The sequence below is a fragment of the Phlebotomus papatasi genome, chromosome 1, assembly GCF_024763615.1.
Source record: "Phlebotomus papatasi isolate M1 chromosome 1, Ppap_2.1, whole genome shotgun sequence".
Classification (NCBI taxonomy): domain Eukaryota; kingdom Metazoa; phylum Arthropoda; class Insecta; order Diptera; family Psychodidae; genus Phlebotomus; species Phlebotomus papatasi.
The window spans coordinates 1,953,387-2,237,326 of NC_077222.1; the positions used below are offsets into that span (position 1 = coordinate 1,953,387).

At 33.5% G+C, this 283,940-nt stretch overlaps 9 protein-coding genes across 21 annotated transcripts; 4 read left to right on the forward strand and 5 right to left on the reverse strand.

Annotated features, from left to right (window-relative positions):
- Positions 1 to 807: 807 nt before the first annotated feature.
- Positions 808 to 1,449, forward strand: LOC129799893 (ADP-ribosylation factor-like protein 6-interacting protein 4). Its single transcript, XM_055844182.1, has one exon. It carries the CDS (start codon positions 808 to 810, stop codon positions 1,300 to 1,302), a length of 495 nt encoding a protein of 164 aa, XP_055700157.1. The 3' UTR covers positions 1,303 to 1,449.
- LOC129799883 (RING finger and transmembrane domain-containing protein 2) lies at positions 1,314 to 6,685 on the reverse strand. The gene is made up of 2 exons (XM_055844168.1): positions 5,527 to 6,685; positions 1,314 to 1,871 (listed from the first exon to the last, which is right to left on the reverse strand). Exons 1-2 carry the CDS (start codon positions 6,508 to 6,510, stop codon positions 1,422 to 1,424), a joined length of 1,434 nt encoding a protein of 477 aa, XP_055700143.1. The 5' UTR covers positions 6,511 to 6,685; the 3' UTR covers positions 1,314 to 1,421.
- Positions 6,686 to 8,804: 2,119 nt separating this feature from the next.
- Positions 8,805 to 9,343, forward strand: LOC129799896 (ER membrane protein complex subunit 6). The gene is made up of 2 exons (XM_055844186.1): positions 8,805 to 8,980; positions 9,055 to 9,343. The coding sequence occupies exons 1-2, from the start codon at positions 8,842 to 8,844 to the stop codon at positions 9,261 to 9,263; spliced, it is 348 nt and encodes a 115-aa protein (XP_055700161.1). The 5' UTR covers positions 8,805 to 8,841; the 3' UTR covers positions 9,264 to 9,343.
- Positions 9,344 to 9,530: 187 nt separating this feature from the next.
- On the reverse strand, positions 9,531 to 40,981 carry LOC129799873 (tyrosine-protein kinase Fer). 7 transcript variants are annotated; one of them, XM_055844144.1, is made up of 14 exons: positions 40,565 to 40,981; positions 35,022 to 35,257; positions 34,837 to 34,878; positions 33,166 to 33,501; positions 30,066 to 30,256; positions 25,095 to 25,191; positions 24,823 to 25,018; positions 24,616 to 24,753; positions 22,188 to 22,442; positions 21,959 to 22,127; positions 19,581 to 19,751; positions 13,687 to 14,491; positions 10,067 to 10,249; positions 9,531 to 10,000 (listed from the first exon to the last, which is right to left on the reverse strand). In XM_055844144.1, exons 4-14 carry the CDS (start codon positions 33,359 to 33,361, stop codon positions 9,870 to 9,872), a joined length of 2,532 nt encoding a protein of 843 aa, XP_055700119.1. In that variant the 5' UTR covers positions 33,362 to 33,501; positions 34,837 to 34,878; positions 35,022 to 35,257; positions 40,565 to 40,981; the 3' UTR covers positions 9,531 to 9,869. The 7 variants fall into 7 exon arrangements, with proteins under 7 accessions (XP_055700119.1, XP_055700121.1, XP_055700118.1 ...); XM_055844146.1 differs by lacking the exons at positions 34,837 to 34,878; positions 35,022 to 35,257 and having other exon boundaries at positions 40,633 to 40,981; XM_055844143.1 differs by lacking the exons at positions 34,837 to 34,878; positions 35,022 to 35,257 and having other exon boundaries at positions 40,400 to 40,981.
- Positions 40,982 to 45,075: 4,094 nt separating this feature from the next.
- LOC129799887 (phosphopantothenate--cysteine ligase) lies at positions 45,076 to 49,728 on the reverse strand. 4 transcript variants are annotated; one of them, XM_055844171.1, is made up of 4 exons: positions 49,667 to 49,728; positions 49,447 to 49,584; positions 49,099 to 49,327; positions 45,076 to 48,064 (listed from the first exon to the last, which is right to left on the reverse strand). In XM_055844171.1, the coding sequence occupies exons 2-4, from the start codon at positions 49,576 to 49,578 to the stop codon at positions 47,481 to 47,483; spliced, it is 945 nt and encodes a 314-aa protein (XP_055700146.1). In that variant the 5' UTR covers positions 49,579 to 49,584; positions 49,667 to 49,728; the 3' UTR covers positions 45,076 to 47,480. The 4 variants fall into 4 exon arrangements, with proteins under 4 accessions (XP_055700146.1, XP_055700147.1, XP_055700150.1 ...); XM_055844172.1 differs by having other exon boundaries at positions 49,658 to 49,696; XM_055844175.1 differs by lacking the exon at positions 49,667 to 49,728 and having other exon boundaries at positions 45,076 to 45,171; positions 47,442 to 48,064; positions 49,447 to 49,651.
- A 3,939-nt stretch (positions 49,729 to 53,667) lies between these two features.
- On the forward strand, positions 53,668 to 55,315 carry LOC129799880 (phenylalanine--tRNA ligase alpha subunit). The gene has a single exon (XM_055844165.1). The coding sequence runs from the start codon at positions 53,776 to 53,778 to the stop codon at positions 55,261 to 55,263; it is 1,488 nt and encodes a 495-aa protein (XP_055700140.1). The 5' UTR covers positions 53,668 to 53,775; the 3' UTR covers positions 55,264 to 55,315.
- A 4,014-nt stretch (positions 55,316 to 59,329) lies between these two features.
- On the reverse strand, positions 59,330 to 61,246 carry LOC129799878 (puff-specific protein Bx42). Its single transcript, XM_055844161.1, has 2 exons — positions 60,928 to 61,246; positions 59,330 to 60,857 (listed from the first exon to the last, which is right to left on the reverse strand). Exons 1-2 carry the CDS (start codon positions 61,151 to 61,153, stop codon positions 59,446 to 59,448), a joined length of 1,638 nt encoding a protein of 545 aa, XP_055700136.1. The 5' UTR covers positions 61,154 to 61,246; the 3' UTR covers positions 59,330 to 59,445.
- A 3,287-nt stretch (positions 61,247 to 64,533) lies between these two features.
- Positions 64,534 to 70,452, forward strand: LOC129799886 (ran-binding protein 3). Its single transcript, XM_055844170.1, has 5 exons — positions 64,534 to 64,649; positions 64,839 to 65,260; positions 65,319 to 65,582; positions 69,461 to 69,616; positions 69,720 to 70,452. The coding sequence occupies exons 1-5, from the start codon at positions 64,634 to 64,636 to the stop codon at positions 70,014 to 70,016; spliced, it is 1,155 nt and encodes a 384-aa protein (XP_055700145.1). The 5' UTR covers positions 64,534 to 64,633; the 3' UTR covers positions 70,017 to 70,452.
- A 4,715-nt stretch (positions 70,453 to 75,167) lies between these two features.
- On the reverse strand, positions 75,168 to 224,722 carry LOC129799871 (uncharacterized). 4 transcript variants are annotated; one of them, XM_055844137.1, is made up of 13 exons: positions 223,870 to 224,722; positions 217,345 to 218,621; positions 193,458 to 193,556; positions 144,137 to 144,359; positions 137,138 to 137,283; positions 125,198 to 125,316; positions 124,879 to 125,090; positions 124,496 to 124,728; positions 94,378 to 94,704; positions 91,784 to 93,985; positions 91,452 to 91,688; positions 91,003 to 91,140; positions 75,168 to 88,613 (listed from the first exon to the last, which is right to left on the reverse strand). In XM_055844137.1, exons 3-13 carry the CDS (start codon positions 193,473 to 193,475, stop codon positions 88,521 to 88,523), a joined length of 3,948 nt encoding a protein of 1,315 aa, XP_055700112.1. In that variant the 5' UTR covers positions 193,476 to 193,556; positions 217,345 to 218,621; positions 223,870 to 224,722; the 3' UTR covers positions 75,168 to 88,520. The 4 variants fall into 4 exon arrangements, with proteins under 4 accessions (XP_055700112.1, XP_055700114.1, XP_055700113.1 ...); XM_055844139.1 differs by having other exon boundaries at positions 90,992 to 91,140; XM_055844138.1 differs by having other exon boundaries at positions 224,491 to 224,717.
- Between the last annotated feature and the right edge of the window lie 59,218 nt (positions 224,723 to 283,940).

The following is a 283,940-nucleotide window of genomic DNA, read 5'->3' on the forward strand; positions in this document are numbered from 1 at the left end:
ATAAAATTTGAGGTTGAGATTTAATTATTTATGAGTCCTAACTTAAATTGAAACTCGTTTTGGAAAAAATATGATTTTGATCTACTGATTTTTCCGGGAGATTTTTAGAATTTCGAGTGGTTTTCGTTTCCCCATTCCCGATCCTGACTTAATCCTGATTTTTTAGAATCAGAAAGGATTTGAAGTTCAAATGAAGATGATTTCGTGATTATCCTTATACACTAAAATAAAGAGTCAAATATGATTCTCCTGATTCCTAAAATTTCTGCCCCAAAGATTTTCTTACCGGGAACTCATATTGCTCCCTAGGCCCCCCATTTATAACCTCAAACCCAAATCAAATTAATTTCAAAGAAAACTAGCATTTCTTATTTATATTCGTAATTTAGCATCTTTCTAAGATTTATTGCCGAATAATAAAGAATTTTCTGGAAATATGCAAAACTTTCGAGGCAGGTGTTCCTTCCCGGAATACATCAACCGTCCTGAAATCCTTTTCGAAAAATAGCAAAAATGCTGCAAATTTAATCTTTTCCACTTACCAAATCGGTTTAATTCCATTTAATAAGGCACCCTGTGGTGTTTCCAAGTAAAATTGAGCACTATTTCAGCCGGAAAATCACATTTTCACGACAATAGCAACGCGCAAAACAAAACAAACACTACCGAAGTAGTAAACAAACGCCATATTGGATTTCCCCAGGCTACTTGGATAAACTTGGATAACATCTGATTCATGTTTTTATTTTGTGGTGAAAAGACTGAAAAAAGTGCGAAATTCTGTGATTTTCCTAAAATTCTCTTGACATGGATATTCCTGGGAGGTCTGGGGCTGTGGGATGGAGTATGGATGGACGGAAGAAGGTGAAGAAGCATAAGCACAAGGATCATAAGAAACACAAACGGAGATCATCGAGTTCCAGCAGTTCCAGTTCTTCGAGTGACTCATCATCTGGGCGAAAAATGAGTAAGGAAGCAAGGAAAGCGTACAAGGAGCAGAAGAAGCTGCAGAAGAAAATGAAGAAGGCTGCAAAAAAGGCAGGAACCAACTATGACATCCCGATAAATCTGATGAACAGCACTGCAAGAGCTCCAGAAACCAGAGATCAATGGGAAGCCAGGCAGAATGTCATCCGGAGGGTCGTAGATCCTGTCACGGGCAGAGAGAGGCTGATTCGGGGTGAAGGGGAGATTTTGGAGGAGATCGTGAGTCGAGATAGACATCGAGACATCAACAGGCAAGCTACAGCTTCAGACGGGGCCTACTTCCAGGCCAACACAATTGGCTGGAAACTCAATTGAAAGCCCAGAAGTAATCCTTCAATTTTTATTTCCTAATAAAATCTTATTTTTTTGCAATGCTGCATGGGAAATGCTAAGAAATTCAACCAATCACTTAAGTAAAGAATTGTACAATTGGCTCAATAAAATTGAACGAAGAACGTTGTAGCTCCGTCTTTCCATTGGGGATCCTCCACTACTTTCGCCCTGCAGAGAGGGCAAGTTTGTTCCCGGTCGAACCAGGTTCCAACGCAAGCCTCGCAGAAGATGTGATTGCACTCGAGCAGCACGGGATTCGTGTAGAAATCATGACAGATTGGACAGGTTCCTCCGGCTGTCTGTTGCTGCTCCTTGGATGGAGTGACCCCAAAGCTGACGTTCTGCAAGAGTTTGATGAAGGAACGCTTGAAGAACTTGGCTCGTGCCAGGAGATCACTGCCCTTAGCAGCCATGTACGTTGCTGAGAGAATCACGCCCCAAATGCGCTCGTAGGAAGTGTAGGAGTCCAGAAGGAAGACCAGCCAGGGCTGAATTGGAGCCAGGGCTCGGTACAACTGCGAAACAGCCTCAGTCATTAGGTAAACGCGTCCCTGGAACAGAAAATTCAGCTGAATCATCAGAAAATAATTTCGCAATGAAGCATATGCTTCATGCAAATTCCCTAAATTTCTTCTTGACAACTTTAAACGCCTCTAGCGGTGCAGAAATCAACTTTCAATGTTCTAAAAAGTTTTGAAAATTATTCCAAGGATGTCAAAATCATCCTCTGTTGGTAAGATTTTATTAATTTCAATCTCAACGAAGCAAATAAAAAGAAAAAAGAGGTGGCAAAGCATCCCAGACTTTGCGAAATGCTCGAAATCGTGACTTAACTCTTTCGTCTCTTTTGGGACTGTAGTACCCAAAGAAGCATATGAATGTTCTGTGAAAAACAATGTTTTTTAATTATTCAGAACTGATAAAAATCCGATTCTTGTAGATGATTACAAACTTTAAGGATGTCCAAATGTAAGATATTTTTTGTAGGACCTCAATTAATTCCTGAGCGCAGATATTTTTGATTAAAAATTATGAAATTGGCTTGCAGCATATGCTGCGGTCCGGAAAGAGTTAACCCTTTGGACGAGAAGGTCAAAAATCGAGAGTCAGAAAAAATCACTATTTCTGACTTTAAAGCAATACACAACTTTAGATGACAGTAAGAAAAATTTCATTTTTGGGTCACCGGTGACCCAATCGTCTTTAAAGGGTTAAATGCTATACCTCTCAAAAGTACTTTCGCATCATTTACCGTTTACCGGTACTCTACTGATTTAAATCAATTCATAAATCACTCAATAAATTCCACAAAATAGTTTAAAGTGTAATAAAAATTACTTATCGGTAAATAACCGGTTCATTACCGGTTCACAACCGATCTGAACCGATTTATAAATCACTCAAAATATTTCCCAAAATACACCTCAGGTGTAATTGAATTGAATTTCGTATAAATAATAATTATCGGCTATGAACCGCTTCATTACCGGTTCAAAACCGTTTGGAACCGGTTCAGTTTTATAGGAATTTCCAAGACCTTTCCAACGACCCCAAATATGACCTCATTCGCTTGATAATGCGCTCTCTAGAGTCTTATTAACCTTTGAGCTTGAAAAATCGTTATTAGGAATGATTCAACGCTTCAAAGCTTTTCAAAGCTTCACAGCAACAGGAAAATCCAAGGAACTTATCTTATATTTTTCCGCGTGAGTTTCCGTGGAAATAAACGTTAATATTCCGCTTGCAATTCTGCGGAGTTATCAGTTTTTTCTCGCGTGGATTTCTTTGAAAAGAAATACGAGATATTTTCTTGCAATATATCTGAGAGCATTCCCTGGAAATTGATAAAAAAAATTCCTTTGAATATTCCGAGTTATAAAATATACTTGTGCAAAATGTTTGACAGACAAGATTTCCAAAGACAAAGTTTTCTAAAAAGGTGGCAAAGTGTCCCAGGCTTTGCGAAATGCTCGAACTCGTGACTTAGATTCTATATACCTCAGAAGTACTTTGGCATCATTTATCAGTTACCGGTTTTCAACCGATTTGAACCGATTCATATATCATTCAAAATATCTTCCAAAATTGTTTTAAAAGTATCGATTTTCGGATAAAAATTAGTTATCGGCTATGAACCGATTCATTGCCGGTTCATTACCGGTTCAAAACCAATTGGAACCGGTTTAGTTTTGTCCAAAATTCCAAGACCTTTCCAACGAACCCAAACATGACCCCATTTGCTTGATAAATGCGCACTCTAGTGTATTTTTAACATTTGACCTTGAAAAACCGTTAGGGTTTTTAAGCGTTTCCCTCGGACTTTCCGAATTGACCTATTTGAGTTCCCCAAAATTGAACATCAATTGAAAATTGAAGCATACCAATATCTCATGGAAATCATGAGCATCTTCATTCTTTCATTTGGAATTGGAAAGAAAGTTATAGTATAGAAGAATTTTAGATTATGCATAACCTGTACAACCTAACCTCGAAAAAAAGAAGAAGATCTCAAGGAACTAATTATAACCCTAAATTTTCCATTAAATAATTATAAATATTCAATATTTCTATTTCAGAATGCAAAAAATGCTGAATAAATATTTTAAATAGCAAACACTTGTTACGTTTTTGAGGTTAGAATCTGACATTTTTTTACGATTTTGTGGTTGTTGGGCGCTAGATGGCGATTTTAGAAGAGTAATAAAAGGTTCTTGCATCCCGCACACAAAAAGTCGCATTAGCAGTAAGTTGGAGGGGGAATTGAAGGTAATGGGGAAACAGGAAATCACTATGGCCAGTCAGTTGAGCTTTGGCTACCGATAGAGTTGGTTTGGTTAAAGTTCGAGCAACATTTACAAAAAACCAATGATTTCTTTTGTGTCATTGCTCATATAATTCCACAGGACATCAGAAAAATATACTTTGAATTTTTGAGGTTACGCTTGACATAACCTAAAAGTATTCAAATTAACCTCTTTGACAAATAAAAGAATAATGCTCTATAATTTACTTTTTGGTTAGCACTTAGCGTTTACAGACTCCAGTATTTTTTACTTTCGACTGCAGCGCTACTAGCTGCAGTAGCACGAAGTTACAATGTTTGAAAAAGTTTTAGAATTTTACAAATACATAAATTTTTTTTGTATGAAGAGTATAGTCTAAATTTAGGAACTTTATGTATCTTTTTGCATGAGATATATTTCAAATTGAATTTTATTGAAGTGCAAGGGGTAACACATTTCGCTTATTTCCATTTTTTCTGACAAGGGTTTCTCGTGTTTCGTGATGCAAAAAGTAGATTTCTCAGGTTTCACGATGCAATTTTTGGGTTTCTCGATGCAATTTATGGATTTCTCAAGTTTCACCATGCAGAAATTGCGTTTCTCGGGTTTCACTACGTAGAAATTGGGTTTTTATCGGTTTTTGGCGATGCAGAAATTGGAATTCTCGGGTTTCGCAAAGCAGAAATTGGGTTTCTTGGGTTTCGCGGATGCATAAATAGGGTTTCTAGGGATTTGCGATGCAATTTTTAGGTTTATCGGGTTTCGCGATGCAATTTTTGGATTTCTCCATGCCCATTCATGGGTTTCTCAGATTTCGCCATGCAGAAATTAGGTTTCTCAGGTTTCGAGATGCATAAATTGGGTTTTTATCGGTTTTCGCGATGCAGAAATCGGGTTTCTCGGGTTTCGTGATGCAGAAATTGGGTTTCTCGGGTTTCACGATGCAGAAATTGGGTTTCTTGGGTTTCGCGATGCAGAAATTGGAATTCTCGGGCTTCGTGATGCAGAAATCGGGTTTCTCGGGCTTCACGATGCAGAAATTAGAATTCTCTGGTTTCGAAACGCAGAAATGGGGTTTCTTGGGTTTCGCGATGCATAAATCGAGTTTCTCGGGTTTCACGATGCAGAAATTGGGTTTCTTGGGTTTCACGATGCAGAAATTGGGTTTCGCGATGCAGAAATTGGGTTTCTCGGGTTTCACGATGCAGAAATTGGGTTTCTCGGGTTTCGCGATCCAATTTTTGGGTTTCTCGATGCAGAAATTGGGTTTTTATCGGTTTTCGCAACGCAGAAATTGGGTTTCTCAGAGCTTTTCTCAGACAAATGGCAACGGTTTCTCAATATGAGTCACCCCTTGTTGAAGTGTCTCAAAACTAATTGAATGCACTGTAAAAGAAAGCAAGATGAATATCTCGAAACTTACCCGCCCTTTGTACTCCAGAAGTGATGCTGGCAGCAGCGTGATGAGAATCTTGACAGCCACAGTGATGAGTTTGAGGACTAGGTCAGTGATGCCCACGGAAAAGAGAAGGTTCCTCAGGCCAAAGGGCTCCGAGAAGGAAGATGCAAACATCAGGCTGATGTAGATGTTCTTTCTCTCCAGCATAAATCCGACTATCACGATGGCTAAGATTATGTAGATGAGCACTCGTACGAGAGCCAGAATGCGCTTGTTCTGCTTCTTGGCCACCTCCTGCCTCACCACCCAATTGGCATGGCAGAAGGTGACAAAGAGCACGAAACAGTCCAGGATGCCATCGATGTGATCGTAGCAGGATTTGGCCAGGAGAATCCCAACGTAGGGCATGTATCTGCTGAGATTTTGCAGGAAAGCCCTGATTTCGGGCATCTGTGACAGAGCTTCTGTGACAGGAGTCTCTGGGCCAGAATCTCTGGTGATTCTGGGTCCAGAATGGTGATGATGATGGGGAATCCTCAAGTCTGGTGCCTCGTGATTGTAGACTGGAGGACTGGCCATTGGATTTGGAGCATTGTCTGCAATTGCTGGACTCGGTGGGGGAAGAATTCCCTGAGCCTGTCCATCGACATTTATCACAAAACTGTCTGAGGAGTGGGTCGTTGTGCCTGTACTCCTGACAGCTGTAGGTCCACTTGTGGGTATCCAGGTGCTGAAGTTGTTCATTGTCCGGGACTGCTGAGCCTGGGCCAGAAACGATGAGTGAATCATGTGAGTCAATTCTCGCCAATTTGTCGTCATTATTGTGTTGGGCAGCCGAAAAGTGTTGGCTAGGCGTCTGGTGGACGCATCAGGGACACTTGGACTGTGATTGATCTCAGCTGGAGTGCTCCCTGACTCAATATTTGGCAAATCAATTGTTGTTTCCTGCGCCTGAACTCCCTGAGACGTCGTCCCTCTGGCAAAGTAGAAATTCTGCCCTCCTGACATTTCCTGCACTTGCCCTTTTTGTCCAGGAACTCTCAATATTGCTTTATGTTACACTCAACACTCAAAGAAACTCAAGAATACCACGGAAACTTCTTCTAAATTATCTTTTTAATCACTTCGCATTTTCTATTTTGGAATGCACTTTCTTCACTGGATAAATACTTAGCTACTTGTCATCACTGTGATTCATTATGAAACCACTTTTCAGTCAAATAGGATTTTTTTGTTAAAATTCTAAGATATTCTCTAGGATGTTATACGATAAGAGAAAAATAAGTATTCTCCTAGATCCCAGACTCTAGGAGAATACTTATTTTTCTCTTATCGTATAACATAGATAAATATTTTGTTGATTTTTATTAGGATAGGGCGGATAGGGTCATGTGGTACATTTTAGACCGGGTTTTAGCATTTTCAACTTTCAAACACAATTTTGACTTTCCAAATTAGTTTTGTCTTTGTTGAAATTAATATTTATATTCTTTATTTTATCAAGAATGAGAATATTTTCGAAAATTACTGAAAAATGCATAATTTTTTATATAAAATAGCAAAAAGTATAAAGAAGTAAAAATGGTACATTTTGGAACGATATGGGTACTTTGGAACTAAATGTGTGTATATTTTTGAACAAGGAGAATCATTGTGCATTTAGATCACTCACTACTGAAACAAACTTAAAAAAAATAATTTTTCAGTTTTTTTTTTATTTTGTCACATTAGTATTTCTTATATTTTTTGCGAGTCTTTTGCGGGTATTTTTAATTGCTAATTTCTTTGTCATTTTCAGTCTCTTCTTTTTTTCTACCTCAGCGTTAAGCTTTCTTTTTAATTCTGAATGAATTCTTGATGCTTGGGATTGAGTCACATTGTCTTTGATTGGAAGATTCTTCGGATAATATATGTAATCTCTTATATATTTTGTGATTTGTAATTGTTATGGGTCTTGGAATTTACCGGAAGCAGGACTAAACTATTGTGAGAATGGGCTAACTTCTGAAACATGTGCCACAGAATCTGGTGCATTAGTGGACTGATGTGGGTATATTGTCTTCATAAGACATCAAACTGATATCTCTCTCTTGAAGATTCCACATTGCTAGCTCTTCATTATCACAAAGCACATTTGGTGCATCACTGATGTCCACAAAGGATTCATTTGTATCACAAGTTAAAGCAATCTTCGAAGATTTTGCTTTATCGTAGATACGCTTTATTTTTTGCCAGTATTGAAACAACAAACAAGCCTTCCTTTTCTATAAGGATCATCCCAAAAATCATTTTCGTCTCATTTACTAAACTTCTCTAACGTGGTGGGTAAAAGATGTTCTTCAAAAGCTTGCAGAGTAGCTTCATAATAATCGGCAGGCAGGATTGGTTGTTCATTTCCATGCTATCCAACATTTGATCTTTAGTTATTGGACGCCACCAATCAGAACAATTCAAGACCCATTGTACCAGCTCCTGCTCCTGTCCGGGAATAAGCATTGTAGGTTGACTTCCCGGCATTTAACAAGACACTTTCCAGTCAGTTTGTTGAATATCGTACTTTTTGGTACATTGAATTCTATTGATACTTTGTTTATGGACTTTCCACTCCTGAATGCTTCCAGAGCCTTCTCCATATCATTCTGTGTGTATGATTTGCCTTTTGAAGGCTTCCTTGGCATCTGAATTTTAAGAAAAATAGAAAATAACACAAAGATGTTTTGTGTGCCAAAAAGCACTGGATTGTTTACTTTTGTAAATTCGCTTTTTTCATTAAAAATGCGATCCCATTTCACTGAATCTTTTTACTTCCCTTCGAATAAAAGGTCCAAACTTCGCTCTTTTATATAATAACTTCTAAATTTCACTGTAAAGTGGCTTATATAGTCAAAAAATTTCAGCACTTTTTGTGTTGACTTCGGCAAAATTGACCACTCTAAAGATTTTGCGAAAAGTGGGATGGGACACTGTCAATTTTCGCGCGTATTTTGTACTTTAAATTAAATCAAATTGCAGAAGTTTTAGTTTTATGTATATCTGGTACGTAAAAAGCTACATTACTCAAATACAATTGAAAATTGAACGGAAAATAAGTATTTATATGATTTTAAGCGATATATTAATGATGCATTCCAAAACACCCACATTAGGTCCCAAAATGCACCGTTTCCCAAAATGTACCACATCATTACCCTACTGGAGCAAAGTTAAGTAAAAGGTTCATACCTTTTTCCTCTCTTGAATACAATAGCTGTGATTGTGAAAGCACCACGAAATCTTTATCCAGAAAAATGGTGAATATCTTCTTCTTCTTCCCCTAAACTTTGGAAGGTTTTTATCACAATGGCGACAAGTAGGGTTAAAACAAGAGAAACGAAATCCGGGGAAATAATTGCTTACAGTGAGTCTGCAATTAGGAATAATGCCTCCGCCGTAGAGTACTGTCGCACCTCAATGGCTGCTCTATCTGGAAGTACCGCAGGTAAGCCGAATCCTCCAGAAAAAGACCATTTTTCCTACGTGGAATTGACACCTCATTCATTTGTTTTTGCCCAGGTATTCTTGGCCTCACAGGAATAATTGGCTTCCTTTTCTACTTATTTGCCGTCTTTGGCCTGTGGTTCCTCCTACTATCCAAATCCGGGACAAATTGGCAGAAATTCTTCATTAGCAGGAGAACTCTACTGACCAGTGGTTTCATTTCCGGACTGTGCACCTATGTTTTATTCTGGACATTTCTCTACGGCATGGTTCATGTCTACTAGACCAAATATTTTCTATTCCACATAAATTTGTAATGCAATTGAGGCAAATAATGCGAATAAATTATAATTTCCTGAAAAAATTCATACTTATCCTTCTTCAAACGGAAAACCTTGGATAAAACCTTTCAACATGATGTTTCCGCCGTTGATTTCAGTAGTCGGCGCCATTTTTTTCCGAACAATTTCGTTTGTGAGACCTCCGCGAAAAACTCTGGAAAATCAGTGAAAAACCCATTTCCTCATGCTAGAAACGTGAAAAATCAATAATTTAAGAAGTGTTTTCTTTATTTTTGCATAAAATTTTGTGTTTCCGTATAAATTTACATAAATACTGCAAGTGATAAATAGAGGGATCAGTTCTCGATGTCGTGAGTACATTTTCCATAATATTTCTCTCAATTCTTACTGAATTTTCAAAATATTACATTTATTGCGTTAAAAACAATGCACTGTCTCTGACAAAGCAAGTTATTTATAAATTTATTTCGTGTAAAAATTGTATGATTTTCAACATAACCTAAAAAATAGTGTCCTGGGGATGCTTCCGGATGATCAGGGAGTTCATTGTACGCCATTTTCACAGAAAAGTATTGGCACTTTAGTCTGTTAGCAACTATTTTCCACAATAGAGTAGATTTCGTCAAAATGCGGACGGGCTTCTGGTTCGTATGACCAGCATCTCAGCATCAGTCTGTACATTTCGGGAGGGGTTTGTTCCGGAGCAGGCATTCGGTATCCTGCAGAGAAACCAGGTAGTTGGGAAACTTGTAATAGTTGATAGGGAAGCATGGGGAAGTACAAACCTGCGTCAATTCGTTCCCTGGCTCTGGCATTGCTCATTCCGGAATAGGGAGTATCACCTTTAGAGAAGATCTCCCACATGAGAATCCCATAAGACCAGACATCACAGAGGGAAGTGTATTTGCCAAAATTTAAAGCTTCAGGAGCTGTCCACTTGATAGGGATCTGCTTCATTCCATCAGAAACTGAAAAAGCAAGTTATAATAAATTAGAATTAGACTTCATTAATGATCATGTCCCTAATATGGGCTTCAGACCTAAGGGCCTTGACAGACCTGAGGATTAGCCGAGAGACGGCTTAGCGTAATTGTGGAGCTCAGAGGCAAAATGACACATATCCTATGGCTAAAGCATAGGATATGTGTCATTTTGCCTCTGAGTTCCACAATTATATTCGAAATAATGATTAAACTGCATTTCTATCATTTTCCACTAAGTCGTCTCCCGGCTTAAGTCGTAAGTGGTCTAGGGCATAAGGCTTAGCCATATGGCTTAACCTGTTATAATTTCTTATCAGTCAAGATATTTTAGAAATTTTGACTTAGGATTGGATTATTAAGGTCAAAGAGGATTCTTCGAAATGCCGCGAAAATTCACGTAGAGAAAATGAGAGGTTCTTAATGTTAAAACAAAACTGTTTAATTCCTTAGAGTTAAGTAATTTTCACAAGAAAATGCTTTTAATAATTTAGTTGAATACAGTTATTTGGGGTAATTGTGAATAATTGTCGATATTACAACAAAAACATTGGGATGAAATTTTGAGCTGGAAGACTCATATTCTTTTGAGCTGTCCCAAAATTCAGGATAAGTTTGAGAAAAACCGTTTTTAACAACACTATTTTGGTTTATAAGGAATTCAAAAGAACATATTACAAGAAGGGACACGACCTGCTAATAAGGATAAAATAGAGAAGAAAAAATTTTGTCGCATCTTAGAGATTTTTCGCAACCGCAGCGCCGCTAGACTTTTGTCAAGTGAGTTATTTGTGTCTCTATCTCTCTCTTGAGTTGAATTGCGTGCGATTTAGGAAACTTGTCATTTGAGATGATATTTTCTTTAAATTTCTTCATATTTCCGCAAGATTCAAGTAAAAGTGTGTTTAGCGAACAGCTAGCTGTCTCCCGACAAAGATATCAAGAAGACAATTTATTTTTATGAGAGTTTTCCTTTCTATTATGTCTTTTTGGCGCAAAAATATCCATCATGGCACCGTGAATAAGCGGAATTAGTGTTATCAGCACGTCAATCTGCAATTTCCATTGGAACTATCAACACAAAATTTCCGATATTACACGACTTTTAATAAGCACAGGTCTGTTTTAGATTCTGAAAGAGCAATAAAATTGGTTGCAATTTGGGATTGTAAGACTTTCGGGAACTAGGCTTAACCTAGTCTGAAGACTACTTAAAGAAATTCTGGCTGATGCTCGAGAATATTCAGCTTTTACAAATTGGCGATAAAGAATTAGCTCAAACTATCATTCACTGAGAGTTTAGGATCAAGAATTAGAGGTTCTACTCTGTATAAGTTTCTTTTACTTTATCTTTCTCCGCCAAAGTTTAAGTGCTAATTATTCTTGAGAATCAGCCAAGACTCAGGCTGCTCCTGAAAAATATTTAGCCAGAAAAATTTAGCAGTAAAGATTTATCACAAACTATCATACACCGAAGTTTACGATCATCGATTAGAGGTCCTTTTCATAAATTTCCTTAACCTAATACTGGCGATTTTTTTAATCTAAATATTCTCGAGGATCAGCTTAAATCTACTTTGGCCCTTAAGCCGTCTTCAGACTAGAAGTTTAGCCCAGTTCCCATAGGTTTCAAAATCCTAAATAGCAACTAATTTTATTGCTTTTTCAGAATTAAATAGGTCATTTGTCCTTAATAATCAAATTAAGTTAAATTTTTGCAAAAATCTTAATCTGAAGCCAGTATTACGCTAAGCAGGATTAGCTGAAATGAATTTGTTCTTAGCATAGGGAAAAGTCTTGAAAATCTTGCTATTCGACAAGGCCTAGTTCCTCTTTGGAATATTGTGCCAGAATTATTATTTTTATTGAGCGTCATTCACTTAATTCCCCAAAAGGTAAATAAAAAAAACTTTTAGGTTATGTTAGTCCTAACCTCAAAAACATAAAACAAAAGCCTTCTTTCGCAGAATTGCCCAATCTGCCGTGTACAGACATTTTTTGTCAAAAATTTATCGCCGTCAAAAAACACTAATCAAAGAAGTTCTTTTAATTCTTAAATAATTAAATTCTAACCTCAAAAATATAACAGTTCCCGGCAATTCGCGACTGTTTAATAAATTACAAAATAAAACGATCATAGATTTTTCAGTAGTTGTAAGAAAAAATTAAATGATTTAAACCTGTTAATTTTCTTTTATGAGATAAAGATGATTTTTAGGATTATACTTAACCTTAAATTCTAATATAACCTCTTTATCAAGTAAGAGAATCGGGTTCATTATTGGAATTGAATTTCGTATTTAGTAAAGAGGTTATGGCAGAATTTGAGGTTATATGATGACTGACTTAAACTCGAGAAAGATCATCTTATAATACGAACATCTAAATATGCATATTTTTGCTTTTAATTAATGCATAAATCTTCATTTGAGAATTTAAGGAACATTTTAGGAATAATTTTAAATTTTCTGGATCTTTTTTCAAATTTTTTTTTCCTTAAAAATATTTTCACGGTAAATTTGATATTGTTTTTCTTGTCATGGCTATTGATCAAAAATTTCTCTACATTTCACAACTTAAAATGTTTTGTCGTTATTAAAATTCCTCGTGAAATTTGAGGTTAAGCTTAACATAACCTAAGAGTTTTTAATTAACCTTTTAGCCGAATAAGAATTGAGAACAATTACAAAGAGTAATTTAAAAAAAAAATAAACAAATGAATAGAAAATTTAATAACAAAAAAAATTCAGCTAAAAATGATTTTCATGTGATATTAAAATTGCTAATTGGTATACCATTAAACCTATGTAAATTTTTTAGGTTAGGCCGTACATAACCTTTATCAAAATTCTTGAATTAAAGAATTCACCCGTTTTTGGTAACTACAGAACAATAACTATAGAGCAATTAATTTCTGTAAAAAGGTTACTTTTTTTAGCGAGGAAATCAGTTAAATGTGTTAGGTTCTGCTGACCATAATCTCCAGGAAAACTAATTAAACTCCGAATTAAACAAACTTTAAAATGCTTAATACACAATTTTTTCACAAATTTGTTCATATAGGAGAAAACAAGTCAATTTTGAAAAAAGTGAGGTTATATTTTTTTTTATTTTTCGTTTATGTTCCTAAAAAAATGAAATTGTAACTACAGTATGTTACTTTCTTTGCGAAATTTAAGAAACAATGTTTAAAAAATCCTGCAATAGTTACTAAAAAAAATTTTGAAGACTTTTTCCAGGTTATAATCAAACTAACCTTACATTGCAATTTAACTGAATTACTCTCTTTTTGAGGTTAGGTCATACATAACCTCAAAATAAAAAAAAACTATAAAATAAAGGAAGCAGGCCCAAATTTTAAATGTTGTTCAGCCACAAGCGTTTTGGAAAATTAAAAATTATTCTTATAGGAATCAGAATCTTACCTATGTACTCCTCCTCTTCACGAGACATCCCAAAGTCGGAGATCTTTACTGTGTTCTCATACCCAATGAGACAATTCCTAGCTGCTAGATCCCTGTGGATGCAATTCTTAGATTCCAAGTACCTCATCCCAGCTGCAGCATCCCTGCACATTGAGATGAGTTGCTTTGAGGTGTGAGTGGCTTTGTGCTTCCGCAGGAAATTGAGTAAGGATCCTCCAGGGACTAGTTCCATGACAATCATTATGGGTTGCTTCTGTACACAAATCCCGATTAGTTTTACAATATTCGGATGGTCATATTGCTTGAGGATTCGTCCCTCTTGGAGGAACTTCCTTTTTTGCTCCTCTGGCAGGGTCATTCTGCAGGTTTTGACTGCTACATCCTTCTTTGAAGGCTTCAGCTTTGCCTTGTAGACATCCCCAAAGTTTCCTCTGCCTATCTTGTCTAGTAACACCACGTCATCATTGCTTAGCTCCCAGCGTTCTCTCAGGACGGGCTTCCGGAGAATAGCTCCGGATCTCTGGGTTACTGTGGCCTCTGAGGTGTACTGATACATTATAAGTTCCTGTATGCTCGGGAATGAGCGTCCCTCGAACCTAAAATAGCCCTCAGCTGTTGTCTGGACAATGAAATGTTTGTGTCCATTCCAGCAGACACTGAGCACAATCTGACTCTCCTCATTCCTTATGGTTTCTCTGACCAAGAAGTCTCCTTCGTTCTTCAGCAGTCTCACAACTTCCTCACGTGGCAGGACACCGTGGAACCATTCCTCCTCGTAAAGGGGCCGATTTGTGGCTAGAGTCATCTGAAGTTGATGAAAAAATTATTAGAATTTTGATATTGAAGCCTGGTTCACTTTAAAACAAATTGCAAGGATTTTTGAAAAGGAAACCTAGCCAATAGAGTGCTAGGGATATTCCGCCATTTTGGAAATAATCGTTTTCTATTGGTTGATAAGGTTGGTACGGTTGATAGAGTTCCTTTTGAAAAATTCATTGCAAATTTGCTTGTAAAGTGAATAAGACTTCAAAAAGGGTATTCCTGAGGCTGTACCAGGAGGGATTTAATGCGTTTCTTCCTCACTGGTGGCTTCGGACGAAAATTAATGTCCATTGAGGAACAACTCATTTCCGATTCACTCATAATCACAACCTCTTTTAACCAATACAATTGAACAAATAAGAATCTGTTTCTCAAAATAAGAAAGAATGTTCTATTTTAGACACTTCATGCAATTACACTGATGTTAAACCAAATTCTTCTACTGATAGCATTCTACATAAGGTTCTACCATGCAAAAAACACTTATTTCTAATAAGGCTAAAGTCCAGAAGAACACTGAATGAACTTGTTTTTTTTTTCTTCTACGTCCAACTTTGATATTAATTCTTTCACCATTTGGCTATTCTTGTGATTACATTGAGAAAAAAGAAAAGAGTGAGAGAGAGAAATTCAGCAGCTGATTTCTTTAGCACGGAATTTTATTTTTAGATTTCTATCCGGTCGCGCAATTGGTCAGGAGTTGAGATCAGAGACAAAAATCAGATACTGTCTTGTTCGACTTCACTGACGCTCTCAATTCGCACATTACAACCACGTCTTCCCGGTGAATCCAATGGAAGTGGTTTAGAGATATGCTCACAAATGTTGATTTACTAGATTTTTTGATTTAAACACATTTTTCGGTATTTTTGATGTGATTTTGCTCATATTGAATGATATAAGTAGAAAATTTAATGCCCTGTAACTTTTATAAATATGCAAAGTTTCATTGATCACCGCTAGGGGCAGGTAAATCGTTTCCACGTTAATGAAGCATACACAGTCCCGGCATTATGCAATTCGGGGTTATGCACCTGAGGGAATTATGCACGTACATTTATGCAAATTTGCCTACCATATTGGGAGTCAATTTGTGAAATCATTTTTGAAATACGCCTGAATGTATACACATCTCTCTCCGATATCCGGCTGACGTGGGGACAAAATGACATTTAGGTTTTTTGAATCTGGGCAACGGTTTTTCTATTTTGCGCTGTGTGAATTTATTTTCTTACGAAAAACATCAGAATTTTCTTCGATGGTGCGCTTATGTTTCATTTTGTACCACAATTAACTATCAAAGGTAGTGGCATGATATTACCTATGTTTCCCATATGTTTCTAGAGTGCCGAAAATTTTTTTGAATTTATTAGCTGTTTTCTGTCATTGTAGAATGAATTGGCAAAAAATACTAATACAATATAAAAGACAATTTAATATCGAAGAGGCAACCGAAAACCCCAAATTGCCAACTTACATAGTTTTGAAGATATCTCGTGAAATGTGTACGAAAACAGGAAAAAATTTACACTAAAACTGGTCGCATTTTTCAGAACTAATGTCACCCCCATGATCAAAGGCTTTGATAAAGTAAATATAACATTTTAATTCATGCTGGAAAAGCTGCATGTTTTGTAAAAAAAACGTTTGAATTTATCAACCGTCAGTGTTTGGCAGCTGTCAGCCGGATATTGAAGTGCCGGATATCGGAGAGTTGTCTATTTTAATTTCTTTTATTAAGGTAAAACAGTTAAATCTTATTGTTTTGACTACTATTACTCGGCACGAAATTCGTTCTACGACCGACTTATTCAAAAGAAAGCTCCTGCGGGTATGCAAATTTTCGCAATGTGTAATGCCATTTCGTAAGTTTTTTTTCGGTCCCGAAATGTGCTAAATCCCGGGGCTGAGTGTATGCTATTTATTAAGGAATATGATTGTTTATGTTTCGATCTAAAAATATCTATCTCAAAATAATTTAAATTACTTTCAACAAAGATGCAACTTCTTTAAAGGTTTGTAAAATTTTGTATTGTACATTAGTCAACATTATGTTTTTAGTACGTCTGTCGCCGACTTATTATGCACGGGAAAACGGAAGAAAGCCCTGAATCTTTAAAAGTAGAAATCGTTCAAAGAATTTTTTTTAATGTAGCAAAGGTTTGTCGAAAGGAGCTCAACTTTGGTTATAAAATCCGCAAAATTTAAAGAAACTTTTACGAACAGATACGTGGCTCCGTTTAGTAATAAACCTTTCGAAGAGACAAAGCCACTCCAAAGCCAAGCCAAACCTTTTCGAAAATCTACCGAAAGCCTGAAGTGCAAGTTCACGTATTCGCTCGCTTTAGCGCTGATTGTTCTACCATTTCGAATTTCGATATTCTTGACACTTCAATCGTCAACAATGCCAACTACAGTGAGCAAACTTTTGCTGCAAAAAGTGAATTTTTGTGTAGTTTTGTTGAATTTCAGGATGGCAGAACGTTTAATTTACACTTTCATTAAAATAAATGTCCTTTTGATGGACTTGCTCACTTTTGTGTAACTCGTCGGTTTAAATGTTCAAACTTCCAACGGTTTGTTTTCGGTAAGTTCTTTCTGATATACCTTCGAATCGGTACAGAAAATACCTAAAACGGTGAGATCTCTCAAATCGAAAAGGTTATTACTGAACGACAGGATTATGTACTACTCAGAAAAAAAATTATTACTTTAACAAGAAAAGTTTGTCAAAAGGATGTTGTTCAATACTAAATATGGATAAATTTTGCCAAATCGACGACTAACTGGATCTTGTTGAAAGTTTGTTAAAAGGGTATTTTCCCATATGAAATAAAAGAAAAAGTTTTATAAAGCGGGCAAACAGATCATGATAAAATTTTGTCAAAAGGATGTTGTTTACCAATTTCACAAAACTTTTTCCAGTATTTTATATGGAACAACATCCTTTTGACAAACTTTGTTACATAATACATTTGTTACATATTTTTTAATAAAACTTTGCCAGGTTTTACATGAAGACACTCTTTTGACAAACTTTTGACAAACAGCGTTATAAACTTTTCCTTCAAAATATGTTTTATTTTATTCTACATCAATTTGTCAAATATTTAACGAAATATTTTGTCATATGAATAATAACACAACAGATGGTTCGACTATAACAAAATTATTTGTTAAAATTTAATCAATTTTAACGAAACAGTTCGTTGTCTCCCACATTGTCTCATTTTTTTATGCAAATAAGTTCTATTTTTCATGAACTTTTGGCATTTTATTTTTTTAAGTGCTTAGACAATATTTTACTAAATAAAGTTAAAAAAAAATAACATAACACTAAAGATCCAAAAAAGTTTAAAATTGTTGTAGATTATCATATAATTAATTATTTAATAATGAAAAAAATGTGGAAATTACCGCTCTAAAACTTTTCCAAAAATCTAAAGTTTGCCAAATCGCCGCTAGGTTTGCTAAATTCGTTTAAGGGAGCTTTTTAAATTACAAAACTCTACAGTGAGTTCCGCTTCCAAAGAAATTCTCGGGACTGAAAAAAAACCCGCGAATTCACTCCAGTGACACAGAAAAATTGCATACCCACAGGAGAGCTCTTGGGAATAAGTTACAGAAACGCCGTGATGTTTGGAAAACATTTTCGGCGTCAATTTTTCAGCCTATTTTCAGCATCAACGGTTCGAAAGAAATGTATTTAAAATATACCGTACGAAAAATATTTCCATATATTTAGGGGCATTTCAAAAATTATTTTATAAATGAGCCCTCAATAATAGGCAATTCATTTCAAATTCATTCAATCCGTTTTCACTTAAGCCGGAACTCCCTGTACATGAAACAGTTGAAACGTGTATGCTTCACAGTCTTCATAGTGATCAATGGTGAATCATAAAAGAAAGGTTTCATTTAAGATTTATAAAAAAAAAGTTGTCGCAATATTTTAAAAAATTTTCCATATACAATTGCTTACATAATTTCTTCTCCATGCAAAAAAAACAAGCGAGATCCGGCATTTAAATATCCGTAATTGTATAGCTTGAAATGAAAGCATTTAGTCTACTTTTTTTCTTTTAAATTTATTATTATTAGAGAAAATTAAACATGCAAAATTGGCTAAAGCATCAAATACTCACGCAATCAATTTCTGTGTAAAAGTGATTGTGAATGTTTTGGGTATTATCAATCAATGAAGCGTCACAATTGCATAAATCTTGTTCTCCATGCTTAGTCATCTGAGAAAGTTCTTTCACCAGCATCGTCTGACCAATTGGTCTCAGGCAGTGCTGGCACATATTGGAACTTTTCTTGCCTCTCTGAAGATTAAATTTGAACTTGGACTTGATATGGCTAAAGCCACGGAGTTTTTTCTTGTGGATTTTCAGCTCCAATGGCTCCAAATAATCTTCAGTGTGAATTTTGGTGGATTGGCTGCCAGATTGCGGATCATTTATAATTAGAGATGTGTCATTGCTGGACGCAATTGAACTTTTAATACTTGTATTCTCACTTGAAATGTCGGTTGAGGATTGTTTGGAATTGTTGCGAAATGATGTAAGGATTGATACTAATTTTCCTTTTTTTCGATCCTCAAGACCAGGATGAGGAGGAGGAGAAGGAGGTTTGTCGGGGTTTTTCGGTACTTTGGAACTTCCTTTCAATCCGATACTTTTGAATTTTGTGTTTATATCAAAGTCTCGCATTAAATCGTCAAAATGCAAGATATTAGCGAGGATTGTTCCTTTAGAAGTTGAGGGATCAGGTTCTTTTGCTACCTCAGCGTCTTTTTTATGCTTCTCCGAGCATATTTCTTGAATTGATGATGAAGCAAATTCGCACTTTTCCTCAGGGAATGCCTCCCAATCGTCTATTTCAATGTTAATTTCTGCATGTGTTTCACATTGATCGTGTTCTTTGATCTCTGATGCGTATTTTATTGTGAATTTGTCTGTTTTTGAATTTTTATTAATTCTTGCGTGATTGTTAGTATCAACATCAACATAGATATTGTCAGTCACAACAAAATCTTCACTCAGGGGATCTCTCATTGGTAAACTATTTACCGAGGATGATGCTAGACTACTAAGTGATCGTGTTGTTAGGGAGGCTCTTGTGGAGCATGGAGTTCGTTCTGGTGTCGGAAGTGGTTGAGATTTTCGCCTGAATGGCGATCTAATAAGGCTCATGACTTCAGCTCCTTTTTGGAAAATGTATGATGATGAACTTGGTGTTACCTAAAGCAAATTATGCCCAACCACCAAAAGAATATTTTGTTTTTTTTTTAGACAATATTATTTACCATCACCCAAACGGCAGTGGCGTCGCAAGAGGTTTCACTGGGTGCCATTACAAAGGGTAGAACCGGTAGAACCTTTATCGGATTAACAGTTCACAATCGATTTATTTTTTGTGTTAATTGATAGGGTCTAAAACCTTCTCAAAACTACGTAGAATATAATTGAATTCTGGGGTGGAATGATAACTTTTCGATACTGTCGAATCGATAGTATCGATAAGTCTATATCTCTTAGATTAAGTCAATGATGTCTTTTTACGCATCGTTAGGCCATTTATTGTGACATTCTTCAGAAAATTTGACAGTTGCTAAATATCTACAAAAAGTACGGTTTTCGTTTATTTTTTTTTCAGAATCGACAGTCGATACTATATAGAAAATGAATTATCATGTCACACCTGGGGTGACATGATAACTTATTTTCGACACTATCGACTGTCGATTCTGGAAAATTTAAATGATAGCTACACTTTCTGTAACTAATACAGATGTTTATGAATAGTCTCATTCTTTGAAGTCTTAAAAAGTCGACATTCACTTAATCTAACAGATATAGATTTATCGGTACTATCGATTCGATAGTATCGAAAAGCTATCATTCCACCCCTGGTTTCAAATAATAATTGGTTAATGACCGGTTCATAACCGTTTAAACCCGCTTCAGACTTGTTCAGAATTTCAAGACCTTTCAAATGAACCCATATTTGCCCCAATCGGTCGAGAAATACACCTTCTAAAGGCTATTAACTTCTGACATTCAAAACGGTAAAAAGAATAATTCAAGGTCATTTTCTTTTATGGACGAAATATCCGCTTGACTAACTTTAAAACATGTTTAAAACTCAGAAAATATGGAAATATGCTTTTCAAAACTTCAATTTTTTTTTTAAATCGTGACATATTGAAACATGACTTTCCATAAAACATGGAAATACATGCATTAATTTCTAAAATGTACAACATTTTTTATTGGAATAATTTCTTGCAGAGAGCTTGATTCAATTTCTTTGGAATGAAATTTAATAATTGTGATCGTTGTATTAATTTTAATTTAACATGACTTAAGTAACGTCACGTCCTTAATTCGGAAAAACTGAATCATATTACCATGTCAAAAAATCTCTTACTTATTAGGTTCAGAATTCCGTCTTACAAAATTCCTGTAAATCCTTGGATTTTCCTCTACAGAAAAATGAAAATTTAGTGGTGCTTTTTACGAAACTGCCCTGGCTTGCGTAGCTTCGCACAACATTTTGCCCACCTATATAGGCTACAGTTTTCTCGGAAACATTACACCGGACAAAAAAAATTGGGTATCACTGCCTTTTTTGGATGAAATTCATTTAGCAACATGGAAAAAAATCAGCTTTTACGAAGCTACAACATTACGGAGCTGCAAAACCTTCCTCTGTATTTCCATTACTGTACAATGTTTCAATGTTTTACGCTATTCCGAAAATTACTAGAGTTTCAAAATAAAGGAAAAAGGTAAAGATACGCCAAATTAAAGGAAACGTCCATTTGTCGAATATTCTGCCCCGCCCAAATCCTGATGCGCTATAACGAAGTTGTTGAAATTTTTGGTCAAAGAAAAAGTGTGCGAAAAGGAAAACCGCGTTCATTTAAAAGCAACGCACCCTTGTATATTTTTGTCTCCGCCCACTTGAAAACAACGCCCATTTGGAAGCTTCGCTAATTTTTTGTATATTTAGTCCCCGCCTAATACCTGAACTTTTATACGATATTCGAAAAAATATATTCGAAATTCTAGAGAAAGGGCAAATATAATGATACGCCCATACGGAGGCCACGCCTACTAATCGTTGCTACTGTCCCCACCCACAACATCAACTTTTCTTATGCTTTTATGATTGCTAAAAACTGTCAAAGTAATAAAAATGAGAAGTCTTGCCAGAAAACACTAATTTTCATTTTATTTATTTAAATTTTACTACAAAGGGGAGGGGTCAACGCCTTGTAAAAGTCGCACCGGGTGAAAACCACCCTAGCGACGCCACTGCCCAAAAGCACCTTTTTTCTAACTAAAATAACAAAGTATTATACAATGAGCTAGATATAGAAGAAAATCCCAATCCATTGATTTTTCCACTAAGAATTAATAATGGAGAAAATTACAAGTCTTACCGGTTGATCAACATGGGTGCTCTCGATAAAATTCTGCTCTACTGATATATCATCACATCCAGATGGTAGTTCTTCGCAGCCCAAATCATTGAGTGCAGTCTTAATCATATCGACTAATTTGAGTGTCTGTTTTTCCTGACATCGCAATGCATTGATATCTTTAGAATACCTGGTGGATTCACGTTTTAGTTAAAATGGGGTAATTTTCCACGGCAAATAAATCACTTACTTGTTGGCATCTTTGCCAATTCCATTGATACCATTATTTGACTGCATTGTTGGGGTTTGTGTGCCAGATTCAGCTGCCAATTTGATTTGCTTCTCTTGAGTCTCTTTGACGGAATTTTCAAGATCACTTAAACGTGATCGTAGCCAATCCACCGTTAAATTGTCCACAGTTAGTGTATTGGGCTGGAGTTTACCCAATGTGTCCTCAATTAATGCCTCATCGAACTCAAAGATGATCGGATTTGCCGGAGATGTTCTAGTAACAGATAAATACATTGTAATTATGGTTCTTCAACTTTCCTATTTAATGATAACTCGCTTTGAGACACACTGACATAGAACTTCTTTGCTATGCTGAGATTTTCTTTGCTAACAATCGAAAAAGTGCAAAATTAAATCATTTTTAATTGCATAAAAATGGTAAAAAGTTCTTTTTAAGCTCGAAAGACTGGGTTTTTAGCCAAAAATGAGGTTAAGTTGTCTGACCTGTTTCATAGTAACACCTTAAATTATGTCAATACATTTAAAATTTGAGATATTTCAATGTTTACGGGTTTCTAAAATTCTAACCTAATTCATAAACTACAAAAAATGAAATTAATCACGGCTTTTTCATCGGATTTTGTAGAAATCTAACTTTAAAATTTTGAAAAATTGCATTGCTGGGAATTTAAGGAATTAACCAACAATGAAGTGTTTCCTACACAAATACACGGCATTTGCTTCAATATGGATATAAATTTCTCTAGTGTATAGAGGCTATTTTGAATCTTCGATCTATAGTTTATCTGTGTCAAGTCACATAACCTCAAAGTTTGTTGTATAAAATTAAAAGATATCGTTAATACCTTATTTACTTAAGAATTTCTTAGTCAATTTTAAAAAACACATAGCTTATCGGAAAGCTAAAATAATCTCTAAAAGTATTTTCTATATTTAAATTTGAAGAATTGCTTTTAATAAAAAATTCTTCAAAACTAACCCCAAACTAACCTAAAATTTTAGTTGTATTAAGGGATAGTCGACGGTGATGAAACTGGAGCTAGGTTTTTCAGGACAATTTATTCTTCCGGTGAGCGGCGGAATTTGTTGATCAAATCCTATGAATCAAAAACAAAAGTTTTCCAACGCTCACCGGAAGGACAGATTGTCCTGAAAAACCTAGCTTAAAATTTTTGGGGATTTAAATTGCAATTGAATTTCAGAATTAGAGCTCAGAAAAATACTGAACATTTTAATGATCAAGGAAAATGGAGCTTACTGCAAAGTTCAGGAAGTTCTCTTCATTTTTTTGTATCTAACTAACCTCAAACTTTGCGGTTTCTTACAGGAATATTTTAAAATTTGGAAATAAAATTTTTAAAACTTTAATTTTAACCAAATTTCAATTAATTTGACTGAATGAATATAGGGAAAAATGGTTTTCCGAGTGTCAAAAAACATGTGTTACAAAAATAGCTTAAAATTTATTTTTATTGAGTGATACCTCCTACAAATGGTAAAAACAAGTAGATGAAACTTCCATCTAAGTGGTGATGCCCAAATTTTTGTGTCCGGTGTAGTGTTTCCGGGGAAAATGAGGCCTACAGAGGTTGGAAAAAATGGTACGAAGCAGAGTTAAACCGGACACATTCGTAAAAAATGCTACTAGATTTTCATTTTCCTTTAGAGGAAAATCCAAGGACTTCCAGGAATTTTGTGAGGCAGAATTATGAACCCAATAAGTAAGAATTTTTTTTGATATAGTGATATAATTGATTCGGTTTGTGTGGCATTCAGTAAAAAATCTTAAATCTTAGACTCCTTTTTTAATACGAACCTTCAAAACCTTCCCCTATACGAAAATTTCTTATGAAATTTTCTAAATAAATTATGAAGATTTTCTTAGCGGAAATCCTAGGGAAAACCCCCAAAACTGGAGAAAATATTTCAAAAATTGAGAAAATATCGTGGAAAACTTTTACGTAAATCTATTGTTTCAACTTCGACATGGATGTTCTATGAATGCTACTAAAAGTAATGGGATTGCAATATTTTAACATAACCTCAAAACTCAAAATCCTGCATACCTTCCAGTCCTGCCAGTGTTACCTTTATTTAATTTTGCTTTTTCGAATGCAAGGGAAGAGTTTTAACGACCTAAACTTCTGTCGAATTTATAAACTTTGTTAGAATATGTATATCGAAAATTATTGTAAAATCCTTGAAAAAATATTCAACATAACCTCAAAGTTTATTATTTTATTTGTAAGGTTATCGTTTTTCCAAATAAATATAAGCCTTATTTTTTTTAAATTCCTAAAGTTTTTATAGGTTTTCTAAGACGTAAAAGTGAAATTGTTAATCCAAAAAACTTTTTTTAAAAAAATTGTAATATTTTTCCTTATACTGAGTTCTATGTCAATGTGTTTCCATTATTTATTTCTTACTTGTGTTTCTCCGTAAACTCCCTATATTCTTCGGCTGGATTAACGTGGACAATACTGTGTTCAATACGTTTCTGTATGTCTCTAAATTTGTCTGATGTAAAATCACTATGTTGACAAGCTTCTTGCAGAATATTCTTCCTGTGAAGAGACAATAAAAGTCATTGTTATCTTTGCATAAATTTATGTAAATTTTTCCCAATTGTTTACCAAGTTTGAATAAAGCCTTCTTGAAGTGATTGTTGATGCTCCAGAAGACCAGGTAGAAGAACTGTCCTAAAATCCTGCTCTACTTCCACAGCTTCAGTGATCAGTAGAACATATTCATTGTGGGCTAAATGTAATTTTCTACATGCTTTCTGGTATTTGTCTCTGACATCGTCCAATTTTCGCCCAGATCTTCCGGCTAATTAAGAAAAAGAAAACCATGTTAATTGGCGATTATAAAAAAATAAGAAGCTTTATATTGCAATTAAATTCACCTTTAATGTAATGCTCTTCAAATCTCGACCGAAGACCCTTGTAATACTCCAAGTGTTTTTGGTATTCTGTCTTCTTCTTTGCCACTTCTTCCGTGAGCTGTAAATAATTTTTAATACAGTTTTAATCATGGTTTATTGTAATAAAAAAAAGAACATGCACAAAAAAAATAATGAATTGAACCAGATTAATAAAATAATTTCAGTATGATTATTAAATTAATGTTGAATGAAATTATGCTCGTGTGAGTAACATTGAATTTCATATATCGCACATTTGCAAAGGAAGGGGCGCAACTCAGGGCAGAGCATTCTCATACATTTTCCGTACAAAAATGTGGTATATTTTTTCTTAAGTGGTTTTTTAGTTTTGGTATAAAACCAAATGCAATCATTTTAAAACTTTTACCAAATGAAAGAGTATCTAGTGTTATATTATTAGCACAAAATTTATAATAATTACACGAGGGTAATAGTTCCTAAAACCTTTATGAAAAGACGTAAAATTCGCAATTTTTTGAATTTTTCTGACAAATTTTCTATCTGTAACACCAGTAAAATTTTAAATTTAATAAAAATATATTCTCTGTAGGGGAAAGTGACCATGCTTGATACGATCCAAGCTTGATAATAACTATTTTTTTCCTATGTTAATCAATAGTTATAACTCATCGCAATATATTTCAATAGCTGGTGCTAAGCCTTACATTTCCTAAAAAAATTAGGATCCTAGCTCTTTTTTCCTAGTTTCAGGAAGCAAAAATCAAAAATAGGCCCAAAACTGTAATTTCGATACATGATATTTCATAAGTATTTCTTAATTAATGTCGCTGTTCACGAAAACTACTATCATAGGCACATAGAGGGGTCATCAGCACTAATATTTATGTAAAAATATTTTTACTTGGTGGACACTGTTTTTGTGGGTGGTAACAAATTCATAAATTCTACTTGTGTCCATCCTATATTTTAAGAAGGGTCCATGAATGATAATTTTAATGTGGCAACTATATCATTAGATGTGATTATTTCATAATTACACATATTGCAATCCGCCAATTTTATCGACAATTGACATAATCTTCAACCCTGTTGCCTGAATTTTAAGGTTGCAGAATGACATTTTCATGGACTCAAAGTGAAAAAATGGTTTTCGCTAGCGCCCTAATGTCATAAAAACATGACTTAGAAAAATTACATAAAAGTGATTTTAAAACTAATAACCAGTCATATAAACGATTTAAGCAGATAGATTAGAGTTTCGTCTAAATATTGATGTGCAATCTTTTGTATCCGGTGAATTTTTTGCAGTGAAAATGGGCCTCCGAATTGTCGAATCAATTATTATACAGGAAGGCCCCGGACCCAACTTGTATAAAAATCGCTACTGAATTTCCATTTTCTTCTTGAGGAAAATCTAAGGATTTCCAGGAATTATTTGAGGTTCGATTATGAACCTAATAAGTGAGACATTTTTTTGTCATAGTGCAAGAATCGCTTCGGTTTGTGTGTTAATCAGAAAATAATCACAAACCTTGGACATCATTTTACAGTATCAAGCATGGTCACTTTCCCCTATATGTGGCTGCCATTTCGTGTTTTATTTATTTTTGTGGGATCTAAAGCTTAAAAATTATAAATAATTTAAGAAAAATATACCATTTCTGAATTAAAATGCTCCATCTGTTAGTTAATCTTCCTACGGCGCAACTTGGTTTTTGGATAAATTTTTAAAAGACGTAATGAAACTCAGAAATAGCTTAAAGAGTTAATTTGTAAAGATTTATTTAATTATTTTCTTGTATAAAAATTTTACTATAACTTGTAGGAAAAATAAAATTTTTTAGTGAAGGCATAAGGAAAGTGTGGAAGAGGTTAGGAAAAATTATCAAAATCTATACGAATTGCAAGATATACAGAAACCTGAAAGAAATCTTAATTGGTGAAAAATTCCGGCCATTGTGTTAATCACATGCGTTCAGTGCACATGTTGATAATTGAATGAATCATTTTTTAAGTTACATTACGAAAACCTTACGTTTTTGTTTTAAGAAACTTACGATTAAATATCTTACGTATGTTTTCTGAGGAGTAGTTTAAAAGAAGTCTGTTATAACAAAGCTTTCATTCTCCGTAAACTTTAAGGGAACATATCGGAAAAACTATGTTACTTAGTTAATAAAATTCTGGCTTAAGTTACTATGGTAACGGCAAAATAAAATTTATGTCAGTGGAGTAATTGTATTGAGCAGTTGATTAATTAAAATGATCAGTAAATATCAATTTTTAAATGCCAAATATTGTACTTTCAATGCATAATGAAATACTGTTCGCAAAGGAAAAATTATGAAACTATTTTAAAACTCAGTATTACCAGTATTATCAGTATTACAATATTTTACAGGCCAAAATGAACTATTTTACTGACCACGAATATTTTAGCCTTTTTTATTTAGTTATCATTGTTACTAATCATCTTCATTCTAAGGCAAAGAACGCTTAAAGATTTTACCTAAAGATTTAGTATCAAAATTAAAGCTTGTCGGTCTTGAATTCAGGCTAAAAAGATGTTTCATCTTTGAAGAATTGTGATTTTCAAAAGATACTACAGAGCAGTTTTTAAAATTAAAAAAAAAAATCTTAGAGGACTTTTAAATTTTCCTCTCAGCTTCTTATTGTGAAGCTTGTTGCATTTTAGCTTAAAGAATTAAAGGAATTTGATACTTTTAAAATTAAACATCTTTATTGAAGAATACGAATCGGCTTTCAAGCTCCATTTAAAGATTTACGGCCTAAATTTGAATGGATTATTGATAATATTAACACTAAACCTATCAAGATCCGGTCAAATTGATCAGTTTAAAAAAAAAAATTAAAATTAACATGTAACATATTTTTCAGTGTTTAAATTTTAAGTTTTTCATCTTTTCCAATAAAAAATTGTTGAGTATTCTACTCTACTTCTGTCTGTCATTTGACCGAACTCCCCAGGAAAAAAAGGCCAAAAACAGTCGGAAGGTTTCGTGTTAATTGATTTTTCTCTACACTGACAAAAAAAACGGGGGTGCGAATAACTTTTTTTCCTCATAACATTAACACTTTTAGGTGTAAAAATATATCAACATTTTTTAATGTTAATTTTACACATTTTAAAGCATAAAATTGAAATGAAAAAGGGTAACTTTAACCCCTAATACACCTAAAAAGTATAATATTTAAACCGATTTCAGATCAATACTGCAGAGTAAAATAAACATTTCCTGAATGTTACTTTAATTTTTCGGATTTCTCTCATTGTATGAAAAAGAGAAATTTGGATCTAGAATTGGTAATTGTGGTTAGTTTTTCTGGATCCTCAGTAACTTGTTTTCAAGGCTTTTGCACATTGAAAAAAAAAACCTGAGTTAAAATTTAGGTTCAAAAGGTGATTTTGAAGCACACATTGCAAAGAAATTTTTACAGAAAATTAGAATTTTGAAGTAAATTTGTTCAATATGTAGACTATTTCTTCAAATTTTTAATTCAAATTTGAAGAAATTCAGTTTGAAGTTCTTGCTCAAAAAGTAATTGTTACATCTTAAGGTCTCTACACACTAGGAGAAATTTATTTCAAAACTGTTTTTTAAAGAAAATTTCCCATATCTGGGCAGACACGTCAATTTTTTTAAAGCGATTTTTGGCGAAAATTGCTTCTGGCCTCCACACATTATAAGAAATTTCTTTAAAAAATGCCTTTTTAAAGAAAATTTTCCCTAACCTTGTAGGCAGAAACGTCAGAATTAGAATTTTTAGAAGGAATTTTTGACGAAATTCCTTCTAGTGTGTAGACACCATTGGACGATTTTCGTCAAAACTATTTTGAAGTCTGATTTTGATGAAAACTTTTTCAAAGTATTGGGGCTTTTATGGCTGCTACACACTGTAAGAAGTTTCTATTAATATTTGGGATATTGAAGCAATTTTATTACGCTTTTCTCTGAAGGATTGTCAAAATGTCTTCAATAATGGCGAATATAGACATAAATTTGTTATGGCCTCTACACACTAGAGAATATTATGTCCATATTGAAGAGTTTTTCCTACACTAGCGTAGGGAATTTTCTTCAATATGGACATAAATTTCTCTAGTGTGTAGAGGTCATTAGTGTGTAGGGGCCATTATGACCTTTACATGCCAGAGAAATATGTCCATATTGATGCAAACTGCCTACAGCTGTGTAGGAAAAACTGTCAAATATGAACGATAAATTTGTCTAGTGTGTGGGGGCCATTAGGAAAATTTATTAACTTTATTGATTAATTAAGGATATTGGTAATTTAATAAATATACTACTTAAATTTACAAATGATTAATGCCATTTTTATTGCAATTGTGCGATATAGACTTCAATTATTGGTGGAAACTCCATCATTGGGTATTATTTGTGCTATATAAACCCATTTACTTTGCATGAAAAGAGACTGGTTGATTAACATCACTTGACATTAAAATAACACAATGTGGCGTAAAGTGAAGAAAAGCAATTTCTCACGCCTTATATTTCTTGGGGGGGCTTTGGCAGAAAAAAAAATATATTGAATAGACTATGAAATTTGCATTGTTGATGAATATGTGCTTTCTTTCATCTCTATGCTGATTTTTTTTCCTCTCTATCCTCTTCGATATGTCAGAAATTTATGATCTCATGATGAATATAGAATATTAAAATAGTGTCAGAGAAAATAATCTTTGATCATTTACTCTCGGCGAATGTTGCAGAAATTGTAATAAATTGAACTGTTGTGGAATTTTGCCAATTCTTAACATTGTCGCTATGTAACAGTGGCCTGTGTATTATTTTTAATTTAAAACTTTTTTTGAGAATGTGCCTCACTCATAAAATGTTATATTTTTAATCCCACTGATTGTTGTAGAATTCACTCGATTTTATTAGATTTTTACAACATTTTTTAAGTTCTTCTAAAACAACTTACATGATTAAATTTAGTTGCAATACGACTATGTTCCTCTTGATATGTCTTTCGAGCCTTTCGCTTGTCTTGGTACAGCTGAGTCAATTTGTCCTGGCACAGAAGCTCCAAGAATTCAGCATTGCATTTTATATGTTTAGCTGTTTGTTCTACTTCCTCCATGAGTGTTCGCCAGGCCTTCGTAATGAGACTCCCTGAAATTGAAAGTTGTTTTTCATTTAAAAAAAATTATCAAAAAACAAAAAAACAAGATTAATTCAGTTGCAATAGATAAATTTATGCGAAAGACGAAAGGGAAAACACTGTGAACAAATTTTTGGACTATGCAATTGAATAAATGGATAAAAGATGCCACAATAGAGATTTTCACTTTCAGACTTGGACGAAAACAAACTCTTTTTGAGTAAATAAATATACAAATGTAAATATTTCAATAAGTAAATATATATAATTGTTGCAATTTTGTAGAAATGAAACATTGAAGATTTGTAAAACTATCGCTAGTGGCATTGTGAGTCATGAATGAGATGAACATAGCCTCAAAGATATTAAAAATAACCTCAAAAATTTGCGTAAAACATTGAGACTCTTAAGAGTACCACTAGAGGGACTATATTAGCCATATTTTAATGTAACCTCAATCTTTTCTTTAATTAACCAAAAAAAACGGAAACAATATCGCAATAGATTGAAAATGCTGTTGTTTTTAACATAACCTCAATTATTTTAAATATAACCATAAATTCAATATAAACGTATTTTTCTTATTAGTTCTACAATTCTTCTTGGGACATGAAAACTTTTAAAAGCACCTCAAGATGAACTAAAGCAGAGGTGTGCAAGAACCGTTTGAAACCGAACAAACGTCAAATGAAACTTGTACGTCAATGGTTAAAACGCTATCTGAATAAACTTATTTTGACGTTTATTTAGTTTTAAACAGTTCTTGCGCACCCCTGACTGAAGGCTGAACTAAAATCACAGATTTTACTGCTCTTACTCAAAGAGAGCAGTATCTATAATACATTTTTACGTTTTTTTACCGGACTACAAAGCTAACTGTAAGAGATATTTACGTTCGATATTCCGTGACCCCCTTTTTCCCTTCCAAAACCAGTTTTTTTTTTAAGTTTCTTCGGAAACAGCTCCAACGACTTCTTTCATCTTCGGATAGGTTTTGAAGGGAACCCAGATGAACATTTCGTATATGCATGTCAATGACCGGATAATTCGTTATTTTGAATTTTTGAACCGATACATACGCAATAATTACGAGAGAAGGTTTTTCACCCTGAGTTTTATCTCTGATTTCGAGTATTCCGCAAAGCTGGGACGCTTTGCCATCTCTTTTTTTACCATAACCTAAAAATATTTTGTAAAAATTTCAAAGATAGGGTAAAGTGATATAAGTTGGACATAGTGTTAGATGTTTGACAATTCGCCGGTACAAGTTGGTCAGGGCTTTTTTCTTAATAAATACAGTACAAAATTTGTTTGGAAACCAAATTATAAAACTAAAGCATTAAAAATATGCAAGAAATAATGAAGTACTAAATTTATCAAGAAAAAAAACCCTGTCCAACTTGTACCACTTTACCCTAATTTAATTTAAAGGTGTTTCATACAAAATCATATGATTTTTATGCTTAAAATTAGGCTAATAATTGATTAAATAATTATGGAAGGTGCAAAAATTTTGGAAATTTTGCAAAAGTATCTCTAGAAATGGTAGAATCTCTTAGTTTTTAAACATAACCTCAAAGTTCTTAGGCATCATTTCAAAGTATTCTACAGTCTTTTATTTGCAGATTTTTAAACATATTTTTTGAATCCTTAAGACCAAAATGATTTTCAAAAAAACATATTTTAAATTAGTTATAATGGCTAGATCACTTCTAGATTGGAATTGCAATTAATTTGTGTCTTATTTAGAGAATGAAGTTTAAAAATTCAATTTATGTTTGTTTTTAGGTTATTTTCAACATAACCTAACATTTGAAAACACAGTAGAGCCTTCTAAATTCGAACGCTCGCGGAGTATTTTTGACATTTCTCACCTCTCAAATAGATAGATAGATAGATATTTATTTCATCATCAATGACTTAATTCGAACGATTTCTTCAAAACTAATGAAATTTATGTGAGATTAAATTGTACTTTGAATCAAATTCCCGTACTTTTTCACAAGTATTAGTGGTAACATACTTCCTTTTCATTTTATACGATCATAATGTATGAAAACATTCAGGAAGAAGCACATAAATATGATTTTCATTCATCCAGAGAATACGAATTTTTTAACATAACCTCACAATTGAAATTTTGAATCCAAACATCGATCGAATTTGAGAGATTCAAAATTTCTACTGTATCCTCTTGGATTGAAATTTACAATCAATCAATATTAAGGACCTTTTAAACTCAAATTGACTCCCGAAATTGGATCAGGAGAATCACAGACATATTTGTAACATAACCTCAAAATTGATAATCTTGTATTTTTATGGTTATGGCTATTATGCCCAACGCACAATAACTGTTGTTTGGTAAACATGTTTTTGACATTTGAATCAGAGTGAGTGAGATCTAGATCTAGTCATCTCGCTCATTCTCATGGGAAATTTTGAAAACATGTTTACAAACAAAAGTTATTGTGCGCTGGTCATTATGAGTATCTTCTTTATTTTTGCCTAAAATGTAATGTTTTTCAACAAAATTGCATTACTTAGCAATTTTTTTGAAGTATTACTAAATACATCGCAATTTGAGTGTGTTTTGATCTTGATATAAATTTAAGATTGCGGAATTCAATGTCAATTTGTAAAGCCGAGGTATTTATGACGCTTTCTTGAAAAGGAGGAATCTCTGCTGGTAGATTGAGTAGCATGAGATCGATAAATGCATTTAATCAGTGTCAATAGAAAGTGGGAAGGCTTGTGGCATATTAATAAACAAAATCACTATATCTCTTTTAATTAGCAATATTTGACCATAGGAGGTTATTTTTTTCTGCTTCTGCTTTCAGTGTAGGCTAAATTTATAGTGGAAATCGTTTTAAATATTGTAATTTGATGGTGAATGTCGATCGAAATATTTGCTTACCATGCAGATCATCGGCTCTGTCCACCTTGAGACCTTGCTGGGCCACTTGGCCTAAGGCAATTGCGTAATCCTTGTCACATTTTGCCTTCTGGTTGATGCAACGTTTCATGGCATCCAGAAGTCTTAGCTCAGCGTCTAGACGCAAGAGCAGCGCTTCATGAGCTACCCTTCCTTGAAGTGCCGATGAGAACCCCATGTTTATAGCACTGCGTGATCTGGTTTTAGGTCTATTTAAAGCACAAGTTGCTTTGCATCATTGCACCCTTTCACTGGGCAAATATCAGGCACTTCTTACACAGTTAAAAACAAGTTCAATTGTTTGATTCACTTTTGCATCTGAGAAATATCATTGAAAAGTTACACAAAAATTGTTTTCAATTGCAAATTTGTCATGGTTTTTTTTGTCTAAAATTGAATGTGTTGAATGTGAAGGAAAATATTGTTTTTTACACATAAAACATTATGTGTTGCATAAAATTACACAATTTATTTGTACACATTATACATAAAGTTCATAAAAATTGTGCAAATTGTGTAAAAATTGTACAATTCGTTGATAGAAATCGTGTAATTTTATACAAAACGTATTTTTTGTGTAATTACATTTTCTGTAAAATTTATTACGCAATTTATTTATACAGAAAGTTCATAAAAAATTGCACAATGTGTAAGTTCATAAAAATTGTTCAAGGCGTAAAAAGAAATCGTGTACTTTTATACAAAACGTAATTTGTCTGATAAATTACGTTTTGTGTAATGTATCATGATTTATTTGTACACATTGTACACTTTACACAGAAAATTCATAAAAATTCCACAATGCGTAAGTTCATAATAATTGTTCAAAGCATACAAGGAAATCGTGTACTTCTGCATAAAACGTAATGCTTCGTGTGAAAGTATGTTCTGTGCAAAGTAACACGATTTCTTTGTACACATTTTACACTTTATACTTAAAGTTAATTAAAAATTGTGCAAATTGTGTAAAAATTGTACTTCGCAGAAAGAAAACGTGTAATTTTATACAAAATGTATTTTTCTGTACGAAATTACATTTTATGTAAAATTTATTACGCGATTTATTTATACAGAAAGTTCATAAAAAATTGCACAATGCGTAAGTTCATAAAAATTGTTCAAGGCGTAAAAAGAAATCGTGTACTTTTATACAAAACGTAATTTTTCTGTAAAATTACTCTTTGTGTAATGTAGCATGATTTATTTGTACACATTGTACAATTTACACAGAAAGTTCATAAAAAATTGTACAATGCGTAGGTTCATAATAATTGTTCAAAGCGTACAAAGAAATCTTGTAAATTTACATAAAACGTAATTTTTTGTGTGTAATTGTGTTTTGTGTAAAGTAATATAATTTCTTTGTACACATTTTACACATTACGCAGGAAATTCATAAGAAATTGTACACTTTCTGCAACATTGCAAAACTAGAATCTTCTAATTAGTGTAAATATTCATCTTTTAATTTAAAAGTATAATAACTGAGTAACATTTTACACAAAATACGGCTTTGTGTCTTTTTTTAAGATTACTTAGTATGCTTTCACATTTTACACGATTTTACTTCGGAACTACACTAAAAATTCAAATTTTGTGTAACATTGCAATGATATCTTAAGAAAAATTGTGTAATATAGTAAACTTTTTTACTGTGCACTTTAAGATCCTTTCACTGATCTTCCCTGAGTTTCACTGCAACAGGAAATAAACTGTTGATTTTTTAATTGATTTAAAATTCGTGGTACTATTTTTTCTTCGTTTTTTTCTCAAGACATTTCACACACAAATACACATGAAGATTATTTCTACAAATAAACACTCAATATTATATATACTTTGAGCTCTCCAAAAACATGACTCTGCTGTTGAATTTGGAGTTTCCAAAAGACGTTTTGGGCTCTCACACACTATGTCTCTCTTCTAAAATATGCTGGATATGTGAATTCTTTGTGGCGCATATAAACAAGTTTTTGTGTATTGTGTGACTTTCACAAAAATATATTGGTACACTTTGGCTCTTTTAGGGAGGATTTTTACTATATAGGTATGATTTCTTGTTTAAAAGGTCCCCCTAAGAGAAAGAAAAAAAAAGCAATTCTTCTAGTTTATTTTTAAAACCCAATTTGGTACCAATTGGACTTTAAAATAAATACGTGATTGTATGTTCATTCATAAAGTCAGGCAAGTAGGTAGACAAAAACAAATATATCTATAATTACACGATTTTACCATTACCACTTTGTGGAATTCAATTAGGTTTCTATATAATATTTTTCTTATCTCATTTTTGTTATCGCCTTAAAACACAGGAGTTGAGATAATAAACTCTGCAGTAATATCTGGAAAGTATTTCTCAAGTGAAAATTTGCATATCTTATCGTGTATTTATCATCTCGGGTTTAAAAAAAAAAACAAAAAAAGAAGAAAAAATTGAAGAAAAGTGTGCAAGAGAACTTGACCGGAAATTCCTCTGTTAATCACGATCAATTGACACTTCACCTTTATTTTATACAAAAGATCCGAAGCAAGAAATTAATTGAGCAAGTCTGCGCTTGTCGTTCACTTTGAGATTATTATTGAGGAGAAGAGACGCAGGAAGTAAATCGAACAGAAGGCAAATATAGACTGAAGCAAATTGTGTTGTTGAATGCTTGAATTCTTGGTGGCTTGACTAATGTAGTTCTTTGGATGTAAAGTCTCTCTCTCTCACTACTTGCTCGTGGCCAATAATCTTCTGGGATGTGGTGGTTGTATACCCGGCTGACCAGTGATAATCGTATTTTTTAAAGTGTTTTCTAAAGATTTTAATTGATTTTATCAAATTAAATAGCTCAACTCTTTCGCATCTTTTGGGACTCTACACAGTAAAAAAATGTGTAAAATTTTACTACTATAATAGTGCAAAATCGACCATTTTAGTTGTTTAATTTAAAATTGTTTAAAAAATGCACAACATTTTGGTAATTTATTGTCACGTGATTGAAAATTACCGCTATTATAGTTGAAAAATTTTCAACAATGTTGTTTAATTTGAAAATGTGTAAAATTTTAACATTATAATAGTGTGAAATCGGATAAATTAATTATTTAATTGCGATCTGTGTAAAATTTCTCACTGTTATAATCATAAAATTTTTTCAACAATGTTTCGTGAATTAAAACTGTTTGACAAATTTTAAAAATTACCACTATTATAGTATGATTACACTTTTTCACATTATTATAGTATGAAAAAATACACAACTTTATGGTATTTTTGTTACATGATCAAAAATTAACACTATTATAATGTGAAGCCTTGTGTATTTCAACCAAAGTTGTTGAATTTTGAGACAAAAGTTGTTGAATTTTTAAACAAAAGTTGTGTAAAAATTGTTGAATTTCCAATTCAGACTTATACTTCAGTCGAGATGCTTTTCATTGGGCAAAAGTCATATAGAACATCAAATATTTATATGCATAATAAGTATATCGTGAAGGTCCGAGCTTCATTTGTAATCATTTCGCATTAGGGGGGATCCCGAGTAGAGGAAAAACCAATAAAAATGTCTGAAAAGGCAAAAAAATCAAAATCTTCGAAATGAAAAGAAAATTCAACAATTAACAGAATTCAATAATTTTTGAGTTTACACATAAAAATTCAACATTTTTTAAATTACACAAGTCCAAATTCAACATCTTGAAATTCAACAACTTTAAATTAAACAATTTTAAATTAAACACATTTTCAAAATTTAACACTATAATAGTGGTGTGAAAGATTACACACTAGAATAGTGTTAATTTTTTTTACTGTGTAGTTACCCGAAGGAAAATATGGAAATTCTGGTGGTGTTCCAATGAAATGAAAAGGGGAAATGTTTTTCCAAACATTTCTTTAGTAATTCCACGTAAGATAGGATAATTTGTAATCATTTCTAATTTGGAACAAATTCTAAAGTAAAGTCGTACTTCTTCGTGGTTTTCCTTTTCTCTTATGCCTTCTGAAACAGTGGGAAATTCTCCATATTCCTAAGTAGACATGATTCTGAATTACCCCTTTTTACCTTAATCGACTTTTCTTTGTAGTGGTTCTTGTCACGACTGTTTGGTGGTTTTGGAACACGATGACGACAGGGGAAAACAGTTGAGACGGGAACCAACTGAGAACAGTCATGAGCTAAAAAAATGTTCAGAAGGTTTCCCTTTCCATTTTTTATTAGAATATCATGATAATTCCTGAGCTATAATATTTTTAATGAAAAAATCGTGGAATTGTTTTGCTACATAAAGCGGTGGTCCGGAAAAAAATCCCAAATTAATTGTGTGGGGAATTATAATAATGGAACAGTTATGGAGGCCTTATTGTTTCAGTGGATAGAGTAGTGGCTCTATGACTTTGAGGTCTCGGGTTCGAGACTGGGCAGCTGCAGATTTTTCAGCTGTTGCATTAGTCTCGAATCCAGTGAATGAATGGAAAAGTAATGCCAATGCATTGATGAACCGCCTAAAAAAGAGAGGTTGGTATAGGAAAGAAGTTTCGACATGCAGAGTTCAGTCGAATACAAATACACATTCACTGCCCAGATCCACAAACCGAGGCTGGTCTACCGTGATATAAAGCCATACTGTGTGTATCATGATGACCATGTCACATATAAGATTAATAGTAATATTAATATTAAAAAAGCTATCAAGTATTTTATCATGCCCCTCTCTCGCATTTCCCCACTATGTACAAAGTTGGAAGCCATACAATCGCCCGAAAACCAACCGAATCACAGTTGGCAGTTGGCACCCCTGAAAAATTGCTCAAATTTCCTGTAATACGATTAATACGAAAACAGTTAATACGAACAGTAATATCTTACTTATCGTATTACTCTACTAGAGTGCACTCTTTCTTACACACGTGATTTTCCATTTGAAATTTTGCATACTATACACCTCTCTTTCCGTTTTTTATGACTCTCAGTTAGTATTAATCTTATATGTGACACCACGGTCAGAACGCATACTGAGTACTGTGATATAGAGTAGGTTTACCTGCCTTGGGGGTTAAGATAGAACAGGAGAATGGGGAGTGCATAATGGACCCAAATAAGGTAGCCTGGGTGCAGCGGTTCCAAAAGGAATATAACCGACCCATAGACAAATCTTAATCTTGATCTAATAATGAAACAGGAATATTGTAAGCATGATTGCTTCGACTTTCGTCACAACAAAATGATCTCTAGTCCATTTTGAAAATATCCGAGACACTTTGAAATTCGAATAGAAAATTCCATGAACCACCTTTCGGAATTATATCGGAAAGTCAAAATGTCTCTGACTTTGGAAACAGATTTTCGAATTTTCCAAACTTTGGTTGTGGGTACACAGATTTAGCACTGGATACCACAAATGAAGGTTTTGTGAGAAATTATAAGGGGACAAGAATATTAGGAACATTGTTGTTTTGATTTTCCTCACAACTGAATGACATGATGACTGACACAACTGGACACAACGGTTAATACTCGACATATTACAAAATTGTAACAGGAAATTACTTGAGCCACCTTGTGATTTTTATCAGAAGTTAAGATTTGTCATCTTTCGTTTTTTTGGAATCTTCGAATATCCCAAATTTCGGATATGAGCACACAAAATTTGGCAGGGACCCACAAAGCTTTTAGTAAAAAGTGAAGCTATTTTCCAGTTTTCCGTGTAAAAATTTTGCATATATTGCACCGCAACTTTTAAAAATTTGTTCATAATTTTTGTATTATTTCGGCGAACATTAAGTTAATTCTCTTTAGGAAAAAACTTGCCATTATGTTTTAGTGTCTTTTTGCAAAAACCTATGGGAAAATGAATGTCTAGAGGCCTTTGGAATTGAGACTGTATTTGCACAAAATTTCGTTGATTTTCGAAAAAAATCTAACTGAGTTTCGAATTTACACACTACAATTTTGCACAAGGTTATGAAAATTTAGGAGACATTGGGTGTAAACACAAGTAGATTTTTATTCTCCAATAGTGTCTTGGATAAAAGGTAAATGGAACTCTATTTGCACAAAAAGTCGTTAATGTTCGAAGAATTTAAATTCATTTTCGAATTTTCATACTAAATTTTCGAACAACCTGCGACCCCATTGGGATAAGCGGTTGAAAATCATGATGATGATTTTCGAACAAGATAGGGAAAATTTATGAAATATTGCACTAAAAGGCTCTCAAAAGAGTTCCTCAGTAATACGAAGTGATTAAATAATGGGACAGAAAGAATAAATGTCCTTGCTTTGTGTTTTTCCTCACAATAAAGTGAAGACCAACATATTTTGATACTTGAGCACTTCGAAATTCGAACAGGATGTACTTCAGTCACTGTGCGAAAGTATTAAGAAGTAAGAATGTCTCTTTTTTGGCTTATCAAATAGATCTTCGAATTTTTCAAGATGTACTTGTGAATGATAAGATTCTGAATTTCATTTTTTTTCGAATTTCTTCGTTCGACTAGGATTCTGTAAATCAAATGTAATAAAACAACAAGCGCCACACAGCGGACATTTACCGAGTGTACCCAAGTTATTATAAAACGATTGTAAGCATTGCATTGAGTGTTGGGTAGGGTGGTCCACTAAATCCATGAGAAAAAGTCACTTGAGTTAAAGTTTATCAGTTTCTGATCAAATTTAGAACGAATTTATGGTCAGCCGGGTAATCGTGGCCAATATTCTTCTGGGATGTGGTGGTTGTATAATTGCCCCGAGGTAAAATTCTCTCTGGTTTTGAGCATAGAGTTCAGGCCTTCTTCTTGATGATGTTTTGTGTCGGTTTTCACCCAAGAAGATGGTTGTGAGCGAATAAGACAGACCACAAATACAAGTATCTTGGCACAATTTAATTTTCTCGTCTTTTCTTGTTTTATTTACCATATGCATGATATATATACTATACATCACTACGTCTTCAATATATATATATATGGGGATTTTTTTCTTACTTCTTCTTTTCTTATCCCGCTCCACTCACCAACTTCTAAAGAGAAGATATTCCTCCCAACATTATGACTTCAAGAAAATTGTACATGTATGAAAAATGTTAACCATTACCAAGTACAATATATTACATTCGCTTTAATATTCTCAACACGGAAGAATGGGGTAAATAACCCCTGTTTTATTTTTTTTTGTTCGAGTAATGAGCCAAAGAGCAACAATTGTTGCATAGAATTTTCATCTAAACACACCTTCAAGATATGACCATAAGCACAACAAGAAAAACAGTTCTCTCACTTTACTTTTAAAATATTATTCCTGGGCAAGTGGATTAAATTATTGTGATGTATTTAATAATTTATGATTGAACATTTTCACGCCCAAGTCATATATGCAATAATATTATATATGCGTACACAGGAAAAATTGTCTATTCTATTATTAGTTTCGTAATGTTGGAGTGATAAAAAAAAACAACACAAACACTTCACAAAACAACCAGATGTAATATAAAGTTGAAGAAATTTGAGGTGTAGGAGAACCGTACAACCACTTCGCACGAAATATCGTCTACAACTGACTTCCACTTGGAACTTTCTTGTAGGAATCTTTTGTATCGCGCGTTATGTACTTTTCAAAATGCGAGAAAGAGATGATTAGATACGAAACAGTCGCTCTATCGCTTCCACAAGGGGCTTAATTAAAGGTGTTTTTTGAGACCTTTACACTGCTGCCAACCTTATGAAGTTGGACAGCTATTTCAGTTTCCCAACACCGATTTTTTAGATATACATAAAAAAATTTATCAATCGTTTTAAATCACTTTCAAAATTTTGACAATCCGTTCAAATAGTTCCTGAAAATTTTGACAGACGCTTAGCATGCCATCTTCATGTCGCATCAAAGAACTTCTCATTAAATCTTTTGAAAACTAAAAGCAAAATTATTCAACCATTGTTCTCTATTTTTATTCAGTTTTAAACTTTATTGTTCGCTAACATAACACTGCCCAGTAGTATACGTTTCTAAAATGGTGGAAATATATTAATATAAACCTTCAAAAAATTCTTCATTTTTTATGAAACTTCTAACCAAAAATCTGACGCATTCTCAAAAAGGTTAAGTTGTTTTGGAAGAATCATAGCCTAAAAGAATATTTTTTATTGTCCATTTCTAAATTTTTGGTTAAAAATATATTATTTTACAATAATGTGCTCTAAGAAACAAATTACTACGATTATCGTGTATATTGGGTGTAATATAGTTATTGTAGTAAACTTCCAAAAGTCAAAGTACCATAACATAGAATAAAATGAGAAGAAGAGTTGAAATTTTAAACGATAATCGTTGAAAATTTAACTTTTTGGAACGATAATCATTGAAAATGGTAGAATGATAATCACATTAATTCTATTTCACATGATCAGAAGTGTGCAAGAACCGTTTGAAACCGAACAAACGTCAAATGAAAATTGTACATCAACTGTCAAAACGTTACTTGAACAAACTTATTATGACGTTTATTTGGTTTCAAACAGTTTTTGCACACCCATGCACAGGATTATCTTACTAGAAACAATTTTCATAAAAAATTGACGTTTTTGCCTACACACTGAGAAAAAAATGGGGTGCGATTAACTTATTTTTCTTCGTAACTTTAACACTTTTTAGGTGTAAAAATATATCAACATTTTTTAATGTTAATTTTACACATTTTTAAGGGTAAAATTAACATGAAAAAGGGTAACTTTAACCCATAATACATCTAAAAAGCATAATATTTACACCGATTTCGGTTCAATAATGCAGGGTAAAATTAACATTTCCGGAATGTTATTTTAACTTTTTCGGATTTCTCTCAGTGCATTAATAGATGAAATTTCTTTAAAAAACCATCTTTTAGAAATATTACTTCTAGAGTGATTACTGCGATTATCATTTGAGAATTCAACTAAGGAATTTAATTTCCTGTCACTGTGTAGCGTTTGCAAGATGGCCAGAATAACTGTCAAAATGTTGAATGTTCCTGAGTTTTGGTTATATTTTCACATAACCACAATCATTAGCACAAGCCTGTGCAATCTATTAATGCTTATTTAAAGATATATTTGTATTATAAATTAAAAAAATAAAAAGAAAGTGAAAATGAAAAAAATAGTTTCTTGAAGAAATTACTTACAAATTAGCTTAGAAAAGGTTTTGAATGAAGTATATTTTTGTCAAGTAATCATTAAGTACTGAGTTGCGGATATCTATCATGTCTTTTAACAAAGTTTTTAATTGAAGGCTTTGACAAATGTTGACGAAGGCCTTAATTAAGTACTTAGCATTAAGGCTAAGCCACTCGCCTCAAACGCTGACGTTTGTTTCATTTGCATGATTTTTTTGAGTAGTTTGTTGTTCTAAAACTCCATAAAATTTACTCATTGAACTTATTAAGGGGTTACGTAAATCAAGAAGACTAAAAAACAGCAACTTTCCTCATTTTTTTTTTCAAGTAATAGCCAAAAAATGAAACTATATTTTCTAAAATTTTCATTGGAAGTTTTTAAATATTCAGCCACTACGACTTGATTTTCGGAAAACTTTTTGAAAAAACTTATTTTTTAATATTTTTTGTGATCAAGAAATTGTAAGATTCTTAGTTCAAAAACTAGTCTAAATTATATGTGTTAACTGGATTTTTTTTCATTTCAGATGAATCTACTCTGAAGAATCCTGTTTACGACAAAGTAAGTTTTTTTTTTTCAAAAATGTCCCTAAAAATCAGGTCTCAATGTCGGAAATCTTAAGGTTTTTTTTAATGAAAATTTTAGAAAATAAAGTGTAAATATTCTACTTTTATACACCTAAGAGCCTTGAATTATTTTAATATTTTATTATTTAAAAAAAATAGAAAAATAATATTGTTTTTTTTTCGGCCCACGGGCTCGCGTAACCCCTTAAGTACTTAATAAGCACATATTGAGTTAACCGGGTAAACAAAATTATTTTACTTGGATATAAATTGTTAGAATTTATCCGCAAAAAAAACATTTAACAATAGAAATTAATTAAGATACTGTTATCCGATGCTTTTTTAGGTTATGCTATTTATATAACTATGTTTTTTGTTTTTTTTTCGAAAACGTCCCCTATGATTTTTTTTTCATTTTTGGATATCTTTTAGAGGTAGTCAAGATGAATATTTCGTTCTTGGATACCTATGTTCGAGAACCATTTCGATATCGAATTTTCGAATATAAAAGTTTAAAAACTTTGGAGGGCCTATTTTTCAGCCGATTTGCTTAAATTTGGATTTTTTTAAAGATCTTTAAATTTCTAACGTGGATGTATCGGACTTAATCGGTCATGAGTCGGTATAGTACCCGTAATTGATGTATCTTTCTCAAAGAATTTCGCAAATATTTTGAATTTGTTTGAAATCTTGTGACGCGGCTAGAGGTCAAACGGTAAGAGATATAACTTCCGATCTTCAAGGACCCGTCTCCATTATAAGTCAATATTATCGAGCAGAGTGAGTTGGAGCACTCTGCAAAGCTGGGACGCCTTGCCATATCTTTTTCCATCTGTTTTGGAAGATGTCCAGGCGAAGTTTTCTTTCCTATAGGGATAGTCAGTTGAACTGCTACTAACTTCAGATCGCAGTAACTTTCAAAATCAGGGCCATAGGCCATACCAAAGGTAATTATTTGAAAAATTTGAAATACTCAAATTTCTCAAAATTCTGAATTTTCTGTATCATAAAAAATGTGCCATTTCGAAAAGTTTAACGATTAGTTAAATCACTCTAGTGGGTGTATTTTTGAACCGATGTGGACAAGATTTAATTTTTTTGAAAGGTATTGGATTTCTTCATTTTTTTTTTTCTTGAAGGAATTTTATACTAATATTTTTCCACCATAAAATTTTTATTTAGCACGTTAATCAAAAAAGCCATTACAAGAAAATCTCTACCAACCCCCAAGTACAACCCTGTTAATATTTTACCTACAAGTCCCCCACGAATTCCTACCGACAAAAACTGTATATCAATTTAGACTTATTCTACCCAATGTCTTCTGTAGTAATTTTACTAGTTTACTGGTTAACAATTTGGTCCAACCAACTTATCTGCAATGCCAACATCAATCCATCTATCACATTATTTTATTCTTTTGACATTTTAAAAGCCATACGAACATGTAAACACATCTTTACAATAATAAATTCTGAAATTTTTCTGAGCACTTTTCTCTCCTCAACTCAGTTGATTTTCTTGTTCAATTTTTCGCACTTGCGTAAAAAGTTATTGGTTATATTGCTGTTTATAAGACTCTATTCTCTGTCTATGTTTTGGAGAATCTTATGACCTATTCACAATTGATTTATAATATAAGAAAATTCAATTGTGAGCAGTCTATTACATTTTTTTCTTTTAAATACAATGTCAATAATCTTTTTCTTTTTAATGTACTAATTCCAAAAGTACAAGTTCTACTTGAAATATTTTTTTTGTCTTCTTTTCTGAATTTGATGGAAGAGAGACATTAATACACTATGTCCATTTACAAATCGTTTTTATCTCAAATATACAGTCTGTTCTTAAATACACATTAGTAATTAAAATATGTTGGGATTTCTTTTTCTTTTTTTTAAATGTCTATTTCTTCGGTAGATCATGTTTTGTTCCTTTTCACTAAAAGTGTTACAGGCACGGAATTTTCTATTTCGGCTATGTCAGAACTAATCTTCATAAGATTATTTACCAAGTATGTCTTAATTCCGAGACTAAGATTGAGATCGAAATATTTGGTGTATGCACAATTTTTGTTTTTTAAAGTTTTCCTATAATCTCAAATCTTGGTCTCAGAAATACTTTTTTTTTAAATCTATTTGAGAAATATATACGTTGGAATTATTTTTCATGTCTCAAAAAGTCTTGAAAAACCTTTTACAAAAGTTTTTATTTCTTACAAAAAATAGGATAGGTTTCGTCATAAGTTTGATTAACAAATCAACAACTCTATCAGTTCTGGAATCCCTAAAACACAAGAAGGAATCCCTTCAGATGAATGTAGATTCTTTTTCAACCGCCTATTTTACAGATTTTTTGTGGGCTTTCTGAATAAGTTCCAACTCAAACTTTAGGCCACGCGTCTTTCAGGATTACTGTAATTTGAAGGTGTAAGCTTTTTTGCATATTAGTGCTTAAAAAAAAGGATAATGTGGCACTCTGGTGAAAGATATGCATGCCAACTCGACTGTGGGAGGAGCTATAGCTGCCTCGTCCGTATATAATTAGGCCACGCCTTTTCAAATTTGGTTACTATAACTTAAATTCATTTTATATCTAATAGACGTAAAGCCAGTGATAAGCTTAGATCTGCTTATAGAGGTGCGATTCCTTCATTGCAAATTTGGATTGTGGCAAACTCGAACGATATTTTTACATAAATAATACAAATTTCGTTTAATAATTAACAAACTGCATGTAACTTATTATCGTTATTAATGAGGAAAATTGGATGAGAAATGCATAAAAGGGTCTGAAAATCTATAAAGTCGTTTTTCTCGGAAACTATTAGAGATAGGAGCCTCAAACTTTACATCACATTAGAGTCTCCTTTAGGCTCAGGAAAAACACTTGTTAATGAAGAAATTTAGGCTTAAGATGTGGAAAATTTTACTTGAAAATAAATAAATTTGGATGAGAAATGTAAATAAGTATCTGACAAACTTTAAACTCGCTTTTCTCGGAAAATCCGACAAAATCCGTGAAAAATTCCTCGGTCCGCGAAAATCCGCGTGAAAATTCACGCCCCGCGAAAAAATTCGCGTCCCGTGAAAATCCATGAAAATATTGCGACTTGCGGAAAGCCGCGTAAACATTCGCGCACCGCGGAAATCCGCGAAAAAAATCGCATCCTGTAAAAATCCGCGAAAAAATCGTATCCCGTGAAAATCCGCGAAAAAATTCATGCCCCGCTGAAATCCGCGCAAAATTTGCATGCCGCGAAAATCCGCGAAAATATTCGCGTCTTGTGGAACTCCGCGAAAAAAATGTGTGCCCCGCGAAAATCCGCGAAAAATTCACCACCCGCGAAAATCCGCGTAAAAATTCTCGCCATCCGAAAATCCGCTTAAAAATTTGTCCCCCGAAAATTCGCAAAATTATTCAGGCTCGCGAAAAAATTGGCGCCCCATGGAAATCCGCGTAAAAATTCGTATCCATTGGTAATCCGCGTACAAATTTGCGCCCCGCGAGAATCCGCGAAAAAATTCACGCCCCGCGGAAATTTGCGTCAAAATTCGTGCCAAACGAAAATTCGCGAAGGAATGAATGCGCGACCTGCGAAAATCGACAACAAATTCGCGAAAAAATCGCGACCCGCGAAAATCCGCAAAAATTCGCGTAAAAATTCTCGACACCCGAAAATCCGCTTAAAAATTTGCGTTCCCCGAAAATTCGCGAAAAATTTCGTGCACTACGGACTGCCGGACGGCCAACCGGACCTGAAATTGCTGGCTTCTCATTTTCGGCATCAGGGATGTTCAAAACATATACCTTGTGAATTTCAGCTCGGTCTGAGTACTTTGAGAAAATCGTAGGATTACAATAGGCGTGATTAGGAGGAATAACATCTAAAAAGTCACAAGAAACTTTCGTGGTGAAAGATACGGGGAAAATTAAAAAAAAAAGTTTATGCCACGCCTCTTCTGAAGCCCCGCCTACTTGATTGCATGTTCCTACTCAAAGTCCATTTTTTTTAAACTGTACTGCTAAAATTATTTGAATTCTTGTAAACGTTGTAAAATTCAAGTATACGATAAAATTCAATTAAGTTTGTCCATGTTTTTCTCACAAGTCCTAGTAGGGGCGTGGCCTATTTTCTCAATGAGCGGGAACTTTACGGATCATTCTGATTCGCTTCGGTGGTATTTCAGTGTTTCATTATTACTTTAAAAAATGCCAAACGTACCAATTTTAATTGGCTTAAATTTCTGAAGGGGGCGTGGCCTAAAATTATCCATTTTCTAAAATTGTTGGGGATTAGAAAAAAATTACACTCATCTGAAGGTATGCCAACAAGAACAACCAGCTGCTGGTTTATATTTTTGATTACAAAAGCAACTAAAAATTTCTTTTTAAAAAATCCTAGCACCACAAAAACTTATTGGTTTTCTACATTTTCTTTTGTCTGTTTTAAGTATTTGCCCCTCAAATCCTTCACTGAAAAAAAACATGTTAACCCTTTAGTGCCTGCGGGGAACACCGGAATTAACAATGTGACAAAAATGCGGCATTGCTACCGAACAATCACTGGAGATATGTTTTCGTTGACGTGTTGGTCATTGATTTGATACTTGCTGTTCAATATATTCCTCATGTTTGCACACAATATCTGCCACAATGGGTTCTTCTATTTCCAAGCCAGACAGAGCTTGTTCACGTGTCAGATGCACCTCGTAAGATGTCTCTGGGGTCACAAAGACCACCCTGTGTTTGCGAGTTTGTAGAATGTTTGCAATGACAAGTCTGTGTTTGTACTTGGTGAGACTCTCGCGAGATTTGGCTATCAGGAGGTTCTCGTCCGTTTCCAATTTGAATGATACGACAAAGGCATGGGGTACCCATAGACTCACCAGTGGTGCAAGCATTTTTGGTACTAGCTGCAGGGAGATCGTTGGGGCCTCTCCTGAGGTCATCTTGTGGGTTGGCATCATGTCTGAAGGTACATAAAAGTCTGAGACAGCAGCGGCCAGGTAGAAGAGGGCTCGTTGCTCAAAGGCAGCTAGATTTTCACATGCAGCTCGCAGGAGCCACATGTAGTCCACTACGGTGGTAAAGCTCACGTATAGGATGCGCCGACTATCCTGGGCTGACTTGTATTTGGCCAAAATTGGGGCAAGTACATCTACTGAATCAGGCTTAACTGCAAATATCCACAAAGACATTTTTTATTTAAAAAAAAAAATGGAAAAGTATCTGGAACGCGCGAGCTATAAAGATTTTACTAATTTCTGACTGGATTATTACTAAAATACGACTAGAGTATGACCAGTACATGACTGATACATTTTACCGATTTATGACAAGTATATGACTAGATTAGGAACAGTGTATGACTAAAAAATGGCCATTCTATGACTAATATGTGACACCAACCCTTTAAGGACCAGTGGGTTACTGATTACTCAAAAAATCAAATTTTCTGACAATAGAAGACAAAATAACCCTGTCGTCATAAAAATTGCTTTTGTTTTTGGGTTACAGATGACCCAATGGTCATTTAAAGGTAATATATATGTCATAAACTAGTCATATATTACTTATATATTTTTAAACTATTTTGTATCTACTATATAACAAAACCGAATAATTATTACTAAAATGTGACTAGAAAATGATCAATTTAGAATAAACTCAAAACTAATCTAATATATTGGTCATATTGTAGTCATATTTTGGTCATACACTATTCAAAGCCTTATTGAGTTCGATGAAGAAAGTAGTAGAAAATGAATTATGATCGATGAGTTCAAGTTTTCAGAACTTTTCCACTTTGTCATTGTCTATAGCATCGCGATCTATCAAATTTCAGATAAAAGGTAATTCTAAGCTCATTGCTAAATCACAACTATTTGAAAAATGTTTTAATTGGTGTGAAAATCGAAGACCTTTCAAATGAATCCATTTTTATCCCATTCGGTTGAAAAATACGTTCTCCAGAGTATTTTTTCTTTCGATTTTGAGAATCCTTTAGAAGGAGCAAAGCAAGGTTATTTTCGTATATGAAAAAGATCGGCCTATGAGCAATATCTAAAATGTAATCGGAATGCGAAAGTTTTTTTTAATGAACAGGGGGATCGTTAAAAGACCTCAAGTCGCTATCTCTAACCGTTTGACCTCCAGATTTGCTAACGGAACCCTCAAAGGGCTAGGCGAGCTAGACTATATTTTCCGTACCTGTTATTGTTGTACTTGGTCCATTTTCATGCAAATCCAGCATATCTAGAAACTGCTGACCAGTAAAGTGCCTCGAGAAAGGCTCAAGGGATTTAACTCGGTGCATAAAGATCACAGCATATCCATGATCGAGGAAATATTCAGCTGATGCTGATCCTCTTGTGCCAGCACTGAAGTTATCCACAAATCTTACAGTATTGTGCTCTAGTGGTACAGTTGTTCCTCCCGACTAAAATTGAATAATGGCAAAAATTGTACAGAGAAATCAATAATTCATTCACATAACCTACTTCCAGAGAGGTAAAATTTTATGTGTTTTAGGCCAGAGAGAGAGAATGGGAACATTACCGTGACTAGAACGATGTTATTCTTGAGTTTATTGTGCCGCTCACAGAATTCCTTCAGAAGTGAGCGATTGTCTTCAAAATCGGTGGGTGGTAGGTGATTTGCATAGAAATCTTCCCAATGTGTCGAAGTCATTCTCCCCTTTTTTTGCACCAGACACACAGAAAAAAAATAAATTAACGAATAAACTGAGAAAAGGACTTTTGATACGAACTTTTCCTACCTTTTCTGCATGAATCACCCAAATGTCAAAACTGTACCATATTTCTGCAATAAGTAGCTGGAGTTTAGCTATGGAAGTCACAGCTAAAGCAAATAAGGCAATAATCTTAAGATGACTCAATAATATGCTTTCTCTAATGGGTTAACAAAAAAAACTGCACAAGCTACTTATTGATGCTTTGGATATCTCAATTACTCACTTAAAATTTGATTAAACTATCTCTTTAATTTTACACAGCATAAAAAATGCTTTTACACAAAATTTTTACACTATTATCATTGCAGTGTTAAATCCAAAAAATTAAACGTTCATTTTCAGTAGGTTGTAAGTTGTAGAATTGCGAGGTAGAGGCACCTAGATCAAGGAAAATATTAAGTGTTAATTTCTAGATTTTTCTAGGCGGTATTGAATTTACACAAAAAATTCATTACACAATTGATTACACATTGTTTTTAGTACAATTGGTAGTGGAACTTTGGAAACAGTAGACTTTCACTTATCCGTGGACTTTTCGTTTGGATAACGTACAATAGTCCGTGCGACAGTTGAATTTTAAAAATTTTGTTGATAAATTGTTCATTTTTTGGAGGATGTGCTAATGCAATTGTACCCCAATCTACTGTGTTTTTTTCTTACTGTTTTTTGCAGAATATGCATATTCAGGAAGAATGTCGAGTTGGTCAGGTTAGGATTCACTCCATAAACTTCCTACGTAAACAAAAAAGTCGTTGAATTTCAAACGATTTGATGTGTATCGATCGTATCGATAAGCGACAGTCTACTGTAGTTCAAAATTTTAAAATTATAAAATTTTAGTGAGAAAGTTTTGTATTGAATTTTCTGCGCCATTACAATTCAGATTTAGAAAAATTTTCGTCTTCAAACCTCAACTATTTTCCACTATTTTCTCAAATTTGTAAAAATGGTGAGACCTGGCATCACGATTTTTTGTGTTTTTACTGCAATCTGTAAGGGCAAGGGAATTCTGTAGCAGTCTGATAATGTCATATGACAAATTTTTATGGTGAAATTCCGAAGCAGGAAAATATTAAAAGCCATTGCAAAGAGTTTTATGAACCTCTCAGTGATTGATATGGATCGCATTTTTGAATAAATAATTTTCAAGGATTTACCCAATGAAAACGTTTAAATTTGTCATATGACTTTGCCATACTGCTACAGAATTACCCAGCTGGTTTGTGTCTTAGCTAAATGTTGTTTATCGTGTTCACCAACAAGGCATACAATTTTACTAAGTTCTTTTCATTATTTCACAAAGTTTCATAAAGTGTACGATGGTTATCTAGGAAATCTAATCTCTTCTTTTGAACTAATAAGAAAAGAGCTCATATTTTTGGACAGTTTCTAAATTTGGACACTTTGAGTGTAAAATTGGACACTAAAAATAAATTGATTAAAATGATGGATTTTTATTCCAATATTTGATGACTTTGCCTACTGCGAATTATTCCTTTTTTATTCTGAGTATACGCTCTATTATTCAAGTGTCTCAGGTTCGAATCTCTTAAGGTCACCAAAAATTTTCTTTTTTTAATGTGTTTGAATTGAAATCTGATGCTGTGCCGCATTAGGGGAAACTGGGGCAAAAAGTCACAAAACGTATATTTTATTTTTTTTACAGGCTACCCCAGCGCCCCAGAAATTTCTAATTAGCGCAGTTTTATAGAAAATTTTCCGCTCTAGAACTTTGTCAAAGTCATTTTCCTCTATTTTGTAAGGAAATACATTTATCGAGCCGTTTTCTAAAACGTAATTTTGTGACCATACTCAAAAATGCTGGGGCAAATAGTACCAGACATTGGGTATTATCACATTTTGATACGTTTTATTAGATGACATATTTTCATAGGAAATTTATTCCTCTATACTCTTTTAAAACACAGTTTTCTCGGTTTTCTCTATCTGAACGAGAAAAACGCTTTTCAAGCTATTTTAGAAAAAAAAACACACACACACGAGACTGCAAATCGTTTGATCAATGCAAACAAAAAGCGGTGAAACAAGGAAATGACGTTTGTTCTCGCCGTGAAACATCAGAAATTGCTTCGGTCTTTGATACTTTTTTGCTCCATACCTTTTGTTACTTTTTACCCCAAGTGGTCATTCTTAATAAAAGGATTTCTGGAGAAAGAATCTTTGTAACATTCTAAAATAGATAGTGGCTTCGTATTCAAAGAATCCAAATCATATAGGAAGTATTCACCAATGCAATAATTTTGGAAAACAAATTGGTAAAAATTTACATCTGCTGTGAACAAAATATTTCAAAAATAGTGCTAAAAATTTCAATATTTTTTATATTCTAAATTCCTTGTTCGAATTCTATGAAATTTACGACTTTGAAGAAGGTCTATTGAGGCCATCTATGGAAAAAATTTTAAGCCGCTATCTTATTTATCTTGGAAAATCTTGAATTTTCAAATTTTCAATTTGTAACTTTTTGCCCCAGTCTCCCCTATTGTTATTTTTGCTTTTAAAATTATTTAAAAAAAAATAGTATTACAATATTCACTTTATTCCAAGCTCTTCGCCAAGTAAGACAATCAGGCTTAAGGGTGCGATTGGGTCATTTTGAGCAGAATCTAATTTTGAATTTTCATATTTTTCTGCTTTTGTTTCCCTCTGTTCCAATCTGAGCATAGTAGCAAGCTTCGCACATACTCTGGCTTCGAACATTTCTTATTTTTCTCATGTTTTTTAATGAATCTAACCTACATTTTTTACGAAATGTAGCACTTAGGGTCAGATTCATTAAAGCAAACCTGTGCTTATTAAAAGTCGTGTAGTATCGGTAATTTTGTGTTGATAGTTCTAATGGAAATTGCAGATTGACGTGCTGGTTACACTAATTCCGCTTATTCACGGAGCCATGATGAATATTTTTGCGCCAAAAAGACATAATAGAAAGAAAAACTCATAGAAAAAGAAATTGTCTTCTTGATATCTTTGTCGGAAGACGGATAGCTATTCACTAAACATCCTTTTACTTGAATCTTGCGGAAATATGAAGAAGTTTAAAGAAAATATCATTTCAAATGACAAGCTTCCTAAATCGCGCGCAATTCAACTCGAGAGAGAGATAGAGATACAAATAACTCACTTGACAAAAGTCTGGCGGCGCTGCGGTTGCAAAAAAATCTCTAAAATTCGACAAAATATTTTATTCCCTATTTTATCCTTATTAGCAGGTCGTGTCCCTTCTTGTAATATGTACTTTTGCATTCCTTTTTAACCAAAATAGTGTTGTACAAAAGGGTTTTTCTCAAACTTATCCTGAATTTTGGGACAGCTCAAAAGTCTTCCAGCTCAAAATTTCATCCCAATGTTTTTGTTGTAATATCGACAATTATTCACAATTAACTTAAATAACTTTATTCAACTAAATACTAAATTATTAAAAGGATTTTCTTGTGAAAATGACTTAACTCTAACGAATTAAACAATTTTAACATTAAAAAACCTCTCATTTTCTCTACGTGAATTTTCGCGGCATTTTGAAGAATACCAACAGGCACCAACAAATTCACTTCAGCTTTTATAGCTCAGACCTGCATTAACTCTTTTGTCTCTTTTGGGACTCTGAGTACCCAAAGCAGCATATGAATGTTCTGTGAAAAACAATGTTTTTTAATTATTCAGAATTGATAAAAATCCGATTCTTGTGGATGATTACAAACTACAAGGATGTCCAAATGTAAGATATTTTTTGTAGGACCTCAATTAATTCCTGAGCTTAGATATTTTTGAACAAAAAAATGTGAAATTGGCTTGCAGCATTATGCTGCGGTCCGGAAAAAGTTAAAGGAATATAGGAAAAACATGAAGTGTTCGAAGCCAAAGTATGTCCGAAGCGTGAAAACCCTCCTCGATCTTAGTTCTAATATCAAATTTTTTAATGAAAAATATTGAGATTGTTCTCCTTGGGTCCCAGCGAATGAATCACAGTTTCCATTAGTTCCCTGGGCTTAACCTTAGCAATTTTCCATGACGTTCACTTGACATCTCATCCGCCGCGGCGACACGTTGCTTCGGGGCTGCATAATATTCAAATTATTAATTTATTGTTATTAGTTAAGTGGTGCAACGAAATGCAGGAATTAACTGACCAACTATTGAAGTATCTTGAGAGCCATGATCAAGTGGATACGTTGGATCTGGTGCCAGTGTTCCAAGAGGACCATCAGAAAATTGTTGGTGCCTTGAAGAGTATTGAGGCAACTGGAAATGTGATTAGCTCCTTGCCAACGTCACGAAAAACGTGGGTACTCACGGATGAGGGAAGATCCGTGGTGGAGCATGGAAGTCATGAGGCTGTTGTGTACAATTCTGTGCCGAGTGATGGGATATCCCAGGCGGATTTGATGAAGAGTTCGCCGAATGCAAAGATTGGCTTCAGTAAGGCAATGTCTCATGGATGGATTGTTGTGGACAAGAGTGGAGGGGCTGCTCTGGTGAAGCGCAAAGTGGAAGAGATTGAGGATGTTGTTCAGAGGCATTTGATGGAGATCCGGGATGGTGGAGGGCAGGAGATTCCGGAGAATGTCAAGATGGACTACAAGAAGAGAAAACTCTTGCAGGAGAATGTGACAAAGAGTTTCATCTTGTCCAAAGGGGAGGAATTTACGACGTCTCTGACCAAATTGGAGACAGATTTGACTGTGGAAATGCTGGCCAGTGGATTGTGGAAGAATCTGAAATTCAAGGCGTACAATTTTGATGCACTGGGAGCTCCAGTTGAACGAGGGCATTTGCATCCTCTGCTCAAGGTTCGCAGTGAATTCAGGCAGATTTTCCTGGAAATGGGATTCTCAGAGATGCCCACAAATAACTATGTTGAGTCATCTTTCTGGAATTTCGATGCACTTTTCCAGCCGCAGCAGCATCCGGCCAGGGATGCTCATGACACCTTCTTCCTGACTCATCCGGCAAAGAGCTCAAAATTCCCAATGGTATATCTGGAGAGGGTGAAGAAGGTTCATTCTCAGGGAGATTATGGATCTCAAGGATATGGATATGACTGGAAACTGGAGGAGGCTCAGAAGAACATCCTGAGGACCCATACAACAGCCGTAAGTGCCAGAATGCTGTACAAATTGGCCAATCAGCCGGGAGGCTTCAGGCCGGCAAAGTACTTCAGCATTGATCGAGTGTTCAGGAATGAGACTCTGGATGCCACTCACCTGGCGGAATTCCACCAGGTTGAAGGAGTCATTGCCGATGTTGGATTGACCCTTGGCGATCTCATTGGCACCCTGTATGCTTTCTTCAGCAAACTCGGAATCACTCAGTTGGATTTCAAGCCAGCGTACAATCCTTACACGGAACCCTCCATGGAGATCTTCTGCTTCCATCCGGGACTCAATAAATGGATAGAAATTGGGAATTCGGGCATTTTCCGGCCGGAAATGTTGCTGCCAATGAATATTCCGCCGGAAGTGAATGTGATCGCTTGGGGATTGTCACTGGAGAGGCCAACGATGGTCAAGTACGGAATTAACAATATTCGGGATCTCGTTGGACCCAAAGTCGATCTCAAAATGGTTCAGGAGAATTCACTGTGTCGCCTGGACAAGTAGAGATTTCTATTTGAGAAGATTGAGGCTCAAATAAATACATTTATTGCTTTAATTGAGTTATTTTATTTATCTTGATTGATCGTGAAAGGTACTTCAGCTACATTTGGAATTTTTTCATGATGCATATGCTTCTTGTGTTAAAATACTAAAATACTGGTAACTTACAAAACTGTACTTTCCGGAATAAATCGTCAGTTAAATCAGCATTTGTCGTAACTTCCTTTTGACAACTTTTCAGGAGACGAAATTTTCAGTTCAATGTTATTTTTCTTAAAAATGAGCCCCGAATGCGATACTTTTGAATCAAAATAATAAAAGTGGCACTAATAAACTGTAAGTTAGCTCGAGAAAAACTTTATAAAATGATTTAAAAGCTGAGATATTGAGAAATATGTTAGAAGAAACACAGTAATATTTTATCGTAACTTGCATCGTTTATCTCTTTCCGGACCGCAGCATATGCTGCAAGCCAATTTCACAATTTTTAATCAAAAATATCTAAGCTCAGGAATTAATTGAGGTCCTACAAAAAATATCTTACATTTGGACATCCGTATAGTTTGTAATCATCCACAAGAATCGGATTTATATCAGTTCTGAATAATTAAAAAACATTGTTTTTCATAGAAAATGCATATGCTTCTTTGGGTACTACAGTCCCAAAAGAGACGAAAGAGTTATAAAGCCGTAACTTCCAATGTATGGAGATTCTGGAAGTTACGACAATTTTCTAAAATGCATTATATCAGTTTGAATTATTCTAGTAATAATAAGCGCCTTTATTTGACTATATTAGTCAATAATACTGTTATCCTTGTCCCTAAAAGTTTTTATTTCATAAATTTTATTGAATAAATTTTGTGCGCCACGTCGCTTGTTTTGTTTTGAATTAATGACAGATGGGTAGGGATTTTTCCTCACTTTTTTCTCGCAAATATTGAATTAAAATGATTTCATGTTACACTATTCGCACTGTCTTTCGATATTTGGAAGAGTTTATAAACGTTTTATTGAGAAATATTGCAATTTTGCTGCAAATTACGAGTCACACAAACGAGCAAAAGAAGTTACGGCAAATGCTGATTATTGAAAATTTTGTATGGAAACTTGTCGTAACTTCCCCAAAAATGGAAGTTACGACAAATTTTGATAAATTTTTCTTAATTAAGGGCACTTACGATAATTTTTGTTTAAAATAATTTTTAATGGGCCTATAAAAGTTTCTTTTTTTCAAGTGAGTTTAATAAACAAAATTACGCTGATTCTAAATATGTATATATCCCAAAATCGCAAAAATGAATTTACGACAAATGCTGATTTAACTCTTTCCGGACCGCAGCATATCCTGCAAGCCAATTTCACAATTTTTAATCAAAAATATCTAAGCTCAGGAATTAATTGGGGTCCTACAAAAAATATCTTACATTTGGACATCCTTATAGTTTGTAATCATCCACAAGAATCGGATTTTTATCAGTTCTGAATAATTAAAAAACATTGTTTTTGATAGAAGATGCATATGCTTCTTTGGGTACTACAGTCCCAAAAGAGACGAAAGAGTTAAAGTGCCTCCTTTCGATATATCATTGTGAATGTATTAGGAAATTCCCTTAAACCTCAGAAAAAGTATGATTTTTCCAAAAATGTAAAATTCATAACTTGTGGCCACTTTTACGAACTTATGGCCGCTCGTGGAATGACTTGTGGTCACAATGCAAAATTATGCAAAATAAACTTAGAAATAAAATATTTTAAATGCAAAAGAAAACAAAAAGATTTCAGGTAATTTCATAAATTTTTATTATTGTTTTCTTAAGTTTTTATAGTTTTTATTCATGACTGTAGCATTGCACTATTACTTTCTTCTCATCCTTTTATTCACTGAGACCCGCAATCCGTTTTTCATAATGAAAAATGCATATTTGACTGCATGAAAAACCCACCTCAAAATTCCCTCTGTCTCCTTTTGTAAGGACATTGCGAAAGCCTTCGTGGTCTGATATTTCTTCCGGATCCGTCCCGGAGATTTTATTAAGGAGAGTTGTTGTGAGAGGAATGTGATACACCTGAAATACTTGTCGCGGCCATTACATTATCAATGCCTCTTAATGTCTGTGAGATGAATATTGAGGCTCTTTTTAGTTTTTTATATTTTTTTACTGGTATCATTGTCCTAAAAGAGTGAAAAAGAAAAGTTAGGTTATCTGTAACAAAATATAAATTCATGAGATAAATCTGCAACTCTCGAGGAATCTTGAAATCAGATTTTACACCACATTTATTTATAAACAATTTTATTACAATTTCATTACTTACCTTAAATTTCATTAAATGTTTGCCAGAAAACACCGAACTATTGAATAAAAACAATACAATTGACAACTCTTCAAATCAAATAGTGTCACATATGGTGTGAGGGCGTCAAATACCGTGGCCACAAGTCCGTAATCCTATCAATTTAGTCATAACTTATGGCCTCATTTTAATTTTATATTTGTTGTTTAAAAATTTATCAAAATTTAATAGTAAAAGAACATATAGTTATTAAGGAAAGAAGTTTTGAAAAATAGTACTAAATATTTGCGATTGAAGATACAATATTTAGTTGTTAAAATTTTTAAGATCGTTAGTAAATTTCTTAACGATTTGACGTATTTTTAATCGTAATCCGCATCAGTAAAATATTTTCCTTAAATTGTTTCTTATTATACCGAAATATTAAAGTAAATCAATTTAAAATTTTCATTTAATGATAGCACATCAAATCTTGGTAATTTTATGGTTATTTAAAATCATTTTGTGAGAAAAAATTGAAGATTTTTGCGAAGAGGCCACAAGTATAGACTGGTCATAAGTAATGCCACCACCTTATCTCTAGCCATGATTTTATTCCGACAGAAATATTTTTAGCATTTTCCTCGTGAGTAAAGTGAAATAATAATGAAAAACTTATGCTGCTTTATTTTCTTCATATTGCAAATTATTGTTTACTATATTGCAACTAGGGTAAGTGTGCCAAATTTCGGCATAGGGTAAGTGTGCCAAATTTCGGCATAGTTGCATGCAAGCGCCAAAGTCTCAAGTTTGAAATGTAATATCTTTAATAGAAATTGATTTTTTCATTCCTTCTACTTAAGAAGTGTTGCTTAGATCCTTGTAGACAGTTTATCGTCTTTAATTACTTTAAAATCATTCTTAATACATTTTAAAATGAGTAAAAATGTAGACATAGCTCTGGTGCCCTATTTCGGCCACTTTCATTCTCACAGTTCCTTGCCCTTCCGGAATTCTTCCAATGCCTTTTCAGATCATCTTGCTCGTCGAAGCGATATTTATTATTATTATTTTGCATTGTTTAATCTCTAGAGTATGTAAAAACTAAAAATTCATGGAAATTCGAGGAACAAAAAATGTGGCCGGAATTGCAAGCTGGCCGGAATTTGGCACACTTACCCTAGTTGCGTGCAAGTGGTAAAGTCTCAAGTTTGAAATGTAATATTTTTAATACAAATTGGTTTTTTTTATTCCTTTTTCTTAAAGCGTGTTGCTTGGAACCTTGTAGACAATTTATCGTCTTTATTTACTCTAAAATCATACTTGATACATTTTAAAAGGAATCACGCCTAATGAATAAAAATGTAGACATAGCTTTGGTGCCCTATTTCGCCCAACCATCATTTTCATAGTTCCTTGCCCTTCGGGAATTCTTCTAATGTTTTTTTCGCGTGATCTCGTTTGTCGAAACTACATTTTATGCTATTCTTTTGCATTGTATAATCTTTAGAGTAAGTAAAAACTTGAAATCATGGAAATTAGGAACAAAAAAGGTGGCCGGAATTGCAAGCTGGCCAGAATTTGGCACACTGACCTTAAATGCATTACAGGACAAAATTTTCTTCTGGTTGAATTTATCTTGGTCTCAAAGAAGGCAAATGTCTTCAAGTTTATCAGGATGGTTATAGTTCTTTCCAACGCCGCTAGGTGTATTTTTGCTCGATCAATTTGCATGAAGCATATGCATCACGCCTTGAAATTTTCAATTTTTGGTAAAAAAAAAACACAAATCTCAATTTACTAATTTTTTTTTATTGATTTCCTCAGTAAAATTTTTAATTTATTGACAAAAAAATCCGAATATAAGAAGTGCGTGGGTATTTTTATGCAGTAACTGTACTGTTTTTTTTACTCACGGCGCCGCTTCTTGTCGCGATCCTTGTCCTTGCTGTGCTCCGTGGAAGATTGTCCGCGTTTGGGAGCCTTCTTGGCCATGGTCAAGAATTGATCCAGACCAAATGGATCCTCCTCCTTCTCGAACTGCACCGGTCCTTGTCGGGCATTCTGAGTTGATCTGTCCGTTCCGCTGAATTCCTTGTCCGGCACAAAGCGACTCGTGTTGACAATGCGCTCCAGGTCAGCTCCGTAGGCATCCTGATCGATTGATTTGCTTGGACGATAGAGATGAGCTCCCAAGCCTCCGGACTCCCTCCAGGGTTTATCGTAGACAGTGTAGGCTTCATCGTCACCGTATCCGGAATCCATGCCTTTGGTCGTGTTGAAGAGACGCTGATCGAATTGGGTTTCGCCTCCGGTATGGGTCTTTGCTGGCATTCCCAGGGCAATCTGTTCAGAAATGTCCCTCTCGCGCTCCCTTTGGAGCTTTGAACGTTTGTCCGGAGCTGCTCTGGCAATATTTCTCTCCCTGGCACGTTCCCGGTGACGCTCAGCACGGAGTTCATCGCGTTCCCGGGTTTCCGGATTGGCCAGATCCGAGGATTCTCCGCCGCCGGGAAGTCGTATTCCGGCTCGTTCATCTCTTGCTCTCTGTGCCATTTGTCTCAGCATATCCTCCTTCTTTTCCTTCTCCTTCTGAGCCAGTTTCTTCTCCAGCTGCGCTCTGGCCTCTACGGCTTCTCGTGCCTTCCGGTCAGCTATGTACAGAGCCTCAGCCATCTTGGCGAATTTCTCATTGATGTGAACCTGCTGGAGTCCACGTCCGTCAGCCGCCAGGCGTTTGTCCAGAGGGATTGTGTAACCCTTGGAATTCTTCCAGTTTGAGATGCACGGAGGCACTTTCCATTCCTTCTGCTCCTTCACGGTGACCTTCCGGGAGGGCGAATGCAAAACTGGAGCCGGCGGGGATGGAGGTCCTCGGGGAATTTTCTTATTAATGCGGAATTTTGGCGGTTCCATGGGATCCACTTGAGCTTCCACCATCCGGATGACACGTTGCTTGGCACCAGAATTAAATGCATCTCCCTGCTGGGACGGAGTGTACCTGATGTACTGAGCAGGAGCTGCCTTCTCAGCATGTCGCACGGGCATTGCAGCGGCAATTTTGGCATTTGTCAGCTTTTCCAGGGCCTTCCGTGTGGCTTCTGTCGTATCAGCCAATGTCTCTTCATCCGGCTTCTGCAGAATCTCAGCATCTTCAGCCAGAACTTCAGCCGGAAGCAATTGACTCAGATTCGAATAGACAATCTTGTCCTTTGAATGCCCCTGCCGTGCAATAGCATCATATTTAATCTTTCCCGTCTCGTCCAATTGAATGGCCAGGGCATTGGACTTTTTATTGGCATTCTCCGGAGCTCCCATTCCTGCAAAATCCAATCATTCCAAATGTAAAACTTTTGCCCCTTTCCCAGATTTTTTTTAAAAGCAACTCACCCAATGGATACTGAGCCACGGCAATTTCCGGAAAAGCCCCTCCATCGCCAAAGTCAGCTTCTGTCCGGGGTACCCAGCCTCGACGCTGTCCGTAGGGCGGAGCAGCAATTTTTGCACTGACAAGGGCACCGATTGAGGGTACTCCCTTGGCCAGCGATTGATGGTTTTCCTCATCTCGGTCCCAAGCACTGTTGATTGGTGCTGGCAAAATGCTCGAGAGAGACATGGTTGAGCCAGGAAAATGGGGAAAACTTTGGGAATCGTGCAAAGCAAAAAGACGTCAAAACTTCTCAAACCGTTGAACTGTTTCCTAAGGCTTTGGTTGCTGTTGCAGCGTTTGAAATTTTGCATGAAATTTATCTTAGGTTTTTTTTTCCGTAAGATCCGAAAGTTATGAATTTTTATATTTACGTAGAATATAAAATTATTATTTTTTCTTAAATTACTCATTAAGAAGGAGAAATGAAACCAAATTCCACTTATACTTTGCTCATTAACACTATCACTCTCTGTTTTTAAATTAACCCTTTAACGACGAGACAGTTTTCGCGGACCGAAAATCAGCAATAAAAATGAAACCAATGAACAAAACCAGTAAAAGGTCTTATATCTGGCCTTCGAAAAACCAACAGAGTCTGATTTGGTGTATTTTTTGTCTCTATGAACGATAGGGGCAAAGAAAGCCTAAAAATTTAAGTAATTTTTCTGACAATACTAATGAATGATAATTTTCAATCTAATAAAAAATATTATGCTTGAGTATTGTAGTTTCTTTTCCCAAAACGGTTTTGCTTAAAAAAAATAGGAAGTATTAAAAATATTTAAAATTAATTTTCATTATGAAAATTTAAAAATTCTTCATTTTTTAGCTCAAAAATTTACTATATAGCAAATAGCTGGAGACTTCCAAAAATATCCTAGATTACTTCAACCTTCTACTTTGCAATTACGTACAAACATTAGAAAAAAATAACTTTAGGTAGTCAGGAAAAATTATTTTCTTTATGGGACACCGGGGTTCCAATCGTCCTTATAGGGTTAAGATAATTGCTTTTTAAGTGTAGGTGAGACCAGGGAAGTTTGGGACGCTTTTCTGTGTTTTGACTTTGAAGCATTATCCCAAAGACTCCAGAAATTGTTTTAGAATGGTACCCTCACAGGTATTGACTTTAACAAAAGAGTGCAATTGAGATTAGAAAATAAATGGATTTTCTATGAGAAGGAATTTTTTTTAATCTATCGTTTTGTCCCTAACATCCGCGATCCGGGGCACCGTGGAACAAGAAAGGGGATATTGGGGGCATGGTTTTTTCTGAGATAATTATATATTTCCAGCTAATAAGAGCTACAGCCCTGGTTTATGTAATATCTCAGGAACAATCTCATCCATGGAATATACTCTAAATCCCTGTAGCCTTCTTTTTGAAGCGTTTTTTTTTTCAATACCATGCACCGGCCGTAAAATTTTGTCATTATAATTAATCGTATGGAAATACTTTGTTACAATGTAACCATGATATATTGCTGTTGTATTCCGTAGTGGAAGAATCTGATGAGCCACGACTCCTTCATATTATCATTAGGTGTTAGGCACAAATACAAGAGTCGTTGTTCAAACCTCTACCTTCAGTCTATGGTACATATACAGGAGTCGTTGATCATGTTTTCAAGGGTGAATATTTAGAGATGACACACATACGAATTTATTTCTTCAACATCAATTTTTTCCGATGGTTGTAAAATAAAAAAATATATAAAACAATTTAAAATATCAATAGGCCGAAAAAAATTGAGATTGGTTGCCTAAACAAAACGGTACCATTTAGTAAAATTAATGTAATTTATTATCGATTATAAGGTTATATTTGATTCAATATTTTTCAAATAATTAAATTTATTTTGAATTATTTCACAAAAGCATTGCGATGACATTCTGAGCTGGAACGCTCATATTTTTTTGAGGTGTCTCGAATTTCAGGATAGGTTTGAGAAAAACTTTTGTACAACATTATTTTGTTTAATAAGGAATGCAAAAGTACGTATTACAAGAAGGTACACGACCTGCTAATATATACCTGCTAATAAGCATAAATTAAAGAAGAAAATATTTTGTCGCTTATTTTAGAGATATTTTGCAACCGCAGCGCCCCCAGACTTATGTCAAGTGAGTTAGGTGTCTCTATTGAATTACGCGCGATTAGGAAGCTTACCTTGAAGTGATATTTGCTTTAAATTTCTTTATGTTTCTGCAAGATTCAAGTAAAAGGTTGTGTAGTGAACAGCTATCTGTCTTCCGACAAAGATATCAAGAAGATAATTTCTTTCTATGTGAGTTTTTGTTTCCGATATTACACGACTAAATAAATTTCCGGCATTACACGACTTTTAACGAGCTAAGGCCTGCCTTAGTGCCACCTACGATTGTGTAGTATTGTGGTTTAATTACATTTAATTTTGATAAATCAATAAAAAAATCACTTTGTCCCACACCACCAAAAAAACTCTCTCTCAAAAACTCGCCGGTCTCCTCTATCATAATTTTATGACAACCACTGAAGCTTTTTTGACAATATGCTGTCCTATTACCCTGGGATAACCAATTATCCACTCCTCAGGGTCCAAAACATGGAGCTCTATACTTCCGTCTCCTCAATCGTACCAACCAGTCTGACTCCTCTCTGTATACGAATTCTCTCACTCTCGCTTCCGTTCCAGAGAAGGGAGGTGATGGGAAACCTTCAAGTATAAACCGTCAAAATATAAATAAAAAAACTGATATCAAGTATATAATTGAACTGTATTATGGATAGGTAGAAATTTCCATGTGGTATAGTTGTGCAAACAGAATGAACAAAAGTACATACAGGAATAATGCGATTTGATGCTCAGAAATTTATTACGTAACTTGCGAGATTTTCAGTCTCTAGTCTAGAATATCTACAAATTGGGCTGGAGCGCCTTCGAAATGAATGAAATGTCTGCTAAGATAATTTCTAAAATCTGGAATTCTGTAATTTATGGTTTAGTTCGTGAGTTATGTCTAAAGGGTGTTTTTGAAATAGAAAGAAGAACTTTGGAAAAGAACTAAACCATCGATTCCTTTCAGTCTTAGATATGTTTTAGAAACTATCTGTCCCAAAGATGACTTATTCTCCTTATTGGATGTTATCGAGAATGAAAGTCTCGCAAATCCCACATTTAATTTAGAGCACTTTTGCGCATTACAGTGTACTTTTATCTTGACTTTTATTTACTTTATCGGTTTCAGTCAGACCGAGTGACACTCAATCCTCCGTTCTTATGTAAGACAGGAAAAATTCCTGCCTTCACTCGGATTTGAACTGAAAATCTTTCGCTTTCTAGGCGACTGCTTCACCATTGAACTATAGGGGCACTCCGCTCTAAGATTTTAAGAGTGAGCAAATAATTTTAATTATCGAAGTAAGGAAAGATAAAAAAATTTATTAATAAAAATATTCATAATTTGTTTCGATATAATATTAGTAATTCAACTTAGGTTTAATTTTCCGTGAAATTTATGAAATTTTCAAATGGTTTTTTCATGAAATTTTGCTTTGTTTGATAGCTTAACGATGTCCATCATGAAGTTAGTGTCGAGTAGTTTAGTGACCGTCAATTTTCAGTGTAACCTTTTGAAAGTACATCCCTCTTGTTCCTGGATTATCTCGCAAAATCTGCCTTTAAAATGGCCAGTGTCGATGGTAAGTGGTCAGAAAATGATACAGCACAAATTTATTCATCCAAAGCTGATGATAAGCAAAGCTCCTGGGACAATTTTCCCTGGAAAATTGCAAAAGCATTGTGTTGACAGAACGCTTTGGAGGTTTTTTGGTGTGCGCAAATTTTTGAGATTTTTCCCATTTTCTCAGTATTTTCTTGATGTATTGCAGATGATAATTCCAACAGCAATTTGACGAATAGTTCAGCATCCAATATCTCATCGGCATCACAGCAGAGTTCCATGAATTTAAAGAGCAGCATGCTTCGTCCTTCGGCTCTGTCATGGAACTCGTCATCAATGGGAAACACACCAAATACATCAACTGAGGTCCTCAATTCCAATTCCTGCTCATCCCTGTCCACTTCGGCCAGTAATCCCTTTACCAAGGCCATTGGGGAGGAGAATGGATCGGTGAGTGAGAAAAAGGAAGAGGCTGAGGCAAAGGGTGATGCCGATCAGAAGAGCGATCCTCTATCCTTGATATCCAGGAATGGATTACCAAAATCAAATCTCTTCAACACATCAAATAATCCCATTTCGAGCACATCGGGCTTCGTTTTTGGCCAGAATCTGCACGAAAGGGTCACTGGGGTAAGTCGATTTGGTCCAAGCATATTTTCCTCAAGGATCATTGATAATTTTTCCGTAGAATACCATCGATTCCAAGGATGTGGGCGAGAAAAGTGAGACAGAGGATAAGGAAAAGGCTGGAAATGAGTCCAGTGCATCAACTAGTGGTCTGTTCTTCTCAACGGCAGCTCAGCAGCAAAATAGCAATGCCAACAGCACGGCAAATAGTCAGAAGAGCCTCACGGAAGTGGCCAGGGAATATGAGGAGAGCAGAGCACAGAAAAGGAAATTTGAGGAAGTGGAGACAATCACGGGCGAAGAAGATGAAAAGAACATACTAGATGTGAGTTGGAAAATTTATTTCTTTATTAATTATAAAAATTTTGAGTCTTTAAAAGTCCCTCGAGAACATAGAAGCTTTGTTAAAGTCTTACTAGAGGCGCTAATGTGCTAAATAAATAATTCTTATAAGAGACGACTCATACAGAATGACAATTGCTCGAGAAATGTTGCGCGAAATCCAAAAATAAATAAATAAAAGTAATCGGGAAATCCAGAAATCTTGATAACATTCATGGAATCAGTAAAAAGTTTCATGAAAGTGAGAAGACATTTCGAAAATCGACATAAGGTTTGACGACAGTCGAGAAAGCTTTAAATGGTTTTACGAAAGCTAGGTCTCTAGAAAAATTTTACAAAAACCTAGAAATTAAAAGGTTTCACGAAAGACGAAAACCATTAAAAGGTTTCACGAACTCCGAGGAATCATTGAGTGGTTTCACGAAACTGAGAAACCATTGAATGGTTTCACGAAGCCAACAATCCTTTAGAAAAATGTTATAAGATCCTCATTTGTTTCACGAAAATCGAGGAAACTTTAAAGGTCTTCACGAAAGCTGAGGAATAAACGGCTTCACGAAAGTCATTATTTTTTTTTTACCATAAAACACGTTAAACTTTTCAGATTTTTCCGAAACAATGCAACCTTTAATTGACTTCACGAAAGACAATGATCCTTTTATGGCGTCTACACACTATAGTAGATTTTTTTTTTAAAAATGTCTTTTAAAGAAAATTTCCCATATCCTTATAGGAAGAAACGTCAGAATTTTTTTACAAAGGGCATTTTTAAAAAAAATTTCTACTAATGTGTAGACGACATAGAAAAAAATCAAGAGATTCCTAAAATATTTGAAAAGATTCTACAAAAGCCCAAAAATCCTTGCTTAGTTTCACGAAAGTCAAGGATCCTTGAGCACAAACCCGTGAAACCTTTGAAAAGGTTTCCTGAAAGCCAACGATCCTTAAGAAAAATTTAACGAGATTCCGAAAACATTTGAAAGGCTTCTTAGAAGCCAATGAACTTGAACGGTTTCACGTAGGACGATTCTGGAGAAAAATTTCACGAACGCCTGAAATACTGTAAACGGTTCCACGTCAAACTTTTCAGAAGGTTTTACGAAAACTGGGAAACCTTTAAACGGCTTTACGAAAGACAAAGATCCTTGAGAACAATTTCACAAGATTCGTGGAACTCTTAAGAAAATTTCACGAAAGTCAAGAATCCGAGTAAAAAACCCATGAAGCCTTTGACAATGTTTTATGAAAGCCGAGAAAATCAAGACCTTTCAAAATGGACGAGAATCCCTGGAAAAAAGTCTTATGAAATTCAATCTGAGGTTTCACGACAGACGAGAAACATAAACAGGTTCACGAGAATCCAACGATCCTTGAGAAAAATTTCACGAAAGCCTAGAAATTTAAAAGGTTTCACGAGAGCCGAGGAACCTTTAAACTTTGAAAGGTTTCATGAAAGATAACGATCCTTCAAAAAATATCACAAGATTCCTAGAACATTTAAATGATTTTAGAGAAGTCGAAGAACTCTCACTTAGCTTCACAACCCGTGAAACCTTTGAGCAGGTTTTCTGGAAGCTAGCGATCCTTTAGAAAAAAAAATCAAGAGATTCGTGAAAGCCTTGAGAAGATTTACGAAAGCTGAGGAACTTTTAAGCGGTTTTATGGAAGCTAACGAACCGAAAAACAAAACTTAACGAGTCCTTAAACATTTAAAAGGTTTCACGAAAGCCAAGGATTCGTGCACAAAATCCATGAAATCTTTGACAATGCTTCACAAAATCCTGGAAACCTAAGAGGTTTCACGAAAACCGAAACAGCTTCATTAAAGTCAAAATAAAGATCATTGAGAACAAAATCCGTCAAAGTTTTAATGTTCTTTTTTCACGAAAGCCAAGGATCTTTTAGAAAAAAAAAAAAACTCGTGAAGCCTTTGATAGTGTATCACGTAAGCTGAGAAATCACTCTAAAAACTTTTACAAGAGCCAAGAATTCTGCACAAGTTTCAAGGAAAAAAAATCTTTGAGAAGGTTTCATGACAGACGAGAAACCTTTGAAAAATTTCGTGAAAGGCAAAATTTCTTGAGCATACTCTTAACATGGGAAGCGTTTGAGAAGATTTTACGAAAACCGAAATCATTTAAAGAGTTTAACGAAAGCCAGGATTCCTGAGGACAAAAACCATGAAAACTTTGAACAGTTTCACGAAAATCAAGAAACCTATAAAAAGTTTCGTGAAAGAGTACAAACCTTTAAGAGGTTTTATGAAAGCCAAGGAACCTTTATACAGTTTCACGAAAGCCAAGGATCCGTGTTCAAAATCCATGAAATCTTTGACAATGCTTCTTCACATCACGAAAGCCTGGAAACCTAAAAGGTTTTACGAAAACCGAAAAAGCTTCATGAAAGTCAAAGTAAAGATCATTGAGAACAAAATCCGCCAAAATCTTGGAGTTCTTTTTTCTCGAAAAAAAAACTCGTGAAGACTTTGAGAGTGTATCACGTAAGCTGAGAAATCCCTAAGTTTCACAAGAGCCAAGAATTATTGAGAAAAGTTTCATGAAAGAAAATGATTGTGAAGGTTTCATGACAGACAAGAGACCTTTTAAAGCAAGCGCCTGGCAAGTTGGCCTTTTTATATGGAGCTATATGAAGCCAATTCCTAAATTGATCTCGGACTCAGCTCACAGTGCTCCAAGGAAAAAATTTATTTAAACAAAAATTTAGTATGTATATTTATCCCTCCATACGGAAAGGTATCTTATAATACGGAAAAACTTCTCACTTTTTTAACGATCACGAGTGCAGAAAAATTCCCATACGCATTTTTATGTGAAAGTAAGAAATTGGCTTCAACTTTGAAGGCCACTCGCCGGGGACTAGTTTTAAAGATTTCACGAAAGGCTTTGAGAAGATTTCAGGAAAATTGAGGAACATTTAAACGGTTTAACGAAAGCCAGGATTCTTGAGGAAAAAACCATCAAGACTTTGAACAACTTCACGAAAGTCAAGAAACCTATAAAAGGTTTCGTGAAAGAAAAAACCTTTCGTGAAACCTTTAAAAAGTTTCACGAAAGCCAGACGATCCTTGAGAAAAACTTGACGAAATTCGTGAAACCGTGAAAATGTTTCATGAATGCCAGAAGAATCCTTAAAAGGCTTCACGAAACATAAATTCTTTCAAAAATTATATGTTACCAAAATATCGTTAAAACACTTACCTTATCTTAGTAAACTTATTTACTTACCGAGTATATGCATTATGAAAACTTTTTTATAATAACCTTTCTTATACATTATTTTAGCGGCACTAATGCACAAATCAGAAACTGTAAGATGTTTTGAGTTGTATTTTACTCATTTTACTTGATTACATCTTCATTGTTTTATTGAAAAAATATTAAATTTTTAAATATTATCTGAACAATTGTTAATTAAAATGAAAATGGTTATTAATTAATTCCGTCTTCTAGAATTCAAAAGCTAAGCGTTAAATTTATAAAATATTCCATGCTAAACGGTAATTATTGATTTTTGTAATATTAAAATATTGAAGTTTATTATTTGAATTTCCCTTGATAATTTTTCAAGGTCAGACACTAAAAAGCCTCTGGTAAGCTTATTTCTTAACCGATTGCGACAAATTTGGATTCATTTGAAAGGTCTTTGAATCCAGGACAAATCGGAATCACTTCAAACAGATTATGTACTTTGCGAAATGCTCGAATTTGTGAGAAGTAAAATTTTTACTTGAGCACTCTGCAAAGTTGAGATGCTTTGATACTCTTTTTATTCAATTTCATTTCAATGTCTTCTAAGTATTCTCGCTCATTGAAAGAATTCTATTTTCTTGATTCGCTATAGATAAACTGCAAACTATTCACATTCACTTCGTGTACTTGGGAGGAAAGGGGACGAGGCAGTCTTAGACTGAATGATCCCAAAAGTGGAAAGACTAATGGTATTTCGCGAGTTGTCTTCAGGGCGGCTGGAAGTCATCGAGTGCTGCTCAATACAAAAGTAGGATAAATGCGATTTTTCTTTTTTTTTCTTTCTCCCAGATTTATCACTGATAAACAACATTTATCTTCTTTTTTTTTGTGTGTGTGTTTTTGCTCCAAAGATTTGGCGCGGAATGGTGGCTGAGCGTTCGAGTCAAAAGAGTATCAGATTGACGGCTATTGATAGTTCAGGACAGATAAAGGTGTACCTTGTGATGGCCAGACCATCAGATATTGATACTCTCTACTCTGGCCTTCAGAGGCGCATTGACATTGAATTACAGAAGGATCCGCAGGATTCTGACCATGATAAATCAGATGAGATGAATTGTGCGAATTCGGAGGTGGAGGAAGGTGATGCTGATGGTGTTTCGAGTCCCAAGAAGAAAGTCGATGAGAATGATGTTGATAAATCGTAAAAAAAAATTGCATGGAGAGTTTTGTTTTTGCCAATTTGAGGAAAAAAAAGAAAAGAAGAAAGAGAAAAAATGATTGAAGATGTGACTATAAGTTTTTTTAGAGTATCTTGCATCGAGATTTTAAAATCGAAGAAATTCTCTCTTCACGCTTTGAATTTTAATTATTTTAATCACAATTTTTAAAAGAAAATAAAAAAAAAATTGTATAAGTGGACTGTAAAAATTTTTTGAAATTAAATTACTTTTAGTGAGTTTTGAAGTAGACTTGCTCGATAAATTATCAAAAAAAACAAAAATAATAATTGACTTCTGTAGTGAATGAAAATTGTAACTTTTAGATGTGTAAAAAATGAGATGAAGATTTGCTGATAAAAATATAAAAACAATTTTTATGAAATATTTCCCATTCGAGATAATAAAGGACATTTGAATCAATGAATATTTGAGTTTTTCTGGGCAGGCGAAATGAGGTGAATTACATTGGTACATTGAGAAAAAAAGGCTGCGATTAACTTTTTTTCCTTATAAATTAAACACTTTAGGTGTAAAAATATATCATCATTTTTTAATATTAATTTTACACCTTTTTAAGAGTAAAATTAACATGAAAAAGGGTAACTTTAACCCCTAATATATCTAAAAAGCATAATATTTACACCGATTTCGGATCAATACTGCAGGGTAAAATAAACATTTCCGGAATGTTATTTTAACATTTTCGGATTTCTCTCAGTCAGTGTAAGTGTCGCTCAGAGCAAAAGTGGTCTATTTAATAAAGAAAGTGCATATATACGATAGGCCTCTTTTGCTTTGAATGTCTCTTAGAACGTTGAGTATTTTCTCAAAAAATATTCAAAATATATCAAAAATTTAAACATTTAGAGAATTTTTAAAATATTTAGTGATTTTCGTGAATATTTTGTGAATATCCCGAATATTCGGTGAATATTCCGAATATTTTGCGAATAATGCGAAAAAATTTGAAAGTTTTGAAATTTTGAAATTCCCTTGTTAACATTTCAACACCGAAAACGAGTCTAAAGACATTTTACACTTCCCTAAAAAAATGTATACTTTATTTTTCTTAATAGAAAAAAGTCTAGTTACTTGAAAGAGATTCGAACCCAGAACACTTGCAACATAGATCGAGCACTCTAGCGGCTCTACCATTGAATTTATTTAACTATGAAAAGCTACTTGTTAAAAAGCCTGATAAGAATAAAACCAGATTACAAAGTTTATACTACAGGGGATCCCGAGATTATGTATATTTTCAGGACAGAGAAAAGCCTGCGAAACGGCTTTATGCATACAGAAATTTTGTACACTCTCAGGAGACTTCTTTTGCATAATTTACGGAAACGCCGTACGGTGGACATAATCTCGGGACCCCCTGTAATTTTATTACCGCAGAATTTTGAGAAAAAACTGGTCAACAGATCAGCTTTAAGAAAAATATTAAGAAAACGGGGAAAACCTTATATTATGCCAATGAGGATTTTCTCAGCTGAATTTTATCTTTTAAATAAAAATGAAACGTATTAAATATTCGTAGCTGACTTTATTCCATTAAAGTACTTTGAATTGTTTAATTTATTTTCTATGCCAATTATTCTGAATATTATAAAACTTATGTAAGTTTTCCAACATTAAAAAAGTTTACTAGTTTTTAATTTAGTATACCCATCTCTTTTGCACAGTTTGAAATAACATTTATTGATAGCTTTAATATTAAATGCAATTTCGCTTCTGTTGTCAAAATAAACCTTGACATTTGAGAGGTTTTCTTTGTTAAAAATTGAAATGTTTCCAATTTATTTTTTTGATACGGGAACGCTTTCAAGCTTTGCACACACTCTGGCATCGAACATTTCATGTTTTTTCCATATTCCTTTAATGAATTTATGGCAATATAGTCTATGGTCACACATCTCATGAAAAAAAACTAGGTCAGACTCATTAAAGGAATATGGAAAAAAATATAAAGTGTTTGTAGCCTGAAAGCTTTTTCCTATATTTTAACTCATTACTAGCACAGTGTAAGGTACTAGAAATTTTAAGAATAAAATGTTTATATTTTGGAATTAGCTCCCTAAATATTAATAGATTTTTTTTGAGAACAAAAAAAATCTGTTAATTTGTCCTTCAACCCTACTGCAAGACGCTAACGAAAATGAATTTTAACAGTCATTAAATATAAATTCTTTGCAATAATTCACTTCAAATACCATTTTTTATATAGTGTAACTACCTAAGATAATAATTTACCTCAAAGAATTCAAATCACCAAAGATATTGAAGGAAATTTTTATCAAAATCGGTGCGATGTCAAATTTTTTGTATGACTTTCTGCTAAGCGAAAAAATACGAAAGGAATGTATTTTTTTTCTACCTGTGTTGGGCTATATTTCGCTCGTCATTCAAGAAGTAAATTAACACCGTAGTAACGCAGAAATAAATTATCCACAATCGTCTAACCGTATGACGTATAATGCTAAAGTTACGAATGGGTTAACAAATAGTGGTAAACTCTATAAAGCAGCTGCAAGTATTTAGAGAATTAAACTTAACTGTGGTATCATATGATCTGTCCAATGGTGGTTTAAACTTTTATGACGAATAGATCTTTTAAGTTCTAAAACTAATTGAAATTCATAATGTCATGTTATAAATCTCTTTTTATCGCTTTTGTTCGACTTTTACTTCCTAAATATAAATCATGATTTAGCAGTTTTCATAATTGAAAGCACAAAATAATGTTTGAATGCATATTGGTGAAAATTCTATGTGAATCGTGATAAAAAAATTTTAATGTTCTATTTTCACCGTGTGATAATTCCTAGATAATCTCTTAATTATTGCCATTTGACTATTTTTTTCATATTAAAAAGACTACATGGTATTAACTTTTAAAGTTGGGCAGGAATTTATTGGGTAGGGAATATTCATCTCTCGGATATCCGGATGATTGGGATTTTTGAATTTTTTGAGTGTTTGACAGCTGTCATGTGGATATCGAAGAGTCGAGTGTAATGTCAATTACTAAACGAATTCAATCACTGTTGGCAAATTAACCCATTCAATCAATGTACTTGAAATACTTGAGATAAAATGTTCATATTTTGTAATAATATCCTTACAGATTAATAGATGGTTTTTTTTTAAAGAAACCTATTACAGGGGCGCGAGGGGCCGCTCTTAAACACGCGTCTTAACGGTCACTGAATTCAAATTCTTTACATTAATTCACTACAAACTCTATTATTATTAATCGTATCGAGACAATTTATTTGGTATTACAATGTGCCTCATATTGGAAGAATCTGCTGATCGTAGATCGCCCAGGAACGTCTTCCCCGTAGTGAATGCTTCTTCCGTGCTCCTGAAGGTTTTTTGGGCAGAGGCGGTGCATTTTATTTCATTTTATTACCTGTGAAAACGTCTTTTTCTAAACATTCAGTTGTTTGCACCTGGCGGGACTCGAACTCACAGCTGTGAGAGTCGCGTCAGAGATCTCACCGCCTAAGACCCAACGGTCTTGCCTATTGAGCCACTGAGATCCCCACAAACTTTATTAATTTAGGTACACAGTAAAAAATTGTGTGAGAAATAAAGTTGTGTATTTGAAAAATTGTGTAAATTCACAAGCAATATGGTTGTAAATTGTAAAATTACTATCATAGTGGTGGTACGATACTAACATAATGCTAGTAAAATTATGTATTGTGTAAGGAAATTTGTGTATTGGAAAATTTGTGTGAGAACTGTCAAAATTCCATTGTTTACTATTGCAATTTTTCTAAGATTTCAGATAGATTTTGCATTTTTAACTGCCTAATTGTCTTCTGGAATCATTCATTGGATTCTTAAAATGTGCCTCAGTCGTGAAAAATTAGGAATAATTATGTAATAACAGAAAACAGAGGAAGCATCATGTAAATTAGAAAAATTGACGATGCAACTCTTAGCCATTTGCTGAAGAGAAGTAAGCAAGTCGGTAGCGCAGGCAGAAAACACGAGACCATCAACGCAAAGATTATGGGTTCAAGTCTCAGACTCTCTCTTATTTTTTTTCCTCTTTTTATTCTTTTTTTCTTTTTTTCTTAGTTTAATACCGAGACATATCACATATAATACAAATAAACCGAACAAAATTGCTCTACAATCAAAATTATAGACAGGAAGCCATTTTATAAAATTGAAAATACACAACTTTGCCAATACACAACATTTCCAATACACAAAATTTACAACCATAGCGCTCGTGCAAAAATTACCAATAGTAGTGGTTGTAAATTTTTTTACTGTGTAGATCAACTATCCAAGATAACAAATTGGCAACCAGTATTCAAATTAGGAAAGGATTTTGATCAATTCTAACAAACGTCCGCCATTTTGAGTAAAAATTTTGCATGATATTTCGTGAAGCACGAAAAAAAGAACAAAATGTGTTTCCATCTCTATCGGGCTATTTATTCCAAGTAATTGAAGGACAAAGTTACTAAAACTCATCTTAATAAATCATCTAAAATCACTCAATTTGCGTATGATGTGTAATACCATAGTAAGGAATGGGTTAAACATGCTACTTTACTTCTACAATATTTATTTGCAATTTTTCAGCTCAATTTTTTTTTGAAGTAACTAAAAATATTCAAAAAGTTGTAAATAAAAAAGCTATATAAAAAAAGAAAAAGAGACTGAACGAAGTCGGATTCGAACCCGAGGCGTTTCCGTAAAATATCCTGCGCTAGACCACTGCGCCACCACTTCTTGCTCTGGTGTATAGGTTTTTTTTTTAAATTATATATTTCGCAGTTTTACGATTTTTAAGAATTTGATGACTCGAATACTTCCCTTATTATCTGAGACTTTTTAACAATTCCGGTAAAAATTTTTTTAAGACAAAAAAAAATCGGTTGCCCATGAGTCTCGAACTCAGTAACTCCTAGGCGTGGAGCGAGTGCTCTACTTCAACCCACCAAAATCCACTTCAATAAAAAGACAGGGTATTTTTTTGAAATAGAATTTACATTACATATATTTTCATACACATAATAAGGTAAAATATACACTTTTTTAAATTTTTTCATTTAATTCTTGTCCATTATATAATAATATATTTATAAACTTTCTCCTCACTATCAGACATTTTTCTTTTTCTGAATATTATTTCATCTTTTTCTTCTATAATAATCACAGAGAAAGATTTTCAAATATAATTTTTTTTTGCAAATAAGTTTATTCCTCGTCAAATTAAGAAGTTACTTTTATGCTTTATATACAAAATTGCCATTCTTTTTTTCTCAAAAGTTTGAAAAAGACTCAAATGTGCTGCATTTGCGCATTTTTTGGTGACTTGATTACTGTTGTTTGTTTTTTTTTTTTGTTTTTAATTTTTTGAAAAAAATGTATGGCGTCAGCGATGTTAAAAAGAAATGTTTTCAAAAAAATTAATAAATAAGGAGTGAAATTATTATTTTTTTGAAAATCGTGTACAAAAACTTTCAGATGAATCAGTTGTTGTTTTTTTTTTGACAAGTTTTGAAAGAAAAAACTAGAAAGTATCTCCTTTGAATTATCTTTGTAAAAAGTTTTTTAAACTTTTTTTTTGTGATCAGAAACAGCCGTTTTAAGTACACTCTTTAGTAGTTTTTTCTCATCTTTTTTTTTTTAAATACACAATAAATATTTTTTTTTACTTCAACTCTTACATTCAATTTCCTTCTATGATTCAGAAAATATTAATGTATTAATGTCCGTTTTTTCCTTTTTTCAATTTTTTCTTTTATTTTTTTCAATATTAGGCCTGTGTAGTAATTATTGACCATCCATATTTTTCCTTCTCTAAGTTTTTTTTTCTTTTTCAATAATAAATAGAGACCTATTATTCATTTTTTTTTCTTAGTTAATATTTTTACGGGTGAAACTTTTTGTGTCAAGTTTTCGTAGATAACTTCATTTTTTTTTTAATATATTTATTGTTTCTTTTGATATGCTATTCGACGTTCGTCAGTTATTTTTTTTTTTCTTTTTTTTTAATGTCTAGAACCACTAGTTAGATGGAGAGTCAATATGAAAATTCTTATAGATTTTGAGCAAATTATATTTTTAATACAACTAAGAACATTTTTTGGTGAATTAAATTGAGCATCTTTTTTCAATTTTCTTCTCGCTATTTTCTTTTTACGGGGAAGATATTAGAAAAATATTTTAAAACAATATTTTCGTTGTATATTGAGCTATAACTTTCGTAATTGGCACAGCAGACGGCAGAAGATTTGTATTTTTTATAACATTTTGTCTTTAGTAAATGAGCAATGCGCAGTTGCTTTTGTTTTGTAAACATGTTATTGACATTTCATGGTGGTTTGACAGTGGATTTTGACAGCGAGACCACTAGTTGTCTCGCTCACTCATTTACGCATTTTTAATGTTTACAGAGCAAAAACAATTGCACTTACGCCATAATTAGGAAATTAATATATCTTTTTCTTTATTTTAAATATTCTTTCGAGATATTGATGTCAGATTGAACTGACTTGGCTGCAAACAGAGGGAATCACTACTTCCACAAGCTTTAAATGAATTTTATTGTTGGAATAGCATATCTTGTTAGGAAATGTGTGTAGTGTTTCTGTTCTGAAATTTGCTAAAGTTTGTCATTTTCAACGGTTTTTTTGTTATTTTTTTTTGAATGTTTGTGGCTCAAAGTTATTGGGAAAATTTCACTTTTATGTATTTCAAATGGCGAAAATTAATATTCTGTGTTTTTTCACTGCATTTTATCTTTTTACGTATAATTAATACAAAAATACATGATTTTGCAAAATTTTTGTATCCATGTTCTCTTGTTTTTTCTTCATTCTCACTTGTTTTTTTTTTAATTTCTTTCTCTACCACATAATATACTAGGTTTATGTATTTATTTTTCCATGACTCGAAGTATACAGAAAAAAACTCAAAATGTATGTTTATGAATTTGTTTTTTTTTTTTTTGAGAAGATCCACAAACACATTTGTATAAACATTACAATTTTCTTTTATGAATATAACACTTAATACTTTAAATATATTTCTTTTTACATATTCTTTTATATTCTCTATAGATAGTCATAAAAAGAGAGTTTTGGGGTTTTGAATATATACATAAAAATTAGGATTGTCCTTTACCTAAATCTATTAGTGTGTTTTTTTTTTTAATTTTCATTAAATTCAATTTTTTTTAATATCGTATTTTTACTTCCAAGATCTTTTGTTTGTATCTATTTTTTTCCGTGAAATTTTTCAAACATAAATCTGGGGTAAAAGCTAAAAACCAAAAATTCGAGAAATTTGCATATTTAGAAAAAAAAAAAAAAATAATAATGGGAAAATATTTCCATTTTCTTTCTCTTTCTCTCTATACTTCTACAAATTCTATAGTCAGAAGGTACAGTAAACAACAATTTTGGCATTTTTTTTTATTTAACGTTCCTAAAAACTGATATGTTTTTAATGACTTTTACTTACTTATAATTCTTATTCAATTTTTTTTTATTTCTGCCTTTTTTTCACTCTCTATACTTTGCTTTTGTCAGGAGGTAGAAAGACTATTTAACACCCAAATACGATCAATTATACACTAGATTTTTTTTCTTTATCCAAGAGAATTATCATTATACAAAAGAAAAATCAGCACAAAAAACTCATTTACAGAGAGTACAAAAATTATTTTTCGTGCCTAAGTTTACTGGAGGACTGTAAGATTTTCATTTTTTTTTTAATTAATATTTTCAGAATATTCCTTTGTGTCTCAAGGTCTTGATTTATTTTTGAGCTTTTCTAATTTCATCCATTATTTTTCTTTTTTTCATTTTTTTTCAATGTCTCTGAAAAATCACAACACAGAGTATGACGCTTTTTTTCCGCGCGATTGCACGCAGGTACCACAGATAAGGAATTACGTCATCAATAGAGGGTCGGAAGGGGTGACTCAAAAAGTAAAAAAGAGTTGTAGAAAAAATTATTGCTATATTTCAATTTGTATAACACTTTTTTTAATTAAAAAAAACTCAAGGGTTGAAACACATTGACATAAAGCTTTTGGCATAGCATAGGAGTACTATGATGACGTCATATGGAAATTTTCTGATGTTTGTTTACGCTGAATCCTAACCTCAATTTCAGGGGTCTTAGGAAACAAATAAACTCTAGAACTGACCAGTTCTGCAGCTTGGTTTTGATCCGGGGTGACACATTTCGAGCTAAGAGCATTAGTTGGATCTGTAAAACCTCTCTCTAGTTAAGAACTGTCAGATTGTCATGAAATTTTGACAGATACAGACGGTCCTGGGATTATGCACAATTATTGCATGGGGATCTCATTGGCGCAATAGGCAAGACCGTTGGGTCTTGGGCGGTCGAGATCTCTGACTCGACTTGCAAAGTCATCCAAATGTCGAGAAAAAGGCATTTTCACTGTGATAAAAAACGTAATAAAATGCACTTCCTTTGCCCAAAAAAACTTCAGGAGCACGGAAGAAGTATTCACCACGGAAAAGGCATTCCTGAGCGATCTACACATAGACTTAGCGGAATCTTCCATTACGGAATAAAACAGCAATGATTACATTGTAATGAAATTATTCCGATACGATTAATAATAATGATTTGCCTACCATTAGGAGCTAAAGAGTGATTTTTTTTGCGCGATAGATTTGAAAATAAATTCTTATGCTTTCAGCACATCTTTTAGATCAGGAAAATTCCATAAAGTCAAAATTTACTTCCCTTTCTTTCTTAAAAGCTTTGCATCTCTCTATCCTACTCTTTTGCAATCTTCTTTTTCTTTTGAACATCACACTAAATTAAATTTCATTCAGTTCAATTTTTGAGACTGAAAAAGTGAGATAGGCTTGTGCTAATCATTTCAGAAAGAAAGGAAATTTAATTTTGACTTTATGACATTTTGGTGCCGGAGGCATTATGAAACATTCCTGTAAATTATTCGAAATTATTATTATTATTATTATTTGTGTCGAGACACTTCATTTTGTATTAGAAAGTAATCTTTACAATGTGCTCGAATTGGAAGAATCTACTGATCGTAGATCGCCCAGGAATGCCTTTACCGTGGTGAATGCTTCTTCCGTGCTCCTGAAGTTTTTTGGGCAGGCAGAGCAATTTATTATATTTTATCACAGTGAAAATGTCTTTTTTTGACATTCTGTTAGTTTGCACCGGGCGAGACTCGAACTCACAACTGTGAGAGTCGAGCCAGAGATCTCACCGCCCAAGACCCAACGGTTCGAAAGAAATACCCTGCATCTATGAAAATCTTCTGGGTGCATAAAGCCTTCCGGTTCCGAAAGTGTACATAATCCCAGGACCCCTTGTATCATGTCTGCTAAAACCATCAAACCCACCGGGGTTTTATAACAAAAAGTTCTTAAATTTAATGCTTTCATGAATTCCATTTCAGGATTTCAGTAAGAAAATTTTTAAATTTTCAGTAAGAAAAACAAATCTGCACTCAGATTAGATCTTGAGCTTTTTACGCGCGAGCATGAGGGCAAAGTGTTTGAAAGAATTTACAAGGATTCTACATTGTTTTCAATTTTAATGGTGCCTAAACACCTTTTTGATTCAGTGGAATTTAATTAATTGTAATTTTGCTTTTTAATGTCTACACCTTGGGAGTTATTTTTGCCAAAAAAGTGTTTTCTTTTTAGAGAAAATTTCTTTTTTCAATTTATGAGAAAACGTCATTTTTTTACGAAAATTGCTTACAATCTGTAGAGGCCATTACTTCGTTAAGTGGGAATCAGACATAGTAGTCTTTTTTTAAAATTGAAAAAATAAATAAAAATAAAATTTGAATTTTTATTTGAGAGAAAGGGATAACTATATCTGAGTTCTAATGGCTTTGGTACACCTTTTCATTTGAGTGAAATTCAATCGATTGAAATTTTACCTCTTACTCTTTCAAACTGAAATCAGACATAGCTGTCTCTTCCTGTCAAATGAAAATTAAAATCGAAATTGAAAATTAAATTTAAATTTCAATCTTTATTTGACAGAAAGAGACAAACATATTTAATTTCAGTTTGAAAGAGTAAGAGGTAAAATTTCAATCGATTGATTCACTCAATTGAAAAGGTGTTCCAGCGCCATGTTTCTAAATTTCCAAATTGAAAAGGTATGGATGCACGATAAAATTAGGTTCAAAACGTTTTTCACCCACCGGGGACTCCGCATATTGGATTCCCTTGAACGCAAAAAATTTAGGGAACTTTTCCCCTCGTATTGGTCCATTGGGGAGATTCACAATAGCTTCATCTTCGAGAGCTTGCACAACAAACTCCGCTAAAATCCCCAGAAAGAGACTCAGCAAGATTTCGCGTTTGAAATTCATTCTCTGAACTCACAAGAGCGACTGATAAAGAAACTCCAGGTAATAAAGTGAGACACCTTTAGTTCAGTGGTCTAAGTCTATTAAGAGACATTCCAGCTTATTGAAATGGTGTCTGCTATTCAATAAAAATATCATATGTTTCTGAGTTTTACATTTTCAGAATTTTTGTTTTATGACGAAATTAATTAGATTTAAGCATTAAATTAATTTCAATGGAGTTTTAGCGTTTTTCATACAAAATTTTTTAGAGCAATGAAAAGAACAAAAAAGGTCAGTGATTTTGTGAATTATTGTTGAAAGAAATATTACGTTTCATAGAATAAAATTTTCTTTACACCCATAAAATAATTTTACGGATTTTGCCCAATCATTATTTGATATGAACTGAATTTTCGAATATAGATTTTTAGATTGAGTTGCTCTCCCTGTAGAATCTATGAATAATAAAAATTTAAGTCTACAAAAAAGTTAGGTATAAAGCTAAATTTAGTAATTCTATTTCTTGTTGTCTAGCTTTGTTTTACTTCGCTGTGTGATATGAATAAAAGAAGTTCTGAAGGCCAGGAAGATTTATCATTAAAATTTTTTTTACTGCTTCAAGTGTACTCAGAAAGCAGTTTAATCTCTTGATTTTTTAAAAATTTCTCCATTTCACGTCCCGAGAACCATTTTTTCAATATATCTTCGAGTTTAGGACATTTTTTTGAAAAATTATGTTATGGTATTTGTCCGTCTGATTCGTTGTTCATCTGATCCATCCTCCATTAACAGAGCTAGAGGTTAAACGTTAAGAGATAGAGACTTCATACCTAAGGGAGACCCTCTTATAAGCCTATCTTCGCACCGCACCATTATGAAGGTCACGACCTTCATTATCGTGAATCGTGACCTTCATGTTCAATTCAATTCTATGGCAACTGTAGGGGAAAGTGCCCATGCTTTACACGGTCCCAAACTTTAAAATGACTAAATTTTTCCCATGTTTTTCAATAAATATGACTTATCGCACCCAGCTTTTGATTGTGGGCTTTGGTGGTTGCTATACATTTAGAGCCACAGAGCATTGTGGGGCTAACCACGGTCTGGTATAACCTGCCTTTCAACTTTGGTGGTATTAAGCCTCAGTTGGATCAGTGGATAGAGTAGTGTCTCTATGACTGTGAGGTCTCGGATTCAAATCTCAGCAGCAGCAGAAAAAAATTTCTCATGCCATATTGGCTTTGAATTCGTCCAATGAATGAATGAATAGTAATGCCAATGGTGCACATTAGCAAAAAAGTGAACCGCAAAAAGTGAAAAAAAATAGAGGCTGCTGCGAGAATAAGTTTCGGTATGAAAGTGTTGCTTCAGTCGATACAAATATTCACTGTCACTGATCCAAACACACATCTAGATGGGTTGCTTTCTGTGCTGGATTTTAGCACATTCGGGATTTTGACCAATTCGTGATTTCGACCCATTCGGTATTTATGGCCAATTCGGGATTTTGACCCTTTCGGGATTTGATTCATTCGCAATTTTGTTTATCCTCGATTTAAGGTAAGCACTCTCACTCAACCGGGTTCCTCGACTCGACCGGTGGGTCAATTTTTAAATGTTTCATGGTCAATTTCGTCAATTTATATGAATTTGTCACTGGTTCGTATTATTCATGAAATGATTGACCATTATGATCTAACATTATCATACGCAAAATAATATAGCAAATATATATAAATTGAATAAATAAATCTACCGGTCGAGCGAAGACACTTTACCTTATGCTCTTTTTTGGGAAATCTCCTTTCTCTTCCTCTAAAAAAAGGTTTCTGGGATTGCTCGAAACCGTGTCCTGCATTTGTTTTCATTTTTGCATATGTTTTAGAATAAAATAACCTTTAATCATTTCTAATAATGGATTTTCAAGGTCAAATGTTTAAAAGTTTCTAGAGAGCGTATTTCTCAACCAAATGGGTCATATTTGGGTTTGTTGGAAAGGTCTTGGAATCTGTGACAAGTCTAGATCTGTTCCAAACAGTTACAAACCAATAAGTAATTTTTATCCTGAAATCGATTAGTAAACGTCTCTATATACATTAGAAGGAATTTTCGATAAAAATTCCGTTTTTGACAGAATTTTAACGTTTCCGCCTATAGCAGTGCAGACAATTTTCTTCAAGAAAGCCATTATTGACGAAAATTGCTTCCAATATGTAGAGGCCTTAAGGGCTTCCGGTTCTTGAGAGGTGATATCTCTGACTCGGTTGTCACAATTGTGAGTTCGAATCCTGCCCGGTGCAAAAGATTGAATCGTGTGAAATAACATTTTTCACGATAATTTATAAAATAAATACTTTTCATTCCTGACTTTTTTGCGTAATAAAGCAAATGAAAACTTAAATAATTAGTTTATTTATAAATTAATTTACACCTGTGATGGTACCCCTGCCGGTTTCCAACTTACTATTGGCCATTACGGCAAAATTGTATGTCCTTCCTCTTCAGATTAAGGGCAGAATCACATTGATAGTAAAATATTCACCTTATTTTGTTAATTTGCGCATTTTCATTGGAATTATTGTGCAAATTCTCAATTACCGTATTACCTTGTGTTATACTCTAAGGCACTAGGGGAAAATAATATAAGAAAATTGAAGAAATAAAACGAAAATACGATAAACCGTTTATCGAATTTTCGTTTTATTTCTTATATCTTCTAATATTATTTTTACCTAGTGCCATAGAGTATAAGATAAGGTAATACAGTATTAGAGAATTTGCGTAAGAATTGCAATGAAAAATGCAATTCTTTCGGCCGGGGAGGTTCGGCCCGAATTCAAGGACTCATATAGTGCCTAAGGTTCAAGGTGACTGTCTCTATCGATCGCTCTTTGTAAAGGGTGTCACTTTATTTAAATCAGTTCCGGGTACTGACCGAATTTCAGTAGCTGCAATTCGCGAGTACTATCAACAGGCTGGATCCTAGAAAATGTCTGATTTTGTCTCTTTTCTTCTTTTTTCTTTCTTGATTTGTTTCTTCATTTGTAAGAGGGATGACTCTATTTTTTGTGATTAAATTAATAATAGTAATAAATACGTAAATTAATGAAATATAGTGAGGCATTGATGATGATGGTGAGCGTCTCACTGTCAATATGATTCTGTCCTGAACGGTTAAAATTTCCTCAAGTGAAGTATATCTCTTCGTGTTAAAGATCATTTTATAAGAGTGTCACTTGTTTTAGGCGGTTCATTTACGACTGTTTGATATTATTTGTGCACTGAATGTTATTTTATACTGTCACGGTAGATAAAAAAATTGGAATTGTGGAGTTTCGAACTTAGAACCTACTGGTCGCGATGCTAGAGCAGTACAACTGACAAGGGGAAAACTTCTATTTGTTTGATAAAATTCCTCAAATCAACCATCATAGAGCGCCTATGCTGTGTTAATGCTATGTCAATGCGTTTCGTAAATACCGTGATTTGTGGAAAATAAGAAAAAGAAGCATATCGGCTCTCGATAGGAGTTACGGAGAATTTTTCTTTGAAGATTGGGGGTGGTATAAATATTGACCTAATTTTAATGTCAAGTGTAACTTGAAAATTAGATTGCAGATTGAATTTATTTGTCTTTGTACATAAACACACATTTCGATGGCTGTTTCCGAGAGAAATGAGAAGGAAGTAAATACGAAAAGAGCTTTTCATTGATTCTTTTCTTTTCTATGTGGTTTTTTTTTGGCAAATTATGTAGAATTGGCGGTTAGACACATTTTTTTTTCTCACTAAATACAACTTTTACTTACACTTCTTAATTTTTTTTCTTAATATCTTTTTGATTATCAAATTAGGCAGTACATTATAAATATATATGTATATCATTTATATATATTGTTAAATCTATTTATAAAGAGTTTTATAGAAAATAGTCAACAATTTTATTTAGCTTACCCCTTACTACATACATACATATAGTTTTTTTTCTTCTTAAGAGCGTATAATACTTTTGTGTAGTATTTTTTTTCTTCTATATTGTTACTTGGACAATTTTCATGAGTGAGCTTTTCATTTTTTTTTATTTTTCACATTTCTACCTTAATTCTTTTTCCCTTCCCCCCAATAATGCAACTTCTCAAAGTACAATAAATTTTTGTACATAATACACGTATATTATCTTTTTTTTGCCTTAAATATTTACTGAGAAATTAATTGTTGCTTATAAATTTTTTTTAAGGTGGAGAAATAATTGTAGGATAGTAAATTATAATTTAGTGTCTTTTACAAAATAATCTTTTTCACAATCTTCACAATTTCTTTTCCCTTTTTTTAAATATGATATTTTTTCTTTCATTCTTTTAAAAATGCTACTCGCAGGCCGTTTTTTTTCTTCTCTATTTTTTTAAATAATTTATAATATCGTGTATCTTTTTCAATATTTCCTTTTTTTATTGTTTTATACACAATCATGCACAATTGGTATGACATCAACAACATAAAAATTAATTTATTTCTACTTAAAATTTAAATATTTAGATATGATAAATTAAAATCAACCTATTCTTTGGATTGCTTAATGGGTCAAATAGTTTTTTTTGTTTGTTTTACTTGCAATAAATAATTCGCATTTAAATTATTGCCATTTTAGAAATTGAGCTAGAAATTGCACTAAAATAAAAACAACCATAGAGGGTAATCATTTAGAGTTTACACTGTAAAATTTCTAAGGGAGTATTGACTTTGAATATTATCCGAAAATAATCCCTATCTCATGCACCTTTACACATTGCGCACAATTTAGATGTGAGAGTATTTTTTTTTTGTTTGCTGTTTTACCAGTAAATTTAATTAATAAAATTCAGGGACATCGATTTAACACTTATTTACTAAGATATAACCATTATTCATTTTTTTTGAAATTGTCTATTTTAATACTGGAAAAGTTTTATTGACCGCGCTCTCTCGTTTCTATGTAAAAATTTGGCATCATTTTTTTTTCTCTATTTATTTACTCTTATTACACAAATATACTTGATCATACCATACTTTTTCATCGTATCCTTTTTTTCTGGGTTAATTTGATTAAAAACTAAATTTTAAACTTTCGTTAGTGCCTTTCCTAACGAACGTTTTAATTTAAATGTCTTGTAAACTCACCCCATTTGTCATTTTTTCCCAATTTTATTCACTTCAAGAGTAGAATTTGTGCTGCGGTTTACGTGGGCTTTTCTTTCTGGCTTTCAATTTATGAAGAAAAAAAATCAAGGGGCGGTCAAGTAGTTGCTTTCACACAAAATCATATTATTTGAGTGTCTAAAAAGGATTTTTGGTTTTTCTTTTTCTTTTCCAAAAAATGTTCTTTAATTACCTATTTACATCAGCAATTTATTTAATCTTTATCTGTATATGCATCTATTATGTCCTTTAGATAAGGGTTTAAGTAGAAATATATTCTTTCTTTTCTTTTTAAACTGTCTACGCAATAATTCATTCTTTTGCATTCACGTGAATATCATTTATGAACTCTAGAGTTTGTCTCTCAGCTTCTCTGTTGCAATTTGGTAATTAATAAAAAAATACAATAAATAAATAAAAGTTTTGCCTATTTAGTAGATGCTTTACTAAATAAGCTCCACCTAAAATTGCTTTTAGGCCACGCCCCTTTGAAAAGTTACGTTCAAATAAAGTTGAATAGGTTCAATAATGTGTAATAACGGAAAAAAACATCAGCAGTGCAATTTTGTGTGCAGCTGGAAGCCTTATGCTTGCTAAAAAATAAACCACGCCCCCATTTAGACTTGTGTTCAAAATAGAAATTTTGTGGATTTCACTTTTTTTAATCAAAAAAGAACTGCGCGTTTCCTAATTTAAAAGAAACAGCACCAATCAATGCAATTCTGATTGTAGCTTTAAGCATTTTGCTTAATAAAAAATAAACCCCGCCCCGTTTTCAGAAAGGAAATTGTGTGGATTTCACTTTTTTTTAAATCACAAAAGAACTGTGCGTTTTCTAATTTTTCCAACGATGTTACAGGGTAGAAAAACACCAGAAATGCAATTTTGTGCGTAGCTCGAAGCGTTACTAAAAGTAAACCACGCCCCCATAAGAACTATATTCAGAATAGAAATAGTGGGGATTTTTTTAAATTAAAGACTGCGTTTTCTAAGTCTCTCTGTAGTGTTACTGGACAGAAAAATACCACCAATGCAATTTTGATTGCAGCTTTAAGCATTGTGCTTTTTAAAAATAAGCCCCGCCCCCTTTTAGACTTGTATTCAGAAAGGCAATTGTGTAGATTTCACTTTTTTTGAATCAAAAACGAACTGTGCGTTTTCTAATTCTTCCAACGAGATTACATGGTAGAAAAAACACCACCAATGCCATTTCTGGCGTATATTGAAGCGTATTACTTTCTAAAAATAAACCACGCCCCCAATAAGAACTATATTCAGAATGGAAATAGTGCGGAGTTTTTTTCAAAATTAAAATACTGAATTTTCTAAGTCTCTCTGTAGTGTTACTGGACAGGAAAAACCACCAATGCAATTCTGATTGCAACTTTAAGCATTGTGCTTATTAAAAAATAAACCACGCCTTCGATTTGGCTTGTATTTAGATTTTTTTTTTAATTTTTATTTTAATAAAAAAAAGTTTAGGCTTTCTTATTCATTTCACAATGTTATAGGGTAGAAAAACACTACCAGTGCAATTTTTGTTGTGGCTTGAAGCATTGTGCTTATTGAAAATAAACCACGCCCACAACAAGAATTGTTTTCAGAAATAAAATAGTGTTCATTTCACTTTTTTAACACTTAATTTCACTTTTTTGTATATGTCGAAGCGTTATACGTATTGAAAAATAAACCACGCCCTCGATAACACTTGTATTCAAAATGGAAGTAGTGTGATTTCCGCAGAATATTTTATTTAAAAATTTGGGCGTTTTTCAATCTTTTTAATTATGTCACAGGGTAGTGGATAAAATTCATGAACTATGGATGCAATTGTAGTAAAATGCAAGAGGGCGGGGATTTCTATTGGGCGTGGCATCAATAATTATTTCCCTCCCCCTCAGTTTTGAAATTCAAATACTGCACTATATTTTCTCACGATCTTTGTACACAAAAGCAATTTTTATTTGAGTAATTTATATTATTAAATTCCATAGGAGGCGTGGCTTAATTTGTCAGGGTCAGGGTACTTTTAGCTGCACTCTCAGGTGAATGTTTGGAAGTGAATTATGCCGTATTATTTTCTTATTACCTTTCGTAATACAAAAATATCAGCATGAGTTGTCTATAACTTCTAAATGGGGCGTGTCCTGAAATTATTTACTGGAAGAGCTTACTGAGCGTATGCAATACCACCTCTCTGCGAAATTTGAGTTTTTTTTTTAAATACAATGTATGCACATTTGAAAGGATCCCATTCAATTAAAAAAATCCCTATCTCTGTTTTTTGCCAAAGGAAATGTTTTTCATCAAAAGTTTTTTTTTCTGTTTAAAAAAAACTCATCGGATATAATTCGGAAAAATAGCTTTTTCATGTCCAAGTTTTTGCAAGAATTTGAGAGAAAAATCTATCATCGTCTGCAATACTTTGCACAGTTTGGTATTCAATAAAAATACATTTTCTAATACTCAAGAATATTTTTATCTATTGACTTTTATTTCCTCTTTTGTAGCTTTCTGTGTTGAGTATTTTTGCTTTTATGCTGAAAAGATGCTTTTACGATGTCCACAGCGTATTTTCCCTCCGTTTTTTTTTTGCTATCCCCATATTCTCCTATATTTATTTTTCCTACAACATCCACAATTTGTGGCATTTTTATTTAAGTCTCGTACATTGAATTAAGTGCAGAATGTATTTTTTTAATTAATTTATTTATTTTTTGTTTAAAAATAGATTGTCATTAATTTCTTCTTCCTCAATAGATTTATAATTTACACCATAATCTTTTTAGCTAAAATCTGTAATTCTCTTTTTTTTTGGAGACTCCCATTTTGAGCTTTAATCTGCGAAAATTTTGTGGCCTCGATTTTCGGGTCCAATTGTTGCGTAGCTAATTAGCTGATGGATCTACTATTCCCTTTGTGTCAGCAATACTAAATCCTCTTACCAATACGGATCACATATGAAGGCTCAGGCCGTGGTCGAATCGGAATCCTGCGGCCGATGCGATTTCATATGTGCACTCCGACTCTTCACCTTGTTGAAAACTCTGAAATATTCCAGTGGAAGGGGGAAAACCCGAATGAAAATTTGGTAATTAAAAAAAAACATACTGATGGGAATTGCTAGAAAGTTAATGGTTTTAAATTAAACCACATTTTTGTACAACTGATAATGGATTTAAATTTGTTGAAATATTTTTTATGACATAAAATATCTCTGATTTTTTCGAAAGTCTCCTTTTTCCAAACAATGTACAAAATCAATTATTTTTAGGTGTTCAAATGTAACTGGCTTACTTCATCATTCTGGAGGGGAATTCTGTAACGCACTGGCAATGCTATATGACAAATTGGGTTCGAACATTAGGAGAGCTTTTTCGAAAATGCGATTCTGTAGCCGTGACATTGCCATTTCAACTCACGTGGCATTGTCAGAAGTCACATATTTGAGATTTCTGGCAATTCAAATGACAATAGATTTAGTTAAACAAATTAACCAAGACGTACTGTATTTTCATAAAATCAAGTAAAGGGATTTTATTAAAAATTTAAAGAATTGCATTTTCGAACACATATGATATGACAAAAAAAGCTCGAATGACATTGTCAGGTTTCGAACTCACGCGTGACGCCACGAAAATTACGGAATTCCCCTATTGGCCACTGATTAAACCAGGGCATTTTGATTCGAAATTTCCCTTTCGAAGAAAAAGCTCCCTCGTAATTTGCCTAATTTTCGACGCGTCAAATTTCACCCGGGTGAGAGCTTGTTTTCTTGATGTTCGAAAACTAAAATTTTAATAACCAAGAGGGCAATTCTGTAATTTTTGTTGCAGCGTCACATGTGAGTTCGAAAGCTGCCAATGAGTGATTCGAAAATACAATGGAGTTTTCGAACATGGAATTTTTATTAGATAGGCAAAAATGCACTGAACGAAAGCTCTCAATTTTATCATTCACAAGTAGATCTTGAAAAATTCTAAAATCTATTTTAAAAGCCAAAGAAAAGACATTCTTACTTCTTGATACTTTCGCAAGGTGGCTAATGTACATCCTGTTCGAATTTCAAAGTATTCAATCAAGTGTCAAAATGTATTGGTATTCAATTTGTGTGAGGAAAAACATAAAGCAACGATGTTAATTGTTTCTGTCCGTTTATTTATTCATTCAATAATCACTGAGTAACTCTTTTGCGAGCTTTTTAGTGCAATATTTCATAAATTTTCCGCACATTGTTCGAAAATTTAGTATGAAAGTTCGAAATTATATTCGAATTCTTCGAACATCAACGACTTTTTGTGTAAATATGTTTTGTCCAAGACACTATTGGAGAATCAAAATCTACTTGTGTTTGGGCTCAGTAAAGAGACTTTCATTTAAAATAAAAATCAATAGATTTCCTTTTCGAATTCTTGCAGGTTCTCTATTTTATCCGAGACCCTCTTAGGGGGGTTTTATCTCAGAAACAAACCACAAGAAGAGATTTTCTGAGACTTCTCATAACGAAGTACAATTCGAAATACTCTCATTTAAAGCAGGCCCTAGGTTTAAATTTCCTTAAAAATGTCGCCAGTTACTAAATTAGAGGAATTAAACTTATACGGGCTTCAGACCTAAGGCTTAGCCATATGGCTTTATAATAATAATAATAATACTGGCACAACATTCCATGAAGGAACAAGACCTTCCCGCAAGGGGATTTCTAGACATGCATTATTATTTTTTCGTGTACAGGATGAGGTTGTCAGTCCCATGCCCGTGGAATCAAGTGCACTGAAGCTCACTGGATGCAATCCGAACACATTTAACGCCAGAAAAATTCCTGATGACCTAAAGGGGATTCGAGCCCGGGAAACTTGCATAATAGAGCAAGTTCTCTACCACTTGACACATTGAGTGCCATGAGTCGCATTATTGCCACGTTAAAATTTACACAAGATATCCATTTACACTTAATTAATTACACGATTTTAGTTGAAACAGATTTTTGTGTAACCATACAATGGCAACCCTACTTACTTAAAAAATTTCAGCTACTTTACCATGCTTTTCATTGGAAATTTTACATAAACATGTAATTGTGTGTATTGATACACATTTGTGTAATTTGTACACATTTTGTCTGAAAACTGTGTAATTTTATGCGAAAAATTTTACCAAGGATTGAATTATCAAGGGCAAATGTTCTATTAGATTCCAAAAAAAAACAATAAAACTGGTTGCTATTAGGATTTTGAGGCCGTCGGGAACTGGGCTAAACCTCTAGTCTGAAGACCGCTTTAGACCAAGTAGATAAATTAAAAATTATTGTTGCACATTAGTTATTTTATCAGCATTTTAGTTAGTCATTATGAGGCTTATCAGTAGTTTTGGGGGGACAGAGAGATATTAGAGAGAATGTTTAAGGATTTTGGGGTGATCTTACTTGCCGCACACCTTGCAGGGGAAATCGTCTTTGATGGAGGAGCCATTGCTGCTGCTGGATGAGGAACTGGCACTGCTTGAAACATTCATGCTTCGGCCCATGCAGTGTAACTTTGTGTGGCCATGGAGGGCGGCTTTGCTTGAGAAGCTCTACAAAGGGGATTATTGCAATGTGTCTCAAAAGGCAATTGTTAATCACCAGGGGTTGGGGGGCTTGTTAGGGCCACGGTTATAGATTATTATAAGGATGCGTGGTTAAAATCAAGGCAAAATTTGCAAATTGGCAAGCGAAGGGAAGTATAAGATGGAAGGTGAAAGAAAAGAAAAACACACAAGGGTAGAAGTATAGGGGTACACAGGGCATCAAACCAAAAAGAAGAAAATATAGGTATATAAGATGAAAATGTGAAAGGGAGAAGAAGGAAAATGCGATAAAGAGGATATTCCAATTGTGAACTTACTGCTGAGCAATCTGGCATTTCGCAGATGTGAGGTCGAATATCCGTGTGGGATGAGTGAGATTGGGCGTTGGGGGTGTTGTGTGAATCAGTCCCGAAGACAAGTGGAGCATTGTTGTTCAATTCGTGGGATATTCGCCGCTGGTTGTTTTGCTGTAAGTGTGTTAATTTGTAATCCACACAGAGTTTCTTCCAGAAGTAGTACAATTGGATGCAATCACCCGTTGATTTGTGTGGAATCTGAAATTTGAGATAGAGAATTAGAGGGGTGGGCGGGGGGAGGGAGGATGGGTATGCTGAGGCAACAACATCCTTCATAATCCCATAAGCCTTACCTCCTTGCTTATTCTGTAGAAGTCCTTGCGGAAAGTTTCAAGTCCTTTGAGGAAAAGTTTTATCTCTTGCGGTGTCCAACGCTTATGGATTGCTGTGGCAGGTGCCTGGAGGAGTTCCAGGATGGCTGTATGGATCTCCCCATGGGTATCTAGTAAGGTCTTTAGGGCCATCTCTTCTGAGTGACTCCCAAGAGGAACAGCGGAGGATTTTGATAGTTCAACATAGCGTCTCAATTGACGGTCTTCTGGTGAGATTTTTGGATCCCACAGAAGGGTATCTTCGTCCTCCCCAGTCTTTTCATCCATCTCCAGATTCTCCTCCTTGACAATGACATCGGGGATTTTGGCTTGGTAGTTGATGCCAACATTTATCCGAGGTGTCTCTAGTAGACTGTTAAAATCCTCATTTCCTCCCAGGAGACAATCCTCCTCCTCGTGCAGTCCGTCTTTGATCAGGCAAAAGTAGATCCCTGAAGCATTTCGGCTGGGATTTAGCATGGGGGAAGGTGTAAAGTGGGAGGAGGTCGTATTCCGCAATCGTGACCTGAATCTCTCGTAAACCTTGGCATAGTGTTCAGTATGGTGCCTTTTTCTGGTCATGAGACTGGTCATTGGTAGGATTTTTGGCGATGGGGTCGACGTAGAGGTGGAAGAGATGCTACTGGGACTGAGAAAGACCTCACTGTCCTTCGGCGGGAGTGGCTGTTCAGTTTGGACGGTTAGTGGTGTTGCGGTGGGCTGCACATTCTCCTCGCCACTGTTCCCTTTGGCACGCTTAGCACTTGGTGGGCAAAATACCCCAAATTCAAATTTATGGGGTCGACTGACAAAGTCCTTTGGGGATGATGATAGCAGGGGATCATCGGAATTTGGCATCATTTGACTCTGAAGATTGCACATTGGTAGATAGTACAGATCAATGTCATCTGCTTCCGTTGCTGTATCTTCGTTGAGATTTTCATTGGGCAGAACCTCCTGAAGGGCTTCCTTGACTTCCTCAGCACTGGACATTGTTGCGCTGAAAAATGCAGCTGAGAGTGGTGACGAGGGATTCTGGGCGTCCTCTAGAAAACTGTCTGGTTCATCCAAAAATGCCAAATCTCTCAATCTATCCCCGTCTGGATCCTCCTTGAAGATATCCCCTGGTTTTTCATCAAGCATGGATTTACTGTCACTGAACAGTTCATTCTTCAGTTGTATGATGCGTTCGTTGTCCGTGAGCTCGAGAGCTGTGGGCTTTTTGTCTGAATCCCCAAAAAAGGGACTAACGTCAGCAAAATGATGACTGTCATCGAGGAAGGGAGATGCCTGGGCTACAGCTTCATGACTGGCTGGGGGTGTTGGGTAGGCCAGGGGCGATGGAAGGGGTGACGAGGATGACTGAGTGACGGCTGAGGGAGAGTTTCCGTACAAGATGTAGTCCTTGGAATGGAGGGTGCTGAATTCCGCCAAACTTTCAGGCAGGGGAGAATTGAGTACAGCCTGTAATTGGCGGGATGAGGCAAAATTTCCACCACCCAGGGAATTGTTCTCACTGAGGGCATAATCCCCCAGAGCGTTCATCTCATCAATGTGCTCAGCATTTGAGGTGCCCTCGTGGAGCAGTTGAATTGAATCAACTGCCTGGAGGAGCATCGCCGTATCATTGACACTGTACACCTCGTTGTCGTGGAAGAAGCCACTGGAGGAGTCGGTGGAGTATGCCAAAGTGAACACATCGCTCGCCCCCGGGTTATCCTGTGAGATTGTCAGGGCCAGTGGGGTGCTGTCGCTGGTACCAATTGACAGTGCCAGAGGTGGGGTTGTGGTGGGTGTTGCTGGGTTGCTCTTTGTCACTCCTCCTCCTCCTCCTCCGCCTCCATCAGCTGCAAATTGTGCTGCAGTTCCTGGATCTGAATTCGTTCTCTTTACCGCCACTTTTGTCCCGCGCTTCAGGAGCTCAATCAATGTGGCATCCTTGGAGTCTTGTGTCTGGGAAGACGTTAGAACAGCGTCGGTTGTCTTTTGGGGCTTCCCAGCAACAGTGGGTGCGATGCTGGTGGCGATTTGGAGTGCTGTGGCAATGGTTGTTGTGGTCTGACAGAGACTGGGGAGGGTGAGGGCTGCTGAAGTGGTAGATGGTGGTAATTTGGGCGACAGGAAAGTCTCAGTGTCGGAGAGACGACGCGCGGCTAATGGTGGTGCAGGCACAACAAAGGCACCCTTCGAGAGATAGCATAGCAACGAATTAATAACAAAAATATATATAGAGAAGAAGCTACCCCCAAGAAGCATTACAAATAATAAAACAAGTCAAGGGATACAGGGGTATTGGCTCATTGTATCTGGTTCATTACTCCTGTGTATTATGAGACTTGATCTCAAAGCTATCAAAAAGGCTTAGATGCATCTTTTGATATCCCCTATCACGAAGGTCAATCTACCCATTCACATCCCAATGTCGACAAACTTTAACAAATGCTCATCCCAAAAAAGACCCCCCCCCCCCCGATACCCTTCCTTTCCTAAAGCTATTGGTATAGTTGAATAAAAATCCCAGGAGAAAAGTTATTATCAGGCGTGTGGGTTTTTGGAGAGGTTTTGTTGGTACTTACCTTGAGATCCTTGCTTCGTTTGCTTATAATCTTCTCCTCAATGAGCGCTCTCACACCCACACTGGCTGTCTGTAGGGGTGGTCCAGGTGTCTCCTTCTTATCACATTTCTTCGTTTCGGCATCCTTCTTAAAATAGCCGCCATGGAGACGCATATGCCCATTGAGGGCTGGAATATTCTTGAATTTTCGATGACACAAATTGCACTCCACCGGCTTCTGCTCCAACTTTGGCACATTCGGTCCTACGGGTGGGGAGGATGAGCTGATGCTATTTGTTGCATTATCAGGATTTGGTGACAATTTTGATTGGGTTTGCTGCAGTTGTGTCTGCAATTAAGAAAAAATAAAACCACAAATTATAAAATAACTAATAGAAATTACTAATATTCTGCGTATTTTGCATTGACCAAAGATAGAATGGGTAATTATGCTTCCAGCACACCTTTTAGATCAGGAAAATTTCATAAAGTCAAAATTCACGTCCCTGTCTTTCCTAAAAATTTTGCATACGTCTATTCTACTCTTTCATACTCTTCTTCTTCTTTTGAACATCACACTAAATTAAATTTAGTTCAGTCCAATTTTGATATCGAAAGAGCGGGACAGACTTATGCAAATCGTTTGAGAGAGAAAAGGACGCGAATTTTGATTACATGAAATTATACCGAGCTAAAAGGTGTGCCGGAACCATTATGACTTCGACACACGTTTTAGATCGATTAAAATTTCATGAAATCAATATTCATATCCCTTTCTTTCTCAAAAGACTTACATAAGTCTATCCCACTCTTTCATATTTAAAATTAGACTGAACTAAATTTCATTTGATGTAATGTTGTAAAGATGAAGAAGAGTACGAAAGGGTGAGTTAGACATATGCGATAGACTTGAGAAAGAAAGAGATGCGAATTTCGACTTCATGAAATTTTGCTGATCTAGAAGGTGTTCCGAAGCCACTCTCTGGCACACCTTTTAAATCAGGAAAATTTCATGTAATCGAAATTCACACATCTGTCTTTCTCAAACGTTTTACATATATCTATCTCACTCTTTCGCACTCTTCTTCTTCATTTAAACATCAGATCAATTTCAATTTAGTTCAATCTAATTTTGAGCGCAAAAGAATGAGATAGACATATGCAAAACGCGAGAGAAAGAAAGAGATGCAAATTTTAACTTCGTGAAATTTTCCTGATCTAAAAGGTGCGCCATAGCCCTTGGGAATAATTTCTAATTTGGATTTTTGAGATTTCCTCAATATTTCTGATGGGCAAAGAGAAAAAGTCAAAGATATACAAGCCCTATTAGTGTACTTCTCAGTAGTTTTTTCTTTTGTCCATCTAAACCAATGAGGAATTCTCAAATTTCCGAACTAGAAATGCTTTTGAATTACCCTATTTTACTCCACAAAATACCTTTAAAGTCGAACTTATCATAAATTAAGAAAAGGAAAAAACTAAAAATATAAAAGGGGTTCCCTGAATCCGGATTCTAGATATCAAAAATTACTTGGTTTTCGAGACAAAGAATTTGTTAAGCTTCTTCAGAATTTTGGTACACCTTAATACATATTTAAATTGTTTAAATTAATTTAAAAAAAATACAAAATTGCGGACTAATGAGTACTTCACTGGAACGCCTTATCAAAGCAGCCCCTATCCCTTATTAGCGGGAAATCTGGAGTTCATAATTTATGTGTGAAAAGAATTATTTAAGAAAAGTCAATTTTCATAGGGAGAGGTAAGGCAAATTCAAGCTGCAGCTACATTAAAAAGGCTATTTTTCGCATATTTCTAAAAGAATATGGTCTTAACCAGAATTTAATTTAGATCGACATTTATTTTGTATATCTAGATTACATTACGTAATCCAACTTCCTTTAGAATAAATATACGAAAAAATAGAATTTTCAATGTAGCCCCATCTCCCCTAAATATATTTTTTGTTGAACTATGCAAAATCGAAGAAAATCGTCAAATCGGAACATTTTCAAAGGTTAAAAAAATCCTGGGTCAACATTTTGACTTTAAATTGCTGTAAAAAAACAATTTCGCAGACCATTTCAATCGCTCAGAATAAGAAACAAATAACTCGCAGTAGGTATATTTTACAGGAGAGCGATTTAAAGCTGAGATTTTACATGCAGAGTACAGGATTTTTGAGATTTAAAATCTCTGTAACTTTGAAAATAATTCTCTTTCAAGTAGGGTAAAGTGATACAAGTTGGACCATGGTACAAATTGGACAGTAGTACAAGTTGGACAGGGTTTTTTTCTTGATAAATTTAGTATTTCATTTTTATATGCATATTTTTAATGCTTTAGCTTTATAATTTAGTTCCTTGTGCTTAAAAAAATTAGTACTGTATTTATAAAGAAAAAATCCCTGTCCAACTTGTAACACTATGTCCAAATTGTATCACTTTATCTTATAAAATTCACAGGGAAGGTAGAAGAAGTATCCAGAAAGCAAATAAAACGTTTTGTAAAAAATCGAATTGTTCGACTTATATTCAGAGTCGTCGATTTATGTTCTACTTAAAATAAAATTTAATTCTGAAGAGAATAAATCTTACTTCGTTTAAATCGGTTCATAAGTTAATTCCTATCTTTCGCACCAATTCGACAACACTGTATAAACTGAGATGTGGAAAAGATCGATCTAAACTTTTGAACTATGTTTTCGTCACTGATCTTCGAAAATACTTCAAATAAGCTTATGAAATTTTTGTAGTATATTTTTAAAGAGTTTAGCTATCGATTTAAGAAATAAAAAAATATCGGTTTTTCGACTTTGTAATTCAGGTTCACCCCTTAAGTACACTTGCTTCTCTTAAGTAATCATAATTCTTTATCGTACAAATATAATTTTTTATTTAAATAATGCTTTTAAACTTTATTAGAAAATCATTAGATATATTTAACTATTTCTTAAATCAATATGAGCTTTTCTATTTACAACCAAAAATGTTCTTTATTCATTAAAAAATTGAAGATACAAAAATTATAATTACGGTTTAAAAGTAAAAAAAAAATTAAAATTATAAACTATAAATTTCCAAGAAAAAAATATCATTTAATATCGTCTATATTTCTATAGTTTTAAAATCTAAAATTAACAACATGTTTCATACAAATTTGTAATTGAATCTCTTATTTTTGTTTGGCTTTTAATTTTACGTGAAACTTTACTACAGGGCATTCAGAAAACAAAAAAAATATCACTATTCTCTATGATTTGTGCGCTTTTTGAAGATTAAATTTCATTTTCGTACATTAATAATAAAAATAATATATTCTGTGAGGCGCTTTATAAAATTTGTGAAACTTTCATTGAAGTGAAATTGCGAGAAGTGTATTTTGAATTCAATTTAAAGTTTAGTTAATGCCTAGAGGATAGATAATCATAAATAAAGACTATATATACATATCTTTAAATTATGTATTAAGTCCCTGTATTTGAAGATAAATCTTTAAGCATTAAATCGATCTTTGAAGGCTAATTCATATTTTACGACAAATAGATTACAAAGTGTTAAACTTCTTTAAGGTTTCCTTAATTTTAAACCTGGTCGGGATGGGCCTTAATACGTACTTCAATATTAACTTAAATATTTAATTACAAAAAAAATTGAATTAGGATCGATATAGATGAAAATTAAGATTTAAAACATTAAACAGTAATTTTCAATTTGATTTGGATTTTTGCAAAATAATTAGGTTATTTTATGACCTATTTTCGTCAAAATTGAATATTGATTTTCAAAAAAAAAAAAAAAATAATAAAAAAATGTTTTTCTTCCCAAAATAATGCAATTTGAAGCATTCCAGTCCAGCAAGTATTTGATTTATTTTGTGGTCTTTTTTCGGAACGCATTCTCCACTTTTTCCACTCTGGGGATAGTAATTAAAATATTTCAGAGAGATTTTGTGCAGAATGCCTCAAAATCTGCAATCTCCTAAAATTTCTCGCTTTTATTCAAATGTTCGCTTAACTATGCATGTTGTAGGAGAATGAGTTTATAATGTTGAAGCAGCATAAATATTTTAATTGTCTATAGTGATGGTATTTTCTTTCGCTTTTTCAACCACTAATTCTGTCTTTCAGCATTGGGTGTTAAATGAATGCATAATAATTCTGATGAATGGTAAAAGGAAAAAAAGAAGAAGGAAAAGGCAGTGCAGAAAAAGGTTTCTGGTGAGTGAGAGTTGTGTGTCCTAAAAGTGAGGAATGAGAAGATTCTGTTGTACATTGCTGTTTTCCTAATTGGACGTCTAAATCCGCTTATAGTCAACAAGGTTTTATTAAAATCCATATAATAGGGGACCTAGAGCTGCCTCTTTTATGTACCCCCAGCACCGATGTACATTTTCTGTTAGACTTTTATGTATTAAAATCCTTCTATGCTGACACACGATTTTCCACACTGGCCCCTCGTATTCAAAATTTATTTCATGTTGCTTCTTTTTTTCTTTTTGCTTTTTTAGCCTGTTACTAGAGATATATTCTGTACAATACACTCAGAAAAAATCTTTCGATAACATCTCTTCTAGGGTTAATTTAACACATCTTAGGATATTCTGAAAGGATACATTTCCCTTATAGGGTTTAGTCAGAAGTTAGTCATAAATTAGTTGAAAATTCGGGCAATATAACCTTTTTAGGATTAAGTAAAGAGTGATCCTGAGCTTCAAAAATCTATCAAAATGTTTTAAATCAGGCATGAGATGAGGGAAAACCGGGATCGGGAATCTTCGTTTTTTCTATTTTGTTTTTAACACTTTTGTTTTTCCCAGTTTGTCTTTGGAGTGTTTCTCTTCGGTAATATTTGTTTTTTTTGGAAATTTTGTCTTTGGAAATCTTGTCTTTCATACATTTTGCACAATTATTTTATAACTTTCCAAAAATTTCCCTTTTCTCAGAAAATTTCCTTTTGCCCCAAAGGACGATACTAAAAACTTCCCAAAACACAGAAAATTTCCCATTGTCCCAAAGGGCGAAACTAAAAATTTCCCAAAACACAGAAAATTTCCCCTTGCCCTGGAGGACGAAACTAAAAACTTTAAAAAAAAACCAATGTGATTTCATTATTTCATTTAATAAAATATACTTCTTTAAAATATATGAAAGACAAGATTTTTAAAGACAAAGTATCCAAAAAAACAAAAATTACCGGAGACAAAGATTCCAAAGACAAACTGAGAAAAACAAAAGTGTAAAAACCAAATGGAAAAAACAAAAAATCCGCAAACTGGAAAAACCTCTAACAAATTTGGTGTTACCATAGGAAAAGAATCAAAAAGATAAACTAAGCAAAAAGGAAAATAAATAGAAAACCGCGTATCAAGGCGTATATGCTAGAACGGCATCGATCTGATAGCGTAAGCGGCCTCATCCTTGCCAGGTCAATGATGACCGATGCTGTAGGTACTACACTTTATTTCTATTACAATGTAATCTTTACAACGTGCTCGTGTTAGAAGAATCAGCAGATCGTAGATCGTCCAGGAACGCCTTCCTCGTAGTGTGGATGCTTCTCCCATGTTCCCGGAGTTTTTCGGCAGAGGCGAAGCATTTCTTATTACGTTTATCACAGTGAAAATGTCTTTCTAGACATTCAGATCTTTGCACCGGGCGGGAATCGAGCTCACAACAGTGTGAGTCAAGCCGGGGATCGATCCGCCCAAGAGCCAACGGTCTTGCCTATTACGCCACTGAGATCCCCAACATGATTGATGATGAGGGCACGACAATTGGGGCTAGACACGACTAACTTAGGGCTAGACAAGACGTCTTAAAGCGTAAATAACCTCATTTTCTATAAGGTTCAAGACGATAGGGCTCTCCATTCGCCATTCGTAGGGTTCTCTTTCAGTAGGTACTACACTATCCTTTGCTTACAATGAGAGGTTGACAAATATGACAGAAGAAACTCGATTAGGGCATAGAAAGGACGAGTTATCCTCCGAAGAAATGTTACGCCTGCAAGAACCTCGGCTCTCTTTATGAGTTGCAGGAAACAGGCAATAGCCTAACACTTCCTCAGGGATGGGCACCAATTCTGCCATCCAGGAAAGGGGCACAGCCTCAAGTTTCCCTTGGGCAGTAGGACGCTAGCCACTAGGGGCATGACATTTCCTATGTTTCCCATATGTTTTTAGCGAGCCGAAAGAACTTTTGAGTTTATTAGCTGTTTTCTGTCATTGTAGAATGAATTAGCCAAAAATACTAATACAAAATAAAAACCAATTTAATAACGAAGAGGCAACCAAAAACCCTAAATTGGCAACCTACGTAGTTTCGAAGATATCTCGTGAAATATGTACGAAAACAGGGAAAAAATTACACTAAAACCGGTCACATTTTTCAGAACTAATATTATCCCCCTGCTAGCCACTCAATCAGACAGAGGGACCAAAAGCCTCGACACTCTAGTTGCAAAACACTTTACAATGTTACAAAATGATTTCGAAAAACTTCAAATTTTAAAAATATTTGGTGTGTTATAAGGACACATTACATTTTTTTTTAGTTTTCGGATAATTTTCTGAGAAAAATTGCGACGAGGCCATAGGCAAAGACTGGCCACTAGTAATAGCGCCACCTTATTTGGGAAGAAACTGCTTGCTCCATGAGTTCATATCTATCGCTGGCATATGGACAGCTCGCATGAATTTTAGCCTTCGATGAAAATACGCTATTTCACTGTTTTTTCTTCGCATTTTCTTCAGGGAATTTTGCGTATCGGCTTTGGGGATGATTTACAAGAAATTCTCTTTACAACAGAGTAATTAATTTTCCAAATCAATTACAAATTAGTCAAGTTGGATGGGATAATTTAGCAAACTATCGATTTAGGGTTACCATCCACGTCCATGGCAAGTTCTCTTATTTATATGGAGCTATTTGAAGCCAGTTCCTTTAAGGCGTCTACACATTGGGAGCAATTTTCGTCAAAAATTGCGTTTTTGACAGAAATTTGACGTTTCTCCCTACAACGCTGCAGGGAATTTCCTTCAAAAAAGCAATTTTTGACAAAAATTGCTCCCAATGTGTAGAGGCCATTACTCAGATCACAGAGACGATTGGGAATTTTTTTTTAGATAGAAATCTAGTGTATTTATCCCTCCACAGGGATCAGTAACTTCTAAAAAGGGACCAGTGCTCACTTTTAAGTTATTTCGCGTAACGGTCGTAAATGCAGAGACATTTCCAAACGTGTTTGTATGTAAAAGTGAGCTTTAGCTTCAACTCCACAAGTCACATGCCAGGGGGTAAATTCTGTAACTTTGTGGCAACCTGAGAAGTGCTAAAAATGAGAAAATCCCGAAATTTGTCACTTTAGTGCAATTCTCCATGCCCATTTTTGTGACATTTGTCACAATAATCGTGACACTTCTCACAAAATGATGGTCCATTGACTCAAAAATAATTCGGAGAACAAAGTGGTCGATTTTTTTCGTGAGTGTCACTGGTGACAAACTCACGAAAATTAGAGAATTTACCCCCAGGAGAGTGTTGCCAGCATTGCCAGTGAACTCATGTGTACATTTAACCCCTAGGCAAGTGTAACTGTGATGATGAAAAATCTTATTTTTACGTCATTTTCCTCTCAGTGTTTATAGTCTATTCAAATGTGAGCAAATGACTCTATTTCATCATGGTGCGGAGTTTTCCTTGTAATCCATAAATTTTCAAACGGTCTTTCAATATTCGCTGAAAATGGGAAAATTTGTGCATGAAATTATCTCATCGAGAGGCTCAGACAATTCACTTTTTGCTCCAATCGAGTCATATACTGTTTGCCCGAAAGTTTGGAATAACAATTTAGGTCAATCTCCAGCACTCATCAGATATCTCTGAAGGACTTTCTCCCCAGAAAATTCAGCATAGTCTCCTCTTATGGTAAATGACCACCCATCCACCCCCTACAGCTCCCCCCGACCATCTTTTCAACTCTTGACGTTCATTCTATGGCATAATATTCACCCCTCACATTATTTGCATAATGAATTAATATAAAATTGAAGTTTTTCACTGTGGAAAGTGGCAATAAAAAATTGAATTTTAAATTAGAATCATTTCCAAGCGCGTCCCCCTTTCGCCAAAACACCCGCGCAACTTGGTAAGAAGAAAAAAAATATATAGAAGGACAAAAAACTTTACCAATTTTACTGACTTAATTTAATCGCTATGATGATAAAATTTCTCTTACATTGAATATATAGAGAAGATATTGATGGTTTTTCCAGTGTGAGAAAAACTTTTTATCCTTCTCAATACCAAAAATTTTTCCATCTATATTTCTACACCTCATGCTATCGTCTCGTTTGTGACTTTTCTTTATTGCTTTCATTTCTTATTACAGAGTTAAATTGGAAAAAATTTTAATATGACTCTTTTGTTCTTGGAGAAAAAAAAAGACGAAGAAAGAAATTTGGGTACGTTCTATTGACACAATTTGCTCTCTTTCTCCCGTAACTTTGGTACAGAAAGGAGGAAAATTAAGCAATTTTGATGTGTATCAAATTAAATACAGGGAATTATCCAATATTTTATCCCCCAGAATATATTTTACAGGGTGTATTGTATTCAGTGCCCTTGGCCATGGCGTTAATTTACAAGGTTTATAATTTAATTACTTTGTACAAAAATGCTTCTGGTACAGAAAGTTTCTAATTTAAGGTTCTCGTTACTAATTATTTGGCTTTCATCATTTTCAGGTCAAATATTAACCCTCTTATTAAATGCTACAACTTCTTTCTGTATCATTCATTAATTCATCAGATAGGAATTGATAGAAATGGAAGTTCTTGCAAATTCTCAACATTATCTCATAGACATAAATTTCGCATTATCTTCATTCTGCATTAGCTTGAAATTAGCAACATTTTTACGGCTTAAAGTGAAGATAATAGAGAAATTTATTTCTGTTACAATTTTGCTTGTTTTCCTAAATTTATGCAACTAAGTTTAAAGATAAAATTTATGGCCCCGCCACACCTTTTAGATCAGGAAAATTTCATGATGTCGAAATTCGAATCCTTGTCTTTTTCACATGCTTTGTATATGTCCGTCCCTTTCAGTCGCGCTCCAAATTCGATTGAGCTAAATTGAATTTGTTGTGACATTTAAAAGAAGAAGAAGAGTACGAAAGAATGTGATAGACATATACAAAGCATGTAAGAAAGACAGGGATTAGAATTTCGAGTTCATGAAATTTTCCTGATCTAAAAGATATGGCGGAGCCATTTGTATTTACTTTTGAAAGCTCTGAATAGATTTCTTTTAGAAAAAGAAATGTCTATGTCTAAGTGGTTAAAATCCTAATAGATTCAAATCCTTATTAATTTTACAGTTCTTTAGAACATTTGAATTTTATAGGTACAACGCCAGGAATGGTAACATTGACTAGCAATTTTGTGAATAATTTCAAAAGTACAATTCTATACTCTGTGGGGACACTTCCGGTAATCGCCAGTGGAAATTTATTTCACCTCAAGAAGAAAAACAAATTTTCTGTCTTGCCCAGAGCTTTCGGTCCGGAAATGTCCCCACAGAATATCCATCACGCCAGCTCATTATCCTACAATTCTATATATGGCACGTTCTACTTGTCGATTTTTGTTTTAAATTTTTCTAATTGCAAATCCTAATTAAAAAATTCAGGAAATATTAGGGATATCCTGAAAATAATTTGCAATATTCACAAGAATATTCATAAAATATTCGCAAAGTATTTGAAATATTCGTAAAATATTGGCAAAATATTTACGAAATTCAGAATATTTATGAAATATTCGCAATATCTACAAAATTGTATCCTCAAAATATTTGGAATATTCATAAAATACTTGCAAAATATTCGAGATAGTCACAAATCACAAATATTCGTGATATCCGCAAAATATTTGTACTACTTTCAGAGGATATTCGCAATAACATTCGCGCTTTTCGCAATTTTCGTGAAGTAATTCATAGTATTTTCAATATTCACAATATTCGCATTACTCGCAAATATTTGAAATTTTCATAGAATATTGACAAAATATTAACGATATTCAGGATATTTATAAAATACTCGCAATATCGATAAAATGATATCTTCAAAATATTTGGAATAATCATAAAATACTCGCAAAATATTCGCAATATTCAGAAATATTCGTGATATCCACAAAATATTTGCAGTAGGGGAGACTGGGGCAAAAAGTCACAAATCGAAAATTTCAAAATTCAGTATATTCCGAGGTAAATAAGACAGCAGCTTAAATTTTTTTCATTGATAGCTTCCATAACCCTTCTTCAATGTCGAAAGTTTCTTAGAATTCGAACAAGGAATTTAGAAAATAAAAAATATCGAAATTTTTAGCCCTATTTTTGAAATATTTTCTTTGGAAAAGATATCAATTATTACCTATTTATTTCCCAAAATTGTTGCACTGGTGATTATTTCCTAAATGCTTTGGATTCTTTGAATACGAAGCCGTTATCTATTTTAAAAATTTTACAGAGATTCTTTTCTCAAGAAATCTTTTAATTAAAAACGACCACTTGGGGTAAAAAGTAACAAAAGGAATAAAGCAAAAAGTAAGAAAAACCGAAGCACTTTCTGATGTGTCACGGCGAAAAGAAATGTCAATGTAATGTGTCGTCGCTTATTATTTACATTGGTCAAACGATTTGCAGTCTCTTTTGTGTTTTTTTCTAAAATAGCGTGAAAAACGTTTTTCTCGTTCAGATATAGAAAACGGTGTTTTACGAAGATGTAGAGGAATAAACTTCCTATGAAAATGTGTTATCTAGGTATTATTTTAAACTCTCGGAAGCCCGTAACAAAGCAAATCAAAATGGTATAATATCTCATGCCTGATACTATTTGCCCCAGCATTTTTGAGAATGGTCATAAATTACCTTTTAGAAAACAGTTCGATAAATGTATTTCCTTATGAAATAGAGGAAAGTGACTTACACAAATTTGTAAAGCGATAAATTTCCTATTAAACCGCACTAATTAGAAATTCCTGGGGCGCTCGGGTAGTCTGCAAAAAATATCCGTTTTGTGATTTTTTGCCCCAGTCTCCCCTACTCATAAATTATTCGCAAAAACATTTACGATTTTCGCAATATTCCTAAAATATTCACAATATTCCCAATATTCACAGAATATTTACAGTACTCATAGAATATTAACTAAATATTCGCATTATTCACAATATTCGCAGTAAATTGAGTTCTTTCTTCATCATTGGCAAGCCCTTTCTTGAAACACCCTGTTTCTTGTAAAGAAAATTTGAGGTATAATGTCTAAGATTTGTCTCTGTCTCATTTCGCTATATATATTATTTATTGTTATAAACTCCAAGAGCTTTACTGTCACTTCATCTTCCCCCATTCCAGCAAATTTCGATCGATTTTCCATTAAAAGTTAAAGTTTTCCATTCAATACGTTCGGCTATTATTACATTTTTGGTGTGTGAGTGTGCTTTTCTTTTTTCCCAACAAAATGTTACTTCTTACTTGTCGTCACTTTTGTAGAGTTTTCCCAATATATAGCCATATAAGAGAGTATTACCCAGGAGTTTCTCAATAAATGATGGTGTGGTGGCATCTTTAAAATAATAGCAAATTACGAGGGGAGAGACGTTGATTCGATCACAGGCCATTGAGATTGGTTGAATGGCATCAGCAGCAGGTGAAACGTGTTTGAGTTTCGATTAGAAGGATTTTTATAGACGATGGGTTTAATTAATTTTATGGTTCATATGATGAAAAGGAATTCATTTAATTTTCCTCACTCTTACCCGAATCTCACCTATACAGTGGATTAACCACTTTTATGCCATTCCTAAATATTTTATTTTCCATAAAAGCTATCGTACTATTACTAAAAGTTCGTTATATTTTTCAAAGAGTTTACTTTCAGACATCTTGATGGAACCTTTAGGAGACCTATTGAGTCACATAAAAAAGTTAGCTGTGCAAATCTTTCTTGTTTGCTCACAATTCTTGCAAACTTTTCACCATATTTTTAAATATTAATGACCAAAGTTTGTCTTGATGGCCATCAGAGAGAGATATTTTATAATTCAATGGAAATTTAATAAGACGATTTTTTTATGTTTTCATTAAATAAAATTGGAAAATGTCTGGTGTCGCAATTCCGTGAATAATAAGACTAAAATAATGTCTTTTACGTCTTCCTTATAAAATTTCCATTCCCAGCCATACTCAGAATAGAAAGTATGCCATACTTTATATTTAAGCCAGGACACCCTTGGGGGGATTAGAACAGAGGGCTGAGAGAAAATATCTTAGGATGGAACCACTCAAGAGAAATTTCCATAAACTCAATTTTGAATAGCACAGTCTTTTGCATTTTGAAATATTCTCATTTGGAAGAATCTTCTGTAGCAATGGATAATTCATTTCGGTAAGCTTAAATCAATCTGGCCAGGGAATCCACGGGGAACCTATATATTTTTTTGAGAACCGCAAGCTCGAGCTACTCTGGTTCTTTATGAATTACTCTTTGTGGGTTCCCCAAGAAAATTTATGAATTCCCTGGGTTTTCTGAAGTAGTATAAATTCCCTGAGTTTCCTGAAAATTGCATAGGTTCCCCGAGTTCCCCGAAAAATTTATAGGTTCCCTGCGTTTCTTAAAAAAATGCATGGATTCTCCGTGTTCCTTGAAAGATGTATGGGTTTTCCCGAGTTCCTTGAAAAATGTACGGGTTCCCTAGGTTTCCTGAAAAATGTATGGGCTACCCGGGTTCCTTGAAAAATGTATGGGTTCCCCAAGGTCCTTAAAAAATATATGGTTCCCCTAGTTTCTTAAAATATACATTGGCGGCCAAAATAATAGAATCACCTCCGCAAAGCACTATTTTACCTTTAGCATTTTTGTTTATTCCAATTCGTTTAAATAATTTTGATATATAAATGTTCAAATAATTACCTTACGCCAAATAAGTATTCTTTTGGCCGCTAGAGGTCTCTATTTTTCACAGAATAGATCAATAGTGAAATTAGGTTTAAAAACACGATAGAACCACTTTTATTTAAATGAAAGAATGTGGTCTTTAAATCGGATAAGTTTAAATAAAGACATAATTAGAAACCATAAATGACAGTTTTTCAATTTTTTTGGCCGAACTGAATTTCACTGTTGACGTATTCTGTGTAAAATAGAGACCTCTAGTGACCAAAACAACCCTTGTTTTGCGATTCTAATAATTTGGAGATTTTTACTTCAGAATTTTATCAACATAGGTTAAGTGTGTCAAATTCGGCCACATTTTTTGTTCCTCGAATTTCCATGAATTTTTAGTTTTTGGATACTCTTGTGATTATACAATGCAAAAAAAATAACAAAAAATGTCGCTTCGACGAGCAAGATGATCTGAAAAAGATATTTAAAGAATTCTGGAAGGGCAAGGAACTATGAGAATGAAGGTTGTCAAAATAGACCACACCGAGAAAAATTTGGATGGTATTTTCTACAAATCGTGTCTTTAAATTCTACTATCTCAAAAGATAGTAGAAAATACCATCCTCCATAGAAACTTTCCTTTAGAATCTACCATCTTGACATTTTAAAATTTACTATCCTATGGATAGTAAATTCTAACAGCCGGATGGTAAAATCTACTATCCTCATTTAGATTTTACCTTGACCTCTCTTAGATTCTAATATCCGGGAAGTAAATTTTACTGGCCGCATATTAGATGTTAAAATTTAACTGGAAGACAGTAAATTTTAACGGAGGATAATAATTTGGATTGAAATTACTATCCAAGCCAGTAAAATTTGCCATTCTGCTGTTAGAATGACATTTTGGAATATCGTGGGTGCCGATGCAACCGTTCCCGATATGCTTTGAATACATTATAGCAATTCGTGGCGCAGCTGGAAGATGCTGGACTGTCATCACAAAGGTCGCGTGTTCAAATCTCGGCGCAGTCGTCAATTTTCACGCACCAAAATGGCTTGAAATACAGAGAATATCATCCAAGAAGGGCCCCAAGCCCTCAAACAATGGCCAAAAAGCAATGAAAATAAGGAAAAATAAATTTTTCCGACATTTTTCATTCTAATATCCGGCTAGTAAAATTTACTATCCTGCCAGTAAAATTTACCATCCGGCTAGTAAAATCTAACATTCGGGGGTATTAGAATTTACCATCCGGCTATTAGAATTTACTATCCATTCAATAGATTCTACAATTTTTGACAGTCCAATTTAATATCGCGTTTGCTGGGTGACTTTTTTACTATCCGGCCATTAGAATTTTGTATGGAGGATGGTAAATTTTACCATCCACATTTTTCTCGGTGCACCAATGCTATGTCTACATTTTTATTCATTTTAAAATGTATTAAGAATGATTTTAGAGAAAATAAAGATGATAAATTGTCTGCAAGGCTCCAAGCAACATTCCTTATAAAAGAGTAACAAAAATATTCAATTTTTACTAAAAACATTACATTTCAAACTTGAGCCTTTGTCGCTTGCATGCAACTATGCCGAAATTTGGTACGCTTACCCTATAGGAAAAAAATACAAAAGTTAAAAAAATATAAGCTTTGCAAACTGATTCTATTATTTTGACCGCCACTGTATATCGGTTCCCAGGCTTTCTGAAAAACATATGGCTTCCTCAGGCTCTCTGAGAAATGTATCGGTTTCCCGAGTTCCTTGAAAAATGTATAGGTCCCCAGACTTTCTGATAAACGTATAGGTTTTCTAGGCTCCCTTGAAAAGCGTATGGATTCCCCGAACTCTCTGAATAATATTTGGATTCCCTGGACTTCCTGAAAAATGTATAGGTTCCCCGAGTTCCCTGAAATATTTATGGATTCCCTAGGCTCCCTGAAAAATGTATGGGTTTCCGAGGTTCCTTCAAAAATGTATGGGTTCCCCGAGTATCCTCATAATAATTTATTTTTATTTTCTAAAAATTGACATCTATTTTTTTTTTAATTTAGAGCAGCGAAAAATGGTTAATCCACCCTAAGTCAATACTTAGTTGCTCGGAAAATTGTGTCGCTCGGGAGGTTTTTTTTTGTTCTTTCAACATTTTTTATTATTTCTCTCACACCCTCTGGAATCATTTTTATTTCATTTCACTTTGAGAAAAAATCACCCAGACCCCTCAATCAATGTTCGCACGAGATGTTACTGTATCATGAAATGGCACAATTCCTTTCCACCATCTGTACCTATGTTGGGTTGGATGGAATAAGACAACAGCAGATGGATAAGGGAAAAAAAATATAAAGAGTGGTTAAAGGAAGAAAACGTCCCATAAAAATCGGAAGAGGGGATTCTATGGTGGATTTGATTGGATACAGGAAGGGAAATCTATAAAATAATCCGGATTTTGCCATTGTTTTCATTCTCCATCACTTCACCAATGTTACAATGCTCCATGTACAAGATTTCAAAGTTGTCTTTAACAAAAGTTAACTTTTTCTTGGTACTTCTGTTCCTCCTGGATAATTTTACATCTCTCACAAGAAATTTCTTTCTCTTCATTGACAGTGCTTTGGCATTGTTTGCTGTTACTTGCAGAAAAGTTGAATAAAATAAACGATAAAATAAGAAAGTCCTTTTTGTGTTAAGGGGGAAAAAGGACGATTTTGATTTGGAGCCAAAGGCAGAAAAGTAAAATTGCGACAATAGACATTTTATTGATTTTTCAACATCATACATGCCCCTAGCGTTTAGAGAATTTGTAGAAATAAAGGAAAATAGTAAAGATCGTATTTACAAATGATTCATCTTTATAAAATTGAGTGTACTATTTACAGAGTGCAACCTATTAGGGACTATGAAACGTTTTTGTATCATGGGGTATTTGTGGTCTCTTTTTGGAGATAACATTTTACAACAATAGAGACGTATATTAACAGGCACTTAGCGTTTGTTGTAAATAAATTGCACTAGCATTTAAATAGATTTATTTATATTTCATTAATTTAAAGTAGTTTAATTCAATGTTAATATCCTGCAGATTTTAAGTGATGGCTTTTTGATTAAATTCGGAATTCTAAACTTTCCAAATCGAATTCTAAACTTTTTAACAAAATTGACACTGAATGCGCCATCTACATGTGATATAAATGATTACTAAAATATCGAAAATCGTTTAATCCATTGTTTCGATTGACTTTCTAATCGAATACAGAACCATTGCATCATGGAATCAGTGTTTTGATTATTTAATTTGCAACTATTGAACCCCTTTTACAAATTTTTGTTCAAAATGCCTTTTAATTTTAAAACAAAAACTTTAAAGGGATTGAAATTGTCTTAAAATAACTCGGTTCCTGTTGAAAGAATAAAATTAAAGACACATTTGCAAAACAAAATATTTTTTTAGGTAGAGTAAATGTACCGAATTTCAGCCAGCTTGCAATTTCGGCCACTTCTGTTTCTCAAATTTCCGTGTTTTTTTAAGTTGTTGCTTATACTTCAAAGATTATACAATGCAAAAACAAAGTAAAAGATGTAGTTTTGACAAAGCAGATGATGTTGAAAAGACTTGGGAAGAATTCCGGAAGGTCAAGGAATTGAGAATCTACGTGGCCGAAATATTACCCAAAGTTATGTCTATATTTTTATTCATTTTTAAATTTTATTAAGAATAATTTTAGAAAGATTAAAAATGATAATCTGCTTCAAAGGTTCTAAGCAACACTTCTTAAAAAAAGAGGAAACAAGAAAAATTCAATTTGGGATAAAAATTTTACATTTCAAAGTTAAGACATTGGCCTTTGCATGCAACTATACCGAAATATGGTACACTTACCCCATTATCTTATCTGCTGTTTCAATTCGGAATTCTAAACAATACAAATTGGATTCTAAACCTTTAACAAAATTGACACTTTCTTGGTTCGCCATCTACATGTGATATAACTGATTATCAAACTAGCGAAAATCGTTTACTTCTTTGTTTCAAATGACTTACGTATCGAATTCAGGTCATTGCGCCATGTAGTCAGCTTTTTTGTGAATTTAAATTTGAATTCTTTTTTTTTTACAAAATAGGGTCGGAGAAACGTCTGTTCGACAGGGAACCCCTATTGACACTTTTGTCAAAATGTTGAGAATTTTTTAATGTATCTAGTAAAATATAAGCAATATAACGTTTTTTTCTATAATATACCTTTTACTATAAACAGAGATGTTCAAATTTCATATCCCAAAAGGTACAGAGTAGGGTGTCAATAGGTGCTGACACGAGTTCTTAAAGTGTCAATAGACGTTCCTTTCACCCTATTCGCTTTTATGTTAAGAATTCTAACAATTTTAGATTTAATGGCACTAGCGCACCTTTTCAATTTACTGCATTTCAATCGATTGAAATTTTACCCATTACTCTTTAAAATTGAAATTAATTATATTTACCCTTTTCTGTCAAATGAAAATTTAAACTTGAATTTCATTTTCAATTTCAATTTCGATTTTCATTTGACAGAAAGAGACAACCATATCTAATTTCAATTTGAAAAAGTAAAAGGGATAATTTCAATCAACTTGATTTCACTAAATTGAAAAGGTATGCCATCGTCATAAAATTTCGATTATGGAATTTTAAACTATTCAAATTAGATTCTAAACTCTAATAAAATTGACAGTGACTCGACGCGCCACCTATTCGTCTGCCAAACAAATCTCTAATTAATTAATAATTGCTTACTGTTTCGAAAATTTATTTTGTTCTCACCTCATGAGAGATTTTTTTCTTTAAAATTATTGTTGTAATATTTTAATGACTCTAGCGTCTCTAGTGGTGTTCCGTTGAAGCTCTAGTGTATTATAAACTTACTATTCATTGAGCATTTCAAATTGAAACCCAAAATGATCAAATGGTTGAAATTATTGGCAGAATAATTGGATTCCCTTACATTTTGTATTTATTTAGATAATTCATTTACACCCATTTCGAGACTTGGGTAATTTATCATAACAGCCTAGCACTATCTTTAGTGTACAGTATATGTATCGACATAGCAAGGACATGCAAATAATTAACACACTCGAGTGGATAAAAGTGTACAAATTAACATAATATTCCTCCCATTCCTCCTATCCGATTTATCTTGTTTCCCATAGTTGATTTATGCTGTATCACAAACTTTATTGTTACAATTTCCACATATAGACATTCATAATAATCTGTACAAACTCTTCCATTGACGTTCTACATGAAATTTTGTGTGTTTGTAAGCAAATTAGATATTATTCTGTGCAAAATTTAATTTTCATATGCAAATTCAATGTAATAACCTTATTGTTGATTGAATATGATTCACTTTTAGGGGTTACTTCAACTCGTACTTTCGTTATTACTATGCGCTCTAGAAAACTTTCACACCAAAAAGGGCTCCACACAGATTAATTTTATTAGCAAATTTTCCTCTGGGAAAATTTACACATTTTTTTTCTCTTCTCTAACTCTGTCGTCTCATTTTGACTCTTTTAACTGGTGTTCATAAAAAGGGGGTTTGAGGCCAAAATGTTGTACAGCATATTTATTTAAAATGAATGTCACATCGAGAGGATGAAATTACAGAGAAATCATCAATTGTGGAGCTTTTTCTCCAACAGCTTTTTGTTTTCATTTTCATTGCAATCATTAAAATGAAAATTGTAGAAAACGCAAGAGTTTGTTTCGACCGCCAGCTTATGGCGAGGGGTTAGTTACTTTGAATGTTTATTGCCAATTCAATTTGCATTGTTTATTTTTTTTTTTTTTTGGAGAGATGTCCCATGCAAACGAAGGTATTTTGATTCGAAATATCCTTTAAGGGCCTCTTACACATTGGGAGCAATTTTTGTCAAAAATTGCATTTTGACAAAATTTTGACGTTTCCACGTACAGCACTGCAAGAAATTTCCTTCAAAAAAGCGATTTTTTACGAAAATTGCTCCAATGCAATGTGTAGAGGCCTTAAAAAGTGAAACTGTCTCACTGAGCTTCGGAATTATTTTGGAAAATGTTCTCAGTAGGGGAATTCTCTAACAAAATGACAATGTCATGACAAATTTTCGTGATTAAATTCGAGAGTAGACAGCATTAGGACTCAATGAGCATTAAATGGCCATTAGGAGTTCTACGAAGCTCTTTGTAACCGATATGAATTGGATTTTCGATAAGTTCTTCCGAATTTGCTACTTAAAAATTAAATTTGTCATATGACATTGTCATGACCATGTCACATATAAGATTAATATTAAGATTAATAATTTCGGAACTGTGAGAATGCAAAAAAAAGATAGCAATTGTTTTATCTTGCCTCTCTGTCGCATATACCCTCTGCGTATAAAGTTGGCAGCAATACAATCGCTCGAAAACTGACCGAATCACAGTTGCCACGCATGGAAAATTGCTTGAATTGCTTGTAATACGATTCAGAAAGCAATTAATACGAACAGGAATATCTTACTCATCGTATTACTCCACTAGAGTGTACTCTTTCTAATGGCCTCTACACACTAGAGAAAATTATGTCCATATTGAAGAGTTTTTCCTATACAAGTGTAGGGAATTTGCTTCAATATGGACATAATTTTCTCTAGTGTGTAGAGGCCATAACACACGTGATTTTCCATTTAAAATTTTGCATACTATATACTTATCTCTCTGACATTTCTTAATATTAATATTAATCTTGTATGTGATACTACGGTGATATTGTTACAGAATTTCCCTACGATTTACGTTCAAAGTATTTTCAAGTTAGAATATAGCTCCGTTCAGTAGTAACCTTTCGAAGAGACAAATCCATTCGAAAGTCAAGCCAAACCTTTTCGAAAATCTAACGAAAGCATAAAGTGCAAGTTCATGTGGAGTCTACACTTATGGATGTTATACACTTATGGACAGCGTGCAAAAATCTTAAGATCTTACTTAAAACAGATTCCAGAAAGTTGTAAAACTATTAATTTAAAATGTAATTAACCACTTTTTTATTTTTCGAAATCAGCTTAATGTAATAACTTAAGATTTTTGCGTTGTCCATAAGTGTGTAGAACATCCATAAGTGTAGACTCTACCCTACTGTCCGCTTTAGCGATGATTGTTCTGCCATTCCGATATTCTTGACACTTTAATCGTCAATCATGTCAACAACAGTGTGCAAAAATTTGCTGAAAAAAGTGAATTTTTGTGTATTTTTGTTGAATTTCAGGACGTCAGAACATTTTAATTGCAATTTTGTTAAGATAAATGTCCTTTTCATGAAGTGGCTCACTTTTGTGTAACTCGTGGGTTTAAACGTTCGAACTTCTACCGGGTTTTTAGGTAAGTACTCCCAAGAAGCATTTTTTTCTTAATATAGTCTTGTAGAATTCCCTAAGTAAGGCATTATAGAACCAAAAATCTTGTTATTTGCTTATAACGCTCTTGGTTCCATCACTGAGATTGCTATAAGTAAAGAGGCGTACTCTTTAGGATCTTAAAAGCTTCCATAGGAATTTCAACTGAAAATTCTCACTTTAAGTCTTTTAAAAGTGCACTAAAAGACTTGTCTAACGGCGTTATCACACTTGCACATTAAAATTTTAATGTGATTCACATTAATTGTCGCTTGTGAGCATCCAAATATGTTATTTGTGTCTTTGAGTCACTTAATATTTGGGGTTTTTCTATTTATTGATAAAGAAGTGGATTTGGCTTGCAAAAATAAGTTTAAATTTACCTAAAGCATAAATATTTTTCACATTAAAAAATTAAAGAGAAAATTGCATTAATTTTTCGCATTAATGCTATAAATCAATTTATATCAAATTTTGCGGGCCAAGTCTACCTTTTTATCAACAAATAGATCAAATTTTTAATATAAAATGATTCAAACACACAAATTACACATTTGGACTCTCACCAGCGACAATTAATGTGAATCATATTAAAATTTTAATGTGCAAGTGTGATAACACAGTAATAATTGGTTCTATAAGGCAGCTATTTTGTTTCTTGGGCTTTCTTATCTACATTAGAATCGGTAAAAGAAAAACCTTAACCGGAGATAGCTCTCAAATCGGGAAAGTTATTACTGAACGAGGGGCATCAGTATTTTAATTCATATTTCTTATAATTAAACGCATGTTACTACAACTTTACAATGTTTAGAATTAAAACGGAAAATACGTTAGATTTTCTATTTTAGCCAAGGCACACGTAATATTAGAGCCAGGTTTTATCCCAGAAACGAACCACTGAGAAAGATTTTTGAAAACTAATTTTGAAATTATCCTCCTTTAAACGATTCCTAAATGGATACTCTTTAGAGCGTTCTATTTCATTTCGGTATTGGACTATCCTAAAATCTGTTATAAATAACACAATTCAATCTTAGAATAATCCCATTTACAAATCAACGTTTGCATGTACCTGCCCTACCTTTCTCTATTATGCGAAATTTATTGCATTCTTCGTGTTTAATTTCAATTAAGGAGATGCATGTGTCTCATGCTTTTGCATTTAATTCATGTAAGTAACCCCTCGGTCTATGTACATTGAGGGGGTGGAAGTTCCCAGAAGAGGAGTATTTGATAAAAGCTGTGCTAAAGTAATTGAGGCAAATGCCATTTTCTGTATGTGTATATGTTTTGGGAGAGGGGTGAGAGGCTTTCAAGCTTTTCGAAAAAGAGTTTCCAATCCCACACCCCTTTTGTACAATTTTAAAATCTCATGCGAAGAGCATTGTATGTTGGAGCAATAGCTGGGTATGTGGTGTATGATTTTAGAGATTATAACTTTCTATTCGCTTTGTAATTTCCCCTTTAAATACGTCCTCACATGCCTTTGGTGGCCTCTATACAAAGTCCTCTCATCTCTGTATAGCCCTTTTTTTTGCATTCTCACTGGTCCCAGTGGAGGTGTGTCATTATAAAATGAGATGAGGTCGAGGAATATGGCCTCCGACAAAGAGAGTCAGGTGTGGAAAAGCTCAGAAGACCATCCCATTCTTCTGCACCTTTTGCTCCAATTTTATTTAGTCGAGTGAACTCCACCACTAAGTCTTGAAAAATATTAGGATAGCAGTACTCGGGGAAAAAAAGTCTCACCTCTAATGGACCTTATATCCTTCTAAATAGAGTCATGCATACAAGAGGCATATGATGATATCGAATGTAGAAGAACAATGAGCCAGATGGGATAGAGGAAAAGGAAGAAACTCAATGCAATACACATAAGATCTCTCCTAAACGAAATTTTCTTTCAATTCTCTTTATAGTTTTCTGTACCAATGAATAGGTTGATAATGGTTAAAGCAGGTTTATTCGCTATATTCTCGAATTAAACAAAAAACTTTATTTTTATTCTCTTTAAGATAATTATAAAAACTAATTATTATTTTAAACACAGGTAAGCCTCATATAAATAATCTGAAAAATGATTTTTATTACTTAGACTTCCAGTACACCTTTTAATTTTTAATTACCAAAAAAAAGTATAATTTAAAAACCCCATTTTGTTTATCCATTTAAAACCATTCCCAAACAAATTTACACTATTTTCGTGCGTCGTACAAATTCTAACGGAGGCGTGGTCTATTTTTCAATGGGCGGAACTATAAGATTTCCTGTCATTCACTCATCGATATAGCTCACTTTCCTATTATTACACACTGAAAATGCACAATTTAATTTTAAGTTAGCCATAACTTCATAACTTCTGAAGAAGTGACCTGTAGATGAATTCTGTAACTGTATGGCATTGTCATATGACAAACTGAGATTTTCGTATGTAGTAAATCGTCGGTTGCCTCAGCAACTGTGCTAACTGCATTTGCTTTGTGTCAGCATTCGTTGTAAGCAACGCATCGCTGCGCGGCGTTTGCAATGAATGCAGACACAAAGCAAATGCAGTTAGCACAGTTGCTGAGGCAACCGACGAAATATTGGACAACTATTCGATAATCGGATTCATTATCAATTGCAAAGAGTTACACAGAGCTCTCTGCAATAGCCATTCGATTTTCACTGGTTTTTAAATGTTATCTTGCTCACAAATTTACGACGAAAATTGACATATGACATTGTTATATTTTAACAGGATTCCCCTAGGGTGTATGGGGTAATTTGGAACTTTGAGAAAAAATAACGAAGAAGTGCTCTCAAATGTAAAGTCTTGTACTTCATCGTGGTTTTCTATTCCTTTTCGACCATCTCAAATATTGGGAAAATCTCAAAATTCCAAAATAGTCATGATTCCGAATTAACTGATCTTGCCTTACTGATTTTTTTTAGGTGAAGTTTTGTCAATAGGTTCGGTAGTGGAAACCGTTCAGTTTTCGAAAATTCCATAAAGGCAATAATATTATTAACAATCTTTGAATAATTAAATCTTTCTGTACACAATTTCTAAAATGTTTATAAAGAGCTTTTAACTTCAATGAATTCGGAAGTCTTTAAAAAAAGGTCTTTGGTACTTCCGGGATTTGCTATATCGGTGACTGTCAAAATTCCAAATGTTAAAAGGCCGAAAAGTCAAAATTGCTAAGGGACAAAATCCAGACATGATCAAAATTTTTAAAAGGCAGAATCTCGAAAGCGATAAATGCTTGAAACCAAACCGAAAATGTCAAGTTCTGGTATGAAAGGTCTTGTTAGATTTTCCAAATGGTGACAGCGTACGAAGAAGTTATGAATGAAGTCCAAGTGTAAAACTCTAAATTAGTTTTCTACTTATTTCTGAGACCGGAGATAACATATTTACGAAAAGTCGCTCGTAAGAGGAAGAAATAGGGAAGTTTAAAAAAAAGGTCTAAGGTAAGATGTTGTCAGGAAGTGGAATTTCGGTCTTTACTTGTTCCTCTCTTTATTTTCTTTTTGCCTAAAGAGAGGAACAAGTAAAGAAGAATTCCACTTCCTGACAATATCTACATCTACAATACGGTCGAAACAAAGGGTCAAAATTCCGAAAGCCAAAATCCCGAATTCTTAAAAGTGTCATAGCTACTCCCACGATTGCACCCGCTCTTGCTGGAGGCAAAGGGAAATTATTATACACATTATCCTCCATATAATTTTATCCCTTTCAGGATTTTGAACATTCGGGATTTTGGCTTTCGGGATTTTAGCGTTCGGGATTTTGGCTGCCTCCGGAAACAAATTATCGTCTATAGGGTAAGCGTGCCACATTTCTGTCAGCTTTCAATTTCGGCTCTTTTGAGTATAACTTCGGCTAAGCAATTAAATTAATTAAAATTATGGATTTAATCTTAATAATAACAGTAATAATAACACTAAAATAGTTAAATTTTGGGTATAATTTTGATTAAAATTTTGTTATTGAAAGTTCGATGTGGAAAGAGTCTTACAAAAAAAATGTTACAGATCACTTTGTGTTTCTAGCAGTTTAGTAGTTTGTAGTGGAATGCAAATAATTTTCTTAATTTACATAATTTTTCTTAAATAATTTTTTTTTTAAATAATTAGATATTTACAATTCGAGATTTTAACTCAGGATTTTAAGTTTTGGAGATTTCGACCTATTTCGAGTTTTGGCTTCCAGGATACAGACCCTAATCTAATGTTCTTGATGGACACACTTACGGCTTAAGCCTAGAAATGGTTTAATGTAATTATAAACAAAATTATGATTAGACTACATTCTCATTAATTTCTCAATAAGCCGTCTCTCGATTTACGCCGTGAGTCTGTATATCTAGGGCATACCTATCCTATTCTGGATTTTAAGTTTCGGGATTTCAACCGAAACCCTCATTCTTAAACTTATAAAAACTTATAGTCAAGTGTGCTAATCCGGGCGCTTCGCTATCTGGATCGTTTATGACTAAACCATTTAAAATAATATTTTAATTTTTATTTCCGTAATATAGTCACTACAGTAACATAGTATAACTATTCAAGTTTGAGAAAAAGCAAAAATAATATAAATTATAAACCCAGTTAGTTCATGCTAACTTATTTCAGTATTATCATTATTTTATAAATTTTCTTTAATATTTTTGATAATTTTTTTTATATTATGTTTCTGAATGACACAGTGAATAATTCTATGGATTCAGAAGAAGTAAAAAAGAATTTCATCAGTTCAAAAACAAGCGTTTAAGTAGCACTCTTCGGAAAATGATCCAATTACCCCACCTTACTATACGAATATTGAAACGTTTTATAAATGACTAATAAGTTGACGGAAGTGGGTCACCTTTGTATTGGGGTTTTTTGACCTATTTGCAAAATGAATTGTGGTTTATAATAATGCACTTTAGCTTCATAATTGGTTTGTCGAGCTGAATTATAGCATAGTGAAGTCCAGTTTCATTTCAAATTGTGAAAATGCCATATTTAAAAGGTATGCTAATTCAAAATTTTCTTTCTTTTTCCTGAATAAAACTGAAGATTCGGTTTTACGTTAAATAAAGCTCTCACTCCTCATTAATGTCGGCTTCAGACTGGAGGTTTAGCCCAGTTCCCGAAGGTCTCAAAAATCTTAATAACAACAAATTTTATTGATTTTTCAAAATCTAATGAATCATTTGCTCTTATAAACCAAACCTAAACAACAATTTTCTAAAAAATCATGCTTGATTAGTAATTAGGAGAGTTAAGCCATATGGCTAAGTCTCAGGTCTGAAGCTAGCCTAAGAGTGCACTACTTCGGACTGGAATGTCTGTGCTCCTCCTTGGCAAGAGGGTCAAAATCGATCGGTTACGATATAGCTCCTCTTTGTCTACACAAGAGCGAGTTGCATCAATAAAATCTAAGAGATTTGTGAAGTAGTGAAAGCTCGAAAGCTCCTCTTCTACGGTGTGTGTACCCCGTTTTACCCTCATTGAACATTTGGACTGTCTCACACAAATAATGTATGTATATAGGATGTGAAAAGAGACAGAAAGAATTGTGTGGAATCAGTATAATTCGATTTAGTGAACTGGAATTTTTTTCCCGAGCTACACAAGCCCTCTCCGTGGGTGAAAATGGTGAAAGGAAGGAAGAAAGCTCTCCATATATCTGCATTTATTTTTGCAGACAATGAAAATCATCGCAGTGCCACCCAACACATTTTATTCTCAAGCCACCAATATCTCACCCAATGGCACCCAAACCCAGCCCTACTCCTTTTCCTAGCTATATGTGCATGGCTTTTTTTTTGGCACAAAGTAAAATGAAAGTGGTTTTCCTGGGGTCTGAAGGGAGTGAGTTAAAGCTCCAGTGGAGTTTCACCATCTGGTGATGTTCGACTTTCTGGATGAATGAACATGGGAAACTTGTTCCCAAGGATCTCTCTCAATATAATATTGCGGATTTATGGATGAAGTTAACACTTTGCCCAGTTTAAAAGTTTGCCTGCATGCGCATTTTCCGGATAGAGTCACAGTGGGTAACATATATATATATATATATATATATATATAAATTCAATTGAAAGAATTCAATATAATCAATTTGCCAGACAAATTCATTGTGGGGAAGTTCCAGGTATTCTCTCTGGGTTGGCATTCCGTGATGTTTAATATTCAATTGATGATAAATAATACGCGGGAGTTAACAGGCATAATTTGGTGTTCGGGGGGTAGAGAACGGGAAATGAAATATTTTACGATGGCACATTGTTTCCCTCTTTATTATTATTATTAGTGCTATTTTGGGTACTCTCATCCTCAATGTTCCCCACGAGTTACCCCGCTGAATACAGCAATAAATCTGTTTTATTGTTTCCTAAATCCTTATTTTCTCAACAATAAATTGCCCCTTGTTTCTTTTCAAAACTAATAAAAAACCAACGCGCACCACTGGTATTTTCCCCATTGAGAGGATAAAAGGGCTTCAATGTGAACATGTGAACCCCTTTCGCCAAAGCTCCAAAAGCCCCCGGAGTCACGGAAGGACTTTGAGAGCAAAGTTCTCTTAAATACATGCCAAGGGGATACATGCTAAAGGATTTTGTAATGCCAAAAGTGACTATAAATTGATGACTCTCCAAAAGAGACCAAGTGGAAAAGACTTTGTAGATTTAAACTTGAAACATGTCTTATTTCTTTTTAAAAAATAATTTTTTTTCTCTTGGAAAATCGAGGAAATTACACTGAAAAATTGTGAAATGGGAAAATATTTATTTACGTTACTTGGTGATGAAAGCGTCATGTCAGTTTTATCAATAGGCCTCATAACTCTTTTACAGTTTTTTTCTATTTGGAATTTGCATATTTAGTGTCTACTAATTTTCTTTTATAAGACGGTGTTTGTCAAAGTTGAGCAAGTGATTTTATAAAAAATCTGTTTAAAAATGTATTAGTCAATATTTGACCTTTTCAATTGGGTGGCGAGAAGTACTGGGCGAAAAATAGTGAAAAGTTGCGACGAAGTGGTTATTTTTGAATTTTTAATAAAAAAAAAAGTTTTTTAAGTAGTCTAGCGTTAAATTGTAGAACTATTGTTTTCACGTAATTTTGTGTCAAATTTGAGTTATCTTGTAATAAGACTTCAAAAGTTATAATAAAATAAATTCCTCTTTTTCCTAAACATGGCGATAAGTGGCTAATCCACCCTACTGACTGTTAAATCCAATCCAATTCAAATCAAATTATTCATTTCGATTTTTACATTTGTGCCATTTAAAGCAAAAGTAGGCTACAGTAGACTCTCTCTCAATCGGGCATATGGGGCAAAATGTCATCCAAAATATCGATAGATTTGGACGTCAAAACCATTGTAAATTCCACAAAAGGCGCTCAATTATAAAGAATCATGATAAAATAAGAGGAACTACAGCGAATTTAAGTAAATTTACTTTATAATTAAACGTGAAAATTGTCAACAACATTTTTCGTCCAATTAAAAAAAAACCGATTGAGCGAGAGTCTACTGTACTTGAATCGGGAAATGCTTTTGCTCTGATCGCTTCAATAGACTTTTGTCCAACAGGCCTGTCTATTGCCGTCTTAGCGTAGCTTCTGACCTCCGGAACAAACCGATTGAAAAATAATTTTTGCGTTTGTGTTATACTGAACGATAGGAGAGCCTAGCCATGGGTCACTGGTCGGCTCAATTCATATTTTTAAAATTTAATTTTAAAAATACAAATTTACGTAATCTAAGGGAAATGATCCTACCATTGGATTCGGTCGATGCAAGCTTCGAATAATTTAAATTTTTCAATATAATCTTTAACAAGTTTGACCTTTTTTAATATACATTGTAACAGCCAGTCCTATAACCCAAATTATCCATAAAAGTCATGGGTAAAATACATTAAGAACATAGAAAAAATTGACTTGTCCGAAGCTTGAGTCATCCGAAGGTAGCGTATTTTCTTCTAGTTAACTAAATGAGGATTCCAAAAATCGTTGGGACACAATTCACCCAGGGAAAACTCATCAAATTTTCCAGAGCTTTCGGCTCTGTGCTTGAAGCCAAAGTAAGTGCGAAGTTAGAAAATCTTCCTCTAATGCGATAATCTTTTTCTTGGCTATGTTTCATCGCACTTTAAAAAAGTTAGTAATTTAATGCTGACACTGAGGAAAAAACTGTAGAGTTGAAACAACTCTATCGCCGAATTAAATTAACTCGAAGAATATCAATGTAATTCTTACTCTTTTTCGTTGTAAATTTTAGTAAGGGAAAGCGCGCTACCCTCGGACAATTTATGTTTCGCACAAATCATTTTTTTTAATATGTTATAAATGAATTTAGCCTATTATAATATTATATTTTATTTGCTAGTCCAATGCCCCAAATTATCAGAAAAGAGCCATGGGTGAAATCCATAAAGAATATAGAGAAAAAATTGAATTGTCCGAAGCTTGAGTTGTCCGAAAGTAGCGCGCTATCCCCTTAATAAAGTTAAAACAACTCTACATGCGAGTTGAATTAACTCGTCGAATATCGATGTAATTATTACTCTTTTTCGGTGTAAAATTTCATCTCGAAACTTAAGTGTTTTCCTTTTAGGAATATACTTCAATCAAGAAGATTTTCGTGTGACGGAGTTCATTAATGGAAAATCAATTAGAAATATGCCAAACAGTGTTTCATAAAGACGTGTGCAGGGCATCATATGTGATATCTCGCTTGGAATATGGGGAACTTGAGATCAAGAAAATATTAATGAAGAAAATTATAAAATAAAAATATAAAATTGTAAAATCTATCCATTATAGAAAGAGTTATTTTAATTCCAAAACAGAATTCCTTTAACCCTTTAAGGACGAAAAGGTCAAAAATCGGGGATCAGAAAAAATCACTTTTTCTGACTTTTTAGAGCAAAACACAACTTTGGATGACTGTAGGAAAAATTTCATTTTTGGGTCACCGGTGACCCAATCGTCCTTACGGCGTTATCACACTTGCACATTAAAATTTTAATGTGATTCACATTAATTGTCGCTTGTGAGCATCCAAATGTGTTATTTGTGTCTTTGAGTCACTTAATATTTGGGGTTTTTCTATTCATTGATAAAGAAGTGGAATTGGCCTGCAAAAATAAGTTTAAATTTACCTAAAGCATAAATATTTTTCTCATTAAAAAATTAAAGAGAAAATCGCATTAATTTTTCGCATTAATGCTATAAATCAATTTATATCAAATTTTGCGGGCCAAGTCTACCTTTTTATCAACAAAGAGATCAAATTTTGAATATAAAATGATTCAAACACACAAATTACACATTTGGACTCTCACCAGCGACAATTAATGTGAATCATATTAAAATTTTAATGTGCAAGTGTGATAACACAGTTAAAGGGTTAACTCTTGAAAAGAGCTATTTTTACTCTTAAAAAGAGTTATTTGAACTCTTAAAGGAGTTATTTTCACCCTTAAAAAGAGTTATTTACACTCTTTTGTCATGTAAATTTTAGAATAAAAGAAAACTGCTCTCTCTTGGAGTTCTGGCAGTTAAAAGTTGAAACAACTCTTCCGAATATTACATCTAAATAGAAGTAAAATCAACTCTAAAATATACTTAATCGAGAATCACAATGAAAAAGAGTTAATTTAACAACGATTCGAGTAAGTTTTCCTCGTTTATTTTTCCAAGTGGAAGAATTTTCCCATGTGACTAACCCCTCAATAAATTCTCCGTGTGGTTCAATTTGGGAATAGATAAAAGGGATTTAGGTGATGGCTCACCTGCATATTCCACGTTCTGGGACGCGGAGTCTGTCGTTGTCCAGCTGAGGCTGTCAGACCCGCGTTGGCTTGTTTCGTCTGCTGCATAATTTGACTGATGAGATCCAACTGTTGTCGTGTGAGTCCTTCATTGCCGACTCCTGCTGGGGAGCTGGGTGATGAGGGTTTGGAACTGATGTCGCTGGCTGAACTAAAAGGGATGCAAGTGGCTCCATGTGGTGAACTAGCATCACCTAATTTGTTGCCCCAACAAACACGAAATTGTAATGCATTTGCAAAGAGGATGGTGGTTCGGGGTGTGTGAGAAAAAAATATATAGGAGGATAGAAGAGAGAAATGAATTGGTATATATTAATTTGAACTTTGGGTGAGCTTTTACTAACCACTAGCTGTGGCTGGTGACAAGCTTAGCCCAGTTGGTGGTCCTGTTGACGATGACAATGATGAATGCGGGGTTGTTGGTGTCATTGCCAGCGAGCTATGATGATTTTCTGTATGTCGCCTCAGAGATCGAGCATCACAATAGGATTTTCCACAGCCTTCGGCTTTACACTCATACGGTTTTTTATTCCTATGAGTCAGCATATGGCCATTTCTGAAAGCAGGATATGGACAAATTAGTGTGGAAAATTTTCCAAATGGTGAATATGGTATTGGTCGTGAATGCTGGACCATTATTCAAATACTACTCGATATACTTACAGATGATCCTGCCTCTTGAAGGCCTTCGAGCACATCCCACACACATATTTTCTCTCGTCGCTATGTGTTAATTTATGCTTGGCCAAGGCAGAGGCATTCCCAAACACTTTACTGCATACCTACAGAAAAGAAAGGCACAGGGTAGATATTTTGATATCAAATTGAGCAAGTAAATTCCGTTCTAAAAGCTCACTAAATTGCCTCCAATTTACATCATTTAGCAAAGAATAAAGAATCCTTGAAAAATTTGTTGTTTTTCGAACATTATAACTTCGTAATAGTAACAGTAGAGTGCTCTTCTGCTCTGAAGTTTGTTAACCCTTTAAGGACGATTGGAACACCGGTGTCCCATAAAGAAAATAATTTTTCTGCTATATTTGCTATCCTATTTGCTATATGATAAATATTTAAGCTAAAAAATTACGAATTTTTAAATTCTCATATTGAAAATTAATTTTAATTATTTTTTATACTTCCAGTTGTTTTTAAGCACACCCGTTTTGGAAAAGGAAACTACAAAACTCAAACATAATATTTTTCATTAGAGTGAAAATTATCAGTCAATGGTATCGTCAGAAAAATTACTTAAATTTTTGGGAGTTATTCGTTTCTTATTCTGAGCGGTCGAAATTGGTTAACAACATCCTTTTGACAAAATTTTGACAATATCCAATTAACTACTTTACTACAAACCTTTTCTTTCTCTTAAATTTCTCAAAATAAATCATCAAAATCGGTTAATAAACACTCCAAACATTTTAGGTTATGTTGGCATAATTGTTCAAAATGCCTCTAGCTTCAATTTGGTGAAATTTATATATTCTAAAGTGTGTAGAATTTTTAGAAGTCTCTCCTTACGCCTTAAGTCATTAAAATCGGCCAAAGTTAACCGGAAAGTTATAAAAAGGTTATGGCAAATGTTTGAACCTTTCAAAATACCCAAATTTAACCAAACAAATTCATAATTTTTTAAAAGGTATTGAAACATTTCAGAAAATAAGTTAAAAGATTAAACTCGTAAAATTATTCGTAATTATTTGTTAATTCCCACTGGCGACTTACTTACTAAAAGGTTTATAAAAGTTTGTTTTGTACTTTTTCACAAAATTTGTTTGTAACATGATCTCTTGGCCGTATGTTATGTTGTTTTACGAACTTTCGTTAGTAAATGTTAATAAACACGTAGAGGAAATGTTCGTAAAATTTTGTCATTTGTTTGTAAATTTTTCCTAGACAAAAAATGTACGAACAAATGTTTGTGAGGAAAAGTACAAACTTTTACGAACTTTTGTGTCGGTTACACAATTTTCGAGCATTTTTTAAATTGCGAATAAGAATTTACAAACAACTACGAATAATTTTACGAAATATTCTTTCTCACAGTGTACGTAAAAAAAAAGAAACAAAATATTTTATAGCTATCTTTTTTATTGTTACTGTTCGAACTCCACGGATGGACCACTTTTCTCGACAAGTCTTCGTGTTTCAGACGATTTCTGAGAAATGTCGCGCTGTTTATCCGTCTGACCGTTTATCCGTTTGATAGCGTATTGGGACCTAAGGAGGACCTCCATAAGTCGACATAAGGATGGTTAACATGACCCTCCCATATATTTTTTTTGATTGTTCGAAAATGCGTCATGCGATTTTTTTCATTTTTGGATATGTTTCAGAGATTTCCCAGGCGGGCATTTGACCATATACGAAAATACCGTTGAAACATTCCTATTAACGGGTTTTCAAGGTCAAAGGTTAAAAATGGCTCTAGAGAGCGCATTTATCAGGCGAATAGGGTCATATTTGGGCTCATTCGAAAGGTCTTGGAATTTTCGACAAAACCGAGTCAGTTCCAAACGGTTTTGAACCGGTAATGAATCGGTAGTGAACCTTTATATAACCGATAACTAATTTTTATTCAAAATTCAATTATATTAGTCCTAAGTTATTTTAGGCAATGTTTTGAATGATTTACAAGTCCGTTCAAATCGGTTGTGAATCGGTAATGAAGCGGTTATGAACCGACAAGTAATTTTTGTCCGAAAATCAATTTTGTTACTCTTAAAATTATTTTGTGGGATCTTCCGAGTGATTTACCATCGAATTAAATCGATTAAATCCATTAAATCGATTGAGAACCGGTATACGGTAAATGATGCGAAAGTACTTTTGAGAGATAGCATCTAATACGGGCTTCAGACCTGAGGCTTAGCCATTTGGCTTAATTCCTCTAATTCCTTATCCGGCAAAATATTTGAGGAAATTGTTGCTAGAATAGGATATTAAGGCCAAATAATCCATTACTTCTTAAAAAAAAATCAACAAAATTATTTGTTATTTAGATTTTTGAGACTTTCGGAAACTGGGCTAAACCTCCAGTCTGAAGCCTGTATAACAGTCACGAGTTTTAGCACTTTGCAAAGTCTGGGACGCTTTGCTTAACTTAAAATGTTCTGAAAAAATTAAACAATTTCAATACCTTTTAAAAATAACTAAATTTGTCCAAATCAGATAATAAAATTTGCCGCAATGACAAGTTAAAAGAAAAAAATTGAAAAAGAAATTTCTATCAACAACAAATTTTTTATGTGATAAGTTCCTAAAACATTGTTATGTGACTTCGAGAAATAGACAAACTCGCAAAGAGGGATTTTATTTAAAAGTCCTTCTGTAAAGTCCATTAAATTTTGATATTTTTGTACATGTAGCCTCTAGTAAAGTATGTCATAAAATTAGATGTTTTTATTTCATAAATTTTATTGTCAACAAGAAAAGGAACTGTAAAACAAGTCGGCAGGCAAAGTAGGGCTTATCTCAAAAATATCCTATTCTGGGTCACCCTGTTTACAATGTACTTCTATTTATTCACCAAAATCACACAATAGACAGGAACAATTCGTTTGAGGGCAGAGATATTGAGAATCCCACCCACTGAGAAGGTCTCTCCATCCTTCACCAAGAAATAAAATTGAGCATAGAAAAATATTACTAATGACGAAGGTCTTTTATTTTATATTTTCTCCTTATCATTTTCTGTTAATGGTTTTTTGTGCTGAAAATTGCAGGTATATTTGAAAATTCCTTTGTGTCGACTGGAAAATCTCCCCTCAACTGACAAAAATAAATTCTTCTGCATAGTTGAGCAAGAATAATTATCGTAATTCCCGGTTTTTTTTTATTTGCTACAACTTTCCTCTTTTCTTACCATTCTCCACTTTTTTTTTGAGTCAATGGAAAAGCTCGAATTAATTCCTTTCATTTTCCTTCAATATAAATCAATTTAGCGCAAAATATTCTATGAAAATAGTGCGATGGGTGGATCATTAGGAGGAAAATTTTATATCTATGAAAATTGCAAATTAATGATAGAAATTCATCATGGTGAGACTTGTGGAAGAAATTAAAAGCATTTTGATGAAGGTGGTTTGGGGTGGTTTAATGAATGGGGTTGAGTTGAAAGAAAGATTTGAAATTGTGGTTCTACGAAGAAGATAAATGAACAAGGGGCTAATCAATGGTTGTTTAAAGAAGAAAGTATTACGCAGAAATACAATTATTTTTTTAGTACTTAAAATATGCAAAATTTAGAATATGTTTTGTTTATCTAATTAAACATTTCAAATGATAAACAGGCAGATCTTGAGATTTTGCGCTTTTAATTGCATTAGACAAAGTCTTGACTAATCTCCAGGTTTGTAGGCCTCAAGGATTCAATTATCCATACATAATTTTGCAAGATTGAAAAAAGGCTTAAAATATTCATCATGGTAATGTTGTATTTAATATTTCATCTTTGAATACATAATATACTCAGATTTAAACATTTCTATGCGGTTCATTTATGATATTAAATCTTTCTCCTAAGAAAAATTCTTTGTTTCCCTCTACACTCTTAGAAAAATTTAGTCCCAACTACCTCATATACAATTATGGAAACTATAAAGTATGGTAAGCATGTACCCATCTATATCTTTAGGTAGGGTAACTAAATGAAATAGTTGACTAATATTAGTTACAGTATCTTATACATTTAGTTATCATAACTAAATTAAAATAGTAACGGGTACTATAACATATTAGTTCCAATAACTAAATAAATGTGGTTGATACCTATCTTATTGGCTGTAATAATTATATCATATTAGTTGTGGTTACTATATAGCTCGAAAAAGTTTCAACACATAAGTAAAAAACCACTCTTTACTATTGAAAAAGTTGTCAGAACTTTATGAAAATATAGGCCCATTTATTTGCATTAGTTGTGAGAACTAAAAGGAATTAATGACCAATATTAGTTGGGATATCGATTTCACTTATTATGAAATAATTGCCGCAACTTATCCACGTAAATATTGCCCTATGTTCTCACTACTAATAAATTTATTATGTGTAAAATGTTTTAAGATTATAAGACCTATTTTAAATATATTTGATAATAATCATCCGATCAACTAATTTTCATTACTAATTATGTCTAAACTTTTCTAAGAGTGTAGAGTCAGAAATTTTTCTCTGATATTCAATTTTTAACTCTCTAGTCCTTAAGCCTGCTTTTAGACAAAAGCATTTTGAAAATGCACCAGTAAGTCTTGAAAAATATCCTCTTGCGGTTTGTGTCTGAATTAAATCTCACAGTCAGCTGTTACAATTCTCACATTTGTGTCTCGACTGAAACAGAAAGTCTAGCAGACTCTATTTTGAATTTTTGAATTTTGAGAATTGGAACTTTATAAAGGTGAAAAGGAACATTAAAAATGGTTAATGAAATTAATTCAAATTCGTTCTACTGCCGGGTTTTTTTGATAATTTTATTAGAAATTTAAAGAAACATCGTAAGACAAAGTCTAAAGCAATTCTTTGACATTTTGTTCAGGAAACACAAAGCAATTTTACAAATATCCTTTATCTAAAACCATAAAAACTCCTGAAAAAAACCGCATTGATAGCACTTAATGTTTGTCAAAAACGAAAAGCAGTAGATTCCTTAAGGGCTTTGGTGTTCGAAATATTTGAACACTACTAATTGAGCTTTCGAAAAGTGTTATTTTAGTTTGGCAGAAGATAGGCGATTAAGAGAAATCTTAGTGAGATATTTCTATTTCGAATTAAAAGCTCACACTTGCAAAAATCGCTTAAAGTATTATTGCCTATCTTTCGGCGCATATTAATATATCATTGAAAGCTCTAATTTCGAAATATTTTCGAAAATCTCATTTTGGATGAACAAAAATAATTCTTTTTATTGTGAATAACTGCTAAAAAGGCTACGTAGGGTGACTACGCGGTATTTTCCGTATTACTTTTACAATAATAGAAAATATAATAAAAAAATAAAATTGAAGAGGTTTGTGGATTTAAATTGTATCATGATAAGGCCCAGTTTCATTTAAAAAATAAGAGAAAAATGCCCAATTTTAAAGCTGCCCCACTTCTTCTTAATAAGGAGCACAGGAATTATGAGGCATTTGGTGGCACAATTATGGTAAAAGTAGTCAGAGTAAAAAGATGCAACTGTTTAAAAGAAATTCCTCAACAAACAGTACTCTGTGGCCAGAGTTCTTCAAGAAATTTTTAGAATATTTAAAATTTTTACCCTAATAAAAAGAAATTAAAGTTTTATACTAAAAAATAAGCATAGTGTCTTCTAATTGCTCGTGTCACAAAATAGTATACATTCAGGCGTATATTTCAAAAATGATTTCATAAATTGACTCCCAAAAGTAGGCAAATTTGCATAATTGTATGTGCATAATCTCTTCAGGTGTATAATCCCTAAGTGCATAATGCCGGGATTGAGTGTATTTGTTTATGATTAGTAATTTATCATGCCTGGAGGGGAATTTTGTAACAGTATGACTATGTCATATGACAAATTTTCATGATAAATTCGATAGTAGGACAACAATAAAGCCAAGTAAACATCGAATATAGGGGAAAGTACTCTCCCTTCGAACGTTCATGCTTTCGAATAATTTGAATTTCTTTTGTTTTTCGTAAAAGATTTACACAAAATTATCACGGAATTATCAACAATTGATGATAAGCCAACTAATATTTAATAGAAATGTATAAGAATCTTAGGAAAACTAAAAAAAAATTCACATTATTCGAAGGCATGAACGTTCGAAGGGAGAGCACTTTCCCCTAGACATTCCAATCAGCTCTATGAAGCTTGTAGAAACTGATATTGGCCGAGTTTTTGATAGGTTCTTCCGAACTTACCCCATAAAAATTTTAAATTGGTCATATGACATAGTCATACTGATACAGAATTCCCCTACTGGACTGATGATCAAAATTTGAAAATGCGCCAGAAAGTCGGCAAAATTGTACCGGGGTAAAGCTCAGTGAAAGCTCAAGTAAAGTTTCGAAAATGCCCTCGTTTAAATGCACCTTAGAAATAGCGTGTAATAATGTTTTAACGTTTGGAACGTTTTGTAAGAAGATTTGCAAAATGTGCCATGTGATTCCGAATTTGAGTGGTTTTTACAAAATGTGTCATTTGCAATAGCCCGGGTAATGCCCAGGGTAATAGCCCCTTGCAAATAAATAGTGACATCCTTCTCATGCTACTCTCTAGTCTTTCCTGCAACATTATACCTCCATTCTTGGGGGGGACGGGAGGTCCGTCACTTGAACAATTCCCAGTTTTTCCAAGGAAGGGAATGGTGAAAGAAAAGCGGAAATGAATGCGCAGAAAAAGGTAAAATGTGTGTGAAGAGAAGAGAAATCAAGTGGCACTTAAAATTCAAACGACGCACAAACTCCATTAGACTCCTGTCACCGTAAAAGATAACCATGGTCGTTCTGCACACATCTACAACAATTCGTATTCCTTTCTTTATTCTGACACATCAAAAAACGAAAGAAAAAAAACCCTGAGCCAAGAGAGAAGGAAAAAAATTGCAATTGTGACACGTGAAAATGTTTAAATTTTCCCTTCAAGCATTACATCCAACTCTTGGACTTTCCTTTGGTTTTTGTGGATGGGGAAATGATGAGGAAAATGGGATGGAATTCTAAAGGAATATATCCCGTGAAAGACGAAACCAATTTGGCATGAATGAATTTCTATTTCATTTTATGGATAGACAAGTCACAGGAAAAAAAAACTTGTTTATGCCTCTCGATCTTCATCCAAATTCTATGTTGTTATATATCTTTAAAAAAAAAGAAACTGCTCCTAAGCTACATACCCTTGAGGTAAAAGATACCATTCCCATGTGAATATCATTGAAATTCAATATCAATTGTTTCCAAATTGTCCTCGACATTGACATCCCTCAATTTCCCACAAAGAACCTCACCTCGCCATCCCCCTTTTGGTATCGCATATTTAGAGTCAATGGCAAAGCAAGAAAAATGTGTCCCCCCTTTTTAGCCAGACTTGCAAATATTAGATCTACATCCAATGCCATTCACCCTAATTGAAAATTCATACAAAATCGTTTTGTGGTTTGGCGGCAAATAAATCAACGAATTGATAGCAATTTCAGCAAACGTGTCTGTCATATAAAAGGGGTTTTTAATTCTATTTGCTTTTCATAAATTTTCTAAATTAAAATCCGTCAAGAATTTAATTCAAACTCAAACTTGCTTTTATTGCAATAACTCTACTGATTCTATCAAGTACTGAATTTATTTGAAAGGTCTTGAAATTCTCAACAAGTCTGAATCATTTCCAAGCGATAATGAATAGTACAAAACCGATAATTGGAATTTTATCGAACATTTTGACTGTTCAACATTAATTTAAAATAGTTTATTGGATAGTTAAAATGGTTTGGAACTTTTGCAAACTGCAAATACATCCAAGAACAATGGCAAGAAATTGAGAGAAAAAAACAAGGGAACATTAAAATAAATATTCATTAAATTTAGATGAAATTTTTGAGTAAGTGTTTGGGAATTTAAAATTGAGAACAGTTGCCAGTGCCACTTATAGGGAAGAACAGTGCCTTCACATGAAGGTTTTCCATTATGTCAATGGAAATACTGGCAATTTATTTGCTTTTTTATAGCCAGAGAGATATTTTCATAAGTATATTATTGAACTTGGCCAAAAATATTCGAGTAAAAGCTTCAAAATTAAATATTGAGAACAGTTGCCAGCACCACTTATAGGGAAGAACAGTGCCTTCACATGAAGGTTTGCCAATATGTCAATGGAAATACTGGCAATTTATTTCCTCTTTTATGGCCAAAGAGATATTTTCATGAATAAATTATTGAACTTGGCCAAAAATATTCGAGTAAAAGCTTCAAAATTAAATATTGAGAACAGTTGCCAGCGCCACTTATAGGGAAGAACAGTGCCTTCACATAAAGGTTTGCCGATATGTCAATGGAAATACTGGCAATTTATTTCCTCTTTTATGGCCAAAGAGATATTTTCATAAGTATATTATTGAACTTGGCCAAAAATATTCGAGTAAAAGCTTCAAAATTAAATATTGAGAACAGTTGCCAGCGCCACTTATAGGGAAGAACAGTGCCTTCACATAAAGGTTTGCCGATATGTCAATGGAAATACTGGCAATTTATTTCCTCTTTTATGGTCAGAGAGATATTTTCATGAGTAAATTATTGAATTTCGCCAAAACTTCCGAGTAAAAGCTTCAGAATTAAATATTGAGAACAGTTGCCAGCGCCACTCACGTTACAAACAGTGCCTCCACGTGGAAACTTGCCAGCACCGGTGAATTTTCAGCAATATATTTGCTTTAATTACACAGTGAAAATATTTTTATGTTATAAAGCTATTTAGTTGCCCCGAAATTGAAAATTATGAAAAATGGGTTGTATATTTTAATAATGACAAAGCGTGAAAGTTTTTATGAATCCTTTGTTCAGAAAAAGTTTCAGAAATGAAGCCAAATAAAAAAATGTCAAGGAAAAATAATAAAATTGGACTTTGTGGAATTATTTAAAAAATAATTAAATAAATTTTGAATCCTCTTGCAAAATTAATTCTATGGGATGCATTAGGATTACAAGAATGTGCATTTTCTTTATTAAATGGAAACTGCTATCTCCTGGAGTTGGAGCAGTTAAAAAGTGAATTTACCTTTTACTCTAAAAAAATATTGAAAAATTCTTTTGTAAAATTGTTTGTAAATGTTTGTATATTTCCATTAGTGATTTACGAAATGTTCGTAATCGTATAATCCACTAAAATGTTCGTAAAAGATTGTACTTTTTCACAAACATTGTTCGTAACTTCATCACTTGACGAGCATTTTTTTTCTCATTTTGCAAAGATTTGTTTGATATTTTTTGTCTGACGAAACTTTACGAACAAATAACAAAATTTTACGAACATTTACGAACACATATTTGAAAACTCACAAAAAATGCAAGTCAAGTAATCAGGTTACAAACAATGTTTGTGAAGATATTACAAACTTTTACGAACTTTTTTTGGAATTATACGATAGGAATTTACAAACATTTACGAAAAATTTACGATTTTTTTCTTTGATAGGCAATACAATATTCCAGAAAGCTTTCTCTTGCTTGAGATTCACGTTGAAATAGCTACTTTAAAGCCTTTCTTGATTATTCTATTTGAAAGCAATTTAATTTGACAAACTTTTAACAAACTTTGACGAAATTTCTTAAGTGTTCCAATGTTTTGCCAAAAGTTTGTTAATTTGTGATAAATGTTTTGTCGTGCCTGAGGCCAATGAGTTTTCTATTTGATATATTCAGAAAAATAAACGCGTAAATCTTACTCGAATCGATGTTAAAGAGTTAATTATACTTCTGTTTAGGAAAAATATTTAAAAGAGTTGCTTCAACTTTTTTGTCATAAAATTAACATGACAAAGAGTGTTAAATAACTCTTTTTAAGAGTGAAAATAACTCGTTTTAAGAGTTAAATTAACTCGTAATAAGAGTTAAAAAATTATTTTTTGAAATTAAAATAATTCTTTTTAAAATTTCAAAATGGATTGATTTTTGCAATTTTATGTTTTAATTATGCTATCATTTCCTTTTTATTTTTTTTTTATTTTTCTTATTATTATTTTCCTTTTTATTATTTTTTCTTGATCTCAAGTTCCCCGGGTTTTGTTAGGTATATTTCTAAATGATGTTCCATTGAGAGAAATCCGAAAAAGTTAAAATAACATTCCGGAAATGTTAATTTTACCCTGCATTATTTATCCGAAATCGGTGTAAATATTTTGCTTTTTAGGTGTATTAAGGGTTATGTTACCCTTTTTCATATTAATTTTACACTTAAAAAGGCGTTAAATTAACATTAAAAAATGTTGATATATTTTTACACCTAAAAATGTTAAAGTTATGAGGAAAAAAAGTAAATCGCACCCTCTTTTTTCTCAGTGTATGAACTTTGTCACATGAAAATCTTCTTGACTGAAGTATATTCTTAAAACGAAAACATTTAAGCATATACTTCAGTCGAGATGAAATTTTACATAAAAAGGGTAGCAATAACATTGATATAATTCGAGTTAATTCAACTCTACCGTTTTCTTCTTGGTGTAAAAATATCGTTACAAACCGAGTTCAACTGTATAAATTTACCCATTAATATTGTATTTGATAATTGTAAGCTTCAAGCTAGGACGAGTGGAACCTAGGGTACAAATAGACTAATTGTTATTTGAATCTAATGCTGAACTTTGAGATTTTCTCTCTGTTTCACATAGATGAAGAGAAAAAGGACTACGAATGAAAACCTTAGGGGAAACTGGGGAACCATCGAACACCGATTTTTATTTCTAAACTATTAGAATATGACTATCATAGTCATATTAAGAATTCATACAGGTCTCGTCCCCTGAAGTCTAATATTTAATTTAAAAATCGCAATTTTAGGTGGTCCACCAGTTTCCCCTACACTCTGGAGTTCACTTTCGGTGTCTTTTTCTTTTCCCCATCTGAAATAGTGAGGAAATCTCAAAGTTCAGGAGCAAATTCGATGCACAATTAGCCTAATGTACCCTAAATCAACAATTTTTACTAAAGTTGAGGCAGAAAAAAATGTACCGACACCCAGGATTGAACCGGGGATGTCTAGCTACCGAGGCGAATGCTGGATCATTGAGTTACGGGGGTAACTGATTTAATAAGGAATATTACAGGACTTTACGCTGATTGTTGATTGGAACAGTACAATTCGAACAATTAAATCGGCTATTAATATTTACAAAATTTATCCATCCGTTTTTAATGTTTCATTATTGCAAGTGACTTCCACTTAGTAGCCAGAGGTCCCTAGGTTCAATCCTAAGTAAAAGCAGGATTTTTTTTCTATCTTAATTCTGGTCAGAATGGAATTTCAGACATCACTTGCCCAGAATGAGTTTTATAAAATCGTAAAAAGTTCTAAAACCTTTCTACTTTTCGCTTTAAGAACGCTAAAAAGCATTCATGATTTATTTAAAGTGTTCCTTAATGCTAAAATTCCATAATCTTTCGCTCCAAATGGCTCCGTATACAGTATAATTACAGTGAGATGACAAGGAGCGATGCTTGGGAAGAAAATATATTATTAATTTTCCCTTGATCTATGGACCTAACTTCCACTTTGAGTGTATGTTTAGCCTGTGTCATTTTAAATGAAGAAAGCTAATGATGGCATTGAATTTGCAATTTCTCCTCGAGCTCTCGAAGAGAGTGAGAGAGAGTGAAATGAATGTGAAACCAATTTACGACGATGACATTGTAAATTGCTTGGCAATTTAGTAAGCATGAACGTTGATAAAATGATAATAGACGCCAAGTCTTGTCCGTCTTTTGCATTTCTTTCGTATCGTAACGTTCTGGGCTAAGAAAGCTCTTCTAAGCTTTTGTATAACTTTTCCGAAATATGATTTTGTCGTGCGGGGGAGAATTTTTGGAAAAACAACGATAGATCCTGGTAAAGCTGGTAAATGTTTATGGTATATAAGGGGAGTGTTATTAAATTTTCACCTGACACTGCTGTGGACCGTGACGAGTTGGTGATGCTGTTTTAGGTCGAGCCTTTTTCACTGACATCGCATTAACATTGCTGGTATTTGATGTGGATGCCTCATTATTATTTTTGCTGTTGCTACCACTATTGCTCGTATTGGTTGCTGTAAATACGAAAGAGATACAAGAGATATAGATTTAGCTTCCACAAAATGTAGTTGGTTATAATGTAAATAGGAGTCTCATGTGTCCCTAAAACTCCATGGGTAAATTTCCAAACACATTATATGAATTAAATATCACTTCCATAAACAGATACTTTAAAGAGGATTTTCGGTGAGAACACATTTCCCGTCTTTATTTAGTGATGAGAAACTGCTCTATTTTGCTCTCTAAAATTCCTTCTGACAAACATAGTGAATATCTGATGAATTTCTCAATATAAAGTTGCTATGCATTTTAATTGTATCTCAAGCTTTTGTAAAGGGAGTGGGGTGTTATTTGATAATTTAGCACAATTTCCTTCTCTTAAGTGATGCTCATAAAATGCAGAGTATTGCTTTTAAACTATGCAAAATTTTTAATTGTATTCTACAGCTTATGCAGGGAAATCTATTTTTTTAAGTAGCACAAAAGGACTGAAAAGAATCTCGCTTAATTAAATTAAGACAGTTATAGAGAGCTTTTTGTTTTGAAATTATGCTGGAGGGGGGGGGTCTTTGAAAATATTAAAATTGATATCTCGTACTGCTTGGATTCAAGCTTAATTGTATAGAAATATTCTCTACAAAGTTCGAATAAGAGTGTTTGAAGAAGAGTAAATGGAAATATTACAGATTTCTTGTTACTTTAAAGCCTTTGTACATTGTAAGACAGAGATGAGTAAGAACCGTTTGAAACCGATTAAATGTCAAATGAAAATTGTACGTCAATGGTCAAAACGCTACCTGGACAAACTTATTTTGACGTTTATTCGGTTTCAAACGGTACTTGTTCAACCCTGTTGTATAAAATATTTATCAAAATTTTAGCATCTTGAGTACAGTAGACTCTCTCAAATTCGGGCATATGGGACCGAAATGTCAGCCGAATTAGACAGAAATTCGGGCGACAAACTTTTTGAAATGCAACGACTTTTTATTCATGTGCATATAGATATTGAGTTTATACACTCATATATAACGTAAATTGCATGAAAAACCCTCAATAATGCAAAATCACATCAAAACTAAGACAAAACATGCCAAATTTGAGCATATTTGATTCATTTGATAATCATAACCAAACTTGAAAAATGACAACAAACTTTTTTCAAATGTAACCGCTGGCCGAATTAAAAAGTAGCCCGATCTTAAAAGAGCCGAATTTGCGAGAGTCTACTGTAAATTTCCTGCATTTTATCACCTAGACACACTTACGACTTAAGCCGAGATGCGGTTTAACATAATTATAATCAAAATAATGAGGAGATTACATTTCCATCAGTTTATGACTAATCCGCAACTCGGCTTACGCAGAGAAACGGCTTAGTTAGTGGGAAAGTACAGGGAATTTATTCAAATCATTATTTTGATTATAATTACGTTAAGCCGTCTCTCGGCTTAAGTCGTGAGTGTGTCCAGGTCATTAAGATAGATTTATACGTAATTTTCGTTTCCATGCCATTGTTGTGACACTACCGAAAATTCCCTGGTGGCGAGTCATAGAAATGGCACCAAAATAAGACATTTAAACTTAAGAATAAAATTCATGCGAGAAACCCATATAAGGAGCAATAACTCACTCCCAATGAGATTAGTTTGAATGAGCTGCTTATTGAACGAGTATCGTTGTACCTAATCTCACATCATCTAGCTCTCCATAGGGCCAAGCTATTGCATTCAGCAATGCTCCCAAACTCTGATCAAATTCACCCACCTGTACTCTTCCTGACCTACTGATCCTGAGGCATTTTTAAGTCCGATAGTTGCCGACACTTAATGGCTTCCAGGGTCTCAGGCCTCCCATTGCTTTCCTTACTGTTCCGTGAAAGCAACGGTAGGTCATTCATGAACCCCAAACTCGCTTTCTACGGCTGTCTGGAGCCGGACATAGCATTTGAGCATTTGTCGCAATTTTGGGAATGATTTGAAACCGAACTCTTACTGGGTTGATGCTATCCCTATTAAGATCTTCTAAGCCCTTTGATGACAAGCCCTGAACGTGTCATCTGCTTCTAATTCTTATTTGAGGACCTCTTCCTAAGTCACGAATCGTGAGTTCTTAAAGACTGGAAGAACTAAATGAAGACTGGAATCAGGGACAGTAAAACACAGTATATTGACCTTTGACTCCCTTCTCCTTTTAATTTCTCAAGCTTTGAGAAATTAAAAATCTAGACTTGAGAAATTAAAAGGAGTAAGGAACCCAAGGTCAATACCGTCTTTTACTGTCCCTGATACTCAATTTACTGGCCAAAAATTATGAAGACTGGAACTTCTAGTGATGTAGTAAGACGTTTTGTCTAAGATTTTGAACCCCTTAGCGTCAGAACTGAGCGTCTTCCTGTTCTTTATTAACGTCGATCCATCGTTATGACTTTTGTGGTGGTCTAGTCATCTGTTCTACAGTGATCGCCTACCTCTGAGAATGAAAAACCTGCCCGTTTTTACACTATAGACAAGATATCTCAATGCTTGAGCTCGTTAACACTTCACACCACCCTAACGTTATAACCCTTGGCTGTCGTACCATCTAGCCTTTGGCCGATAGGAACGTCTAAACCTAACGAATGGAGAACCTTTCTAATAAAGGCTCTCCAAGCAGCACTGCAAGATCACTGTCATATTAAAGTTTGAAGGCAATAAATGCAAGGGTTTGGAATGGAACCTATGACTCGTCACATATGCTGGTCTGGTCCCTAATCTTTTCCTTCCTGTATGAAGGTCGTCAAAAGTCTCATTTATTCAGGACATTTGCTTCTTAAAGCAAGCGTTTTATCTATTAACTAATGTCGTCTCCAAGATCGTAATTTAATACATATTTACTTAGTGCAGATCTTTTCCACTTTTGACCCCGAATGATCATTTTTACTGCTTGAACTCAAACAGAAAGCAGTTATATAATCGTCTTTTTTTTCAACTTGTCACCGTTCTAGAGCTTAAACGGTAAGAGATATCGACTTCCAGTCCTCGATGACTCCCAATAAAAAAAACAACATCTCGAAAAGTTTTTTTTCCCTCCCCACCACCCCCCTTTAACCCAACCAAAAACATGTTTTTTTTGTTTTTCTCAAAATTGGCCCAAACTTTTTCAATGATATGTTTTAGAGCTAGTCCAGGCTAACATTTCGCCTAAACATACCTGTGACCGGAAAATTTGCCATTTTGAATTATTAATGGTCAAAGGTTAACCACTTTGGAACTTTGCATTTGGTTAAATTTGGATTTTTTTGGAAAAATATTGTAATTTCGTACCCGGCTGCAGTAATCGGTAAAGTACCGATTTTTTTTTTAAATTTTCACTAATTCACGGTGAGCTCTATCTCGTGAGTTCGAGCATTCCACAAAGCTGGGACGCTTTGCCATCTCTTTGTCATGAGAGTCTGATAATTTTTTACAAAGATTCATCGCAGTTGCGAAAGTTCTTCTCATCTTCTTCAAGGAATAAAATTACCGTAGAAAATATCTTCTCGACTGAAGTATATGTTTACTTGTAAATCTTCGTCAGTGACTGAGAATTAATTACAAACACAAGAAAATAATCAAAAAGATTAAGTTAAGGCATAATTCCTTTGACAAAAGTGTTTTCTGTTTTTGCATATCCTAAATTTGTCTTCATTTTACTAAGCTGATATTGATAAATGGTACAACTGTTTTTCCTGTATTCGGAATACGAGTAAAAATTCTGAGTGCAATGTAATTTAATATGAAGGATAAAAAGCGAGAAAAGCGCATTGAGAAAAATTCTAGGGAAAATTGTATTATATTTTCTAGCCTTTTTTTTGCCTTTCTATTCTTCATCAAGCCCCTGGTTGGTATGGAAAAGAAAATTTTGCCACTATTTTGATTCTGAATGCAAACACTACATTCAATTTTACTGTATTTACCCTCACAACCTCTTCCGTTGGCGAACAGTATAGGAAGTTAAATTAGAATGGATGGGAAGAATAAAACATGGGAGAATAATGGCATGAATAGTGAAGGAACAATGAAAATGAAGGCTGTAGATTTATTGTTCAAACATCTTCCTATAATCTTAACCATTTCGCATAGATGAAGCCTACAGTAGTATAGTGTGATTTAACATGAGTCTATTATGTAAATTGTACAATGTTATAGTTTAAACTGAGGATATTCACTCACTCTCTCTTGAATCTTAAATTGTCTCTTATAAACTTTAAAATTGTGCGATTGTTAAAGTGCAGAAAAAAATGCAAGAAAGACACTCGTCACAATGACAATTTTCAAAATTGCCAAAAATAAATCACGATGCTGAAAAGTAGGAAAAGTTCACAATAGAGTGAAAATTGGAAATGTAAGACAAGAAAAGCAAATTTCTGTTAGAAGCATCTGTATAGTAATATTTTGTGGATATATAGGAAAAGTCTCTTTGGAATGGGTGAAGGGTGGTAAGCAAGTTGGAGAGAAAAGACGGAAATCGCACTCAATTGCTCTACTTTTCACCTTCAGACTTCTGTGCTACCTTTAGAAAAGCCCCAGGTACTCTATCTCATTCTAGCGTACTCCCTAAAAAAAATTCCAATGCATATCAAAACGAATAAATTTGGTATTTATGCAAGGAAAATTCTCCATCTCTTTGCCACATTTTCCGACTTACAGATATGTTCTGCAATTTTTTGAGCATCTTTCTTGAATGGAGAGGCGTATGAGCTTTACAGGATGCTCGAACTCGTGAAATTTTGGATAAAAATCGAGGAATTCGTCCGGGATTCAAAGGCCTTTCAAATGGATCCATATTCGTTCCAATCGGTCAAGTAATACGATCTATCGGATCCTTTAAATTTTTAAATTTGGAAAACAATTAAAAAAAAAAGAATTGAACGCCATTGGTCTATAGAGAAAAAAGTGCATCTCAACACTGTATGAAACATATTCAAAAATGAAAAAAAATGTTTAGAATCGTTTTGTGTATATCCTCAAAAATATACCCAAGAAGCAATTTTTGACTATTTATTTATACTAAAATAATGTCGCAGATTTATCATTATTTCGTCTCTATAGGTGAAGTGTGCCAAATTTCGGCCAGCTTCTAATTTCGGCCACTTTGATTGTAATTTCGGCCATGCAAATAAATTAATTAAAATTACGTATGTAATCTTCGAATAGTCAATGAATTCATTTTGCTTTTAAATATTTATTTATTTTACGATGTATTAACACAAAGACTGTTAAATTTTAGGTATAATTTGAATTTAAATTGCGTTGTAAAAACTCAGTGTGGAAAGAGTATTACAAAAAATGTGACAGATCGATTGCGTTTCTAGCAGTCTTGCGATTTGTGGTGAAGTGCAGAAGGTTTTCCTTCGGTGTTTTTCATGAAAATTGATTAGTTTTCTTTAAAGATTGTTTCTGTTTATGTTAATAGTGTATCAATCTTTAAATTTCGGGTAAAATTTCCCAGCTGGATAATGTATTTCGCATAAAAAAGTATATACTTTGTGAGCGTCTCTCCGGTGAGGTAGTGTTGGATATTCCGGCAACATCTTTTGCTTTCCTAAATTTCTTATTTATTTTATGTTTTCTTTTTCAATTTCTGAATTCTACAATGTCCAGAGAAAAAAACTATCGCTTCTATGAAAAAGATGATGTGGAAAAGGCCTTGGAAGAGTTCAGGAAGTGCAAATTGCTACGGGAATCTGCGCGTAAATTTGATATGGTACTCTTCAGATCTTCAGGAAAAATTACGCGGAAGATTTCAGAGCTTATTGGTCATATAAACGTATTAAACTAAATATTAAACTCGTTCCGTTTGACGTTTTGAAATTTTCTATCAGTTGCGTTACAAAAGGTGGTCAGAAAAAGATGGCCGGAATTTCACTCAAAGTGGCCGGAATACTGCCCAAAACAATGTCCATATTTTTATTAATTTTTCAATATTTTAGCAAGTGATTTAAAGAAAACAAAGAATCTAAACTAGTTTTCAAGGTTCCACACAGCCCTCACGAAAAGGAAGTAACAAAAAATATCAATAAGAATTAAAACTATTGCATTTCAAACTTAGGACTTCGGTGCTTATATGCAACTATGCCGAAATTTGGCACACTTACCCTAATCACGTAAAAAGTTCATATTCTGCAGTAAAGGAAAGTTTTGCATATAAAATATAATGCATTTTTATTCAAGATATAATAACGTCATCTTGTGAGATAAAATGTATCGATTGCGACTAAGTAGAAAAAATACTTTATTACTGAAGAAGTTTAATTTTTTACAAATATTTTTCTCGCATAAAAGACAAGCGATATTAGAGTGAACAAAACCAATTTTTAAAAACCAGTAATTTTGCAGTATCAAAAGATAGAACGATTGCACATGTCACTATCTCCGTAAAGTTCGAGCAACCAAATTTATTCTTTGCAGCAAATACTTGAATGTTCTGGGAATTGTTGAATGGTACTGTAGTTAAGAGACTACGTCATATTCACAATAGCAGAAGGGAGAAAAGGGAAAATTTACTATGCAAATAAGGAGAATCGAAAATTTTCACTGATATGACATCCATTTGCCTCAGAATAAAATTTCCCACATCCTTTTAACAGGCACTTCCATTCCATCTACCTATCAAAATCCCCCCAACCAAGCATCCCCTTTCGACCTGCCACACATGGGGAAAAATCAATAAGGAGGACTTTGAAGCATTTTCAATTTTCTCTCATGCTGATATGCCAATGGATACCCAGGGATGGTATGAGTTTAATTTATAGAATTTATATCATTTAGTCGAGGACTCGGGCGGAGATTTATGCCATCATCATGCGGGGTTGATATACGTATTATGAAAAAAAATAAGTTTCACCTGCTGCTTGCAAATTTCCCAGAGTGCCAAGCATATCAGCGAGGATTTCAGGATCGGGATAGCCTATCGTGAGGGCGGCATCTAGGGGCGCTGTTGCGTCTGGCGCCTGTACGGCCTCACGCAATTGGAGTGTCACGGAACCCTCGGCACCCATCGATGCGCTGCACATGAGAACTCGAGGGGGTGCCAAGCCTGTCAGAGGTAGTCGGAGTCCGCTCTGTACCTGAAACGATAGGAAAAAATTGGCAGGTTAATACATGGAAAAGTTTCTGAAATTGATTTTAGACATCTCTTCAAATTAATAACATTTACTTTTCTGAACAGGATAGTTTCCTGGAAGTTGTCTTGCATTTTCTAGGAACTCAATATGAAGGGAAAACACTACTCTTCTCAGAATTGATATTAAACAAATCCTCATGTTGTTGCAAGGCTTTTAGGGTTTATGAATTTTTCTTAGAACTCAATAATCTCGAATATAGCCAATAGATTTGGTTATGACAAGATTTAAGTATACATTTAGATCCCAATGTTACGTTTTGACGCTTTTGTCAGACAGTATCGTAACTTTATTTTAAGAATTTTTCACTTTTTTATGTTCAATATCATGATATTTTTCTCTATTTATGGATTTCGTATTGCATGTATTTAATATTCATCTCGATTGAGACATATCTCATCTCCCTTGCGGCTATTGTTGTGAAAGTGTTTTTCTTTTAAATATGTTTTCAATATGTTTTGTTTATTTGGCTTATTTGAAAAACACGGACATAGGAGCAAACAATATTTTTACGGTATTCCAAATTTACGTAAATAATAACAAAATTTAATATATATTTAGTAAAATAATAGTGAAATTGGTAGTTGTTAAATATTAATACGATTAAAGTTTCCAAGGAGCATTTATTGCCATAAACGATTAGAAATGTCTGATATCTACGAAAATGATGATGAAGACTTTACCAATTCGGGCCCATATTCGCGTGAATAGAGAACATTTACAACCAAAATTCAATAATTATTTATTCTAGTTATAATAACGTCACATTATACGTTAAAATGTAGCGATTATAACTAAATAGAATATAATCGCTATATAATACCAATTTTGTAACTACTGAATGAAGAAGTATAACTTCTTTTGCATTTTCCAATATTTATTTATTTTCGACGGTTCTGTCATATTTTTCATTAATCGTGCACATTTATCACGTATGAAAATTTAGTACAATAATTAGGATATAATTTTACTGAAATTCATTCCTGATAACCTGAAATGCTCAAGGGAAAGCTGATAAATTAAAAAAATAAAATCGAATGAATTTATTGCCTTTTCCATCATATCATCCAAAAAATATTATATGGGTCACTTTAAACATAATTCTGCCCAAATATCGGTACACGTCAACGTTTTGTGCATATTTTCTCCATTAAAATGGGTTTGATGTCGTCAATATTTTGTATTTTTTTTCATACCATAATCTTTCTTTTTTTCGGTAAAATTAAATCAAAATTACAGTATCGGCCAAAAATTTCTTGACAAAGTTATATTCGAGGAATCCGGTGGAAAAATTGTAGAAAAAAAGTTACTTTTTAAAATGTTTCCTTTTGCAAATGAGTTGCCCGTAATCCAGGAATATTGTTTATGCATTTCAAAAAAAATTTAAAAAAAAAACCATATTAAAAAAATTGTTTTCCACACATTGATCGTTTTTTATCGTCCAAAAGTTTCTTGACACATTTGAAAAAGTTACCCAAATGGTCAAAAACGCCCATCCAACATTATATTACTGTTATATGTTGAAGTTATGTTAATGTTTATGGATCTAAAGGATCTAAATATTCACCTTGATAAAATATATTTAAAAATGAAAACAAAAATCTGGTACCGTTTTTGTAATAATCTAAAAAACCTGGTTTTATTGGGTAATAATGGGGGAGGTGGCGGTGAAAGGGAAAGACTGTCCTGGATAATATTGACTTATGGGTGGGTCGTCGAAGACCGGAAGTCGATATTTCGTCGGTTGCGGCTACCTCAATCGTATCTGCATTTCTTTTGTGTCAGTATTTCACGGAAGAGGGGATGTCTGTATTGTAGTTGCTCCGAATGCAGATACAAAACAAATGCAGATACGACAGAGGTAGCCGCAACCGACGATTTCTTGTTTCATTTTTAATCGCAATTCTAAGGGAAAGTACGGAAAATATCAATATAATAACTTTATCAAATATAATGTATTATATATATAAGTATTAAATAGGTATTAGGTATTATAGGTTGAAATAGAGCTCGGAGTTTTACTCCGAGACAAACTTCTTCTCTCATTTGTTTGTTTGTTTATAGAAAATAACTAATATTTTCTATACATTTTTTAGTTATTTTTCTGACAGATAACGTTCATAACTTTTATTAATATTATTTAAATTTGAGGAAGTTACGGCAAAATCATATTTAGCATTACCTGATGAAATTGCCAACACTTTGTTAAAAAATAAAGGTAAAGAGTTTTAATTGAAATACAATCAGTATCAGATTTTTTTCCAGTATAATATAGCATAGGGTGGAGGTATAGTTCATAGTCACTTTCTGTTCTTTTTTTTCTGGTGCATTTCCTGAATATTTTTTTTAGTACATGACTGTTCTCAAGTGCTTCTGCATTATCAATTGGCTTGTATCGGTTCCTGTTTCGACTGTTTTCTTCAGTCATTGTTGTATATACCAATAAACTATCAAACAGTTGTGACAGAAAAGCACATTAGAACAGCCATGTACTAAGAAAAATGTTCATTTTTCATTGGAAAAGTATCATTATTCACGAGATATTAAAATTTTTATGCGACTTTGATGTTTAGGTTTTATCAAAATCCTAAAGATAGTCAATTTTCTGGTTAAAAATTAATGATAAAGTAAACGATTCCTGCGAGACAGCCATAACTAATACCACAACCCTAAATTAAAGAAAAATGAATGTCTACATTATTTAAAAATTAGAACCACAAATTGAACGTTATAAAATACAGATGAGATAGTCTTGAGTTTCTGTGAAGAACAGCCAAAATTTCAAATGTGAGTCATTTCTTATTTTTCCGGCACCATAAGTCATTCATTTGCTTCAAAAGAGCAAGACAGAAGCATACATTTTATGGGTAAATTATTTAATTCCCAGCATTAGGAACATCTGCACAAATAAATCTTTTATATTGTATTCATTCATGACCATGGAAGCGAGTGATGTACAGAGGATAATGACTTAATTATTAACAGACAGCAATCCTTAGCAAAAAAAAATATCAAGGAAAACAAACAAAAAAATAAAAAAAAAAGTTTTTTAATAATTTATTCTTCCTTCCGCAAACAATGACATTCCTTGAGCGCCAAGATGATGCTCTCTCTCTGCAAACTGATGTTACATTCAAAAGCTCTTTAATATTTAACGGTGTATAAAAAAATATATATAAAGTTTCAGACATGCACTTCCAAGAAGCATGAAAGCTCATGTGATGACGGGAGGGTAGGCGGATATTTCAAAACAGAAAATACTTGTCACGCAGAAACATAATTCGAATTATGTCGACAACAACATTGAATAGAAAACTCCCATAAAATTTGTCAAGTCGACAGAAAAACATCATTTCTAAGTTATTGTATTGCTTGAACTTCACAAAAAGATTTTCACCCTGGCTATGGAACAAACATACACATACACCCCTCCTCTTCCCCCCCCCCTCAGAAAATGAGAAAAGAAAATACACTCTTGAAAAAGGAGAGAAAAACAGGGAAATTATTCGATGTGTCCGCATTTTTTGCTGGATGTATTATAGTTTGTTGTTATTGTCGACTCATTCTTCGTCTCAACACTGGTGACAGGATTTCTGATTGCTTTCTAGGTCATATTGAGCAAGGATCATATAAATCAGAAGAAAATATAGTTTTCTCAGACTCAAAGAAATATGTGGATGTTACAAATGGATCTGGGTATTGGGGGGGGGGGGGGGGAAATGGAAAAAGATCCGGAAAATGGAAAATATCTTTCATGGGAAAAGCTTTGGAGTTCTAATAAACAGTGCTTGCATAAATCTAATCGAATGGGTTTAGTATTATAGGAAAGAAAATATTGAGAAATATATACTAAAAAAGTCAAATTCCGAAATCACACAAATTGCCCAATGTCCTTTAGGGCTAAAGAAAACTATTTCTTACTAGATTAACTAGCCCCGAGGCCAAACGGTTTGAGATAGTGACTTGAGACTTTCAAGGACCCTCCCATAAGTCCACTCGAAACTCAGGGATCTTATTACTTTTATTGAAGCCAACTTTTCAAAAGTGTACTAAATCTCACGCTAAGACGCGAAAAACTTGGAAGATATAACAATATCTTAATTTTTGCCTAATTGGATGGTTGTGCAAATGAGGCGCATTGTTTAATTGCGTTAAGATTTTCTTCTGCAATTCCATATGGATTGTAATACACTTTCAAATGAAGATGAATGGGATAAAGTTTTGGAAAAGCACAAATTGCATGTCTACTAGCTGATATTTACTCTCTAATTATATCCTTACAAAAGAAGGATGGTTATTTTGGTAGAAATTTGTAGAAATTGTTTTCTTTTTCCCAAGTATCACTCAGATATATTTTCTCTTCTTGTTTAGAAGACTATATCAATGGCACGGGGTGAGAATAAATGTATAGTAATACTGTCTCAAGTCCATTTTGAATGGAAAGGATAGCAGAGAAATAGGATATCTCTTGGAGCAGTAGGATCACGTAGTTTGAGCGCATTTACTTCAACATCATATATATATTGTTTGTGAAGTGTGGAGAAGATAAAGAAGATAAGTCGAAAGGAAGTCATTACGGACGGAACGTTCAATTTAAACTTGCTCCATGTACACTGTGGCTACGTTTATACGATAAAAAATTTCGGACTATGTGTCCTTGGATTGAATTTAAAACTGAGCAAGAAAAGTCTTGATTGAGTATATCACAATTTTAGGTGTGCCTCTAACATGATCACACCTATTTTCCCTTTTTCGGCTTGAAGAATAAACAAAGTTCGGAATATATAGTCCTCTTCCAGTCTTATTCTAATGTTCTATAAAATCTGCGAGTCCATTTGCATCGTAGGATTAGATTAAGATTTATACTAATTATCTCTACGTTGCATCTCTCTTTCTGAATCGTATTAGGTTAGTATCAGTCTGCTTCACTCGTCCCAAAAATTTTCAGAAGCACGAAAAAGAATTCTTAGTAGCGTTTGCTTTACACTGGTAAAAATAAAAGGGTCAAATTGACCCTTTTCAACAAAAATGGATCATATTTGATCCTTTGAAAGGTTCTGTAGTGTATGAGGTTAGACGGGTGAGGAGAAAAAGGCTGTTAGAGTTAATCGGTCGGGTACAGATGAAATGTCACTCATGAAATAAATTCCAGACCTAACACACGTGTTTTATTATAAGCTCCATTTGCAATCCTGAATTTGGCAACGAGACTGGGATTATAATTATCACCCAATTTCAGGTAAAGATATTACACTTGGCGACGAGGATGGGATTCTAATTATCGCCCAATTTCAGGATTGTAAATGGAGCCTATAATAAAGCACGTGTGTTAGGTCTGGAATTTATTTCAAGAGTGACATTTCATCTCTACCCGACCGATCAAATCTAACAGCCTTTTTCTCCTCACCCGTCTTTTTTTAATTTTAAAATTCACTAGTATACGGCACTCAACCCCTAAACCGATTATTCATAATAATAATGACAGGAATAGATATAAACTTTGGTCTGTGCTATAAATCAACGTACAGAAATCAAAGCTATTGAGGGATTATTCAGACATTTAGCATGCAGCTTTCAATTTTTTTTTATTGTGGAAGTTGGTCTAACTCAGGGGCCCATCAAGTTTAATAAAAAGTGAACCTATTTTTCACTTTTCCTTGTAAAAAATTTGCAGATATTGCACCGGAACTTAAACAAAATTGCTCGTAGTTTTTCGTAAAATTCTGAAATATGTATTTTTAGATAGATTTTAACGCACAATTTCGATATATATCAGACTAATAAGTCAATTCTCTTTAGGAAAAACTTTCCAGTGAGTTTCAGTGCATCTGTGCAAAAACATTTGGAAAAATTAATGTCGAGAGGCCCTTGGTTTAACTCCTATAATTTCTTGGCAAGATTTTTCGAAAAATTGTGACAGTTTTTTTTTCCAAAATTCGCCAAATATGCAATGCTAAATAAATTTTGATTATTTTAAGCAGCTAAAAGGTTTGATAGATTCCCTCAAAGCTCTTGTGGATAACACTGTTTTTTTTTTAAGAAAAGTTTATCAAAAACAACCCCAAAGTCCTTTGATTCCGACATACCTTTTAGATCAGGAAAATTTCATGAAATCAAAATTCAAATCTCTTTCTTTTTTAAACGTTTTGTTTATTTATGTCCCTTTCTTTCGTACTCTTCTTCCTATTTTCAACATCATTACAGGTTCTTATTAGTTCAATCAAACTTAGAGTGCGAGAGTCCTTTCAATATTAGATTTTGTGCGATCTTTCTTTATGTAAATTCATCATAAAACTATTTCTAATCAAAATGTTAAGATTTTGGTTTTTTTTTGAAAACTCAATATTTAACCAAAGACCTTTAAAGCCAGTAAAGGCCCTTTGTAGATTCTGAGTATTTTCCGACGAATAATTTAAATAATAGAGAACCGGGGAGCGTCGGGGGATAGGGTAGCTTACAAAAAGACGATTCTTCCCAAATCTTTCGGCTCGAAAAAAATTCCTAGATTTAAGCACTGAGGAATGCTTGGAGATCGAGTCGAAAGCTTTGGGAAGAATCGTCTTTTTCTAAGCTACCCCATTCCCCGAAGCTCACCGGTTCTTTATTATTTAGAGAAATACAAATTAACTTTGTTGTGATCTCATCACAACCCCTCTATTTCCAAGCCTTTACCCAAACAGTCCCAAATTCTTACACACTGCATTTCCTACTATTTCTTAACATTCTTTCACCTTGTTCCATTTCTTATATTCCCCCAAATCGTTGCATTTCCCACCTTTTCCCCAGTAGATTATATAAGCCAAAAATTGTAATTATATAAAAAAAATTAGTTAGTCTTAAAACGTCAACTGTAGAAGAAACCATATGTAGGAGTCGTGTAAAATAAATTAATGCACAAAGTTCGATAGAATTCGTGCGTTTTTCTGTGGAACAACAACCTCAATCTGAAGCCGAGCTGTAAACACCTTTATTAAGCAACTGCTTCAAAACCTTTAGGGGAATTCTGTAACAATATGACAATGTCATTTGACTAATTTTCGTGGTAAATTCCGGAGTAGGAAAATATTAGAGACCAGGTAGCATCAAATCTCTATTGCAAGAATATCTGTGGAAGTCTAAGAAATTGATATAATAGCATTTCCAAATAGTTTACCCGAATTTACCATATAAAAAATCCAAATTTGTCATATGACAATGTCATGGTTACAGAATTCTCCCATTGATAGCGACCTCTATGTAAAAACTTAGGTAATTAACTCTGAGGACTGTAGGATTTTAATCAACTTCCAATGGAATCTCCCCACCTTTTCTTTATAGGGTGGAATTTGGATTGTCCAACTCCCTTTCGTTACTTCAAAAAATAAATCCGGCTTATTGTTTGTATATAAACGTAGTCTTGTGTCGCTAAAGTCTAAACTATATTTTAGAGCTAGTTTCTGGGTGATGCACATGTCTCTAGCAAATGATTTCGACAAAGACAATTCACCAATAGAGTAAATGGTGCTATACATGTATCACTGGGAGGGAGGATTATTATATATGTGGATACAACAAGTTTCATCTCATGGTTGGTTGCCTGAATTTAACCAACCCCATTGTGTCACCCTTTAATTTAACTCAAACATCATGTCCATCTATATATCACACTGAATAATATATAGCGCCCTTTCTAGCACATACCAAAATGGAAATGAATAGAAAGTCTGCTGAATTTCACCCAAAATTCTCATTCATTGTTATTCCTCAATTTTATCTCGCAAATGCTCCAAAATGTGTAGTTGCTATGTAGCTATTGGGAAAGAGGGAAAAGTTGAACATTTTGTGGGTAGAATGGGGGAAGGATTGTGTTTTTAGCACTCTTCATTTGTAATTTGTCGCACACAGAATTGGGGAAAAAGCGACATTCAGCATCAATTGACGATTTTCCAGCCGCCGCCGTCGAAATATTTGTCATTTTGAAATAAAAGTTTCATCCGTAATATAAATATGGTGTGTATGGAACTTTTTGATTGAGAAGAGTCCCTCCCTCAGGAACAAAAAAAAACAGCCTCCACATTTCAGCCAGTACAGAGCAAACATCAGCCCAAAAATTATTCAGCATTACATTGTTTTATTGACATTCTGAATTGAGTAAATAGACGGCCAATGGCAGAATCACCATGAGGTCCAGGAGTATTTTCCTGTGCCTACAGCCAATGCTGGCAGACCCCTTAGAATCTCCGATTCGATCACTCTGTTCACGTTTTATTCAGTTTTGTGAACTTCGTCACGTATTACGTGAAAAACTTCCCCAAAACTCGTGATGTTATTGCCATATTTAACGTTGATAGAAAGCAGCACGTATCGTGGTCACGGCAGTGGGTTTATATTGAGGCTTTCCCCGGTAGTCCCATAGCTCTTTGAGAAATGGATTTGGCATGGTTAAATACTCATCGAAAAACTTACCTCCCAGTGTTACAATCTTTATACGCATTCAGCCAATCTTTCTCCACAATTCAGTTGGAGAAAAATTAGTTGAATCAACTGAAACATTTGTACAGATGTAGGCTAATTTTATGCTAAAGGACTTGATTTCATGGAATCATTCTATTATAGTTAATAATAATAATGCTGGCACAACATTCCATTAAGGAACTGGGCCTTCCCACAAGGGGATTTCTAGACATGATTTTTTTTCTTATACCAGATGAGGTTGCCCAAGAAGCAAAATAGATGCCTTATAAAACCAAGTATTAGACAAGTCTTTTAGTGCACTTTTAAAAGACTTAAAGTGAGAATTTTCTGTTGAAATTCCTATAGAAGCTTTTAAGATCCTTAAGAGTGCGCCACTTTACTTATAATAATCTCAGTGATGGAACCAAGATCGTTATAAGCAAATAAAAAGATTTTTAGTTCTATAGTGCCTTACTTGGAGAATTCTACAAGACTACATTAAGAAAAAAATGCTTCTTGGGTGTCAGTCCCATGCCTGTGGAATCAAATGCAGTGAAGCTCACTGGATGCAATCCGAACCCCTTTAACGCCAGAAAAATTCCTGGGGACCTAAAGGAGATTCGAACCCGGGACACTTGCATCATAGAGCGAGTGCTCTACCACTTGACCCCTTGAGTGCTCTCTAGTTATAGTTATGACTACTAATCTTTTGTCAAATAAACTATACTGATAAAAATATTTAGCAAAATTATTCGTAAATGTTTGTAAAATATTACTGGAAACTTACCAAAGTTTGTAAATAGTATAATTCATTAAAAAGTTTGTCAAAGTTACACTAGATAAGCATTTCTTGTTCCTTCACAAATATTTCTTCGAACAATTTTCGTTGATTTGGAAAAACTTTACGAACAAATGACTTAATTTTACGAACATTTTATTTTACAAATAAATATTGATAAAGATCCAAGAAGAAAATACTTTTATGATAATAAGAAACACGGATTTGACCTAGATCCTTCTCCTCCTTTATTACTAGGACATTACTAGGATATTACTAGGAAAATACTTTTACCAACTTTTTAGTGAGTTACACGATTTACGAGCATTTCGTAAGCCCATAGTAGGATTTTACAAATATTTACAAACAATTTTATAAAATATATGTAGTGCTAATCATGGTAATTTTAACAAATTTTGGTTTTAATTTGAACATTGGGAAGATTAATTTATGTACGAAAGCATTCAGAATACCCTAATTGCTACTGATTTATCTCATCATTGAATTCAAGTATTGTATTTGAATGAGTTAAATTTTGTCATAGTTACTAATCATTTGTTAAAGGTTACGAAGTTTTTGTACCAAGTTTCATTTTATATTGAGCAAATTTAAGTTTTTAATGCTCATTTGTTTTTGTCCTTTATTAAACCGTCTTATGAAAATTGCACTCAATAGGGAAAAGGCTCATAATTTTTGACAGTTTCTAAATTTGGACACTTTGAGGATAAAATTGGACACTAAAAATAAATTCATTAAAATTATGGATTTTTATTCCAATATTTGATGAATAATGAATTCTATCTAAATATTTGTTCTTTTCGGAAGATTCTAACACTAAATACGTTAAATTTTGAATATGATTTGAGTTAAAATTGCTTTCTTGAAAATTTAGTGTGAGCAATTGCTTACGAGATATATGACCGAACTTCGTGTTTACTTCAGTTTTATTTATCTGTGGTGAAGTACTAACAATTTTTCCTTGCTTTTTTAAGTGATATTATTAAATATTCATTGAATATTGTTTTGATTCACATTAATGGTGATTTGTACATTTGCCCTGAAGTGAGATTTGCCTTGTGAATTACGTTTTTCGTGTGAAAAATGGGCAATTTTCTAAGAGGTTCACCAGTGAGGTGATAGTCCTTATTTTGTACAGGTGTTTTTCTCACGAAATTTCGTGAAGTTTTTGGTTTTGTGATGACTAGGTTGTATAAATGCCTGGAGAGAGAAAGGAGCATCGTCTTTACGAACGAGATGTAGCGAGAAAAGCCTTGAAAGGCTCCCGGAAAGGCCTTGGAATGCGCGAATCCGCGGTTACTTGGAGTACCGAAGTCAACTCACTTTAATGAATGATATAGCAAATTTCTAGGCTTGTGAAATTCTACGGTTCCCTTACATAAACAGGAAGAGAACTTGGTAAGATAGGTTTTTGAAATAGAGAACAATGGGCATCCTACTGAGGCTAATTAGCTGTCCAAATATACAACCAAGTTGTCCAAAATAAGAGTAAAATTCACCTCTACATATCAATTCGTTTTTAAACGTATTAAAACTAATTTAAGTAAAAAAAAAGATAATAAATAGCTTGCCAAGTTTCTAAATAACTCTTCTGAAAAGAGAGCAACAAAAAAATTAATTAGTATTGAAAATATTGTACTTCAAACTTGGAACATCGATGCTTATAAGCAGACTGTCTAAAATTATGTGCCTTTACCCTATTTACTCTTAAAAAATGTTTTCTCAATTTAACATGAAAAATTTGTAAAAAGAATGTTGCTTAGTAGCTCCACACAAAATATGTAAAGAATTGTCTAACTGGCGATCAAATGAATCTTATTAGACGTTTGTTAAAAGAATGTTTTTTATGTCAAATGGGACAAAAGTTTTGTCAAATTGACAAAGTTTTAACAAAATTCACATGGCAGCATTACAAATGTTTTCTTTCCAATTTGTAAGCTTCTAAAACGTCTAATAAATTCCTTGAAAATTTATAAATTCTAAAATAAGTTTTGTCAGGTTAACAAGAGAATTTGTCAATAGGATGTTGCTTTCATATAAAATGTAACGAAAGGTTTTCTCAAATTGGGTGTCAACGACCTTTTGACTAAATTCAGTCGGCTGTTTTACAAAAGTTTTCTCTCCGACTAGTAAGCTCCTAAAACATGGATCTTATATTATTAAAAATTGTCTTTAATAACTTCTGAAAATTACAAGTGTGCTTTGTAAATATGACAAAAGTTTGTTATATGAACAAAAAGTTTTTGAGGTAACAATTATTTATCTATATCCCATTAGAAGGCTTGTAAAATATCATAAGTTCTATGTATTCGTTCTATCCAGGGGCTTGACATTTCCTATGTTTCCCATATGTTTCTAGCGTGCCGAAAGAACTTTTGAGTTTATTAGAAGTTTTCTGTCATTGTAGAATGAATTAACAAAAAATACTAATACAAAATAAAAGCCAATTTAATAACGAAGAGGCAACCGAAAACCCCAAATTGGCAGCCTATGTAGTTTTGAAGATATCTCGTGAAATGTGTATGAAAACAGGGAAAAATTTACACTAAAACCGGTCGCATTTTTCAGAGCTAATGTCACCCCCTCTGGTTCTATCTCTTTAAGATTTAATTTAAATTGCAACTAGTGCCCTTAATTAATTTAACAAATTTCTTTCAGCAGTGTCTGTGACCTCAAATTCTCACGCGGTTTTGTTGGGATAAAACACCTGCAGACTCCTTCTTCTGAGATTTCTCGTCAAAGGTAAAGTACTAAGCCCTCAGTCTTCACAATACATGAAATATTAGTAGACATTTTGTATGGGAATCATTTGGTGAAATACTTTATATAATACGTGCACGGAGGAGACCTTTGGAATAAAACCGAATTTATTTGGCCCTAATCACAGTGGTAGGATTTATTGTGGGTGAAATTTGGACGATAACTCAAGACAAGGAAATGCTCTGGCAGATATTAATTGGGTATGATTAGTGGAGGAACTTGTATAATGTTCTTAGTCCTTTTTCGAAAGGGATACACGCCAGGATATCTTGTTCACTTTGAAAATAATTGAAAGTCCTTAAGAATAGTTTGTGCTATATTAAGAGAAAATTCTAACAGTAAAAAGGGAAAATTATGAAAGGAACTTGAAGAATTTCTTATGCGCAAAACATACAATTTCTAAAGAGTTAACAAAACCACCCTGACATAAAGTGGATACAAACACAAAGTTTTCCATAGCAATTCTATTTAAGTGCGAGAATGGGGATTTTCTCCCCCAACAGGAAAAGTGTTGGTGAAAAATTTCCATGATAGTAGAGCCATGGTAAATTCACGAAAGTCGCCAAAAGTTGGCAAAGTTAATCAGTGGAGATATTTCACGCCTAAAAATATATATAGCAATTTATATATAGGCACAATAAAACCATCTCTATTCCATTTTAGATAACTGTGGAGGAAAAATATTAGGATCATTTAGGGGAATTGATCCAGAGAAAACGAAGAAGAGATTTCAATGAAAATTGACTCTCTAATACTGTTAAATGATCTGATAAACACCAATTCAGGGGTAATATGTGACGTGATTTTAGATTTCCTTCTTTCTGCGTCAAATTTTCTTTTTTTTTCCAACAAAACACTTGACATCCCACACATTCAGTGTATAAAAAAAAGAAGAAAATCTTTATAAGATGCTGAAGGGAAATCCTGTGGAGTTTTGTAATTGCCAAAAAGACACACTCTCTCTCTGTTCAAATAATGAAGAAATTTTGGTATTTTCCTCGCAAACATATTCATTGTAGTGTCTTGTAAGTGAAATTGAAATAAGAATAACACAATTTAAATACCTTGCATCATCGCAATTGTTTACATTTAGCAATTTTCCAAATGTTTATAGTACTACATTGGGGGTATTAGATGGTGTATAAAAATAATAGTAACAAAAGTCATCATTTAACGTCTCATGCTCACAGCCTGGAGCAATTGGGCTGAAAGAGTAATTTGTGAAAACATTGCACTCAGAAGAAACCGTGTTGAACCTTTGGCAGGGGTAAGGTGCGAACTGGGAAGCGTTAACTCAACACTACCCATCTGACAGAGGGTAAGGAGGGCTAATCATTAAGGCTTTAATTCTAACCCGGCTGTAGACATTATTTTACATCTTATCGGTAAGATCTGATTGGTAGGCCCTAATTAAGGTCTGGATTTTTCCCAGCAAATTAAAGACAGACGAATGAAACTGTCAAACCTGTCAAACGCGCCTCCTCATTTCACTTACGAATATTATACAAACGGTAGCATCAAGAGTATTAATACGTTTTATAAAACCAGTATTAACGGTTAAATACTTTAGAAAAGTAAATACCACTGTGTAAAAAGACTTATTTCCTAAAAAAGTCCACAAAATGCAGCATCACTGAGAGAAATCCGAAAAAGTTAAAATAACATTCCGGAAATCTTAATTTTACCCTGCGGTATTGATCCGAAATCGGTGTAAATATTATGCTTCTTAGGCATATTAGGGGTTAAAGTTACTCTTTTTCATCTCAATTTTACCCTTAAAAAGAAGTAAAATTAACATTAAAAAATGTTGATATATTTTTACATGTAAAAAGTGTTAAAGTTACGAGGAAAAAAAGTTAATCGCACCATCTTTTTTTTCTCAGTGTACCAATTCGGGCCCATATTTGGGTGAATAGAGAATTTTTACGACCGAAATTCAATAATTGTGTATTCCAGTTATTATTACGTCATATTATACGTTAAAATGTATCGATTATAACTAAATAAAATATAATCAAATCACTATATAATACCAATATTATTATATAACTACTGAATGAAGAAGTATAACTTCTTTTGCATTTTTCAATATTTATTTATTTTTGACAATTCTCTCAGATTTCTCATTAATCCTGCACTTTTATTACGTATGAAAAAAGGTGTTAAATTAACATTAAAAATGTTGATATATTTTTACATCTAAAAGTGTTAAAGTTACCAGGAAAAAAAAGTTAATCGCACTCTCTTTTTTCTCAGTGATTGAACTTCCACTGATGAAGGCTCGGAGCCTGAACCGAAAGCTTTGGGAAAAGTTTATGAGTTTCACTTGAGAGATTGCATTTCCCGACGATTTACGGTTTCCCCATCAATATAGCAGCATTAAACAATTAAAATCTCTAAGAAAATATTTCATTTTGTCAGTGATAGCTAAGGAAGTCAGCAATATAATTTTCATAGTTACAATGCTCACCGCTACGAGCGCAAAACATATATTTTCCAAGGGGTATTTTCAATGAGATCTTCTTAAAAGTAAGGTAAGAAAGATATGGGCTAATTCAGGCTTTAATTGACGCTAACTTAGTCACAAGGGTGTTGCATTGTACTCATATCCGAACGGTCTAACTAGAAGCTTAAACTACATAAAACTTTAACCATGTTCGGGTGATAGATGGTAAGTGATACCTTCCACTCATTACTTCTTATTATTTATTTCGCATTCATATCGATCTCAGGATTGCATTTTCAGTCAGGATTATACTAGAACGTCAAGTATAAATTATGAACGATATTATTTTTCATGAGATTTATCAAAAACAGTAGCGAAATGCTTCGGTATAAGGTAAACCGGGGCAGTAGTCAACACATTTGAATTTTCGGAAAATATTACATAGCTCATGGATAGATTATCTACGATGTATAGCCCGATGCAATGTTAATATTGGGCTATACATCGAGGATAATCTGGATGCTCTAAACCAATCCAGTTTCCCATTAAAATAAAATTTGTTTCCCTGTGCATGTTTCTCTTGCCACAAAATGTCTGGGGTAGATGTAAACACTTCGTGGGGTAGTTATAGACACCAGTATTTCCATTCTTGAAGTGAATAGAGTCTTCAAAGCCACATTGTTTATAACTATCCCTGTTTAGTACTATCCCAGATCCCCTTTAATCACAGACAAAATCAATTTCCGGCTATCAATACACATTCGTGGTAAATAATAGCATGCTATGCTACTTCATCAATATCAATTCGTAAATTAATTTAATTGCTAAAATAATTATAATATTAATAGGAGGACGAAATTAAATCATGGACCTTAACTAACTTTTTCTTAGTTTAATGAGCAGACATTATAAATAATAGAATGTTGTTGTAATATAAATTAATAGAATCCCATGGTCAATGTACATCTGTGATAAAAAATACCATGTCTTGTTAGTAGTTATTTTATCATGAAGTTTCCGTTCGATAAATTACTATGAATAATTTTTCGGGGTCAACATATATTCGTGGTAAAAATAAGAACGGAGTTCTTATGTTACCAAAAAATATAAATAACGTAATAATTCAATACATGTTTAATAATAGTACACTGAGAAAAAACGGGGGTGCGATTAACTTTTTTTCCTCATAAATTTGACACTTTCTAGGTGTAAAAATATATCAACATTTTTTATTGTTAATTTTACACATTTTAAGGGTAAAAATAACATGAAAAAGGGTAACTTTAACCCCTAATACACCTAAAAAGCATATTTACACCGATTTAGGATCAATACCGCAGGATAAAATAAACATTTCCGGAATGTTATTTTAACTTTTTCGGATTCCTTTTTCGTCGTTCTATCCACTGGTGCTGTTATTTATTGTATTTCTACAAGCATGAAGTGCTAAATATTAGAATGACGTACTTGTATGTAGCACGAACGTGCTTGAAATTACACTAAAAAAATTGAAGCATGCTTATAATTAACACTTCTTGTGGTATCTCAATTACCTCGGCGGATTGGTTAATGCAACAAACAATTGTTTTTCTCAGTGTGTACCAAATTTTCTCTATGCTCATCTTGGGGGAATTAAAATATTCTTTAGTTCCTTCCATTAAAGAAAGTCATTCTTTGGGGATGGTTCCCAAGGGTTGAATTTAATGTTTACAAAATGTCTTGTATGAAACACCATTAATTTGCTTTTATTTCATTAACTTTCGCTGATACTGCTTATAACCATTTCCCCAAAAATGCCAAAAAGGGAGTAGGGACTTGGGACATCCTGCCACCATCTGAAGAAACTGAAGACACAGCAAAATTTCTTGCAGAAGAAAGACATTATGGAAATTTTGGAAATTCACACACTTACAATACCATTATATCGTAAAAGTAAATACACTTAATAGTTTAAATATTGTAAAATAATGGTACGGGAGGGGGGGGGATTGTTGGATGTATGTTATAAAACATTCAACCCTTTTTCAACAAACCCACAAACACCTCTTCTTACCCCATTGAGCACAGTGCTGGGAAGATACAAAAATAAAAAGGAGCTCTTTTCTTGCGGGCTTCAACAGTTTACCACCAAGATGGATTTTATTCACGACACTTTCAGTCACATGGGGTTTTATAAGGCTATCAGCCTAAAATTTATACTCATAAAAAGTTTAAGAGCATTCCTTCACTCAAGAGTGGATGATTCTGAAAATCAGAAGGTGGTCTTCCTCAATGAGGCACACAATGTTGTAGATTTTCCTTTTCTTCACATTCATAAATTTCCCTCATGCATTTTATTAAGTTGTCTCTCTCGACATTTCTGTGTTCTTTTTTTTCTTCTTTTTCCTTGCAAAATCTACAAAAAGATGGGAAAAAGTTTTACTTAAAAAAAATATTATACAGAAATAATCCACAACAATTGAGAATAACGAAAAATTTCTACTTCAAAATGCATAGGTTACATTTTTGGCCTAATCTCTGCAGCAAAATTTATAATTTAGGTGATTAACATAAATATTCCATGCTTATATAATTGAAACATTTATCAAATAAAACATGTGTATATTTTCTCTGGAGAAATGTACATACACGAATTTGTAACCGGATTATTTCCAATTGAGAAACATTGCAAATTTTAATTAATATGTACGAGTACTGAATTCCAATTAAAATCCCGGCACGATCCCTTTTCTGGTTTCACAGCAATTCACAGAAAATTGTAATGTCTGTTTTATTTATTTTTTTTTTTTCATACTCAGTTGTTCATGACATGAGAAAATATGGGATTCATTCTAGAAATGCTAATTTTTCCTCCAGGACAATTGTCTTCAGGAGGAATCCTTATAGGGTACATGTCGTAGAAGTAGAATTTAATTTAATTTTAATTGTAAAGAAAGAATATTAAAAAATCTATGTTTTATTTGCATATGTAGGGGATGCGCAGGGAAGATTCAGTATATGAAGAATGACTGAAAATAAATTTCAATATTTGCAATACTTAAGGACATTAAGCTTTTGTAGGAGTGTCGCCAGGGGTGCTAGAATCACTTAAATTAAAAACTGCATTAGCAAAGTTTGCCGCAACAAGAACAATTGCGAGAAACGCGTTTTTTTAAAGCTTATCTCAGTAATACATTGCTTTGAAGTATCTATATATACACAGTAAAAAAAATTACAAGGATAATCGTTGGTTTGCTTTTTTACCACGATTATTCTTGTAAAGTTACACAAATTATGTATTTCAACAAAACATGTAATCTGAAGATGTGTAATTTAAATTTTATGTAATTCTAAACCGTGTAATCAACTGGGAATGATCACACAGTTTTGCATATTTTCTTACATATTTCGTGTAAAATTACACCGTTTTCAAATAAAAGGTGTACAAATTACACAGTTTTCAGACAAAATGTGTACAAATTACACAAATGTGTTAGTACACACGATTACATGTTTAATGTAAAATTTACAATGAAAATCATGGTAAAGCAGCCAAATTTTTTTTACTGTGTACAAGGATTTCTTTCTTTCTGACTGGAATTTCTAAATTTGTAAAGTCATAAAACCTTAAACCTGCGAAAGGTACTTATGCCACCCTATACGCATTCGAAGTTACAGGAGCTTAAGCAGGGGCCCATCAAGCCTAATAAAAAGTGAAGCTATTTTTCACTTTTCCTTGCAAAAATTTTGCAGATATTGCACCGCGACTTAAACAAATTTGCTCGTAGTTCTTGTATTATTTCGGCGAACATTATGAAATATCTATTTTTAGATAGCTTATAATGTACGATTTCGAAATATATCAGACTGATAAGTCAATTCTCTTTCGGAAAAAACTTGCCGATAGTCTTCAGTGCCTCTATGCAAAAATGTATTGGAAACTGAAATGTCGAGAGGCCCTTGGGCTTAAGTCTAAAGATAAAATTCCTATGGATAGAACAGATTCGAAATTTGATTCTTTCGGTCTTTATTGTAAAAAAAAAAAGAGAAGGAAATTAATCCGATCTAAAAAATGAAATAAAATACCTCTAGAGAATGGGGGTCACCGAAGACTTGAAGGTGATATCTCTTACCGATTGGTCTCTAGCTTGTTAATTTAAAAATTAAGTAAAATATCTATTGGTCTTTTTTGAAGTTCAAACTAAAAAAATTAAGCGATTTCCTCAAAGAAAACTTTTTGATAACATTGTGCTCCTATCGAATAAGTGACTTAACCTCAAAACGAAAGTATTACAATTTTTTCGTTAAAGATATTCTATTTTTAGCATTCGTATTTTAAATTAAATATTCTACTTTTAAGAAAACATGTCAGAAATCACAGTTGAAATATCTTTTTTATAAACTTCAAAAAAGGTGTCCAAAAGACAATGGAATAGTAAAAATGTTCTGAACATAACCTCATAAATGTAAATTCTAGAAATCTTTGGCTTCAAGCATTCCATATCGAGCGTATTTTTCTTTTTTAGTGTATTAGTAAGGCCATACAACACTCTAAGACATATGATTTTCACGAGAGTAATTTAGGTTAACTAAAATCTTAGGAAATGTTAGGTATACATAACCTCAAAAATTCCAATGTAGGTAATATTTTGTTTTTACAAAATTTTAGAACGTCAGAAGTTTTAATAGCAATTTCTATTAAACTATAAGCTTTGAAAACTCAAAGAAACAATATCAAACGTACAATTTTAATTATCTTTCGAATGAACTCTACGATTTTGATGATTTTAACCGCTTTTAATAATTTTGGAGGGATTCAAAAGATGAGAAAATGATGAAGGGCGTGATGTGTATTGATAGGGGACTCTCCGGTGATGGCCAGTGTATTTGAAGTCACTTCACAAAGAAAAACACTCCTTCAATCTTTCCCAGAGCTTTCGGTCCTGGATGTGGACCTTTTAGTCGACCACTGAAGAAGGTCCACATCCAGGACCGAAAGCTTTGGGAAAGATTGAAGAAGTGTTTTTCTTTATGAAGTGACTTCAAATCCACTGGTCACCACCGGAGACTTCCCTATCAGCTGAGAAAATTCTCTAGAAGTTAAAATGAGTATTAAGGGAGCTTTCCTTGATAAAAATATCCCAGACATTCGTGGAATGTAAAAATTCTAGACCACACAGTATCATGTTACCGATCTTCCCCTACGACTGAAGTAAAGAACCAATTAAAAAATTTTCAGTGAAAGATTGCTTGAAAAAAAAAATTGAGCTGGAATTGGAAAACGTGGCTGATGGTCCAGTGCCCATATTAATGACTGTCCAGTCAAACGGACCAAGCCACTAATTGCTGCAATGGTCCTGGGGTGACCTCAATTAAGAGAAATTTGCTGGGTGCTGTGCAATTATTTTTCACTGTTTTACATACCCATTCATTTACTACCCCATCCTCCTTGGTGCCTTCCTATTTGCATATATCACAGCGATTAAGTGGACATTGGAAGTCATCAAGATCTCCGAAATAGCATATCAAATGTGAGGAAATTAATAACAAAGGATTTGAACAATAATTTATGAAACATGGTGCAGGTTGATGACACCTTAAGGCACAATTCATTGCTGGGTAATGTGATTAAATTGTATCAGTATAAGAGTGATTTAATTATTGGTAGTACACACACATTTCCCACGGCAAATATTCCCAATGTTGAGTAAACATTGCCACCACTCCTTATGATTGATGTAGAAATGTGAAGAATTTTGACCCAATGCTATGTAATTTACAGAACAGGAAAGCTTGGGGAAGACAAAGAAATTCAACCCCGAGATAAATCAATGCTGTTGGGGAGCAACTCAGGTGCTATGGTATTTACCTTATTAATTAATGTAGTGGCTTTTGTTTTACAATGAACTCCAATTCCTTTTGTTACTCGTATACCCATGCCTCAATTGTGAAAAAGTGGAAATAGAAATGCTTTTTTTCATTGCTCAAACTCTGTGGAGAGAGCAATATGTATAATTAATCTATTTCTTGATCCCCGTGAGAGATGTCTTGCCTGTCTCTAGATCCTGAGGCTAAACAATTGGAGATAGAGACTTGGGGTCTTCAGATGATCAACCATGTGCCAACTCTGTGACATTCAATGTAAACTTCATATCCCCTACATCCTCTACCTCTCCAAAAATATGTCCTTTTCATCTAGTTGGGCGTTTTGAAATTGGTTAGGGTCAAAATCCCGAATTGTCCGAAATCCCGAATATGTTAAGATCCAGAAAAGCCAATATCCCAAATGAGCCAATGTCTCGAACGTACCAGGATCCAGAGAAGAACCGAAATCCCATATCGGCCAAAGTCCCGAAAAGCCAAAATCCCGAACGTGCCCAAATCCAAATTAGCCAAAATCCGAAATGGGTCAAAATTCCGAAAAATCAAAATCCAAAATGGGCCAAAGTCTCGCACAGCCAAAAATCCGAATGTGCCAAGATCCAGAAGAGCCAAAATCCGAAATGGGCCAAAATTCCGAAAAGCCAAAATCCCGAAAATACCCAAATCCAGAAGAGCCAGAATTCCAAATAGGACAAAATTCCGAAAAGCCAAATCTCAAATGTGTCAAAATCCAGAAAAGTCGAAATTCCGAACCTGCCAAAATTCAGAAAGCAAAGCTCCGGACGTATCCAAATCCAGAAGAGCCAAAATCCCAAATGGGTCAAAATTCCGAAAAGCCAAAATAACAAATGGGCCAAAGTCTCGAAAATGCCAAAATCCCAAATGCGTCAAAATCCAGAAGAGTCGAAATTCCGAACGTTCCAAGACTGAGAAGGGCCAAAATCCCAAATGGGCCAATGTCTCAAACGTGTCAAGATCCAGAAGAGCTAAAATCCGAAATGGGCCAAAATTCCGAAAACCAAAATCCCGAAAATGCCCAAATACAGAAGAGGAAGAATCCCAAATGGCTCAAAATTCCGAAAAGCCAAAATCTCAAATGGGTCAAAATCCCGAATGGGCCAAAATTTTGAAAAGCTAAAATCCAGAATTAGCTAAAATCTAGAAAAGCCAAAATCCCAAATGCGTCAAAATCCGGAAAAGTCGAAATTCCGAACGTTCCAAGACTCAGAAGAGCCAAAATCCCAAATGAGCCAAAGTTCCGAAAAGTCAAAATCCCGAACGTGCCCAAATCCAGAAGAACCAAAATCTCAAATAGGTCAAAATTTCGAAAAGCTAAAGTACCAAAGAGGCCGTAGTCCCGAAAAGATAAAATCCCAAATCCCAAAGTCTAGAATGGGTCAAAATCATCGACCAAAATTACGAAAAACTAAAATCCCAAATGGGCTAAAATCCAGAATAAAACTCAAATCCCAAATGTGTGAAATCCAGAAAGACCGAAATTCCGAACGTGCCATGATCCATAATAGCCAAAAAGCCGAATGGGTCAAAATCCGGAAAAGTCAAAATTCAGAATTGGCCACCGTTTGAAGTGCGTCAACGCCGTTGAACCTTTTTATTTGTCAATTTTCAAATTTCGAAAGTTTAAATAGCTATGGAGAACATATCGCTTTACCGATTGTGGCAAGTTTCGGTTCATTGGAAAGGCCTTCGAATCCCGGATAATTTTGAACAACTTTCAAATTGATAATCTGATTTTATGCAAGATACAATTTTGCACAAGATTTAAGATAATCAGTGATCTACTTAAATCCAATTTAATAAATCTTACCAAAGCATATCATCAACGTCATAAGTACGAGCATACCGCAATGCTGGAATGCTTTGCCACCTCTTTTTTGTACCATTTTTCATGCTCATTCATTGTAACACAGTGACGCCAAAAGGAAAGACAGCGGTATTATGACGATATGGGTGAAAAATGTCAGATGGAGGCTCAACACAGGAAAAAAAATAATACATAAAAAAAAACAAGATGAAATAACACGAAAATTTGCTCTGAGCGACATTCAAAATGACTAGGAAAAAAATGTAGGCGCAAGTAGTTAAAAACGTATACGCAAATCAGGGGAAAATTCGTGGAGGTTTTGTATGATCAAATAAATAGAATAAATTGCCAGAATGGTACGTGTGGGTTCTGTGAGGAATACACAAAATTTACTATGTAATATTTTGACGTGGCGGAAGTTAAATATGTTAATTATCAAGGTGTAAAGTTCCGGATAATTTAATTAACAGGAACATAAAATTCCAAATAGTACATGCCAAGTGTGAGTCAAACATGTAAAATCCTATAGCAAATGCCATATAAACATAATTCGGGGAAATTGGAGGACATATCTGGGCCTCTTCTGCACACTTTTCCCCTAAAAGCTGTTCTACAAAATACGAAATTCTTATTGGATGTTGCAATAATGAAACCTGTGATGTTAAAATACATTGCATCCCCACCTAAATTTTACAACATGTACCCTACATAAATGTAAGAAGGTATGTAATTGAAATGTTTCAAAAATTTACCTCTACTTTATGCCTGAAATCAACTATTTCTGTGAACTATCACAATGTTATGTTATGCTCTGAAAAGTTTTAGTGACTACTAAAAATAATTTTACAAATTAAGATTAACTGAAAAAAACTATAGAGACTACATCAAAGAAATGCTGAATAATTTAGTAATGAATGGCTCAAAATAGTTCAAGAGATATTCTCCTGGCAATTGATATTTTTTAAGATTTCCATTTTTTGTGTATTTTTTAATAAAACAAATTATAAGTATGATTTGATTATTATTTGTTTTATTTGGGATTTTGACTTTCGGGTTTTTTGAGTTCGGGATTTCGGCTTTCGGGATTTTAATCGGAAGCCGTTATGGGAATGGCTCAGGCGAGCATTTCGTTCACTCATATCTATGACATAAAAAGTCGCCATTTTGATTTTCTGAAAGTCAAAGTTTACTCACTCTAGAGAGCTTATTCCTCGACCGATTTAGACGAACTTATATTTTTCTGAAAGGTCTTGAAGTTCCTAACCCAACTAAATTAGTTCCAAGCGGTAATGAATCTGTAGAGCATCCGTAATTGATTTATTTTTCTACACTTAGAGAAAACCGATAAAGTTAAAATAACATTCCGGAAATGGTTATTTTACACTGCAGTATTGATTTGAAATCAGTGTAAATATTATGCTCTATAGATGTATTAGGGATTAAAGTTACCCTTTTCATGTTAATTTTACCCTTATAAATTGTGTAAAATTTAATTTAAAAAAGGGTTGATATATTTTTACACCTAAAAATTATTAAAGTTATGACGAAAAAAGTTAATCGCACACTAATTTTTTAAGTGTAAAATATTTTAAATGCTTCTCGCGAGACGTGCTTTGGTTATAAGATACTGGTTTTTGCATTTTTAAATAACCAAATAATCTACAAATCGGGGATTTCAGGGGCGCAGTAGTTAAGACCAAGCGCCTGGCAAGTTGGCCTTTTTATATGGAGCTATTTGAAGCCAATTCCTAAATTGATCTCGGACTCAGCACACAGTGCTCCAAGGAAAAAATTTGTTTAAACAAAAATTTGGTATATTCATCCCTCCATACGGTAAGGTATCTTATAATACGGAAAAACTTCTCACTTTTTAAATATTTAGCATAACAATCACGAGTGCAGAAAAAATCCCACGTATTTGTATGTAAAAGTAAGAAATTGGCTTCAAATTTGAAGGCCACTCGCCGGGGACTAGGTTAAGACCGTTGGGTCTTAGGCGGTGAGATCTCTGGTTCGACTCTCACAGTTGTGAGTTCGAGTCCCGCCCGGTACAAGCAACCGAAACAGAATGCCAGAAAAAGACATTTTTCACTGTGATAAAACGTAATAAAATGCACTGCCTCTGCCCAAAAACTACAGGAGCACGGAAGAAGTATTCACCACGGGGAAAGCGTTCCTGGGCGATCTACGATCAGCAGATTCTTCCAATTCGAGCACATTGTAATGATAACATCAAGGGTCAACAAGGATCGTTAGATATCGAATAAATGTCAAAATAAGTTTGTCCAGGTAGCGTTTTGACCATTGATGTACAATTTTCATTTGACGTTTATTCAGTTTCAAACGGTTCTTACTCACCTCCGGATTACATTGTTATACAAAACAAAGTGTCTTGACACGATTAATAATAATCTAAAAATCAGGATTACAACGATTTAACAACATATAAAATTTCATTTCAATCTCAAACCAACTCATGACATGAGAGCGTCCATAGCCAACTGGGTAGGAGAAAGCACTCTCCCTTCGAACGTTCAAGTTCATGCCTTCGAATAATGTGAAATTCTTTCACTTTTCTTAACAGACTTACACATTATTACTTAAATATCAATAATGAATAAGAAGCTAACTAATATTTAATATAAATATGTAAGTCTCTTAGGAAAACTTAAAGAAAATTTACATTATTCGAAGGCATGAACGTTCAAAGGGAGAGTACCTTCCCCTATGTGTTGCTCACATGAAGTATACGGGTAGATTAAAAATTCATTAAGGCTCTTTATATATCCCATTTTGACTACCGTAAAGCATTCTCTAGACAGAGTAGGGCAGAATGCAGGTTCGGAACAGTATAAAGGAGATTACGTGTTATGGGTTTACAAGTCAAACAGTTGGAGATATCAAAATCACATCTTCGAGAACCCCTCCTATCCTTATTTTTCTCCATAAGAATATTTACGGAAATAAGAATTTCAATTTATTATTCTTCCAATTAAACGTTACGAAATAAAACTGTGTTTGTGTTTTATGGATTAGTTTTTTGGCATATAGGCTATGTTACTGCTGGATCATTATTATGAAAAGAATAAATTATGTTGCATGTTCTCAACGATAAAAGAAGCACTAACTCATAACTAACAAAATGGATAAATTGCGTATTTTTTCCATTCAATGGTTCACGCATAATCCAATTGATATTCACATAAAATGCCTAATCTAATATTTTGAAAATGATGCACGTTACACAATCATCTGGGAAACGGATATTAATTCACTTTATAAGCCAACTTTCCAATGTTTTTACAATAAATATTTATACAAGAGAAGCACATTATTGTGAGTACAAAGTAATTTCCTCAATTTTAAAATCACCAAACCCATAGTATCGCAACCTTTAGGGGTCCCCATCTATCTCCATATGCTTGGTCCTTTCGCATTTTGTTATTAATTTAATCCCTTTTGTCCCTTTATCAAGTTACCTAATAGCTTAATAATTGATTTTCTATTACATATTGCGTCTCTCAGTCAGCTTGGAAAGGAAAATACAATAAAATTTCATAGGAATATATGGGAAAGGGTAAGAGGGTTTTGGGAATAACTCAAGTATAATAAATAAAATTATTCAACCCTCAGCATGATGCTTTTCTATGAAGAATAAAATCTTGTGATCTCATACAATAGTTTTCCTGCATTGAGAATAGCTGAGAGATGGATGGAATGCCTAAAAGTTCTTTTATTTGAAAATTCATGACTTTGAGAGATTCAACAATAGAATATGATATTTCACGTGTTTTTATTGAAGGAATATAACAGACAGCGATATTTTTGACAGACTTACTGCCTGTTTCGCAACAGACACGAAGATTTATTGCCGTCGAGTGCTTAATCATCAGTAGTTAAATGTTTTCTTAACTCATACACTGGGATTATGTATTGTTCAAACTTTTCATCATCTGTTTTGGTCCTTATTATGAGTCAAGCTTGTCATGAAAATGCCAATACAGAATTTTGGCCTCTAACTTCTCTGTTTTTGCTGATTTTAATTAACCCATTAGTTCTGAGAGAAACTTTTGGATGGCACATAACTTTAATCAAATGTCACAGTTTGAGAACTGTAACATAAAAACCTTAATTTTATTGCTAATGCGTAAAAGGAGGTTTGTAAAACTGTCTGTTAAGAGTTTAGCGGTCTTCAGATTAGCCCAGTTCCCGAAGGTTTCAAAATCTTAAATAGCGAGCAATTTTATTGATTTTTAAGAAGCTGATACAGTCAAGTGTGCTAATCCGGGCACTTCGCTATCTGGATCATTAATGACTAATCCACTTTAAATAATATTTTTATTTTTATTTCCGTAATACAGTCACTACAGTAACATAATATAACTATTCAAGTTTGAGAAAAAGCAAAAATAATATTTTTATCTATTAAATAAGTGAGTGTAATCGACTCATTTCAATCTTGTGCCAGCTGGGTTCTTCACTAAAAAAAAATTCTAGCAGTGATTTCGCTAATGACAGGTGGTTGATTGAAAACATTTATTGTTTTTTTCCTTGTGAAGAAAAGTATTTTAAATCCAAAGGTTTAATTAAAAGTGAATTAGCGAAAAAGCGACCCAGTTAGTGCATGCTGACTTATTTCAGTATTATCATTATTTTATAAATTTTCTTTAATATTTTTAATATTTTTTTTTATATTGTGTTTCTGAATGTGAACAGTGAATAATTCAGTGGATTTAGAAGAAGTAAAAATAATACCATTAGTCCAAAAACAAGCGTTTATGTAGCACTGTTCGGAAAACGATCCAATTACCCCACCTTACTTTAGGTAATTTATCTTTAATAAAATCCTATCCTAAGTGATTTTTTTCAAAAAAAAAAAATCGTGATTGATAAGAAATTAGGGCAGTTAAGGGACTCACGATTGAATGGACAGTAAGATGAGCTACTAAGCTCCAGAAAAAAGCATCAGAATTCTTATTGTAGACCAGGCATAAAAGGGTTCTTTCCTACAAGTTCACCGTCGAGCAAACCTGGGTGGATCTTTCTAAGATCGTCCACGGACATACCACCGGGTTAGATCTCATTCAAAGGTTTAGCTTCCCATAATCCAAACTAACTCCAAACTTTATTCAAAAACTGAAGAGTAAATTATTGCATGCTGTTATAGTCGCAATTGTATATGCGTTCGAATATTTTGTAAGGAACTCAACCTAATCTAGTTATGGAAACTAATAGATAATTGGGAACACTCACGAATCCCTTTGAATTCATAAAAAGAACGTGAAAAATACATTTTGGGAACAGTGGGGAATTGAAGAAATTTTATAGACTATTAAGAACACTTGTGAACTCTTCAAGAAGCCAGGAAAGCTTTGGGAACTCGACAAATTCACGGGGAATCGCGTACCAGTCTAGTTAGAGTATCTAATGGTGTCTACACACTAGAAGCGATTTTCGTTAAAAATTGCCTTTTTAAAAAAATCTGACGTTTCTGCCTACAAGAACAGGGGAAATTTTACTTTAAAAAGGCATTTTTTAAATAAATTGCTCCTAGTGTATAGAAGCCATAAGAAACAACTAGAGATACTCAAAAACCTTTGTGAACTTTTAAAAAAAACCCTAGCGAAACAATTGATAACAATTGGGAATTCAAGAAATTTTATGGAAACTCTTGGGAACACTTGCGAACTCATCTAGAAGACGAAAAAGCTTTGGAAACTCCAGAACTCACGGGGAAGTGGGAACCAATTGAGAACCGATCTAGTTGGGGAACTAAGAGTCAATTAGGAATATTCAGGACAGGAATCCTTGTAAGCTCACAGAAAACCTAGCAAACACATTAGGAACAGTTGGGAATTCCAGGAATTTTATAGGAATTCTTGAGAACACTTGTGAACTCTTCTAGAATCTTACTTGAGAAATTTACGAAGAACACTTGGGAACCAATTGGGAACTTGGAAAATCCATAGCTTCGTTTTTTCTTGGGAATGGGATATTTGAACCATTTTAAGTATAAAATAGATGATTTCATGACATTATTGCTTTTCTTCCAAATAATTTGCCCTTATGACCGAAATTATAGGGGGACGAGATTCAGAAGACGAGACCTGTATTATTCTTATCCACTGAAGAAACTGTCGTCATTGTCTAAGTAGGGGAGACCGGGGCAGTTTAGCGAGCAAATGAAATTTTTCATTGCGTATAATTTGTAGAAAAAAAATGTTTGTAGGGTAACGTGTGGTATTTCTGGACAAGGTTTTTATTTTTAGGTTCTATGTGAAATTTTAAGCTCTTTACCGTATCAGACAAACATAAAACTTCTGAAATTTTATTTAATTTAAAGTGTGAAATACGCGTGAATTGTGAGTATCACATTCCACTTTTTACAAAACCTTTAGTGTGGTCAATTTAGAAGATGTCAACACAAACTGCTTAGTTTTTTTTTCGATTTAAGTCACTTTACAAGTGAAATTTATACAAAATTTTTATGAAAGAGTTAAGTATAGACCTTTTATTTAAAAGTAAATAGTCAGGCTCAGTGAAATTTATTTGCCTAATAGCGATTTTTGTCTGTTCCGAAATACACCATTCTTACTTCTTTACTTTTTTGCTATTTTGAATAAAAAATAATGCATTTTTCAACATTTTTCGGTAAGAATCTTATTTTGAATAGTATAAGGAACATAAATATCTGTATCAGCAAAGAAAAAAATAATTTGAGAAGTCATTAGGCTGTTTGAAATTTGAAAGTTCTAAAACGTGTCCTGAAATACCACACGTTACCCTACCAGGTTGATAATATTTCAATTAATAGTTAGGGATGTGTTTTCTTCGAATAAGTAGTGGCTTCCTCAATATTCCTTCTAAGGCAGGCTATAACATCCCACTGTGTAATACCATGCGTGGCTAATTCTGCCCCGGTCTCCCCTAGTTTATAAATATAAATCAGTGTTCAGTGTGTTCGGGTAGTGCCCCAGTTTCCCCTAATCCGTTTTAGACAAAATTGGACTTTCCACCTGTCTAATCAGGGGAATGACGTTTCCTATGTTTCCCATATGTTTCTAGCGTTCCGAAAACACTTTTGAGTTTATTAGCTGTTTTCTGTCATTGTAGAATGAATTAGCAAATAATACAAATACAAGATAAAAGCCAATTTATTATAGAATAGGCAACCGAAAACCCCAAATTGGCAACCTACGTAGTTTTGGAGATATCTTGTGAAATGTGTACGAAAACAGGGAAAAATTTACACTAAAACTGGTCTCATTTTTCAGAGCTAATGTCACCCCCCCCCCTGTGTCTAATATATTGTATCGAATTAATTTAATGTTTTTAATTGGGTTCACCAAATATTCAAACATAATGCTCTTTTATTCATGCATCAAACAATTATCTATTAGTGATATCAATAATAAATTTATTTATTACTAAAATAGCAGTGAAGGGTTAAGTCTTATGGCCGTAAATAAAGGATTTTCAGTGGATCATGCATCACAACTAATGGATAAAAAACAGATAACCTTGGAGAGATGCTTTATGGGAACATCCTGTAGAAGCAATAAGTATAATCCAGGCGATAAGTTATATACTATCACTTGAGTATTTCATGATGCTCTACATGAACTGGGAAAATCAGTCCGCGCGCAATTGAATCAGTTTCTTCGCATTTAGGAAACATTATTGTCACCACGAGTAGAATAAAATTCAATATCAAAGGATATCCTTGTATTATGGTTGAATTTATTCTTATTCCTCTGCCTCTTGCTTTTACTATATCTTTTTTTTGTGGTGGAGTCCCCCGTCTTAACTACAATGCTATATAGAATCTGGGTGATATTTTTCTGTGTGTCCCAAATGTCTAAGGACTTTCCTTCAAAAACACAAAAATTATTTCTTATTTGTGGAACACAGACAAGTGGATTTTCTAGAACATCCATTTATGGTTGTTTTTCGACTTTTTATATTCCTCGCTGTTTTTTTTATGTAATATCTGTCTGTGATATCCCAGTGTATAAATATTTTGCTTTATATATAGTACAATCTCTGTATACGGCTTATTGGGCTAACTCCCTCGTTCCTTCTTTGGAGGGAGGGTGTGAAAATGGGCTGAGGGGGTGGTAGTGGAAATAGTGGGTGGATTGCTTTCATTCCGGCCACCCAAATACAGTTTTCCTTTTATAAGTAGTTGGGGAGAGAAGCGATTGTTTGCGCTACATTTGTCTGATTTACGATTGTTTAACTCGTGAATTCACAAGGCTGATTTCTGCTCTTGTGTGGTAAATGTTTCGTTTGCATGGTTTTCTCTATTTCACAAATTATCTTGTTGGGGATAGCAAAGAAGGAGTTCACAAGGGAAATTCACCACTTCTATTGCAATTACAAATGGTATCGAAATAAAAAACTAGGATGAATTCTTAAGTGCAGAAAAGCTCAAAGATAAAAAAGAATCCATTCTTGCAACTCAACTAACTCATTTTTATTATTGCCCATAATAGTTTGGGTAAACATGACAATTCAACATCTAAATATGTGCAATATAATAATGTTGAAAATGTAACATTCACACTGGGTACATAACGTTAGGAACACATTTGTGAAAAGGGTAACTAAATGTGAATATAAAGCTCACAATTTTCGTAGAGATTTCTCCGTCGTCTTTTAATCGTAAATTAAATGTGATTTATATATGTACTAGACGGATACATATATAAAAAGAAAGTTACCCTATGTAAGGTTCTCCTTTTGCCATATTGTATGTACAAGAAGGCGAACAGATATATTAAAAAAAAAGTAAAATAGCACAAAGATGGGAAAATCTTCATTTCTTATCCTCTCTTGCATATTATTCCGTCGCAACTGGGGATCCCTTTTTTTCTCTAATATTTTGATTAACACACCAGATATTTAAAATTGTTTTTTATAAATACACCAATTGTTATTAATATGGAAATTACACTGAAAGGAAAAGGCCAGAGATAGAAGCAACACTCACGTCAAGAAAATTTAAGCAAATTAAGATCTTTCGTTCAAATACTTTATTTTGTCGTATCTATTTGATCAGCATAGAGACCAAGCGGAAGGAGATATCGGTTCCCTATCTTCAGCGACCCCTCCACCTCTATGACCAAGGCAATTTTTCTTTTTGCACCCAATTCATTTTTCTGCATAAATACATCTGTAGCAATGCATTTATATAGTACGTCAGGAACTGACTTGGCTATGAACGAGCTTAGTCGTCTCTGGATTTTAGTCATAAGTGTGTCTATACCTAGAGCATAAGATTGAAGATAAAAAATAATAAACGAGCAGCAAAAAAAATAAGAAAGGGCAGTAAAAATAATAAATAGAACATTGAAGAAAAAACTAAAGGACAATGGGCAAATGGTCTAAGCCTTTGCTACGGACCTGTACTGTCGAATAGGTACACACAGAAAAATTTTGACTCTAAATTTAAGAATATATAAGATCCTGGGAACTTAAATTGGACGTGAATCCCCGAGGCGTTTAAGTTTAGAAGTTCTGAGCGAAAGAAAAGGGCTAGAATCCCTAGCTCTTTCAAGTTAAGAGATCGAGAACTTAAGTTCAGCTCGAAAATGAAAAATGTTTACAGATTTGCAAATTGCAACTAAAACTAAATGATCAAAGATTTAGAGTTAGAGCATTGGCATTCATTGGATGGGATTTGAAATTAAATTCCTAGGTGTTTATGTTTAAGATTTTTCCATTTTTCTGTGTGTATTAGCAAAGGTAACAATATTTGTTCCGGTATAAACCTCAAAAGTATGTAGGAAAAGCACTAGAGCGTAAAGAAATTGCTTAAGAAATGTGACGAATTTTACAAAAGTCCTTTAATACATTAGGGGAGACTGGGACAAAAAGTCACAAATCGAAAAATTCAAAATTCAATATCTTTTAAGGTAAAAGAAATAGCGGGTCAATTTTTTTTCTATAGATAGCCTCCATAGACCTTCTTCAATGTCGTAAGTTTCTTGGAATTCGAACAAGGAATTTAGAAAATAAAAAATATCGAAATTTTTAGCCCTATTTTTGAAATATTTTCCTTGCAGAAGATAACAATTAGGGGAAGTGCTTATAATTTTGGACAGTCTGCATATAAGCATCGATATCCTAAGTTTGAAGTGCCATATTTTCAATACTAATTGACTTTTTTTATTTCTCTCTTTTCAGAAGGATTGTTTAGAAACTTGGAAAGCTATTTATCATCTCATTTTTACTAAAATTAGTTTTAATACGTTTAAAAATGAATTGATATGTAGAGGTGAATTTGACTCTTATTTTGGACAACTTGGTTATTAATTTTTACAACTTGTCTGTAAATTTGGACAGATAATCCGCCTCAATAGGATGCCCATTGTTCTTCATTTTATGAACCAATCTTATCAAGTCCTCTTCCTGGTCATGTAAGGGAAACGTGGACTTTCCATATCATTCATTAAAGTGAGTTGACTTCGGTACTCCAAGTACGTGCGGATTCGCTCATTCCCTGCCCTTTCCGGGAGCCTTTCAAGGCATTTCTCACTGCATCTCTTTCGTAGAGATGATGCTCCTTCATTTCTCCAGGCATTTGTCCAACCTAGTCATCACAAAAGCTAAAACTTCACGAAATTTCGTGAGAAAAACACCTGTCCAAAATAAGAATCATCACCTCACTGGTGAATGTCTTAAAAAAATTCCCATTTTTCACACGAAAAATATAATTCACAAGGCAAATCTCACTTCAGGTCAAATGTACAAATCATCAGTAACGTGAATCAACACAATATTCAATGAATATTCAATAATATCACTCAAAAACAGCGAACAAACTTTGTTAGTACTTCACCAAAACTAAATAAGACTGAAGTAAGCCACGAAGTTCTGTCATATTTCTCGTAAGCAATTGCTCACACTGAATTTTCAACAAAGCAATTTCAACTCAAATCATATTCAAATTTTAACGTATTTAGTGTTAAAATCTTCCAAAAAGAACAAATATTTAGATAGAATTCATTATTCATCAAATATTGGAATAAAAATCCATCATTTTAATCAATTTATTTTTAGTGTCCAATGTTATCCTCAAAGTGTCCAAAATAAGAAACTGGACAAAATTAGAAGCATTTCCCCTATTACCTATTTATTTTCCAAAATAGATGCACTGGTGAATATTTTCTAAATAATTTGGATTTTTTGAATACGAATCCGCTATCTATTTTAGAATTTCACAAAGGTACTTTTCTCCAGAAATCCTTTTATTAAAAATGGCCACTTGGGGTAAAAAGTAACAAAAGGTATAGAGCAAAAAGTAACAAAAAAACGAAGCAATTTCTGATGTCTCACGGCGAAAAGAAACGTCATTATCATGTCTGGCCGCTTTTTGTTTGCATTGGTCAAACGATTTGCAGTCTTTTGTGTTTTTTTATAAAATAGTTTGAAAAGTGCTTTTTTCGTTTTCTCACTTTTCTCGCAGAGAAAACGCTGTTTTACAAAGCTGTAGATTAATAAATTTTCTATGAAAATATGTCCTCTAAGTATTTTTTCAAATTTACGGAAGCCCGTAATGAAGAGAATCAAAATATGACAATACCTAATGTCTGGTACTATTTGCCCCAGCATTTTTGAGAATTTTCACAAAATTACCTTTTAGAAATCGGCTCGATAAACGTATTTCCGTACAAAATAGAGAAATATTACTTTTACAAAATTGTAGAGCGGTAAATTTCCTATAAAACTGCGCTAATTAGAAATTTTTGAAACGCTCGAACAGCTTTTAAAAAAATAAAATATCCGTTTTGTGACTTTTTCCCCCGTCTCCCCTAACGGTTTATCATATGTTTGTCGTTTCATAGAGCAATTTGTTTGCAAATGACAGATCGCGGTAGAGTAGGATACTTAACAATTTTGTCTTTGGAAAGGAGGAAAAAATAAAATTTAAAAACTGAAAAATATATTACTTGCATATTTTAAGAAATGCATAAAGTTTAATAGTGACATTGTACCGTTAAAAACCGGTCAATTTGACCGTCTCTTGGTGAGTTTAGTGTCAAACACACGCTAAGGACTCCGAAAATACTGACGGTGTCTACACATTGAGAACAATTTTCGTCAAAAATTGCTTTTTTGAAGGAAATTGGTTGCGGTGCTGTAGACAGAAACGTCAAAATTCTGTCAAAAATGCAATTTTTGATGAAAATTGCTCCCAATGTGTAGATGCCTTTAGACGAAAGAGTTTTCGTTCTGTTGCCCTGTAATGCTTGATGTCTTTGAAACATGATTAGTTTGTATGAGAGCTACCAGATGGACCTGTCAGAGCGAAAGCCTAAAAATATTTATTTAGAGCTTAAGCTTAAGGCATATGTCGACTTTAACCCGAATTTCGTTAAGATCGGTCAAGCCGTTTTCAAGTAATAATTTGTCAAAGTTGTGAATTTTCATAAGGATACCGTTAATTTGCCAAGGACTGGCTGTCCTTCTTGTCTCGGGTCTCGGTAAATTTTATCTTATACACCGATACCTATAAAATAGGCCTAGTCCCGTCTCTGGCGAAAGGTTGGACCAGCTCCCATACATTTTTGCCCATTGCCCTTTAATCAGTAAAAAATTAAAATCGGACACCATTTTTGGATTTTCCAGTTTCACTCATTTGATATGAAAACTTACAAAGAATTTTTTACTGAGTGTACAAAAAAGTTCTGAAACAGAAAAATTCAAAAATGCTAAACAATTTTAATTATTTATATTGGCCAAATTTTATTAATTTTATTGTTCTATTAATAAGGGGGTGTTATGAAAGTTATGAAATATCCGAAAATCAATAAACGACTTCTATAAAAAAAATCGAGTTATTCGACTTACATTCTGAGCCATCGATATATACTATAATGACACATAGTCACACCATTTTAGATCAGGAAAATTTCATAAGTCAAAATTCACATTCATTTCGTTTTTCAGATGTGTGGCATATGTCTATTCTGCTCTTTCGCAAACCTCTTCTTCTTCTTTTGAACATCACACCAAATTAAATTAAGTTCTGTCCAATTTCAAATCCGAAAAACCGGGATAGACTTATGCAAATCTTATGAGAAAGAAAACTATGTGAATTTTGATTTCAATCTAAAAGGTGTCCCGAAGGCATAGTGATCTAAATTCCTTCCTTCTACCGATTTTTTAATGCCAAAACACCTAAGTCTTTCAAAGTTATTTCACAACCAATGCGGTTTAAGGTTGTTTCGAGGTGAGCCGTCAAAGCTTTCGAAAATGCATTTTGTTGTTACTAAATTAAAATTTTAGGATAGTTTTTTATATATGAATCAGTTTAAATTGGTATAATAATATCAAAGTTTTAGGGTTGCAGGGACGATTTAAACACAAAATTCGCATTATGAGTCCCCTAAAAGCGCATTAAAAGACTTTTCAAAGGATCAGTTCTATAAAGCTGTGAAAAAATCATCAGAGATTCCATATTACTATCACTTATGCCCTAGACACACTTACGACTTAAGCCGAGAGAAAGCTTAGTGGAAAATGATAGAAATGTAGTTTAACCATTATTTCTAACATAATTACGCTAAGCCATCTCTCGGCTAATCCTCAGGTCTGTCAAGGCCCTTACAGTTTGGCCTTAAATTCTCATAAACAAATTTTAAAATCCAAAAAGAAAAGAACGAAAATTTCGAAGTGTCATAAAATATAAGGATTATGTAGTATATTACTCTCTCACTGTGTAGAGTTTGGGCAATAAAAATTGAAGCTTGATGGATAACAGTGAGAATTTTTAATTTCCCATTCTACAACATTTATATATTCCCTTTTTCTCTTGGCTGAAACTTAATAAAAATTGCATGTTTGTGAAATTGGCGCAAAAGAGAGTATATGGTCTAAAAATGGTGCCTTCCTATTGTTGTACCATCTAACTAATAATTTATATATAATTTATCCGCTCTGACAAATTTTCCCTCATACACAGAGTGAGGGAAAAGTGTCTCATGTCGTCGTGAATAATATAGTTCAATTTCAAAGGACACCACAGATGTCTCGCAAGAATTAGAGAGAGATCACGACCGTAAGAAAAGATAGAAATAAAAGTGGAATAGTCACAACATGCTGTAAGAGTTAAAAGTTGATTGCAATGTGACATGGTCCATGACCATTTCGATTACATTTATACACTTTACAAATAAGCATTCCCTTGGGACATATTTAGCATCTTCAGGAATAATCGTTGTACATCAAAATGCTTTAGAAGCAATACATGTGAAATTGCAAAAGTAGCACTACTTAGCGTACATCAAAGTACAACAGAAATATTTCTTATGTACAAATTGGACTGTTTAAGTGCATGTTTATGAATGCATGGATATTGCTATTGGGAAAATTGGTACATTAAAGCAATGTTAATAAAATTTTGTTTTAGGAAATGATAGTTGTAACTAATTAATTAGATAATTTAGCATTTCGAGTATGATAAATTGACGATAGTAGCACTGTTGTCAATCAAAATTATTGATTGCAGTCGAAAATGAATAACTAAAATTGTAATGAATAAGAAAAAATCGAAAAATAAACGGAGAAACGAATCCTGATAGGAGCAATATTAATAGGGCGTGGCCTATTTTTTATGAATGGAAAATCGAACCCCTTTCTAGACTGAGATAGTTAATTCTTTGCTCTTGAGATATTTTAATATGCCCCTACTAGCATTGATAATCCAAAAATATCAATTTCAGTTGGTTTTGATATTTGATTTGAAGCGGGGCGTGGCGTGAAATCATTTATGGGCGGAGCTTATCCAGAATTTAATATATAATATTATTTTGTATTTAATATTATACCTACCGACCGTTTTTTTTCGTTTTTCCAAATGCGCTCGGTCAAATAACAGACCGCAATAGGGTAAGATACCCTACATTTTTTTCTTGGAAAACCGGAAAAAAATTAAAATTTAAACACTGGAAAATATATTACATGCATATTTTAAGATATTCATAAAATTTTATAGTGACATTGTACTGTTTAATAATGTGTTAATTTCAAAAAGTTTTTAAACCGGTCAATTTGACCGGGTCTTGGTAGGTTTAGTATTATTAAACAATCGAAAAAAAATGAAGACACGAATCCTCAATAGGACCAATATTATAGGGGCGTGGCCTATTTTGTATGAACGAAAAATTGGACCTATCTAGACTGAGATAATATTGTTGTGTCGAATCCTTTTGGGGTGGGATTCGGCACCCTATGAGTGTTTTAGGGGCGAAAAATGCCTTTTTGTAAAATCCCCGTATACTTCAGGCGAACACCAGAAATATCGGGCAATGACCTAGTTGTTGGTTTTGACAATGAATCAATTCCATTGTCACACTTTAAAAGCCAAGACTGGTGAATTTAGTGTATGTGTGACCTAAAGAGAGAGAGCGAGAGAGAAATAAGTAAGTCGTCTCCTTCCCACTCTTCCACTGATCAGGTAGCATACCGCAGCGTAGCATAAAAGCCACGCTCCTTATAGCTCTCAGTGGCCATTCCTGTCACCTCCACTGTTGCTGGATAGAGCATTCAGAGGCGCGGGTTAATCTAGCGCTCTAAATAGCTCCCGGTAGCACTTGAGAGCCCCTCTGTATTGCCCTGGTCAGAAGCATTTAGAAGCGCGGGCTGAGTCTAGCGCACTAAATAGCTTCCGGTGGCACTATAACCCTTACTTTTGCACTGGATGAGAGCATCTAGAATCGCTGATGACACCAGCGTTCTAAATAGCTCCTAGTGCGCTAAAATTTCCCTCCCTCTCACACACTCTACTTACCTTTCCTTCCCTTGTGGGTTTTGCGGTGCTCGAGGATCGAACTCCAGCAGTGATTTCCCTTTTCTCGGGCGACCCCGTGCGGTGAAAGATCCGGACTCCCTGAGAGTGTAGTCTGGAAAAGCCAGAAGCCTGATCTCCCTGCAGACGTTGCGTGAGGGATTACGTGCCCTGGTGAACCCTCTGGTCTGGGGCAGCATCTCCGTGAAGTCTGTTGCCACGTAGAGGTTGTGTTGCACCCAAGACACCCTATACTGGTGTTCACCTGCATTTTGGCCACCCTCATTTCGTCCGGGAGTAACCTCGGCCCCAAGTAGGCTGTTGACACGAGCTAAGCCGCGACACCATCACCGGAAGCAGCTCGTAGAAGCCTCTGGCCTTGAGACAGAAGGCATTGGCTGTGCTGGGATAAACCCACCCCCACGGGGGCCCTTGAGAGAGTTGCCTAACCACCCTGTCCTCTACGCCAAGGAGGATCTTCTTGCTCCAGCTGTTGGCTTTGTCACCGCTGTATACCCTCCAGCTGTTGTTAGACAAAGGAGATCAGGCCTGGGTGAAGCAGGCGGAAAAGGAAATACTCACCAAAACCCTCCGATAGTCCAGGAAAGTCCACCGTCACGATCACTACCACATCACCACAAAACCAAAACAACTCTTGACATTTGCCTCTTGAAGACATAACCTTGTATTTTGCCTGCATTATCGACTTTGTACATTTGCGCTGATAGCGCCCCTAGTGGAAATTTAATAAAACCCAGAAGTAAACTAAAAGGTTGTGTTGTCATTGGTTCATCTGTCAAAGGGGACAGATTCCCTCCAGAATTCATCGTCGAGCCCCTTTTCCGCGATCAGCTGCCTTCCCGGAAGTCCCATCCACAACACTGGTGTCAGAAGTGGGATTTGCCTGACCACTTGCGAGTATGGAGGCGGCTGAGACCGGCCAGATATTGGACGGACTGAAGGAGTGGCTCACGGACAGGATGGAGAGGTACGATGGGTTTCTGCAGGAACTTCGCACCCAGCAGGAAGATTCTGAAGCCCGTCAAAGCTCCACTTTGACTAGGATCCTGGACCTTCAAAAGCGCAATGAGGAGTTGCAAAGACAGCGCAATGAGCGCACGGACAGGGAGATGATGGAATTGAGACAGCAAATCAGTCTCTGGACATTCCAAATGACCGGAAGATTATCCGGAGATGCTCCTCTACCGGCTGGGCAAGTACCGCCGGAAGAGGCCTCTTTCCAGGTACCACCTGAGCTCTGCTCAACTGGAGCCCCTGGTGGCCGTGTGGCGGCCGCAAATTACCCAAGTAACGCTCAAATTTTGGAGGAAGATCGTGCGACCTTGGAATCCAGCCGTCTGGGGTTTTTGGCCTCTGACCCACTACCTGCGACCCATGATGAGGTCATCGCCCCTCAGGGAACCCCTAATGCCTTACCTGCTGAATCCGGGATCCGGGTGACTCAGGTTCGGGCTGGGCGTTTACCCTCTCAACAGTACCTGGAAGAAAGAGCTTTTGAAACTCTAGAAGGGGGTACTGGGCCAGGAAATTCACGGCTGAATCGCGACATGAACCATCTAAAATTGAAAGTGGACCATTTTGATGGTAAAGTAGTCTTAGAAGATTACTTATTGCAATTTGAGATGGTCGCCAAGGCCCGCGGATGGAATGCCTCTGAACAGGCCATCATGCTGGCCTCTTCTTTAAGGGGGGATGCATTAGCCGTACTCTCTGAAATCCCACCGGCTAAACGGGGGAGTCTGGTCGAGTTGGTACGGGCCTTGAGGAGTCGGTTTGGGCGTGAGTTCCAGCAGGGATTGTCACATCTCCACTTGAGGAACCGTAGGCAGAAGCCCGGGGAGGAGATAGGGGCTTTTGCTCTAGAGATCCGTAGGCTCACGCGCCTCGCTTTTCGGGACTGCCCAGAGGCTGCACGCGACAAGATTGCCCTGGGTCAGTTCGTGGATGGTTTGTGGGACCTGGATTTGCAAGACCTTGTCAGATTAACAAGACCGTGTTCTATGGAACAAGCTGTTTATGCAGCCCTGGATTATGAAGCTGCCCGGAAAGCCAATCGGGCTTCCCGCAATGTCTCCAGAGCCGCCTTGGCGGGACAGGAGACCGCCTCCTCCTCCGAGTCGGTAGCGGGGGCTCAGGGAGTAGCTTCCTCGGATCAAAGAGGCGAGGCCTCTGCCCCTGCTAGGAATCAGTACAGGGGAAATTGGAACCGTAGGAGAGGAGGTTCCTGGAATAGCGCGTCTGGAAGCGGAGGTGCTGCACCCACGGGACCATCGGAGTCTAGTGGACGGAGTTCCGGGAACACAGGAGCTGGTGGTCATGGTGGGGACCCTCCCGCACCTACTACTGAGTCCAATGCTGGAGCCCCATTGTGTCGTGGAACACGGGTAGGCCCCCAAAATGGGATGTCGATAGATTATTCGGCCCGTGGCTTGGTGGTAAGGGGGCGTGTGAATAATGTGGACTGTGACGTAGTGGTAGATACGGGGGCAAATTACACCCTGATTGGCCGCCGGATATATGAGGCTATGTCTCCCCAGCCTCCAATCCGCCCTGTTCGATGGGTTCTAACGACAGCCACTGGACAAAGCTCCCCCATCCTAGGAGAACTGGAGGTGACACTGGCACTGGAGGACTGCATACATCATGTCACTGTTTTGGTGGCAGATATTGTAGATGATTGCGTCCTGGGGTTGGTGTTTTTGCGACAACAGGTGGCCCGGTTGGATCTGGAATCAATGAAATTAACTTTCTCCGAGAAGGTTATGGAGAGGACGATTGGTGAGGATGGGATAGTGCGGATATGTACTAGTGAGGCTGTCGTCCTAGCTCCCCGCCGTGAGACTCAAGCCGAGATGGAGAAGGAACTGCCGAGGAAGCAATCGGAAGTTTTCTCCAAAGTCCCACGGGGTATTGGGCGCACTCAGTTAGTGGAGCACCCGATAGACACAGGAGATAGCGCTCCCATTAAGCCACCACCCAGGAAATTCCCAATGGAGTGCGGAAAGCCGTCTAAGGATAGACCTGATCTACATGTCGAAGAAAACCCACGTCAGACAATGAACGACATACACCGGAAGGGGCGAGAACGCTTGCAATTTTTTCCTCGAGTGGCCAAGGACTACTATGACCACACTCAGCATCTCTTGACCTTTGCACCAGGGCAGCCTGTTTGGTGGTACAAACCCCTTAGGAAGGTGGGAAGGTCTCCCAAGTTACAGAGTGACTGGGATGGGCCCTATTTGGTGTCCGAGAAGATAAATGAGGTGGTATATCGTATCCGGAAGAAGGCTAGAGGCCGCTCCCGCATTGCTCACGTGAACCGTTTAGCTCCTTACCGGGGTGTTAATGCTGGCCGGGACGGCCAGAACTAGGAGGAGGGCAGTGTTGTGTCGAATCCTTTTGGGGTGGGATTCGGCACCCTATGAGTGTTTTAGGGGCGAAAAATGCCTTTTTGTAAAATCCCCGTATACTTCAGGCGAACACCAGAAATATCGGGCAATGACCTAGTTGTTGGTTTTGACAATGAATCAATTCCATTGTCACACTTTAAAAGCCAAGACTGGTGAATTTAGTGTATGTGTGACCTAAAGAGAGAGAGCGAGAGAGAAATAAGTAAGTCGTCTCCTTCCCACTCTTCCACTGATCAGGTAGCATACCGCAGCGTAGCATAAAAGCCACGCTCCTTATAGCTCTCAGTGGCCATTCCTGTCACCTCCACTGTTGCTGGATAGAGCATTCAGAGGCGCGGGTTAATCTAGCGCTCTAAATAGCTCCCGGTAGCACTTGAGAGCCCCTCTGTATTGCCCTGGTCAGAAGCATTTAGAAGCGCGGGCTGAGTCTAGCGCACTAAATAGCTTCCGGTGGCACTATAACCCTTACTTTTGCACTGGATGAGAGCATCTAGAATCGCTGATGACACCAGCGTTCTAAATAGCTCCTAGTGCGCTAAAATTTCCCTCCCTCTCACACACTCTACTTACCTTTCCTTCCCTTGTGGGTTTTGCGGTGCTCGAGGATCGAACTCCAGCAGTGATTTCCCTTTTCTCGGGCGACCCCGTGCGGTGAAAGATCCGGACTCCCTGAGAGTGTAGTCTGGAAAAGCCAGAAGCCTGATCTCCCTGCAGACGTTGCGTGAGGGATTACGTGCCCTGGTGAACCCTCTGGTCTGGGGCAGCATCTCCGTGAAGTCTGTTGCCACGTAGAGGTTGTGTTGCACCCAAGACACCCTATACTGGTGTTCACCTGCATTTTGGCCACCCTCATTTCGTCCGGGAGTAACCTCGGCCCCAAGTAGGCTGTTGACACGAGCTAAGCCGCGACACCATCACCGGAAGCAGCTCGTAGAAGCCTCTGGCCTTGAGACAGAAGGCATTGGCTGTGCTGGGATAAACCCACCCCCACGGGGGCCCTTGAGAGAGTTGCCTAACCACCCTGTCCTCTACGCCAAGGAGGATCTTCTTGCTCCAGCTGTTGGCTTTGTCACCGCTGTATACCCTCCAGCTGTTGTTAGACAAAGGAGATCAGGCCTGGGTGAAGCAGGCGGAAAAGGAAATACTCACCAAAACCCTCCGATAGTCCAGGAAAGTCCACCGTCACGATCACTACCACATCACCACAAAACCAAAACAACTCTTGACATTTGCCTCTTGAAGACATAACCTTGTATTTTGCCTGCATTATCGACTTTGTACATTTGCGCTGATAGCGCCCCTAGTGGAAATTTAATAAAACCCAGAAGTAAACTAAAAGGTTGTGTTGTCATTGGTTCATCTGTCAAAGGGGACAGATTCCCTCCAGAATTCATCGTCGAGCCCCTTTTCCGCGATCAGCTGCCTTCCCGGAAGTCCCATCCACAACAATATACTCTTTGCTCTTGTGATGCTTTAATATTCCTCTATTAGTTTCGATAATCCAAAAAAATCACCTTCAGTTGCTTTTGGTATTTAATTTGAAGCGAGGCGTGGCGTAAAATAACTTATGGGCGGAGCTTATCCAAAATGTCATACATAATATTACCTTTGTATTTAATAAATAATGGAAAATAAACAGAGAAACAATTTTCGATAGGATTAATATTATTAGGGCGTGGACTATTTTTTATGGGCGGGTTATTGAGCCCCTTTCTAGAATGAAATGGTGAAATTTTAATAGTCCTCTACAAATTTTAGTAAACTAAAATGTCAACTTCAGTTTGATTTATGATTTCAAATGGGGCGCGGCCTAAAGTAATTTATGGGCGGAGCTTATGCAGTATGTCATACATTATCTTTGTATTTAATAAACAATTTTGATAGAAAATGAATTACTTAAAAAAAAACCGTTTAAAACCAATTACTGATAATCTCCTCAATAATAAATCAATAAAACTACTCTGTGCAGATAAATAAGACGAAAATCCAGTGAAAAGGTAACAAAAAAAAACTACAGATAATCCAAACCAATAAATTTTCACCATGCACTTTCCACATTGTATTGTTTCCGTGTATCTTTGAGCAACAATGTGACGATAAATCCTCAAATTTAATTGCAATTGAAAGTAGAGAGAAAGAGAGAGTGGCGCATAACAAGAAAATCCACCATGAATTTTCCAATTCTTTTAGTCGTGATATAAAAAGGAATATTAATGGATATTTGGGGAATAAATTTTGAAATGTTCCAACGAAGACGATGTCAGCTGCTTGAAATTTTTGTGCTATTTAAATTAAAATTAGTGCTTTTTCGCGGAGAGGTTTTCTCTTGTGCATTATTATTTTTGTGCTTTCATCAGTGAAAATTTTCATTTCTAATTAGTTCTCTGATGGCCTACTTTAGTAACTGGCGTTGGTACCATCTTTATGCTAGCATTACACTCACGATGCCTAAATAATTGCATATATTAGTATACGGTTATAAAATGGTAATAGGAGCAAAAGGGGAGAGATTTGTATCAGAATAAATGTGCGACAATTTAACACAAGTGCACAGTGCTACGAAATGGCCAATTGACTGACACGCTGTATAAAATTCTGCATCACCACATTAAATTAATTATGTAAATTGTGATAATTTCATTTAATACACCTCCAATGTGAAGGAAAAATTATTCCTTATAGTTTGAAGGAATGTAGAAAAAGAATTATATAGCGTACACAGCGTGCCTCTGTTATTACTTATTTTTTCCTTCTTAATTTGTACAGCAATCTTCGTAAAGCTTGAAGTTTACACTGTAAAAAATGTACAATTATAATTAGTTACAGTAGGATCTAAAGTATCCTGATAAATAGGCTTAGTAAAAATTCAAATATTTGCAGCATACTTTTTTGGGTCAGGAAAATTTCATTAAATCAAAATTCAGATCTTTTTTACACTCAAAATTGGATTAAACCTAAATTGAATTTGTTGTGACGTTTCAAAGAATAAGAAGAGTGTGAAACAATGAGATAGGCCTATGCAAAACGTTTTGCAATGAAAACTATGTGAATTTTGAACTTCATGAAATTTTCTTGATCTTAGAGATATGCTGGAACTATTAAGAATGATTTTTGGTTAGTAGAAAATTTAAGTTTTGTCAGTAAAAATAAATTTGAGCAGTAAAATATCAAATTTTCTTAGCAAAAAACTAAAATGATCAGTAGAAATTGAATTTTATCAGTAATATCACGGAAAATTTCATTTAATAAAAAATCAAATCTCTTACGCACTCAAAATTCGACTGAATGTAAATTAAAATTTGCCGTGATGTTCAAAAGAAGAAGAAGAGTGCGAAAGAACGAGATAGATTTTTACAAAACGTTTTACAATGAACGATGTGAATTTTGAACTTCATGAAATTTTCCTGATCTAAAACATGTGCCGGAAATATTAATAATGATTTTTAATTAGTAGAAAATTTAAGTTTTGTCAGTAAAAATAAATTTGCGCAGTAAAATTTCAAATTTTCTAAGCAAAAAACTAAAATGATCAGTAGAAATTGAATTTTGTCAGTAATATCAGGGAAAATGTTATTAAATCAAAATTCAGATCTCTTACGCACTCAAAATTGGACTGAATTTAAATTAGAATTTGCCGTGGTATTGAAAAGAAGAAAAAGAGTGGAAAAGAACGAGGTAGACCTATACAAAACGTTTTACAATGAAAACGATGTGAATTTTGACTTCAAGAAATTTTGCTGATCTAAAAGATGTGCCGGAAATATTAAAAATAATATTGTTAGCAAAAAATTCCAACCAGTCAGTAGCTAAAATATACAGCAAATATTAATTTTGCCCAGTAAAAGATTTTTTGCAAGTCAAAATTCAATTTTGGTTAGCTAATAAATCGTAAAAATCAACATTTATTTTACCGTGTAAGAAGCACACTGTGCAAATGTCGTTGCAAATAAAAATGCTAATTGTAAATAAGATGCTCAAGTGCCTCCTAAATAAGCAAAAGTCAGCTCCCTGATGTGAGAAAAACTTCAGTCTGTTTCAATAAACAAAATACTTTAATGCTACTCTAAAGCAAATTTATATATGCCTCCACAAACCACCAGAGGTTTCCTCCAGCATTAACGTTTTTTTTTCTGGCAAACGTTGTGGATAATTTCGTGCAACCTAAATATTGCAAAATTTAAATGGTTTGTTTCATCTGTTTCGTCAAAATGTGAATTGGCATTTTAAGCCATGGCGTTAATCGAATTAATTATGGGCGTACCTAGAGAGTAGTTTAGTCCAAGTGTTTCTATTTTATAGAGTCCAATAAACTGTCAATTGCTTTTTCCTGAGAACAAATAATTACTTATTGCAACAATTTCAATTTTAAATTCTGATAAAAATAAATATACTAAATTATTCGGAAAAATGGTACAGTAAAGATCCTCAAATGTGAGCGACCAAGGAAAATGGTTGAAATCAGAATGATACATTTGAGGTTATGTGAAAGAAGTTTTGTGTGAAGTCTAAATTAAGGTCATATAAAAAATATAAAAAATATTGTTCATAAATATTTAAGGAACTTGATTGTATATAAAGTACTCGCTTTTCAGTGAAAATTAAATACAGTCGCATTTATCACGATACAATTTTAAATTTAAATTAAATTAAATTCATAAATATTTTATAAAATATAAATTGTGTATCATCCGTTCCACTTTCAAGAAATCGAATTTAAATTTTGCATTCATATCTCTCACAATTCTTTAAAATTTAGACACCAAAATTTAATAAAAAATTATTTGAATAAACAAGGAGAGAGATACGTATGAAACTTTGTATTTTAATTATTATGCAAATTTTCTTAAATAATATGAATTTACATAATATTTAAAATGTTTATTCACACAGTTTTAAACTCTTTCAATGCTGTTCTAGCTTACGGAATTTTTTCTATTTTAAATAAGTTTCTAAACCAGGAAAACTTTGTGGTATTAAAATTTCCATCTGATCCTTTCTTGTCTGTCCATTTTTTTCCATTCAAATCTAAATTGATTTTCTTGTAATTCTGAAGCACAGTGGAAAAAAGTCTGAAAGACATACTCGATACGATTTAGACAGAGTGAAATGGTAATTTTGATTTCGCGGAGTTTGCCTGATCTAAATTTGCGGCATTTGACTAAACAATTAAGTTACGGAATTTAAATGTGAACCTGTGTGACGATTTTAATTTAGAAAAATCATAAATTTAAAATTATGCCTTTCTTTCTCAAATGTATTCTACATGTCTATTCCATTCTTTCCCTTTCGAATCTAAATTGAATATGTTTTGACAGTCATCAATACAATTTCAATTTAAATTTGAGTGTAAAACAATGAGACAGATGCCATACGTTTGGAAAAGAAAAGGGTGAGAATTTTGATTTCATGAAATTCTGTCAAATCTAAATTTGTGAAATGGACATAAACAATCATTTTTGAAAATCTAAATGTACGCCACTCTGACAACTTTCCGATTGAACAAAATTCTTGAATTTTAAATTGTCATCTCCTTTTATTCTTAAACCACTTTCACATGTCTATCCCACTCTTACACAAATTTAAATTGAATTTGTTTTTATAGTCAGCAAGATAAATTAAATTTAAATTTGAAGGTGAAACAATAAGACAGATACAATACGTTTGGAAAAGAAAAGGGTGAGGATTTTGATTTCATGAAATTCATTTAACCTAAATTTATGGCATGGATAAATTGGCTCTGGCACACCTTTTAGGTCAGGAAAATTTCATACAATCAAAATTTACATCTCTTTCTTTCTTCAAAGTTTAGCATGTGTCTGTCCTATTCTTTCGCAATCATCTTCTTCTTTTGAACGTCACACCAAATTAAATTTAGTTCAGTCCGATTTGGAATTGACAGAGTAGGATAGATTTATAGAAATCTTTTGAAAAAGAACGGGACGCGAATTTTGATTTCATGAAATTTTACCGATCTAGGTGTACCGGAGGCATAACAATCAAATTTCAAAATCTAAATGCATGCCCCTCTGACCACTATTAGATTAAAAAAAAATCTTGATTTTAAATTATCATGCCCTTTGATTCTTAAACGTTTTTTACATGTCTATCTAACTCTTTCGCACTCAAATTCTAAATTGAAGTTGTCTTAATAATCCCCAAAGCAAATTCAATCTAAATTTAAGCGTAAAACAATGAAACAGATACAATACGTTTGAAGAAAAAAGGGTGAAAATTGTGATTTCATGAAATTTGCCAAATCTAAATTTGTGACATGTATAAACAATCAAATTTCAATATCTAAATAAATGCCTTTGGGATAAATTTCAGATTGAAAAATAATCACAAATTCTGAATTATCATCCTTTATTCTAAAATGTTTTGAACATGTCTATCCCACTCCTTCACACTCAAATCTAAATTGCAATTTTCAAAATCTAAATGTATGCCACTGTGAAATTGAAAAATTTCATGAATTCGCAATTACTATCCTATCCTTTTCAAGCATCTATCCCATTTTTCATTCTAATCTAAATTGAATTTCTCTTATCATGTGAAAAAGAAAAGGATGGAAATCCATAAAAATAGTGAAATTTTCTATTTGAATTCAAAATTAGTGTTTTATTAACTGATCACAATACTATACTTTACGGATTTTGGATAAATTCTTTTAGAAAAAAATCAGACGTTGCTGAATTTAACCATTTTGTTTAATATTGGCCCACAATTCAATTGTACCGAGATATCAAGTTTGAGCTTTAGATGACCCCCCATAAAATGTTATTTTCCTAAAAGAAATAAACGGGATTTGATGCACATTGTGATTCATCTTATACTTCTTTAATTAAACTGACTGGAATTCTTTGATCTCTATCCGTGATTTCATGATTGTCCTGGCATACGGACTGGACTACCCTGCACATGCAAAAAATTATTTTCAGTGGGAAAATGCAGGTGACACAATAAAAATGTGTCATGTTTCTCTCTTGATATATAAATCTGCCCATAGGTATAGTCACCAGAGGGATTTCTCTATATGTTATGTCTGGGTGGTATTTATAACGTTTGGATATAAATTTTTATGCTATATGTGCTAATGACATATTCTCCAATTAAAATTTTATGTCTACAACGGTAACTGATGAAGAAGAAAAAAAATGCTATAACAATTATTGTCATGTTGAATGTATGAATATCATAAGAGAATAATGTTGACGGTGTCAATTGCGAAATATTACAATCAACAAAGAGATGGGAATATATTGGGCAAAAATCAACAGATATGGAATATATGAGATTGTTGGTGATTTATTGATAAAACAGGTGTATAGATGTCGACGTTCACTTTGATATTTATGTATATGCTTGTTGGGGATATTTTTGGCGCGAAGGCAAACCTCCTTACACGACATATTCACGTATGATTCATAGCACGCGTATATGCTAAAAATTACTGATGCATGAAATGGAAAGTTTTCTTTTATAGCATTTAATATAGCTTTTTTTTCGCTATAAAAATAGAAAAAGTTTCTTCCTGGAAGCAGTAGAGTATAGAGTATAGCGTAATCTTCTTATGGAAAAATCACACGGAGGTGAGTGATTTCCATAGACTTTTTTTTTACATCTTTTTGTATCAAAAAAACCTCCCTCAACAAACCATAATAAATGAGGTTATGTATTATAGTACTTGGGGGTACTTACAGAATTTACAGCTGCCATATCTTCTTGCTATGTACAGTACATTTACGTTGACACGTGAAAACAGCAAAACAGTGACATTGGATATTATGGATAGAGAATCTGGAACAATTGCGAAAAAATAAAAATTAATTGTCTGCATGCATAGTAAGGAAAATAACTTTTACAAATATTTTACAGGGATTAACAATGTAATACCATGGGAAAAAACAATTTTTGATTTTTTGTGCACATAACTTTATGCTTTTTTAATATAAAGATGTTAAAATAGATATATTTATGTTAGTTTTTAAAATGTACATGTTCAATTATGACCATTATTATGATCAATTATGATGTGCTAAAAATGACCATACGAAATTTTTCCGGATATGTTATTATAAATTAAGGGAACTATTCCAAATTTCAGATTGCTTGCAATATCAGACACTTACTTTAATACTCAATATTCCTTAAGCATTCAATTATAAACAATTTTCTAAAGGTTGTACAATGCCTAAGTAAGTGTAATGCTGTAGAAAAAAAATATTGAAAGTATTCTAGAAGGTCAACGGACTTCGAGAAAGTTCGTGTCTGATATAAGCACATAAGGCAATATCTATTTGTAATCAATTTTAAATTAATAGTAATAATAATGCAATAGTAAATACACAAAGATAATTCGAAGATAATTGTGTTAAAGTAATATGCGATAGTTAATTTTGTCTGTGTTTTCCATAAACTTACACAGAAATGCATATTGTGTATAAAATTACACGATTGTTTTGAATACGTTCTGCAAATTAAACAAAAATCGTACACAAATTCTTGTGCCGAAATTGTAGAATTTCAGAAATTGTTTGCAATTGTAAACAATTTCCAAAGGTTCTGCAATGCCAAAGTAAATGTAATGCTGCAGAAAACTATTGAAAGTGTTCCAGAATGCCGACTGATTTCGAGAAACTTCGTGTCCGACATAAGCACATAAAGCAATATCTATTTGTAATCAATTTTAAATTATTTTTTTAAAAATAGAGAAAACAGACGATAAACAACATATTAAAATTTTAATTTATTAAAATATTGCATTTCACAATTAATACTTTAGAAGCTTATGTGCAGAATGTCCGAAATTTGGCACAGTTCTTCAATGTCTGAAATAAAATAGACATAAAATTTTAATATAATGCGCCAGAGGATTTTTATGATATTTTTATCACAGAAATAATCATAATAGGAATAAATTATGAAAATTAGACATGTTTATTGTGAAACTAATATAATTATATCTGTTTCAACCTAATTTATATTAGGAAATATCATAAAATCATTTTGTGAGAAATCTACATTCTTTTTCTCCATGATTGCACATATAATTTCTTCAACTCAAATGGAATCAGAAAAATTGGTAGAAATATAAAATTTAAAGGTATAATAAAACTTGTCATAGTTTTTCAAGAAAAGTTTTGGCGCATAAAAAAATCTATGAGGAACATGAACTTATTTTTGTCCCGTCGCGACAACAATGAATTCAATTCACATCAATTCTATCCGTCTCTGTGGCATCAAACCAAGATTCTTAGACTATTTTCTTATTTATGAGTAATGCTGTGAATTGCATGTTACGCATTTAATTGCATTTTCTAATTTTATCAAACTTTCATCGAAGAAAAAGTCTTTTGCCAGAAAAAATGTGCCATGACAATTCTCTATTTTCTTTATGAGAAAGTTTAAGAGATTTTCAACGCTGTGTCATGGTTTTTTGATAAAAAGAACAACTTTTTTTTTTACAAAATAAAAAAAAATGTGATGAAAAAAAGAACCATGAGGCTCCAAATGTCTGAGAAACTGTGAAAAAGTTATGAGACTCTTTCTTCTAATTTATTTTACCCCTTTGCAAGATCATCTTATAACGTGCGACTATAATATTTATTTTTACTAATGTAATTTCCCACCCACATTTTGTTTTATTTATTTTTTATCAACGCCTTTTCTCCGCGACTCTTAAGATTAACCCTCAATGGGAATTTTATCAATTTGGCAGATTTTGAGAAGCAAATACGTCAGACGGAATATACTCTGTGGTTGTTAATTTAATTAAATAAACAATTGAAAGCAGAATTGCGACATATTGTCATGAAGTGCCAAAAGTATGCTATGAAACATCATGTGGTTCATATGAAATATCAACCACATTTTTTGTAATTTATGTAATTACAAACGCTTTTCTGAAAAAAAAGTTTTGTCGAATTAACAAAAATAGTTTGTCAAATTGGTAAATACCATCCTTTTGACATAATTTTAACAAGCTTCATCTGTCCGCTTGGCAATTTTTTCGGAGTTGTTTATTATCCTTTTAGGTTTATTAAAACGACGACATTTTTAAATGCATTTTAGGTGAAATCTCTTTGCAAATCGTTATAATTTCCCCGAGAGTGTCCTGGCTAAAATAAAAAGTCTGGAAAGCTTTCTATTATGAAACATTTTGCAATTGTGGAAGGGACTTTGTAATCTATAGGCAAAAATTGAAATTTAAAAATTGATAAAGTACCTAGAGAGCACGGTTAACTGAAAAAGGTCATGCTATTTACATCGCAGCATTATGACCAGTGCACAATTACTTTTGTTTGTTAACATGTTTTCAAAATTTCTCATGTGAATGAGAGAGATGACTAGATCTAGATCTCACTCATCTTCATTTAAAGGTCAAAAACACGTTTACTAAACAGAAGTTATGCCCCACGCACAACAACTTTTGTTTTGTTTCCATGTTTTTGACGTTTCAGTGAAAATGAATGAAACCGAAATCTAGTTATCTCGCTCTCTCTTATAGGAAATTTTGAAAACATGCTTACAAATAAAAGTTATTGTGTGTTGCGCATTATGCCCAACGCACAATCACTTTTGTTTGTAAACATGTTTTCAAAATTTTTTATAAGTGTGAGCGAGATAACAAGATCTAGATCTCACTCACTCTCATTGAAATGTCAAAAACATGTTTACAAAATAAATGTTATTGTGCGCTGGGCATTATTGTGCTAACTTCTGATATCTTTTGTTTGGAAATATGTTTTCAAAATTTCCTGTGAGAGAGATCAAGACGACTAGATCTACATTTTATTCACTCTCATAGGAGACTTTGAAAACATGTTTATATACAACAATTATTGTGCATTGGGCATTAGATTGACATTTATTTTAAATTTTCGATGTAAATGGCAGTACACGATCTATCGTGTCGAATTGGATTGGATTTAATCTGTCGCAATTGTCCCAAAAAAATTTCCGGAATGCGAAGGGAAATTCGGAATAGCATTTGACGTTCAATCTAACCTCAATTTAATGGTTTTTGGTCAAGCGACAGAAATACAGTAGAGTTCCTCAAATCCGAACAATATTTTCAAAAACGTAAGGGAATTGATGTGAAATGCACTTTCCCTGAATTAAGAAAAATAACTTTAGAAAATATATCACTGTAATTTATTTTGAAATGAATGGATTTCCACGCAAAACTTTCTTCGCATAACCTTAAATTTTATATAATATTTTGAATTCAACTGTCGTTCAAATTTGAGGAGTTAAGATTTAAGGAACTCAACTGTAAATTATTTTTTTGGCTTTTCAGTTTTTTTCAAAGAAAATAAGAATAAAAAAGCTAAAAAATCGATGATAAAACCGAAAATATTTTTTTAAGTATTAAAAGAAAACGAGATAATTCTAATGATACGACTTTTTAGATAATATGAAGCAGTCAAAAAACATTTTTAATAATTATAGGCAATAATTTAGTAAAGATTTCACACTAGAACTTACTTAAAATTTAATTTTAAAAAATCATTTAGACTTTTAGAATAATATTCTAGCATTTCTAACCTCACAAGAAAGTCATCCTAAAACACATAAGATTGGTTTCGGATTTTAAGACAATTCAATCTCAGTCTGTTCCGATAATGTTTATAGAGTTGAGATATCGTTCTTAGCCGAAACATATTAAGATAAGATTTTTATTATACCAATGTTCTGTTTTGTGGTTACGTTTGCCGCCGTCTTACCATTACCGGCCTCACCAGGTAAACGGCAGAAACCTTGGGTCGCAGGCCGTATATGCCAACGTATACAATCGAGTGCAGATCAATCTATGTGATAATATACAATGATTAAATATCTATAAAAGTAGTAAACATTGGCATATATTTAGAAGGATTAATAAACAAGAGAGATTTTATCTCAGAAACGAACCGCTAAGGGAGGTTACCCTTACGCTAGTGCATAATATCGCTGGATTTCAACTGAGATTGTAAAGAATCTTTGCTCAAATTCCAAATTTATTGGGCTTGTTTATTTCATCCGAGACACGTCAAGGAAATTTTTATTACAAGAATAAATGGTCATATTCCAATAAAAAATGAAAAGGGGAAGTCTTTCTCCTGAATACTTTTTGTGCACATGACTGTTCTCCATAATCGACTTTTCTTTGTGTTGGTTTCTGTTACGACTGTTTCAGTTGTTTTAGAACACGGCAAGGGTTAGGTACAGTTGCGACAGGAACCAACACTAAGAAAAGTCGATAATGCAGAAGCACTTGAGAACAGTAATGCGCTAAAAAAAAATTGTTTATAAGATAGATTTCCACTTTTCATGTATTTTTAGGACTTTACTGTTCTCAAGTGTTCCTACATAATCGATTCCCTTTTTATTGAGTCCTGCGTCTAGTGCTTTCCCCAGTCGACACCGTGTTCTAAAACCACTTAACTTTGCTGACAGGAAGCAATACTAAGAAAATCGATAATGCAGAAGTACTTAAAAACAGTCATGTGCTAAAAAAAAGTTCAGAAGACAGATTTCCCCTTTTCATGTATATTTAGCATTTTACTATTCTCAAGTGTGTCTACATAATCGATTTCTCTATTTATTGGGTCCTGCGTCTAATAGTGTTTCCCCAGTCGTCATCGTATTCTAAAACCATCAAACAGTCTTGACAGGAACCACCACAGAGAAAAGTCGATAATACAAAAGCGCTTGAGAACAATCATGTACTAAAAAAAGATGTTCAAAAAATATATTTCCCCTTTTCATTTAATTTTAGCATTTTACTATTTTCATCGTGTTTCTACATAATCGATTTCTTTTTTTATTGGATCCTGCGTACAATATTTTCCACAGACCTTGCCGTGTTCTAAAACCACCAAACAGTCGTGACAGGAATCAACACTATAAGAAAAGCCGATAATCCAGATGCACTCGAGAACAGACATGTACTAAAAATGATGTTTTGGTGAAAGATTTTCCCTTTAAATGTATTTTTAGCACTTCGTTGTTCTCAATTGTTTCTACATAATCGATTTCACTTTTCATTGGGTCCTGCGTCTAATGTTTTCACCAGTCGATACCGTATTCTAAAACCACTCAACATTCCTGTTAGGAATCAACACAAAGAAAAGTCGATAATGCAGAAGCACTTGAAAACAGACATATGCTAAAAAAAACACGTTGATTTTTCATTGGAATAGTGCCATTATACCTGTTTAATTTAACTTCAGGCTCCAAAAAAAATCTTTATCGTCAATATAGGGTTAATTTTTTTGGGCGATGTTCCACACTAATTTTTTTTTACTTCTAGAAATATACATAAATTAATTAGCATCTAATAAATTGCTATAAAAGTATTATCATAGGACAGTTTTTTTTTAACTCGATTCTTGGATGAAATTCATTACGTCGGAGATTGGCAATTGATTAATTTTCCATTGTATTTGGATACAACAAGAAGAATTCCATGTCAAAAAGGAAAGCATGAGATTAATTTTCTCGAGAGAAAATTGGAAGATTAGAAATGTTTCAAGTTCATCTATATTTTTATGTGACGATTGTGCCAAGGCTTTTTTTTAACATCCCATTCCACTTAGCTTTACAGAAAGCCAGACAGAATGACATTATACATAATGTATCATATACGTAGATTTTCAGAATATATGGCTATGTATATTAGAAGTGTAATAAAGTGACATTATAATATGTGTAAAAGTCTCGTTGATGTACAAATATATTGATATTTATATGGACATGTGAGTATATTGCATTTTACTGGTGCTCACGGATTTATTTGATTTATTTATTTTTTTTTGTAGAAAAAAAAAAAGAATGAATCACATGGAGATAAAGTATAGAACGAATTTGCAATATCGTTGGATCGCAATGTTGAGCACGTGGAGAAGTTTAAAACACATCCCACTTATAAAATTGGTTCTGGGAAGTTTGATTAAATTACAGAGACAATTAATTTACTCCTCTGGGTCATAAATTGGAGACAAACCCCACATAAAATTTAACCCTCAGTCCGAAACTGGCTTTAATATCCACAATAAATTAAATAAAGGTAATAATATTAGTCATATCTATTCATTATCTTCAAGGATAATATCAATTCTTCAATCACATTAAATTTAACTATTTCCAGAAGTTTTGTGATTTCATGCTGAAAATTAAAATAAATAGCAATAATTTTCCCTTTGTCTTTAACACATAAAGTCGGGCACTAAATTTTGACAAAATAAATTAGATATCAAATGGTTTCACTAAAAACGTTTAAAATAAGATGAAGGCAACATTAGAGACTTAACAACAGAGGGCAAAAAAGAAAGAAGTTGAGAAGAAAACCGACTTTTTTTTTTGGTAAGAATAGAGGACACGAAATATAAGATACTATACGAAAATACATTTAAAAATGTACATATAATGAATCTCACTTTATGTCAAATGACGACACCATTTGGCACTCATTCAGAATTTATTTTGATGACTTAAAGTGATTTTGTAACTAAAACAAAATTCCTCAAATTGCTCACATTTACCCATGTCAGTTCCTCAACATTTAGCTTATGAATCGGTAGATTGGTTCTCGAACGCTATGGTTTCGCGAAGGAATAAGGAAAGGAAAAAAAACTTTTCCACCAAATCAATTTGTGTCCACCAAATGTTCCAATTGCAACATATGTGCAACGACCATGCAATTTTTCTTGCCATCCAATTCGCTATTTAATTAAGTTCTAATGCACTCCCAATGTCGACTTTTTCCTCGCCAAGATGTAAACATGCACGGTGAAAAAACAATGGTGATTTTTATACATTTTTTGTTACACAGTTATCATTGAAAAATTACACCAAGTATCTAATTTTCGTATGCTATTACATAAGCGTTTAATTTGTAGAATGAATTTAAAGAAATTGTGAAATTTTACACAAAGTATGTTTTTGTGTAAAACAAAGTCAAAGCTGTTCCACATTTTTTTTTACACAATTATCATTCAAGAATTCCAACAACGCTTAGTTTTTGTACACTATTGCACGATTTGTGTTTTATTTCCAGAACATATTCAAGAAATGTAATTTTATACACAATATACATTTTTGTGTAAATTTATGTAAAACAGAAACAGAGTTAACTACTAGTATTATGTTTTTATTTAACACAATTATCTTTGAAATATCTCTGTGTATTTACTATTGCACGACCGTTTAACTTGCAGAATATATTCAAGGGAAACGTGTAATTGTAAACACAATTTGCGTTTTTGTATAAAACTTGTGTAAAAGAAAACAAAGTCAAATTTTTTACACAATTATTGTTGAGAAATTACACGAATGCGTAATTTTTGTATTTTATTGCACAATTGTTTAATTTATAGAACACTTTCGAAGAAATCTTGTTTTTTTGTGTAAAACTTGTGAGATACAAAAACAATATTGACTACTACGACCATTTTTTTTTACAAAATTGGCGTTGAAAAATTACACCAACGCCTGATTTATGTATAATGATAATAATAGTAATAATAATAATCGTATAACTTTACACACAATATGCATTTTTGTATGAAACTCGTGTAAAATAAAAACAAAGTTGGATATTACACAATTATATTTTAAAAATTATACGAATGCCTAATTTTTTGTGTACTATCGCGCGATCGTGTAATATGTAGAACACATTCAAGGAGATCATGAAATCTTACACAAAATGTGCATTTTTGAGTAAATTTGTAAAAACAAAGTTGAAAAAAACACATCTTTAACACAATTATCTTTGAAGAATCATACAAACATTGTCTGTTTTTTGTGTACTTTTGCACGATCGTTTACTTTAAAGAAAGTATTAAAAAAAATGTGTAATTATTGCACAAAATGTGAATTTTTGTATAAAACTTGTGTAAATCAAAAACAAAGTTGACTATAACACATTTTTTAACACAATTATCTTTGAAGAACCACACAAAAATTGTTTATTTTTTGTGTACCTTTGAACATTCCTTTACTTTAGTGAAAGTATTCATGAAAAATGTGTAATTTTTTGTACAAAAGGTGTATTTTTGTATAAAACTTGTGTAAAACAAAAGCAAAGTTGCGTTACAAAATTGTCATTAAAGTATTACTCATATATATAAATTTTTATACGATCATTTAATGTGCACGTTCATTTAATTTGTAGAGCATATTCAAGCACATCGTGTAATATTACATAAAATGCGCATTTTTTGTGTAAAACTTGTAAGATACAAAAAGACATGTTGACTACTACAGTTTTTTTTTTTTTTACAAAATTAGCCTTGAAAAATCACACAAACGCCTAATTTTTGCACACTATTTTTCGATACAATACACAAATTACAAAAATTACACAATTGGTCATTTTTTGTACATTATTGCATGATCGTGTAATTTGTAAAACGTGTTCAAGGAAATCATATAATTTTACACAAGATGTGCATTTTTGTGTAAAACTTACGTGTTTTACACACAATTTACACATTCAACTTTACACATAGGGGGAATTACTCTCCCATCGAATGTTTATGCCTTCGAATAATGTGAATTTCTTTTACCTTTCCTAAGACATTTCCACATGATTGTCACATAATTATCAATAATTGATAATAAGCTAGTTATTATTAGAAATGTTTAAGTTTCTTAGAAAAACTTAAAGAAAATTCACATTATTCGAAGGCATGAACATTCGAAGGGAGAGTACTTTCTCCTAAATAAATGAAAATACAATTATTATTATCATACAAAAAGGAAACAATGTTTATCATTGCAATTTTTTTGCTGTGTACTGATTTAAAAATTCATATGGGAGTATTGAATGACCATAAATTTATGTAGAGCATATTTGACGCGTTGAAAGCTCATGAAGATGGAATAGTTGAAAAATCTCAGAAAGTGATTTGGTACATGTGAAAAGTATGACTCAATGTCCATATGTAAAAATTTAAGACACTTTTGTTCCAATCAATAACTTCAACACATGCTGAACTAGCGAGATGCTTTTTGCCTTTTCTTTCACTCTTCAGAAACACCAAAAAGTCGACGTAATTGGAACTATTGCAGAGAATAAATATAGCCACGAAATCTTTCTTGAGAGAAGATACAACATAATGATGCATCTTTCGTGAATCAGGAGAAGAAAATAAGCAGCTGGCGAAAGAAATGTTGACTTAGGTAGTGTAAACTCGAATCGATTACACAAAAATACTTTGGGTGTTTATTCATTAAAATTTTGATGTTTTCACGAGTTGCCTTTTTTTCCACCTCACCCAAAATATACTAATTTTATGCAAATTTAATTACCTGCGGATGTGCAATTTAATTATGAATATAAATATTATTCTCCCGCCAAAATATCTATTGGTAGAAAATGGTTGGATCTCTCTTGCTTGTATATATTACGAATAAAATCAAATTAGGTGTACAGAGAAAAAATTTCAGTGTAGTTATAACTTTTTAAATGAAGAAAAATTGTGTGAAAATTTATAGGAGTAAAATGGAAACGTGGGAAAATTTTTGCCAGGTTTCATTATATTTGGCCGAACTTTCCAACTAAAAGCTTGAAAAATAAAAATTGAGAACAGTTGCCAGCGCCACTAGCGGGAGAATTCAATGCCCTCTTGCGGAGAAAAAGATTGATAATGTCAGTAAATTTTGTTTGTTTTTATTTCGCTTTGAAAATATATTTCAATGAAAATTAATCCACTATTTTCTCTCAAGATGGAGACAGTTGAATAGTTTAAATCTTCTCCACTTACACAATTGGCATCTTTTAAATTTGAAAAATGTCTTTCATCTGCTTTCAAGATAATTAAATGTCACTTTGATATTTGAACTTAATTCAGTAGTGACCTTTTTGGAAGCTTGTCTGTCTGTCTTTTCTCTCTTGTCTTATAAATAGGCCTATATATATTCTTTAATTTGCATTGATACCCAGTGTAAATTAGAACAACATGAAGTACAAAATATATAGGAATAACTAAACATTTTCTTTTGATAAACTTTATGCATTTAGTTTGAATTAAAAGCTCTATTTACATTTTAAATAATTTAAATGTTATTTTGATAACGTATAAATTTTCTTATACCACTTCCAACCTAAAAATCATAAACCCTTCAATAGTGAAGCCTGTTGACAAGTTTTCACTTACAAATGTCAAGTGGAATGAAAGAATGGTATAAACTTGACACATTCGACAATTCATTTAAAAGTTTAAGTAAACTAATTACTATTTCGGTAATGCAGAGATTTTAAATAATTTTCAGTAAAAAAAATCGCAAGCCCCTTCAAAAATTCAACCTGTTGACAAGTTTCCACTGAAAAATGTCAAACTGTCAAAGAACGGTATAGACCTGACACGTAACACAATTTAATTAGAAGCTCTGGGTAAATTAAATACTATCTTGGTAACGAAGATATTGACGTTGATTCAATTGAGAAAATGGTAAACCATTCAATAGTGAAGCCTTTTGACAAGTTTCCACTGACGATCATGAACCATAATGAAAGAATAGTATAAGCTTGACTTGACTACAGAATTCAATTACACACTTTTAAGTCGCAAAATTGTAAACCCTTTCAATTTTATAGACTGTTGACAAGTTTCCACAGACAAATGTCAAGTGGAACTGAAAGAATGGTACAAACATAGAAAGATTAGATAAATTAATTAAAAGCTTTTCTTAAATTAAACACAATCTTGGTAACGAAGAGACTGACATTAATCCAATTTCAATAAGAAAAATCGTAAACCCTTTAAAAGTGAAACCTGTTAACAAGTTTCCACTGACAGCTGTCAAGTAGAGTGAAGGAATAATACAAATATCATTCTTTTATACCATTCATTTAAGTTCAAAGCAAATTTCTCAAAATCTTAATAGTTAGCTTCCAAAATTTCATTACAAAAGTAAAAAGTTATAGGTTTTCTTATACGCCCTTTACACTACGAAACCTGTCAAAGTTACTTTTCGTTCAAAAGTATTTTCTGTCTTGTTTTGAAGTAATTTTCAATTTTAGGAAAAATTTTGAACAAAGCGATCAAATCTGTGTTTGATTTTTTTTTACTATTTATCACTTTAGCGAAGGACGGGACAGTTTCACACATGTATTACAATAGAAAAGCTTTTAAGCCGATCCCTGTGTCTATTTTGGGCTTTAGGTATGAAGCTAGTATAAGGGATCGAAAGCTCTGGGCAAGACCAAAAAAGCGTTTTCCTCTTAGAGTGATTACTTTTCCACTGGCGAACACCGGATACACTTCCTATGAAGAAAATTGCGCCAGTTCCTTTTGTTAGATTAGATTCAGTTCGCTCGATAGTACACTAGGGGAGAATGGGGCAGTAGTAAATGTGGGGTTGAACGAAACACTGATATTTATGACCACAGTACTTGAACTTATAGTTTCTATAAATTCATATAAGTCTCAGCTTCTGAAGTCTAATATCTACACTAAAAGAGAAATCCGAAAAAGTTAAAATAACATTCTGGAAATGTTAATTTTACCCTGCAGTATTGATCCGAAATCGGCGTAAATATTATACTTTTTAGATGTATTAGGGGTTAAGGTTACCCTTTTTCATGTTATATTTACCCTTAAAAAGGTGTAACTGTGTTATCACACTTGAACATTAAAATTTTAATATGATTCACATTAATTGTCGCTGGTTCGAGACCAAATGTGTAATTTGTGTGTTTGAATCATTTTATATTCAAAATTTTATCTATTTGTTAATAAAAAGGTAGACTTGGCCCGCAAAATTTGATATAAATTGATTTATAGCATTAATGCGAAAAATTAATGCGATTTTCTCTTTAATTCTTTAATGTGAAAAATATTTGCGCTTTAGGTAAATTTAAACTTTTTTTGCTGGTAAAGTCCACTTCTTTATCAATAAATAGAAAAACCCCAAATATTAAGTGACTCAAAGACACAAATAACATATTTGGACGCTCACAAGCGACAATTAATGTGAATCACATTAAAATTTTAATGTGCAAGTGTGATAACGCCGTAAGACTAACATTAAAAATATTGATATATTTTTGCACCCAAAAAGTTATGAGGAAAAAAATGTTAATAGCACCCCCGTTTTTTTTCTCAGTTTAATGAAAAAAAAATTACAGTGGTTACAACTACTCCGTGTTCACTGCTGCCCCAATTTCCCCCAAACAATTTTTTGTTTTTAAATTTCCTATTTACTTCATTACTATTAAATCAATCTTATCTGATCTATCTGGCTTGCAGAAACAGTTTTTAAAACATATTTCCAAATCAATAAAATTTATTGTGCCAAATTTCAATTGTTTTCAGAATAACTTATGTGAAAGCACCGATGTTACTGATTTCTAACTGTGTATGGCATTAAACATGAATTTTTCTCTTCAATCAATAGCATATTCCGCGTTAGATATCCATCTCTTAATGGAATTAGACTTCAAAGGGGAATAATTCGTGTATTTCCATAAAGCTCCAAATGCATATTGTTTCGATTGCAGAACACGTCGGCAATATTAAAAGAATTAAGCCTAGAATTACATGATGAACAAGCTATTCGGAAATTCATAAGTGAATGCTAAATTTTCACTGAAATTTTAATTGCAATTCAAACAAAATCTGTTTGTATTGCATTTAAAAATTTGTATCACTAGCAACATTAATTAGATGCAATAATTGATATTCAACATTGTATGGGACATTAGAATTGCTGTTAATGAAGAAAAGAAAAAGAACTTTGAGAGTGTATGGTATATAAGAGGGAAAAGAGCAAAATAAGTATGTTGGATACTAAATATCAGAATCATGAGAAAGACTACCACCTGCCGTTGTCAGTCTTGTATTTCTTAATTTTCTTGCTTCTAATACCAACGACAAAATGAAAATATTCGTAAAATTTTCACTGTATTCCCAACGACTAATTGTTGAGAAGTAGAAAATACTTATATACAAAATTAGATTTCGCGTGTCTCATATATGCAAATAAAAATAATCACCTTATAATAAATGTTTCAACACGTTTTTATGCCTTCTGAAAGCACTGAGGGTATACAATTTAAATTGGATACGTGTGAGTCCTTCTTGAGTACGTATATAAAAATTCCTTCTGTGCTGAAATTCTCAAGAACAATTGCAGCAAAATCAATGGAAGTTTTTTTTTTGATCCTGAAAATTCTTTAACCATCATAAATGTGCATAAAGAGCATTTTAATCTCTCAGTATGTACATAATATATATACTTGTAATTCAATTATCTATTTTGTGCGGAGCATTAAAAGGCGTTTGGCTGACGGCCAAATAAATGAGACGCGAGATCGTGAGACAAATCTCACAAGAGTTGATGGCTAACTCCATAATTACATTCACAAATCAACCAAAAAAACAAACTAAGATACATGTTATCTTTAGAGAAAAAAAATGAAGTCCCATAGGCAAAAAAAGGACTAGGAACGGTATGATGAAATAGAACTTTGATTTTCTCTCTAGACAGATGATCCATTTTCATAATTATCTTTTGAAGATGTGGCACGTGATGTTTTTATCAATAAGGTATTTGCCCAAAATGTCTCGGAGCTTTTGGAGATTGAGAGCAAAAATCATTCTGTACACAAAATCGGCCCCAAAAAAACAGATTAAAACATCAAGATTTGCGCTCGAGAGGAAATACAAAAATGAGGAAAATAAACAAACAAAATAAATATTAAGAAGGGCTAGAAAACTTCAAGTATCAAACAGACATGTCAAAGTACATAGTATTTTATACACCATTGTTTAGTCATATATATTAGGTAACAAAATATTTAATTACGTCAGGCTTAAAAAAATGTAGCGGCTCCAGTTTTTGAATATGGTTGTTATATTTTTTCAATATTTTTCAACAAAACTTGTTGTTACGAGAGAACTAATTATCCGTTTTGGATAATTTTAGCTATTTTGGAAAGGTATTGTATTGGTCAAGGGTCTTAATTCTGAATTTTGAGATTTTGTTTCTGTTTTAAATGAGAAAATCTAAAATCGAATCTCATCTCATCAGCTGATACGTAATGAATATATAGTTCTTTGACGTCAGATGAAACAGATTCCTACGACAGAACTTTCAAAATTTTGAAATAAAAATTTCAGACAAGTTGTACCTTGGAAAGTTATACCTTTATAGGCTAAGAGCTTGAATTAAACACTTTTTTTATTGTGTTGAAAAAGATGTCAAGGAAATAGGGGAAGGCTTTGATGGTACGCACATACGCTACCTACAAGCACTTCGTATTTATCCCGTACTCCTTTATGAATCTTACCTATGGCTATATATTTAAATATCTAGTCTTAAATAACACCTTTCCTGAAAAAATTGAGAGTCTAATCCTTTTTTTCTAGTTTCAGGAATCAGAAATTAAAAACAGGCCCAAAACTGTAATTTTGCTGTGTAATACTTCATACGATTGTGCACAATTAATATCACTTTTCTAAAAAATGACTATCACAGGGGGTATAGGGGTTATTAAGGTTAATATTTATGTAAAAACCTTTTAGGCTGAAGAGGCACTTTATGTGTGTGGAAGAAAATTCACAAACTTGACTCATATTGATCGATCGCACATAGAAGACATTGCTTCTTCGAACATTTTCCAGGATACTTCATATTCGGTGCAATTCTCTTATTTTCGCATCTATTGTAATTCTACAATTTGCTCTTAATTAAAAAGTAAAACATGAAAACCTTGAAGTTAGTAAATAAGAAGTAATTTGACTCAAATAGGCCGCTGTAGAGTAATTGTTAAAGCATTTTTGCATTTCATTTATATAAAAATATTTTTCAAGCTTGCACAAACTGAAGTGTACTGAAAGAATCACATTTACAATAAGCTCACATAGTTTACACCTGTTTTTTTTAGCATTTTTGACATAACCTCACTTTTGTATTGTTTTTTACGTCATAGAAAAAATTATTGTCCGGAAGAGACTGTTTTGTGAAAATTTTGGCCTGTTCTTCCGCTGAAGCTCAACCTCTGTGCTAAATCCGCATTCAAAGACATTTTTGAGCATATCTGACTCCGTAAATCCGGCATTAGACCTAAGGCTTAGCCCAGTTCCCGGTGATATCGAAATTCAAAATACGAACCATTTTAATTGGTTTTTTTTCAAAACTTAATGTTTCAGTTGCCCATATTGCCCAAACTTAAGTGATAATTTTCCAAAAAATTGGCATTGATGAGAAATTACAGAAGTTAAGCCATATGTCTAAGCCTTATGCTCTAGACACACTTACGACTTAAGCCGAGAGACGACTTAGTGGAAAATGATGAAAATGTAGTTTGATTGTTATTTCTAATATAATTACGTTAAGCCGTCTCTCGGCTAATCCTCAGGTCTGTCAAGGCCCTTAGATAATGAAGCCCGTATAAGAGGGATGACGGAACTTGTGTGATCTTCTCGATTGCAGGGTTTAATCATTCTTTAGCTTAAAAAACTTATTAATTAGTGAAAATTTGGTGATATTTAGACTTTTCAAGGAAGTATTTACCAGAATGAAATTTCCATAAAATCAAGCAAAAAAGTAGTTTTTAGTGTCATGAAGACTTCTCTTAGAGAAGTTTCAAAACAGGGATATTAAAACGTTTTATTCCTTGTAAAAACGGTTTAATCAAGTAGATTAGAGTTCCTTTTCAACAATGATGTGTAACTTTTAGTGTCCGGTGCAAAATTTACGGTAAAAATGGGGTGCTCAATGATAACGTGAATAGTGTGCGAAGATGGAAGCTTTATTGAATCTTCGCACAAATCGCCAATTAATTTTCCTTTTCTTCCAGTGGAAAATCTGAGGATTTCCTGGGATTTTGTGAGGTAGGATTATAAACCTTGTAAGAAACAGATTTTTTTGTCATAGCTGGAGAATCAATACGGTTTGGCATGGTAGTCCGAAAAAATCACTGAACTTGAACATCATTTTCGTGTGTGAAACATCAAAGCCTTCCCCTATGCTGTTTTTTTTTGTCCAAGTCATTTTAGGGGAGAACTGGATGAGAAATAAATTGAAAGAAAAAGTAAGAAGACTTAAATTAGGTATAACCGTTCACTGTTCTCTTTACTGTAAAATATAAAGAACATTGAGACTCATAAATCACCTGATTCAGGCTTTAAACCTAATACGGGCTTCAGAATTTTGACTTATGCCGGCTTCAGACCTAAGGTTTAGCCCAGTTCCCTATAGTCTCGAAATTCAAAATAGCAACCAATTTTATTAGCTTTTCAAAATTTAATGTATCACTTTCCCATACGTGATACTTAAGTGATAATTTTCCAAAAAATCTTAATTGAGAAGAAGTTAGAGAAGTTAAGCCATATGACTAAGAATTAGATCTGAAGCCCGTATTAGGATTGGACGGATTGGATATTAAGGATTAAAGATCCATTTGATTCATATAACCCAATAGAATTACTTGCTACTTAGGATTTTAAAACCGTCAGGAACTGGATTAAACCTCTCGTTTGAAGACCGCTTACGGTTTTGCCATTAGGCTTACCTTTCTAATTTCTTATTAGGCCTGATTTTCGGAAAAATTTAGACTAATATTTGAAAATTATGAGGAAATGATTCATTAGATTAACTGCAAACATTATGATTAGTTATTATTTAGAATTTCGAGACGTTCGGAAATCCTTATTCCGTTCATTGCCACCTTGTCGGAAGTTACAGCTGACGATTTTGTTTGGGATGAAAATAATTAAAAGCCAAAAAATTAAGGTTGCGTTCAGAATGTTTTAAGGCATTTGAAACTTTTTTCTATAAACTTCTAAACCTAAAGCAAACTATATGCTTATCTTTGTGAAGAAACTGGAAAAAATTTGCAATATTGAACTGTATAAGGGAGGTTTTTTAAAATTTTGAGGTTATGGTAATGTTTTGCGACCACAGCGCCACTGACGGTATGAAAATGTAGTTGCTAGGGGAAAGTACTCTCCCTTCGAACGTTCATGCTTTCGAATAATGTGAACTTTCTTTTATTTTCGTAAGAGACTTACACATAATTATCTTGTAATTATCAATAATAAATGATAAGCTAACTAATATTTGATAGAAATGTGGAATTCTCTTATGAAAAACAAAAGAAAATTCACATTATTCGAAGGCATGAACGTTCGAAAGGAGAGTACTTTCCCCTATATTCTACAAACTTGTACAAGTAGCATTGATTTAAAGTTTCTTTTCAATATTTCAAGTGTAGGGGGAAATGGGGCACCTTTGAAATTGGGATTTTTCATCCATTTTCAAATTAAATTGAGCCTTATCGTGATATAATTTAGATGCACAAACAGATTGAGAAGCTAAATTACATTATGATATGGCTCATTTCTACTTAAACATAGGTGAAAAATCCCAATTTAAAAGGTGCCTCACTTCCCCCTAGAATCATTATTACGGATATTATTAACATTTTGTATTCAAATATAAGTAATAATGTAATTTAAAATAATATCGTGTAATTTAATGCTATATTGATCGGAAATATCATTTTGCAATATAGAGAGAAATACGATGGGGAATTGAGGATGGTTGGCACAAAAAAGAAGGTGACTTGGTGGCATTGGATGAGGAGATTCAATCCCATATAGAGCCTTAAATACCAATTTCTGATACTATGAAAACCCTAGAATTTATATTTTGTTGTTTATTTATAAACCATCTTCTGTATATTGCAACAACGGCGTTACTTCCATTTCATTACTTTTATATTTGCCATTCAGATCAATAAAAGGAGCTACCCGAGTATTATGGTATGGTACATTGGAGAGGATATTATATAGAAAATTCTCCACTCCGAAACTGTAAGATCTTCTTTAGCACTTAATACCATATTATGTAGTACAATAGGAAAGGAACTTGGAACTTGACCAAGTCTGCATTCCCACACGGCTTTTTTTTCCCAACTCTTCTCTATTTTCTTTCATTCACAATATTCAATGATAAATTATGGAAATTGATTTTGTACAGTAAGTTTTTTTGCAATAATTGAAATTAAAAAAATAAATAAAATAGAATATACTTAAGAGTTTGGTATTAATTGGTTTCTTTACCCAGAGATAAGGAAGTGAGTGGGTTGACGTCTGAAGTATTTCTTGTTTGCCATTTCCGTTTGCTACAATATTACATCATTACTAAACTTCTCCACGTATTTCTTATGTTTGTCTTTCTTGAAACTCATTAACAATTTCATCTATTGCACACTCTCAACTTACGGAACCAGGGAGACTTTTACGCTAACTTATTCAACTCCCTCATCCGCCCCCTCAAGCTTTTCATTGATGTTTTATGGCACCGCATGAAACGACAAACAGGAAAAAAAAACTGCGATGGAGATTATTATTATAAAAAAATATTGTAGCACGCCCAGAGATATTCAAATGCGTCCAGAAAAATTCTTAATCCTCGATGGGATTGTGAGATAAGTTGAAATTTAATTTCCTTCACTACAACGGAGAAAAGAAAAGAAATTTTTGGTAGTAGAGAGTGTGCCGATTGAATAAACACAAAATATGAAAATATTTATAAAAAATTGAGAACTTTTTATTAATTTTTTTTCTAAAAGTAATTATGAAATGCAAGTGCAAAATGCGCCCAGAGTACATCCAAATGGCGAAGTTTTCGTTTTGTTTTTTTAAATTATTTTTTTTTTAAAAACTTGGAACCTATGGCCTATTCCAGTTCAAGAAGTTTGAAAGCCTTCGCCTTTATGTAAACTTAGGGCTTCAGAATGAAAAAAGCAACCTAATTCCTTTTGGTAATTCCTTTACTTTAATCACTACGGAAGTGTTTCAACTAAGGATACTTTCTGTACTACTTCCTATACCCTTTTAAATGCAAAAATTTAATTAATTGATAACGATTTCCTCTAAGTTTGAAAAAATTACGAATACTGTCGAGTTTTCTAAATTCGAACGCTTCGGGGTAGGGGAAAGCGCGCTACCTTCGGACGACTCAAGTTTTGGACAATACAATTTTATCTCTATGTTCCTTATGGATTTCATCCATAGCTCTTTTCTGAAATTTTGAGGCATTGTACTAGCTATTAAAATATAATATTACAATGGGCCAAATTCATTTATAAGACATTGAAAAATATGCTTTGTGCGAAGCTTAAATCGTCCGATGGTAGCGTGTTTTCCCCTATAAATGATATATCCCACCGTCCAAATACGAACGATATTGATTTTTAAAGATAATGGAATTAATGTTAGATTTATTTGTCCTTTGAATCAATTGCTTCACATTTTTTCTTGGTGAAGTAGTTCTTTTTCATTTTATAAAACATCACAAAAATATTATTTTCAGTCATCCACAACGTGATTTTTTTTTACCATAACCCCACAATTGCTATTTTAAAATTCAACCTTCGGGCGTCTGTCGTTTGAAAAAGAATCTACCGTACGTTTTTCAAATTTTAAATTTTCATATATTTTTGATACTGTACAAATGAGCATTATAAAATTAAATTTAGTCTGCAAAAATCAAATTTGAACAGTAGGGGGAGATGGGGCTACATTGATATACGTTTCTTTTTAATATTTGTATATTTGTAAAGGAAACTTGGTTTTAACGTAATCTAATTTAGCTTTACAAAACGATTGTGGAATAAATAAAGTAATTGCTAGGCCCAATTTCCTTTATAAATATGCGAAAAAGTGGTATAACAATCTAGCCTCACAACTCAAAGTAATCCCACCGCCCCCTTATGCCGGCTTCAGGCTGGAGGTTCAGCCTAGTTCCCGTAGGTTCCAAAAATCTGAATAGCAAGGAATTTTATTGATTTTTCAAAATCTAATGAATCATTTGCCTTTATAATCTAATCTTAAACAACAATTTTCTAAAAAATCGTGCCTAATTAGAAGAGTTAATCCAGATGGCTAAGTCTTAGGTGTGAAGCCCGTATTACTCAATTTAGAACTTTAAAAGCAGTCAAGGCATAACTTATTTGAACCAGTCCCGGCCATGGAATCATCCACGGGATAACCAGAAAAATCTATACAGCTTGTAAGGGAGAGTGTCAATTGCAAGGTTAAAAGTAGTTTATATTTTTTTTATTGTTTGAATCGATAGATAAACTATCTAAGAATATACCATAATTATTTCAGAAGCTTATTCGAAGTATTTTCGAAGATACAGAGCCGAAAGCAAATGAGTGCCGAGCAGATTTGCATGCGCTTGAGCGCACATCTAAAACTTTGAGGTGTTTTTTCTCGACTTCTCATTTCCAAAATTTTCTCGAATTTGCGGAAAAGATTAGGAAAAATTATATGGACCGAATGAAATGAATAAAGGCTTATTCTCTTCCTTATTAAATTCTCTTCTAATTTAACTAAAATAATCGTTGAAAACTTATTTTTCGATTTTTTACAGCATGTAAAAATCAAAATTTTGTCCCAAAAATGCATTTAAAAAAAAAACTTGAAAAAAGTTCCGATTTTTACGATTTTCTTTCGGTTTCTTTTTGTTTTAGCTATGAACCTAATGGAAATAATTTTTTTTTAGATTTTTTGCGGACAAAAATTACGAGCTTCAGATCTCCCGCAAATAAGGAAACACTTTAGTCCGCCATTTTGTAATTTTTTTTCGAAAAGCATTATTTAAGTATTCTAAATATGTATAAGCCGGAGGTAGCCATAATCTCGAACGCCAAAATCGCAAAGGCCAAAATCCCGAATGTTCAAAATCCTGAAAGGGATGAAATTATATGGAGGATAATGTGTAGAATAATTTCTCAAGATACAGAAAATTTCCATTTGCCTCTAGAAGGCGCGGGTGCAATCGTAAGAGTAGCTATGACACTTTGAAGAATTCGGGATTTTGGCTTTCAGGATTTTGAGCGGGACTTGTACCAAAAATTTCAAGAATCTTGGTCGTTTCCTTCTCCTCCAAAAAAAAAACGCGAAAGTTTTGGCCTTCTAAATTGATACTCCCCTCTTAAGGTAATAGGGCAAAAAGTGGAAAGCGAGACAGCTTGGAAAGTGGGACCAAGCAGTGTGGAATGTGAGACACCTCCCTAAAAATTTGATAATAAAGCAATTAAATATTTCGATTTTCGATAAAAAGATTTTGAAACCTAATTTTGTGATTATTTGAGAAGTTAAAAATGCAAAAGTCATTATTAAACAATCAAAGAGTGACTTGGAAAAGAATTTTAAAAAAATGTATTGCATGCGTGATGTTCATAAGCTTCACATGGTAGTTGTATTTTTTCTGTTTCTTATGGAAGTTGCTAGGAAAATATTAAAGTGTTTCGTTTGATTTTTCGGCATAATTTGTGAAATATTACTAGGTCCGTAGTGAAAATCGAAGGACATACATCCATTTAAAAGGTGGATAAAAAATATTTATGAAATATTAAAGTTAAAAATGATAGAAAAGTGATTTAATTTCGTGTTGCTTTCAAAACAAGTTTTATTAAATCTTGGACAAGTTGATTTTGTTAATGAATTTAGTGGTTTTGTGTAGTGAAATCATGTCAACTGTCAACAAGGAAGACAAGGATCCTTAAGTACCCGGAGAAATAGTTGCAACAGCAGTTAACAGCTGATAAGAAGAAAATCTCCTGGTGAAAGGCCGCCAAGATTTTCAGATTCCGAAGACCACTTTTTCTGACAAAGTATGCTTTAATTTATTAGGCTTAAAAATGCATTTGAAATTGAACTTTTTCTTAAGTGTCTTCCTTTCCACAATTCACCCTACAGGTTATCCATATTTTTTCATACAGTCAGCAGAAGTCTTTTTATTATATACTTATTTATAAGGTTATAGTTTTTTTTTATTCACTAAGTATTTTATTTCGATATGGCATCATTAGAAATAACTCTTATACCCAAAATCTTAACAAGGAGACTTCAATTGGATATGAATAAAATTTAAAACGGAAAATTAAAAACGTTTTGTATCGTGTGATAGAAAACAAAACTTCAATTTGTTCTTCTTCAAATCTCTTAATTAGAATTAAATCTTATTAGCTCTTAGATGCTTATCATTCTATATTATCTACCCCTTGATAGATTTTCTTTTGAAGTAAAAGATGATAGGGAAAAGCGCGCTACCTTCACACAACTCAAGCTTCGGACAAGTCATTTTTTTCTGTGTTCTTTATTAATTTGACCATTTTATAGATAGGACTATCTACTAAAATATATTATTGTAATGAGCCAAATTTATTAAAAATATATTTGCATCTTGTAACATGTAGGAGAAGGCTTCCAGGATTCGCACATACTGTGACTTCGAACACTTCAATTTTTTCCATATTCCTTTAATGAATTAAGACTTCATTTTTTTCAAGAAATTTGTGATTTAAGACTAGCTATTAAACTATGAAGTCTAAAGCCTCAGTGGATCAGATGGTAGAGTAGTGTCTCTTTGACTGTGGTTCGAGACTCGGCAGCTGCAGATTTTTCAGCAGCCGTATCGAATTAAGGTAAAGTGCCCTCGAGTCGACCGGTTCCTCGACTCGACCGGGGGTCAATAATTGAAAGTTTTAATGGTGAATTTTTATAACATTATCACTGATTTGTGTTTATTTATGGAATAATTGACCTATTAATGTTAGATCATACGTCAAATATTAGTGCAAATATAAATAACTTGAATAAATAACTCTACCGGTCGAATTGAGGAACCGGTCGACTTGAGGGCGCTTTACCTTAGTCCAGTAAATTAATGAAAAGTAATGCCTAATGCCTTGACGGCCTTGACGGCCTTGACAATGAACCGCCTAAACAAGAGAGGCTGGTAGGCTGGAGTCTACACTTATGGATGTTGTACACACTTATGGACAACACAAAAATCTTAAGTTATTACATTAAACAGATTTCGAAAGGCCAAAAAAAATGTTGATTACATCATAAACTAATAATTTTACAACTTTTTGAAATCTGTTTTAAGTAAGAACTTAAGATTTTTGCACGCTGTCCATAAGTGTATAACATCCATAAGTGTAGACTCCACCCTACAGAAATGAGTTCGGCATAAAGAGATCTGTCGATACAAATACACATTCACTGCAACTGATCCAACCAAGGCTGGTCAGAAGCCGAATAGAGTAATGGGGAGTGCATAATGGGCCCAAATAAGTAGCCTTCGAAAATTAAATCTTCGAAGTCAGTTTGTGTGCAAAGCTTGAAAAACTTCCCCTAATTGTTTATTAGTCTTGAATTGTTATTGCCAATTTGCATTTTCCTTCTACCAATTGCAAACTTTTCAATTTAAACTTTTAAAAATTAAATTTAAAATTATCTTTTTGTATTTTTCCCGCAATTTTCGTGAAAAAAGTAAGAAAATTATAAACTTTTTCAATATTTCTTTACATTTAAATGGTCACATTCTGTAAGTCTGCTATAAAAAAAACTCTTTTGTTACGTGTCCAGGATGAATTGGGGAGTGATGAAACTTCAAGGAAAAAGTTGATCCCAACACAAAGAGAGATAGAAAACTCGAGGGAAAATTGTACGTAGTTGAAATAGAAGGTGGGGTAGATTGGGGCGGGGGGGGGGGGAGGAAAAGGATTCGCAAGACGTAAGAAAAGATAAACAACAATCAACGTTAAGGTGATGTAGATAGTTACCTTAAAACGCAGGAGAGTCCCTAATTCCAACGTAAGTGTGTCATCACCATCTCTTGCTCACTTCCGACATAGCGCTAATCCAAATGAACAATTTATTCCCGAAGCTGTAACAGTTGTAATAAGTGATGAAGATGACAATGATGCTTTTATTGAAGCTGTTGATTGCTGCGACAATATTGGTGCGGAGAAAGATGATTCCGATGACAATGTTGATGTTATTTGTACATTCAATTCACCCTTACACGCTATTGAATCCACTTGGCACATTTTCACTAAAGATTTTTTTTTAAACTTTTTTTAAGGTATTGTTTTAGCTCTTTTTTTTGCCACCAAAAAAATCAATACTTTTGTGATGATTTTGCTCGTTAAATTTTGATTTTAAATGGATTGTAACGTTTTTTTTTAAACAATTCAAGGGTTTATTTATTTATTTTTTAAGGAGAAAAACACTTTTGATTTAAAGCAATGTCAACAGTGTCACTTCTCACAGTTTTGAATTTTTCTAATAAAGTTCGTGCGTATCTTTTTTTTAGAAATTACTGCAATGCGTATCATCAAAAATGACTTATTCCCAGTATTTTACTACAGTATTTATTTGATAAAATTCACAATTATAATTAGAGGACGGTAATTCATTATACATGTCTCCAATTTCTCTTCCTTCTAGTAAATTAGAGTTTTACTTTTTTTTTATTTATTTCACAACCACTCGAGAATAGTCAAACGATCGTTCAATGTACAAGATTCTTTTCTTTCTATAAAATGGGGTTATGTTGAGTTTTTTTATTTAATTTTTGTTTTATTTTATTATATTATTAAGATATTAGACAGCTCTTAGAACGTAAATTCAAATTATTATTACAATTGTGTTTTTTAGATTTTTTTTTGGTGGAAATCTCTGAATTTCCATTTATGTCATCAAAAAACATTTACACAGTCACATGTGTTACTTTTACGTGTTTTTTTTTAACAAATTAATATCAAATTCCCCTTTAAGAGTAATTTAGTAAACAAATTATTTATTTTACACAACCATTACTTTACGTTTATTATGTGTATTCACTTTTTTCTGAGAATATGCATTTTACGATGGTGAAAATTTTTGGAGTGGAAAATAATGTCTCACTTATGTACATTTAATTAAACATTTTATTCAGGTGCTTTGTCTTGGAAAAGTTGATATATGCTTATGACGAAATAATGAAAAATTCCACATACTCTTGACTTAAATGGACGACGACGACGCCGAGAATTTAAGTTTTGTGGATCGTGTGGATCTGAAAAAGATAGAGCAAAAAAAAAGATTATGTTATGATACCCGACTGACCACGAATGGTATATTCTTAAAATATACAGTCAATGCAAAAATAATAGAGTCAGTCTTAAGTAAGCAAACATTTCTAATTGGAAAGTGCTGTATCAACATTTCAATGTAATTATTAATATTTATTTATTTCTCTCTATTTTCGTGGATTCTTCAGTGTTTTAAATCTTTATTCGTTCTCGTGTTTTCAATATTAAAAGCGAGGTTAATCTTTTCGACTGTTGCAAAGTTGTTTAGAATTATTTCTTTAATCTATGCCCATCAAAATCAATTGACAATATGAAAAAAAAGTAATAAACAGGAAAATATACTTATATATCGTTTTTTTTTAATTAATATTATTCATTTTAGGGATATGTTATCCCTAAAATGAATTATTATTAAATAAACATATTGGCTCTGTTCAGTAATAACCTTTCGAAGAGATAAAGCCACTCTAAAACCAAGACAAACCTATTCGAAATCAACCAGAAGTTTAAATTATTAGTTCACATATTCGCTGCTCTAGCGCTGACTGATCCACCATTTCGGATTTTCGGAATTCTTCACACGTCAGTCGTCAACAACGCCAACAACGATGCGTAAAAATTTACTTCATAAAGTGATTTTTTGTGTAGTTTTGTAGAAGTTTCGAACGGCAGAACGTTTGTATTTTAATTTCATTAATGTAAATATACTTTTATGATATTTTTTAAGTAAGTTTTCTTTATTATACCTTCGAATCGATACACTGGTAAAAATAAAAGGATCAAGTTGATCCAAATTTGATCCTTTTGCAAAGGATGGATCAAATTTCAATCCCTAAATGCACGTTTATCATTATAGAACATGTTAATTTAATCCATCCTTTGCAAAAGGTTCAAATTTGGATCAATTTGACATTTTATTTTTACAGTATAGTACAGTATAAATCTCAATCTGAGATAGCTCTCTAATCGGGAAGGTTATTACTGAACGTAAAGACTGGGTTCATATCATAATTAGATATATTTCGAAATAAGTCCGCTTAATCTTGTCATTGCGTTTAAAGGCGGGTTATTTGAAGCTTACCGTTACCTTACTATGCATTTATTTACATCGTTCCATTACCGTGCTATCAAACTAGGATTTTTTTTAATTTGTAAATTCGATTTAATTTTCAGATGAATTGTTCCTATGCGTTATTTTGCATTAAAAGTCACTTGAATTGACACATTTTCGCTCATTTATTGATATAAACTAATACTTGACCCACAAAAACATGTTTATTTAAACATGGTAAAATAGCATAAATGTGGTTGCTCAATTAAATTTGAATTCAGTAAATTAAAATGTTAAAATTGCACATTAATTTCAATTTTCTTGCAGTTAAATAAGTAATCTTTTGAACCAAATAGTTCTTATTAAATTTATTTACTCGTAATAATTATTATTTGTGCAAATTTCTTGCAAAATGTGTCCTGGCTGTGAGAATTTTCAAGTAAATTCTAGAAATCTTATAATGCTCAATTGGCTCAATTGAATTTAAATTTAAATAATGAAAATCCTAGTGTGATAGCCCCATATTGAGATTTATTTTAATTTTGGCGACGTAAACGTCAAAAACGAAAAGACGCCTCCTATCGAATTAAATTGGATTTAACCATTCCCATTTGTCCCAAAAAAGTTCTTGAAGCGCGAGAAAAGGAATTTGAAGTAGTGACTTTCAATTTAACCGCATTTTATGCTTTTTTTTGGTTTCAAAGTGAGAAAAAATATTTTTGTACTTCTTTCAACTAAAAAAAGCGAGGATAAAACCTAAGCTCATTTTCAAATATTGCAAGAAAATTAGATTGTTTAATGAGAGACAATAAGGGTGATAGGAATCAGTCAAAGAGCACTTTTTTTATACTAATTGAAAATAATTTAGCTGAGATTTCGCACTGAATTGCTAGAAATTAGACAAAAAATCCATTTGGATGTTTAAAATAGTATTTCTGTCGTTTCTAACCTCATCCTAAAAGTCATCCTACTAAAAAAACTATTTCAATCTCCACATTATGTTGTAAATCCCATAATGATTAGGTTAGGATTTTGGGACAATTCAATCTCGATCTAATGTAATGTTGCAAATGGCCTCTGTGAATCTTTAAATATCTGTCTTATGGTTTCTTCCTTATATGAAGAATGAAATAAATCTTGGATAATAGGGAATAGTAGGGCAAGATGCATACGTAAATGAAACAAGACCTCCTAGAGAATATCTACTTAGGACCCGTTTAAAGGAGGATAACTTGAAGTCAGTCTTCAAAAATCTCTGTGGTTTATGCCTGAGATAAAATCTGATTGCAGTCCCAATTGTGTCCTGGATAAAATAAAAAATCTTTCGGATTTCTGTTTTATTTCGCAACGTTGTGCATTGTGAAATGCTATATGGAATGTTTTATTAACTTAAATTTGAATTCAAATGCTGATCATGCAATTTTCTGATACTACAACATAAAGCTTTTCTGAGGATATTTACGCCTGGAAATGTAGCCAATAGATTTAAAAAAAGCACCCTTGTCTGGAGTCAAAAGAATTATTTTGTAACCAATATTTAACCACTATTGTAACTTCATTTTAGAGATTTTTTCCTAAAAGTGGAGGAAGATTTGAGTTGGGGTATCTTTAAAATAGAACCTTTTTCTTCTATTTTCAAATGACACTGATCCTTGCCATGATATAATTTATCTCGACAAAACAATTACCACTTTAAATTACTTCATGATAAGGCTCAGTTCTATTTAAAATAGGATAAAAATGCTCAATTTCAAAAGTGCCCCAATTCAATAGTTCCCCACTTCCTTCTTCTTTCCCCATTTTCTTCCTTCTTTTAATTTTATATTTCCATTCGGCAGAGAATATATTGTCCTATGATTATTAATAAATTGAATTAATTTGAATTGAAAAATGTTAACCCCCTTTTTTGAACTAAAAGAAAACAACAGTTTCTAAAATTACTTTTTATAAGAAATATTCTAAAAACTGATCTCTCGGTTTTCAAAAATCAGAAAGTTAAAGATTTTAATTAAATTTTAAACAAAAGTTCCAAACTTATCCTTTACAATTAGAAATAACTGAAAGAAGTTTCATCTTGCATCGTAGTTAAAGTTCATTTAGATTTAAGGAAAATTAACAGTTGAAAACAAGAATCTTAATCAGGGAATACGTAGGGTAAGTCTGCCAAATTTCGGCATAGTTGCATGCAAGCACCAAAGTCTTGAGTTTCAAATGTAATACTTTTAATACAAAATGAATTTTTTTTATTACTTCCTCTTAAAGGAGTGTTGCTTGAAACCTTGTCGACAGCAAAAACTAACAATACATGAAAATTCCAGGAACAAAAAATCGTCCGAAAATGCAAGCTGGCCGAAATTTGATACACTTACCCTATCAGCTTTAAAAATTGATTTAAGATTTTGTCAAAATAAATCAGAATAAATTAAAAAGGAACACAAGGCTTTAACCCTCTAACGGTGTTTTCTTTAATATGCGAAAAAAGTTCTAAAACAATGTTTTCTAGGATAATTATAATCCAATAAAGTCGAAAAAACCATCCATTCTTCATTATCTCTTTTAGTTTAGGCGCTAGGTGAGAAAATATAAAAATTTTTTGAAACTCTTTTTGCCTCTAAAATTCACATTTTTATTTTTTTCAATTTTTTTTAAATAAAATATACAAAGTAGAATGGCATATCTTTGAGTAAAAAATAAATTTATTTTAGTCAGATAACTTTAAATCGGTATTTTTATGGAAATTGGAAATGAGTTTTTTTGCACAAATATTTTTTGTTGCTTTTTCTCTGACCTGTCACACAAAACTGGGAATAGCAACAAAACGAAGAGTCAAAATGAGTTCAAACTTTCAGGAGATGTTTATAAGACTATTACCGAGGACACTATAGCACTTTTAAATAAATAAAACCTTTATTGTCGCTGTAAATGTGATTTTTGTGAAGACCGCCTGGAGGCGGTCTTACCCGTTAGAGGGTTAATTCAGAAATAATAAGTAAGTGTGCCAAATTTTGGCATAGTTGCATGCAAGCGCCAAAGTCTCAAATTTGAAATGTAATATTTTTTTTAAAACAAATTGAATTTTTTGGTTACTTTTTTACAATGATTATTGCTAGGAACCTTGTAGACAGTTTATCGTCTTTATTTTTTATATAATCATTCTTGATACATTTTAAAATGAATAAAAATGTAGATATAGTATTGATAGTCTATTACGGCCACCTTCGTTTTCATAATTCCTTGGTCTTCCGGAATTCTTCCAATGCCGTTTTCAGATCATCTTGCTCGTCAAAACGATATTTTTTGTTATTTTTTGCATGTGCAAAAACTACAAATTCATGGAAATTTGAGGAACAAAAAATGTAGCCGGAATTTCAAGCTGGCCGGAATTTGCAACACTTACCCTATCTAAGAACTCTGAGATATATCTAATAAATATTAGATTTAAAACCGAAATTTATTGGTCAAACAAGTCAAACTCGGTGTGGATTGCTGGAACTTGATAATTAATTCAAGAATTTGATTATAAAATTTTGGATGAGTCCATTATTTTTGTAGCGACTGTATTAGAGACATGGCTATAATTGAGTGATCATATTTCAATAGAGTGTGGGATTTGTAAATAAAACCTCCAATTTATTTTGTTATAATTGTTGTCATGTTTCTTCCAATGACTATGGTATTTTTTAGACTAAGAATTTCTGCTTTTTGTACCAATAAAAAAATTTGCGTAAGCACTTAAATAATGTGCTATCAGTGATACACTTGGCATGTTGTGAATAATTTGAAGTAATTTACAGCAAACACCTGCGGTTAGAGATTTGCGTTGATGACTGGTGCCGTCGGAAAGTTCTACCCTACCATTACGATGCTCAGTGGTTAGGCATAGAATCGGGCTTTTAAGTTTGTGAATTGTGAAAATAGTGTTTGGTATATCTCAAAATTTCTCTGAAACATTTGTTGTTTTTTTTTTCTACTCTTTAGTAGGATAATTTTAGTGGGAAGAACTTACAAAGTGTCCCAACAATCTGATACAAAGTAGTTTTCGCAATTGCCATTAATATTTTAAGGAACATCAACAAGTATTATAAAGAGAGAGAGACTGAAATTTTGACACGGAAATACAGAGAATTTTCTAGACTAAAAAAAAAATAATTTTGCTTAATGTACTTTAATTTTGTACAAACCTTCTCTCTCGTTTTTATCGGGCTTCATTCATAAAATATTTTACAATCACTTTTCTATTGATTGACAATCTTCTCACAATATCACACTAAACCACTCACTCATTCACTCTTGAATGATTCTTGATGATTTTCTTCACTCTTTAATCTCTCTTGAAGGTACACAAAAATTAAGAAATTTCCTCCACACTTTAAGAAAATATAAATTCTTCTTATTTTTTTTTTCTTTAGAAAATTATTGCCATTGCTTCTGCCACTCTTCACAATGCTTTGTGAGTCTTCTTTGCAGTGTCTCTGATTTAATTTACACCATTTGAAACTCCATTTGAATTTCGAATTTAGAACAATTTATCTCTCATTGACGCCGTAATGTTTGCGTTTGCAAATATCGCGGAAAAATTTGTAGAGATTTCCGAAGAAGGTTTGAAGAAGAAATCAAAACAGAAAGTGTCAATGTCCAGTGATTGTCCACAAATCTGTCAAATCTATCAAAAAAGTGGAATTTAAATAAAGGGAAATGTTTGTTCACTGAATTTCAATGCAAACAACAATTTGAAACTGTCACGGAAGAATGAGATGTCATTGTTGAAAATAACAATTTTTCCTTTTTCTGCAATATTTCACCTTTTAGTATTTTATTTTTGCAATTTTTTTTGTGTGTTGTTTTTCCTAATATTTATACTAAAAAGTTCACTTGTGCACCACAACGAACCAACTAATGTTCAAACACTATTTGAGAACTAGTTGAGAAAATTTTCCCGTTTCCATTGCACACCACCAACATTCTGGCATCTAAAGCCCACGAACATTTGGCCCGAACAGGAGCGTCTCTTCCGAGTTCTCGACGCACGATTGCGTACTGACGATGGATGGAAATAGACATCATTTTTCACACAAATACACACAAAACTAAGGAGAGAGACGTTACGAGATCTCCCATGAGGTTTAGGGAAAAGGGGGGAAAAAGGGATGATTGCAATGGAAAAACCACCGTACGGAATCTCTTAGAGATACCCACGAAAATTCAGTGAACATCTTCTAAAGTTGACGAGGAGTACTGTCCTTTGATGGTACGCTTGAAACCCTGAAACATCAAGTCTCAAGAATTTTATTTCCTTAGATCATGCTGTAACCATTTGTTGGTCTAACTTAAGGCCTCTACACATTGGGAGCAATTTTCATCAAAAATTGCATTTTTGTCAGAATTTTGACGTTTCTGCCTACAGCACTGCAGCCAATTTCCTTCAAAAAAGCAATTTTTTGACGAAAATTGTTCTCAATGTGTAGACACCTTTAGAAAAGCAACTCAATTTGTCACAAACTGTTATTGTTCAGTTTGGTAATCCTTCTGAAAAAAAACGTTGGTTTACGGCTTTACGGTCGATACATCAGGAATTACTTGAAATTCATCCGCTGGGTCTGGCTCATTTTAATAAATCACAGTACAGAACTCTGACGATATCCTACGTTGTGTCATAAGCATCGCCCAAGATAAAGAACAAATTGGTAATCTTCATTGGATTTGTAACCCGTCAGCAAGTGATCCGTCATGCACTACTGTCATCCAGTTTGGTAACCCTCTTAAAATGACGATGTGGTTTACGTTTTTACGGTAGATACGTCAGAAACTCTATCGGTCTAGTTTTCTTAAATCATAAGATGATTTAACTGAAAACTCTATCTGCTAACAACATATCAATGTCATATACATAAGCCTAGGTTTAATATCATATTCTTAATCTTGCTTTGACTTGGAACTAGTAAGCAAGTAAATTTACAACGCCCATTATCTTGAAGTTTAGCAACCCTCTTAAGTTGACGTACTGGTTTACGTCCTTTCATTCGAATCTTAATAAACTGAGAAGAATTGAGCCCTGACGACATTCTAGGTTATGTCATACGCATCGGTAAAGATCAACTACCAAGTGTTAATCTTTATTTGATTTGAGAGTCGTATGCAACCAATCTTGTCATCCGCTACTGTCATCCAATTTGGCAATCCTCTTTCAATGGCGTTGTGGTCTAGGTTTTTATGATCGATACGTCAGAACTGAGGAACCACTACTAAAGGAAAAAGTTATTTTTGCATTCAAATCCAATTCATAAATCCCCAATGCTCCACATGATTTTTATAATTTTCCACGAATTATGAAATGTTGCAAAAGTCATTGGGCGACCCATATTTAGTATATTTTTACTCTCAAATCACGCTATTTAACCATTTCTGTGTCACTAAACTAATTCTAAAAAGTATTTTCATTATCTCAACATTAATTTCCATTGACATTTTACTTATTGAACTTCACAAATTAAATTTAAAAAGCAATCTTAGCGACGTTTTTTTAAAATCCTGACGACGATCACTTCAACACTAAACCTACCAAGACCCGGTCAAATTGACCGGTTTAAAATTAACACATATTTAAACGGTGCAATGTCACTATCAAACTTTATTAATTTCTTAAAATATTCATGTAATATATTTTTCAGTGCTTCAATTTTAATTTCTTGCTCTTTTCCAAGACAAATTTGTTGAACAACCTACTCTACCACGGTTTGTCATTTGACCGAAAAACGACCAAAAACGGTCGGTAGGTTTAGTGTTAAATGTTGGTTCCTCTGGTCAGACACTAGGTCTGTTTTTGTTTAGGATTAATATCTTATTGTTAATCTTGGTGTGACTTGGGATTCGTAAGCAACTGCATTTGCTGCACCAACTCTCCTGCAATTTAGCAATCATCTTGATTCGACGCTCTGGTTTACTCCTAACTAGATTTTAGTGTGTGTCATATTACAAATAATTTGGAAGTCGTCAGTAACTGATCCTGTCTAACCCTACTGTTTTCCGGTTTGGAAGTCCTCATTAAGGTTCTATTCTACGTTTTTGCAATTAGTTTATTAGGAGCTACGATGGCCTCGTTTTTTTGATAGATAATATTTACTCTTAAATTTAATTCTCACTGGATTATTAACATTGATCTTACATCCATTTTGAGTGCTGTCAAAGTAGTAAAATTGTAGTAATTCTGCTGACATAGTAATCTTAGTTTCTTACTTAAGGCCTCTACCACGGATTACTATATTCCGGGATAGTAGATAGAGATTTCCATGTCTCATAGTGGTGCAAAAAAAACCAAATAAAAGTGCACCCAGGAATGATGCGATTTGATGCTGAGGAATAAAAATGTTGGATTTAAATGACTTTCAGTCTCGAGAATATCAAGAACAAGGGTACGACGTCCTTATTCGTACTTTTATTTACTTTGTTTGCACTACTATGAGACACAAAAATGTCTACCTACTATCCAGGGATATAGCAATCCGTGCCTCCTCACATTGGGAGCAATTTTCATAAAAAAAAAAATTTTTTTTTAGGCAACCATCTACATTGCTGTAGGTGGAAATGTCAAAAACGCAATTTTGACAGAAAAAAATTGTTCGAGTTTTCGTAACCATTTGACTTTTACGGGGAGGGTTGTGCTTCTATCAACAATAGGGAAATCCGGAAGTCGTGGGGAAGAATCAATCACTCAAGGAAACACATCAATTATCTCCAGAGCTTTCGGCTCGACCTCCAAGCCTTCATCACCGACCCGAAACCTCTGGAGATAGTTGATGTGTTTCCCTGAGTGATTGTTTCTTCCCTATGATTTCCGGATTTACCTATTGTTGATTGCAAACTTCAAGTCGTTTTTTCCCACAAAGTTGTTAGCTCGTGAGAGAAATCCGAAAAAGTTAAAATAACATTCTGGAAATGTTAATTTTACCCTGCAGTATTGATCCGAAATCGGTGTAAATATTACCCTTTTTAGGTGTATTGGGGGTTAAAGTTACCTTTTTTCATGTTAATTTTACCCTTAAAAAGGTGTAAAATTAACATTAAAAAATGTTGATATATATTTACACCTAAAAAGTGTTAAAGTTATGAGGAAAAAAGTTAATCGCACCCCCTTTTTTCTGAGTGCTTCTCGTCTAGCCCTCTCTAAAAGGATCAGATCCCTTTATGTTAGTCTCAGGCGCGTGACTTCCTACTGGGGTTAGTTACCCAATCATCTATCATTTAACTGAGTATACCGGGGCCTACCAAGAGCTTTTTAAGCCCAGTGATAGTATAGTAGTCTAGTAACTACATATGAACAGGGAACACTCAAAGTGCTCGTTCTATGATGCGGTATCCCGGCTGCGATTTCTCTTTAGGTCTCCAGAAATTTTTCTATCATTAAATGTCGTATTGCATCCAGTGAACCCCACTGCACTACTGCACTTGATTCCATGGGGCATGGAACTGACAGCCCTAGCCATGTATAAGAAAACATATTAGTGCTTGCTTGGAAGATGTTTGCTTTATCTCGGGAACGGTCTCTATGTATAAGCGTATACTCGTGATGTATCTGTTTGTGACTTAGTGGGGCTGAAACATCGTGGGAGCTTGCGCACTGGGTTTCCATGTGAGGTAGGGGAAAAGCGTGGCGCATCTTTGTGGGTCGAACAGGAGGAAATACAGCTGTCGATATCAACTGAACTTTCATACATCAAAATATATACAATTTTCCTAACACACATTAAATACACAAAAATATTTTTGACTTCTTTTCAAATAAACACCTTCTGTTGCCGGAAGACAATTCAGTCTAAATCAATTTAGGGATTTGTCTATAAAATAAAATTTTTTTTTGGTATCCAATGGGTAGTCATGAGTGGTTCGAAAGCTTACTAGTGCCTCCCTGGTTTTCCATGAATGGGAAGCTTCATGTGAAAAGCCTCGTGTATTTTTGGGGAAAAATCAATAAATGATGCATCTTCCACGTTTTTAAACTGCACAGAGTCTGCGTGAGAACTGTGAGAAAACATGGCGACGATTTTATATATCTATACATATATATCATCAACAAAAATATAACATTTTTATGTGCTACTACACAGCCATATGTAAACAGTGCTGAAATATGAATATGAACGCTAAATGTTCATCGAGGATTATTTTAGTGTATTACCTGGAATGGTACATGAAAAACTTTGTCAATGATTTTTTTTCTGCCCAACCAACCCCCCTCTTGCTACTTACCCAAAAAAAAGCACCAAATAAATTTTCATAAAAGCAATTCCAATTTCAATATCGCGGAGAGTACATTCCGCATTTCTCTGTTAATCAAACTTTTTTTTATGTGCAACTGAAAATCAACGTATCCAAAAGATGCAATAAATTTTTGGAGTGGGTTGAATTGTAGGAAAAAAAATGTGTACCACAAATAAATTTATGTAATAGCACAAAGTGATGCTTAAACTGCGCTCACGAATAAGTTTCCCTGGGCAATATAGGAAAAATAGCACATAATGTGTTTTCCGTATCAAAATAATCATTTTATTGTTGGAAAGGGGTCTTGAGGGTGGGAGGGGGGGTTGGGGTGGGTAGAGAAAAATCAAAGTTGTAACTTACATAGTGAAATCCATTAGGAACTTTTCTCCGGCAATGCAACGAGAAGCTTAAGAGGGTTGAAAGAACACTTTACTTTCTTTCTACTTTTCGAATTAATTTTCAACAGAACAGAAATGTACTTTTGAAGAAACACTCCAAAAAAAAATCTATATAGCACAACAAGCTCTATGTCTAGATAATTTTTTTTTCCTCAGCTCACACTTCCCGAGCCTCAGAATAAATCTCATTCTTTTTTTTCTTTTCTTGTTCTCGCAGGATCTTCTATAAAGGAAAAAAAAGTGTAATTAATTTGTGTTAAGCTCCTATTTCTTTCTCACTAAGTACAATTTCACCATCTAAAGCTTTACATCTGTACCACTCGCATTTTGTTTCTTTTTCCTCCTGCATTGGATAATAATATTAAATTCTGCAGAGAAGAATATTTCAAGGTGATTTCCTATCCTGAAGTTCTGCAAAAAACCCTCCATAAAGAATTTAAAATGTATTTTTAAAATAAATAATAATTAACATTTATTGCTTTGAATAATATAACAATATTATATTTCAATGGTTTTCCCATTTTAATAATTAATGAGAACGTTAATATTTTTATTTATTTAAGGGACTACCAATCAGTAATATAAATACAAATTTTATAAATCCTCGTTTACATAATCTCTTATATCAATATAAAGTTTCCATATACTTTTAAAATTAAATTAAATAAGTTTTAAACTAACAAATTGACTTCAATACACTTTTATCCAGGACGAGGATGGTTAAAATTGAAATTTTAGTCTAAAAATACTTCTCTCCAATCTAATTATTTAAATATCTGAATAAATTCCTGACCCACATTAAAACACTTTTTTTTTATTTTTGTAGTTTTTGAAGTTTTTTCGATTTTTTCTACGTGAAATTGCTACTAATATTTTTATAATTATGGAAATGCGTTTTACTAAGACCGAAACATTGGGCAATTCAATCTGTTTTAATTTCGCAAAGTTTCAGACCTGGCTAATAAAATGCATTTACAAAATATTACTAAAACATTAGTGGAAATTTTATTAAAATATATTTTAAGAAAATTTCTAAAACCACGTCAAAACCTGAAAAGAAAATCAATTAATGGTTATGTTTTGTTTCAAAAAATCTAAGCCCAGCCTACGATTGTTTAGGCGGAGTTTAAAGTGCTACAAAAAGGAATATACCCAAGAATCAAATATGAACAATATAAGTTTATTTTATTATAAATTAATTTAGTTGGTGCATATATCACTCTTGACTATTTACGGCTCGTGTTGAGGGATTACATGGGGCCCCCGGATTATGCACTTCGGAATTATACACCTAACGGGATTGTGCACATATAGCGGAGAGCCCCCATGTTTCAAAACTATTTTTGATGTTTTGGCTTTAATGCAATACAGTGGGACCTCGATAGAGTCAACTAATTATTTCCAGGCATGTTGACTCTATTGGATTCGTTGACTCTATCGGAGTCCGAAAAAATCAATGAAAATGTGAAATTTTAATATAAAGTGGTATTATTTTATATTTGTACTAGATCATTGATAAATTCAACACGATAGTAGAATATTTTATTAAATTAATCCATAAATTCTATACCTTCTGGCCCAAAAAAGTCGTGTCTTTAGGCAAAAGTTGGATATTAAGGAATATTTTTTTAGAATATTTTTATTATTAGTAAATACAGTCAGTCCCGGGATTTTGCACATTTTCGGGACCGAAAATAAACGCGTGAAATGGTATTTTGCATCAAGAAAATTTGTATACCCGCAGGCGATTTCTTTTTAATGAATTTGCTTAAAAATTTTAATTTTCTGTTGCTTATTTTTGTTTTTGATCTAAATTTTCTTTTGAGATACTGATATTTTAATTTAAAAATGTAAGTTAAAATAAATTTACACATTTTCTATAGAAGTGTAATTTTTATGATCGTTTATCATGTACATTTTTTAAAGAAGTAAGGTCTTTAAAAAGTTCAAATAAATTTAGAAAAGATTCTTCACTATGTTATACTCAAAAACTCTAGCATCCTGTACGTTTTTTTTGTAATTCGAGTTCATATTTTTTGTTTTTGACATAATATTATTCACTTGCAAGTTAAAGATGGCTCACAATTCCTTACATTGTGATCATAGACCTAATCAAAAAATCTTAAGACAAGAGAACCTTCTGTCGGTCAAAAAGGTTAAAATCAAGTAAAGAAAATTATTTTGTTGGAAAATTATTACAGGTTAATATACCTACGAATTTTATCGCAAAATTACTAGTCCATACATAAATATTTTTTCTAGTGTTCAAAGTGTTACGTTGATACACAATAAGACTGGTTTTTACTAAGAAAAGATCCTTAATAAAATCATATAATATTATTAGTTCAATAATACAAGAAAAGTTGACTCTATCGGAGTCTGTAGAGTAAAAATATATCTGTTGACTCTAAGGGAGATTGACTATCGGGGGTTGACTCTATCGAGGTCCCACTGTATTTCCAAAACTTAGAAAATTATCTTGAAATTTTATACAGCCCTATATATACTCACTAGTATAGACTTTATTAAAATATTTCGATTAGTGTTTTTGTCAGATTTATTTAAATAATCAAAAAATAATCCACCGCGTCTCACATATGCAGGCTCTCCCCTAATTAAGAATTTTTGACTATCATTGGGAGCTCATTGGGGAAATAATGTTTGAAACACCCCTAAATGTATGCAAAAATTGTACCCTTGACGCGGAAAATAAAGCGAAAAATTGGCGCCAAAACTGTTTTGCATAAATCACGACGTTCCTGCAACTTATTCGAGAGAAATATCCTGCCTGTATACAAATTTTCTAAGTCTATAATGCCATTTCTCGAGGTTTTCTTCGGTCCCGAAAATGTACAAAATTCCGGGGCCCCGTGTACTTCATCAGTAGTAACGGTATTTAAAACTTAGGGTATACTTCGGTCGAGGTTGCAGGGACGATATGAGAAATGAGGTCGCTGCAATGGCTCGGACTTCCCTTTGAGGGCTTCCCCCGCTTGTTCTCTCAGGAAAACTGCTATCGTACAGGCAGCCTAAGGCTTTACTTCAAGCCTTACATGAGCTTCAGACCTAAAGGCCTCTACACATTGGGAGTAATTTTCGTCAAAAATTGCTTTTTTGACAGAATTTTGACGTTTTTATCTACTGTCGTGCAAACAATTTTCTTCAAAAATACAATTTTTGACGAAAACTGCTCCCAATGTGTAGAGGCCTTAAGGCTTATGTCCTGGACAGTCCTACTACTTAAGTTTAGGCCAACCAAAAACTGCCTTGACTCACTCTTCATCTTTCATGTCATCCCTCAGGGTACGGAAACCGCGACCGAAGTATATCCTAAGTTTTAAATAACGCCCTTACTGATGAAATAGTCCCTTACTTTGTGCCGTAAATATCAAGGGAGGTAATTTCTGCAATTCCACATTCATAGGAACGCAATATATCGCAGAAATGGTCAAAAGCACGTAGTTCAGATATTAAAAAAAAACCTAAAATGATGAGAATTTTACATATTTCTTGTACTATAAATCCTACTAATTCAAGTCTACACAATTTCCTATTTTTCATTTTAAAATATTTCACAGGACAGATCTATATAGAGTTCTGGTAACAAAACCATAATCTCCTATTTAATTTAGCACTTTAGATAAGCCATAAAATAAATCCAAATCACTTCGTCTCTTCGATTATTCTCCAAGCGTATAACACACGACTCTATCGGAATTCCTTCCCTTATTTAAACGATCTTACCGTAAAATTGGACTTGTAGATTTATCGCCCAAGTCAAGAGGAAAAAAAAAGAATGTCATTCCAATTCTTCGAAACGCTATCAAAATACCAAACTTTATATAAAATGTATAAAATATATGAGAAGAGAGGTACGGTGGTTAAAAGAACATGTTACTTGTGATTTTGAACTATGACATTGGGGGAAAACCTACAGGGCAAGAGCTTTGGAGGAAAACTGGGAAAAAAGGGGTGGCAAAGCGTCTCAGCTTTGCTGAATGCTCGCCCAAGAAGCAATTTTTTCTTAATATAGTCTTGTAGAATTCCCTAAGTATGGCACTATAGAACCAAAAATCTTTTTATTTGCTTATAACGCTCTGGGTTCCAACACTGAGATTACTAAAAGTAAAGTGGCGCACTCTTAAGGATCTTAAGAGCTTCTATAGAAATTTCAACAGAAAATTCTCACTTTAAGCCTTTTAAAAGTGCACTAAAAGACTTCTCTAATACTTGGTTCTATAAGGCAGCTATTTTGCTCCTTGGGCGAACTCCTCATTTAGACGGTGTAACCTAAGTGGTTTTGCATTTTTTTTTATCTAGATTAATAAAGTAGGCAGGTCAATACGATTAAAAGATTTTTCGGAATAACAATTGAATTTCGAACATTTTTTATCGGTTATTACTGTTTAATTACCGGTTTATGACTGATTAAAACTGTTCCCAACTATGTTTTGAATGCATTTTCTGCCTGACAGGATGTTTCTTAAAAAACCTCAATGTCACTTTTTTCAAGTATGGATGAAAACCTAACCTTAAAATTCTGAAAAAACTTGGGGCGATCTAAAGGTCCCAAGTCGCTATGACTAGCCGCTACGGCCAAACAATCGAACGGACAAACGAACAGGGTGAGGCCATTTTTCGAAAATCATCGATTTTGATCAAGGGAGTGGACATTCCAATGCACCGAAAGCTTACGTGTGCTACCCCCTTTGGGGATTTGGAGCAATAATATTTATGAATATCTGAGAAAGAATCAAAATGACTTTGCTAGAGCAGATTTTCACATTGGTATCACTTTTCCATCTCTTTTCCTGTCCTCCATGGGGAAATATTTGTAAGGTTGAGGCATTTTTCAAATGGAGCCAATATATAAGATACCTTCAAATATATTGACAAGTGCTTCCTCCTTCACCTTGCACATCACTTTGCCGTGAATATTGTGCAAATATACTTTAGCTTCCTTGTTTCTTCAACCCATCCCCAATCTCTTATCCCATATCTGTATATCAGTTATTGCCGAGATAGGGGTAATTCATTGAAATGCGGTGAAGTAAAATAAAAAAAAGGAATGAGAATTGCTTGGGAAATATGAAACGAATTATTTAGCAATAAATCTGGTACATATGTATGCTGTTCTTTGGGGGCAATTCTTGTGTGTGAAATTGTGGCAAAAGGTGAATATTTAATAAAGTGGATATGCTTTTTTTCCTTTCTTTTGAAAATTTCATGATATACTGAATCACGCGCAGTGATGTTAAATTACATTACGTACATTCGAGATTTGGTTAAATGTATGTTAAATTGAAAATGGTTAGCTTGGGTTAGCTGCATTTAAGGTTTTACAATATTCAAGAGTGAAGCATTAAAATTATGCTTTATATTTTTAATATTTAAGATATTTTCTTTAGGGATTTTTAATTACAAAAAACATAAGGGGCGTGGTTTATTGTTAATGATTATTTTTTTCCAATACTTATATGAAATTGAAATTAGGGACTTTACAAGGATCAACAGAGGTTATATTTCTGTTGATATAACGCTTTTATCAATATTTAAAATTTACAGACAAAAATTAGAGTTATAAATAAGGAAGAAAGGGGCGTGGCCATCGTGGCTCATTTTATTAAAGGGTATTTTTTCCATTACTCTTCTGAAATTGAAATTATATACATTACAAAGACCAAGACACGTTAAATTTCTGTTTGTTTAACTCTTTTATCAACATTTAAAATTAGCGGATAAAAGTTGGAGTTTTGAGTGAGGAAGAAAGGGGCGTGGTTTATTATGAACAAACGTTTTCTTTCAATACTTTTCTCATATTGAAGTTGTGAACCATACAGGGCTCAAGATAGGTCAGTTTTCGGTTCATCTAACATTTTTTAATGCCCGGATAAAAATTTGAGTTTTAGATGAAAAAGGGGCGTGGCTTATTATTAAAGGGCATTTTTTCCATTATGGCCTCTACACATTGGGAGCAATTTTTGTCAAAAATTGCTGTTTTGAAGGAAATTCCCTGCAGCGTTGTAGGGGGAAACGTCAAATTTCTGTCAAAAACGCAACATTTTGACGATAATTGCTCCCAATGTGTAGACGCCTTTACTCTACTGAGACTGAAATTATGATATTACAAGGCCCAAGACAAGTTGAATTTCCGTTCTTTTAACGCTTTCATCGGTATTTTAAATTGGCGCACAGAATGGGAGTTTTAGGTGAGGAAAAAGGGGCGTGGTTTATTATGAACAAGCGTTTTTCTTTCAATACTATTCTCATATTGAAATTATGGGTCTTATAGAGATCAAGGCAGGTTAAATTTCGCGTCGTCTAACGCTTTTATCATTTTTTTAATACCCGGAGAAATATTTGAGTTTTACGTAAGAAAGGGGCGTGGCTTATTATTAAATTGCATTTTTTCCATTACTCTACTGACACTGAAATTATGTCATTACAAGGCCCAAGACAAGTTGGATTTCTGTTCGTCTAACGCTTTCATCGATATTTTAAATTGGCGGATAAAATGGGAGTTTCAGGTGAGGAAAAAAGGGGCGTGGCTAATTATTACTAAGCGTTTTCTTCCAATACTTTTCTTATATTGAAATTATAGGCCTTACAGAAAACATTGCAAGCTAAATTTCAGTTTGGACAATTGTTTTATCAATATTTAAAATTAACCGATAAAAGTGGGAGTAAGTAGTGAGGAACAAAGGGGTGTGGCTTATTTTTAAAGCCGTTATGAGACTAAAAATTATTGCCGCGAAAGAGATAAAAAATACTTTGAATTTGTATTTATCTAAAGCTGTCAATAATGTTTTAAATCAATAGACAAAGCTTAAAATGTAAACAGCAAAAAAAATGGAGACAGCAGTCGCATAAAGTGGGCGTGGTCTTCACCTGGGATTAGTATTATTAAAGCCATTCTTTCACAACATGTTTTTTTAATATTTAAGAATTATGGATAAGAAACTAAGCTTGCATCCTTTTATGGATCCATTATACTTTACTACAGATGCTTTAATAAATAATACACTCATAAGGGCGGGGCTTATTTTTCATGAGGTGTTCCTTAAAACTTTTCTCATATTGAAGTTAAGGCCATGATTTGCTTCAAGCATCAAATCACAAAATTAGAAATATTTCTTTCAATTGAAAAGAATTTTAAAAGGGGCGTGTCCTAAAATATTAAAGGCGGAGCTTATTTAGAAAAACCAATTACCACTTCTTTACAAAAGAGTAACAATTGGAAGTTCCTCAAAGGTTTTGTGGCAGTCTCTAATGCACTATATTTCCCATTTAGTTATACACGTAAATCATTTTTTACACAAACACAAAAATCGTGTAATTTAGCATCCTCGATCACGCAATGACCCATCAAATGTGTGAAAAAAAATATTAGGTAAAATGGAAAATGAAATTCGGGATAATCTATTCGTGCCAACAGGAAAAAAATCACACCTTTTCACTCCAATAAATTTTCAGGGAAGTAGAAAATTAATTTGACGAAGGGAAGAAAAGCTGTGCTGTTTTTCGTTTTTTTTTTTTTTGCTTTTCTGGGCATTAATTGACTGAAAAACCTCAAAACCCAAGCGAAAAAGTCGCTCTTGCCCTCAGATTTGCCGGATGGTATTTCCATCCAAAACTTTGATTAATTAATTACTTTTGTTTAAGCACTCCGAAAAGATACAAGCACGACTTCATTTTCCATGCTTCTCCGATAACTTCTCCCCCTCAAATAATACAATTAATGTAATATACATTGTGTATAACTTTATGTAGCAGGACATCATTGGATGCCTTTTATATTTTGTTGTATGAGTGGTTTATTTGTTTTTCTGATAAGTGCCTTGTTGTCGATGGTCATTTACACACGATAACAACAGTGGAGGGTGTCCTATTCTAGTCATTGGGTAGGAGAGTGTATCCTGGATGGATTTGAGGATGAGGCCAGGAAGGGAGTAAAATGATGAGCAAGTGGTACTAGAGAGGAACCCAAAGCAATAACCACTTCAAAATGAGCCTTTTGAACCAACATTTCACCAATTTAATTAAAAAAGACAGAGAGAGAACGACAGACTTTATATATCAAACAGACTTTACCGGGAATAATTGTGACTCAAATGTTCATTTGACTTGGTATTAAATTAATAACCAATTCCAGGTATTTGTAAGGATTTTACTGATTGATGTCATTAACTTGCATGTAGAAAATATTTTTAAATATTGATTGCAAAATTGCCAAAAACCCCAAAAAGGATTTTAAAATTGTTTTGCAGGTTTTTGAAGAAGAAAAAATCACCTAAAAATAGAGGAAAAAAATTTAGGAAACAATTATTAACTCGTCTCTGGACATAGGAGGTCCGCTTTTTCCCTAAAAGATTCAAATCGCAATTTGATGAACGAGTAGCTGGATTAAAAAGGTCAACAGTCACATTAGCTACACTTCCTCCCCGTGTTTTCCCAAGAATCTGGCCACATCTGTGCTACCAGAAGAATTATCTCTTCGCATTATATTGCCATTAGAATTTCTAGATTATTCTCCTACATCTATCTCTGGTGTATATTGCATACCCAAAGAGCATGTTGTGCTTTCAGAACAAAAAAGTCCATATAGTTTTATTTCTTAAACAAATAATTATTATTATTCTTATTTTTGAATATCTACTTGAGGATTTTTAATTAGAAGAATTAATAGGGTTTGAGCTTTTTTGCAATATCTTTCTCAAATAAAATAAACAGTAATTTAACATTTGGAATCATTAGCTAAAAAAGGGCGTGACCTAAAAGAAGCTGGAGGTGAAGCTTACTCAGGAAATGACATAATATATTTTTGAAATATGCAATTTATTTAAATGTTCGATGAGGAGAGTTATAAATCGAAAAGAAAACTATAAAATTAGTTTGAGAAATTACTTAGTGATTTCATATGATCTCCAACTAATTTTTAGACATTTTGTAATGTTAATTTCACACATTTTTAAGGGTAAAATTAACATGAAAAAGGGTAACTTTAACCTCTAATACACCTAAAAAGCATAATATTTACATCGATTTCGGATCAATTCAAAGTTCAAAAGTCGGTTTTTGAATTTTTGTTTGGCTTTCGGTTAAACCATAAAGCTCAAATTTTCCTCCATTTCTATTTTTCACATGGCACATAAATGATAGAAAACACCTTGACGAATTATATTTAATGCTCCCGCAAGGTAATCTTCTCATCTTCATCCAAAAACTCTTGGAGATCGGTGCCATGAACTGGTTTTAGTCTTTGTGGCTTCTGTATCAAAATCACCATATTTGAAGCGTTTAAACTGATCTTCTCAGGTGGTTCTTGGTGGGTGATGTTCGCTGTAAGCCTCTTTAATCATATAACTTAGTTTACTTGATTTTTTACTGCTCGAATGTGCTAAAATACCGTTGAATCATTCCTAATAACAGTTTTCAAGGTCTAAGATTAAAAAGACACTAGAAAGCGCAATTATCAAGCGAATGGGGTCATGTTTGGGCTCGTTGGAAAGGTCTTGGAATTTCCTATACAACTGAACCGGTTCCAACTGGTTCATAGCCGATAACTATTTTTTATCTGAAAATCAATTCTATTTACTTTTAAAACAAATTTGGAGGATCTTTTGAATCCGGTTGAGAACCGGTAAATGGTAAATGATGCGAAAGTACTTTTGAGGTAATAGCATCCAAGACATCTAAGTCATGAGTTTGAGCATTTCGCAAAGTCTGGGACGCTTTGCCACCCCTTTTTATTAGGATTAGCAAAATACCACCCTCTGCAAATAATGTTTTTAGCACAAAACTCAAAATCTTAATTAGAAAAAAAATCTTAGTTACTTTTCTACCGGTACTGTGACTAGTTATCGTTGACAGATGACTAACCTATAAAATAAATGTAACTTCGAACATATGTGCCAACTATAATAAGTTTTCAACAACACTTGTGTCTGATGATTAAAAAAAATAGTTGAAGACCTATTTAATAGGAGAGACCTGGGCAGAATTAGCCAGCAAAGGATTTTTTTGCTTATAATTTATGAAAAATTTTGTTTAGGATACACTGAAAAATATTTCAATTACAATTTTTATTAGAAAAATATTTACAAGATTTTCAAGATAGAAAGAATGGAAGGGAGTTAGTTACTCTGAATAAATAGTAACTTGTTCAATATTCTTTCTGAGAAAAACCCTATCTGTTTAATTCTATTGCTGAATAATTCTGCCCCGGTCTCTCCTATATTATAAACACTATTTGCAGTTTATGTACCCATGTTTATCAAAAATATTTTTATTTTTTAATTCAAAATTGACTAGAACCAGTAATTGAGTTATTTGGAAAGGTAGAATCAGGGTATTTCATGGACGAAATGTAATCCTAAATAGTATCTTGTTAAGTTTTTTTCAAAAAAAATTTCAAAAACACATTCTAAGGAATTTTTTTCTAAATTGGTCAGTAAAAAATCTAAGGGAAAGTGCACCTTCGGACGACTGAAGCTTCACACAACTTATTTTTTTTAAATATGTTTTGATTGATTTTGATCCATTATAATTTTATATTTTAATAGCTAGTCCAATGTCTCAAATTTTCTGTAGAGAGCCATGGGTCAAATCTGTTAAAAATAAAAAAAAAATGACTTATCCGAAGCTTAAGTCGTCCGAAGGTAGCATGCTTTCCCCTACTTTGGTCGATAAAAATTAAAATACTTCATAGTATCTAAATTTTTACATTGCCAATAATATTTTATTATTTATCTTTTTCTTATTTTTATTGACCATATTTACCAAAAAGTTTTCCAATGAAAATATATTTTTGAAACCTAGTCTTACGGCGTTATCACACTTGCACATTAAAATTTTTAAGTGATTCACATTAATTGTCGCTTGTGAGCGTCCAAATATGTTATTTATGTCTTTGAGTCACTTAATATTAGGGGTTTTTCTATTTATTGATAAAAAAGTGGACTTGGCCTGCAAAAATAAGTTTAAATTTACCTAAAGCATAAATATTTTTCACATTAAAAAATTAAAGAGAAAATCGCATTAATTTTTCGCATTAATGCTATAAATCAATTTATATCAAATTTTGCGGGTCAACTCTACCTTTTTATCAACAAATAGATCAAATTTTGAATATAAAATGATTCAAACACACAAATTACACATTTGGACTCTCACCAGCGACAATTAATGTGAATCATGTTAAAATTTTAATGTGCAAGTGTGATAACACAGTAACTGTTTAACATGATTCACATTAATTGTCGCTGGTGAGAGTCCAAATGTGTAATTTGTGTGTTTGAATCATTTTATATTCAAAATTTGATCTATTTGTTGATAAAAAGGTAGACTTGGCCCGCAAAATTTAATATAAATTGATTTATAGCATTAATGCGAAAAATTAATGCGATTTTCTCTTTAATTTTTTAATGTGAAAAATATTTATGCTTTAAGTAAATTTAAACTTATTTTTGCAGGCCAAGTCCACTTCTTTATCAATAAATAGAAAAACCCCAAATATTAAGTGACTCAAAGACACAAATAACATTTTTGGACGCTCACAAGCGACAATTAATGTGAATCACATTAAAATTTTAATGTGCAAGTGTGATAACGGCGTTAAGTCACACATTTCTTCAAAAAATAGGTCAGATTCATTAAGGATCATGGGAAAAATATGAAATGTTCGAAGCCAAAGTATGCGAAGGATGCGAAGCCTGAAAGCCGTCCTCTATTTAATTTATAGATTGCTTTAAACTAGCTAAAAGACCTTTTTGAAAATTTATGTTTCTTGGGTCAGAAAACCCAGAGAATGCCTCACAAAGGAATTGTTTTTACTATGTATAGAAACATCCCAAACAAATGGTATAGCAACCTTTTTTTTCTCAGTGTAAATGTAACAATTCTTAGTTATATCTGCCAACAATAAAATTTCATGTTTTGCGTATTAGGGAGATGGGAATGAATCACAAGACAGAAACATTTCTTAATTAATGAGTTTCATTGGAAAGAAAAATGAGTCTCATTCTTATTGACTCTTGGCGACTGAAAACATATTCTGGCTGAGCTTTTACCCTCTTCCTGCCACCATGGAATGGTACTTTGAATAGTTCTGTAGACCGTATTTCCTTAGTAATCAATTCTATTGTTATTATACCTCATCAAAGAATACATACATAATCAAGTAACATCCCTTTCAACCAGGAAATGCTTTGGTGAGATGGTCTCATTATTCCAATTTCTGAGGGACAGGGACGCAGGAGGTTCTGGCCAAGGGTCACTGAAGTGGAAAAGGGGTCAGGTCAGCTGGTCAATGAAAAAATATATATATTCCTCCATCATAAGCAAAAGAGAGAAACATCAAAGAAAAATTATAAAAGCAAATTTCACTTTGATTCTCCACCAATATTATTCACAATAGGAGATGATTTCTTTGTGAACGCGATAAAAGTTCCGATTGCCAGACCTACGCTTGAATTTTCACCATATATCGATCCAAATCCAATACCTTATATTGCTCCAACATCACTGAAAGAGCAATATATAATAAAATAATCCTTTTATATTTTCAAGCCACAAAAATTTCAATCCTCCAGGCCCATATAGAGATATCGACTTGGGATCTTTGGAAGACTTTCTAATCCTTATAGGATCGACTTTAAGATATTTCATTTTTTTTTAAATCTACACAGTTAAAACTAACACAGAATACTAAGAATGAACCTTGACATTTTAACGTAAAAAATAAATTTTGCATTTGTTTTGCTCTAGAGGTTGGTCACTAATGCTAAGACGCCGGTGGACGCTTAAAACTTACATTTTTATTTCGAAATGAAATCAATTTCAAAGCCACAGAATCGAAGCCGCAAATTCAAGTATTCAGCAAAGTTTATACACTTTGCAACCCCTTTTTTGGCAAAGTCATGTTATATATTGCAGTGTGAAAAAATCCCCATCTATCGTGTTATTAAATTATCGTAAATAAAATTTTTGAAACGATAGACAGCAAAAGCTCACCAATATATCAGATTTCCGCAAAAGTTAATTTTATAAATAAAAATATTTAATGGTAAAATGGACCCCAATGAGATTGAGGGATGTGTTACATGGAATTCCATAAATTTCACTACAAAATTTTATAGGGAAAATGCAAAGGAGGTGGGGACAACATTGTTCATCAATTATTCAAATTTACAAATTGAAACGATTCACTGAATTTTCATCATCATCACAATCATTGAATGCGCTGCAAAATTCCACTCTAGAATATGGTAAATCGAAAAATAATGTATATATACACTATATTTATAATTAATATGCAGATTATACCAGGTTATATTGTGTAAATCAATTTAAAGCTCTGGATAGGAAAAAGTATAGTCTATTGCGCAATTACATTGCCAGTAATAGAAAAGGGTACAACAGAGGCTGAATGTATTAGCTACATGCTGAATATGAACGACAATTACTGCTCTGAAGATTTTAAAATTTAAATGCGTCATAAACTTGAAGATTAAGAGAAGACCTGAAGCTTCGGATGACAGTAACGGAAGTTTCGTACGACTTAATTCTTTCCTATGTGCCCAAAAGAATTTTACCCATTGTTCTTTTAAGCAATGTGAGGTGAGGACTAGCTAATAAAATAATGATATGGGTCAGAATCTTCAAAGAACATAAGAAAAATTCGAATTGTGCGAAACTTCAGTCATACGAAGCTTTAAAACCGTTCCCTATGTATGAAACCTGAAAGCTTTTTAGAGCAAGCTATATCGTTGAGAGATATTTCATCTATCTTGTGGCCATCGCCGTCTTAACGTTATTGACCAACCCCTAGAGTAAAACGATGAAAGATCCCTTCACATTAACAAAGAGTGTACAAAGGTTTTTACACATATAGGGGAAAGCGCGCTATCTTCGGACGACTCAAGCTTCGGACAATTCAATTTTTTCTCTATGTTCCTTATGGATTTCACCCATAGCTCTTTTCTAAAAATTTGAAGTATTGTATTACCTATGAAAATATTATATTATAATAAGCCAAATTCATTTATAACACATTGAAAAAAATTATTTGTGCGAAGCATAAATCGTCTGAAGGTAGCGCGCTTTCCCCTATTTATATAAGCTGTTTTAATTATGAGCAATATTCACTGAAGTAATTAATTAATTTAAACAAGTAACTAATTAATTAGTGTTAGCTAAATAAATCGAAAATAATTTCGAATAGTTAATTATCAAATATGACAAATTAAAAATTCAAAATGTTTAGTAGGAAATTTCATTCCGGTCAGTAAAAATATTAAACAGTTCAATAATGGCTCTAGCACACCTTTTAGATCAGGAAAATTTCATGAAATTAAAATTCGCATTCCTTTCTTTTTCACATGCTTTGCTTGAGTCTATCTCACTCTTTCGCAGTCCAAATTCGATTGAGCTAAATTGAATTTGTTGTGATGTTTAAAAGAAGAAGAAGAGTGCCAAAGAATGAGATAGTCATATGCAAAATTTGTGAGGAGGAAAAAGATTCTAATTTCGACTTCAGGAAATTTTCCTGATCTAAAAGGTGTGCCGGAGCTATAATGACTCTGGCATACCTCTCAGATCAGGAAAATTTCATGATGTTAAAATTCACAATTTCTGCACGTGTGTATCCTACTCTATCGCACTCTTATTATTCTTTAAAACATCACCTCTAAATTAATTTTAAAATAGTCCAATTTTGAGTCCGAAAGAGTGGGATAGGCTTATGAAAATCTTATGAGAAAGAAAGGGACGAGAATTTTGATTTCATAATATTTTACCGATCTAAAAGGTGTGCGGTAGCATAACTTTTTAATTTTCTTTATACCAATATTATTTCATTACTTTACAAAATTCAGTTACAAATAAACAAAGTAAAATTAGTTAAGAGTTTACTAAATTATTTTAAAACTTTTTAAGGAAAACATTTTTTTTAATCTATTACATAAGTAAATAATCTAATTGTCACGAGCGTCAAATAAAAAATATTAATAAATTAATACCCTTTATTAAAATATAGCAATATAAACAAAAAAACGTAAAGTAGCATTGAATAATAAAGATTAAAAGCTTATCAAAGTTCTATCTAATTGTTATTGAACATCAACTATATACTAAAAAAAAAAGATAATGTTGTGTATAGGAAAACATTTTTTAACAATCTTTTCTTGTTAATTTTTAGAGTAAATAATCAACCATGAGTCAAAATCTACAAACATTTAATAATAATATGAATAATAATAATAATAATAATAATAATAATAATAATAATAATAATAATAATAATAATAATAAAAGCAATCTAATAAATAGATTTATTTCATAAAATTTATTCGATATTTTTGTTATTAATATTTTATTATTAGTTAATTATCAAATATTTGCAGATTTTGACTCATGGTTGTTTACTTAGTTGATATCAATTCGTTGCAGCACTGTGATAAACTGTAATCACTGTTTAGCATTTTTTTTATTTGGAGATTGGATTATTTTTTTTTTTTTAATTTAAGTACTCTCAAAAATATATCTAGTTAAAGTTTGTCAAAATTAGATTATTTTTAACAAACAAATTTTTCATTTCCTAAATCTACAAATCTTTAACAAAAAAGTTTGTAAATGTTTCTCAAAGGTTTGATAACTTCCAATTTATCTTCCTTTTGTGGAACTTAAATTTCCCGCCTTATAGCAGTAAGGCAATAGCTAAGGCAACCCTAAATATTCGAGACGCAATCCTCTCCTTCAGTAATAACCTTCCCGATTTGAGAGCTCTTTCCGGTTGAGGTTTTTCCCTTACCGATTCGAAGGTGTATCAGAGAAAACTTACTTAAAAACTCGTTGGAAGTTCGAACGTTTAAACCGACGAGTTACACAAAAGTGAGCAAGTTCATCAAAACGACACTTCTTTGAATGAAATAACATTTAAGAATATCGAAATTCTAAATGGCAGAACAATCAGCGCTAAAGCGGCGGGTTATGAACTTGCACTTTCTTCCGGTAGATTTTCGAATAAGTTTGGCTTGGCTTTGGAGTGACTTTGTCTCTTCGAAAGGTTATTACTGAACGGAGTCAATGTCTCATTTCTAGGCCAGTGCCTCTGGTGATGGTGGAGACAACGGTATTAGTTTAGTTGATCGTATGATCTCAGTGAGTACGGACGAGAGTTCGTATTGAGTCGTACTAGTGATAGGACAACAGTGGAAAGCTCGTGACAGTGTGGAGCACACACCAGTCGATTGCGTAAGCAGGTCATCTCCTAAGTGTCTTTAAATTTAAGTAGATATTGTTTTGTCCCCTATACTTTTAGCAAGATTTTGTCATTTTCTTGTTAATTTATTGAAGGTTTTTTTTTGTTGCTTGATCCATCGCTGATACACATGCGAAACACCTTTTTAATTTCCCTTAAATCAAAAGCTTTCTTCTTGACATCACGCAGGGTTAAAAGTCTTAGTCGATCCCGTATTTGTAAAAAAAAACACATTGAGATCAATTGAATGAAAAATTGTTCACAGATGTATATTGGCAAAAAATTAACAAATTCATGTTCCAGGACTCATTTTTGGGCTTACCTCAAACACATTAAGCTGTGTAATCGTTCAAAATCATTAAAAACAAAACTGACGACAATTTTCAATGTTTTGTTGCTAACAACATCAATAAATATGGCAAAGATTTTCTGATGAGTACTTCAGTGTGATAAAGTGGAATTAATTTCCACGTCCGCATAAATTTCTCTTACCATGCAAATATTGATGCACCTGGAAGTTCATGCAGTATGCATCAGTCCTTTATTTTATGTTGCATTGTATTTTATGCGTCCAGTAAACACTTCTTTTTACTTTTTCTTCTTAAAACATTTCACGTGGATTATGTCACTTTTCATGATATTTAGTGTGCTGCCATCTATCAATAAGCAAGCAAATTGACAAAATATCTTGTTAAAATTTTACCACATGGATGTACTTCTTAATAAATCAAATATATCAAATGTTGTTTTTTGTTTGTAAATGTTTGTTAAAAAATTTCTAAAATTTCAAAGAAACAAACAAATAACACCGACTGACTTGGAAAAATGATTTGTTATTTGAGATTTTACATCTAACATTGAACTCTTTTTGTCAAACTTTTGAATATTTTTACAAACTTTTTGTTTTTAGAGTAATCTCCTAGGGTAAGATGGGGTTTTTTGGAAGCATGTCTAATTTGGAACTGTCAGATTGTAAAACAAACAACGAATAAGTACTCTCGTGTGTAAAGTCTTGTACTTCTTCATGGTTTTCTCTTTCTCTTTGACCATCTGAAACAGTGCTAAAATTTCAAAATTCCAAAATAGACATGATTCTGAATTACCCCATCATACCCTAAGAGTTTTGATCATGAAATCCCTCTTCTGTACAGGAAAAATATAATTTTAATTGTAAACTTTAGATAAAGTATTAAATAAAAATAAATCCCAAATAACGAAATTTGGGATGCAGTCGTGACTGAATGCACACTGCTCTATCTCCTGTTTCCACAAAGAATTGACTATACTTTACTTTTGCACTTTTTAACTGCGCACAAAATGCAATAAATATATTTTACTGTTCTCCACCAATATAAACAATAAATATTGATTAATGTTAAATATTCCGGTAATAGCTATAAAAGGGAAATTGCAATAATTCAACCATTTATTCAATTGACATATTTTCAATTTATTTGATTGAGTGGATTAGAAGTGTTCAATGTAAATTTAATATTACCCCATTCACTGTATCTATATCAAAATGTGCAGATGCAATTCTAAATTACCAAATATAATGATGGTGTATATAGCCGTACACAAGTCCGGATTTAGCTGAGGAAAATAAAATAAACATCATGGAAAATATAAATTCTCATGCGGTCTCTCCATGTTGCTGGGGGTCCAGTAGTGGAAATTAAATAGAAAGAATATATATAACACGGAAAAATAGATGGTGGATTTCTTATCTGGATTACACATTTATTTTGGATGGGGGCAGTGTAAGGAACTTTTCTTCCAAGTTCATGAAGAGATTTTTGGCGAAAAGAAAAGAGAATATGATGTAGCATGTGTTGTGGGATTATTTGCAGTGGCTTTTTCCACCCGAAAAATCCTCCTTCAAAATAAGATTGGATCCCGCACAAATTGATGAAAATCATAAATAAATTGACATAGCACGTGATTTGAATTCCTTCATTGGATATTTTTCACATTCTCTCTTAATAATTTTAGTGACATTTTTCAATAGAATAACATCAAATAATGTTATCCAATTTGCTAGCTGACGAACCTCATCGATAAGCAAGTCTGGCAGAATAGAAAATCAGCATTCTGCAGATGAATTAATCAACTTTCACTCTGATTTCCACAGAGCGGGCCAATTAAATTACAGTATATATGATTTTTCTATCAAATCATCACTATAATCATCACTTGTATTGGGGAACATGGAAACCATACGTGATACACATAACTTATTAAATTGTTCGTCAAATCAACAGAGAAACATTATGCTGATCGGGATGGATATTATGCAGGGGGAAGGGGGCAACACCTTATGTATGTTTGCACAGTTTTAACTGTGAAGCAAGCGCAATGAAAATTGACCTACTTTGGCACCCAAATATACATACATATGTAATACAAAAAAGTACCTAGAGTACAATTGATTTGTCATATACATTTTTTTGTCTTTTTCCAAAAGCTTCTATACCCAAGAAGCATTTTATTCTACTAATCGTCTTGTAGAATTCTATAAGGACGAACCGATTGTAACCTTCTTTTTCTACTAGCTTCTTATGTCAAAGTAGGGGAACTGTATCAAATTTCGGCCACATTGTAATTTCGGTCACTTCTTTTATTCCTCAAATTTTCGTGATTTTTTTAATATTTTTATCCTCTGGAAGACTGAAAGAATTCCGGAATATCAAGGTACTATGAGACTCAAGATGGCCGGAATATTACCCAAAGCTACATAGGGGAAAGTAATCTGCCATTGAATACGGAAGCAAAAATTCTATGTTGTTAATCGAAGTTAATAGAAAATAGTTAGTTGTATTGACTTTAGTTTAGTTTAGTTCAGAGAAAAGGGTTTTCGCTGAAAATAAGAGAAAAAATTAAAAAGAAATAAGAGAGAGGATACCGCATTCAAAAGCACGCCACTTTCCCCTATGTCTATATTTTTATTCAATTTAAAATGAATTAGGAATGGTTTCAGGAGAAACAAAGATTTCAAAATTTAGACTTTGGAGCTTGCAAGGAACTATGCCGAAATTTGGTACAGTTACCCTGGCTAATTATGATTTTGAGTCAAAAATTTTCCTAATAACAGTAACTGTTACCATTTTCGCCGACGACTGTTCTCATTTGCGCTATAACTGTTTCCAACTCGCTGCTTCATTTATTTATGTTGGAAACCAGTGATTCTGAATGAGAAATTAATTAAGATAGAATAGCCTATTTCAGAACCTGCTCCAAATAGGATTTTCTTTTATTAAAACTATTTAATATGAATAAATTTCCAATTTACCTGGAACGAAAGGAATCAAATAATAAGCTTTAACTTTAATACTGGGATTAGCTAGGAAATATTATATATTCCTATTTAGATCAGATAAATTTTTATATGAAAATCAATTTTATTATTCTCGAGCTATTTTAGGGAGTTTTTTTAATCATTTATAAATCGGTTTAAATCGGTTTAGAAAAGGTAAATGGTAAATCTTGCAAAAACACTTTTGATGTATAGCATCTAAGTTTCAAGTTCGAGCATTTCGTAAGGCCTAGAACTCTGGCGCCCCTTTTTTAAGAAAAAAAAGTTTTCTTTCCTAAAAAATTAAAAAAAAAACTTTTATTTTACCCTACTTTAAACAATTTTAACAAAACACAACATAATTTCAAATCCATGTAATATTTATCTAAAACATTTATATTGAGTGCAAGAATTTGCAATAAATAAATAAATATTCGCAATAAATCTTTAAGTTTTTTTTCAATTTAAACGATTTACGCATTACAAAGAAATGAGGAAATTATCATTAGGGCCTTAACACTAAACCTACAAAGACCCGATCAAATTGGCCGGTTTAAAATTAACACATATTTAAACGGTACAAAGTCATTATCAAACTATATTAATTTCTTAAAATATGCATGTAATAAATTTTTTTTGTGTTTAAATTTTAATTTTTGCTCTTTTCCAAAACAAATTTGTTGAGTATCATACCCTACCGCGATTTGTCATTTGACCGAAAAACGACCAAACCCAGTCGGTAGGTTTAGTGTTAATATTATATGTAATTTTCACGTTAAAATTAAACCCTCGCATTGAAAAAGAAGTATGTTCTAGTTTTTTAAATCAATTTTAAAGTTTTGGAAATTTCATGAAGAGGACATGAACATTAGAAAATCATTTTCAGTTAAGATAAGATGGGGTAATTTGGAATCATGTCTAATTTTTGGAACTTTGAGCTATATCCTAACAGTTTTAGATGGCTAAACGAAAAAGACAACGAAGAAGTACTATCGAATGAAAGTCTTGTACTTTTTCGTGGTTTTCTTTTTTCTGTGAGAAAATTTCAAAATATCAAAAGAGACTTGATTCCGAATTACCCTATCTTACCCTATTTTAGGTGGTAAAAGAACCCGAATTCGCGAAGTCATGCAAATTTTGTTCGCAAAATCATGCACGGAAACTTTGACATTACATCGATTTTGATAATATTTTCCTTTATTTTCTTCCCTGATTTCAATTCATTTTGACAATTTCAGTTACTACATAGTTACATTATTTGAATAAATAGCGTTTGCAATAAATTAATGAAAAGAATTTAATTCAGTGACGGTAAAGATGCGTCTTTAATAGCATATCCCCGTACTCCCTTAATAGATTTTTTTTCAACTATAATGATCTAATAAGTATAGAGCTATTTTCCAGTATATGATGATTAAATATTTTTCCATGAGGAATTTAAAATCAAATAATCTTTTTATTTCCCTCCCATAATTCCTGTTATCAACTTTATTAATAATCATTGTGAAATAATTTGATTTTTTATTATATAAAACAGCTATTTTGCTCCTTGGGCGCGGAAATATTATCAATTTATTGAGTGTGAGATTTTGCGGTGGGAAGAATAAGGCAATAACCCAAAATGAGGTTTATTTCACCTTCTTCAAATAATAGACATAGGTTGGTCCTTAGATCTTAAGACAGGAAATATGTAAGGGAGAAATACATATCACTCTGCTATGCTTCTCAATTCCCCTAATAAATAAATATTATTCCAACCATTAAATTCACAAGACCACCTTTTGTTTGCTTTTTATTAAATGAGAAAATACTTTTCTTTATCTCACTGTCTCTTTGATATCGTAATTTCTTCTATTTCTACTTCTTTGGTGCGTAAAGAAGAAGAAAAACAGATGGAAGGGAAATCCTTACACAATTTATATCTATCTTATAAGTCGGGATTGTAGAGTTGAGTAAAGGAATTTCGTCAAGACAATTTTCGACAAACAAGTGTGACAGGTCGACAAGAATGAAGGAAGAATAGATATGCAAAATTGAAAAGGAAATCAAATCAAGGGGTGTATCCATTAGAAGATACTGCAAGTTGTGACAATTTGACGAGTCTTGCTTGTCACTGCAAAGTTGAAATCAGTTGAAATAAATTATAGTAGTTTGTGATTTCAATTAACTATAGGCTATCATAGTAATTTTTATTTAAATTTCTTTTAAACTAAGTAATCAAATTGGGATTTGAAAAAAAAATGTGTACAAGGGTTTCCAACGCATAGGGCTGCAAACAACTTGATCAGAGAATTGGGAACAGTTGCGTCGAAAATAGGAACAGACGCGGCGAAAATAGGAACAGACGCGGCGAAAATGAGAACACTCGCGGTAGTTTGAAGAAGCTAGAATTTATAATGCTCAACTTTAACTTTTAATTTCAATCAATCTTTCTTATTTTTTTTGTGGTGATTTATAGTCAAATTTTTATTATTATTTATTCACATTTTCTTTTTAAAATAAATCCAGAAGACAGATAGCATATTAAATTTTATCAATATAGAGAACATTTTAGAAAAAGATTCTCCAGAAATGCCATTGTGAGGAGGCGTCGACCTCGAGGCAGACCTAGGCCCAGAAGGAGAATTCACGTTCAAGACTTTCATTCACTTTCAATTCTTGTAAATCCAGTTAGTAAAACCGCTTGTAAATCTAATTTGTCTATATGGAATAAAATTTTGGAATTCCGGACACAACAATTTCGGAAAAGTTCGGATTTTGGTAATTCAGTAACAATTCAGTAATCTTGCACCTTTAGAGTACTGTATAGATTATAGATATAGACTGTTTAATTGTGTTTTTATTGAGATTTAAGGGTGTTGTCAGTCTGTAAATTGATATGTCCGGAATTTCGTGTTGTCCGAAGTTACAAACTGTTACCAATAGCATCTCTGAGAAGCTTTTATTCTTGCTCTTATTTGTAAATTTCGTACAAATAAAATTTAAACTTAAAATACGGAAGAAGTCTTTACAGGTGAAGATTTTCAGGCTTCTTAGGGTGAAAGGAACACCTATTGACACTTTAATTACTCGTGTCAGAACTTATTGACACCTTACTCTGTACCATTTGGAATACCATTTTGGTCTTCGGGATTTTGGCGTTCGGGATTTTGGCTTTCGGGATTTTGACTTTTGGGATTTTGACCGGGATCCGTTCCTTCAACCCTACACACTCTGGCTTCGAACGTTCAAACACTTTATATTATATTTTTCTATATTCCTTTAATGATTCTAACCTATCTATGGCATTGTATGGTAATAGCTAGCCCTAATACACATTTCCTGAAAAAAATAGGACAAATGAATTGAAGGAATATAGAAAAAGTATGAAATGTTTGAAGGCAGAGTGCGAGCGAAGCCTGAAAACCGTCCCCTACATTTTGCAAGTTCTACAATTTCATTAGTCAGTATTACAAAGGTATTCCGGTGTTTCTATTCGGAACATTTGGAAAATTTTAACTCACTTCTTGCATGGAATTAAGGGATAAAGTGGCCAAGTTTGAGAAGAAGCATAGAATGTAGAGGGTAAAAATAAAATTGTAACTATTTCAATGTTATGGTTGACCGGATAACACGTCCCCAATTCTCTCTGATGTCGCCATTCATGTAGAAACGATAACACCCCGGCCACGTTTGCGGACGTGCTTCGATTGTGAACTTGCCAATTATGGCAATGAATATGCATTAAGGTCGGTTGAGTTGGGACTAAAACTCAAACCAATCCCATGAACACCCCCCTCAAAACCCCCATTCTCCTATCTGAATGCAAAACATTCCCCATGTTTTCACAGTCCCTTAGACTCAAGCCGTTAACTAGTGCAACATTGCTGCAGTTAGCACAACTTTAGTGTGATTTCATTGTAAGAATTAAAACTAAAGTGCCAATTTCTAACCATTGGCACAAGTTATCAATTATCCCTCCCTTTTCAATGCCTGGCACATACACACACACAAAAGAAAATACGCTCCCCCAGCATCCACCCACCCCCATCCCCCATGGAGCATGAAGTTAGAAATTAATAATAATTCATCACACACTTCCTAACATTTTGCCCACCTCGCTTTTCCCAACTATAACTCCCATCCAACATATAATGTTGCCATTGAGCAGCAAATAGTATCGATGGGTGTGAGGTTCACAAATCTTCCACCCTCTTCTCCCGGCATCTTTAACATTTTACTATGTTTTCGTTCATTTATCTTGTGAGACACTGCTTTATGTAACTACTGGCTGTTTGTGCTGCTGAACCATCGCTTTCAGGTGGTGTTCGACAACATAGTTTATAAATGTTACGTAAGAGAGAGAGAGAGAGACTCCTCTAAAGTAATAACGACTCACAACAACAACAACTGCAATAACAATAATGAGAATAAGGAGAGTTTAAGTAGCCGAGTTTTAAACTTTCAAGTTTCCCTGCTCCCATTCCCGCAGCCCCAAAAGTCTATCATCTGAATTCGTAACATGTATTATACATCTTTATCAGTATTCTGCCACCAACATAAATAATACCGTCAGTACATGGGAAATTTTTGAGGAATTTTCTTACTTATTGCCACCAAACTCGCAAGATTTACTTTAAGACTGAGGATACTATAAGCTTACAGAAACTTTGCAAAGCCATTGATTAGCATGTGTTAGCACCCCGCGTATTACTAGTGCAATACTGTAAATAATTACGCAATAGGGATATAACCTCCTTCCGGGTGCGTCAGAGATGCTGATCCTTTCAGAGATCAAACAACAATGTTTTTTCGCCAAAGCTTTCGACGCTAGTGCACCTTCTTCAGTGGTCAAAACCGTGATTCTTTCTCTCTAAAATTTGTCTTCCTACACTCATCTACTTCTACTGAGGAACAACAGGGAAATTAAAGTATTTAGACTTGCACATTCAACACAAACCAACGTCGAAAGCTCTGGCGAGAAAACATTGTTGTTTGGTCGCTGAAAGGATCAGCATCCCTGACGCACCCGGAAGGAGGTCATCTCCCTATTGCGATCTCCCTATTTACTTACTCTTCGTCAGTTATTCTATTAGCACTGTAATTAATAGCAATATCTACGTCCTTAAACAAGGTCTTTAAGTGCATAAGTCCTTAATAAGTACTTATTACGTCCTTAATTTCAGGGTAAGCCGTGACATCTGGTGTGAATCAATGGCTCCGTTCAGTAATAACCTTTCGAAGAGGCAAAGCAACTCTAAAGCCAAGCAAAATTCGAAAATCTACCGGAAGCTTAAAGTGCAAGTTCACGTACCGACCGCTTTGGCGCTGATTGTTCTGATATTTTGAATTTCGGTATTCAGCAAAACGTTTGCTGCAAAAAGCAAATTTTTGTGTAGTTTTGTGGAATTTCGAGATGTCAGAACTTTTTAATTGCAATTTTATTAAGATAAATATCCTTTCCATGAATTTGCTCACTTTTGTGTATCTCGTCGATTTAACCCTCTAACGGGTAAGACCGCCTCCAGGCGGTCTTCACAAAAATCACATTTACAGCGACAATAAAGGTTTTATTTATTTAAAAGTGCTATAGTATCCTTGGTAATAGTCTTATAAACATCTCTTGAAAGTTTGAACTCATTTTGACTCTTCGTTTTGTTGCTATCCAAAGTTTTGTGTGACAGGTCAGAGAAAAAGCAACAAAAAATATTTGTGCAAAAAAACTAATTTCCAATTTCCATAAAAATACCGATTTAAAGTTATCTCACCAAAATAAATTTATTTTTTACTGAAACATATGTCATTCTATTTTGTATACTTTATTTAAAAAATTTGAAAAAACTAAAAATGTGAATTTTAGAAGCAAAAAGAGTTTCAAAAAATGTTTATATTTTCTCACCTAGCGCCTAAACTAAAAGAGATAATGAAGAATGGATGGTTTTATCGACTTTATTGGATCATAATTATCCTAGAAAACATTGTTTTAGAACTTTTTTTCGTATATTAAAGAAAACGCCGTTAGAGGGTTAAACGTTCGAACTTCCAACGGGTTTTTAGGTAAGTCCTCTCTGATATACCTTCGGTAAAGGAAAAACTTCAATAGGACAGAGCTCTCAAATCGGGAAGGTTATTACTGAACGAGAGGAATCTGTGTCAGAAAGTCATAACAAATTGATATTTTCCAATGCACTTCTTTTAGAGCCAACAAATTGGAATCCGGGAATGAAATTTTGGGCGAAAGCGTCCTAAATTCTATCAAATGTTTCCTTTCGTTCTATCAACATGATATCCGGGAATATAAATTGCCTGTAACTTTATAATATTCTATCAAATCTTCCCCTCTGCTCTCCGAGAGTGTAAACTACCCAGGAAATTTCCAGCTCATAATCCAGTAGTGCATGTTGTCCCAAAGAGTATCAGATTCTGATACACCGTCCCATTAATCACATAATTCGCCTCTCGGAAATAAATTTTTTTAAATAGTTCGTTCGACAGCAGTAAGACCTAGCGCTGAAATCTTGAGCCTAGATTAAGTAAAAGAACTAATAGATGATAGTGTTCATTACGCCAAGGAAGCAAAAATGTAATAGTTTTTTTTTTTTTTGAGATATAAAAAAGGTATAAGGAAATTTTAAAAAAAATCTAATCGTTAGGACAATTACTTGAAAAGTACTGGGTTTTAAGTCCTTAATTAAGTACCTAGTGAAAAGTTGTTTTAATGTCACTTATACAAACTTATTACTTAATCGAGGACTTTAGTAAAGGCCTTCATTAAGTACTTAGGGACAAGTTTTACAACTCCTTAAAGTAAAGGAATTGCGTTAAGAACTTATTAAGTTCTTTATAATTACTGCGATTCTTTCATTGGATATGATACACACTAGAATAACTAATTATGTAGGGGAAAGTTCTCATGCGAACGTTCATGTTTTCGAATAATGTGAATTTCTTCTATTTTTCCTCAAATAATTCTCACGCAATTACCTATAATAGATGATAATCTAACTAATATTTAACAAAAATTCGCAAGTTTCTTAAGAAAAATAAAAAAAATTGATATTATTCAAAGGTATGAACGTTCGAAGGGAGAGTACTTTCCCTTATATTAAGGGGTTACTTGGGTCAAAAGGTCTGGAAAACACCATAATTCCTCTATTTTTTTCGGCATAAAAATTTTATTTTAATTTAAGTTCTTAAGCATATAAAAATACAACATTTAATTTCTGCTTAAACGGTAGAATTTTTTTAAATGAAATTTGGATGCTATTTTACACCACGTTTTGTCTTGTAAAATACTAAGTTGTTATGATCAAAATAAAAAAAATCTATCTTTCAACTACGAGTTTAACTCAGCAACTAATAGGAAATATTTGGTTTTTTGATTTTAGATGAATATACTACGAGAAATCTTGTCCACCGAATATTATGTAATTTTCCAAAAACTGTCCAAAAATCAGATCCCAACGGCTGAATTTTTAAAATTTTGAAATGATAATTTAAAAAAATACAGTTAAAATATTATACTTTAATTTGCCTTAGAACTCGAATTAAATTTTTTTTTTTCAAAAAAGTTCTCTGATGAACAAAGCAAGTGTTCTAACGGGTGACCAAACCACACGTTGTATCCGTAATGTTCTAATCGTACCAAGAAGGTTTCCCGCGGAGAATTAAATAAGGATTCAGCAAAAAGAGGTTCGAGGGTCCGGAAATCTCTAAGGCCTGAGTAGTGCTCGCATGAATTTTAGCTTTCTTTGTAAATTTTCTAGTTATGTATCTTTTGTTAGCTTTTTAATTCTAGTCGTAAAGATTAGTACAGATTAGAATACTTTCCCTAATCTGCAGAGAAAAAAATTCTCTAAGATCGGACTGGCTCAAGTTCCGCTGCAAAGAACAACTCAGAAGTGAATCCTGGTACAGGATAACCTTGAATGGTTTTTCGCCTTCCTAAAGCAACAGTTGATGTGTCTCGATGATCTTACACTTGACTGTAATTTTTGTTGGATCGTGCTTGTTTACGTTGAGTTTGAAGTCTTTGATGCTGCTCTTGAAAAGCTCTTTATTGAGTAGTTTGGAGTTGTCGTTGGCTTTGATCTTTTGGCGACCTCTTGTCGACCTCTTGACGTCGATACTGGGATAGGTTTAGGTAGCTTCCTTTGCCTTCGAGCCTAAAGCTTGTTGACCAGTGTCATCCTGGTCAAAGTTTCTTTAATCGTTTATTCTCGAAGACAAATCGTCAGAGACACAAAGACAAAAGACATCCAAAATGACTAACTGATTCATTTAGAAACAACGAAAAGGAGCCAAAGGGTCCAGAGTCCAATAAGAAATATATCATTGGCATCAGTGTTGCTCGCATGAATTTTAGCCTTACATGCAAATGCCCTTTTTAGGTGCCTTTTCTTATCATTTTTAATAAGCAATCATGAATAATGCATAGTCTATACAAGGTACATTACACCTTGAAAAATATGTATTTGAATAACAAATCGAACATATCGCAAAGTCTTATTCTAAAGCCATATTATTTCTGAGATGCAAAATGGTGTTGTTGCAACCATACGATTTACATCAAACGAACATGTTACCTGGAAAACACATCACTTAAAGGGAGATTTAAAGATGCAGCTTCTCTCGCACACATGCCAAAGAGGAAAAAGACTTTTCTTTTGAGAATCAGGCAAAATGTATATGGGAAAGATGGGCTACAAGTAAGAAAGGCAGGAAAAAAAGAAAGAAAAGAGGCAAAAGGAAGCAAAAGAAAACGCAAGCGCATCTAGATTTTGTAGAGACTGGTTTGGTGTTTTTCTTTTTTTTTTTTCTATTTGTACCCCATAAAGATGATCACTGGGTAACTAAAAGTGGGTACAGAGCAGAAGAAAATGGCACAGCTGTTGTTCTTTCCAAACTTATAATTTATGTATGTGTGTTATGTTCACCGGAGTGAAGAATATTTGTATTGTGGACGTGTGCTTTTTCCTTTTCATAATGCTCCTTTTCTGTTATATCATCTCCTTTTATTAAGAGAAGCACGTCGAAGCATTCACATAAAGCTTCTTAATTACACTATACCTATATGTACCTCACATATAAGCTTTTGCGAGGGAATAAGAAATGTCTGGTATCCCAGTTGAATGAGGAGAAAAAACTTCCATGTCAATTAAATTGCTATTTAATAGCTTATGCTCAATGTGATTCGCATGCCAGACACCACAAACACCACCCATTACACCCAGAAAATACCACCTCAAACCACCCCCTAAAAAAAAAATTGGGGGTAAGAGAGAGAGAACATGTCATCCGGGGAAAAATCAAGGTTCATTTGAATCAATTTCGCAGGTGCGCTAAAATCTCATTTAATCGATACACGTATAGGTATGATTGCATCTTTACCTTAGGTATATAACGCAGTTTTCCAGGACATATAATTTTATCCCGAATCTGCGACTGCGTGAAAATAGGAAAAACATAGCAACGAACATGCATATTCGGTGTAATGTATTTATATTCATAAATACAGCACATCACAGAGTATCAAAATGTATCATTTTTCACATTTTGAGTTACTCCAAGAAAGACGATGAGAGAGGTGAATTATATGAGACATTACGCAAAATGCACACACACTTTATGATATTTGTATCATTGAGTTATGCATGTAATCATATTTCGAAACAAAGAAGAGAAACATAAAGCCCATGGAAAGTGGATGAAGGATATAAGTGGAGGAAATTCTCGTTCCAGGCAACTTTAAGTGAAGATCTTGAGGAATTCAATATTTTTGCTCTAACATCAGGCTGTATCAAAATGCAAAGCAAAAAAACAATGCGAAGGAAGGTTCGCCGAGAGCTCGAATTTATGAGTTTGAGAACCCAATTTTTGTTTATCTCGTTGAATTACTGGTTGAAACTTTATTAGAATTTCAAGACCTTTCAAGTGGATTTAATCCTGATACACTTTGATCGAGAAATATGTTCTTTATAGAACTCATTGATTTTTTATATTGAAAAAACCTTAGAAGAAAGGGTAGAAAAATCTCTCCTTATGGTTCGTGTCGGCGCTAAAACTTCTTCCTGGTCTGTTATAATACTCCCAGGTGTGTCTAAGCTAAAAATGAAAATCTGCTAGATTTTCTGCTTTATTTTAAAATATTTCGGATTTGCCTTGGAAAGTGTATTTATGATTTATGGTTATTACGTGAAGAGGAAAACTAGGTAGGGTGCTTATCCTCGGTATCCTTTATTTTATCATTTTATGTGTTATGGATTCTGACTTGTAATTCTGGAAAATCCTTAGAAGGAATAAATACACACCCAAGAAGCAAAACAGCTGCCTTATAAAACCAAGTATTAGACAAGTCTTTTAGTGCACTTTTAAAAGACTTAAAGTGAGAAATTTCTGTTGAAATTCCTGTAGAAGCTTTTAAAATCCTTAAGAGTGTGCCACTTTACTTATAGTAATCTCAGTGATGGAACCAAGAACGTTATAAGCAAATAAAAACATTTTTGGTTCTATAATGCCTTACTTGGGGAATTCTACAAGACAATATTAAGAAAAAAATGTTTCTTGGGCAGTAAAAAAAATACAAGGATAATCGTTGGTTTGCTTTTTACCACGATTGTTCTTGTAAAGTTACTGAAATATGTATTTTAGCAAAACGTGTAATCTGAAAATGTGTAATTTGAATTTTATGTAATGGTAAACTGTGGAACCAACGGCGAATGATTACACAGTTGTGTACATTTTCTTACATATTTCGTGTAAAATTACACAGTTTTCAGACAAAATATGTACAAATAACACAATTTTCAGATAAAATGTGTAAAAATTACACAGATGCGCTGGTAAAAATTAAAAGGTCACCGAAGATCCTTCGAAAAGATCACTGTTTTGACCCCTATTTATCTCCGGAATAAACGAATAAAAACAATAAAAACAACGCTCAGATGAGAGAATTATGAAATGAATAATAAGTTTACGATAAAACACAATCTATCGTGATAAATATGCATACAACATTTCAAGAGATACAAGTGAACCTTTCAAAGGGTCAAATATGATCCATTTTTTCTGAAAAGTATCTATTTAACCCTTTTATTTTTACCAGTGTGTGTATCAATACACACGATTACATGTTTATGTAAAATTCACAATGGTAAAGTAGCTGAAAAATTTTTACTGTGTAGAATGGATGCATAGTTTGTGGCCAGGAAGGGAATTCTGTAACGCTCTGGCAATGCCATATGACAATTTGGGTTCGAATCTTAGGAGAGCTTTTTCGAAAATGCGATTCTGTAGCCGTGACATTGCCATTTCAGCTCACGTGGCATTGTCAGAAGTCACATATTTGAGATTTCTGGCAATTCAAATGACAATAAATTTTGTTAAACAAATCAACCAACACGTACTGTATTTTTATAAAATCATCAAGTAAAGGGATTTCATTAAAAATTCAATGAATTGTATTTTCGAACTCATATGATATGATAAAAAAAAGCTCGAACGGCATTGTCAGGTTTCGAACTCACGCGTGAAAATGTCACGAAAATTACAGAATTCCCCTACAGGCCATATTAACCATAACTCCTTCACCTCTTTTGGACGAGTCTCGAGAAATCTCTCTCTGGGATTAAAACTCTCAATCCTTATCATTCATAAGTAGATCTTGAAAAATTCGAAGATCTATTCAAAGATCTATTCGAAGATCTAGAAAAGAGACATTCTTACTTCTTGATATCTGTCGCAGATGGCTCAAGTACATCCTGTTCGAATTTCGAAGTGCTCAAGTGTCAAAATGTGTCGGTCGTCGCATTGTTGTGGGGAAAAAACATTACAACGATGTTTAGTATTCTTATCCCATTATTTAATCACTCCATCTCCATAGTCACTGAGTAACTCTTTTGCGAGCTTTTTAGTGTAATAAATTTCATAAATTTTTCTCACCTTGTTCGAAAGTTTAGTCTGAAAATTCGAAATTGAATTTAAATTCTTCGAACATCAACGACTTTTTATGCAAATAGAGTTCTATTTACCTTTTATCCAAGACACTATTGGAGAATCAAACTCTACTTGTGTTTGCACCCATCAGCTTTTATAATATTCCCAAGTGTGTCTCGGCTAAAATACTGTAACGAAATTGGCTCTCTCAGAGAACTTCGTTGCTACCCTACCACTTCACCTTTACTGAATGTTCTAGCTTAGAGAATTTTGGGTCAGGGTGTTCTTTTTGAGAAGAAGGAGTAACCCACTCCCCTTCTATCGTTATAATACGATACTTGACTCGAAAAACGTATCATTAACAACGGTAACAATTAAAATTGAAATCAAATGAATAATTGATATGGTTGATTGCGATTTCTTGAAAAGGAAAATAAGATGGGAAACTTATCCTCTGTATCTTTTACCTATCCTTGATTTATCCTTTTGTGTGTCTTGGCTAAAATAGAAAGTCGAAAATGAACTTTCTTATTTTTTTTTTTTTTTGATTCTTTTAAATTTGCAGATAGGGTATTTTATTAATGAATATTTAAATAAAACGGTGTTGGATATTTATAGAGAAAAAAAGTAAAAAACTTTTCCTTTGTATGGAATCTTTTTTACTTTAGCATAATGCTAAAAAGATCATATTTTCGAAAATGTTTCGAAGATAAAGCTCTTCGAAAATGTTTCGACGATAAAGGCCTTCGGAAAAGCTTTCGATAAAGCTTTTTATACAATTTCGAATAAAATACCTTAATTTTTACAAATATACTGATTTGCATAATTATGCTTAAATTTGACCTTATGGAAAGAAGATTACGAATACCTATGATAACGAAAAATTAATGGATTATTTATATAACTTTCTTTCTTGAGAGTTCGAGCAGGAAAAAAAAACAACAATACTTTTTTATGCTGAGTATCTATTTACATAGAGGAAAGAGCATAAAATTCTGCCTGATGGTAAGGGAGTCCTGTTTTCACATCTTTATACCTCATATAAAATCCAAAGTTTTAGTATAATTTTGCATATAAAACTTTTGTGAGCTTTTCAGGTTTGCTTACAAGCTCAGATAACATTCCAATATAGTTCTCAAGAGACCTGTGATTTAGGGATTGTCGGTGCGGGGGATGAAGAATGTGGAGTTGGAAAAAAAAATGTTAGAAATACTGACTATCCCAGAGTATGCATATATTTATCTCCATTTTATGCAAAAAGGAAGCCCTCTCCTGAATGAAAAATGCTACACTTTGGGAGCTTACAAAACTCTCATTCGCTACTTTCTGTTTTTTTTTCCTAGATATAGCCTCATGGAAAATTCTATACTACATCCTGTAAAATTATTCCATATGTGGCTAGCATAAACGTCAGTAGGACATATTTTCAGGTGAATGTGAAGTACATTCAAGTGCTGATTAAATACAAGAGACATAAACTGGGGAATATATACAACAAAAGAGTCGAGCGCAATTTTGTGGATGGGAAATTGTTCAGAGTTTTCCGCGAAAAAGCATTGTGATAGAAGGACATTCAATTTGGCGACATAAATAATTTATAAAATCCTGAAAATGTTCTTTTAGTGCAGTGTCGCAGGAAATTTTACCAGGATAATGTGTCTATTTTGTACTCCATAAAATGCTTAAATCTATACATCAGCATCATACGATTATCTCTTGTATCATAAAGTATCACGGTAATATGGAATTTGTTGCTTCCCTGCACACTTAAAGGATGGGCGGTGATTGTACAAAAAGGGAAAATTTGTTGAAACAACTACAACATTAAGTATTTGATGTTAAAAATCTTTATAATTTATCAAATTTCCGTCTTTAATAGTAATAAAACATTTTAACAAATTTTACTATTAAAGTTTCGTTGTACTAACCGATAGAACTAAAAAATTCTAAGTAAGAAATCCAAATTAGTAAGTAAAAATATAAAATGGGAAAGAAAAAATCTCATATTTCAAAAACTAGGGGAAGGTGCCCAGTTTTTGAAATAAATTGCGGAGTGGTGGTAATAAAGATACAGCACTAGAATTGCTAATATATGTGATGAGAAAGTTACGACAAATGCTGATTTAAGTGGCGCACTATTATTTTTTTCATTGACAAGAGCAGAATATAATAATTTATCCCATGCTGAACAATATTTGGAAGAAGTTCAGATAATCTTCATGAAATCAATTTTTAGTTTTAGAGAATAACACAAAAAAAACACATTTTCTTTCGAAATAGAAAAAAATAGTCTTCAAAACTGGTCGTATTGGATTGTTGCATAAGTTCGTTGGGCTCACAAATGTAAATTTCAACAGATATTTTCTTTTAGAAATATTGGCCTCAATTCTGAGACCAAAATCAAGATTAAGATCAAGAAAATTTCAAGAGTTTTGCATTCTGAAATAAAAAAAATGCTCTCTCGTGGAGTTCGAGCAGTTACAAAAAATCAAATGTCAATCAAAAATCAAATGTCTCGGAATCTTGAAATCCAAAATCCAAGTTATTTAAGGATATTTTAGGATTAAAGAGGAAAATCTTGAGAATCGCATGAAAATTTTGGAGATAGGGGGATAGTTTGTTTCAAGAATGGGTCCAGGTCAAAATCCCAAATGCTAAAATCCCGAATTCTTTAAAGTGTCACAGCAACTCCCACGATTGTACCTGCGCTTTCTGAAGGCAAAGGGAAATCTTCTGTGTCTTAGGAAATTATTCTAAACATTTTCCTCCATATAATTTCATCCCTTTGTGGATTTTGAAAATTCGGGATTTTGGCTTTCGGGAGGTTGGCCTTTTCGGGATTTTGGTGTTCGGGATTTTAACTTTCGGGATTTTGGCTTTCGGAAATTTGGCTGCCACCCATCGGACTGTACTGCTGTAAGTAGAAACGTCAAAATTCTGTCAAAAGTGGAATTGTTGACGAAAATGGCTCCCAATGTGTAGAGGCCTTAACTCAAAATATTCGAAACGCAATGTCTTCCTTTTAGATCAATGTGTCTGGTGATACGATTTTTTTAATAGTTTACTTCATTTGTACAATTATAATGTGAACTACATTGAACGAAATAAACAAAATCGTATAAGAAATAAGTTTTTTAAGGAAAAAAACTAAAACAGAAAATAACAATTTAAAAAAATAACAATAAATAATAATATCTCGGAAGCTAATATACCGATTAAAGGTTTTTTTTTTTTAAATTAGTCAACATCAGCGATCGAAATTCACTATAAGATTGTTCTAATTACAAATTTCATGAATATAACGTTATCTAAATAAATGTTATCTAAACATTTTAAGAATTTAAAATAATTAATTAATTACGGTCATTTTAAACTGTTCAAATAGTATTAGTATTAAAGGCAAATGCTAAGTAAATTCTGCGGAAAATAAAATTTGGTGCATCACTTGAAGTATACGGGAGACTGGGGCAAAAAGTCACAAACCGGATATTTTATTTTTTACAAGCTACCCTAGCGCCCTGGAAATTTCTAATTAGTACAGTTTTATAGAAAATTTAATGCCCTACAACTTTGTGAAAATAATTTTCCTCTATTTTGTAAGGAAATACATTTATCGAGCTGTTTTCTAAAAGGTAATTTTGTGACCATTCTCAAAAATGCTGGGGCAAATAGTACCAGCTATGGGATATTATCACATTTTGATTTGCTTTATTACGGGCTTTCGTAAATTTTAAAAAAATAGCTAGGTGACATATTTTGATAGGAAATTTATTCCTCTACACCTTTTTAAAACACAGTTTTTTCTATCTGAACGAGAAAAACGCTTTTCAAGCTATTTTAGAATAAAAAACACAAAAGAGACATCAGAAATTGCTTCGGTTTTTCTTACTTTTTGCTCCATACGTTTTGTTACTTTTTACCCCAAGTGGTCATTTTTAATAAAAGGAATTTCTGCAGATAAGAATCTTTGTATAATTCTAAAATTGACAGTGGTTTCGTATTCAAAGAATCCAAATCATTTAGGAAATATCTACCAGTGCGTAAATTTTGAAAAATAAGTAGGTCAAAATTGATATCTGCTGTAAGGAAAACATTTGAAAAATAGGGCTAAAAATTTCAGTATTTTTTTATTTCCTGAATTCCTTGTTCGAATTCTAAGAAACTTACGACTAACTTTGAAGAAGCCCTATGGAGGCCATCTATGGAAAACAATTTTAGTCGCTATCTCTTTTATCTTGGAAGGTATTGAATTTTCAAATTTCCAATTTGTGATTTTTTGCCCCAGTCTCCCCATTAGTTTGCAGAGCCTTACAAAAGTCTTCAGTTTATCAATCTTCTGGAAGTCATTCAAAGCTTAGTTAATTCTACTAAAACTCTTTCAAATGGACTAATGATTTATTAAGTCCATAACATGAAAAAACTTAAGTAACTAAACATATTTTACTTTAAAAAATTCTACTGACGTGGTTAGTAAATTCTGCCCAGATTAACTTTCCCGTGTACAAGGGATATTTTATTAATAATGCAGCAGTGGGTTGTTGTCTCTTGCGATATTGCCAGGATGAAGGGATGGTTAATGTTAATGCAACACCTGTCGGAGGAGTAATTTTGAATTCATTTTAAAATTCACACACAAGTATCTCCAATTTGGCGACATTTATCGTTAACCCCATTTGCCCAAAAGTACCCCATATATCTTACATCCTGAGCCAAGAGTATTTTGAACATTGTAAAAAATCACTTGTTATGGTTCCACCAACTTTTCCTTCACCCCAAAACAGAGAGAGAACATCAATAAATTTCAAAGTTTTACGGGTTAAGATTAAAAATAAGACGGAAATTTTTCCTACAGACTGAGTTTTGAGAAAGAAAGTGAATAAAATAAATTCACCTTGGAAATGCATCAAGGGATAATTTTTTGTTGTTGTTGTTGTTGTTGCCTGTACTCTGGGAAAAACATCCATTGCGCCCCATTTACTTCCCATGGTGAAGGCTGTAATCGGGCACATAAAAATATTAACTCACTATCAGCTGGGAACCAGAATGATTTCTCCTCCATTTAGCTAAAGGATCCCTTTCTCTCTCTCAGCACAGGGTATCACTATAGAGGTCTATTTGGGAAAAGGCATTTTACTCATTTACTATCTCATTTATTTTTTATCATTATCAGATTCTGCCGACTCCCAAATGGGTATTAATATGCTGGAGAGACGGTATTTATGGCTTGGTGCTGTTCTAATTGAATCGTTCGTGTTTTCTGGGTGAAACACGAGGCAGCAATTAGATCTAATAGAACAAGACTAATACGTTACCACAGTAACTCAATAATATTGAATACTGTTAGTGTTAGATTTTAGAGAAATATTGTATATTATTTTATAATTGGTGAAACAGAGCGATTAATCATGTCATTATGCCAGGAAAGTGAGACAGATAGGATAAACTATGTCGAAAATTATTTATTGCACTCCAAATGAGCCGTTAAAAACAACAATCCATCATTGATGGGGAAGGATTATGCTACGGGAATAAACACTAATGCATGGATAGATAGAGATATATAGCTATATGGAGAGAAGGGGTTCAATGTACATAGGATTTAGTTGCTTTCAGCCCGTCACATGCAATGAAAACACCTTTAATTTAATTGATTCTAATTTGTTTCTTGCTATCCCATGGCTTTTATGTCACACAAAATTTGTGAGCAACAACAACCAAAACAATTCTGCTGGAAAATTTGAGGAATGCTTGAAATAAAAAAGCACTTTAAAAATTTTTATTAGTACTTTTTCCTCTGTTAGTACGATTAAATTCATGATAAAAAAACGTCTAAACAAGTAAACAAGTCTGCCACTCACGATTGACTTTGGGTGCCGATCAGCGCAATCTTAGAGACAGATCGGCGCGATCTGTCGATCTGCCTCTCGTGGTTCAATCGCTAGCTATACTTGTTTATCGACTGAAAACGTTAAAATCTCATAACTAAAAAAAGAAAATGGTCAGTAAAATAATACATTTTGTTTATTAATAACTCCGGTAGGGTGAAAGGAACACATATTGACATTTTGAGAACTCGTATCAGGAGACCTATTGACACCCTACTCTGTACCATCTCGAAAACTAAATTTGAACACTTATCCTTATCGAAAAACGCAGATTAATGAAAAAAAGTTATATTACTTACATTTTATTGAATGTGTTACGGCGCGAAACGCCTCTGGTGGAAAATACGACAATTACTGCCATCAGGCAACACCCCTTCCCTTTTTCATCATGTCAACGTCGCCAAGGCACACCTTTTTTTTAGTTTAGTGAATAAAATCCGCTTTTGTTAAAAGAATCAAAAGAGCTTTTATTCTAACAATCATCACGCAACACTCCCAAGGATTTGAGGCAGCGAAAGGCGAATAAAGATTGTTTATCGGGCAAAGGAAATTGGTTCTTCTTCGCCAAATATAATAAAAATTTATTCATTCATCTCACAGGTTTGTAGAGATCCACAGGATCCAGCCTGGGAATACACAAACAGCATTCACTCTAACATATTATCACACTCACAGGTTCGTACAGATCCAACAGGATCCAGCCTGGGAAGATTCCAATATCATTCAATCTTATACTCATCGTACACACAGGTTTGCCTCGCGACCAGAATGCATTAAATAAATTTCAACATTTTGACAAAAGTGTCAATAGGGGTTCCCCGTTGAAGAAGTGTTCATTCGACCCTACAACTTTTAGGTCAGGAAAATTACGTCAAATTAAAGTTGAGATCCTTTTCTTTCAAAAACGTTTTGGATACACGTCTGTCTCATTATTTTTCATACAAAATTTTATTAAACAAAATTGAATTTGTAGTGACATTCAAAAGAAGAAGAAGAGTGTGAAAAAGATGGATAAACATATGCTAAACATTTCAGAATGGAAAGGAAGTGAATTTTGATTTCATGAAATTTTTTTGATCTAAACGAATTTCACCGAGTTGAACTTGAAATGCACTTAATAAAATTGAAAAGATGTTCAAAATACCAAACCTTTTTAGCTTTAAAAAAAAAGAAAACCATAAATTGACAAAAAACGTTTTAAGTTTCAAGTTTTATTAAGTTTTCAAAATTGTGACGTCCTTTGTGACTGTGGGGTGATCCAAACCACCCCCTATTTGTGTGTTTGTCCGTTGTCCCCTGCCCCTTGAGGAGCAGAAGATTTGATGTCGGCAAATCCGCTTTCCATTGACGTGGTCCGTTTCTGGGCAAGACATACTTTAATTTTTTAAAGCCTCGACACGATTAATTAATTAAAAGTTTTCAAAAATGCTTGTCAATAATTTTCAATCTTTCAAATGCGCAAAAGGAAAAACAAATATATTAATTTGCCTAATTCGAATCTGGGGGAATCTTTCTTCCTTTTCATTCGATTTTATTAATTTTCGAATATGTATTGAGGTGAACATTTTGTCCATAAACAAATTATGATAGAAAATTTGTAGTTTTGAAATTTGAACTGGTATGTGCCTGAAAATCACGAAAAAAGAGAATTCGTCACAATCTTCATTTCTTGATTTCGAGCTCTCTGCAAAACTGCGACGTTTTGCCGTATCTTTTTTTCTTAATTTGGAGAGTTAAATAAACAAGTACAAATAATTACTAATTTTTAAAAATCCAAGGGTGTTAGCGCACTAAGAAATTTCTCATTGAAATTTTAAGATGAATTGCTCATTAAAAGTTTTAAAATGAAATTGTGAAGAATCTCATCTAACTAGTTGAAATTTATCACTTAGTCAGGAGAAATTTGCTCCATACAAAGTGCAAAAGTTCTGAAAGTATTGTACAGATTTTTAACCATAGTGTTTCTCTCTTGAAAAATTCTTTAGAAAATCACATGGAATTCCTAAGGAAGAAAACAGGGGAGATCCTAAAGGAATTGACATGAAGGTTCTTTTTAAAATTCTTCTAAGGAATTCTTCTGCATTTATGCTATTTTTTTAGAAAATTCTAAATAGGGATTTCTTTCAGAATATTGACAATGAATTAGATTTAGGGGACAGGAGGGGAAAGTCGTCTGCTTTTGAATGCAGCAGCCTTTGAGTATTTTATTTTTTTATTTCCCAAACTTAAACTTCCAGTCCATACACTATACTTAATACTATTAACTATTTTTAATAAACTTCGATTAATTAAACAGAATTTTTACTCTGGAAAATAAGAGAAAAATTGAAATATTCAAAGGCTGCTGCATTCAAAGGCAGACGACTTTCCCCTAATTTTTTATAACCTTTTTACGGAAATTAGATAATTAGATATTGTTTAAGAGAAGAATTCACTGTTTTTAAGGTTATTACTATTTTAAGTAAGGGCCCAAATACTCGTACACTCAGGTTGATCCTCGAGAATATTTAGTTTTCAAAATTTAGCAATAAAGACTCCGGTAAAGGAAATTTATACAAAGGACCTTTAAATTATGATACTAAGCCCTCAGTGTATGACAGTTTGGAATAAATCCTTACTGCCATATTTCACAGGCTACATATTCTCAGAGATCATCCTGATTCTCTTTGGACCCTAATTGGTCCCTAATACGGGCTTCAGATCTAAGATTTAGCCATATGGCTCAACTGCTCTAATTTCTTATCAATTTTCTTAGCAATCATTCGATTTTTTGGAAAAATTTAACTTCGGATTGGATTATTAAAGATAAGTGACCTATAGGGTTCTCAAAAAGCAATAAAATTTCTTGCTATTTAGGATTTTGAGACCTTCGAAAACTAGGCTAAACCTCTAGTTTGAAGACGGTTTAAGGCTCTAGACTGGATAGAACCTAGGTTTAAGTCAAAAGACAGGTTAGCGGAATACATTGAAATTATGATTTAGTCAATATTTCTATTATACAGTATGACTCCAATAGTGTCAATGCATTTGGTTTTTGTTATTCTGCAGTTTTCTAAGTTAATTTATTTCAATTATTTGTTTTAAATTTCGTTCCAGATTCTTAGTTAACTAAAGAAGTCTAAAAGTTTAAAATTTTCCCTGAATTTTTGCATATTTTCCAATATTATTTAAAACGTTTATACCTTGACACTATCGCTGTCGTACTGTAATTTTACCATAAGCCTTCTCTCTTATCCTCTCTCTAATCCTAAGGTCTGTACATGTACATTTAAAGATTGTACTAAAATTTATTTTTAAGATCTCCTAAAAAGACCATAAGTCCAAATCTCTAACCGTTTAATTTCTAGATCAGTAACAGACATGCGGACAATTCAGGATTTGTATATTCTTTTATTTTTGCATTCGAGCAATGAAACAAACATTTCAAACAATTTTGCGGGACTTGTTAGCTGAGGCAAAAGTTTATTTTGTCATGTCACACAATTGAATATAAAATTGGAAAAAGCTCTCACGGACTTTTCTCCATTTCCGCGCCTTTTTTCCCCCCGAAAAAAAAATTGTTTGGCTTGAAAGGCTAAATGAGTTTTAGTGCGGGGAAAATTAAAATTTTAATGAAACAATTAAGTGGGTAGGGGGAAAAGCCGTCAGTGAATCATCAGAAAAAAAAATTGTATTTGAAAGTTCCATGATGGAGGGCATTATAACACAGGGAAAACTTAATGAACTCTTTTGGCATTGCTAGGCATTATCCAAAAGCCCGTTTAACAACAAAGTGTCTCTATGGGGTCTCTCTCTTAACACATGTACGCTCTAAAGCGGAATTATATTCCCTGAAATCCTCCCTCTGAACTGAACCCCATTGCATATCACAAAGAGAGACAGAAATCAAATCTACATACATTTAAATGGTTCGAAATTTGCATGTTCCGCCACTCAACTCTATTCGCTTCAGAGCTTCCCTCTTGTGTACATAATCTATTCGGTCCATTTCGGAATGATTTATGAAATAGAAAGTGGGATTTGTAACACCCCTTTCCGTACATCATCCTCTATGTATCTCCCAGTATTTTCTCCAAAATCTGCCCAGAAGGAGACCTAAGTGTCACACGAATAGACCAAATGGTTGATACTATACACTAGCTTCAATTTAATACTAAGATTAACGTAAATAAATAAATTTATCATATAAATAAATATGAAATGTAAATATTTCAGAGATTTTGACCTGTATTATGTTACTCTTTCAAATACTGTGAAGGTGAATTAAATTTAACATTACATACACTAGAAAGTGCATATAACATTAGGACGAAATATAAAAGCTTTCAAAGCTTTTGAGCTTTAACAGTTTCTCGCAGATTTAATAAAAATTTAATAACGTTCTAATCTTCTTTATAGATCTCGAAGCGGATAAATTTCGGTAAGTACTCTTTAAAAATTAACTCATTTGGATAAAGATCGATATGAATGGTGATGGACAAATACTTGAGAAGCAAAAGATGTTAGAAATGTATCGTCGGTTGCGTCTACCTCTGTCGTATCTGCATTTGTCTTGTATCTGCATTTCGTGCAGCTACAATACAGACGTCCTCTCTTGCGTGAAATGCTGACACAAAAGAAATGCAGATACGACAGAGGTAGACGCAACCGACGGTATGCTTGCTTATTACGTCCACCGCCGTCTTATCGTTGAAATCGAACCTTCAGCGTAACTGTACAAAAGCTCGTGTATGTATAATAATAATAATAATAATGCTGGCACAACATTCCATGAAGGAACTAGACCTTCCCACAAGGGGATTTCTAGACATGAATTTTTTTCTTATACGGGATGAGGTTGTCAGTCCCATGCCCGTGAAATCAAGTGCAGTGAAGCTCACTGAATACATTCCGAACACCTTTAACGTCAGAAAAATTCCTGGTGACCTAAAGGCGATTCAAACCCGGGACACTTGCATCATAGAGCAAGTGCTCTACCAATTGACCCATTGAGTATGAATAGCCTAAAAGATATCAAAGGTGGAATAAAGTATTTTGGCCATAATTAAGCTTTAATGGCCTAATAAATGTTATTCAGATTAATATTAATTGTCGTAGGGTTGTTCTGAAGCTAAACTTAACAATTATTGCAATAATTGTTTAATCTGTTCTCAAAATCTGTTTCTAAGTTTAGATTAAATGAAAATGTAATATCTGGATTATAAATATAAGCTTCAGACCAGAAGTTTACGTATGCAGCTTAAGTGCTAAAACTTTTCTTTAGATTGTACATTAAAGGCAATTCATCCTAGAGAATAAGATAAAAAAAACACTGCTATTGTTTGTACTTTGAAAATATTCGATCTTTGAGAACCTGCCTAAATTTCAAGACTGAAGACCACTTTAGTGATGAATTAAATATTCTAGATTATCCACATCCCAGTTCTGTTCAGCAAAGTTTCCAAAATAAAAATTTAAGCAAATCGGTTGAAACAGGCCCTTCAATTGGGTTTAACTTTGACCTTTCAAAATATGATATAGACACATTTTGCAGTGATAAAGAAAAAAATCTAGGATTCAATTTTGAAATAAACCAAAAAACTTGGTTTTGAAAGGGCAAGAGCGAGATTGACGGGAGAAAGAAAAAAACGTTTAAAGATAATGTTTATTTATGGGTGGTGGACAACAAAGACCGGAAGTCGATATTTCTTAACGTTTGCACTTCAGGCCGGTCACAAGTCAAAAAAAGCGGATTAGGGCGAAGGAACTTATATTGGCACCTTTTTTGTGCCATTTAGCGTATAATTTGAACACCTATCCTTATAAATTAATTTAAAAAAAATTTAAAAAAAGCAAATGAAATCTTCCAGGATTTTTTAAGAAATGAGTTAATTACAGTGAATAAATAGTTGTTTACTAAATATTCTTTCTAAAAAAAATTATAACACCTCATTGTCCAATTCTATTCAAAATTTTAACGAAATTGCCCACGAGTATTCCCTGCCAAACAGGTGTTCCTTCGAACCTATATAAGGGTTTTCTCTTTGACTTTGAGTAGTAAAAAAGTTTAAGATGTTTAGTGATTCTGGGAAAAGTATCATTAAAGCGGTCATAAGTGCGAGTATTTATTTTTCAATTTAAATATGTTTTTTAAGGTGCTCAACGGTCCGCAAATAACTTCAACAAATTTTTAGATGACCTTAAAGATTGCCCAAAACAATTTTCATTTCTAGCAAATATTAACTATCGATTCTTCACTGCTTGGAATTGGAACCTAGGTATGAATTCTGAGATTATGAGTTTACTTAATAAATTCACTTACCTGATGTCGTCTTATCTAAGTGTTTCAAAAGACTTTAGCAAAAATTATCATGTAAATTCTGAGATACTGTGAATGTTTCACCTGATACTTTGTATGGAAAGCTCATGAAATACTCACAAAAGACGATCTAAAAGCTGTGAATTTATCACGTGAAAAACTCATGAATTTCAGAATTCACCCCTAGGTCGGCTTGGGTCCCGGTCAAAATCCCGAAAGCCAAAATCCCGAATTCTTAAAAGTATCATAGCTACTCCCACGAGTGCACTCGCGCTTGCTGGTGGCAAAGGGAAATCTTCTGTGCCTTCGGAAATTTTTCTAAACATTTTCCTCCATATAGTTTCATCCCTTTCAGGTTTTTAAAAATTCGGGATTTTGGCTTTCGGGATTTTGGCCTTTTCGGGATTTTAGCTTCCGGGATTTTGGCTTTCGAAATTTTGGCTTTCGGGATTTTGACTGCCATCGGTCTGCTTCATTAGCAATACGAAGACCTTTTAAAAGGGACTAGGTTTTCTAAAATCTGTTGAAAAATACGAAAAAATGACCTGTGGGGGAATTCTGTAATAGTATAACAACGTCATATAAAAATTTTTATGAACCAAAAATTTAAAAAAATAATTGAATATACAATTAATATCAAGTATTGAGAGCTTTAGAGAGCCACTTGAAATATTCAATATTCTCATTTTCTCAAATGAATAAGTCGGAAGTACCTAATGGTGAGTTATCGATAGCCTGTGCAATGTACTGTACCTGTGTAGCTGACAATGATGATGATGATGATCATTCTCTCAAATTTATCACGAAATTTTTGTCATATGACATTGTCATATCGTTACTCTGAAAGAAATAATTTGCAAAAGGGTGTAAAAGGGTGCAAAAATCGATTAATTTTGGAGATGAATTTCGAATTAAACGAAAAATTTGCAATTGGGTGCAAAAATTTGCAATTTGGCAAATATTTGCCAATTATTGCCTCCCTTTGCAAATTTTTGCAAATTTTTACCTCCGAATGAGCACTATAGTAGCGCCATCTGTGGTGAAACACCATAAATATGATTTGGCATTCTTGTCTGCCGCATTAACACAAAATCGACGTACACATACTCTTAATGAAAATGTTAATTGCATTTTTCAATTTTTACTCCACTACCACCGTAGACACTTTTTTTTCAAAAACTTTTCACTTTATCTATTATTTACCTAATTTCTTAGCAAATTTTGCCCATTTTTCTGCATTTAAACACTGACATTTGCAAGAATTTTTGTCGTCGGACTATTACTGAATGAACCATCCAACACGTCAAAAATTTTTGCATTGGCATGCAACCTCGCGAACAAATCTATCAAATATCTCACTATTTAGGTCTTTTCATCACAAAATATTTGTCACACAACACTCCAAAGACCTGAGCAAACTTCTGAACCACAAAATTTCATTTTCCCAAAAAAATATTTATCAATTTTCCTGCAAAACACTGCTTAATTTTCACCTTATTTCGGTCGGCACCGTGTTTTTGTGAATCACAACACAAATCTCTACCGTAGGAGCTTTTCCTCCCATTTTCCACTATTACAGTAATTGAGAAAACACGCGAAAACTATCACCACTTTGCGAATTAACTGCACTGTGAAACTGTGAATTATTATTATTTTGTCTGCCATTTGACAATTCTGAGCGACACTGGAACTGGACTGGAAGACACTGGAAATTGCTTATTTTACCGCATGCAAAATGGCAAACTTTTGCATCCTTTTGCATCCTTTTGCAAAACAAAGTTGATTGAATTCGAATTGACCAAAAAATCGATTGAAATTAATCGATTTTTGCAAAAAAGTCGATTGGAGCCAGGGTTACTACCCTTTTGGTTAATTACATGGAGTGGGTGTTCTCCTTTTGCATCCTTTTGCAAATTATTTTTTTCAGAGTATAGAATTCCCCTACTGGACGACTTCCAAAGTCGGAATTCAGTTGTCGAAACGTTCCTGCCTTCGAATAATGTGAATTTTTTTATCTTCCCTATAATTATCATGTGATTATTAATAATTGACAATAAGCTAACTAATAAATTAATAGAAATGTGTATGTCTCTTAGGAAAAATAAAAGAAAATTCACATTATTCGAAGGCATGAACGTTCGAAGGGAGTGTACTTTCCCCTATTCATTCCTGCGCCCTATTTATGCAATTATTTTTATTAAAAGTAAGTAAAAATTTACATTTTAATCTTATTTAATTATATTTCCGTTTTGTTATATTGATTTATTGGATTATTTCTACCCTAATACTCTCCAATATGCTGCAATTATTTTAATAGCAATCCATTTTGGCTGTTAATTTAAATTTACTCCTCTTTTTGACTGTAAACAAATCAAGAGGTTACAATTCTAAATTACACGTAAATAAACCCGTATTATATCAACATGCAATGTATTCTAACTTTGGTGTACAGCCCTGAATGACTGTCAAATAGATTAGTGTGATCTTTATTCTGCCACCTTTTCATGATGGTGTGTCTTTGAACTTTGGAGATGAAGCTACATTTGTGGGAAAATGGATGCAAATCAATTAAATTAATCAGTCTCCTAATCAATACCTTTCCATCCACTCTACTTCCTCATATTCTCGAATTAGGAAGCCCCCTTGGGGATTTCGCTGAAACGAAAATGTCGATACTTGGGAATACTTATTCTTGTGATTTACATTGAAGTGAGCAATAATCTAACGTCCTCAGTGGAAATGTATAATATATTTCATATGTCCGCCAATTTTGCACATACATCGAAAGGATGTGGTGATTTATTTCTATAGCAATAAATCAACTTGAAAAAATATCGTCTTTTGGAGTTCTCTTACCGCATCCCCCTTTTCCCTTGGCCCAAACTTGGCACATTGACAAAAATATATATACACTGGAGAAAGGAAAAGAAAAAAAAGAATCTTTTACAAAAATCCCAATAAGTTATACATGGGGTGTAAGAAAAGCTTTCTCGTCTTCTCAGCTTCTTCTTTTTTTTCCATCCGTGGTTAATGCACTATGGGAAAGATTTTTGGGTGGGCGAACATTTTATATTTAGGCAAAGTGTGATTAATCACAATTTATTTTTCCCCGTTCCAAAAGAAATCTGCTGTAAATTATCTCCTAAAGACAGTGAATTGTCATTTAATCAGAGCATCATCATTTAATTGCAAAAAACGCTTAGAGACAGTTTAAATTTTAAGTTTTTCTTTTTTTTTGGTAACCTGAGCACTTTTTCACTGTCCAAATTAATATATGGGCCAATAAAAAAAAATGACAAAATCTAAACTAGTGTAAATTGTGATGTAGCAGTTGATATATACCATTATGCGAACTTAATACTGTGGCATAATGACGATAGCAATACACTGGTGATTTTAATTAAATGACCACAGGCAGATATTATAATGATAATTTGCAAGTGTTCATTCTATCTCATACATATGTTAATTATATTGTGCGCTATCATGTCATGGATTATGTTTCTCGCAAAAAGAGCGCATTGGATCTGCTGTATGGGTCTATGGTCTAAATGACGAGACTAGATTAGTTTGCATAACTAATATCATATTTTACGCAAGATATCAATATTAATTTATAGAGCCCACTCCTTCCATTTGATAAAAGTATCTTTTGTGATAAAATTTATTTGACTTAAAGAGGGTGAATTGGGAATAAATTATAAGATAGTTCAATGTTCCAATAGGATTTTTACCCCTTTAAGGATCAGACGCTTTTCACTAACTGAAAATCAACGATAAAAGATTTAAAGAATACTCGAAGTCATGAGATAGGGATCGCATTCCAAAATTCAAAACGACGAATTTTCAAAATGTTTACCTTGGTATGAATTCCGAGATTGTGAGTTTATCACGTGATAAATTCACCGATCTGAGATCGTCTTAGCTAAGTGTTTAAAAAAAAACTTTCCCAAATATTATCTAGTAAATTCTGGAATATCGTGAATGTTTCACGTGACACTTAGTATGAAAAGCTCACGAAATACTCACTAAAGGCGATCTAACAGCTGTGAATTTATCACGTGAAAAACTCATGAATTTCAGAATTCACCCTCCCTGGACTACCTCCAAAACATACCCGAAAATAAAAGAAATCATTGGAACGGGTTTTCAAAAAATCTCAAAAAACATTGTTTTAGAGGGGAAAGAGGGTGGGAGAAAAGAAGCACAAATTCCCCTACACAATACAGACTCAAGGAGGGGAGGGGTCACCAAATACCGGAAGTTGGTATCTCTCACCGTTTAGCTTCCAGCTTGAAAAAATATATACCACCAATAAATAGAAATATTCGAACGAAATGCATCATTTAGGAGTACTCTATCGATTTATTACCGATTCAAAGAGATGCAGCCCGGTTGGAAATTTAGGACCTTTTCAAAACATCCGAATTCAAGAAAATTGGTTGGAAAATAGACCCTCTAACGTAATTAAACTTTCAAAAAATCCAAAATGAGGAATTTTCCGGTCATATGTGTCTATGGACGAAATATTCACCTAGGCTCTCTCCAAAACCTATCTAAAATTAATAAAATCATTGAAACTTAGCAATTCTGCAAACTCTGTTTGCAAAATTGCATTGGCATTTATAAAGTCCCGCAGTTCCAGTACAGTACCGTTCAAAACATTAAATACACCCTTCGTAAGTTTAAATACACCTGGTTTGGACCGGGAAAACGCTGTAATATCCAGTTCTATTGACTAAAATACTTTTATATATAAACCTAGTTTTAAACAAAATTTGAGTAAATACATGGGCTAAAAAAAATATAAATTTGAGGATCAGTCAAAAATTAGCCTTTTGGACAAAAATGAAAATTTTGGCCCCACATAGTAAAACAGATCTAATCTTTTAATAATCATTAAATATAAGCTAAATACTATTTTTAAATATTACTTAAGAGTAAGAAAAACTAAAAATTATGCCGAGGGAATATTTTTGGTATGGATTGTGGTCGGTTTCCGTTGTGATCTGTTTTGGAAGGGGTTTCTTCTTTAATGGCTCCAGCACACCTTTTAGATCAGGAAAATTTCATAATGTCGAAATTCGAAACCCTTTCTTTCTCACATGTTTTGCATATGACAATCTCATTTTTTCGCATACAAAACTCGATTGAGCTAAATTGAATTTGGAGTGATGTTTAAGAGAAGAAGAAGAGTGCGAGAGAATGAGATAGACATATTCAAAACGTGTGAGAAAGAAAGGGATCCGAATTTCGATTTCATGCAATTTTCCTGATCTAAAAGGTGTGCCGGAGGCATAAATATTAAAATTTCCAGCCCAAATTCTATTTTTCATATATTTTTATTATTTTTCAAATTGCTTCTTATTATTGTCGCAATTTTATTTCTTCTATTTCATTTTTTTTAAAGATGAATAAAATCATCAAATTACGTTCTCCTCGAAGAATCTTCCTTTAGCTTTGATAAGCGCTCCACAGATTCGGGGCATCCTGTTGATCAATTTCTCCAAAATGTCAGAAGGAAACTCTGTCTACGCATCCTGAAGTGCTTCCACCATGGTCTGAACTAATGTCGGCGCCTTCTCTAGAACCTTCTGGTCGAGAAAATCCTAGAGAATTTCAATAAGGTTACAATCGGGTGATTGGGGTGGCCAATGCATGTAATTTAAGACCCTACGTTTCTCTTTCTCAAGAAGGAAACCTCTACAAAGCTTTGAAGAATGCTTGGGGTCGTTATCCTCTTGAAAAAGAAATCCATGCCGGATAAGCCGACTGCATTCGAAAAGTCCAAAATGGCGAAATTTCCGGTCATATGTGTCTATGAACGAAATGTTCGGTGACCCTCCCACAAGTCAACATTCTCTACCAAATTTTTTACATAAATAAAATGTGTTTGGATGTATTTGGTATCCAACTTTTAATCATTTTCATTTGAATTTTAAGCATGGTGAGCAATGGTAATTTTTTTAGATTGCTGTTCCCACTATTCGCCAGGATTTTCCAAGGATTTACAGCGATCAAGTAAATTTGGTTTTGAATATTAATAAAATAAATGGGTTGATAAAATCACGATTAGGAACAAAGAAACAACGGTAGAGATTATGTCATATGATCGTACAGGTAAAATTAATTACGTTTACCTTTGGAAGACGTATTTTGTCTAGGTATGAACCTAACTTTTTCCGTTTTTTTTTTAAATTTCTTTTTTATGATCAATCTTATGGTTTGAGTAACTAAATTATATAATTATAAGGTTGTATTCTATTTAAAAATAGGAAAAATGCCATATTTTTTAGATGCCCCAATTCAAAAGTACCCCATTTCTTTCTCCCTGTCAAAGGGGTCAAAGGAATGACTCATATGAATGACCCCGTGTCAGTAAAAATGTGATTGCGTTACCCCTTGACTATTTTTTTATTCTAAAAAGTGGAGCTCAAAATGAAAACTCAGCTAAAAATCGAGCTTAATTAATGTGTAAAAATTTAATACACGCAGTTCTATAGTTTTTATTTAGATTTTGTTGATATAAATCACTAATATTAAGATTGAGACAGGCCGCTAGAAAGCTAAGGAGACCCACAAACGTGTATCCTATCTAAAGCTTGTAATGCGTTTAAGATTCCTAGAACATTCCTACGTGATATATTAAAGAGATATGTTTAAAATTAAATTGTACTCGTAGAGAATTTTATATAGTATTCTTGAGTATTATAGTAAGTGTGAGATAGATAATTGTAGCTTCCACTAGTCAGACAGGTCGTTTTTTTTATCATCATCAGCAGAGAAGATTATTATTTTAAATCCTCCGAAACTGACAGGTTTAAAAATTAATACGGCTTAATAAAGTTGTATGGTTGTACATTATTTGGAGTATGCATCAGAAAAATTGCATAAATTTAATGAAAAAGAAAACAAAGAAAATTAAAATATCTACATTATTAAATATTATAATACATAGTGAGTCAATAGAACAGCAACATTTGAAAGTGGCTGTATTTTTTTATTTGAAAATGAAATTTATTGACGTAAACGAAAAAAAAGTCAGAAAATAGTCAACATTTGAGACTCTATTTAAAATTTTGAATAAAATCGCTTTTGGAATGAATAAGGTAAAGTACCCTTACTCGACCGGGTTCCTCTATTCGACCGGTGGGTCAATTTTTTAATATTTGATGGTGAATTTCATCTATTTCTATGAATTTGTCACTGATTCGTATTATTTAAAGAATAATTGACCTATTAATGTTAGATCATATACAAAATATTATAGCAAATATAATTAAATTGAATAAATAAATCTACCGGTCGAATAGAGGAACCGGTCGAATAAAGGGTACCTTACCTTAATAGCCCTGTGTTAATAAATGAACGCATCTCATGCTGCCCGAACCCGAAGATGAGACTCCGGCATGTGAATCTATTCAAGATGAAGGGCTGCCTTCAGCGGATTGAGTAGCACTGTAGTGTACTCAAGTGCTTCTACATAATTGACTTTTCTTTACATTGGTTCTTGTCACGACTATTTTGGTGGTTTTGGAATACGATGGCGAGGACTGGAAAACACAGTCGAGTCGGGACAGGAACCAACAGAAAAAAAGTCGATAATGCAGAAGCACTTGAGAACACCTAAAGAAAGTGCTAAATATGTTCAAGAGAAAGATTTCTCCTTTTCATTTTTCTTTGAAATAGTACCATAATACTTCAGTCAGATTTTTAAGAAAGGCTTAAATAAGGTTAATTTTCCTAAAAGTGAAGAATATCGGTTATTCCACCCTACCAATTCCGTCCTAATTCAGCAAATTATTTTAAGGTTATACTCCCCTAAATTGAAAGCTTTCAGATTTAACTTAATTATTTAGTATCAAAATTACTGATCTAACCATTCGAAGCTAATGACTAAAGATGCTTTTGAAAATGATTTAACAATTTTCAATAAGGTATTTTCTCTCCATCTTAATTATTCTGTTTTTTTTTACTATATTTTATATTTATGTGTTTTTATTTATAAATATTTTCACTGGACATGTGTTTTAGAATAAATAGTTATGAAGAGAAACGAAACTATTAAGTTATACCTATAAAGCCAGGCTAAATCTTTAATTTCCTGCAGGCATAGAGCTGCCATAATTTTATGTTTCTGCTGGTGACAAGAAAAATGTTTTTCCGATGTATTATTGATGCATTCGCATATTGACGTGATCCTCAATGTCCATATCCATAAAGCTTTTCTGCCAGGCAATTAAAATAGCAATTTTTCACAAATATTGCTATAGACACATGCTGGAGCATAATAGAGAAGAACAAGAGAATCTGTAATGTTATAGATATCTATGTACATATTTAGAGAAAACAGTGTACCCCAGCGACTAAAGCGATAGGGAGGGTTGATTTCCGTTTTCCTTGTGATTTATTACAGACAAAATAAATCACACTCATTGAATGCAAAACTGATGGTGAAGCACACCGCCATCAAAATGCTTCCTCCAAGTCCCAGTCACTGCCAGAAACTTTGTATTGCTTGAAGGATGTATGTAATGTGAAGTTGAAGGAGTGAGGAATAGAGTGAAACTGAATCGAGGCATCTACTTGGAGTATTACCACCCTTGGAAAATATATACAGAAGAGAGGCCTCCGAAGTATATCACCCCCATCTGATGTTTATGAGATGGTGTCTGTTCAACGCACTCTCATCCCAGTTCCTTGTTGAAAAAGCCCATCCCAAAGTGTATATATATATATAGTATGGGAAAGCTCTCAGGCTGTGTCAAGTGTTGGGGAATTTGGGGATAAGAACAATTGGGGTGGCACAAGAAATACACAAAATTAAAGCACCCCCGTTGATAAATGGGGTTTGAGGTTTTGCATTTTCTCAGTGGCACCTCCGAGAGTGTTAGAATTTCCTTTCTCTTCTTTTTTTTTTCCTCGCACCTTATGACATGCCATAACACGTGAAAGAAAATTCCTTCAGCTCCTCTTTTTCACATACATGGAAATTGCCTGTGATGCAAACACTGTGAACTTTTGAATATATTTCAGCTCTTCGCAATGGAAAATGAATTTATGAATAATGGGAAAAGTCATTTATGTGAAAACACTGGATTTATGATGAATTATTGCATTCAATTAAAATTGGCGGGAAGGTGGGTGACATTTTTTCACACCCACTCATTTTGCCAATATACACAGGAAGAAATTATTGAGATTGATTCAACTATTTCACTATGTTTAATATCCTAAAAATTATAGAATTTATAAAAAATTATACTCCGTTCTATTTGAATTACTTAGAAAAATCGCTGACTTTATGTCGCTCAGGTCCCGGGTTTGATTCTCACATGAAACTCACGTTCTATAACCATTTTCTACCCTCAAATCTAGGGAAATCAAACAGGAAAATTTGGTACATTTTCTAGAAGGATTGGCATAGGGTGGAATCACCACTTCTCGCCAGTGTCCCACTTTTCCCCTTTTTGCATAATATTGCCCAAAACAATCGAGTTTGAACCTTTCCAAGTGGGTGGCGAGAAGTGGTTACAGAACTGGCGAAAAGTGGTAAAACGTGGCGAAGAAGTGGTTATTTTTGCATTGTTAATAAAAATAAGTTTTTTAGGTACAGTAGACTCTCGCAAATTCGGCTCTTTTAAGATCGGGCTACTTTTTATTTCGGGCAGCGGTTACATTTGAAAAAAGTTTGTTGTCATTTTTCAAGTTTGATTATGATTATCAAATGAATCAAATATGCTCAAATTTGGCATGGTTTGTCTTAGTTTTAATGTGATTTTGCATTATTGAGGGATTTTCATGCAATTTACATTATATATGAGTGTGTAAACTCAATATCTGTATGCACATGAATAAAAAATCGTTGCATTTCAAAAAGTTTGTTGCCCGAATTTCTGTCTAATTCGGCTGACATTTCGGTCCCATATGCCCGAATTTGAGAGAGTCTACTGTACTCCCGTGTTAAATTGTTGGACTTTTGTTTTGACGAATCTAGAGCCTATAAGTAACTTTGTGTCAAATTTGAGTTATCTGATTATAAGGCGTCAAAAGTTATAATACAGTTAATTTCACTTTTTCCTAAAAGTGGCGATAAGTGGTTACTCCACCCTATAAGCTCATAAAATTTAAAAAATATTACTAAAACCAGTTAATAATTGTCTCTTATTGAAAATAATAAGTAAAGTTATTATAATTTCTAGTCCTAAAAAGTTTTTGCTTAAAAAATATAAAAAACAGAAAAAATAAAATTCAATTATTTATCAAATTGGGAATTTAAAAATACCTCACTTTTGAGCGTAATTAATATAATATATTGCAGATATATCAGCAGTTTTGCAAAAAATATCATAGATAATGTACCTAAAACGGTCTTCAGACTAGAGGTTTAACCCCGTTCCTGAAGGTCTTAAAACCCTAAAGCAACCAATTTTATTGCTTTTTCAGAATCTATCTAATCACTTATCCTTAATAATCCAATTCTAAGTTATTTTTTCCAAGAAATCTTGATTGATGAGAATATAGAGCAGTTAAACCATTTGACTAAGTCTTCAGTCTGAAGCCCGTAAAACATTAAAAAATTAAGATGAATTTTTTTAACGTGTAACGTGTGGTATTCCTGGACAAGGTGCTTTTTGGGACATAATATGGGTATTTTTGGACACATAAAAAATCATACAAATATTTGTTTTCTTATTATATTTAAGTTCTATATGAAATACTAACCTCTTTACGTATCAGATAAACATAAAATTTCTAAGATTTTATTTAATTTAAAGTGTGAAATACGCGTGAATTTTGAGTGTCACATTCCACATTTTGCGAAATCTTTATTAGTGCGTCAATTTTGCAGATGTCAACACAATCACAAAAAGTGCTAAATTTTTTTTCGATTTAAGCCACTTTACAAGTCAAATTTAAATAAAATTTTTATAAAAGAATGAAGTTTGGACC

Excerpts from the sequence above, each read along its gene's own strand:
- LOC129799887 (XM_055844171.1), bottom strand. The coding sequence starts at position 49,578 with ATGACTTCGACACATTGGGAAGATTTCTATGCAAATCACCTACCACCC. Across the intron at positions 49,328-49,446 it reads ATAACATCGTTCTAGTCACG|TCGGGAGGAACAACTGTACC; the intron begins GTAATGTTCCCA and ends ATTCAATTTTAG. Across the intron at positions 48,065-49,098 it reads ACCAAGTACAACAATAACAG|TTAAGCCTGATTCAGTAGAT; the intron begins GTACGGAAAATA and ends GGATATTTGCAG.
- LOC129799873 (XM_055844146.1), bottom strand. The coding sequence starts at position 33,361 with ATGGGGTTCTCATCGGCACTTCAAGGAAGGGTAGCTCATGAAGCGCTG. Across the intron at positions 30,257-33,165 it reads CAGAGCCGATGATCTGCATG|GGAGTCTCATTACGAAGGCC; the intron begins GTAAGCAAATAT and ends TTTCAATTTCAG. Across the intron at positions 25,192-30,065 it reads TTGCAACTAAATTTAATCAT|CTCACGGAAGAAGTGGCAAA; the intron begins GTAAGTTGTTTT and ends AATTATTTACAG.
- LOC129799886 (XM_055844170.1), top strand. Across the intron at positions 65,261-65,318 it reads TGCACGAAAGGGTCACTGGG|AATACCATCGATTCCAAGGA; the intron begins GTAAGTCGATTT and ends ATTTTTCCGTAG. Across the intron at positions 65,583-69,460 it reads ATGAAAAGAACATACTAGAT|ATAAACTGCAAACTATTCAC; the intron begins GTGAGTTGGAAA and ends GATTCGCTATAG.
- LOC129799896 (XM_055844186.1), top strand. The coding sequence starts at position 8,842 with ATGGCGACAAGTAGGGTTAAAACAAGAGAAACGAAATCCGGGGAAATA. Across the intron at positions 8,981-9,054 it reads TCTATCTGGAAGTACCGCAG|GTATTCTTGGCCTCACAGGA; the intron begins GTAAGCCGAATC and ends GTTTTTGCCCAG.
- LOC129799871 (XM_055844137.1), bottom strand. Across the intron at positions 94,705-124,495 it reads CCAGAACGTGGAATATGCAG|ACACAACTGCAGCAAACCCA; the intron begins GTGAGCCATCAC and ends TCTTAATTGCAG. Across the intron at positions 91,141-91,451 it reads AAATGCCAGATTGCTCAGCA|AGCTTCTCAAGCAAAGCCGC; the intron begins GTAAGTTCACAA and ends TCCCCTTTGTAG.
- LOC129799880 (XM_055844165.1), top strand. The coding sequence starts at position 53,776 with ATGCAGGAATTAACTGACCAACTATTGAAGTATCTTGAGAGCCATGAT.
- LOC129799893 (XM_055844182.1), top strand. The coding sequence starts at position 808 with ATGGATATTCCTGGGAGGTCTGGGGCTGTGGGATGGAGTATGGATGGA.
- LOC129799883 (XM_055844168.1), bottom strand. The coding sequence starts at position 6,510 with ATGTCAGGAGGGCAGAATTTCTACTTTGCCAGAGGGACGACGTCTCAG. Across the intron at positions 1,872-5,526 it reads TTCTGGAGTACAAAGGGCGG|GGACGCGTTTACCTAATGAC; the intron begins GTAAGTTTCGAG and ends TTTCTGTTCCAG.
- LOC129799878 (XM_055844161.1), bottom strand. The coding sequence starts at position 61,153 with ATGTCTCTCTCGAGCATTTTGCCAGCACCAATCAACAGTGCTTGGGAC. Across the intron at positions 60,858-60,927 it reads CGTGGCTCAGTATCCATTGG|GAATGGGAGCTCCGGAGAAT; the intron begins GTGAGTTGCTTT and ends TGGATTTTGCAG.